At 44.5% G+C, this 278974-nt stretch overlaps 14 protein-coding genes and 2 long non-coding RNA genes across 41 annotated transcripts in view; 10 read left to right on the top strand and 6 right to left on the bottom strand.

Moving 5' to 3' along the window:
• STEAP3 (STEAP3 metalloreductase) overlaps nt 1–29447 on the top strand; it is a 31623-nt gene extending 2176 nt beyond the window's left edge. Inside the window, exons 1-6 of one of the 7 annotated variants that reach the window (XM_087734438.1) lie at nt 907–1018; nt 6905–6908; nt 13209–13692; nt 14155–14682; nt 16272–16436; nt 23251–25078. In XM_087734438.1, coding sequence (XP_087590564.1) covers nt 907–1018; nt 6905–6908; nt 13209–13692; nt 14155–14682; nt 16272–16436; nt 23251–23541 — 1584 coding nt within the window. In that variant the 3' untranslated portion in view covers nt 23542–25078. Of the gene's footprint in view, nt 1–906; nt 1030–2650; nt 4067–6904; nt 6909–7156; nt 7544–13208; nt 13693–14154; nt 14683–16271; nt 16437–23250; nt 25079–29316 lie in introns of those variants that run through there. The other 6 variants (XR_015699245.1, XM_087734432.1, XM_087734436.1 and 3 more) reach the window with 6 other exon arrangements.
• LOC148052378 (uncharacterized) lies at nt 3977–6974 on the bottom strand. Its single transcript, XR_015699249.1, has 3 exons — nt 4981–6974; nt 4726–4904; nt 3977–4113 (listed from the first exon to the last, which is right to left on the bottom strand). It is a non-coding gene; the product is annotated as an uncharacterized LOC148052378 (long non-coding RNA).
• CUNH2orf76 (chromosome unknown C2orf76 homolog) lies at nt 25520–44467 on the bottom strand. Of its 5 annotated transcripts, none has more exons than XR_015699246.1 (8): nt 44356–44467; nt 42501–42653; nt 40721–40771; nt 37083–37120; nt 36864–36945; nt 35986–36030; nt 26051–33870; nt 25520–25798 (listed from the first exon to the last, which is right to left on the bottom strand). XR_015699246.1 is itself a non-coding variant. In XM_087734440.1 (6 exons), the coding sequence occupies exons 2-6, from the start codon at nt 42631–42633 to the stop codon at nt 26144–26146; spliced, it is 324 nt and encodes a 107-aa protein (XP_087590566.1). In that variant the 5' UTR covers nt 42634–42653; nt 44356–44467; the 3' UTR covers nt 25520–26143. The 5 variants fall into 5 exon arrangements, 2 of the variants coding, with proteins under 2 accessions (XP_087590566.1, XP_087590565.1); XR_015699247.1 differs by lacking the exon at nt 25520–25798 and adding an exon at nt 34465–34572 and having other exon boundaries at nt 31505–33870; XR_015699248.1 differs by lacking the exon at nt 35986–36030 and having other exon boundaries at nt 26051–26163.
• A 149-nt stretch (nt 44468–44616) lies between these two features.
• Nucleotides 44617–48036, top strand: DBI (diazepam binding inhibitor, acyl-CoA binding protein). Its single transcript, XM_087734441.1, has 4 exons — nt 44617–44776; nt 44917–45034; nt 46906–46968; nt 47741–48036. Exons 1-4 carry the CDS (start codon nt 44768–44770, stop codon nt 47812–47814), a joined length of 264 nt encoding a protein of 87 aa, XP_087590567.1. The 5' UTR covers nt 44617–44767; the 3' UTR covers nt 47815–48036.
• Nucleotides 48037–57169: 9133 nt separating this feature from the next.
• TMEM37 (transmembrane protein 37) lies at nt 57170–68628 on the top strand. 4 transcript variants are annotated; one of them, XR_015698876.1, is made up of 7 exons: nt 57170–57298; nt 58137–58694; nt 61561–62892; nt 63920–64191; nt 64701–64777; nt 65452–65640; nt 66571–68628. XR_015698876.1 is itself a non-coding variant. In XM_087732469.1 (4 exons), exons 1-3 carry the CDS (start codon nt 57278–57280, stop codon nt 61825–61827), a joined length of 846 nt encoding a protein of 281 aa, XP_087588595.1. In that variant the 5' UTR covers nt 57170–57277; the 3' UTR covers nt 61828–61837; nt 62740–63585. The 4 variants fall into 4 exon arrangements, 3 of the variants coding, with proteins under 3 accessions (XP_087588595.1, XP_087588594.1, XP_087588596.1); XM_087732469.1 differs by lacking the exons at nt 63920–64191; nt 64701–64777; nt 65452–65640; nt 66571–68628 and having other exon boundaries at nt 61561–61837; nt 62740–63585; XM_087732468.1 differs by lacking the exons at nt 63920–64191; nt 64701–64777; nt 65452–65640; nt 66571–68628 and having other exon boundaries at nt 61561–63585.
• Nucleotides 65908–88447, bottom strand: SCTR (secretin receptor). Its single transcript, XM_009471867.2, has 13 exons — nt 88403–88447; nt 83401–83527; nt 78000–78110; nt 73953–74056; nt 73559–73656; nt 72465–72597; nt 71114–71267; nt 70962–71022; nt 70349–70418; nt 67562–67653; nt 67328–67466; nt 67110–67151; nt 65908–66084 (listed from the first exon to the last, which is right to left on the bottom strand). Exons 1-13 carry the CDS (start codon nt 88445–88447, stop codon nt 65908–65910), a joined length of 1353 nt encoding a protein of 450 aa, XP_009470142.1.
• A 4989-nt stretch (nt 88448–93436) lies between these two features.
• Nucleotides 93437–119822, top strand: CFAP221 (cilia and flagella associated protein 221). Of its 4 annotated transcripts, none has more exons than XR_015698889.1 (26): nt 93437–93531; nt 95569–95753; nt 96180–96280; nt 97307–97393; nt 97499–97594; nt 98074–98174; nt 100597–100700; nt 102841–103000; nt 103527–103650; nt 103737–103848; nt 104070–104178; nt 104797–104884; nt 106603–106692; nt 108077–108172; nt 109646–109736; nt 111053–111180; nt 111622–111702; nt 112742–112849; nt 112996–113172; nt 114627–114785; nt 115198–115292; nt 115841–115930; nt 116132–116251; nt 117600–117629; nt 118244–118636; nt 119764–119822. XR_015698889.1 is itself a non-coding variant. In XM_087732651.1 (25 exons), exons 2-25 carry the CDS (start codon nt 95615–95617, stop codon nt 118365–118367), a joined length of 2610 nt encoding a protein of 869 aa, XP_087588777.1. In that variant the 5' UTR covers nt 93437–93531; nt 95569–95614; the 3' UTR covers nt 118368–118694. The 4 variants fall into 4 exon arrangements, 1 of the variants encoding a protein (XP_087588777.1); XR_015698890.1 differs by lacking the exon at nt 93437–93531 and adding an exon at nt 93629–93679; XM_087732651.1 differs by lacking the exon at nt 119764–119822 and having other exon boundaries at nt 118244–118694.
• Nucleotides 119823–142272: 22450 nt separating this feature from the next.
• On the top strand, nt 142273–176029 carry ESYT3 (extended synaptotagmin 3). Its single transcript, XM_087732614.1, has 23 exons — nt 142273–142585; nt 148882–148923; nt 149797–149931; nt 150454–150530; nt 157261–157327; nt 157951–158040; nt 159090–159145; nt 162054–162174; nt 163165–163338; nt 163869–163951; nt 164398–164446; nt 165071–165160; nt 166020–166082; nt 166177–166245; nt 167493–167558; nt 168964–169050; nt 169881–170030; nt 170570–171012; nt 171953–172042; nt 172631–172762; nt 174268–174373; nt 174969–175018; nt 175942–176029. The coding sequence occupies exons 1-23, from the start codon at nt 142301–142303 to the stop codon at nt 175976–175978; spliced, it is 2562 nt and encodes an 853-aa protein (XP_087588740.1). The 5' UTR covers nt 142273–142300; the 3' UTR covers nt 175979–176029.
• CEP70 (centrosomal protein 70) lies at nt 175350–190094 on the bottom strand. 3 transcript variants are annotated; one of them, XM_087732620.1, is made up of 17 exons: nt 189969–190023; nt 189487–189612; nt 188134–188233; nt 187848–187971; nt 187330–187510; nt 186850–187019; nt 185492–185551; nt 184707–184806; nt 184225–184313; nt 183791–183865; nt 182585–182687; nt 181726–181896; nt 180932–181078; nt 180232–180400; nt 178884–178998; nt 177842–177921; nt 175350–177451 (listed from the first exon to the last, which is right to left on the bottom strand). In XM_087732620.1, exons 3-17 carry the CDS (start codon nt 188192–188194, stop codon nt 177390–177392), a joined length of 1707 nt encoding a protein of 568 aa, XP_087588746.1. In that variant the 5' UTR covers nt 188195–188233; nt 189487–189612; nt 189969–190023; the 3' UTR covers nt 175350–177389. The 3 variants fall into 3 exon arrangements, with proteins under 3 accessions (XP_087588746.1, XP_087588745.1, XP_087588744.1); XM_087732619.1 differs by lacking the exon at nt 189487–189612 and having other exon boundaries at nt 189969–190094; XM_087732618.1 differs by lacking the exons at nt 189487–189612; nt 189969–190023 and having other exon boundaries at nt 177313–177451; nt 188134–188572.
• On the top strand, nt 188727–199757 carry FAIM (Fas apoptotic inhibitory molecule). 5 transcript variants are annotated; one of them, XR_015698887.1, is made up of 6 exons: nt 188727–189055; nt 191944–192079; nt 192450–192678; nt 193980–194029; nt 195494–197637; nt 198666–199757. XR_015698887.1 is itself a non-coding variant. In XM_087732621.1 (5 exons), the coding sequence occupies exons 2-5, from the start codon at nt 191969–191971 to the stop codon at nt 195641–195643; spliced, it is 540 nt and encodes a 179-aa protein (XP_087588747.1). In that variant the 5' UTR covers nt 188727–189055; nt 191944–191968; the 3' UTR covers nt 195644–198062. The 5 variants fall into 5 exon arrangements, 4 of the variants coding, with proteins under 4 accessions (XP_087588747.1, XP_087588748.1, XP_087588750.1 ...); XM_087732621.1 differs by lacking the exon at nt 198666–199757 and having other exon boundaries at nt 195494–198062; XM_087732622.1 differs by lacking the exon at nt 198666–199757 and having other exon boundaries at nt 188727–189106; nt 195494–198062.
• PARP9 (poly(ADP-ribose) polymerase family member 9) lies at nt 197644–208983 on the bottom strand (the record flags this gene model as incomplete). The annotated part of the gene is made up of 10 exons (XM_087731502.1): nt 197644–198542; nt 199765–199939; nt 200438–200586; nt 201418–201792; nt 202253–202328; nt 203579–203797; nt 203880–204107; nt 205531–206363; nt 208380–208409; nt 208842–208983. Coding segments are annotated over 10 exons (2553 nt in total), but the record flags the coding sequence as incomplete, so codon positions are not given.
• On the top strand, nt 208947–216767 carry DTX3L (deltex E3 ubiquitin ligase 3L). 2 transcript variants are annotated; one of them, XM_087732616.1, is made up of 5 exons: nt 208947–209160; nt 209452–209672; nt 211604–213145; nt 213885–214102; nt 215748–216767. In XM_087732616.1, exons 1-5 carry the CDS (start codon nt 208986–208988, stop codon nt 215815–215817), a joined length of 2226 nt encoding a protein of 741 aa, XP_087588742.1. In that variant the 5' UTR covers nt 208947–208985; the 3' UTR covers nt 215818–216767. The 2 variants fall into 2 exon arrangements, with proteins under 2 accessions (XP_087588742.1, XP_087588743.1); XM_087732617.1 differs by lacking the exon at nt 215748–216767 and adding an exon at nt 214256–215741.
• LOC148052377 (uncharacterized) lies at nt 209691–218051 on the bottom strand. Its single transcript, XR_015698888.1, has 3 exons — nt 217736–218051; nt 210766–210844; nt 209691–209947 (listed from the first exon to the last, which is right to left on the bottom strand). It is a non-coding gene; the product is annotated as an uncharacterized LOC148052377 (long non-coding RNA).
• Nucleotides 218052–218177: 126 nt separating this feature from the next.
• On the top strand, nt 218178–238273 carry LOC104018732 (protein mono-ADP-ribosyltransferase PARP14). Of its 2 annotated transcripts, XM_087732612.1 has the most exons (19): nt 218178–218419; nt 218532–218638; nt 218717–218750; nt 219717–219791; nt 220563–220757; nt 221797–222057; nt 223971–224207; nt 225108–227350; nt 228743–228976; nt 229258–229479; nt 230509–230599; nt 231570–231719; nt 232239–232301; nt 233354–233521; nt 234403–234609; nt 234709–235302; nt 236459–236604; nt 237150–237324; nt 237549–238273. In XM_087732612.1, exons 1-19 carry the CDS (start codon nt 218221–218223, stop codon nt 237836–237838), a joined length of 5691 nt encoding a protein of 1896 aa, XP_087588738.1. In that variant the 5' UTR covers nt 218178–218220; the 3' UTR covers nt 237839–238273. The 2 variants fall into 2 exon arrangements, with proteins under 2 accessions (XP_087588738.1, XP_087588739.1); XM_087732613.1 differs by lacking the exon at nt 232239–232301.
• A 1633-nt stretch (nt 238274–239906) lies between these two features.
• PARP14 (poly(ADP-ribose) polymerase family member 14) lies at nt 239907–262587 on the top strand. 2 transcript variants are annotated; one of them, XM_087730333.1, is made up of 18 exons: nt 239907–240145; nt 241216–241355; nt 241447–241480; nt 243716–243976; nt 244588–244824; nt 245892–248197; nt 250327–250563; nt 250824–251045; nt 251500–251563; nt 252525–252674; nt 253358–253420; nt 254875–255042; nt 256316–256522; nt 256611–257219; nt 257797–257942; nt 259272–259446; nt 261075–261264; nt 261578–262587. In XM_087730333.1, exons 1-18 carry the CDS (start codon nt 239947–239949, stop codon nt 261591–261593), a joined length of 5424 nt encoding a protein of 1807 aa, XP_087586459.1. In that variant the 5' UTR covers nt 239907–239946; the 3' UTR covers nt 261594–262587. The 2 variants fall into 2 exon arrangements, with proteins under 2 accessions (XP_087586459.1, XP_087586458.1); XM_087730332.1 differs by having other exon boundaries at nt 261075–262587.
• A 1624-nt stretch (nt 262588–264211) lies between these two features.
• On the top strand, nt 264212–278673 carry LMLN (leishmanolysin like peptidase). The gene is made up of 17 exons (XM_009473621.2): nt 264212–264382; nt 264707–264804; nt 264907–264937; nt 265657–265739; nt 266218–266335; nt 267173–267351; nt 268001–268106; nt 268362–268456; nt 269284–269401; nt 270906–271013; nt 272709–272785; nt 273412–273522; nt 274273–274405; nt 275018–275177; nt 275950–276080; nt 276777–276987; nt 278450–278673. The coding sequence occupies exons 1-17, from the start codon at nt 264227–264229 to the stop codon at nt 278542–278544; spliced, it is 2010 nt and encodes a 669-aa protein (XP_009471896.2). The 5' UTR covers nt 264212–264226; the 3' UTR covers nt 278545–278673.
• The last annotated feature ends 301 nt before the right edge of the window (nt 278674–278974 follow it).

Here is a 278974-nt window from a genome sequence, read left to right as displayed (position 1 = left end):
GCAGAGGACAACGGTGAGGATGGGCTGAGATGGTTAAAACCACGGCCTGCCCAGAGAGGGCAAAGAAGCGGTGCTTGTTTCATCCCAAAACCACACATTCCATGTGCAAGGGGAGCACAGAGAGGCTGGCAGTCAGAAAAGATCGGGAGATGAGGAAAACCCTGCTAGCTGTAGAGGCGGTGGAGCACAGGCTTCAAAACCAGAGGGCACCAGCATCTCCCCAGCTATGCCCCGCTTTGGGGACGGACGAGAAAATCCCTTTGGGTCCTCTCCTCTACTGAGTGAGTGAACCAAAGCTCCAGAGGGATTTTTTTTTTTTTTTTAAATCCCCGTGGGTTTGACCCAGTGGTTTTGCCTGAAGACGCTACTTTTAGTGCCAGCTCTCCGCAGTCTAACAGCGTGCTACCGCTGGTCTATATCGGAGCCGGGCGGCGCGGCTGCGTTAGGGGTGGCTGCACCAGGACGACTCTTCCCCGGTGCGGGGGTAAGAACCATTATCTGCTCCACACCCCGTGGCACGGCTTTTAACAGCAAGTGCACGGCCCCTGATAGCATGGAGAGAGGCGCACCGAGCCGCACCCTCCCATTAAAATGAAACACTGGCTGGCTCTGAAATGCACTTATAAATAGAGAATTAAGGTCTGCTTTCGACTCCTGCCTGTAATGGATACCGCGCCCGCTGCAGCCCCGGCAGCGATGCCCTCCCGCCCGTGCGGGTTTAACCCCGGGCATGGCAGCGCCACCCGGGCGGGGAGCGGGGCTGCCGGTGGGGCCAGGGCTGGAGGGCTCCTGCACCCTGGGCCGGGTAGCGCTGGGCCATGCGGTGAGCCTGGCTGGGCAGAGCCGGGCTGTGCCGTGCTGGGCCGGGCCGGGCCGGGCCGGGCCGGGCCGTGCCGAGCGGCGCGGATGCCGGGCGGCCGCCGGCGGGCACATGGGCAGGAGGGCGGAGCCCGCGGCCTGACATCACCGCCGGGCTCCCCGCTACCGGACGGCTCCGCTCGCCCTCCCGCCGCCCGGCGCCGCGCAGAGGTGAGCACCGCGGGGGGGACGGCCACGGCCGCGGCGGGATTCGCCCTTGCGGGGACGGCGCGGAGCGGCGGGGCTGCCCCACGACCGGGGCCGGGCGGTGGCGGGGCTCGAACCGGCTGCCCCGGGGCCGCGCCGGGCGTGCGGCGCGGGGCTCGGCTCGGCTCGGCTCGGCTCGGCTCGGCTCGGCTCGGCTCGGCTCGGCTCGGCTCGGCTCGGCTCGGCTCGGCTCGGCTCGGCGGCGCCGCCGGGGGTGCCCCAGCCTGGGGTGACCGTCCCGGTTCCGCGGAGCGCTCGGTCCCGGGGCCCCATCCCATCGGCACCCCCCGGGGCTCGGGCAGGGGGGTCCGGGCCGGCCGCGGTAGCGGCCCCCAGGGCGGTCTCGGCCGTGGCCGCCTCGGTGCGAGTCTCGGGTTTGGGGCTGGGGCCAGGTCCCGGCCAGAAATTTCCGAGGGGGCCGGCGTGTCCCGGATCCGGGTGGTCACCGGGGAGAGGCCGGTGGGATGCTGGTCCCGGCAGGTCGGCGGGGCTGCGGTGAGAGGGCTCTGCTGGCAGCCCTTTCCCTGCCTGACAGGTCCGTGCGGGTGCGGGAAAGCCCCCGGCACCGGGCACAACCCCGCCTGCAGCCGGTTTTGCTGTTGCAAGTAGACCGGTGGTGCCCGGTGGGGTGGCAAGGTGTAGACGGATGCACAAGTCGGGCCGTGTCCCTCAGAGAGCAGTTTGCCCTTAGGTTTTACTTTTTCATTCTCAGCTCGCCAGATGCTTTGAGGAGATCGAGTGGCTTCTTCCAGCTAGGAAGAAATCAGCACCGAGATATAAAATCTTGGGAAAAATCTTGGGCAGGGCCCACGGTCCCTCAGAGGCGAGCGGGGAGCGGACGTATGGTTTCTATACTGATGCAGGGGCTTATAAGAGGTACACGGGTTGGATGCTCTATGGGGAGGACTTCAGCATTTGGTCCGTGTCGGAGTGACAAAGGATGAAAGCTGTGAAGGAATTGGAAAGGTGACTTTGTAGTAGGACCATCCCATAGGTGATGTGACCTGGGGTGGGACTGTCCCTGTCCCGTGACCCTGGCCGGGGGGTAACCTCTGCCCAGCGGGGTGCGTGGGGCTGTGACGGCCCCTTTGCTGAACAACGGGGAGCTTGGGGGAGCGTTGGTGCTCCTAACGCCTGCACCCCGCTGAGCCGAGCGTAGGACGGACGGGTACTGAGGACCCCAGATCATTTCCCTCGGTATATTCTAAATAAAACCAACACATGGAAAAATGCCTCCCGTGGCGAGAAACCAAAATTGAGAGACGGAGGGAGAGGAAGGCCATCGCCTACAGCATCAATACTCCCGTGGGCTGAGAAGATGGAGGACTAACAAGATTTAAATACTGTATCAAGCTTAAGTTTTCTCCTCTTTTAAAATCACATTTGCTATGAAACAAATGTACAGTAATACAAGATCCCATAGTCACTGCACGTATTTGATTTCCTCCATAATTGTAAAGAAGAAAACGTTGATGACTCAACAAGTCTCTGTGTAAAAAAAACCACACCAAACCCCAGGAAAACATGCTTTTTGAAAGCATAATAATTTTTTTTGGTTTGCTTTGCTTTTTATTTTTGTTTTTGGTTTGTTTTGCTTTTTATTGTCAGGAACTATGCTTTGACTGTGACCTTGTAACATCACACCCAGAAATAGAAGCAGGTTTAGATTCAGGGGAAACACATTTTTTCCGACGGTGGAAGAAGTAGGCCAGCCACGCCGGCTCTCTCGAGAGGTGGGGAAGGCACTGGCAGCTGTGGTAAGAGATGTCACATACCAAGGATTAAAACCCACCAATTTGCTATCTATGTTTACCATCACTGATTAGAATTAGCTTTTGGTCAAACCCACGATGGAGGCAAATGCTAATTACTTCCAAATCTTAAGTTACTGCTTCTTCATCGGGTAGTTTTCCCTGCAGCCCTACAGTGGATTAAGCAGTTTCCCATCTTCATCTAAGTTTAAGTGAAATGCAGCTTAACTGAAAGGATAAAACATTTTGAAAGCATGTCAGTGACATAGGAGCTTACATCCCATTTCCAAAAGCCCTTAGGTACTTTGCAGCCTAAATCACTTGAACATTTTGAAAATTTTGCCCAGGATTTAAGGAAATTTCTCCCATCCTTTTTCGAGGTTCTCAGATTTTCAGTGAGTCTCTCTAAAGCCTTGATTGTGGTAACACTTGCGTATGCATTTCCATTTAGTTCGTATGAATACACTGCTGTAGTCTTTGGAAAAAAAGTCCTAAGAGCTCCCCACGGACCGTAGGCTTCAGGAATCAGGGTCTGTAGATAACATGTCCACCACGAAAGTATGCTGATGCCAACTGCTGATCATGTGCAAGCGCTAGTAGATACCAACATGCATTGCTTCGGGTACTTAGAATAAATTAACTTCTCACCGTGAGGGTGTCCTTGCCAAAGGTGGGTGTGGGAGGCAGCGCTCCAGCAGAGCTGGCTTTAAAAAAGACCATCAAAGATGGCTTTAAAGACCATCAAAGAAGGATCCCAGATGGACAGAACCGACCAGGCAGGCAGGATCAGTCCCCTCTGCAGCAGCCAGCGTAGCTTGGCACAGGATGGCTCTCCTGAGCGGTGGTGAAATACGTGGTATTTATACTCGTCCAGCACACGCGGGTCTCACTAAGTCCTTGGGGTCCTTGGGGGAAGGCATGTTGTGCACACTCACACGTGCACACGTGCGCACACATGCACCAGACTTCCTTCGCCCTGGAGAAGGTAACCCTGAGCTGGAAGCTTCTGCCACTGCTTTATACAGAGGTCTTCTCCTTCCCAGATACCTTTCCTGCCCATCACAGCTGCTCAGCACAGCAGGTATGTCCGTGGCATGCCTTGAACTTGCCCCCAGGAATATAGTGTGCTCAGGCAAGGCAAGTGCTACATCCACAAGGCAGCAGGATCACCGTAGTCGTCGTCCTTCCGTGGTCCTTTCCTGGTGAAGCCACCTGCTGCCTTCTCTTGCTTTTCCTCCAGCTCCTCCCAGGTCAGTAACACTCCCTCTTCTTCCTCCTTTCCTGTTGGTCTCATCACCTGCTTGAAGGAGTGAAGAAAAACAGAGAGAAATGTAAAATAGATGGCCAGAGCAGCACACACACAGCAAGACGTTAGCAGCTCGGTGTCAACAGAAGGGACCAGGTGAATTTGCCTCCCCGGGGCTGACCAGCCAGGGCCCTGTGCTCCCCGGGCAAAGAGAGCTGGCTCTGCTCTCCGGGGTGTCAGACCAAAGCCACGTTTCTGCCGGACACAGGCACACAGCCGGGGGCAGGAATGGGAAAGCAGGGTGCTGTGGGTCCCAGCACCTCAGGGCAGTGAGCTGACTTTCAGTGGAGAGCATCTCTCCCACCCATCTGGATCCCCAGACAGGGCCACCTGGTCAGCCGGTCCCATTTACCCCATCTCCCCAGTAGCTTCCCAGGAGCTGCTGGGAAAGGCAGACGAGGCAGAGGGTGGCCCTACACCAGCTTCATTGCCTTTCCTGGGCAGAGCACCCCGTTTTCACAGCTGTGCGTATTCAGGGCTGGCTCAGAGCTACCTCCGTGCACTGTGTGCCCTGCCTGTGCTCCGAGGGAGGAAAGCAAGAGATCAGCAGGAGCCGGGCTGACCCCATGCCGTCGGTTGTATCTTCCCTCCACCTCAACCTGCCTTCCAGGCCATCTTCTCCCGATGTGTGGTCCTGTGCATCCTCTGAGTCACCGTGAGAGGTAAAATCAGAAAGGCGAGGGAGTGCTGATCTTGGAGACCCTTCTAACAGGCGCTGCAGCGCACAAATAGCCAATCCAAATATTTTCATGCGCACGCAGCACAATTCCTCTGTGTCTTTCCTGGAAAGAAATAAAGAGGTTTTAAACAGCCGGAGCCTGCCAGCTCTCTGCGGTGACTGCTGAAGTCAGGTCTCACCATCTCCGAAGTCCTCGAGCTCCCAGCAGAAGGGCACACGCTGCCCGGAGAGGAGCAGAAGAGATTTTCCCCAGCTGGGTTCAGGCAGGAGCACCTCCTCCCATCGTGTCTGGCCACAGCGTGTTATTAGATCTACCTGAGAAGTTTCCAGCACCCGGGGTTTTGGCTGCTTTCCCGCTCTCCCTGCACCTCAGGGAGGGGAATGCTCAGAAATGGGTGAGTCTCTGTGAGAGAGTCGTTAGCCTGGTAAGGGCAGCAAGCGAATTAAGACCCCAAAAGAAAGCAAGAGAAGCCACATAAGACTTAAGTACAGCACCTGAAGTTGTTGTAAACCACCCCTTTATGTCACTTAAGAACTGTGAGATGATAAGCAGGGAAAATAACTTTCTCATTCAGAGTCACATCAGTCAGATAAAGTCCTGTGTGCTATGTCAGCATCAGCACTGCTCTACCAAAACCCCGTCGTGCTTCAAGTCTGTGCTCTCCACAGTCTTACCATGAAACCTCTGGGCTTCCCAGGCTTTCAGATTCCCATTTTATGAAGTTTTATTACAGGGCAGATTCTTCTCGGGCCTCTCATGACTCTATTGACACAGCAGGCACAGGCAGCAAGATTATTTTGTGGAAGAGCAGAGGAAGCTCTTCAGGCAAGGACTTTGCTGCAGAGGAGTGGTAACTGCAAAGGGAGGCCCCTTGCCTTCGGAGACAAATTTGGGAGAGTTTGGGGCTACCTATGACGGAACCTGTTGGTAACTGTGCTTAAAAGTACATGGTTTTGATGAAGAGGGCAAGCCAAAAGTTTCTTTTCCAGTTCCATATTGTAGGCGGGTGATTTTTCTGCTCAGCATTAATGTTGCCCATTTAACCTTGGGAAGGGAAATTGTCCCTGCGAAGTGACCACAGGCTGATGTAATTCTATAGGAAAACTGTAGCCAAAATGACTGAGCTTGTATGGGAAAAAGAGACTATTTGCCCTGGTGGGAAATTCTGGTAGCCCTTTCTCCTCTGCTTTCCACTGTTTTGAAAGATGTTTTTGAATTTTGGTCACGGTGAAGAACATCCCGTGGTCAGGGACATGCCTTTGGCTTCACTGCTGGCTTCCAAAGCCAACATCCTCAATATTTATCAATGTTTAAACCGGAGGGTATACGGAGTGGGGAGGGTCAGCGCCTGTCAGCCCATGCTTTCATTAGCGGGTGACGGAGTCAGGAGGCACGTACTGAATTTGTAGGTGATGCTGAGCTGGGAAGGACTGGAAATGTTTTAGAGGAGACTAAGAGTTAAAGTTTGTGACAAACTGGAGAAATGGTCTAAAAAAACAGGGCACGTGTTATGTCCTGTGTGGTAGGACTCACTGACCGCATGGGCACCGGGTGAGCGACCGGCCAGGCAGTGGCTGCAGGGAGCCAGAGGACAGGGTGATGGGCACCGTGATCCATGAGTCAACAGCATCACGCAATTGTGCAGAAGCAAACACAGCATGCTAGGATGAAGAAAGAGAAGTGGCAGATAGGGGAAGCGGTGTCTCTGCTCCGGCTGGTGCATTTTAGGGGCTCAATTGGAAAATGCAGTTCTGGGCATCCTCCAAGAAAAATGAGAGCAAGGGAGAGAGGCTGAGTTGTCGGACACTCAGCAAATAGCAGCTCTGAGGAAAGAGTTGGGTTTCACTTGAGCAGGAAAAGCTGAAGGGAGACGTGAAACCTGTTTGCAAAATGTGTCTGCAGAGAAGGAGAGGGCAAATCATTTGCTGTGTCCTTTGGGGGTAAGGGAGGAAGCCGTGAGGTTAATTGGAGAGATAGAGGGGAGAAAGCTGTGCTCTGCAGGAGCAGTTTTAACAGATAAACACCTGATAAATGAGCTAATCAGATAAACACCTGCCCTGGGCACCTGTGAATGCAAAGTGCAGTGGGGTGGAGAGCTGGAGAGAGGTGGCAGGGGGACATGCAGCAACCCTGGGAGTCCGTGGCCGGTCTGGGGTCACAGCAACCCCAGGAGCCCACAGCAGGTTTGGGGTCACAGCAACCCTGTGGGTCCCATGGCCAGGTCTGTCCCCGCCATATCACAGGGGACAGCCTCAGCACCCGTCTCCCCCAGGGCAGGTCCCTGTCCCACCTCCCCACCCCGGCGGTACGGATGCTGGGTGAACAGCCCCCCGTTCCCCATCAGTGCTCCCTACCCCGTGTGCCCCATGGGCAAAGGGGCCGAAGGACGGTGGTGGGGGAAGCCCAGCTCCCAGCATTTCCTCATTCTCATGGCCTGGCTGGCGTCCCAGGTAGGTTTGCAACATGGCATTTCTGGCCGAAGTAACACGGGCAGGTGATTTATTCCCTTTGCCAGTTCCTGGTTTGCGCTGTTGGGGAGTTAACTCTGCTCTGGAAGGAGAGGGAAAGAGGCAGCAAGCCTCGTTTCACTCCCCCCTCCTTCCCTTGCCTGCAGAGCAGAGGGGTTATTTCCAGTCAGCCTGGGCAGAACTGAAAGGTCTCTTGAAATATGCATCAGAGCTGGGGATAAAGCAGCTTTGGATAAGCCCTTTTCTTACTTAAATCTGTTCCAGACCCAGCAGGTAGGTGGTACTCGCTGTGCTCCTTGGAGGGACGCTCTGGGTGTGGGAAAGAGACTTAAATGTTTTATTTTCCCTGGAAACAAAATGGCTGTAGCCAAAAAGTGAGTATTTCTGCTCACAGCAAGACCTGAGTGGTGACTTAAGGCACTGAATGCTCCTCTCCAGCTGGAGCTTCTCGAGGGTTAACGCAGCAGGAGATGCGGGCGGCAGGACACTAAGCAGAGGGCTCTGCAAACAGAAGCTGTAGGGCTTCAGCTTCATGGTTCAAAGGTCCCTCCATGCAGACTGAAAGTCCCCTGGGGGCAGAGATCACCCCTGTCCCTCCGGGGTGTGTGTTTGTGGGACCACGCTCCAGGGAGCCGGGTGCCAGCTGTGGCCGGCGGAGCCCAAAGGGACAGTCCTGGTGCAGAAAGCAGGACGTTCCTCTGCAATGACCTGACCAAGGGCTCTGCTACATCATTTGATTCCTCCTGCGGTTTGCTGGTCTTTCAACCCATGTGCTCAGTAGGGGATGTAGATAATAATCATGTGTTTTATCTCAAATAACCCCCAAAGCAGAAGCTGAAGCACAGAGGAGGCTGTGTGATGACTTGCACTGGGTTGAATCCGCAGCTACTCGAGACTCAGTTGTGGTCCGTCTGAACAAAACCTGACCTCAGGGGAAGACACAAAAGTGGTTGTTTTAGCCAAGGTACCGCAGGCTCAGGCTCTGTACATGAGTCTGAACTCGGAGATGAGCTTTTGTGCAAACAGGAACCAGTTTGGTTGCATTACTTGGAGCTCCTTCTGAGATTGCTGCCCTGTTCTTCAGCACAGTTTGACTCAGCGATATGTTTAAGACACCGCTTTTTTTATTAGAGTTATTGTAAAACTAAGTTGTCTTTTATCTGATAAATCTGAATACCAAGGCAGTGAAATGGGTCTTGATTTTTTTGGCCAGAACTGGTGAAGCCTGTGCCTTGCCACCACAGGTCCATCCTTCTTCAGGGTCTGCAACTCAAACACGGCCAGGCGGTGAGTTCCGGGAACCAGCTAGGCTATCCTCCCGTACCGGAGGAAATGAAAGGGGCCCGAAAAGATGGTCTCGTTGTTAAAGACTTGGTCAAGGATATCAGGGTCTTCCCAGGCAAACTCGCTGGAGTCCCGTTATCGTTAGTATCTCGGTCCCCCATGTCTGTCGAAAGAGGATAACGACTGAGCCGGCTCCCCGTTAGCGGTGGGGAATTCTGCTTGGCAGATTGACTCTGCTGTGAGCCCAGAGACACCTGGGCAGGCTCCTGCAGCCTGGCTCCGTCCAGAGCGGCTGTCCTGCTGCAAAACCTGAGAGAGGCCGCTCGGTGTGGGCGGAGAGGCAGAAGAACCTTGTTTGCCTGGCACTGAGCCTAAGCTAACAGCCTCTGCCAAGCCTCAGGTGCAAAATACATTGAATTATCCGTGTTTTTTTTCTGTGAGAGCCCCTCCCTCCCTCTGCCTGGGCAACAGAGATTTGACTGCTTCGTTTCACCCAGCTTTTGTCTGTCTGATCCCATTCTTTGGGGCAGGATTGGCCTTCTGGCCAGTTTTGGTAGGGTGCCTAGCAGAGCAGAGCTCCCCATCTTGCTCGTTGCCCATCACCGCTATTGTCCTGCAAATAACAGCAGTAATTGCAATGCAGTCGTCGAACTGCACACAGGAACAAGCGTGCTAGAGCTGGACATAGCATCCCCGTGCAGTGATATAAGGGTGTCATTAATAGTCTAGCTGAAGGGCAGCTTTACATTGTATTAGATATTTTAATTAGGGAACTGCTTCCCGGTTAGGATTGAAGCTAATTTGCTTCCACTGGGGTGTGCTTTAAATCACCTTGTAGCTTCCTCGGCAAGAAACTGATCTCCTTGAATTGCACATGCCATAACTCAGCAGGCGTAGAGTTTCCTAGGTAGGGAAGATCAATAAATGAGGTTTATCTAAGGCTGCAGCATGCTGAAGATGTGTCCAAGCGCCACGGTATTCACTCTTGGCCTCCTCTGCCTCCGAGTGACTCCGCAGCATCCTGGCCACGGTGCTTTGTGCTAATTTTGGGTGGGTTGACCTTGCCATGAAGAATTAGCTTTGGGAGGGAGACTTTTAAGCAGGTAACACATTGTTCGTAGGTGCAGAAAAAGCAGCGTGAACATGGTAAGTCAGCGGAGGCGGCGGGAGAGGGGGGGTCTGTGTGCTCCAGAGAGATACAGAAGTGAAAAAAACTGTTGCCTAATCAGACACTTCATTTCCAGGCATCTGTTAGGCAGAGACCACGGTGTTTGTCTTGGTGAAATGTGTTTACAGTGAAAGAGGGATTTTCTCCTCCTTCCTTGGGAGGATTTCGGTGTGTGGCAGTGATGGCAGTGCCACCTGCAGTGGCAGACAGCAGCCGGCACGGGGACCGAGCTGCCCTCCCACCACGGGCTGTGCAGCAGGGATGGGTCCTGCTCCAAAGCCCCAGCAGCCAAAGTACGACAAAAATAATCACACCAAAATCCACAGAAAAGATTTTGAGGCTTCTCACTTTTTAACTATCCTGCCGACTTCAAAGGCCATTTAATGCTATCATCCTTTTTAATCAAAATAACTGGAGACAGCAAAGCTGTTTATCTCCAAACATTGCCGACATCTCTCTACATGTTCAGGGGCAGTTACAGGACGGAGAAAACACACTACAAGAAAATTTGCTTGCCCCAAAATTCGCGTCTCCGTGGGAGCACGGAGAGAGCTTTTGAGGTGCTTTAGACTGATTACAAAATGAGTCTGCGGGTAACAACCGCTTTGTCACCCTGAATGTTGATTTCTCTCCCCTTGGTCGAGAGCCAGAGACGCATCTCTATTTCGGGATAACATTTTGTTAGTACAGGTGGTGGAAAAGGAGGGGAGGGGTAGGAAAGAAAGCTGGTTAGGCTGAACAATGGTGTTGGCCCGAGAACAAATAGTTCTGGCCACGAATAAATTTAGGTGGAGCAAGAAGGTTTCTAAAAAGTAAAGCAGTGAGCTTTTGATAAAGCGCTTGATAGGAAGGAGCCAGAAAAAAAACAACCTAACAGCTTTTCAGATAGAGCTGCTTTACTTTATGTTAGGGCTTTTGCAGCACGGCTGGTTGTGGACGAAGAGGACTGGTCCGTATTGCTCTCCAGCGTTCCCATTGACCTGAGCTCCACTTGCGAGGTTGCTCTTCACCGCGAAAAATCCCAGGCATTCCCTTCTCCCTCCTCACCGATGTGTTTCTTTTCCAAGCTGACAGCCCTTGTTATCGCTCTCAATCTTTCCCTATGGCACCCTTCTAGTTTTATTCCCTCTTTTTTTGCAGTGGAGTGAGCAGAACTGCACTGTGCAGTTCAGTGTATGGGTTTATACAGTGGTATAGTAGTGTTTTCTGTGTTGTTTTGTATGCCTTTCCCACCAATTCCTGGATGAAACATCCTAATGAGTGTGATATACATGGAATATAGCTAAGGCAGGGGTGCGTGCACAGGCAGCAGCCTGGGTTACCCCAGCTGACACAGCCAGCATCACCAAATCGGCCTGGCAGCACACAAACCCTTCTGCAGGTGTGGAACAGAAGCAGAAACCTTCAGAGTGAAGTATGAGTAATCCTGAGTTTAACAGGACTCTCTTACTCACCTAGAGCATGAAAGAAAGTCTACGTGATATGTGGGGAGCAGAGGAAAGGTGTTTAATTAAAGGGGAGAAGTCATCACGCCTTTCTTTGGCACCTGTTTTCTCCTGAGAGCACTTTTTCCATGAACACGCATCTTTGGTCTCTGGGACAGGGGGGTGCTTGGTGAGAGGCAAGGAGAGCAGACAGACCTCTGCCATAGTAACGGTATTGTCACCATAGCCATGATTTTTTGTATCCCGAACAGTGAATTATAGTTTTGAGCTCCATCTGCTGAAGGTGCTTTGTAGGCTTTCCAGGAGGAGCAGGACTGAGAGATCGTGGTCACTTTGTGAGAGATCTTCTCCCCCAGTAACTCAGGCTGTCTTTGATGTGTGCCTGCCAGGGAGCACCGAGCTGGTACTTTCAGAGTAGTGTGACCTGCAGATCTTTTTTCCTGAGTGGTTTTAACAAATTTACAGCTCATGAAAGTATACGTATAGTTAGGGGGGGTTATGCCCATGGGCAGCTGTTGCTGTGTGTCAGTAGTGAATTTTGGTGCTCAGGCACTTTGAATGAGGAGATCCTTCTGCAGATTCTTCTCAATAAAGATTGACTGTCCTAAATGATCATCACCCACAAGCTCCATCTTCTCGGTATTCACTCCCTTTCCCAGATCACTTATGAGCATGTTGAAGAACACAGATTCCTCAGGGAAATCCCTTGATAACCTCTTCCCATTATGAAAATTATTTATTTCTTCTTACCCTTTGTTTCCCGTTGGTAACTACTCATGCAGAAGTGCCCTTCCCCTTTGCACCACTACTGCTCCAATCCCAGAAAAGCCTTGGGTGAAGGACGTTTCCAAAAGCCTATGAAAAACACAGCCTGCGCCAGGGACCAGGTCACCCCATCAGAGTGGTCACCTTCACTTTGAAAGACCTTGACTAGCTATAAGGCATCACTGTCCTCTGCCAAAACCAGGTTGTTGCGGTCCCCAATATATCCTGAGTTTGTTAATTATGGTCTTTATTATAATCTCTACCAGTGTCCCCAATACAAAAGCCAGATGTCCTGGTGTGTAAGTTCCCTGGGCTACCTCCTGAGCCCTTTAAAAATCTGCTCCTAAGGAATTTGCCATTCTTTAAGGGCAAATTTGCCAATCCTTAAGCCGGGCGGCAGATTTGAGCCACTGGTGGCACAGCCCGTGAGCAGCCTGGCAGTTCCCTGCCCGAGTTTCATCTGTCCTCCAGGGCTGGCTGGTGTGCTGCCCGCGAATTTATTGATCTGCTTAAAAACCTCTCCGTGGCCTCAATATCTAATCTGTTACGGAGAGCAGAGTGTTACAGGGCAAAATTCATTAACGTTTGTAAAGCTCATCAAGATCTTTCATGAGCAAATCCCATCATGTTTTAATATATTTTTTTTAAATGTCACGAGTAAGTTTTCATTACTCATTGAAGAGCTGAAGCAAACAGTACTTGCCAGACCCAGATAGCGGAAGAGGCAAAGGCTGCAACTCCCTTCATTTACCACTTTTAGGACACTTTCATTTCAGCTTAAACTCCCTGCCTCGATTCTGTTCCTTCAGATCAGAAGCCACCCCCCCCAGCTCTCCCAAATGTGGGCTCAGGGATCCCCATGGACCCCTGGCCCTGGGCTTTTCAGAAGATGCCAGCTGGCTCCATGGGGCTCTGAGAGTTGCCGGTCCTGGTCACTGTTAGGATTGCACTGGCAGCATGAGCTGCCAGCATGAAGAACAGCAAAGGATGGATGAGTGCAGCCGGCAGGTATTGGATCGCACAAACACGGGAAACCTTCCTAAAACCCTTTGCCTCCGACCCAGCGTTGTGTTTTGTCCCCCTCCGATGGTGCTTGTGCATTACTGCGCACTTGCTGGTGGGTTTGGCAGATGGGTCCTGGGCTACTGGGACCAAAACCACGTGCCCTTCTGTTCAAGTGGCCTAACTGACGTTTTTCCCCATGACCACAGATGTGGTCTGGGTCTCTGCAAGAGCTTCATAACGAACTTGCATTTCCCCTTTTTTTTCTTGCCAGGATGTCTGGAGGAGACATGGCCAAACCCCTCCTGGGCCATCGGAGCACGGATGGTGACCCCAGCATCACGCCTGCGGCCGGCCGCACCATTGGGGTGCTGGGGAGCGGGGACTTTGCACGGTCGTTGGCCATCCGCCTGGTGTGCTCCGGCTTCAAGGTGGTGGTCGGCAGCCGCAACCCGAAGCGCAAAGCCGGCCTCTTCCCTTCTGCAGCAGAAGTCACCTTCCAGGCTGACGCGGTGAAGAAGACGGATGTCATTTTTGTGGCGGTTTTCAGGGAACATTACTCCACCCTCTGTGACCTGGCTGATGTGCTGGCGGGCAAGATCCTGGTGGACGTTAGTAACAACACCGAGATCAACCATCACAAGGAATCCAATGCTGAGTACTTGGCTTCCCTGTTCCCAGCCTGCACCGTGGTCAAGGGGTTTAACGTGGTTTCTGCGTGGACGCTGCAGTCAGGTGCCAGGGATGGAAATAAGCAGGTATTGTTTTCTTCTAAGAAGGGCCAAATCCCAACTGTTTCAGCAGCTGAGGGCTGGCAGCATCAGCAAATGGCCTGAGGCTCCAGGAAAAGGGGTCTGAGTGCTGGCTGTGGCATCCAGAGACCACACCATAGCTTCTGCATTTGTTTGCTCAGAAATGAAGTACCCCCACTTCATGCTTTCTAGTCTTTGGAGCCTCTGCCTAAGTGAAAAGTATTATTTAAGTGTCTGTTTATCTAAACACAGCCAGGAAAACAAACTGGTGGTGCACACATAAAAGGAAACCTGCCCAGGAGAGAGGTGTCTGGCAGCCATGGTAAATCGCCATCAGAAAGCCTGCCAGGAAGCATGATGCTCGGTGGAATAACGTAGGCTTCCTTTAGCACAGCATCCCTCCTGACGCACTCGTTCCCAGCAGCCTGATCTCTCTTTGCCCTGTGTGTATCTTTGTGTTTGTTGCAGGTTCTGATTTGCTCAAATAACCAAGAAGCCAAGCGCATTGTAGCAGAAATTGCTCAAGTCATGGGATTCACCCCTGTGGACATGGGCTGCATGTCGTCAGCCTGTGAGATCGAGAACATTCCCCTGCGCCTCTTGCCAGCCTGGAAAATCCCCATATTTTTGGCTCTGGGGCTCTTTCTTTGCTTCTTCACTTACAACCTGATCCGGCAGGTCATCCACCCTTACATCAGGGAGCAGAAGAACAAGTTGTACAAGATCCCCATCGAGGTGGTCAACACAACGCTGCCGTGCGTGGCCTACGTCATGCTGTCTCTCGTCTACCTGCCCGGGGTGCTGGCAGCCTGCTCGCAGCTCTACTATGGCACCAAATACAGGCGCTTTCCAGATTGGCTCGACCAGTGGCTCCAGCACCGAAAGCAAATTGGTCTCCTCAGCTTCTTCTGCGCGGCTTTGCATGCCGTGTACAGCCTCTGTCTGCCCATGCGCCGCTCCCACCGCTACCAGTTAATCGAGATGGCCGTCAAGCAGGTAACGTGGGTACTCGTCAGGTCAGCCCCTGTAGTAATCTTCCACACACATCCAGATGTTGGGTATCAGGCTTAATAACTTGGCCTTTGCATTCACTTTACAAAGCCTGTGTGGGACAGTGGGAAGAAGCTGTTATCTCTATGAGCGCTTTTTCCACGAGGCAACCGCACACCACGTACCGGGCATGCACCCATCTGCACCGAGGACCAGCCATCTTAGCAGGGTATTGCCCGCGCATTCACAGCCAGGGCTAGGATCAACCCCCCCGTGCCACTGCTCCCGGGAAGCACAGACAAGCCTTTGAAACCAGCCTCGCCCAGCACCTCAGACTGGGGCAGAGGCAGGAAAAATGCCAAGAGAGGAGAAATGCAGTGGTGGAGGGAGGAGAGCTGCCCTCAACTTTTCTCTCTAGATTTTGGGAGATCCCTGTTTGCTCGCATGGTTGTTCACAGTAGGTGCTGGCTGGAGTGACCAAGTCATAACCTGGGGGTTGTTTTGTAGGAGCTGTGTCCTCATCACAGGGTGCCCCCAGGAGTTTAACAAAATGATGATGGTGAAGAACTGGTCATAGTCTAAGAGAACGAGGAAATGGAAAAGGACTTTATTGCCTTATTGAGACTCTCGGCAGTGTTTATCCAGTGTGAGATGCTATCTTCAGGCAATTCAGCTAGCTCTGTAACCTGGCAATGCCATGGGAAAATGTGATTCTGCCCTTCTTCTGCCCCTGGCTCCTCGCTGCTCCACCCTGCTCCCTCCTGGGGTGGCACAAGCTTTGTGCAGCTGAGCGGGGAAACCTGACCAAGGAGTTGTCCCATAACCAGTCTGCTTTCTGTGCTGGGATATTTGACCGAGTGTTTCCAAATGCTTGTCCCAACAGAGAGGAGGGAAGGGGCCGTGGGGGCAGCGGGGAGCAGGATGGCTGCTTTCGGCAGCAGTGCCTGTTCAGAGCATCCATCAAACGACATCCCCAGCCTCTCGGCTCCAGCCTTGAGCAGGTCCTTCTCAATTGCCGCAGTCGCACATTAATCTTGGGCAAGCATCCTCTGTTCATTTCCCCTCTACCTCCTGTTTTCTAGCAGCATCTTTGTTTAGTAAATTAAACCCATTTAATGGGCTGAAGAGGACGGTTCTAAATGTTGCTCTTTGCCACGCAGCATAAAACCCATCTTCCCTTCCATTAGCATGAACAATTTCCCCCCTAAATGCACTTAAAACAAAGGTTATTAGGCGACTACTGCATATTCAAGCATCTGTATTTGTTTTCATGGCTTTAAACTGACTTCTCATTCTAATTATCTTTCCAAATGCGACTTTGGGGCTTGCTGCTGTGGTTACGGGCCATGGGAGCTGAGAGCACTCAGCAGTACTTCCCAGCAGGCTTCAGATCTGGTCCAGCTTGGCCAAACAGCGGTGGGATAAGAGAGCAGTTTCACACCTCCCAAAACACAGGGGCAGATAGCGCTGGAGGTGTGAATAGGACCCAGTGTTCATCCAGGAAACCTGCTTCCAAAACCAAAATGAATACAGATAAAATTCAGTTCCTCTATTCCTAAGCGCTCCATTTTAACAAACCTTCATTGTCGTGCCAGGCTGTGGAGAAGAAGATGAATATCTGGGTAGAGGAGGAAGTCTGGAGGATGGAGATTTATATCTCTGTTGGAATAATTGCCCTGGGCTTGCTGTCGTTACTTGCCATCACTTCACTTCCATCCATCGCAAACTCTCTCAACTGGAGGGAATTCAGTTTCATTCAGGTAAAGTTGACATTTGCCAATGCCAGAGAGTGATTTTGTAGTCAGAGCCAGGGCCTCACGCAGACCATGGAGGGCAGAGGTTGACCTGCCGTCCCAGCACGTCCCTGCTCCGGCACAGCCACCGCAAGCTGCACCCTGGTGTCAGGGGCAAACCCTGCCGCTCCACACCTCCCCGTATGCGCCGGAGCCACGGAGCTCCCTGCCCGGGAGGTGACACCGAGCAGTGATGGCGGGGCAGTGGGATGCAGTCTGTCCCAGAGGGCTGCGGTGATGGCAGGGCAGCGGGATGCAGTGTGTCCCGTGGGGCCACGGGGATGGTGGGGCAGCGGGATGCAGTCTGTCCCGGGGGGCCGCGGCGATGGCAGGGCAGCGGGATGCGGTGTGTCCCAGAGGGCCGCGGCGATGGCGGGGCAGCGGGATGCGGTGTGTCCCGGGGGGCCGCGGGGATGGCGGGGCAGCGGGATGCGGTGTGTCCCAGAGGGCCGCGGCGATGGCGGGGCAGCGGGATGCGGTGTGTCCCGGGGGGCCGCGGCGATGGCGGGGCAGCGGGATGCGGTGTGTCCCAGAGGGCCGCGGGGATGGCGGGGCAGCGGGATGCGGTGTGTCCCGGGGGGCCGCGGGGATGGCGGGGCAGCGGGATGCGGTGTGTCCCGGGGGGCCGCGGCGATGGCGGGGCAGCGGGATGCGGTGTGTCCCGGGGGGCCGCGCTGCTCTCAGGCAGGGCTTGCCTGGTCTGCGGAGGGTCCCGCTGTCTGGGGGGAAGGGAAAATGTAATGTGTCATGGGCATCCACGTGAGGATTAGTGGCAGGCTTTGCAGTAGGGAGTCTTTAATGTCTTGGCTGAAGTTCTTTCTCACCCTGCATTTAGCAGCATTACTTAGAGATCCTGAGAAAAAAGCAGCCTGGGCTTTGCCTGCAGGCTTTTGCCCTGCAGAGTCCTCCTTTCCCCCTCTGTGCCCGTGAGCAGCGCTGCTGTTCACAGCTAAAAACCTCCCAAAGTCACACAGGGCAGATAGGCAGAAAGCCTTGGGGTCATTTGGAGAGCTCAGGGTTGTTCCCTTCCGTGGGCAAGATCCCCCTTGGAGCCGGTCGCGTGTCAGTCACGCACAACGTGTCGGCAATGCTGCGAGAGTTCACCAGGCTGGGGAGGGCAGGCAGGTAACCTGCCCTGGGGAGAGCTGGCCGTGGGACACAGACCTGCCCTTGCATTTCAGGGAGGGTGAGCTTCTGAAGAGACAACGGTTCGGAAAGCACCTGGGAGGACAGTGCAGGGAGAGGTCAGGTTTGGCAGAGCTTGCATGCACCCAAATATTCCATAGACAGGTTTGAAAAGACCTAGACTGGTCTATGAAGATGCCAGAGCTCAAGAAGCACAGAGAACTGGGTGTGGTTTCAATGAAAAGTCCATGTCCGATTCTAGAAGGTGAATTAGGAGGCAGGGGTAATTTTTCTTTCTCCAAAGTCATTCAGTGGTTTAGGAGCCTTCGTCCCACTTGCAGCGATGTCCAGGCTCCCAAGGGCCAAATTCCAACAGTGACCTGAGTCCACCACGTGGGACATTCACAAACCCCAAACTCGGGGGCTGCAGCACTCTCGGGGATGTGCTTGGAGCCAGGCTTAGGGCTAACTAATGGGGACAGCAGGGCATGAACCTTCAAGTATTCCCTGCACATTAGCGCTCAGTTTGAGGCCAAATTCCACTCACCATGTCACTGTCGTATCCCGTAGTCCTAAACCCCCTTGTTACTTGTGTCTCCTACATCACTGCTGCTTAGCGTGCGCCAGGCTTCAAGGCCCGCTGCGGTGACCCGCGTGGCACCCCGACACGCGTGAGCCCCCGTGGGACCCCGTCCCCCCGCACCTCCCCTGCGGAGCCTCCCCTGCGCATCACGCCTAACCCTTCAGAAGGGTTCGGGGGTGCAGAGGTGAATGTCTATCATCCAGCCTCTCCTGTTGAAGCTCTTCAGCGGCATATAAATAATTCAATATTCATTAGAGCAGGAGTTTGAAGCCTGCTACCCTGCTTCCCACACAAGTGCCCTGATCACCAAATGAGCAAGTCAGTTTGTCTTTTTTCCTCTCTTGCTAGCAAGTAATTATTTACACTGAGTAGAAGAGCCTCACCAGGAGAGCTCAAACCCAAGAGATGGTCCCTCGGGGAGAAGGGAGACTTGGCTTTAAACCTTTCTTTCAGATCGGACAACGGGAGCATATTAATTCTCTCCACCGTGTCCAGGGGAAGGCTGCAGCCGCTGGGGCACTGGATAAATTGATCCTGGCTTAGGCATCTCATAGCAGGAATTCCAAATGAAGGGAAGTATCTCCTTGCAGCCTGGAAGGAGGCTTTGAAGCCTTTTCCTTTGGCTCCCCAGGCAGCCCAGCAGCTCTCCTGGAGGGTGCTGGCGGTGTGTCATGTAATATATACGTTGTCACGGCAGGCAGTGCTGCCGCCTCCTGCCAGCGTGCGTAACACGACTGTCGCATCTGCCCTACGGGACCCCTTCCCGTGTCTTTCTAAGGGTAGGTCAGCGCTGGGACAGGACACATACGCGATGATGCTCGGCTCCAAAATAGCTCTTGGCTGCCCCACATGGGAACTGGCTGGCTTAGTTCGTGGAAAGATACACCTGTTTCTGTCCACATGGGATAAAGCATCTCCAGCTGATCACATGCAGGAGAGGCACAGCTGGTATGGTGCCCTGCTGTGGAAATATCATGTAAAAAGAGCAGGTTACAGATCTCTTAGCATGTTAGCTTCTGTTTATTTTTTTTTTAAATGAGGACTCTTTTAAATTATTTACTCTTCAATAAGTTGGTGATACCTTCCTTGAGGAAATTAAGAGCACAGCTACTGCTCCCAGGCTCCAGAGGTTAACATTCATGCGGCGCAATGTGATCCTCCCTCAATTAATGCACAGAGGCACAATGTAAATACAAGGGGTGAAGCGCGAGGCTGCAGAGGTTTGGGATGTCTGGCACTTGACCCTTTTACAGTGCATCAGAGGCATCGTGGCTTCCCATGCCTGGGAAAAGTGAAAGATAGGGAAAATGGGGAGCGCAGCTGCCCCGGCCAGATGTCTCCCAGAAAATGCAGCAGTTTGTTGCCATCTCAGTTGAACTGGCTAGTGTGTTTGAGAGATGCTCAACCAAAAGCCACATCAGAGAGAGGGCTGGGGCTTGTTACAAATCCAGGAGCCACTTCGGTCCCCTCCTTACCCGGAGCTTCCCAAGTCTGACATTTTCCAGCAGCAGTGTGTGCACCTGTATTAGTGTCACGGGATACTGCCACGCTCTCAAAATACGCATCTGTTGCCTGATGGGCTGAAAAATCACGTTTGGCGTGTTGCTAAGGCTTTAGGGAAAAAAAAACAGTTCATTTTTATAGTAGTTCCTGCACATATACAAATTTCAATTAAATATAGTTAAATTGGATACACAGTTCCCCTATATGTCCAGTTTTGATTAACAGAAAATGTACAGGATCTAGACACTGGATAACAGGAATGATTTGTATGTAATTCAACTTATAGGAGGCATTTTTAATGTTCCCCAGTGATTTACAAATCAACTCTAATTGGCTGAGAAGTAAAAATGCATATGATTGCCTTCCCACCCTGAGAAGTCCTCCTGGCATTTGAAGGTTGAATTGACCTGGTTTCTTTCTTAGCTCGTGTATCGCAAGATATAAAGAATCTGTCATCAGACCTTTTCTAACCCTCCCGTCGACGAAGCGCGAGGCAGAGCTGCTTCCGCAGAGCTAATGACTTCACGGGACTGACGGCAGCAGAAGTCAGAAACATATTTGGGTCAGGAAGGGGCCGTCGGCTTTGGACGCTGCCCAGACATTTCTAAATGAGCCCATGCGACTGAATCACCTTCGCTGATGCATTACAGGGAGCCTCAGACACCAAGGAGATGGGGGAGATACAAGAGTTAATACAGAATAGAAAATACATGCGAAGCCTGCATGTGAAGATACCATCTTCATACAGCCGTCTTTCAGAGGGCTTTAACACCACCTTACGTGGGTGGTGGTCCCATATTCCCTGTGCTGTGACAGTGCAAAAGAAACCCTTGCCACTGTTTAAAACAAAAAAAAAGTTTTCTAGCCAGAAATGGCATTGAGAGGATAAATGAGAGCAGAGCTTCAAAGCTCAGTGCAGTATCAGGGCTAAGCACGCTGGCAAATCGGCCCCGGCGGGGTGCTCAGTAGGCTCTGCACTGTAGTATAGAGTACTATTGAGCTGTACATACTGAGCCAAGCTGCGATCAGCCAAACTTTTGTCTTTTCATGCGCTTGTAGATCAACCTGTACCCAGCTGACAGCTTGTCTGGTGGGTGCAGCCGCTGGACCCTGCTGACCACAGGTCCTACAGCCAGCTGATGGCATTGGGACACCCCCCGGCACCCTGCTCTGCCCCAGCACCCAGGCTCTCACCGGACAGCCCCTCGTTTGTGTTGGGAGCGGATCAGCCCATTGCTGCGGTCTGAGGAGCTGCCAGTGCCTGTTTCCAGCCGCCGCCAGCTTATCCACGCGGTTTTTGCCAATTAGCTTTTTTGTTTCACGTGCCCCACCGTCTGCACGCAGAGGTGGGTCACTGAGCGCCGGTGATGGTTTGTCACCTTTTGTCCTACTAATTTCCACTCCTGCTCTCCCCCGGTACCAGCAGCAGCTGAAAGAGGAACAAACTCATTATCTCCAGCCCTGACACCTCTGCCACGCATAGAGCCCCGCTCGGGCTGACTCCGAAATCACCCTCTGCCCAGGGCAGAAAGCGTCTGCTGCCCTTGGACGTCACTCTGTCGCCTTTCCCCCGCCCTGCTTTACATCTCTGCTCTGCCAGATGAGCCTCAAGCTGGTACTTCCAACCTTTTGCCACCCAGGGATTTTATTGCCTGCTGGAGAGAAGCTCAAGAGTCGGTAAATGATGGATGAGCTATGGGTCAAGTCCGGCTGTTAGGTTCAGCTGCGATCGTGGCATATTCCAGCAAACTCCTCCTTAATTTTCCAAGGGAAACCAATCCTAACCCTGTTTTGGTTTGCTGCTTGTTACCACTTTGGCTTAGGAATCGGACCTGGCTTTTGGTAAGAAGGACTGCTGTCCCTGGACGACAGAATGGATGTGGGGATGCATGCAGGACTGAGGTTCAGCTCACAGGTCTGCTCCCGACTCCTGGCACGACCTTGAGTAATGCTCAGCTGTAACACAGAGAGGAGAGTTCCCTAACTTGGCAGGGTGTTGTACGGGTGAAATCTTGGCAGGACTCAGTGACACCCACATGACTGCCCAATAGGTGCTGTAAAATTGAAGTACCTAGATCTGTAGCACGTTTCGGAGCTCTCCTCCCCTCCCCTGCCCAGTCCTCTCAGCTGCCTAAATGATTAGCTCTGAAGGTTAGAGGATCCTTCGTCTAGTTTGTTGGTAACAACGTGGTACATTTTAAAAAGTTGTCTGGGCTTTTGAATAGTTTCCCAACAAGCAAAAATAGGAAGGGATGCTTTGAATTGAGTAGTTTTCTAGCTGAGATTATTTTTTCAAGAGAAAATGATGAGTCCTTCCTCCTGTCTTGCCCTGGTCCCTTATTTCCCTGCTGTGTCCTCTTTCCTGGACATACCTTCAGGAAGACCGTGTTTCTTGCTGATCTCTGACTAGCTGCACCAAGGCCGATATTTTGACTTGTAAAGGCTTCCTTCCCTAAGTTAGGGACATCAGCAGCAAAATTTTCCCTGTCTAGGCATCTTGAAGTGCGGTTGTTATTGCAGGCCTAGACCAAGCATTTGAAGCAGAGCAGCGGGGCGGTATGCTACACCCGCGCTTTTCTTTGACAATACAGCAGCAAAGGCTTGTACCTGAGACGCCTCTGGGAGTGAGCGGCCGGCTCCTGCCGAGTGCCAGCGGGCAGCGGGAGCTGGCAAGCTCGGGAGCCACCGCCTCGGACGCTGGCAGGAAACCACTGGCGAGGGGACCACGGCTTAAAACTCCTCTTGAGAGCAACCCTCAGAGGGAGCTGGAGATCTTCAGGCAAAATGTTGTCTCCACGGGTGCTTGGGAGCCATGATCTCAGCTGAAAGTGGGGGAAGTTCTTGCCTGCAGAACAGGGGATGGGTTCTTGCTGCCTCCCTGAGTGGATAAAGGGCTCTTGACTCCCCATTTCAAGGACTTCGTCCATCATACAGCATGATGGTCTGGCTCATGAACCAACACAGATCTCTAGAACAGAGAGGGAAACGCTTCAGGGCTGTTGCTCACCTCAGACCAGAGCACTCCTGTCTCCACAATCTCATTTTCCTGTAGATGACAGCAGTTACCTGAAGGTGTCCTTGCTCTGTGCGAGGCTACAGCTTCACCGACTTCTGACGGTGCCAACTGCTGGTCCAGAGCCACGATGCTGGTGCTTCACCCCACCGGCCAGCAGCCTCTCGCCAGCCACGGACCAGCAGGCAGCGGAGCTGGCAGCTGCGGCTCGGGAGGAGCATTTCTGAGCTGCCCGCAGTTACGTGCTCGGCAGGGGCTGGGGGCTGCTGCGTCGCACGGAAGCAGGAGCCCACCTCTCAGCCAAGTTGGCAGCATCTTCTGGGAAACTCCTGCCGATTTTCTAATATCACACTTAACCTCTGATTAGAAAAAGAAAAATGCAGTCTGGCACGCTACCCGGGAAAGGTTTCCAGTCGTGTTTTGTTCTGTCCAAGAAATGCAGGAATACTCATTGCTTTCTCGGTGCTATGTACACTTACAGGATAGAATAAAAAAAATGGGAAAATAGACAGGCACGAGGTCCTCTGCTAACTGGCGTGTGTTCCTCTTCCTTTTAGTCCACCCTTGGATTTATTGCCTTGGTAATCAGCACTCTGCACACACTCACGTACGGATGGTCGAGGGCCTTCGATGAGAACCAGTACAAATTCTACCTGCCTCCGACCTACACCCTCACGCTGCTCGTCCCATGCACTGTGATCCTAGCAAAAATCATCTTCAGTTTACCCTGCATCCAGCACAGACTTCTGCGGATCAGGAGGGGCTGGGAGAAGGGGAGATACGTGAAGTTTGTTCTGCCCAGCACAACGGGGGAATATTCAAGCGGGGAGACCTCTAGCAATGTCTAATAGAGCCCTGGCTGCGACAGAGGATTTCAAAGCCCTATCGACATTTCTATAAAGGTGTGTCTTTTTCTTAAATATATGTATGTTTTGGTATAATTGCATTGTGGATAAATAATAAAATTTGGTGACTTTAGAAAATGGACGACCATGAAACTAGTTTAGACAGTAGTAGTTAAATTATATTGCCGATTTGCTAGGACAATTACTGCCTTAAAAATGACTGTGAAAGCTGAGCAGGCAGCACTAATATACATGGGAAACGGATGGACTCTGTTAGTCAGATCAGTCACTTGAGGTGCTGGCTGGCAGCCCCCCGGACCAGTACGTCTCGGTCGCTTCCCTAGCTGCTCTCATAAATTTCAATGCCTTTTTTTTTTTTATATGAAGAGGCACAAATTTTCTGGGTTTTATGACAGCAAAGATATCCTGCCTCTTGAGTGTCTGGATCAATCAAGGCAGTGAGGTTTAGAAAGATGGATTGCCTCTGGTTTTGGTCTCCTCAGTGAACTCTATGGACAAGTAAGACCAGCAACATCCATGTTACGTAGCGTCTGCAGATTTTACTAAAAGCATCCAAACCTGACAGCAAGCCCAAGTATCCCTGTTCTCTCAAATACAGAGAGCACTTCTGGTCCTGTAAGCTGTGCCTGGTGCACGTTCATAAGCTATGGAAATAAAGCACCTTTTCCAGCAGTATAGAAGCCTTTGAAGAGAGAGATGTCCCTAACATCACATGTCTGGTCTGCACTGCTGGCTCTGAGCTGACAGCTGCTGCGTGTTCTCAGTTTTACTAAGCCAAAGTTTCAAGCAGTATTTGATGGAAATAGAGCGAAGATAATTATGGGAAAGACCTGCTGCTTCACAAAATTACATGGAGAAAACCAAGGCCTTCCAGCTGGCCTTACATCAAATAACAGGGTGAAGCTTTTAGAAATCATTGGCACCTGAACATGCCCTTTTATGCAGACAAAACAGCAGCTCTAAACCCACTATTTTCACTAGCAATAGTAAGATCTTCAAATGGTCTTCCAAAGGGATCAGCAAGTCTTGACCACAACATGAAAATACAGCAGTTGTACATTTTGGGCACAGCCCTTCATTGCCTTGCACCATAAAAAGCCACTTGCTAGATTGTAAAGCACTTCTGACTTCACACCCACTTTGGACAAGGTACAGGGCAATGAAGATTTCTGTCCTAATTTCATTTTCCAGCTGTCACTTTCTATCCCTTCAAGCTCTTGCCCTTTATCAGAATAATTATTTAGGTTTTGGACATCCAAATCACCAAACGGAGAATGGACAGCCATTCACAAAAGCTCATTTAAAAGCAAGCAATCGGGATGACACAAGAAGACTACCTCAGTAAGGTCGATACAAGGAGATGGCTAGAACAGCCTCACTTTCCTACAGTTAAGTAAAAGACACCACTCCGTGTTCAGCATTGCTTTGAAAAAACACTGTCAGCATCAAATGGGGTACGGTTTGTGGGACAAGAAAGTACTTGTTACTAGACCAGTTAATATCAATGGGGGGGGGGGGGGGGGGAAATGATCAGCTTTGGGGCACATAAGCCCTTCTGCAAGCCAACGTTGCTTCTGTAACCTGGATGATTTCTACACAGACAGAGTACCTTAAGAATTCCCTGTTTAGCCTCCAGTAACTACAGTGGGTAATAGTCTCCAAATATTGCTCACGGTGCCAGTGATGATACTGAGGGATTTCAGTTCTTGCCCGAGGCTTACAGTTAAGTCTCCTAACGCCACTTCTTTTCGCTGAATAGAAAGAAATCGGCATGAGGGAAATGCCTAGATTTCACAATCAGCTGTTTTTTTTGTTTCGTGGGGATTTTTGGCAACACAGGGAAGATACCGTTCTTTCCCACTGTCCCCTTCAGAAAGCTGTGGTTATTCAGGCTTCCCCAGCCACCTCCACAGCCTAGCCCAGACCCGCACCTGATGAAATCACTCACTAAGCAGATTGATTACCCAGCACTATTTATTTGTGGTTGAATGACAGGTTAAGTTTCCACATGGATTTGAGACAGTTTCACCTGAGTATAATTCCACTCACTCCAGTTTAACTCATCCTTGAGGGAAAACTGGATTCAGCAAGCTTTTTCTTCTAGTCTTCTCTTCATCATCAAGCAAAGTCCACATAAAAGCACCACTTTACACATTTTCTGGTTAAAACAGTGTATTGCAATGCCTCTTTTTCCCACCTAAACTTCTTTTCACATCTTTGGGTCAGGCAAGACTACTGCCTGGTGGCAAAAAGAAAGGATTAGGAGGCAGGGAAAGAACATTCCACAGGCTTGCAGGCTTTGTCTTCAAGGGGAAAGGCGTGGTTCTATTGTGAGTTGCTGCAAGGTTAAAGACTTATTTTTCTGCCCAGCAGAAGTAAAGGTTTGTACCTTTGCTTTGTTTACATGACTTTCACGCCCACATAGCCTTTCCCATCGATGGCAAAGGGACAGTTTTCATGAGCAGAAGCGGAGTCAGGCACCCGGACCTACCTGAGGAGCTAGCTCCGTTCGTGAGTCAGCACGGTGCTTTTCAGATGGACACAAGCCCAGGTGGACAGACGAGCCAGCTCAAAATCCCCGCAGCTACCACAGCTCCACAGCATCTAAAAAAAGGCTGGTCAAGTGTCTCCAGGTAATGCCTGTGCCAACATACTGGCCAGCCAGTCACCATGCCTTTTAAAGACTGCAACCAGTTCCTATGAATGCAGAACAGCATTTCAAATGGTGCCCTCTGTAGGCATCTGCTCCTTAAAACCTCTGACACAACAGCTGCAGTAATTTCTTCTGATTCTGGAACACTGAAAAGTGGTTTGAGGAATTTTTCAATTATCTTTTCCCTATGAATTTTTTTATGTGGATAGAGGGTTTAGTGAGGTTAGCTTAAAATTTACCAATTAACTGGTTTTGTACTTGGAGTTTCTCTCTTTCTCTCTGTATATACGTACACACACACATATATATTATTGCAGAATATATAGCTGTAATGTAAATTCTTTATATTTTTATTTTCTGTATTGCCTACTATGTGCCTCTGGGATATGTAAGAACCAACTGAAAAGCTGTAAGAGTAAGGCCAGTTTTAATCACTGGCATCTGTAGTTGTATAAAAGATATTCTGAACAGGTCTATATAATTATATCAGAACGCATTTGAGTCTTTTTTCCCTCCTCCTCCTCCACAATACCATTACTTTAATGGCAGTAGTAGAGTAGTGCGATTATCTAGAATTTAACCACGAGGAAATAAAACCCACTGCAGCCAGCAGCTGGTGAAGTCTCATTATCAAGGTAATAAGTGAAAATGATCATTGCTGTGATTCGTGGTGCCAGGACCTCAATTACGGAGTTCCTACGCACGTGGGAGGGCCCAGGTGTGTACAGACATTTCATTACAAGAGGGCAGTGATATTACACAGCACTGGTAGCACAGGATCAAACAAGCTTCATTCACTAAAGAAAAAGTGCTGCTGATCCAGTGTTCAAGGACGAAGGAGTTCCAGATGAGGGTTTATGGGACTGGAAAGAAAAAGGGAGTTTTAATACTATCAATTTGTTCTCCGTTTCTTAAGTCACTTCTTCATAGAAGTGGCATGCCAGATCAACCAACTTCTGGATCTGCAGCGCTGCATTTTAATGAGCTAATTTGTAAGTTGATTTTAATGAGTTCATTTAAATTCCTGTGCTGAAGATTAACCTCTGCAGGTACAGTTCTCTCACTCCTTCTGTTTTATAATACAAGGCTTTCAACAGTGCAATTGGTTTCTTGTTCTTCAGGGATTTACTTACAAAGTGATATATCAAACTACAGTTAAATCTTTAGGGGGATGCAGTCGCTTCAGAACCTCCATGCAATATATTTCCTCCAGTCTCCACGGCGGCCAGCGCAGCTGCGTGACCTGCTACAATCAGCAACAGAAGTCTGGTGTTATCCTTGAGCTCAAAATTTCACACACTGAGCTAGCGGGATCTGCAGACTGTGCCTCAGGTTTGAGGAATGAGATTTGTTACACTAGGACAGTTTTCTTTTATCCGTTTATTGTGCCTTAATAAGCAGCATCAGTTTTGCAGAATTTCTCTACAAGGTTTTTTAGTGCAAGTCAGAACCATGCGTACTTTAAAGCTGAGCATGCAATACACAGCAGGAAGATACCATCTATGATTAGGGACGGTTCTTGTTAGCAGAGCCTGCGCAGGACTTTCATAATCAAAGACTAAAAATAACTGTTGTGTGTGGCCAGTCAGGAGGATCACATATTACAAGCCACAGTATTACAGGAACGTTTCAAAGACTTAAAGTGGCACTGCAGCAGTCCTCTTAGAAAGATAATCTGCTTTAGATTTAGAAACCTCAGCAGCGGAGGATCCGCTACAGCTGCTGTTCTGCTGGTTAGTTACTCTTGTTATCGGTTTCCCATATCTGATCTGCAATTAGCTAGCTTCAGCTGCTGCTGCAGCACGCCAGCCGGCTGGCTTAAAGAGCTATCTACAGTCAGATGTCTGCATTTAAGTAGCTGCCTCATTCAGCGCTCCAGAAAACAAAGTTACTGTACAAGATTCAAGTCTGTTTTCTGCAAAACCAGGTTTATGTGATTTGGGAGGGATGGGGCAGGGGAGTAGTGTGAAGAAATGGCCAGGAGATACTAACTGCTAGGATATGAGGCTTTCATTTCTAGACTGCTGCTTTGACTCTAAAACCAACTGATGTCCTCCAGTTGGATGGACACAAATACATGCATAGAGCCAAAGGTAGGACCTCAAAGTAGTGCGAAAAACAGACCGATACCACACCTTCCATTTTAAAAAACTCAGTTCACTGAAGAAAAGCTCCATGTCCCATCCTCTCCCCCTCTGCATCACCAGCCCAAACACCCACCTCGGCTCTCAGCTATCTGCCAGGCATGCCATGCTTCAAGACAAGGTCCCGGTCCCCAGCGAAGCAGAACTGGGTGCTGTGCAGAAGTAAGAGAAGCGAGAATAACACCTCCTGAACAACCCGCACCACCGTGCTGGCTGCACCCATGCATACAGTAGTCTTCCTGTGCAGACAGCAGAAGACTGCACAGCTGCAACCTCCCATGCATCACCTCCAGACTGTGAACGGTTGTTGAGGGTTATAGCGATAGCTTCGAATCAATAAGCAGTTCTCATACACAGCAAGCTGTGGTAAACCCCTAGCATGACACCAGTGCTACGAGGCTAGAAGAAAGGAACTAAAGCAGCAGCCCAAAACAGAAAGAAGGAAGAATTTAGGTCACCCAGGCTCTACCTGCCACTTAACTTCCCTCTCTTCGATAGTCTCCCTGGCGTCTGCAAGCTGCTGCAAGAAAAGCGACAGGAATCTCGGCAGAAAGCTCTGTCGCACCTTGTCCCTGTGCAACAATCCAAATTTACCCTTTTAACCAGGCAGCATCTATGCACACTTCAATCACTGACAGCATAAAGCTGTGCACAGTGCTTGGGTTTGGGCTCTGAAACTCACATCCCATCTCAGCTCATCGCAGCTCAGAAAGCGTGGCCCGGAGAACACGGTGCCAGGTTCTCCTCAGCCCTTGCACTACAAGGAAGAAATAGTAGGGGCTTAGGGTCAGAGGCATGGAGGATACATTTGTTGTGTGTTTAAGCTGTGTTGCTGAAGATGTTTTGCTCTGCTTTGCATGTGTGTCTGTTCTGGGTGGTTTTCCTTGTGTTTAAAAAAAAATAGGCATACTTAAAGTCTACTTTACAAAACCTCAGCAAATTAACACTGATCTTTTCCAGACAATTCTTCAAATGAATGTTCTGCAAATGCTTCCTCACAGTGTGCAAAGATTTAGATACGCTGGAACTGGCTCCACAAAGGATGCTCTCTAACAAGAGGAATTTAAGCACCGATACCAGTTCAATTTGCCGCTTTTTGATTTTAATATAAAAAGAAATATTTTCTGCAAGGAAGGATTCAGCTTTCATCACCAGAACCCTAGTACAGACTTTGCAGGCTAAACCAATTCACGGATAAGCACTTTTCATAAACATTACATATTTCTTGGCTTACACAGGTTCTGGAGAATGAAAGAACAGGCTGTGCTGACATCTGGTGGCTTTCTCTGCAGACAAAGACAGTTTATGGCACTAGGTCTTGGCTTTTCACTGCATATTTTTTGCATTCCCGATGTAACTTCTCTCGTTGCCTTCCAAGATACAAAGCATTATGATAAAAACATTTTTGTTTCCACCGCCCAGTGGACAGTGCTGTCCTATGCAAGTCCTCCTGTAAAGCAAGAAAGGATCCTTTGTTGTGCACTATTAGCAACAGTGTAGAAAAGGTCTCCTCTTTATTTCAAAGCGTATTTCTTTATGAATACAAAAAACCTGTACATTCACTGCCACGGGAAGTGCTGCTGTTGTATATCAGATGAGGTGTAAACCTAACGATTAAAGCACTGCAAATCAGCAGAGGTGGCAGCAAGAAGCAAAGGGAAGTGGCAGGGAAAACACGCAAAGGTGTGCCTGTTTCTCTAACTCAATAGGAAAGTAGGCAGTAGGAAAAAGTCAATGTCCTAATAATATGAAAAGTAGTAAAATTGTCTTCTGGGCATCACTGCCTGGTTCATTAATCATTTGCAAATCTGTGCCAAGTAGTACTTCGAAAAAGAAGCCAGGGAAGGAGGATCGGGTGCCAACCAGCAAGACCGAGCTCAGTCCAAACTGTTCAATAAGCAAAAGTGTGCCCTTGCCTTAAGCATTTGCAACGCCTCCAGCCGGCTGAAGTTCCTCTGAAGCCAGGATCCTATCAGTCACATGAGACCAAGAACAAGTGTCGCATGTTCTGTTTTCTCACTCTTGACCTCTGGACACTCAGGATTTCTGTGGCTATTAGCTTTCAAGGATGGGACCCGTGGATGTCCTGTCATGGCTGTGGTAACTCTTGGATTCTTACTTGCAAGCTCGGTTTTAAGTAAATGATCTGTCAGGGGATGTGCTGAATACTCCCAGGGAGTGAAAGAGAAACACTACAGCTTACAACTTCTCTCCGGATCACCTCTAAGCCAGAATGTTTACATCTGATAAAGCAGCTCCCCAGCTTTAACAGTGGTGCATATCAGATCTTTGAGGACTTCTTTATGCCATTGGTAACTGTCAACATTTAACTCGTCTACCCATGTCAGCAATTTTCTTAGCTCTTGCTTCTTCAAGAGGCAACATAACTATCTCCGGACAGAAAAATACACAAAAACTGCTGCATGCAGAAAATATAACATGACAGAGTGAGAAAAAACAAGATGCCTATTCCAGCAGTTTATGAGTTCCATTCCAAAAATTATTAAAATGCACCATTTTCATACCTTTAGTGGTATAAAAAGCAGCACTACTCCAGGATTTCTGTGCCAAGAGTGTTGTACAGTCAAGATTTTGTGTGCTTTTTCTGTTACACTGTTACCTCTTCTTCCTCTTCATGGCAATTCCTTTCCTAATTTCCTCTCTTCTCCTTTAGTAGCTGTTCTTCCACGCCTCCTAACAAAAACTTCAGTCTCTCTGAAGCGATTTTCTTTCTCCAAGAAACACCCAAGCCCCACACACCCTGCCGGCTTCCAGTTTGACTGCCTTTCCCTGCTACAGTGCAATAACCCAGGAAAAGTTGCATCGTATTTCAGCGTCCTCTCTGGATGCTGTTCTTTTTCTTTAAAAAAAAAAAAAAAAAGGCTAGTGAAAGGCTCCACGGACATCATACTGAAAGATGAATTCTTATTAACCCCTGTGTGTCTAAGAACACTAGCAAAGCTATATGATTTACCCCACGTAAACGGAGAAGCCAATTACACATTATGGAGAAGCCACCTTTGGCTAACAGTAATTGTAAACTGATGCAGTTCATGACTTCTGCCAGGGTAACAAACCATGGTACCAACTCTGTAGGTGGTTTCCTTCAATAGAAAGAAGATTTCATAATAACATGGGCAAAGACATCTCAGACTTTAGTAATTTATTAGCCAGTGTTTACAGATTTCATTCAGTACTCAACGACCCTGGAATCAAACCTACTTTGATACAAGGCTATACCACATCCCACCGAAAAACGTTGGAACAGCATCTATCTTAACAAGTTCTCCGTTAGTATCTACGGTTTTGTGGGGTTTATTTGAAAGAACCATTATTAAACGTCCAATGAAAAAAAAACACAGTAGAAAAACACTTCAGGAAGAATCCAGTTTAGAAGTGTGGTCATTGAGAGCATTACAAAAGGCTCTACTGTGCTGCTGCAGAAAGGAGCCAATGAAGTGCCATTGCCAGAGCGAACAGAGCTCACAAAGCAGTAGTTTAACTCTTCCCTTGGAAAGAGAAGCTAATGTGGAGTGCCAGACACATCATCCTTGAATATCTGCATTAAAACTTTTACCATTTTCTCATTGATGCTGCAGAATTGCTCCTGCACTGTGCCACACTCAATGTGGCACTGAACATTTGTAACTGTACTAGCCCAGAAAGGACATTCGTTAAAATTTGGTGACTCTTTCAAACACAAATGCCTTAGAGAAAAGAGATCACAAAAACAATCCAAATCTGTCTGAAAGGGCTGGAGAACAAATTCAAATCCCCAGAACAGGAGGAATCATGTTTGGGGAGCAGGTACCAGCAACAGAAAGGCGGCCTGGACAGAAAGAGGAGGAAAGTGGTAAGTTCTCCTCACAAATTCATCAGAGGATGCATAACAGCATCTAAATCCCAAGAGAACACAGGTGACTTCAGTGCCACAGGACTCCTCCTTACAAGATAAAGATACAACCACCCTTTTAACTGCATATGACAAAGCAGTAGACTACGTTCACAAGAGAATAAAACTCTGTTTGAAGCAAAGCTGTTGGTGAGTAACACCAGCTACCGAAACCAGCTTAAACCAAAGAGTTGTCAGGAAGGATGAAGAAAATGAGGTGGGAACAATGCATAGAGGTTTCTTTGGCCCTACATCTAAAGTAAAGAGAACTTTAATTTTAGATACTTTGGAAATCACACATCTGCTTTCACTATCCCATGACAACAACAACAAAAAAAAAAAAAAATCAAAGCTCTAGGAAACGGTAAGCTTACTTCTCTGGAAAGTCTCTAGTGGAAATGGTGTTGTCATCTCTCACCCAGAGCTGAGGGTAGATGAGTGGGTCTAAAGCAATTGCACCTGAGGTCTCATTTGATTTAGCAGAGCCTATGCCCAAAAAGCCTGCTAAGGCAGAGAGCCAGCATCACTTCTATTTCAGTGGAGAGAGGCTTAAAAGCACAGTGTCCCATCTTGGTAACCCCTAAAAGCAGTTTCATAAGCAGTGTCTATCTAAAGGTACTTTATTGGATGCATGATTATTTTTTCTTATTCTTGATTTGGTCAATGTAGTAGGAAAGCCTGGAATTACCAAGAACTAATATATAGCAACAGAGTTGGAAAGCCAGAAAGAATCAATTCCAGTCTTGAAGACATGTGGCTTGCAGACTGGGCCTCTCCTCGCAAGAATGCAATCATTCAGGTTTTGTTCTTAAAACCAAAACCATGCGCTTCACTCTGTTTGGAAAAATGCCTGATTCCTACTTATGCACACTGATGTCGTGGCAGAACTCAGGTTGCTACCTCGCACATGAAGGCGTCTCCATGAAGTAAAGCTAGAAACAGGTGAGCTGGTCCTTGAACACAAAAGCCTCCCAAGAGTCATTTGTCCCTTTCAGCATGCTGAAGAGGGCTGGAAGAGAGTATAAAGGAAAGCATTCACCAGTGAGGAGCCTGAAACACTTGCCAGTCTGCACCATTTCAACAAAAGAGACCAAACATAAAATGAGAGAAGTAAAGCTATGACTTGAAACAGAGAGATTCTCCTCTCAAGCTCTCTAAAATACCCAGTGATTTGGTCATAAAACGTTTCCATTTTCATTAGAAGTTAGTACTGTGATGGGATCTTACTGTGCATTGTATAATCTCCGTATGTAGGTAGTCTGCTGTAGGATCACACCAAGAATGCGTGTCACAGGTCAGAGATTGCACTGCCTGCATCGTAAGAGGCAAGCAAAGGAAAAAGAAATGCAAGGAAAAAAAGTCTTTTATGTCCCGCAGTTTTACTTCTCTCAGTCTTAGCATATTGACAGAAATTAATTTCTATAGGAATTGCACTGTTTGCAAAGCAATCCTCTAGGATTTATTGATCTTTAAGAAAAATCTCATTAAGCAGAATAAGGAAAATTTACAACAGGTATGGGAAAACAAAACAATCTCTTGGGATCTTCACCAGGCCGAAACAGGATTAGCTTTGTAGTTTCTGTAATCTTCCTCACAGAAGAATGCTAATTCAGTCTCATTTGCTAGAACGAATAAAAAATTAAATATTTAGCACACCAGTAAATGAACCACCCAACAGCCAGCTATTTAGAATCTTAGAAGACAATTGGCAACTTTTTGGTCAAAGACAATTATAAATCACCACATGCTTCTTTCCCCCCCTCCCCCATGTTTTTACAAAAAAAGGTTCCAGTATTAAAGATGTTGTTTAACCTTGTTAAAAAAAATGGAAGTAAATATGTACACAAGACCCCTCAAGATTTGTTTAAACACAGCCTTCAGAATTGTTTGTATAAGCATTCAGCAAATTAAGTGATTGCATTTCTAACACCTTCAAATGCTAGAAAAATAATGAAGCATGATTTTCTCTTTTTTTGTGCATTTTTCTGTTAGGAAAGGGAAAAAGAAACTATTTTTTCCATTAAATTAGCCTGTAGGTACAATAATTTAATACTTAGAGGATCAGTAGAATATTTTACAGATCACTTTACATTCTCCCTCATGACCCATCAAAATATGTGTCTGAAGAAGTTAATTTTTTGCCCTGCTGATGATTAATTCATGAGGCTTCAACAATATGCAAAGTGAAAGACACAAATTGGCTTCTCCAGCAATACCTTCAAATACCTCTAATTATTCACAGGGGATATGGCAGAGCTAAAGGACCCACAAAGGTTCAGAGCAGTCACAATTCTTTCAACCCAGTAGGTCAAGGACTTCCCCTTCTAAAACAATAAGTCAGCAACATTACTAATTCAGAACAGAGACAGATCTGATGGAAAGCCTTCACAATTATTAAACATGGAATTCTTTAAGGTGCTGAGCCAGTAAGTTCCACATTCGTTTTTTAAATTAAACCTGAAGTTAATGAAGTCTGCCTGTCTTGTAAAAAAGAAAAAAAAAAAGAGCAGAAGGGGTTTTAGAATCTCAGCTAGAAAACAAACAAGACTGTTTGCAATGAATACTGAACACTTTATTAACATACACCCTGCTCTTAAAAAAAAAAAAAATAAGCACGCATTAACTTTCCTGACTAGGTAATAGCTGTAATAATAATCACTACCACAGAGGCTTTCCTGAGGATACTTATCTGATGTCCTCATAATTTATAACTCTCTAGCCCAACCCTGTAAAGTGCCAAGGGCAATCAACTGCAGCTCAGAAAAAATGTTCTGCATGTCTCAGAATTTCCCAGATTTTCTAATGGCAATTCTCTGTTCTAGTCTAGTAAATCTTGTCCAGACTGGAAAAACATAATATGTCAATAGGAGGTTTCAAATCTTCTTACTGATTTAAACTGTACAAAATGAGGACTAGTGGTATATGGTATCATACTTCACTTCCTTCGTTTACTCTTTTCCACTTCTTGTTGAAGAAGGAGGACTTCTTCAAGATTTTACTACAAAGACCCCACTCCTAACTTACCTAATTTTCCTATCAAGATATGCTGGAACATATCAAAATTCAAAATGGTATAATGGCATGCTGCATTTTACGAAGCAAGTTTTTTTCTTTTCTATCACAAATACCCACAAAATACTAATGACTAATTGCTGTTATTCTGAAAAAAATAAAAAGCAGCTGTAAATTGTTTTCTGCCCTGAATAAGCCACCCCTTTCTTTGTACAGAGACACAGAAGAGGCCAGTCTATTCTGATTTCCTTTCACTGTAATATTTACTCTGATGTTTTGACACCTTTTTCAAGATTGCATCCAACTGTTTCACTGCTGTAGCTACAAACCTAGTTTCAAAGATGGATAATTTATACAAATATTTACCAATGCCTTTTTGAAAGAAGGCAGCTCTGGACAATGTTGTCTCTAATTCAACATTTGGCACTGTCATCAGTCCCTCTCCTGAACTGCATTGCCTCTTATGCCTTAGGTAGATAAAAATCATGCTTAAATGAATCTTCTGCTAACTAAATTACAAATCTGTAAGACCTGAATGCCAGTAATCCTCCTTCCTGAGGAACCTTTTTTTTTCTCTCCAGATAAAAAGACCTGGTTTAGTACAAACAGCCAGTGAATAACTATCATTCGTATTATAGGAACACCCAAAGACCCTTAGGAAAGGTATACTGAGGCCAGTTGCAGTGCACACCAGAGAAAAACATTAACGAGACATCCCAACTCACCTAAAACCAGAAAGTAAATGGCAGGAAACAAAAGAGCCAAGAAACCTATGGGAAAGAAATCCCATTCACTAGCTGAGGAGCAATCAGAGGGTATCAGGAACAGGAGGGAGCTTTCTGTGCAACACCCCTGCACTTAGAGCGCAGGCAGTTATATGTTCCAGCTAGGCAAATCAGATTCAAATGAGCGAATGTCCATATCAAGGTGGAATGCAACTACATCCCTTAAGTACCCTGCTGCCACAAAGTCATTCCGCCACATTTATGAGAAGCCCAAAGGACATCCAGGGACCATCAATTTTATCATGACAGACATTTCTTTACATTATTACCAAAAGACATGCCCTATATGTAGTCCCCTGTCAAAATGTGAGAAATCAGGTCAAGTTTCAACGCTTTGCTATGTTCAGCACATTCTCTAAATGATAACTGCTTGAGCTTTCCTTAGCAATCTACCTATCAAGCACTGTATGCTGCACATTAAACAAATCTAGTCTTATTTCATTATTCCACGCTGGTTCCACTACTTACATTTCTAACCAAAACATCAGTTTAAATGTTACTGATAAGACTAAGCAGACATGGTACTAATAACCTATCTGTCAATCATTTAAAATTACTCTCAGCAGAATTATAAGCATACCCTCTAAAAATCACAATTTGCATTCTGAACATTTGGAGTGCAGATACCTGCTGCCCTCAGTCCAATGATTTGAATGCACATTATCCCCCCTTCTTCCCTGAATAATTATCAAGTAGTGTAAAGAGCATCAGGAATAGCATTTACTTTTCAGCAGGCTATCCAAACATAATCAGCCAGTTATCAGTTTAATGACAACCACAATGAACAGCACCTTCAGTCAATACCAATGTACTCCTACCTACTCCAGCTGCTTTCAGCGTACTGTCTTCTTTCAAAATCAGTTTGTCATCATCTTCCAAACTCACTACAAGTTCACCAGTCTACAAAGCACAGAACCAGAATACAAAGATAAGAAGAAGAATTTACTGACTGTCTCTGCCCGAGTCTTGTTTGACGGTGCAGAGATCCGCCTGCATTAAAGCATGTAAAAGGGGAAGAATACAGCTAATAATCATACCTTAGATTTGTGTGCTTGGTGAATAATCTTCATTGTATCTGAAAGAAAATACAATGTTTTCCTAAAATAAGGCTTAATAGGCAGGTAACACCAAAAGCTGTACTTGGGGAAGGAGAGACAAACAAAGGGGTGAGGTTCAAAATCTTTTATTAACAACAACAATTTTGTGTATTCAGTCTAAAAGAGGAGAAAACATTTTAATTTCCCAGTCTTGCAGCCACAGTTTTAAGCCAGTCAATCCAACATTAAGGTACCACATCCTATTGGGCTTCTGTCTGCTGGCTGAATTACAATAACTAACGACCATCCCAATTGCCAGTCAAAACACATCAATTTAAATCCCAGTTAGGGTGTTTTAGCCTAACAGGTTTTACACATGCAATTGGGGCAGGACGAACAGCATTTATGCACTGTCAACTACTACAGTTAAGTTGATAGGCAGCAAGTGATTAAGATACAGTAACCTGACCACTTCAGATCATTCCTTGAAATTTTCCTTCTCATGAAGAAAGCACGCATGTAGAAATTTTGTTAAGCAAGTCCCTTTTCCATGAACACGTACAGCCTCTCCTCTTTTTAATGCTACACCCTCTTCAGTAATATTTATCTCTGACACATTTGCGCAGTGTAGCACTTTAAGAAATTATGCTATACAAAAAAAGAAATATCACTTTCCTCTGGCAATGTGGGCAGGGCTTTGTTAACAGAAGGGAAAAAACTGGAGAAAATAATATGGTCACTAAAGCAAGCAGATGAGTGCAAAGATCCAGAGGGAACGGAAGTCAGAAGATGCCCACGCAGCACTAAAAAAAAAAAACAAAAAAAAACAAAAAAACAAACTCCAAAGCCTTTGTGTTTGAACAAATTCAGAATAACATATCAGTCCCTTCCCAGCAAAGACACAAAAACCAGTTCTGTTTCCCTGGTCATTTTCTGTTCTAGTTTGGTTTTGTGCATTAACTGAACACTACGTGTTGAAATAGTCTGGTAAGAGAAGGATGCCATCAAGTTAAATATAGGCTAAAACGACGACTTTCAAACTACTGAGAGCAAGTATTCAGATGTTCAGAATAACAGAGGTCACGTTCCCATTCAAAAGTTTGCTTCCATACCACTCTGGCCCATTTTGAACATTTTATTTACAACATTACAGAAGATCAAAACTACTCTGTTTTGAAAACTACCCCACTGCAGGGGTTACTGAAAATGCAGTCTTAGCATGCTGTACTAATTGCAGTATTAGAAGCAAGACACATATTAAATTGCAGTTCTCGGATCCATCTTGCGTAGAATAATTGAAAAAAGACCAAGCAATCCCAGCAAAAATATATTGCAATCATGAAACCTTTCCACCACAGCAAATACAATCCAGCCTCTGCCTGTTCGTTTTAAGCTTCTCCATCCACTTTGTCACTTTGTCTCTAGTCTTTGCCCAGTCATTCTCTGAACTATTGTCTCAATTTTACTTCTTCACAACTCCACCACTGGCATCCAGCAGTTTACTGTGTCTTTATCTGAGCTATTAAACGGCTTCCATAACTCTGTTTCAGAGATGAAACTACAGTCTCTCTGCATCCTAGCTAAAAAGCCTTATGTCCTCTCAATTGCCTTTGCTGTATCATCCCAATTTAGGCCCATTCAATCATATTCCCGGATTTTTACCTCTCCTTTTCTGGTAATAGATATCCTGTGACAACAGGTAAGAAATCACTTTTCTAAGTCTGATTCTGTGAAGTATCTACCATATTGCTCCACATTCATGGGGAAAAAAAAATAAATTGAGAAGCAGCTTATGAGACAAGTTGGCACCCAGGCTGCCATCATCGGTGAAAACATGGCAATGATCAGGTAGGAGAAGAGTGACTGCGAAGAGTTCTAGACAAAGGACAAGAATGATGTGTACAAAGGAATGAAGAGAAAATGAAAGTCCTAAGCTTTGAGATGTGAGTTAGAGCACCAAGCCAAGAGGAAAAATGTGATGGCATTATATATGATGTCGAGAGAACAAAGTGGTGCCGGATTCTGGAGAGAAGGCAGCTGCAATAGGCACAAGGTAAGAGACAGCCAGGTCCAACTGAGATTCCTGGCACTGCCAAACAAAGCAGAACAAAAAATCTGACTCTCACCAGCACTATTCATGCAGAAGTCTCACTGCACTTTTATCACGAAAATACAAGAAAGACAGCAGAGCACACAAGAGATGCCGAAAACATGAACCTGGATCATTCACAGCCTGAGGGGAAGGTGAGGAACTTGGCTTTGATTTTTCTCTGTGAAAATTTCCATGCAGCTAGCACCATCCCACTAAAAGTAGGTGCCCACTTAACTGGTGTAACAGGTTTTAAAGTTCTGCAGTGGTTTTCACCCACATTATGCTTAGTCCTACACAGCACAATCAGTTGCTCAGCCACAACATATGCCTTGGGAAAAACTACACTGATCCTCTGAGTGATGAAAGAACTCGCAACAGGGATAGGCAGCACCAGGAATACAACTGATAGCAGCAGTCCTCCATAGGACCCCCTCATCTATCCAAAGCCACAGGTATTAGGGGGAGGAAGGGCACCTCCAAATTCAACTTACAGTTACCTAGATTTTAAGACCTTAAGTAGTATCTTAAAAATAATAGTAATGTTCAAGTCCTTGCCACTGACATACTGTAAATCTTAATCCCTAACTCCTTCTGCTTTAATTTTGCAATTTCACCATCAGCAAGAACACAGAATGAAATACTACTTTTTTTTTTTTTTTAAACAGGCAAATAGGGTCTATTGCCATTCACATGTATTAAACATGCTCCTCATTCAATTCTTTGAATCACTGTAGAGGAAGGAATTTGTCAGCTCCAAGAACATGGGAGACAGAAGATCACTTGCAGCAAAACTCCAAGGGAACTTTCAGAATTGCCAAGTTTAGCAAAAGATATGTTACGGACATCCGAGTTAACAAATTCCAAGAAAGGAAGTAATCTAGTCTATTTTGAAAGTATATTCTGTCCCAAACAGATCAATTGCACATGTTCACACCAATCTTCACAAAAAGGAAATATACACATAGCTTTACATTAGAGGATAAAGTCAGCCTAAATTTCACACCAGGCTCTTTCATTCCATCAGCTTGTATTTAAGAGCTTTCATATCTACTTTGAGCAAAGTTCCCCTGCTTCTCTTATATCGTGTAAATTACTTAAGTCTTAAGCATTTTCCATTTACTGCCTTCAGCTCCGACTTCACCATCTTTTCTGACTTCACAGTTAGTAAACAGATACTGAAATACATAAGCACAGAGAACTACAATTTCAAAGCATTTGAGATCACAAGCTGCTCACTAGAGTAAAAACAGGCACTTATAAAAGTAATAAAAAATTAATACCAAAACCCATCAGTACCAATTAGCAAATAATGTATGCAGCCTAATTCTACGACTGACACTGAACTTCAAAATAATGGTCAAGTTCTGTGGACGTGATCCCAGTGGCATAACCCCAGCCGCAAGAGCTGGATAGAGTTGCAATGTAGGCAGGCACTGCCACCAGCATGAGTATTCTACAGCAGTTGTCTTCTAAATTGTACAGAAACTGGTATAAAATATTATGTCTGCATTTTACAGGAATTAAAACAAGAAAAACCCCCACGTACCATACTTGTAATTTTTGAAAGGAGGAGGAAGTCCTGTCCTTGAAGGCACATCTATTAAAATAAAAGCACCAAGTTAAAACAAAGTTGTCTTTTTTTTTATTTCCAGTATTTTATTTTCCATTATTTTATGCATGCATCCTGGACATCTTTTACATCAAAATAAATCCACAACACAGGAGACTTGCTTGAGCATCAAACACTAAAACACAACCTTTGGCTCAGATTCTATAGTTACTCCATATCTGATTAACTTCACTTGAGCATGAAGTCCCTCTGAACAAAACGACCCACGAGGACAGTGAGTCAATGCAATTAGGATGTGATCACGGGAGTCTGATCCTTCAGAAATCTGCCAGGAACAACCTGTTAATGGTTTGCACAGCATCTCTCTCTACCTTATACAAACAGCTGACAACTGTCATTCATAACTGAATCGTTCAGTAAACACAGTCATGGGAACCAGCCAGAAAAAAGAAGCCAAGCTGTAGAAAATTAACTCTTTAGCCACATGCAGGACACAGCCCATAAGCAACTGCAACACTAACACTCTCCCTGGTGCCAGTGTTCCCAGTGACACCCAGGGATTTACCCAGGGCGTTGGAAGGCCCAGCCACTTGTGGGGTACGCAGCAGCAAGGCAATTGAAACCATAATTTCATCAGTAGTTTAATAATTTATCTCAAACTCCCTCTTCGAAACAGATTATAGTAGAGGAAGGAACACGTCTCCTTTTGGACCAGGACAGCACTATCCATCCATCTGTGGAATGAGGTTCCAAAAAGTCTTGTTCAAGACAGTATCTTTGTCTCAAGTAACAGCGCTGCACACATCAAAAGCAAGTTTCTTAGCACTGTTTTTTATTTTATTCTTCATAACAGCAGCTGTACCATATGTTCTGAAAGTGCTTGTAGTTTTCTAAAAGCATCCTAAGATCTTGCCATGCCTATCACTGTCCAGAAGCACGGAAGTTGCTGAAAACACAATACAGCTGTGAGGCCCAGGGCAATATCCTAGGAGTTGCTCAAATGTTATCAACTATAACAGTCTGAGACTTGTTTAAGCTGACTTCATGCAAAAAAATCAAATTATGTTATTCTGCACCTCTTGAATGTCTCCATTTAGGTGTGTAGAAATACACCTGCAAGATTAGGGTAACACCCTAACTACTGAGTCGCTGCGTGGGCTGGTCTACATTAATTAACTTTTAGATACACCGCCACTTTCAACCAGGCTTCTAAAACATAAAACTCATAGATGAGTAAATCTGCACCACAACGCTCAAAACTGAGACGGAAACTCAGAAGCAAACATGCACAGTGAGACCTCGCAGTGTCAAAAACAATTTTTCAAGATCCTCTCTTCTCACAAATAGCAAACAGACTTGCGTTCCCACATTCCACATATTGGTATAGTTCCTAAGGATCAAAGGCTCTCTAAATTCTATTAATTTACTCCTGTTAATTTATGAATAGCTGCCTGACAGCACCACTCAAGGAGCCTGAGGCACTGAGCCAAATGCAGCAATGCCCTCATCTCTTTTTGACTAAACAATGGGGACTTGGGCAGGGGAAGCAGTCTTCCCAAATTTAGGCACGGCACACTGACCATGGAAGCTCTGATTAACTCCAGACCTCTTATCCAAGGGAGGAGAGTACACAGGGGATGTAAATACAAATCCGGCATCTCTGCCAAAGCCACAGAATTCCCATTCATTTGCTCCCCTCCACTTCCTGATGCACAGACTGGGACTGAAGCGAATGAATACGACAACCGCCCCTTACCCTTCCGCACAAAAGTAATGAACTGCTTTACTGTCTGGTCCAAGTTAACTCCATGATACACCACAGGTCTGAAGTTCCGGTGTTCGAAAGAGCGAACAAGACGGACTGTGATGGTTGAGTTTTCTGCTGACATGAGAATTAATTCTGAATAACCTGGAAAACATTAAAGACAGGAATTATTGCCTTTCCTCTGTGTACGAGCACAGCTAGAAAACAAGGTGCACGTAGGCCTCACGCAAAGATTAAAACATTGTGAGAAATTCAATAGCATTGTGTCTCTCGGGACTTAACTTCTATTATTTTACAGAAGCAGTAACAGGATCTCAAAACAAACAAACAAACAGGGTTACCTAGGATATTATTGATACTGCACACCAAATAGTCCAGTATTTGTAGCTGCGCTGTGTACTACAGCGCCAGACTCCCTACTAAACACACAAAAATGTTACAGATAAATGCAAGAATGTCCTCTGGGTTTTAAGTGACTGAAGACTTTACCTGCCGGGTGAGTAACCTTGTGCTCTAGAAGAATGTACCAACGTGAACAAAACCAAAACCTTTTTAATATCCTTATGTAGTAGCGAGCATAATACCCTGAAAAATGCCTAAGCTGTTACACAACGCTCATTTTCACCTCCCCCACGTACACATGCAAATAATTCTCCTGGTATACTACATAATTAAGGGGTTTAATTTAATTTATAATAGTAAGTCTTTAGAATGGCTCTACAGGGCTTATACCACTTTAACAGAATCACCTTATCAACCCAAACCCCTCTTGAAACAAGCCCACGTGTTGTTTCGTTGGGTTCTTTCTCTCCACAGGAAACCAAGCTATTTCCTACACCGACAACCTTCTCTATTTTGGGTGCTGGTATTCCTCAACAACTTTGCTCTCTGGTCACACACGAAACTGCCGTGGCTGCTGCAGCAATGAGCAAAGACTGCAGTCTAAGTGCCGCAACATCAGCCACGGCCACAGCACGACCTCTGCATCTCCTGTCCCTTAGCAGCCATTTCAGTCCCCACTTCCAGTCCCACAAGGGATTCTCTCACCCATTCATTGCTTTGGGGGAGGTGGGTTGGGTGTAGGGGGCTTTTTTTTGCCTTTTTTGTTGTGGGGGGAAATTATTTAAGTGCCCCACCATCATGCAGGTATCCAGGTACCTCCCAGTCTTTGCTATATTGGTCCTGGCAAAGTAAACCAGCAATATTTTCTTCAAATACTTTCTGCAGAACAGGGACACAGACCCTCCAGATCACAAGGCAATTTTACATCCCCTTGGTTAATAATTCACAGAGCTTTAATTCCATTTTCATTGTAAATAAGCTGTGATACACAAACACAAGTTGCCAATCAAGAAATGCATACTCCTCTGCACCTGAAAATAACGAGATTTATATTAAACAGCAAAGACGGATATTTTCTTGATGCTATTCCACATGGGCTTGAGATCTGGAGGGGAGGGCACAGCACAGAGTAAAGAAAAGGGGACAGCGTTCAATTTGCTTTCTCCTGAGCAGCGTGGAAGAACACCGTAGGCATACAGATTTGGGAGCACAACTAGTAACCGCCGATTTTCACATTTACTGCACAGACACCCAGGGCCGGGAGCAGGTACCACCCGGCGCCTCCTCAGGGACAACATGGCAGTTCGCCTCAGGGCGCTGCCCGGATCAGACGGGCTGACGATGAACATCTCTTGTGAGGAAGAACCTCCCCCGGGCCTGCCCGGCTCCCGCCTGCCGACAGCGGTACCAGGCCCCGCGGCGGAGCCCGCACACCCCCCCGAGGCCGAGCGCCCTCCCCTCAGCCCTCACGCCGGCCCCGACCGTTAGCGCCCCTCAGCCTTACTACCGACTCCCCCACCGGCACTTCCGGGTCTCTCTCCTCGCCCCGCCTCACACCACGCCACCAATCACACCCTGCCGGTGCCACCCACCGCGCCGAGGGATTGGCTGCGAGGCGTCCTGTCTCCGCCCCCTCCTCCCTCCTCGGGGCTGGGCGGGGCTCTGGGCGGCCACGCCCCCGAGCCCCCACCTCGTTGACGAACGCCGCGCCCCCCCCGAAGCCAGCCCCTCCCGCACCGCCCTCGCATTGGCCCTTTGCCTGGCTTCTCCCCGCCCTCGGCAGGTGCCGATTGGCCGCCGTGTTGGCCGTGGCGCTGGGATTGGCCAGCGAGCGCTCTGGCGAGGGGTGAAGCGGCCGAGCGGTGAGGGCGGCGTGGCAGACGCCGGGGGGTCGCGGTGGTGCAGAGGGGGTCGCCATGTCTGAGGTACGGGCTGTGTTGGGGAGGCTGTGGGGAACTGGGGGGCGGCGGGTACCTTCCTTCCTTTCCTCCCTCTCTCCCCCGTGTTTGGCAGCGGCAGCCCGCGGGTGCTCACCGCTGCTCCGGGGCCTCCCCTTCGCCTCTAGGCCGCGTTCCAGAAAGCCGCCGAGGAGGTGAAGCAGCTCAAGTCCCAACCCACGGACCAAGAGATGCTCGACGTCTACAGCCACTACAAACAGGCCACGGTCGGCGACGTGAACACGGGTAGGTACCGCCTTGTTCCCCCCGCCCCCCCCCCCCGGGCTCTGTGCCAGGGCCCCCGGCGGGCGGGGGTGACGCTGTTGCGGCCTGGGGCTGAGCTGGAGGCACTTGGGGAGGCCAAGCCTCTCCCTTGTTGAGTGCCTCGCTTCGTGTAATTCTGTGGTTTAGCAAAAATGACTCAATACCGATTTGGCATGGGTTTATATGTAGGCAGGCATAAGCTGACCTGATAAGGGTTTGTGCAATTTTTAGATGAACCCAGCTGCAGTCATCTAAATCGTTGAGCAATTCTCTGAGAATCCTTTGTGTTAGCTTTGTGCAAATATTGGGTCTGGGATTTTTGGAGACCTCTATCAGTAAGCAGCTGCTTAGGTCAAGGGATGTTGCTTTAATACAAACACTTCTCAGTTAAACAGGCTTAAACAGCAAGGCAAACTGTGTAAGTGTGGAATTGCAATATGGGGCGGGGGGGCGGTTTGTGTAAACTGGATTGGCTACTAAAAATAATATTGCAAAGCCAACGCAGAAGAAAACGATGCAGATGTGTGTAACAGGAGAAACTCCTGTAGGAGCTGCAATTAAATATGACATCTTGGAAGGACCGTAGCAGAAATATCTCTGCAGGTACGCTATGCAAAATCTCCCCTGCTACTTCTGTTGCTATGCTTCTGTCACTGGCAGCTCAGACTAGGAATAACACTTAGAATGAAGCCCGTCTCTACTGACCTTGTGTTACATTTGAGTAACTAGAATTAGAAAGGAAAAAGGTCATTTGTTTGGAGCACTGGCCTCCTGACCCAGTTGCCGGTGAAGTTTATTGGGTGTTGACTGGATTCAAAGCTGACGGTGAAGTGTGCAGGAAGTGGTAAGTACGGGGGGGGGGGTTGCCGTCTCTATTTTTTTTCCCCAAGATGGACGGCGTTGAGGGAGAGAGGAACTGACTTTGCTTTTAAGATATGATCCTTTTGGTGTGGCTGGACTTCAGCATTATTAATGTTTGCCAAACTGAAATGGTGCTATAGACCTGTTAATATACCGACATTTCTGTGTTCTGTGAAGCAGTAGCCAACAGGAGTTGGTTAGAAAAGCAGTCCTTGTAAGAGTGAGCTAGTAGGGATTTTGTTAGAGAAGTGGAGCTGCCAACTAGCTCTGCAGGTCACATGGCCATGTGAGCAGCACAAGGGTATTTTTGTGGCTAATGTACAAGCTACTGTCCAGTTCCATTTGTTAATCCTAAGGGTTGTCTTTAAGGAGACAGAGAAGAAGTAAAAACACAGAGAGGACTTTATGTGAAGAATAACCATATACACATCCATATCTCGTTCATTTCTTCTCTATTTGGCTACAATGTGGCCTGTAATGAAGCCAGTTAACATTCAGTGCTTATATTTCTAGATGACAGCACAAATGAAGAGCTATATGTTAGAAACATACCATTAACTTGATGATAATGAGTTCTAAGCTGTATGCTACTAGCTTTTGATTTCATCATCTCTGTGTGTAATGGACCTTAGGGCATTTCTGCTTTACTTTAGAGCTGATGATGTTCTTTAATTGGGTAGCTGTTATGCAACAGCAGTCTCTTCAGAAAGTACGATAAAACCAAATCACACTGTTTGGTGCTCTTCTGCTCAAATGCTGTTGTCTTAAGGGAACTTGACAGAGAATCTCTCTGTTGCCACCGATGGCATTCCAACATGCTCCCTTCAGCATCAGAGGTGATCTCCTGACTACAGGTTAGTAAGTAAGAGCTGCAGAGGTGAATCACTGTATTTTATTGTAGTTAAGAGCTAAATAGCCTTCAGGAAAGGAGTAGGTATTACTTACACCCAGACCATGCAAACTAATTCTGCTGCTTATCCTGTCTTTCTCAGACCGCCCTGGTATGCTGGACTTCAAAGGCAAAGCAAAGTGGGATGCCTGGAACGCATTGAAAGGTAAGTGTCTGCTTAAAAAATAAAAATGAATACATAAAACCACAGGGAAACTAGTCAGAAAAGCATATGTGGTTCAGCAAGAAATAAAATAGTGTTGCCTTATAAGACAAGAGTTCTAGAAGTTCAGGATGCCGTGATAATAAATTCTTACTTTTGATTACCTCTGCAAGGCAGAAGTAATCCTGAAAAATGTAGCCTGTGTGAAAGAGAATTCAGGTGCAAAATGCCCAGCTGGCCCAAGATGTTACACAAAGGAGAACTGCAGCAGCAGAAACCTAAATCTGCTTTCCAGGTCCCAGCCTAGTACGCCAGAGACTGAGCTCTCCCTCCAGTTGTTGTGTTTCTTCTAAAGCTTTCCTAACTGGAGGATGCAACTGGACTCTCTGCTCGAAATGAGGGGCCAAATGAGTGGTCTCATCTATGCAAACGGGATTTTTCTGGTGTTGTAAGGAGCCAGCGCTACATCTAAATGCAGTCTAAGTTGATTGAGTAGCTTTCCTGTAATAATTGTGAATGGCGGTGATAGAGCCAATACACTGTTTAGTTGCTATCTATGCAAATGTAACTTTGCTTCAAAACACTGTTTTCTCATGACTGCTGAACACATTTGTGTAAAACTTCAATACTAGATTCACAGGCAAGTGGCCTTCTTATCACCTTTGCTCTCTGGTAGCATGCTGCTGTGTGCTGCAGCAAGGAATTGTGACTTATATGTAAAAGGTATCTTAATCTGTAAAAGGTGTCTGACTGCTTCCTGTGTTCTGTCCCTCAGGAATGTCCAAAGAAGATGCAATGAAAGCTTACATAGAAAAAGTGGAAGAACTAAAGGGCAAATACGGCATCTGAGGACTGGATATAGCAGCCACTTGCACACCTGAAACATGCCTTATTTCTAATACTGTGGAAAACTGGTTTCTGACAATAATTTTAAATACCTAATCTATTATAGTCGGTTTTCCTCATGCCTGTAGTTCAGGGGAAGTTGTGTACCTGCCTAATGTACTGACACGTTACAAATTCCTTCTGGGAACAAAATCTGGAACTCATTAAAGTGCATTTGGTACTTTAGCTGTTGTGATGATCATCCCTTAGAGATTATTCTGAGCTCAGCCCTTAATTGCCATGATGCAGCCGTCAAGCACTTCTTTGTAAGGTGCCAGCCAGCCTCTCCAGTCCGTGTGCCACTAGAGGGGGCTCAGTAATCTGTGTTTCGTGCAATGCGGACTTGTGTCCAAACCAGCCCGGTGATGTCTGAGACTGCTTGGCCTCCTTTCTCACGTGGATGAGCGGCCACCCACAAAAGCCGAAGCACCACGTGAAGAGGCTGGGTCTGATGCTGTCTATACCAAGAACAAGGTGCTTGATACTTGTTGTCTGGGGCTTTCAGAGACTTAGTCAACAATTGCCAAACCGTCTTTCATAAAACACCTCTTGGAGATGTTATTCCCCAGCAACAATGTCAGGGTTCGGGAAAGAAGGCAAGTACTCGGCAGCTGAACACAAAACCTCCCTGTGAAAGGAAAGGTTCTGCGGGCGGCAGCAGAGTTGTTGATGCCCTTGATAGTGTACTGCTGGAAACAGAGCGCTGCTGTGGCCATGTACTGAGGCTACAGTGAGGGGTAAATCAAGCATACGTTGGCTTAACGCTTACAAGGCTGTTCAAACAGGAAGACTTACAGTGCTCATCAGCAAAAGTTTTATACAAAACACACAGTTGTGACCATCTCTAGTAGGCCTTTAGCTTTTCTGTCTGCCTAGCATAGTCTGCTAGAGTTGCTGAGGCCAGAAGGGGAGACTGCTTTTAAAATGTGGCGCTGAGCTATTCCAGCATAGACCGTGCGAGAATGAAGTCACAACCTTGTACAGGATTAAGGTGTTCTAATTCCTGCTGTACCGGTTAGTATCTGAACAGGTGAGGACTTCAAATCACACTGCCTTCAGATAAGCAAGTGAAGTATAGAAATACGTAGGGATGAAATCTGTCATTACATATCTGTCTAGATAAAGACATAGTTCTGTACTAAGTTACGCTGGCTTTGCTGTGTGTAGTATCTAACCTGTATTTTCTTATGCCACTGGGGAGAGATGGAGATAACTTTACCTTACATGCTTTCAAAAATTATAACTTCCCCCTTTGCTACTTTTAATGGGAAATGCCCTTGGAGCTACTTGTTCACCCTTTAAAATGTGTTAGGATAAGGAAGGGCTTGTTCCCTGTTCTCATAAGGAAAAAGGTTGCTTATTCCTATTCTTCCCTGTTCTTCTGGATAAGTAATGTAAGCATTTGGGTTTTTTACCTCCTGTGGTATCCTCTGTTAGTCATTTGAGATGTGTTGATTACGTTCACCTTGCAGAAGAGGGGTAAGAGCAGATGTTCAGTGTAAGAGATGATCAGAGCTCTTTGCCAGCCCTAAATTCCACAGCCAGCTCCGTCTTCACAGCTGTATTTCATGAAGCTGGTTATCCTTGGAGGATCCTGCCAACCTGCAGCAGAATGTAACTCATACTGGCAAATGCTTCCACCTCTGCTCTTGTTTGCTGGAAGCTGACGTACTGTGAGCATGCCGTGGTTTGCTAACGTGCTTTCTGTCAAAAGGGGTGTTTTCAGAATTTTTGATTGCTAAAGCAGTGCAATTGGATTCTGTCTGAAGAGTGGGCTGGGAGTAGCAAGTTCTACATCCTAGTCTTCGTTTGGCTTGATTTCCCTTGTGAGACTTCACTAATCATTACAGTGCTGCTCTCCTTTCTCATACCTGTCTGGCATTAGGAAAACATTGCTGTGTACACAGTGCTTATCCCAGAGAGGGACTGGTCCTGGCCAGGCTTTTATATGTTGCCTTGTACTTAATATTAATGCTGTTTGCCACTCTGTACAAGTGATGGAGAACTCTACCTCGAATGTCTTATTTGGATACTTCATTTTTACTGTAGTAATGCTTTCTTCCTGCTTGCAGCTTCACCTTCCTTAGGAAAGTAACATCAGTGGTCTTAGTATTTGGAGTAAGCTGAAAAATTCAAGTTGTGGAAGTAAGAGCTGTGCAGTAAGAGACCGTACAAAGGCACTAAGGTACTGATGTCTGTGCACGGCGTTCGTGATGAGAAGGAGCAACAAAAAAGTTGGCTGCACAGCCACTAACTGGGGGTACTGCCACTGCAGGGAGCGTGTTGGAAAAAGACTGAACCGAGTCGGGGGGGGCTGGGTGTCTGCCAGCAGGGTGAATGTCTGTAAATGCACGGGCTGCTGGGCTGTCTGAAAACGTTGCTGACTTACGGACCGCGTAGTGCTTGCTGGTATGGAGTATCAGACTGCTGGGCTGCATAAGTAACACTTTGGCAGTAGTGATGATAGGACAAGAGTGGCTTAAGGACATCTACAAACAGATTTGTAGGTGGAGGTAATTGCTTTTATTAAACTAATAGAGTGGTAAAAATAGACAACCGTTAAGGTATTTAGCCTTGAGATTTGAAGCCGAAGTAGCAAGCCTTGAACCAAAATATAACTTCAGAACCATTGCTTTGCCTGTAATAAGGTAGTCTTGATGGAGGAACAGATGCTTTTGATGGCTGGGCTGTGCTGCAAAACAGGGGATTGTTCTGACACCCGTTCAGGGAGTCGCTGCTATTTCCTCTTGTTAGATCAAAGCAAGGGCAGCAACATCCTGATCCTTGCAGCGCTCGCGAAGGGGAAGGGACGTGCGCTGAAACAAGCCCAGCGCGCAGGAGGTCAGAGGCCAGCTGGCACGCATGCACTCAGGTCTGGTTTGCTGAGTTTGCAGAGTGTGCAGGACGGAATCTGGACTTTGGATATGGCAATAATAAATGTTAACTTGCGTCTGCGATAAGACGGCGTTCCTTCTATTGCACTGCTACTATTAGCTCTTCAGAGAAACTAGCTGATTGGTACCCAGTGCGATTAGAGATAAGCTGTAAAGGGGATGTTGTTTTCCTTGGGGTTTTCTTTCTTGTGGGTTTTCCTTGCTCTTAACAAACATATGTGAAGGTGCAATACCCCTAAGCACAGATTTAACAAATCGGTACTGCTGTGCTGCTTAAGGGTCATAGCAGATTTTCCAGCCCTGTGAAGTTTTCTGTTTGAGTAAAAACCACTCTGAGGCTGACTGCAGCGGGCAACTATCTGTCAAAATTCTTCAGTCCTCGTCTGGAGTGATCTTGTTTCACAATGCAAGTATTTTAACCTTTGAACTTATTTGACCCTGATGATACTGCTAAAAATAAATTACAATTGTATTTGCTGTTGTTTAAAATATTTGCTCTGCCCCCTGAGTGTTCAGAGCAAACAATATGGGGCAATACCACTTTGGGGTCACTGGGCATCTGAGCCGTCTTGTGGGATTGATTATAAATTGGGGGAGACAAAAAAGAAAAGGCATTTTGGCTTGGATAGGTTTCTAAATACCACAGCTGTCACCCAAAAAAGGTTATGCAGTCTTCCAAGTTGTCAAAGCTGCTTAGAGGTAAGACAAGTTGATATTACATAGGAATAACACATTTGAGTGAGAGTCACAGTAATCAACTCAGAAGTGTAAAAGTTGATAGAATAGAACAAAAGATAGAATCTGATTTTTTTTTTTTTTTTTTTCCCCTCTACCCAGAAGTATAGGAAGTATCTTCAGGCTCAGATCTAGAAATTAGCCAGTCTTCAGCTGCTCGTTTAAAGTGCAAATAACATCGATCCATCCTAGGCAGGAGTCTGTCTTCACTGTTATTAAGATGAGGTTGTGTTTCCTCTAGAGCCAGCATATCTGTGAAAATTAAATACGGCTTGTGTTATTCTAGAATGGAGAATTCACATGGAGTTTGCCTTCCGTGGTCTTTTAACTTTCATTCCCATTTCCACCTGTGGCTTCTAGATTTTTGGTTAGTCCCAGTACACATAAATTTATTTTTTTTCAAGGTCTGACCCTCTTAATGCTTGTTAGAGCTGATTCATCTCTTACAACCATCCCACCATCCACTCTAGTTTTAGAGCAGTCCTTTGCTATCTCAAGAATACCTGAAGATGTAGAGTTGTTTTCAAAATCATCCAATATGTCTTGCCTCTAAAGTCTGAAAGCTTTCCTATGCTTTAGACTGTCCAGAATAATGGAGAAGCCATTCAAAAATGCAGTATCATTAATGAGCATGGGCCTGAGGAGGAGCAGCTGGTCAAAATTCCTGGGGCTTGTGAAGCTTATGAAAGAGGTGATACAAAGATCTGCCTGAAAGTGGAATCAGTGGCTCAACAAATCCCTTCCAATTCTTATGTTAGCAAGGATTACTTCAGCTCTAAGTACTGCCACTGCAACGAAAAGCGCCTTACTGCTATGTCAAAGAGCCCAGAGCCCGCGTGGAGATATCGAATGATCACCCTGCCCAGTTGGTTCTGAGCCCGGGGCTTGTTCTGCTTGCAAGCCTGGATTGCCTCGGACAGGTGATTCCACACCCTGGAAAGAATGAAAATAACATTACTTGGCTAGCACAGCTGGGGAGACACCTTGTTTGTCTCCACCAAAGTGTGCGAGATGCTGACTTGTACCGTGTTCCCCGAAAGGCGGAGGCAGTGGTACGCCATCTCCTCTTAGCACATGCTGCTCGTTTGAGTGAGTTCTGAATCTGAAAGGTGAGCTCACCAGTTCAACGTACTTGGTATTGTTAAATCCGAGTATTTAGCTGCATTGATCTGGGTTTTTACTGAGAGAAGAAACGTATCTGACAACTGAGAAACTGAATAATATGATTTCCCCCAGCTTACATAGTATTGAAATACAGACCCAAGTTTTTCTAGTAGTGTTAAAGGGGCTGGAGTTTTATTTTCTGTATTGGATGTATATTTTAAAGCATTAATTTGCTGCAATGGACAGATGCAGACAGGTTGAGGTATGTCCTAAGCCAGTGGAACTATTGCCAGAGGTGCCTGAAAAGGGCCGAATCTGAAGCAGAACGAGTGAGCACCCCGTGTTGGGTCTCTGCAATACGATGCTGATGTAGGTCCAGGAACCGATCAGAAGTGAAAACACAATTCTTTCCAGGATACAAAATGTATTCCTTTAAGCCTGTTCTTCTGCTTGAAGTCTCTCTTCTTATTCTTAGAGTTAGTTGGGGCGGGGGGGGAAGTCACTGTAATGAACTGGCGTGTTATCAGCCTGTTTCTAACCCACTAGGAGTGCCTTGACAGGTACCGTTTGATTCGGATGAACGACAGGATCCCGGACCCCGGCGGCGGGCGTTATTGCCACGTCCAGCAGCAGCGTGTGGGAGAGCCTGGGGCTGCAGCCCCTGGCTGGGGGCAGGCTGCCTTCCCACGGCACCGGGGAGGCGTCCAGGCAGGAGGCAAAGCGAAACCATCCGGCCCAGGAGCCGTCTCCTCTTTACGTGCTTAACCGCATCTCTTTTACACGCTCGGACGAGGCTGTCGGCTTGGCTGCCGTCACCTGCAATGATGGGAGGAAAATCGTGAGCTAAAGCAGATGTGACAAGGGGTTGTTCTGAGCTGTACGGGCCCTGGTACAGCCCAAACCCCGCTTATGTTACCGGCGCTGCCTGGGGCACTGTTGGCTGAGGATGACTGTGCCTGCGGTCCCAGAAGCTGCCTGTTTTGAGCAGCTTGCCAGCAACTTGCTGACTTTTTGCCCCATTCCAGCAGCTCTGTTTCAGCCCAGCACGTTGAACCCAGCCTGAGCTGAATGCAACTTCTTCAACTTGGGTTTTCAATCTACTGCCAGAAAAAAAAAAAAAACAACCCTGCAAAAGAACAGTGACACAAGACAGCTAGCCTCTTCCTTCTTCCTCAAAAAATTTTCTACATCCTCACTTTTTGGGGAATATATGAATAAAACCATTTTGCCCCTCATACAGGGCATGTCCCAAAGTCTCAGTCTGTGAGATCCTGAAGATCTGCTTGTCTCCAAGATCAGGTCAACTTCTGCCTGGAAAGACACCTTGAAATAAGGATCTGATAAAAATGAGGATTTAAATACCTCGCCAGATCAGTTGCTGTGCCAAGAATTAAAGATGTGATCAGAAAGAATTTTATTCAACAGACAAATGCATTTACAGAAGTGACCTGCAGCAACTTTGAGATGAGACGAACCCATGCTGGTGGTGACTCGGTCACTTGTGTTCTGCTTTACCTTGAAGTAAAATACTTCATGGGGTAACCGTTCCCTAAGCCCCGGGGACTTGGACTTCAGTCCTGAACCTTCTCCGGGCTTCTGCAGGAGAAAAGCTGGAACAGATTCTTCAGCGTTACGCTCCTCGTGGTTTTAAATGAACCAGATGAAACTCCTTCCATGTTTTACAGCAGTCTCTGGTAATTTCCATTATTTATGAACACGTTTCCCTGAAAACTTTCTCTCCAGGGATAGGATGTGAAATACCCACTTAAACAATAGAGAAAAGGGACTTTCTAAACAAAATACTGAAATTGGCAATACACCAAGAACTCTACATGGACACAGCTGAACCAAAAATACATCTGAAGTGCTTTAAAGGTCGCTTGCCGTGGTGTTATGATGTAGGTAATGTATTTTTCAGGCAAAAAAAAATAATCTTATTTTTCCTTTTAAAGTACTGAGCTCTTTTTATTGTAAAACACTGTTTTCCCATACAATTTTCCAAAATAATCTTGAGGCATTTTTCCACAATTTGTCTTTTCAATCAATTCTGTTTTGTTTTTTTTTTTTTTATCTTGACAAGACAGATAATATATTTGGCTTGTTTTGTTATGAGACAGTGAAGATAAACTCATTTTCCATTTGAAAAAGGTACACAGTTCCAGCAGGCTCCATAAATCCAGACAGCTTTACCAGCAGGTATCTCCAGCCGAGCGACAGCAGAAACAAAGAGGCCATACACTGTTAGTGACTGTTCTGTCAACGCAGCCGTAACCATCGTCCTCCCCTCACTGACTTCGGTAACGAGTACCAATTCAATGCTGATCTTAATTACAGGTCCCGTTTAATTCCGGTTTGTATTTTATATTGGGGGAAACGAAATGAAGTACGAAATATTAAAGCAATTCTGTGTTTGCAGCAAAAGTACCATCCCCAAACCATCCTTTTCCTCAGTGAGGCAGCTTGGCAGGTACCTATAGATCTGCTAAAGGATCCAAGGGTGACAGGGAGCAGGTTTAGTTTCAAAAGTAACCACTTCAGGCTCCTCCTTCTACAAAGCTTTTTCTGCACATGTTTACTCATGTGAGCCTTACCACGGGCTTTTACAGAAAAATATTGTCTTGTTCAGCTGGATACACCTCACTATTAAAAACTATTCTTTTTAAATTGCTAAAGTCGTTAGGATGACTCATGGGTTTTTTCTGTGCTTAATAATTTTGCTTACTGGGGGCCAAGTTGCCTCATGCTTTGCGCAGGATCGAGCCTATGTTACAGACAGCGTAAGTCACGGGAGGTTTTTGCCAGATAGGAGGTGGTGTATTTTCTCCGGCCGGAGCCCGCGTTTGCTTTGCACGGTTACATGCAAGCAGCATTTGTTCAGTTCCTGCAGCAAATGGGACAACAAGACCTGCTTGTGCTTTTTGAGCCAAAAACACATAAATATTGTTACATTTGGAACTTAGAAGTGGAAGGGTGTAACAGGGAATGCATGCGATCCATCTGAATGCTGCGATACAGAAACGCTGCTTACCCTGTGGAATAAATAGCCCAGGATGTTCATAAAACTATTCTATCATCTGATGAACCTGAAATGAAAGGGATGCGGCAAGTCTGCGAGCTTGGATAACGTGCTCAGAACGCAAAAAATGTTGCAGACTACAAACCCACAAAAGAAGTTTTAACAACAGACCTTGCAAAAATGTGCCGTGTTGCAAAAGCGGAAAATCCCAACGCAGTGTTTGATAGAAATATAATCTAATACTGTATACAACTTTGAAGAGAAACGATTTAACAGAAGATTTTGAAGGAAGAGAGAAAGAAAAAGGTCAGAATTTATCATTAAAATGTGATGTATGAAAACTCAAGTAAACATGTTGTTCAGAACACTCACCCTTACTAGAAATAGTGTTACAGAGAACGCCCCCAGCCGAATCGTAGCAGATATATATCTATTTTTAAAGGAAACACAGAAAGCCCTCATGAAATTGTGTAGAGATTAAAATAATGAGACAATCTATATAAACAACTGATTTGTTCAGAAATGGAAGCTGGAAGAAGGGTAAAGTTACAGTAACTTCCACCGCCCCGTGTTGGAGAAGGAGATTCTTCCAGCTCCTTTCGGCTAGAAAGGCAATGGTCAAATTCCAACCCCGGCTGTGTCCGAGGGAGGCCCAGACCAAGGACCCGTGAGCCGATCCCCTGCAGCCCGTGCAGTCACTGCAGGCCTCTCCCCTGGAATCGCAGTCAGAATTTGGCAGTAAAACAAGAGTTTCTGATGACACAGCAAAACCCAACTTCTTTGGGCTTTTTTTTTTAAAGCTGTTTCTGGCCCCAAAAAAAAAAAAGTAGTGAAGCAATCAGTAATTCATTAGAGGATGGCAAAACGTGAGTGAGAAAAAGAGCAAGGGCATAAAACTTTATGAGGAGAGAGGTTTTTGCTGACGATACAGGTAGAGATACATAAGGAGAAGTATGCAGGTAACAGATAAGAGGGTGCACACAGCCCAAGGTGAGAGGCCGCAATGACAGCGGGCAAGGAGAGCCGGTGCCCGAGCGGCTCCGGGAGCACGAACGCGGGGAGCAGAGGCCGGCGGGCCGCTGCCGGGGAAGGGCGGGAGGGGGTGGTTTTGCGTGGAAGGGCGGGAGAGGGTGGTTTTGTGTGGAAGGGAAGGGCAGGAGGGGATGGTTTTGCGTTCCGCGGCCGGGTACCGCCGTGCACAGCACCGCAACGCCGGGGGGCCGATGCTGAGGCGGTGCGGGGGTCTCCTTCACAACGCGCTTCTGGCGCAGCCTGGCTCCCGCGGGTGGACGGGGGTCCCCGCGGGTGGACGGGCGGGCCCCGGGCTCGCTCCCCGACCCGTGAAGGCCTGGCGTTGAGGCCACGGACGCTGCCTCGGGAAGCAAACCCCGAGCTGCCCGGCAGCGGGTGGTACAGCGGCACACGGGGAGGGGGCCGCTGCCCCCCGGGGCTGCCGTGCTCTAGGCCCGTGCCCGGGCTGCGAGCGGCGCTGCCTTCCTCCGCTACAGGAGCGGCCCGGCTCCGCCCGTCGGGGCCGCCCCGCTGACTCAGCCGCGGGGGGGCCCGGAGGGCGCCCCGGCCCCACGGGCGGGGCGGGCGGCAGCGCTGCCCGCCGCCCTCCGGGGACATAAAAGGCCGCGGCCGGAGCCCGCCCGCGTCTTTCGGCGCTGCCGGCAGCATGACGGCCATCGGGGCGCAGGTACGTCCCGGCTCCGGGTACCGGGGCCGCGCATCGCCCCCCCGGGGGGCTCCCGCTTCGGCTTCTCCCTGCGCGGCCGCCCTGACCCTCCCCCCTTCCCGAGCCCCCCCTTCCCGGAGCGGCAGCGGCTCCCCCGGCTCGGCGGCTCTCCCCTGGCCGCCGCACCTGGCTCTCGGAGCCCCGCCGCCTGCCGTGCGGGGCTGCTGCGGGGTGCGCGGCTTGTCTTGTAATCGAACGTCGGGCGCTCTTGGAGGGTGTTCGGTGAGGAGGGGGTGTGCGTTGCCCACGCGGGTCCGTGGGGGCTGCAGCCGGGGACCCCCCCCTCCCGCGCCGGGGTGAGGAGCCGGGTCCGGACCGCTGCTGCTGCCGGCAAGCGGAGGAGAGCCCGGCTGGCTGCCGCCCAGAAGGGCTGTGGGAAAAGAAGGGCAGTGCTGGTAACGGGGTGCCCTCCCCGGCCCCGCTTCTGCCGCCTCCCCGTCCCAGCCGCCGGCCTCCCGGGGCCGGCGGTTTCCTCCCGCCCCGCCGGAGCAGGCGGCTGCCCCGCGGGGGCCGTGGGGCAGGGATCCTGCTCAGCCCACAGCCTTTGTGAGCCCGCACCCGGGCCTTGACGTGGGAGCAGTGTTCCTGCAGCTGGGAAGCAGGAGAGCTTCACCCACCCTTCCTTTCTCCTGGGTACAGCCTCTGACCGCATCGCCTTCCCCCGCGAGAAGGGGTTTGATGTGCGCAAGCAAATCGCTCCAAATGCTGAAGCCCCACAGCTTTGTCCCTCTGGTTTCATTTCAGCCTAAAGTAGTACTGTTAACTCGGGTGGTTTTCTTCCCCCCTACTCTCCTTTAAGGCGCAGAGGCTGCTGGCGCACCGGAGACCGCAGAAGTCCTTCTTTGAGACGCTCATCAGGAGCCTGATCATCTTGTGCGTGGCGATAGCGGTGGTCTTGTCGTCCATCTCCGTCTGCGATGGCCGCTGGCTCTTCGCGAGGGGCCAGCTCTTCGGACTCTGGCACTTCTGCACTGTTAGCAACGGCAGCGTCCTGAAGTGCGTCACCGACCTCAGCCTGGCCCAGGTGGAGGGGCTGAGCGTGGGGGCGATTCCCATAAGAAGCATGGTGTCCTTCGCTGTCGTGGTCGCCATATTTGGCCTGGAGCTCCTGATGGTGTCCCAAGTCTGCGAGGACGCCAACGCAAGGCGGAAGTGGTCGATGGGCTCGGTTCTCATCCTCGTCTCGTTTTTGCTGTCGGCCACCGGGGTTCTGAGCTTCTCCATCCTCGTGAAGGATCACCTCACCTTCACGGGCTTCACACTGACGTACTGGTGCGAGTTCGTCGCCGCCTTTCTCTTCTTCCTTAATGGGATCAGTGGACTTCACATCAACAGCCTCACACACCCCAGGAACAGGGTAGGCAAAATCTAGGCGCAAAGGGTGTACCTCCGCCTTTGTGTAATCAGCTTTGCCAATTAGAGTGGAAAAAAGGGAGTCTCATGAAGTTTGAAAAGGACACCGTGTCTTAAATTGTGTGCAAGGAGGGGAAGCATGAGTCAATCTTCGTGCCTGTAGAAGACATACCCACCCACTGGTCAGTGCGGAGGGCCGCGCAACATGGGCAAAGCAGAGACTGAGACTGGCTGCCGCTGAAATGCGTTTTTCTGGAGGAGTGGTTTAAAGAAGATGGTGTCCCGTTAAGCGTGCGGAGGGGTGGCAGACTGCGATCTGCACGTGCGGGCTCAGTTTTGAGGCTTACACGAAGCCTGTACTGTTTGGTGTTGCGGGGCTTTCCCCCGTACTCTGGAGCCTGTGAAAGGGTGTGACACAACTTTGGTGTGTCTTATGGCTTTGCTCTGTCTCAGGGACAGGTGATTTGTGCCTGGCCGTGCTCACTGGCTTGGAGTATTGAAAATCTTCACTGGATCCCACTCCTCCATTTCTCTTTCAAAAGAGAAGGCACACAGATCTCGATCTGGTCACCCATTTTATGTCCTGCTGGCACGTTCCCTGCATCTGTCCTTTCCTCTGTGAGTTCTTCTGGGACACCTCTGACAGGCGCAGAGAGATGTCGCTGTCTTGGGGGGCCAAGGATAGGTGTTGGTGATGCAGGTGTACGGGGAAGGGTCGCGGTGCCTTCCTTGGGCAGCAGCACGTGTTCCTGCGCTCGCGGCCTCTCCCTGCCGTCACCACTCCTCTGCCGCCCCTGTAGGACACGTGCCAGTCGGTCACCCGAGCGGGCTCCCTCACAGCCCTTGCAAAGTTCTCTGTAATGGGGCATTGCTCTTCCTCGTTTCTTTTTTGGGGCAAGAGGGACGAGCTCTGCAGGGGCTCTAGGTGGGCATTGTGGCTGGGCAGACCACGCTGAGACCACCGCATCTTCTGGGGAGTGTTTTGTTTGTCAGGGTTTCCCGCTGGGGCAATGCAAAATCTCCTGACCACGCTGAGACCACCACACCTTCTGGGGCATGTTTTGTTTGTCAGGGTTTCCTGCTGCAGCAATGTGAAATCTCCTTATCCTGTAGCTGAGAGTCTCCTGTAGCATTTCTTCTGGGAGGAGAAAGCTCTAGATCCTCCTGACCAGACCAAGTCCTTTTCATCCCCTGATTAACGCTGGGCCTGGGAGGAGAAGCAGCCCAAGATTGCCTAAGAAGGGGCTGATGGGGACAGCTTTAATCTGCCACAGCTGATGGAAATCCAAAGAGACTTGGCCAAATTATATTAAGGCTGGTCTTCCTCCTGCCAACGCCTGAGCCAAGATCTTCAGAATTGCTGCAGCTCTGAAGTTCCCTGTGCTGTCTGATGTAAGAGAAGACCTCAGAGGCCGGGTTGTCCCTGCCCAACATACAGCCTGCCGTTGCCCACAGATAAAAATGTTTTCAGAGTATTTCAGGGTCTCTGTTTTAATGTTTGTTTTGTATCAGCTGGTAAAACTGCCTGTATTTTTGTTTTAGGACAAATGTTTCTGCATGTTTCATCTCTGTAGCTTGTCTGATAGCTGTTGAGTAAGGTTTTCATTTCCTGTGCAGCAAGTTTGACACAATTTTTCACCTGAAACAAAAGCAGCGTAGCACAAAGGCTGAGAAGGCTGTGTAGGCGAGCCACGAGTAAACAGCTTTGTGTTTGAAAGCCACGAGTCTCAAGTCCTGCCTTGCTGAATGTGCTCCTGTGGACTCGCTCGCCGTCATGAGGACAGTCTCCATTCCTTCTCAGATTTCCATAACTTGTTAGGATAACACTCCTAAGCCTGTTTTGCGATGCAGTTTCAGACCAGGCTTGCTTTGGACAGTGCCAGTTGTGCTTTTGCGCACGAGTCTGCCCGTCTTTCTGATGAGAGAGTGCACGGAGCTGTGCTACCCAGCCAACGTCTGCAGCTCTTGCAGTGTTCGGGGCTCTGTCAGGGTTTATTGACCCTGTCTCAAGGACAAGGACTTGCGCCCTTAACCTGCCTCTGGAAAACTGCACTGTGACTGTGGCTCTCTTGTGTGAAGGTGCTTTTGAGTTGCTGAATTGCACCGTCGAAGACGTGCTAGTGGGCTGAACTTGCAGATACTTGTGTGAGCAGTGCTGTTGGCTCTAGCAGAGCTACTTACCCCAGAGAGGGTCTGCAAGGTCCGGTCCCAAACTGTTGCACTGTGGTGTTACCAGGTGGTAGAGTGCCTTAACTAACCAATGCATCAGTTGTGGTGCGTAAGGGTGCCCATGCCAGGCAGGACAGTTCTCTGCACGAGGTCAAGGGTGTCCATGGCTCGTCTAGAAACATGGATGTAACTTCAGACTGCCTTCTCGGTGACATCCAAAACTGGAAATCAATTCTGCATGTGCTCCCTTTCGTGCTAGCGGGAGGTTGTGCCCCCAGCCCCTTCCCTGGGAGAAGGCGGCCATAGCCAGGCCGAGTCCCAGGCTGGTGCCTCCCGCTCGGGGTAGGGGGAGGCAATGGACAATTGGCCATTGAGTTCACCCAAGACTTGGTGCAATTGTGAATGATTTTAGGATGCCCTCTGGTAGCTGAAGAAGAGGCCTTTTGTTGGGGGTGGGGAATCCTCTAGGGAAAATACAGTAACTTTTTTTCCAACTGGCTTTATATAGTACTGCTTGGCTTACTAATACTGGGAGAAGATGCGCTTTGATGGCTAAATACTACAGAAGAGGGTTGATTGTCTTGGAGATATCCTTATATACAGCAACCGGTTGTGGAAGTGTCAAGCAATATTCCTGAAGTTTGTTAAATAAATGTCTTTGAAATAAGATAACTGTAATTCTCTCTTTTTTTTATCTTTAGATATCGGGGTGCAGATTTAAGGAGATGAGTGGGGTTTATGTAATCTCCCAGGCGCCGATTCTGCGTGTTTACCCAGCTGGACCGATGAAGAAACGACTGCTTGGCGCTTTGCCGAGCTCTGACCAAGGAAGCCGAGGCTGCCTAGCTGCTGCGCGCTTCCCTCTCCTTTCCCCTCCAACTTGTCCTCACCAACCCAAGCAGCCAGCACCGCTTTCTTGTCTTGCAAAACAAGAGGGGCAGTCAGCTGTGCTGCTTCGTGGGAATTAGAGATAACCTTGTAGGCTCTTAATGATTTCCTGCTGTTGCATGTGCTCTGTTTACCAGCTAAAGAGCTCTTTCCTGTGTCCTTCACCTCCCTTTTCCCACACCGCACCCTGTGTCTGAAGCATCCTCGCTCTTTTCCCCGGCTTTGCTTATTTTGCCTGCAGAAGCGGTATCTGAGCACAAATGTATTTATACAGTTTTTCCCCAAGCTCACTGTACTAAGAGGTTTGGTTAAATGTCAGGAAAACAGATTTCCAGCTTCATCACTGAATTAGTTTATGTAATCTCGAGTCAGTTAATTAGCACCTGGTGTTCTCTTTCTGGTGGGAGAGGCCATTGGCCTGTCTCAGATGGTTTAATATCTCTTAAAAACAGGATAATGAACATGTCTTGTTAATGAGCTGTTTAGACTTGCTCAGTTACTAACTTTAATTGAAAACTTGTGCACAGACCATTGCTTGTGGCTAAGAATAAGGAAATAATGGTACAGGACATGCTAACTAGGGAGATATCCTGGACTGGTATTTTGATTTTAAGTCTACAGTACCTCCATCAGCGGTGCTTGGAGGGACACCTGGTTTGGGGGTTGAGCTTTGCTTGCTTTTGTCAGCTTGCACAGGTAAAAAGGGCCTGTTTCTGGGTGAAAGAAAGGTCTGCCCTCGGGGGGTGTCCTGGAAGGGGTGTTTGCTGGATTCCTGGGGCCTTTCACCTTCATGTGGATCCAACCCCTCTGCATTGGCACTACCCCCTTCTGAAACAGTTCATTTCAGCTCCCCCGATGCCCAGCGAGGCGTTGCACAATGTAATTACTCACTGCACAACAATACTGCTTCTTGATTCCGGCAGTTTTGCTCGGAACTTCCTCGTTGCTGTGTTAGGAGAGAAAATCCATTCATTGCTTCCCCTTCAATTCAGCCTCAGGTCTTAGACTGCTGGTGTTCGGGCTGCCGGAGCTGCTGCTTGCACCGCTGGCTTGCAGAGCTGCAACTGGCTTCTCAGGGGACCTGGAGTGAAGAGCCAGAGGCTGCCACCAGTGTCCCAGAGCAATCACTACTTGTCTGAAAGATGGTACGCAAGTCCTAAGTACTGATAACAAACGCCTGCTTTACATTGAATACCCAGGAGCAAGTATAGAGAAAGGGAAGTCGGTGAACTCTGAATATGGAGTTTGTGTTCAGGCTGTGTCAGTCATTTCAGGCCACTGACGCTGGAGTCTGCGTGCCTCGCATCCGTTCATCTCCCACTTTTTGCATTGCTCACTGAGATTTACTTCCCTGTTCCTCTGCTTATAAACAAACATGTCAGCGTTCCCGGAGCCAAGCAGCTCTTTTCTTCAATGTTCTTCAGTACAGTTAATCAAGAGAGATCCACAGCAGGGAAGGGTGCTTTTGCCTCGCCTGTGCAGAAGATGGGCGAGGTGAAAACCCATCCTGCTGTGGTGGTGTTTGGCAGCAGCTTTCTACATCCAGGTCACAGCACCGTAACGCCTGGGGCCGCCGGCTTCTGGCACCTGCCTGAGTGGGCTTGCTCTTCCCAAAGAGCCGAGGACTCCGAATGCCATCCGAGGATTTTTATGGAGCCTCAGCTCTTCATATAAACCAAGCCAGTGCCCGATGCCTGAAGCAAACATGTAATACAGAATCTAGGAATGTTGGGGGTTATTTTGGTTACTTTAGGCAAGTCAAATAAAACCAAAATGGCCATGTAAAACAATAACTTATGCTAGAATGCTTTTTAAATATAAAAACGAGCAGCGTTTTATTTTGGGGCATGTGGTTCGCCCCTGTTTCACCAGGACTCCTGTACAAACGGGTATCCCGCTCAGCCTGGGCTCCACCCAACCTTGTGCCATCGGTGCGGGTCCTAACTACGCACTGCAGGGCTGAGCTCTTACACTGGCTTGTGGGAGAGCTGATAATTGCATCAGATCTAATTAATTACATGTTATTGTATCTCTGAATCTATATTTCTTCATTTATGCCAGAAGGCAGCACTTGCATTTAAAACAAACATCTGCTTTGGCTTGACTGATAAATGTTTAGTTTTCAGACAGGGAACATACAAGTTGCTTCACTCTTCTTGGTCTTATTTGTAGGCCAGAGAGAAAATTAGGCTAATGGTTGTATCTTTTTGGAAGTATCTGACTTGCTAAATGTGCTGGGACGGAGTGAACCCCCAAGAAGGCTGGAGGCTCTGTTTGGCTTGAGTAGGTCAGCAAGAAGTGAGATCTCTCACCCAAATGTGCATGGAGAGGCTTTCACTTCTCCCTCGGTCACGGGACTGATCCTGCTTCTGCTCTTCCTTCCACTTGCGTTGGCTGAGTTTTAAAGGACAAAGTCGACTCAAAACCTTGCCATTTCATAAAATGTAAGTTTAAAATTAATTCCTGGAAACCCTTGCCAGTTCACTGCGTTGTATTTGATTTTTTTTCCTGGTTTTAAAGAGGTTCAACTCTCTTGCTACTGGGTGACCTGCATCAGCAGGCAAAGCCGATCGGGCAGGGGAAGCCAGAGCGAACCCTTCCTCGCCTGGCTGCCGTCAGGGGTGCTGCTGCCTGCGGTGCCGGCTTTGCCGGCGGGATACAGGCTGTGCGGTCTAACTGTCGGCACCAGCAGGAAAAAAAACAGGCATTTTTCCTGAACCTCAGGGTTTGAAACAGTGCTAATAGCACTCAAAAACCTGCTTCTGCACAGGTAATTTAACTTTGAAAGCATCCTTTGAATTCCTCTGCGTTTGTCTTCTGGTAAAATGGCAGAAGTCTACCATGAGGGTTTGGTGTGAATAAAAGCTCGTTAGCGCGGTTTTGGCAGGGCGGTTGAGGAATGCCGCTCGATCAGCATTTGACATACCACGCGCGTTTTGCCAATGTCTTGTAGGTGACCAGGAGGAGGGAGAAGTGTGATAAACGCCACTAGCTTTCTGTTCAGTCATCTTTGCCCTTCAAGAAAACCAGGCAAGTATTGCCCCAACTGGGGAAATGCAGATACAAAATCAAGTAGGAGGCTTGATTGCATTTGTCGGATTAATTCTTTTATCCCTTTCCAACTCAAACCAGGGAAATTTGCTTAACAATTTTATCCTTAAGAACATAAAGCTGTAATAGAAGCTTGGATACCTTGTGACAGCATATTACAGTGCATAGTCTTGCAGATTTCAGCACACTGAGCAAGAGTAAAGAGACTGTAAAGAGATTTTTGCCAGACACTAGGGTGTTGTTTTTCATAAGATACCTTGTACTGCCCAGTTCAGTTGAGTTTTAATGTCCCAAGGGCTTTCATTGCTTCCTTTCAAAGACTAGCAGGACAAGTCTCAGAGGTACAGACACAATAGGAAAGAGCCATCTTACTACAGTTTTCTTGGTCACCCTTGGAATATGCTAGAATAGCTTTTTTTTTACCATTTCAAAAAACATACAAAAATCCAAACTGGACCACTGTTATTTCCAAGATCTAGACAGTTAGAAGAGGCAAAGGAAGAAAACCCTCTGAACCTGCCACCATCACTGGACTGTACCTCAGCAATGGATATGCAGCTGGATAGGAAGCATTAGCTCAGCCATGCTTTATGTTCTCAGTGTCCATCATCCATTACCACAACAGAAACACTTTGAATCTTGGTAAATTTTAGGGATGAATTAATTTTTCATTTCGAATCCATGAGCTGTGTCAAAGGATGGCACGGAACCTTCGTCGTACAAAAGTGAATGTCCTCCCACCTTCAACAGCAGATGAAATAGAGAACATCTAAAACTCACCAGCCTGGCTTAGCCTGGAAGATGTTGGAGAGCCACATGGAAAATGCAAGGTCACATTTAAGGTAGAAATATCAGCTGAAAAATATTGGTGTGGAAAGAAACACAAATGACTGTGGCCAGAAACTCAAGGAAGAGCATAATGTTTTGGCCCATTTTGCCTTGCAAAATAACTCTGGTGCTACACAGGATATAGATGAACAGATGTGCTTCAAGAACCATTGATCTACAGCCAAGTCCCACTTTCGGATATGTACACAAGACTCCCAGCATGGTCCATGGGACTTAATCATGTGTATCTGAGCATGGAGGTATCCTCCAGGTGTACAGTGTTAAAGCACGCTTGATCTTTGGAGGGTTGCCCTCCTGTGCTCTGGTGGGCTCGACCTCACCATCTGCATCTCTTGAGTTAAGCCACTGCCTCCATTACTTGCTGAGGTGCTGAGATGCTGACGCAAGTGTTTGCTTAAATGCCACTGCCTCCATTTTCTCTGAACTTCCAGCTGAACCTAGGTAGAAAGGTCACAAAATACTTAGTTCAGCTAGTTTATCTTGGAGCCTTGCATTGCGGAGAGCAGTGTAACAGGAAAAGGAGAGCGGGTTACCTTTGCCAAGGTTTGCGTTTATTTATTTAACCCCCAGTTTAAGGGGTTAGAGTAGGGCCTGTTTCTTGTCACTTCTAGTGATGCTGTTGTTGCAGCTACACAATTTTCTGTTAACCTGTTTCCCTGTTTAATTGCTGGTGAAACTGTTCACAGTCTAGCTGGCCTTAGTAAGCGTTTGGTTTAGATTTTTCCAAGATTTTTATTTTGGTTATAAAAATGGGACATTTTTGCACTCTAAGGTAAAAAAATGCAGATTTTCTTTTCAAAACAACTTCTTCTGAACCCTGTTAAAGGATCAGTCAAAGTATTCCAAACCCCTCCTCCATTTCTAACTGACTTTTTCTTCCAACCTTAGGCACTAATGTTTTTTTTTCCTTCCAATAACCTCAGGATCTCCCAGGTTTGGATGATGTTTCCCCCCACCTCTCCCAGCAGCAGCATTTCAGAGTGCACGTTCTAGCCCAGAAGCCTGGGAGTTAACATATGACTACAAAGGAAACAGTCCCTCTTCCCAAAGCTTTACCTTATGAGAGTCCTAATAAACTCGGACTGGATACAGCTTTTGATAAATTCCCTCCCAAGGATCAAGCAAAGAAATCAGCCATGGGATGACAGATAATAGCACCAGACATCAGAACCAGTTGATTGTCAGCGGGACCGTGTGCGGGATGGTACTCCTACTCTCTGTTCCCAGACAGGAGTAATGCTATATCTGATTTATGAAAGGGCTGCAATAGTTGAGAGGTGAAGTTTGCATCTGGCATACAATTACTTAGGCTTGCCAGGTCGAGGAGGTATTTTTTGAGTGACGTTAGGTAGCTGGGAAGAAAACCCTCAGATAAAAAGTGTAGTTCATTGGAGAACGTATCCTACTGATTAATGAGGCATGCTTGAGCAATAAAAAAGAATGTTATATACACAATACTCACCTCACCATTGAGAAAACAATAAAGTACAGCCACGACAAAGCCCTAAAAGATAAAAGAACTGTGGTCACAGAATTAGAACTGCAGTTTCAGCTTTTGAATGGGGATGAGGCATCTCAAGGGAAATCAGACAGCTTACTTTTGCCATTGAGACTCCGCTGTGTTGCAGAGTTATACTTCTTTTTCTTCTTTTAAAGAAATAATAGCTTGTCAAATATTACCTGGAATGATCCGAGAGCCAATTCGAAAAACAGCTGAATTTCCATTGTGCCGCTGCTTGCGTCTTCGGGGAAAAAAGCAAAGATGATGTAGTGGACCCCAAAGAGAGGGATGAGGAGAAGTGTTGACTTTGCAAGTCTCCTGAGAATGAAAACAGAGGGGAAAGCCGGTGTAGAAGGAGCAAGAGGAGCTTGGGTAGGCTCATGTGGCATGAAGTTGCAATGTAAGGGACATACTTGTATTGGTTGAAATCACTGCTCCGTCCTTCAGGGGAGCTGAGCTTCCGCATCAAGATTCTTAAAATGTTGACAAAAAGAATGAAATTAATCTGAAAAAAAACAAAAGGAAGGATGTGAAAAAAACCCTAAACAACAAAACCAAATGCCCAGTAACCAGTTGCATAACTGCCAGGTATCAACAGAGCCAGTTTGGGGTGTTTTGGCTGAGCCAGCAGAATAGAGGGGCTGGGGCTGGCCTGTCCGTGTCCCTGTCCCTATTCCAGTCCCTGTCCCTGCCTCTCCAGCCTGCCCGGCCACCCTGGGCTCCGGTGTTGGCTGTTTTCCCCGCGGGTTTGCTGCAGCCTTAGTTATGGGGATGATCAGGGCTTATTGTCCAGGCAAATCACCAAAGGGCAGGGAGACCAGGTGCACCGGTAGGATCCCTTCTGGCTGTGGGGTTCAGACAGCCCCTGCGCAGTCTGGCCACGCTTTGGATGCCAGCAAAGGGACAGCACCGGAGCTACCGCTTGCTAACTGGGACTGCAAACGCCAAAGGAGACAGCGTGGTTTGGGATGGTGGAGGCAAAACGGTTAAAAGTGGGGATAAGAGAGAGTTGACACTGAAATTCTTCCTTTTGCATTTTCCCCCTCTCCAAGGGTGGATATCAGATAAAAATGCTGATCTGCTGCTCCGTTTGGGCAAAGGTGAAGCAATAGCTGTTTCTGCTCATTTGATCCTCAGGCAAAGAGCGGGAGTCGCAGGAGAGGCAGAGCTGAGCCCCCTCGCTCCCATGGCATCAGGGAGCAACCTGGGCTTTATCTGCCCTTTGCGTCAGGGCTCTGACCTCCGACAGCACCCACAGCCCTTTTGCAACACCCTGCACCATGGCAGGCCCGTAACCCTTCCCTACGCTTGGAAACACCATCGCAGCGATGCATCCTCTTCACGGCGGCTTGTACCTGCCCGTGGGTGTCGGAGCAGGGCGCTGGGGTGGTGGGTTTCCCTAAGAGAAGCCGGTCTCCTTTAGACGGAACAGATCCAGGATGGCCCTGGGTTCCTGAAGTTATTGGATGAAGAAGGAGCAACTGTGACTGCATGGTCTGGGCTGCTGAGGGTGTCTGGAGAGGGCTGGAAGGTTGGGGAGCTGGGGAGGGGTGAGGAAAGGAGCAGAGCAGGGAGGAGCTAGGGGTGGGGAACATGAAGGGAAGACTGAAATATTTTGGGGGTGTTGGGGGTAAAAGGCGTTTCAAGTCTGAGGATTCTGGGGTTTTTAACCCAGCAGGCCAGGCGTGAGCGGTGTAAGCTGAGCAGGACTTTTTGCTGATAAAGAACTACTGGGGAAGGGGGGACGGCGGGATTCCTGCTGGGAGGGATTGCCGTGGGCAGCACAGCGATGAATGTTAGCCTAGGAGCACAAAGGAGTTTATCGGTGTTGATTTTCTGCCCTTTGAACTGCTAATGTGCGCTGTGAGGAATAAAGAGATTAGATCTGGGTTCTGAAGGACTGGCTGTTTGTTTGTCTGTGGCTATGGGCTTGAGAAAAGCCTCTTTTAGGTAAAGAAGCAGAGTCATGCAGACGGCTCCTGCCTTAAGTGGCTAAGCTAGGTGTGATCAGGATTTTGAGGAAACTTGGAAGGGGATAGCGGGTGGCCCTCAAAAGATAAATTAAGATTGTCCTTTTTGCCTTGCAGAATGGGTTTTGTCGGCATTTAAATATTGCTGAGTGGCTCCTGGAGCATAAGGGTTGACTCATTAAGAAAAATAAATGCTGTGGCCTCATTAAGTTGATCATGAATCATTTGTGTGGTCTTCTGCTTGTCTTGTGGGGCTGAAGGATTGCTCAGTGGTAAACAGGAGCAGAACTTTAACCCACCATCTCTGCTGCTTGGGTTTCCAAGAAAGCGTGCGAGTACTGCAGTTTGTGCTTTGCAAACATAACGGCTCCTACTGGCAACGCAAAAACCTCGACCAACTCTTGGGGTGTCGCTTGGAGTGTCAGCAGGTTACCTGAGAGTAACTAGCAGCTTGAGTGTTTCTGTACTAGGCTTTCAGATGGATCATGGCAGAGTGGTCTGCCCCAGAGCATCTCACTTGGGCAGAACAACTACCTCCAAGAAGCAGCTCCAGCCCCTTGGTACCTAAGGCTCTGAAGGTGAGCACCAGCAAACGCTCAAACCATAGGTGTTGAGTATTATTTGTACCAAACTGTACTTTACATCGCTACCGCCTTGTGCTGGGCAGGTTCACACTGAGTTTCAATGCCTATGCCTTATTTCAGCGAGCAATACCATAATAGTATAATTGCACTCCACTAACATGTAGTGCGTGCAGCCTGTGAGCTGCTTTCATTGCTGAAAACAAAAGCTAATGGTCATGTAAGGCAAGTTGTTTTTGGCTTTGCTGAGAGGGGCATTGACCGGAAGACACAAAGGCGATTGTACTGAAATGTACAGCCACTTCGTTTCTCCTCCGGAGCCTTCCTTGAAACAGTCCAAAACAAGCTTCCACAAGCCAGCCAAGTTCATATGAAATCAACAGGATGTGGAAACCTGATCTTCTTCGGGCTCTTGCTTCTTGGGAGGACACTCGAGCTTTCCTTGTGAACTTAGCTTCGGGGCATTAGTTACTGACTCAATCCTGCTGAGCAGAAGTTGCTTAAGCAGTAATTCATGTGTCACACCGGTTCAGGCACATGTCTAAGATCAGTTCATTAACACACTTCTAAAGCATGTTAAGTAGATGATCTCTGACTTCACAATAGTTGAAAATACAGTTTGAATCTACTTGTCCCCGAAAAGACTTACAAAAATAGACAGAACTACAGGGCCTCTAATGATCCACCAGGTATTGGCATTAGCGTTAATGTCCCAACACCTGTAAAAATAGAAGAGAAGGTGCAGTCAGTTATCAAAACACTGGTGTCTTTTCAAGGGGGTTTAGCCTGTTTTGCACTTCAGATAGGCGTCCATTCCCCCCTTCTACAAAATTAATTTCCTGTTCTCACTTAGCTGCACAACATTACTGACAGAAAACTGTCCGCCTGCATGGGACGAAAGTACATCCTGCCCTTAAAGTGCAACCACTCTTCAAAATTTTGGAAGGGAGAAGAGAAAAGAACAAAGTTTCACCGATCAGAAAGTCAAATACAGATGCTGAAGGCATCGTGGGCTGAATTCATACTTGAAGGCTACCTCCTACCCTTGAAAATGCTCAGATGAAATTTGAGGCTCTTTCTTAGGTTGCTCAGTCGGACCTCTACTCCTGCCCACGCCAGGATCCAGGCTCGCACCACAGCGGGGTGGTGGTTGGTTTGCTTGGCTGCCAGCGGTTAGGAATGAGCAGGGCCCCATGGAGCAGCCTGCGCGGGGGCTGCATGCTCCCCGCTGCGTGTCACCTTCCCCCCTCCACTCAACTTACCCAATATTTTCATGGAGTTGCCTGGCAGTCGCCCATGCGGCCACAAACACAGTCGGGGCACCTGCGATTGGAAAAGCTGGTTATTGCTCCACAAGTCCATCCCAAAGGCAAAACAAACCCACAGTTATTCTTACTGTAAGGAGAACCAGTACCCCATCCGAGGGCGATGAACCACCAGAGGAACTTCCTTTCCAAGAAGAAAGAAATAACCAGGAGAGTGTGGAGGTACAGTCCCTCCACGAGGAGCCAGCTGTAGTTAGACATGATGCAATACTGAAAGAAGACCATGGTGAGCTTACACCCAGCCTGAGGAAAGAGAGGATAATTAGCTTCTGCCTGGGTTTGTATCTACCTTCTAACAGAGAGCGAGCTGTAAATAAATCTTGGCAAACAGAGATTTTATAGCAATTAGGGGACTAAACGGGTGGCCTTGAGACAGGCATTCACGTGACAAGAAAGCAGGACTGGCACTGGTAAATGCATTCATCAGATGCCTCACTGGCAAGAACCAAACGTGTCATGGACACATGGGTTTGGGTTACTGGCTCACTTAGGGGAGTTTCACTATTACTACCTCATTAGTATCAGTAGCACTAATATCACCTTAGAGAAGCATGTGAATGTATTTGTCAGTCTCGTTTTCCTAAGAAAAAGGGTCGATAAAGACAAGTTAAAATTTGCTCAAATGTTCTTGTTCAGTGACAAAAATCCAGCAAAACTGGGGGGGGGGTAAAACAAAAAAAAGCCTTCCCCACCCCTCCTCCCAATTCTTATCTTTTGGTTTAAAGCACTGAACATCATTGTCTCCAGTGCTCCCCCTTCCCCAGTTTTCAAGATGTTTTGCTGCCAATAAAAAGAAAAAGGAAAAAACAATTCAAGATTTGGGAGTTTCCTTTTCCTGGCGCTCTGGTTGCAAACCCGTATCTTGCTATGAGGTCTCACACTGTAGTATAAGCCAGCAATATTTAATGTGTTCTCATACTTTTACTGCCAGCCCCATCTACCAGGATTTGAAATCCATGTCAGAATCTCCACCCTGGTGGTGCATCCTGTGTTCACAGCCCGAGACACCCATGTCTAGGCATTTCTGGGTCAATGTGCTGAACTCCTGGTGCCTTCTGTGGCCATCTAGTCAATGCAATCAAGATGATGAATGCAGGTACCTACTTCAGACTGACCTGGATGCCCTCTGCTCCAATACTTGGAAGGGCATCTATAGCCAGAAGGAACTACACCCGGGTTTCTGTGTGTATGCTCCAGCCTGGGCTGCTCTTGTGCCACCGTCACCCACGCAGAATCCCCCCAAACAGGGAAATCTCAGCCAGGAACAACCAACACGCAGATCAAGTGATGGAGAAGGGACAGGGCATACCTTTCCTCTCCCATAACCCCTCATGCTGAATGGAAATCTGAGACAAGAGATTTCCTTCCCTGCACATGAACTACTGCTGGGATCCTGCTGGGAAACTGAGGCACGGAGCAAGCTGGAAGGCAGAGGGTTACCGTGTATGCCCTGCAGTAATTTGTGTCTTCAGAGGAAAACAAAACAGCATCTTTGATGAAGATGGATGAGGCTCGCAAAATGAACGATGTGAAGAGATGCATGTGGATGTAGTTCCTCGTACAGCGAAGTCTTCTGTTACAAAAAGAGAGAGAGATCCTGTGAAGTTACACTCCTAGCCAACGCAAGTAGCTTGTGGCTGTAAACAGCAGGTTTCAATCCTTATTAATGTTAAACTGACAAATTAAGAACGATGTTTTTCTGTCTGTGAAAGGAAGACTAATGCATTTCCCAAGAGGGATATCCTAGGGCGAACCTTAAAAAGCTAAAGTCACATTTGCTCCACTTAGGTATTAAAACAAGCTGAACGTTGCCAGAATTGCGAATTCACGCCAATATGCTTGGTCTAGCCTCCCTCCCTCCTTTCTGGAGTAACATGAACCCAAGATGTTTACCCACACCTGGGTGGATTTATTTGGTTTGCCTGCACAGTGCACTTGTGCCTGCAATGTTTTCTGTATTAAATCTCCACATAATCTGGGTCTGGAGGCCGTGCAGCCTGAAGACAAGTTTGCAAACTAGTTGGGGTTCCTTCTGCCAGGAGGTGCTGCCCTGACACTTACTGTGAGGGAAATTCATTTCACTGAATAAGCAGCAAAGTACAAAGTCCAGGTTATAAGGATGCGTGAAGATAAGATGACTGTCAGATCGCTGCTGTAAACCTGAAACACCTTCCCAGAAGTCAGTGCAGTGGCACTTAGGGCAAAGTTTTAGCCAGAGTCTCAAGTGGGGAAAAGACACTCCGCCTGAGGGACACTGAAGTCACGGGAAGACCTCAGCAGGGAGGTGGTGCAAACACCAGTCTGCAAAATACATCCAGCTACATTTTGGAAAGAACAGGAGAGCACAACATGAGGAGCAGCCCTGACATTTTCTGGGAGACAAGACTCAGAGATCATTTTTGTCACTGATTTCGGTGAAGGTTTTCAGAAATACTTCCGTTTTTAACTTGCCCTGAAAGCCAACAGAAGGATCTGTGTCGGCTGAGATGACCAGAAGTCCTGGCCAAATGCAAACCAGAGATGCTTCTCCTCACCTAAAAGAGACCAGGACCACTAAGGCTATCGTCAGCGTCACGAGGGAGGTGCAGTATCCAATGGTGTACATGGTCTTCAGAGTCATGAAATAGGAACGCTGCAGGGGAACATATATTCACATCTTTACCTTTGACTGCCTAGTAGAAATCAGCCCGTACCAAGAGAAAGGTGTCTCCTCCTATTTAACAAATAAATTTTCTTGTAAAATCAGCTCCTGAAGTTTTACCCTGAGCAACCCATTCTGATCATTTGGAGGAAGCATTTATGCTGAAAAACACCTATAACAATAGCCCCACTTGAGTTAAATCACAACATCATTCAGTCTCTCCTTAACGTGTTCCTCCCCCAGGGCCCCAAAGCAGCAGATCTGTGGCCACAGGCAGGCAGACTCACTCTCGCCTCGTTTGTCGTGTCATTGACATTGTAGCCACAAGCGATATCGGGTCTCGGATATGGGTCTGACCAACCCTCGCTCGTACAATTTCGGTAGACAAAACCTGTGTGGTAACAACAAAAAAGACAAAACCAGGTGTGATCATTTCCAATTGTATCTTTGTTTTCCTCAGCGGTCAGTCACCAACGTGTAGGGTTGCTCCAAGAGCAAAGAGAATATTTTCCCCCAGGCAGTACGTGCTGCATAGCTGGAGGTGAAATACAGCTGAGCTAATGATGTTGATACTTGCCTAGCATACTTGTGTAGGTCATAATATTGTTTGCCCACTCAGGGATGACTGTGATGGATGTGTTTTTATTAATTGCAACATAAATAATACTGTTCGGTACATCTGGTATTTCTTGGCCAGTATTTCAAAATCAGCAAACACATGACTTGTTCAATCACAGAATCATACTCCATGCAAACCTGATACTTTCCTGAATGCTCCCACCTACGTACTGTGGTTTGTCATGGTCTGAAGAGAACACAAAACTTTAGATGGTCACAGATTTTTGGTGAGATTTAAATGAAAACTAAAAGGCTTGCCCCCACAGCCAGGCCTGGGCATTATCTTACACTGTTGATTTCCTTGCTTACTTGCAAATTAAAGGCTAGGATGGGATTCCCCTCACTTAAGTTAGCCTTCTGGAAGCTGAATGCTTGAGTCCAACTGTGTCCCTCGTGGCTGTCTTTCTAATCAGTGGAGAAAAAGAGGCATTTGCAGAATTTATCTCCTTTTCAGACAGACATCCGCAGAGACCAGTTTGTCTGACCCACTTCTGCTGGGCCGTCTGACTTTTAGACTCCTAAAGCTGAGCGAGATGGATCCCCAGCAACCTGCACATGATTGAATAGGACAGGTTTGAACACGTCCGTATTCATGTTTGGCACTGAAGTGGAAGTGGGAAGTCCTCCCCTACACACCTTACGATCTCTTTGGAAGAAAATGACCCTAGTGGGCAGGTAGGTTATGCGCTGAAAAGAAGAGAAGCTTTTACAAAGAAGTAAAACCACTTCCTGCTGTCCTAATCACGTTAATCTGTCAGGTAGGAGCCACACTGTAGAAACATGGAGTGAAATCCTGGCTTTGCTGCTGTAGTGTCAATATTAGCAAAGACTTGCAGAGGGCCTGAAATCAGCAGTCCTTCTTAGTAGAAGCCTTGCCAGAAGGCATCATAAAAGCCTATTTTTGCCCACACATTTAGCCATAGGGACTCCAAGGCATCCAGTTCCTGCAAAACATCCCCGCAACGTTGAGGGAACGGAGGGAGATGCATAGGCATCAGTGCTTGGCACTGGTTTATGCTCTTTGGAGCCCTGCTGGGACCGTCAGGACAGAGTCAGGGCTCCTGCTACCTCTGGGCTAATTCTGGTGACCTGACAGCATGTCTGCACTTGGTCTGAACTCACCTTTGTAAAACTGCAAGGCACAGCAAACATGCTGAGATCTCCAAGTGGGAAGAGCTCTGGGTGTGCCAGTATCAGATTATTATTCTGATGCTTTTGTGAACATCTTGTTCCAGCTTAGCATCTTTGGAAGGGCTAGGCTTGCTTTTTAAGCCAGGTTTTCTAAACCCTGCTGCAGTGCAGCTCTCCCAAACAGTTCTCCCCAACCTGCCTTGGCACCCAGCAAGGAAGTGGTATGGTTGCAAATTCTCTACTTCAGCTTCAATTATTGACACATGTACTTAACTCAGAGCAGAGCGTTGTGCTTGTAAACGTGCCTGTAACTGGTTTGTGCCCGAGGATGTCAAAGCAGATCAGACAAGAAGAGGTGAAGTTCTGTGTTGGTGTATGCATGCAACTGAGTTATATGCAAAGCATGGGAGATTATCCAGGGCATATTATATTGATGGACGTGAGCACAATTTTAACAATGCTACTTGCTTATGGGTGACACACACACTGGGGAAACAGCTCAGAGCAGACTTGGGGTCTGCAGTCTGTCTAAGGATGGGTGCTTGGTGTTTACTCATGCCTTGGAGGCTCTTGGAGTTGCCTAGGCGAGGGAGAACACTGGCTAAAGGGGTGGCCGTGGAACTAGAGACATTCGATGTGGCCTTCTCCTCTGCTTTTGAATCCCCACAGTCGTCACACCTTTCCTCATTTCTTGCCTGAGACATAATGTGCAGGTCTGGATGTGAACTTCATTTATGCTACCTGGTTCCAGATTATTTTGCTTCTTTGGTCTGTTATGTGGGAAGGGGCCAGAGAGTCTGGGCTGCAAATGCAAGTCTAGATGTCAGCACAAAGCTCAACAGCACGGAGACCAGGGTTTGGTCAGAGTTCAGAGCTATCTGTGTCCCTAAATGTATGGGTCATTGGCATTTTTGGCTGCCCATCTGCTTTGTAAGTGGTGAGGAGAGAAAACTTTTGCTTTTTTTTCCAAGCAAACAGATCTTTGTTTTTCTTTTGCAAAATTTTGCAAATGACTGCAGCAGTAATTAAACACATGAGTCACAAGCCAACCACAGTATAAAATCAGAGAAGAATGTGGCTATGAGAATGAGAAGAAACTATGGCTGACTTTGACCCAAAATGCCAGATGCAGAGACCGAAATAAGATGCAAACGCCAATGGACCATGCCTTGGGTTTCTGGTTTGAACACTGTCACTCTGATTATTGCTTATCAGAAGTGGTTCAGGTCTCAGCTTCTCGATAAGGAGGGCAAATAAAGTCTAAAGCTGTTCGACTATCTTCAAGATAAATGCAGTGCACATTTGAGATGTAATTATGACCTTTGAATGTACAAATTCCTGTTTTCCTCCCCTGTGCGAGGGCCAGAGACAGGGAGTGGTTCCCTCTAGTGGCTGTACCAGCAGGGAGTTCATTTAATACATTTAAGGGCCTTTATCACTATGCTAAAGATTTGGGAGTGCATGCCAGACAGATGATTTTCTCAGCGATGTGTGTCTTTGTGTAGTTTATCCTCTGTCTTTAAACCAGATTATAGGATTCAATGGGCAGCTACTGTTCGTGTGTACAGAAAGTAGCACGGTATTTATTTTAATCGGAACGGCTCATGTCTGATTTTATTTAAAGAGCACTAAGTGCTTCTCCTCTGACTTATCTAATCTTTATTAGACAATCTAATACTTTGTCTCCCGTTCCTCCTTCCATAAAATGAATCTGTCTCCTTCTCTGTAAGTAGTGGACCTCAGTAATCCGTGTCCTATAACCCAAGAATGCAAAACCCTCTTCCGATTTGAATCATTAACTCGCTAAAGAGAAATGTAAGCACATTTCTTGGGCATTGCTGAGAAGCAGGACTAAACAGAAAGCAGGCAGAAACTCCTACTTAATGGCTCATGATTACTGTAGTATACTAGGAATAAATTTCACTTCATTTCTAGCTTAGAAATCCCAGAGAAAGGACAACAAGCATTGCTTGAGCTCATCTCTTTTTGAGTATGTTGTTTGATGAGCCATGAAACCTGAATTGCCATGAATTTGTGCCACTTGTGTGGAGCCTGTCACAGCCAAGGGATGAACCCGCAGTGCAGATTTCCTCTTGACGGAAGCAAAAAAAGGATCTTTTCCCCGTACCTGGCTGGCTGTTTTGCCAAAACCTGTATGAACGTAACGCTGTGTGAAGTTTTGTCCCTGTCAAGCTCAGCTGAGATCAGCCACTGGCTCTAAGAGTTAGAAGGGGAAAGACAGACAGAAATACATAAACACAGAGCCTGAGTGGAAAAAACTCTTTCTTTTAAGAAACCATGCTAAAAAACTGCTTTCCAGGATAGCATTTATTTCCTGCACTTTTCTCCACCTGGCTAAGAAAAATAAACACTTAAAACATCTTGCTAGGTTAATTCCAGGCTTTCCCACCTTTAGTTTAGTGTTGCAAATGGAGCTGCTAAGTGACCATCTGTCTTTAAAAGAGGCAGGGACACAATTTCACTTCAAGTTCAGACCTGACAGTGGCACCTCTGTAAATAACACATTTAAAAATAAAATAACAATAAAAACCATCTGGGCAAGAAAAGCATATTTTTAGTGTTACCTTTTTTGCCAGTCAGCATCTGGAAGAACTCCGGGCAGTGAGCATTGACAGTCTGTCCCACGGTGGACGAAGGCCAGCAGCTCATGTTATCCCACATTCCAGGACATCTGCCTGGGGGGGGCAAAAGCAAAATGTCATGCAGCATCTCCCAGTGATGAAACACCATGAAATGTCTCCCAGCAACGAAACACTATGAAGTATCTCCAAGCAACAAAGCACCATGCAATGTCTCCCAAGGACCAAGGCAGCTACGGGAACAAAGATGCTCAATACTCTGAAAAGCAAGCTGGATGAGACAGAGCACATCCTGCTGAGACCTGTCGAGACCTGGATAGGACAGAACAGGTCCTGCTTGCTTCAAACCAGCCCCAGCAAGCTCCAGGCCCATCCCATTCTGGTCCTTGACTCCACTGGTCTCTACTAGCCAGACAAAGAGCAACTTGGGCCATTGTGAACTTTGCATCAGGCCCTTGGCTACCCATCTGTCTTCTGGTAACTATTGAATGGCCCTGGAAAGATGAAGGAAACCAGAGTGAATTTTTTAGCTCACTTTTCAGTCTTTCTAAAGCTTCCACTTTGAGTTACCCTGATGTTTTCCTTACATAACCCTTTTGTAAACAGAAAAAGATACAACTCGACTAGGAGTTTAAACAGCTTCAAAATGATACAGGGGAAAAGGCAGAGAGGAACGGTATTAATGTCATCCTTGTACCACCATAAATACTCCTCCGCTTCTTCACCTCCTACATTATGCCAAGACTGCACTGGAGTGAATAACACCAACGGACCACTTGCTGGGCTTGGCTGTGGGTCTCAATGGCTTTTCTGCTGCAGGGGAGCAAAACTTCGCCAAGCTCCGCCAGCCCCTGGGACTGTAAAGGGAAGATCATCACATTTACAGGCCAAAGTAAAACGTGGGTTCACACCAATATGCTGGCACAATCTGCCTGTACTGTTGTTCCTTCTGAGGCCAGGCCTCTGACAGTGTGACCTGCCTGTTGGAGGACCCATCTCAGAGCAGCTATTGAACCTGGAGTCCCACTGGGCTCTCTGCAGGCATGAGCCCATGGCTCAGTTGCCCTCCCTGCACCTTCTGCCACCTGAGGCCTCCATCACCTGCAGGGACTGACCGACACTGCCCAGATTCACCCTCAGTTAGGTGCAGGGGCTACTTATTTTAAGGCTGGGCTTGTCGTGGTCCCCTCCTACAGTCAGGGTGCGAGGGAGGCTTTTCCAGCTGCTCCCTCAGCTTGGCTGTGTTGCCTTCTGGCAGGGCTGGTAGAGATGCATCAGGGAGCCGATGGTCAGTGGAGCACAGCATGATGGTGATCTCAACTTAGACATCTTGCTTAGGTGCAAGAAGCTGGCATGGATGAATTTTGGCCTGCAGTGCAGAGTGTTTATAAAGAAGTCCTACAGCTGATGCCCCTTGTGCTACAGAGAAACTGCAATCCTGGTCTTTCTTATTTTGCTCTTCTCCAGACATAGGCTGAAATCATTCAGGCTGGTTCCCTTTTGCCTCCGCTCACTGTCATTGGTTTTAGCAAAGCCTTCTCTGTGGGTTTTGTAACATGACAGGGAAAAAAGAGGCCACTGAAGCATGCCAGGACCACCCTACGCCTGGCGGGTCCCGGCGTGTGCTGAATGCCTTGCACGCTCACTGAAAGCAGAGGGGAGGAAGTTCTGAGCCCTCTCTTCAAACGCTTCATGCTTTATAAGGCCAGCCTCCATTAGCCTGATGAAAATATTTACATTTCTAGAAACATATTGATTTCCTCCTGCATAACCGTCCTAGTGCCTGGAAATACAGAGCTTTTCACAGCCAGGGCACCTCAGCTCTGGTGTCCGCTCTGTGCCAATGTTTGTAGGACTTGGTTACCATTTACTTCAAAGCAATAGTTTAACAGCAAATGAAACATCACCTTGGGTGATATTTATGCCTAGCTGTGCTGCATTGTTTGGGTTATCAAACCTTCATGCCAACACCATTGGCATAAAGCCCCCAAATCAGACTCAGTGCACAGAAAAACCTGGCAAAATTATGATGTTGGGATGGTCTCTTCCCAGGAGGAGAAAACAAAAACCAGCCGAGCCATTCCTCCTGCAGGTGGGCTTCTTGCCATTCCTCAAGGAGCAAAGCCGGTGCCACCCACCCCAGCTAGCTAAAGAGCCTCCCGGGTGGAGGCAGAGCACAGCAGCACCTCCCTGACGTCCCTGTGCTCTGTGGGACCTCCCTCAAGTAGCAAACAGAGCCTTCCCCCAGCAGCAATACACAGTGTCACCACAACCAGAGGTCCCAGACCTCCAGCAGCTTCCCTCCCCTGCTCCCTGCAGCTGAGAGTATTATCCCATCTTCGCTTGTGCACAGAAAAGAGCATAACCATGACGTGGGTTACATTAATGTAACACTTGCTCCTCCAAGCTAACGGTATCACAAGGGCAGAGTCCCTTTTTCCGTACACTGCAGGAGGATAAGAAACACTTAACTGCTCAGGTGCTTTGTGCCTGATTCACCTGCAACTGATCCTGCGTGTTTGTGCCATTTTCACAGAGACGCATGAGCACGGTAGCGGAGACGGCACTGGGGAAGCTTGGCCCCTGCTTTGCCCTTCTTCCTGCCTGCACCAGTCAAAGCTTCTGGGGTAGGTGCAGGAAGGATGGGGTATGGAAGGTGATCTACACCCTGCAAAGCTGCCTTTCCCTCTCCCTGTGTGACCCACCGAGGACATGCACTGAATCCCCAGAGCTTTGTTTCTCTCTTCTTCAAACTGCAGTCCCTGTACGGGATTTTCTGCACACAGACCTCAGACGTGCAGATAATCAAAGGCTGGGGGTATTTTCAGATGCATCATTTCCCAGAATAAAAGCATTACTCCATAATTTACCAAGGTAACAAACCCTCCTTGAGTAAAGACCAGCAGAGGGAAATTCCTGAGCTCTCTCTTTGGGAATCATTGCTTGGGGAAAGATGTGCATCTTACCCCTGTTTATTCTTCTGGGGTTTCACTGCCAGAAGTTGTGTCTGCAGAGTTACAGAGACAGAGGGGCTTAGTCACTCTGGCCATTTTCATCTTAAAGCTTTCTGCTGCATGGGTAGCCCTGAGCCCATGGCAGTATGCCTTGTTTGATCTGACTCATAGTTAAAAGAGCAATTTTGACAGCCATTGGAAATGCTTTCTCAAAGATTTAACACAATCCTATACTTTTAACTTCTCTCTCTGTAGATTTGGGGAGAGGGGCATAGAGGGTAGAATTATCCCGTTTAAAAATTTCCAGTAACAAAAGGCCTCGGGGGAATTTTTAAGATTTGGATCCAACTTAAAACTGGATTAAGTCTCTGCTGAGGAGCTACTATTTGACTGAGATAAAATGAGACCATCTGTAAAATGGTGCCTGCTAATGCTAGTGCTGGTCCACACCTGCACGGTCCCGTGAAGTTTAACTTGCTTGCATCTACGGAGCTCTGGTGCAGAGGAAATGCAGAGCTCAACATTAGAGCCGTGTCACAGGATCAAGGCAGAAAAATAGATAGGTTGTCAAACCACCCTCCTCTTTGGTGGAGGGCACCGTGGAAGGAAACAAACAATACTGATTTATTCATATCATCCAGCTTCTTATATGTAATGGGACAGGTCTGTGTTCTGGAGTATCTGGCAACCTGCCATTAGGTACCCTGTCACTGCTACATAGGCGTTGTGCTGGTTTTGTCTGGGATTGAGTTAATTTTCTTCATAGTAGCTGGTATGGGGCTCTGTTTTGGATTTGTGCTGAAACAGTGTTGGTAAGGCAGGGATGTTTTAGTTACTGCTGAGCAGTGCTTACACAGAGTCAAGGCCTTTTCTGCCTCCCACCCCACCAGTGAGGAGGCTGGGGCGGCACAAGAAGCTGGGAGGGGGCACAGCCGGGACAGCTGACCCCAACTGACCAAAGGGCTGTTCCATACCATATAGCGTCATGCTCAGCATACAGAGCTGGGGGAAGAAGACGGAAGGGGAGGACGTTCGGAGTGATGGCGTTTGTCTTCCCAAGTCACTGTTACGCGTGATGGAGCCCTGCTTTCCTGGGGATGGCTGAACACCTGCCTGCCCATGGGAAGTAGTGAATGGATTCCTTGTTTTGCTTTGCTTCTGTGTGCGGCTTTTGCTTTACCTATTAAACTGTCTTTATCTCAACCCACGAGTTTTCTCACTTTTACTCTACCAATTCTCTCCCTCATCCCACCAGGGGGGAGGGAGCGAGTGGCTGTGGGGTGCTTAGTTGCCGGCTGGGGTTAAACGAGGACAAGTGTAATGCCATGGAGCCGTGTTCACACCCATCAGTCTGCAAGGCTCATAGGGATAAAACAAAGACAGAGAAAAATGCTAGGCATCCTAAGAAACCAGGCAATAGATCTTCCCTCTGAGTCCTGCCTTTGGGCCAGGTCATAGTGAAACAGTTCTGTGTCTCCAACACTCTCTGCTAGAGAGGAAGGCTTTGAAACCATGAAAAAGTCTCAGCTCTTGCACCACACAGTAGCTTGTCTCTGGCCAGGACACACTGCACACAGGACATCTCACGGGAGCTCCTTCACCTTCCACACTGGTGAGGACCTTGCTGCATCACGGTCCACAAAAGTCACCCAATAACAGTTCAGTCTGCGAGATGCTGTGAATGACACAAACCCGTCCTTAGTTGTGATGGCTGGTCATGCACATATAGTCACATCTGTTGCCTCCATCCACATACTCTGTGAGATGCTGACCCAGCTGCTGCCTGGGGCAGCTAACACTCAATTCATAGGCAAGCTTCAATAATTGCTTGCAGTTATCTCTCTGAGACCCCTTGCACATGAACGCACTTGCTCAGCTGTGAAAGGAAAGTCGTCTACCTGATGAGGACTCAATACCACAAGACCTTCCCAGGCCAAAAAACTCCTTTATATGATGATAAATCCTTTCTGAAATGCAAGAGCTTTGTTACATTACAGTAAGTTAGAGCAAGGAGAAAGCAACGAGGACCTTCAGGCCACGTGATTTAAATGTTGGCTGCTGGTATTCATTGATTTTGAAGGCAAATATAGTTAAGTAAATTTGCACTTACTGGGCTGACTTTATAAAAATATCCTTGTCCAACATGAGAAGGATTCCAAATCCTCTGCAATTTGCAAGATTTTGTTGCTGATGTGCTCCCTAGTTGTGAGGACTGCAGTTGAGCAGCCGAGTTAGAAGGCTCGTACGACTCTTGCTGTCACAGTAAGGTCAAAATCCCACTCTCAGAGCCTTATAACAGATTTTACCTGGTTTTCTGCTCCTAAATGAGAGATGCATGCCTCCTATGGGAGGGAATGTGGAGGTATCTGATTTTGAGGCCACTCAGCTCACTTGAGAGCAGTTTTTACTGTGCACATTCATTCAGTCTTTACCTGAGCTCAGGAGCGGATCGATTTCGGGCGTTCTGTTCTTCGCCTCCAGGGAGAGAGTCTCAGCACAGTTCTCTTCCTCCTTTTTCAGGACACTCAGGAGGTCACAGACAGGCGGGACAGCTCTGATCTGCAAATTTTAAAAGCAGTGGAATCACTTTTCCTGTTAGAACTTGCATCCCCTCAACAGGATTTACCCTTCTTATGCTCATATTCCCCATGCAACCCTATCAACTGATTGGGGGTAATATTTCCTTGAAATACAGTCAATTTCCTTGAAATACAGTCAATTTTCCTAATTAAGTCTGCTTTTCTATAGTAGCATCAGGCAAGCACAGACTGAGTTTCTGCCTTCTCCCTTTTGCTAACATTACTGTTATTGAGAAAAATGAATGTGTTATTCTGCTAAGTTAAGTACATGAGCAGGATGTTCTTCCAAAAGACTGCAGAAACATCCAGGGCACTGCTGGACTCTCCCAGAGCAACAGAGAATTAATTGCTTGCCCCTGGCAGGTCATTTTTCCTGGGCACAAGTGATCCAAATATGTCCACTAGTTGCAGACCACCCAGGCCTGTTTCACTGCTACTGACCATGAAGCTGCGGGAGCCAACCTGAAAGCAGAATCTCACCCAGATTTTTAGAATCATAGAATCGTTAAGGTTGGAAAAGACCTTTAAGATCATCAAGTCCAACCGCTAACCTAGCGCTGCCAAGTCCACCACTAAACCATGTCCACTAAGCACCACATCTACATGTCTTTTAAATACCTCCACGGACGGGGACTCCACCACTTCCCTGGGCAGCCTGTGCCAGTGCTTGAGAACCCTTTCAGTGAAGAAATTTTTCCTAATATCCAATCTGAACCTCCGCTGGCGCAACCTGAGGCCGTTTCCTCTCATCCTATCCCTTGTTACTTGGGAGAAGAGACCGACCCCCACCTCGCTACAGCCTCCTTTCAGGCAGTTGTAGAGAGCGATAAGGTCTTCCCTCAGCCTCCTCTTCTCCAGGCTAAACAACCCCAGCTCCCTCAGCCGCTCCTCATAAGACTTGTGCTCCAGACCCTTCACCAGCTTCGTTGCCCTTCTCTGGCCACGCTCCAGCACCTCCATGTCGTTCTTGTAGTGAGGGGCCCAAAACTGAACACAGCACTCGAGGTGCGGCCTCACCAGTGCCGAGTACAGGGGCACTATCACCTCCCTGGTCCTGCTGGCCACACTATTCCTGATACAAGCCAGGATGCCATTGGCCCTCTTGGCCACCTGGGCACACTGCTGGCTCATGTTCAGCCGGCTGTCAGCCAACACCCCCAGGTCCTTTTCCGCCAGGCAGCTCTCCAGCCACTCCTCCCCACGCCTGTAGCGTTGCATGGGGTTGTTGTGACCCAAGTGCAGGACCCAGCACTGAGCCTTGTTGAACCTCACACAGTTGGCCCCGGCCCATCGATCCAGCCTGTCCAGGTCCCTCTGTAGGGCCTTCCTGCCCTCCTGCAGATCAACACTCCCATCCAGCTTGGTGTCATCTGCAAACTTACTGAGGGTGCACTCAATCCCCTCATCTTTTGTGAGAACCTAGACAGTAATTTGTCCTAAGGTCATTTTCTCACCTTTCTGTCTTGCCCCATCCTCCTTCCTCACAAAGCAGTGTGGAAACGTTAGTCTTAACTCAGTCCTGGTGTAGCAATTAAATGTGCGTATGTTATACGTAGCTGGACCAAAATGAACGTACAAAACAGCTACTGACCAATAAAATGGCATGTATTAAAAATCATTGCAAAATGATTTGCAGGACAAGGTCCCAGTTGTTATGCCTTGCAGTAAAGAAGTACTTTTACCTTTTCTATTATTTTACCAGTTTCTATTATTTTTGACAATAAAAATACTGAATATAAGTGGGTTTCCATTATAACAAATTAGATAATTCCTCCCTCATGAACAAAACCAAAAATCTTTATAAATTCCCACCGTGTAACTTACATGTACATATACATATGTGCACATATACATATATGCATATGTATATACACACACATACTTAAAAGATTAAAAGCAAGTCATCAGGATGTATTATTTGGAAAGTATCCGATAGAATTTTTTTATGTACTTTGTGCAGGGAAAGTTAACCCAGCAGCATCATATTACTACTCAACCTAATCAATCTTGTAGCATTGCTGATCACTTTCAGATTAGATTTAAGAGAGAGAATGATCACTGAAAACTGTGTAATGAGAACTATTACTTTTCTACAATTAAATTTTAGCCTAACAGACATCAGTGACTATATTCCCACTCATTTTGGCTGGAAGTATTCTGGGTATTGTATTTCTGAACAAAGTTTGATCTTTTCAGCAGTGCATCATGCCTCATCTAATTGGTCTGTTGTGTTTAACTTCAGCATCTTTCTCCCTTGTCTTTGTGCAGCATGAAATAAATAAAGTAAAACCCATTTCGTTTTGCATAATGTAATGAATTTTCTGGAATCACACATGCAAACAATTCAGATGAAATAAACTACCCTCTGATGCCAGGATTTAAATACATTTTTAATCCATGTAATATCTGAAAAAAATAGATTATTAAGATCCATTTAATCTTTGAAAAAAATAGAACTGTCTGACTGGAGTAACACGTCTAAAGAAATGTAATTGCGTTTAGTAGTTTCAGCTGTTATCTGAAGGCTGAATTTGATATCTTCTAAATATTGACAGATTTTTTTAAACATGCATTATTTATCACTCTCTACTGTTATCTATTTGATTACCAATAGTAAAGCAATTTAGTACATTTTCAGAGTTCACAAGTACAAATGTGACAGTTAAGACCTACAACATGCTCCTGCTGTGGTATTTCTGTCCAAAAGTTGCCTTGAAAATATATTAAAAAACAATGTTAGTGCCGAGCATTTGAAGCGGCCAACAGAACCGGCCTGGTTCGCATGCAGGTCGTTCAAGATAATACTGAACATACATAAAAATAAATGCTAGCAATCACGTTAGTAACGATCTCAGAAACAGGAAAATTGTTCACCTTAAAAAAGGCTGTACATCTTGTGGGCACTGTTTCCTTTTAAGAAATGTAGGTCCTAAGAAAGCCTTTGTTCTAGAAAGAGACTCAAAGACTACGTTATTTCTTTATGGCTCGAATGAGGCCGCACGCTTTTAGCACATTCAGCTGTGAAGACCACCCTGATGATCTGATCGAGCATTATTTTCTTACATAAAATGTGTTGCTCGAGCAGGAATCTGGTGTAGTTAATGCCTTACGATTACGGTTTTACCCCGCCAAGTGATGTCCACCCTACTCTTCTGATCAGATACCGCTGTCTGGTAATAGACATGCGGGTAACCAGATTTAAACCCAGAGAAAGCAGAGAGCTGCCAGGCGCTGTTTGAAAGACCTTGTTTTCCACAAACGCTGTCCCTCGGTCGGTCCTTGCCAACGCTGGCATCCGACGGGGCAGGCTGGGCGCAAGCGGGGCCGCCGCAGGTCCGGCGCGGCTGTTTGCCGGGCGACGCAGAATCCCGTTTCCCGTGCCACGGCCAGATAACCCCACGCCGCTACCGGCTGCGCTCAGTCTCGCTCGTGTTTACCGTCCACAACTGGGAGCAAACAGCCTGCCCCCGTGCCTTGAAATCGAGGAGGAAAATGGGCTCCTCTACATGCGGTTTCTTCATCTCTTCCTAAACAGTTTGCTGAAACAGCTCCCAGCTCACAGGCTGTCAGATATTGATGAGGGGGCAAGACATTCGCATATTTTGTTTAAAGAAAATATAAGGTACCAAAACCATTCCAAACAGAAACAGCTGTGATAACTACATGTCCAGAACAGGCAGAAAGCTGCAGTTTGTGATGTTGATAGCAACAGCCAACTACGGCTTTTAACCTGTGAAATGAATGGATCTAAAGACTATTTAATATAAATATTTGCAGCCACAGAATTCACAGCCATTTAATTTGAAAGTAAGTGGGTTTAGTTTAATGACAGGATTTAAAGGAGAACAAAAGATGCCTGGCAAAATCGAAATAGGTATTTCGAAGGATTAGAAAGAGAACAAGTGGAAGGAGATGCTCTCAATGGCACCCTGAGCAATGACATCTATTTACAGAGTCCCTTAGGTAATACCTAAGAATAAGAAAACAAAATGACAAGAAAACCATCACAGTCACTATTTTTATTGTGGAAGAAGATCAAAAGGCAGATTGCATTCACTCTGCAATGAAAATGTCTAGGCAGAGCTTGGGTTTTGTCACAGTTTGAACCAAATCCTCTGCTGGGACAAATAGATTGATTTTTCCACTAGTTGCAATGAAACAGTGATTTTTTACATTTGCCAAGAGTTTGATCCTTTCCCCACTTCTTACACCCAAGCTGGACTTACTTCAGTCTTGGTTTTATATGCTTTCAAAATATGAATAAACTGAGCAGCACCTGGAGATCACAGCCTCACAGATTCAGATTCAGCTGTCCTTCCCGACCGGTCTGAGTGCCCGGAGCTCACCAGTGACAATCATCTGCCACATAAATTCCCAGTAAAGTGATAAAGCTAAAAGAAAGAAACCAAACTTTGTGGGTCAAACATCGCTTTGCATTCCTTCCATCTGAGGCAAGGGAGGCTTTGGTAGTGGTGGGCATTCCCCCTTAGGGGACTGCTTGCTGGTGTAAATCAGCAAAACCTCTCTAAATGGCATAAAATCTTTTCTCCTTCACCACAGAACCTGCTAGGCTTACCAAAGCAGGTTAGTAACACTACTGTCTTTAAATAGATGGGGAAACTGAGGCATGCCGCTGTCTTTATATAGGTGGGGAAACTGAGGCATCCAGCATCTAGCTGTCTGGCCACTGTCAATTATTGCAGGAAGCAGCAGAAGCAAAAATAAAATAAAAAAATCCCAGCTTCTACACAGACCTTTTAAAACAAAGACACCACAACTTCATGGAATAGAGGTGCACTTACTCAGACAACATGTGATTCCATGCAATGGGGAATAAATAGCTCTGAAGACCTACCAGGACGGTTGAAATCCAGAAGATGATCACCCAGATGGTCCACATAGTCAATCACCGGCTGTTTCCTTCATCCCTCGCACACCAGAGGTCACCAGGCTGTCTGTGTGCTCTCCAGCGTGGCTCTTAGCTCCTTTCACTTCATCCCTTTCCCTCCTCGCTTTTTTTCCTTCCCAGCTTTGACCATCCTTAGCCAATGTTTCTCTCCAGCTGCTGAGCCCTAGAGAGCATCAGCAATGACAGCCCCCCCTCCCCATCCACCCTCCAAGCTCTCCTCCTCCTCTGCAGGAGCCTCCTGTCCCAAGAATAACAGCACCTCTGTTGAGCATGATCCTACTATCGTCTGCCTCCCTTCCTGGCTATTATTCACTGCTATCGACGGGTGTCGCTGGGGAATGATCATTCCTCATGCTCCCATGATAAGGGACCAAGCAGGACTCCTGTGTAAGAAGGATGTCAGCCCCACAATGGCAGAGGTAATCAATCAAGGGGAAATACAGCCCTGGACTAAGAGTCCTGCTGAGAAACAGGGTTGGAGGAATGTGATTCAGGCTGCCTGCACTGCTTCTGCTCCCGACAGCTCTGCACATGCCTCCCGCGGCGAGCACACATCCCCGAGAGCCAGAAATCAGGAGGCTGGCAGAGCCTGCTGCAGGAGAGACGGCTACCCACGCCTCCCACCCAGCCTGGGCGAGCACAGCTGCCGGAGCTGAAGACGACCTCGAGTCTGGAGTAGGCACCAGAGAAAGGGCAAACGGGACCTCGTCTTCCTACCCCTTCCAAAGAGGACTCTAACTGCTCCCTGGACTTCACCCTCTCATCCAACATCCAGAGAAACAGCCAGTCTGCATTTTGTCCCAAGGCTATAGGCTACAAGATGTCATGGTGTTTGGGTCCCTGTGGTACCTCGTGGTGGGATGCAGATCCGAGCCATCCTGGGTTCCCCATACGCAGTTCCTCAGCAGTCCCCTTCCCTGGCAGCAGAGCACTCTTTGTTTTTCCAGGTTGTGTTTCTGCGGCAAAACTATCGTAAAGGGGCTGTGTGCTTGCCCTGGGTGTGGGCTGCCAAGGCAGGCGCTCCAAAGCCTTGCTTGCCAAGTTTGCTCATAGCACAATAATGAATACGGCCTCAAAAAAGAGCCGAAGTTTGCACTGTGCACTAGTGCCCTTTCTCAAAGCACTGCAGTCCTCAGCTTGGTCAAGTGTCTCGAAACATCTTTTACCATCTTTTCCAATTCACCACTGCCCATCACGCCAGAGAGGTCAAATGTGATGAGGGGCTGCCCAAAACTCAGGGTCTGCTCTCCAGTCTGCTGAGGGTGTGCTCCAGATCTACCAGTAAAGCCAGTGACCATGGCCATGAAGCATCTGGCTGGTCACCTGTGCACTGAAAATCCAACTATTGCATTAAGCAAGTCATCTGCTGAGCAGCGCAATGAAGGAATCCCGGTTTCCTAGTGAGCGTTGCCCTTTCCCGTGCCCACTCTGACCACAGTAACTCCAGCTCCTCTCTACGTGTGCTCCTTAGGACAGTTGAGTTGCAGTTCTCTCTGTCTCCCTACACACCACCCTTATGTCTCCCCACATCGCCCAAGCAGGAATCAGGCAAGCAGCAGTATTTGCTCTGCCTCCATGCTACATCTGTCCTGCCCAGCCGCCTGGTTCGCCTGTTGCTGACTGCCCAGCTGCCAGACTCGCACAGCATCATTTCCCTCGCAAAGGGCAAATGTTTCAGTCTTCCTTGCCCCTGTCCACACTAAACTTGTAGTAACTCCCATTTCTTGAAGAGCTCTGCTTTCCCACAGAGTTTGGCTGAAATCGGTCAAAGGGTTAAACAAATTGTTAAAAGGGGGTCTGAGAGGCAGCCAGACAATGTCATTACAGTAGTCTGAAGAAACCACATTGGCAACGCTGCATCATCTCAGTGGGGTGCCGAGTCATTCCCTCTCTTCCTTTGGCTCAGGAAACAGTTTATTGTTCCATTGATATTGTAACAGTTTCCCCTGAAAGCCACCGCTCTCGCTCGCGTTTGTGAAATCGAGGGAGCTGTGCTCCTGAACGTACTTCTGAATGCGGGGCATTTTCTGAAACAGGCAATGGTTGCCCGGGAGTTTCAGAGAGACGATGTTGGATTTAAACATCAACAGCGTGAATGAGGAGCCTAATATTTTGTGACCTGCCATTGTATTCATGTGCAGCCTGAGCATTTGAAAGAAGCTGGATGCAAAATAAAACCTGGAAAATTCTCACCTGTGCAAACCATTGCTTGATTCGCAGCGCGGCAGATGTCAGCCCAGCGGGACAGACACCACGGGCTGGGAGACCTAAGGGCAGCAGCAGGCTACAGAGAATTATTAATAAGAATTCACATATCCTGAAACAAGGCGTTTCTTTAATTCAACAACGTAGCGTTGCACTTGGCTGTGTGCATCTACCTGCATCGTTCCTACTCAGTATATCCATTTTAAATTTGTCACAGCTGCAATTTCTTTCCAGTCTGCAATCTAAACCAGAAATGAAACATCAGAATTTGTTCATGCAATCTTGAAAGACTTTTAATTGTAACTTTAGTAGTAAATAAAAGAAAGTACTTTGCTTTGTATTACTCTGATTGTAGGATTGTTTACTTATCAAACACTAACTAACTTTGATATTCAATATTTATTTGTTAATACTTAAAATTTCCATTAGTGCTTCAGTCTAATAATTCATTTTTCTCCCTCCTTTGTTAAATAATTAAATTGTGTGCAATGCCTCTATTACAGCTTGACAATCGGGCCACGCATTTTTCATCTGATGTTTGGAGTGTAGAGATAAAACTGAGGTGAGAATCACCTATTTAAATCCTAGTTCACAATCTTTATTTATACTAGCCATCCCAAGGAAATCTGGAGATTTGTTGGCTGATAATCCCCTCTTTTCACCTACCTTTTTCACTGATTTGCTACCTCTCAGGAAACCTTACCGAGTGCTTTTCCAGAGGTGCATTGTATTCAGCTGCTCTGATGTGGAAGCGGAGATGGATTCTGGTTTACACTCAACTATCACTGTCCGAAGAGACAAACGTACATGTGAATTGTGTTGCTGTGGGAGGAGAAATATGTTAACATGCTATTTGTTGTACTATGTTCCCACGGCCTTTTTCTTGGAAACAGGAACAAAAACCTGGCAAAGCCATAGACCTAAACAAGTTCAGCGTGAGACACTGTGATTAAGCTCTGGAGCTGGCAAGTCTATTTTCTGTGCCAAACCATGCCACTCAAAAAACGTAGCATTTTGCAGAGACATCTCCCCTTGCCTCTGGGAGCTGATTCGGGCAGCCCAGCCCCCTGCAAGGGCTCTCCAGCAGACCCATTCTGCAAGAGAAAATAATTTCGGCCATCTCCCCAGCTTGTCAGGTGGAAAATAAACTGTCTGCCTTAGTCTGTTTACTCAGCTGAGGTAAATAGATAGTTTGGAAAAGCGCTAGCTTGCTTTCTCCCCTGATGCTTGAAATGGTCAAAGCTCCACCAAAGGCAGATAGTTGCACACATGGGGCTAGGAGGAAGAGGAGGTGCGTGCACCCAGGGAAGGGTGCAGGAAAGGTGAGACAGGAGGTTTGGCAGGCAGGAGGTGTTTTAGGTACCTCTCTGAGGGGTGACGTGCCTTTAGGGTGATGTAGCACGCTGGGGCACATCCAGAGGTGAGGTGAGGACGAGCTCCGAGAGAAAATGTGCTGTGAAATGGTGGGGTAGTGAGCTGCCGGAGTTCACACGAAGCTGGTGTAGAAGCTGATCCTGAACTTTCTCCTAAACCCAGCTTGAATGCTACCATCTCCCCAGCCTCGTCAAGGGTGTAGGCATCAGTCTTTCCTAATCAGCAATCGCATTTTACTAAGTATGGGAACTACGTTCTGGGAGCTGAATTTTATCACCTGAAGTTTCTCTTCCTTTCTTTTTTATTCAAACCGAGCGTCGCACTACTTTCAGTCACATTTTACCTCTGTGTTAGAAATGCTGAAAGGGTAAAATTTCATTCTTAGAATATGTAAGAAAAAAATATTTCTGGCTTTCTATATTAAGTGTCCTTGAGACATCATGAAAAAAACGGCAGGGCTATGAACATGGTTTGTCCCAAACACACATTCATGCCCAAGACAAACATAATACACCCATGGCAGAAGGAGCTGGGACAGCCAATACTCTCAAATTTATTTTTTATATCAGTGCAGATTTCTTTGGTGTTAATCTTTCTCTTTGCTCCTCCACTGACTCTGTTGGGAGTCTGGAGGGCTTACGGGTTTGGGACAACGCTTACGAGGGATGCCAGGGTGTCTTCAGCAAAAGAGGTTTGTGTCTACCCAGGCCAGCAATGCTGCTCTCTTTAATTCAGCATTTCTCAGTCTCATCAATCTGTCCAGATCTCCCGTCTGAAGGAAAAAAAAAGAAAATTGTGTTTTCCCTTCTCCCCTGTACACATGCAGGTAAAAGTAAAATAATTTATTGGTGGAAAGAGCAATACAGTGTTGTCAGGATTATGTTTCAAGGGACTGCTCTTTAATACTGAAAAGTGAGAATATGTAGGCAGTGGTGAAAGAGATGGTCTTTTTTTAAAAAATTGCAATAAAACTTTCAAAGTCTGTTTTAAGCCAGCGCAGGCCCCGACGGGCACCGCAGGATCCGGGCTGGCCTTGCATCGCCTCACCTCAGGGAAGAGCCTTTACTGACCCTTATCAAGGAAGGATAATTTATGTGTTCACAGACGAGTGTTTTTGAAGAAAAAAGTGCCTCTGCCGTGTCTGCGGCCAAACTGTGGAGCCTGAAAACGACGCTTACTAGGAAAAAAAAGGTGGTTTTGCTTCTTTTTTGTATTTTTGCCCTCAGAGCCAGCTCCACTGCCGCACTGGCCCCGCGCCGTCCCTGAGGGGATCTCCCCCCCCCCCCCCCGGCGCCCCGAATCGGCGCTCCCGCGCGGCGCCCCAGCGCCCACCCCCCCGCAGCCGCGAATGGTGCGGCCCAGCTGGGCTGCCCCGTTGCCTAGCAACCGGCGCGGCCCGCCGCGGCGCTGAGGTGAGGGCCGGGCCGGGCCGCGGAGCGGGGTGTCCGGCTGCGGGGCTGCCTGGGGCCGGCAGCCGCCGTGAGGAGAGGAGCGGGGTGAGCAGGGACTCCCTCCCGGCCGGGAGAACGCGTGGGGCGGAGGAGGGGGGGGATCGTCTCGGCCTGCGGCGCGGCGCTTGCAGAGGCCCAAAGGGCGGGACGTCCGGCTCCCCTCCGGTTGAGGGGAGGTGTGGCACCGGCGGGGGTACGTATGGTGAAGCTGCAAGCCCTTTCTGCCCGCTAAGAAACTCTGCTGGCCTAATTATATAGAGCGGACCTCAAAAGCACGTTTTCCATTGCTCCTAAAGCACGTCGATGCCTTTGCAAGCCTCACGCAGTATGTAACGGCGTTAAACTGCGTCCCTGTCTGGTGGTGAGGTGTGCGAGGAGCTCTGTGAGACACAAAGGGATTAGAAAGGCCAAGTGCTGACAGAAGAAGGGGGATAGCCTGGCCTGAGGGGATTTGGGGTGAGTTTTGCCATTGCCTCCAAGGGAACCAGGGTTTCACATCCCCAGAGTTCTCCCGTCGGTGGCTTTGCACAAAAAAAAAAAAAAAAAAGTCACGTTAATCATAGACACAGGTATCCTGGAAAACTTAAGAACATCAGTCTACCAGTCAGAGATCCCAGGACCTTGGCACGTTAACATTCGTCCTGTATTCGCCCTTTGAGGAATACTGCAGTGTGTTATTAAAGTTGGTGAGTGGTGATGGTGGTGTCACTTTAAATTACTGATAAGATTACACCGGGAATCCTTTGCTAATATAAGTCCGTCTACAGCTTTTCAAAACTTGTATTCCTGATGGGGAATGCTGATTTATATCAGCGGTTGTATAAATTAAAGTTGAACAACACGAGTGGAAAGAATGTAAGCCCTATGTTTAGATTTTTTTCAGCATGTTTTTGTCCGAGTTTGATTGGCTTCACTACCTCAGAAGGAATTTACTGTTGTGCTCAATAATACGGTTCCTCTTACAGATTTTCTGTTGCAAGTGGAAAATTTGTACTTGGACCCATGGAGTGGAAAATCTTATTAAGCCAGGGTACTGGTAGCACAATATTTTAAGCTTGCTTATTTATTATTTAATACTGCGCAAGGCCATAAATCAAAACAGCACTTTATGAGCTTGAAGCACCTCTCAACTTCTGCCTGAAAGATCTAAAGCAGACTAGAAAACCAAACAAATACCAGAGATGAGACCATAAAATGTAATGGGGGAGGTGGAGCACTGGGTGAGTTCAAGTGTGCATTGATATTGATGTGGCACCACCCTGAGCAGCGCACCCACTTTCCTGTTCATGAAGAACACATACAAAATTAAGGGTTTTCAATCCTTTCTTGAGGACGGAAAAACCCAGCATGGCTTTTGAACTCGGTACTTTTTCCAAAAGTATCTTGTCTTTTTCTCCATGCAGTTCTCCGGTTCATAGGAAAGCCAAGGGCTATGTGCTATATTTATGAAGATAATTTCTTGTGGATGGATTGTTTCTAGTGTCCTTGTTGTGTAATATTTGCACTTGTCATTAGAGAAGTTTATGTTCTGATAACTGTGCTTACTTAACACAGGATCTATAATGCCCATGGCCTTCTGGGTTTACAGTTATCTTCACTAAACAAATAACCCAGATGATGCTATCCAAACAAAAGATTCAAATGCCAGTTTTCTTATGCTTCATATTAATATTTAAAAATTAAAAATGAATCTGCAAGTTAACAACCCAAACACTCAGGAGAGATTGGAAGAACATCTCTGCAGAAATCAGTTTGGATAGTGGAATTATCAGAAGAACTTTCTCTCCTTCTCTGTGCTGGGGGACATGAATGAAGAGAGAGATGTTTTACACAGTCCTGAAAGCCAAATGTCCCCAATCAGCCTTAGAACAGCTGAACATGCCCAAAATGCTAGGGCTTGTGGTGGCAGCAAGGTTTCCTGAAATCACTCTGTCCTTGTACTTAGCACACACACAGTAACCTGCTTCAGTAGGAAAAAAAGTAACTCCCTCTCCTAAATGTTTTTAGGCAGTTTTAGGCAACAGATGTTACCAGTGCAAGGGAAGACATTTTGATCATTATGTTATTTTGATTTGACCCCAGGTGCTGAGGAATTTTAGTGCTATTCAGACTCCATTTCTGTCCTAACATGGATGTGGTTCAATCAGCCACCACAGAAATCACAATCACTAAGAAATCCTTCCAGAAAATACCCAGTGTCCTTCTGAGCAGCCTAGTGGAGGAACCTAAAAAGAGACATGCTGTCCCCAATCACCTGCTGGAATCAAGTAAGTTTCTGCTCTCTGACTGTTCCCCAACCTTGGAAGAATCTTAAGAGGCACTTCTCTATTATTTTTTTTTGCAACTCACAGGCAAAACTCCCATCCTGTCTTAAATTGCATCTTCCTGTGAGCCCAAATCATAGGAGAGGTAGTCAGGAAAGAAATAATGGCTGTACTGATCCTGGCTGACCCTAAAGTTTTGGGGTGGCTTGTTGATGCCAAGAGATAAACTGGCAACAGGCTCGTGGCTCTGCTGGGGTAGTAGATGCTGCCTTAACTTTCCATTTAAAGAGTCATGCCTGCTTAACAGGAGAAATAATCTCTGGCTCATTTTTTGCTCTATAATACATTGGGTGCAACATAAATATACTTAATCAATGTAAGTAACAGTCATCATGTGTGTTTCACCTGTTTTATTATCCATCTCTGTAGAGATTTATTCAGAACTTCAGAGGAGCAAGGTTATACAGGCTGAGCCTGCTGTGTTACACTATGGAGGGTACGAAGTTGGAAAACATCACCAACAGACGCTCGTAAGTGTCAGAGCAGGGATCCTCTTGGGGCTCATAAAAGGATAACAGAAGCCGAGTAGACTGCTTGTGGTCATGAGGCCTTTTGCTCTATGGAGTGCTCTAAAATGCAGCACTTAAAATCACTTGCCCTGCAGTAACAAAACAGGCGAGTACCACGCTGTGTGCATCACTGTATCTACAGTCTCTGTTTTACCTTTCTGTTTCCCGTGTCTGCAAGCAGTGTTAGTGGTATGTGACTTGCACGCCATGAATGAAGGACTCATGCTTTAACTCCATAAGAGGCTGTTTTCAAAATGTACTTGGACTGTCACTCTGTCTGCAAACCTGTTCACTGGTGGGAAAAGTTTGAAAGCACCCCTGGCCTTCTGCCAAGAGCAAATTAATCTAAGGAAAGAAACTCAGTGCATACGTTTGATTACCTTTCCTTGTGAATAGTTTGGGTATTTCCTTTTCTCCTCTCTGCTTTCCCTTCGTCTGCCGCCTTTGTTCATGCGGTAAGCGTTTTGAGGCAGAGGTTGGGTGATTACGGTGGACTAAGTTCTCCAGACATAATGAAAGTAAACAAGATGCAGGGGGCTTTAAAGGCTGAACTGTCACCATCCAAAGGTTTGTTGCTTGGTGATCCAAAACAAAACCATGGTATATTACATCATTTCTATTGCTTCAGACCTCTATAAAAGCGAAGTCAATAGGTTGATTCATCTTTTGTTCCTTTTGCACATAAGCAAAACAGGACCAGAATTTGATTCAACAGTAGCGTCTTCTTAGCAAGACTAACTGTTATTCCTAGGTAAGGAACTGTGAATTAGTTCCAAAGAATAAAAATGGAGGATGCAAGGTTTACATAATTTTCTTTTAAATTCAGAGTGTATTCAGAATTATTTCTGCTAAAGTAAAAATTATTACTTCCTTGTTCAATCCAGCCTCTTTGCTGTGGATAGTCTTACAAAAAGTACAGTTGGCATTCTCAATTGACCTCTTTTATTGTAAAGTGTTTTGCGGTTTTGGTTTTCTTTTGTTCTACAGAAGCTGATAAATATTTCTGGCGATGTAATAAACCTTCACATAATACCACCTCAGACAAAGTATTTTCAGATCAAATACAACAAAACAGTAAGTGTTAGAAAGCCTTCACACTGCTCTTTGCATGCAGCACTGGTTTTGTGTCATATAAGTGGCTTTTACATGCATTCTATCCTATTTTGGGTCATTTTCTAGCATCGGCTTGTCCCTGGCTTGTCATATGCGGTTACTGTTGATTTTTGTCCCGATGAGTGGCGGTATTACTATGACTGCATCCGAATTCACTGTCAGGTGAGGATTTATTATAAAATATATTTACAGTTGTAATGGAATGAAACAGCTATTAGGACATGATGATAATGATAAAGGCACAGTTAATTGCCTAGAGCCACATGTGTTTATTCCCAGTAAGTCTGGATTGGAGTATTTTATTTTAAGCATTTAAAATTTTTCTCTCTGTAAACATCCCAGAGCTGTGGGTAGAATATCTTCCTTATTCTGTTGTTCTTTGCCAGTAGATCAGTCTTTGTGCCACACTGATGTAATGTCTTAGCTGAGCAGGCTTGGAGGTGCTCTAGATAGTTGCTGAAAGTATGGAAAGAGAGGTGGATACTGAAAGCAGGTAGAATATCAGTATCCTGAGGTGCAACACAGTGGTGATCTTGAAGATGTTTTATGCCCACTTACTGGCCAACTACTACAGAAACTTTTTCTTTCCATAACATTTATTCATGGTAAGAAATAAATATTCACTCACTTTTTTTTTGCAGGGAGAAGATACATTAGTTGTTCCTGTGCATGCTTACCCTGCTGTGAATGTTGTCGAATTTCCATCATTTATAAATCTGTCTGATGTATCAGTTGGTCAGAGGTGAGTTAAGGACAGACATTTGCCCACATTTTGTGAGGCATCACAAAAATCTGAAAAATCTCATTTTCCTCTATTTGTACAACTTAACATCTTGCAAGCTTTAAAGAAGTCAGCTGCCATCTGAACTGCAAAATAATTCCATATATGAACTGTTTCAGGCACACATTTACAGGACAGTAAATGCTGTGCAAACTGAACATATACATAGATGGAACTGGGGTTTCAGCTAGTCTAAATTGGTGCTGACTCACTTCGTTCATCTCATGGTGAAGCAATACGGATGCTGTTCATCATCTGTACACTCCCAAGTGCTATGTCTTTTTAGTGTTAAAAAGTCCTAAGTGAATGGATCTTCCTTTCAAGATGAAGGGCTCTGGAAATGAAGGGATGAGCTGGTAATGGTAGGTGTAAGTGACAGCAAATAGCTAACCTCAGTCCAGGGACTGATCAGTCATTAGATTTGCTTCTTCTATTTAAAAATATTTAAAGTGATCTTCTGACGTGGAGCTCTAAATGGCATAGACTTCATCTTACCCTTTCTGTAGTATAGATGTAACACTGACTGTTCTCATGAAGTAATCGGTAATAATCGTTAATAGGAACTGGGAAGGGAAAAAAGGAGAAGGGAGATACTGTTGACTAGGGTCTAGTTCTGTAGTATCTTGACTATATTAGTTGTAATTATGGTAATTTGTGTTAGTGTAAAGATTTAAGTGAATTCTAGGAACTGAAGGTCTTAGCGGCTATGTTGTGTCTTAGCCTGTGAGTTGGAAGTAAACTCATGAATTTTACTGAAGCGCAGAAATACAAATAGGCAAGGCACGTACAAGGAAAATGCAAAATTCTGCAGTAAAAATGAGCCCAGCATTGTAGAATGAATATTTGTGGGTTTTTGTTTGTTTGTTTTTCTAATCCCCCTTAATCTATTAAACTCTAGTGAATCTGTCAGAAGTGACATTACATTACAGCTTTCTCACAGGACTGAACATAACCACTGACATTCTAGGCATGATGTGATTCTCTTTATTTACTCCATTTTCAAAACAAGTGCTGAAGTATATAGAATTTTCATGCTCTCAGAACACAGAGAAGAGATTAGGCAGAGTTCAAAATATGATTTTAAGTAATGGGAAAATTTTCCAGCACAACAGCGTTGGTCAGAGATGCCCCTGAGGGAATTTGGGAGAGTTCCTGAAGAGAAAACTGATGGTTTCAGACCTCAATTTTTACCAGTATTTTTCATCATTAGGCTATTAAAAACTTTCCTAAAAATGAAAGCTTTCTGAGATACTTGGTACTGTACAGAATCCAAAGGACTGAGCTCAATCCATAGCCCACTGAGGTCAATGGAAAAACTTATTTTTACTTCCGTAAGTGTAGGATAAGACTTATATTCTACCACCCAGCTTTCCCCTTAGGTACAGAAGAAGGTCCATAAGGCAGCACGTGGCACAATTGTCTTGTTTCTAAGGTAAAGTGCTTACTGTACAAGCCGCACTATACCGTAAAACAAATTGCCTCCCCAGTCTGCTGTTACATCTTCTTCACAAACGGGTCATATTAAGGCAGAGAAAAAAGGACTTTGCTATTATTGTTTATTTCCTTAGGCATTTCAAAATGTGCTTTCCAAAGGAACACTGTGTATAACATGAATTCTTTGCTAATCAGCAGGATAGGATGTCAGTCGGACAGTTTACAAAAAACAGAAATAAGCCTGGGTAAATTGGTCTTGATTTGTAGGGTGATGGATGGTGTTACACCAAGGCTTTTGTGTTTCAATTTGATACATGGAAATAGAGGCATACAAAAGCAAGACAGCTTGAAAAGATGTGTGCTAATACCCCTCACACAACCAGTGTGAGACATAAAGGGCTTTTATGAAAATCAGGCCACGGCATCATTATTTCTGCAGCGGTTAAAGTCCAGTCATTCTGATGTGTTGGAGTTTTCAACACTTTTGAAGACTGCACAGTCTTTCTTCTCATCGTCTTCCACAAGGAGGGCCATGGGAGGAGGCTGATTTCTGGTTCTGTACTTACTGTTGCTCCAGTTTGGACCTGTTTGTACCTACTAGATATTGCAGTTTGTAAGAACGTGAGGATACACAGAAATAACTTCTAAAAAGTAAATTTTATAAATTTTTCTGTAATCAGATTCTGTATGGGTAGGAGAAAGTAAGTCAAGATGTAAAATATCCAGCATTCAAATCAAGATTTAGCTCTCATTTCCTCACCGAGTGAAAGATCTGAAATATTTTGCTATTTTGGAACTATGAGGAATGACTATTTTCACATTAATAAGTAACCTATCCCTCTGAACACAGATAAATTCAGTGCATGTTGTGTATAATATAATTTTCCAGCTTGTAATTGATGATCAACTGTAGCTTCATTAATTTCTTTCTTCCTTTCTCTCATTTCAGTAAGGAGTATGTTATCCCGTTGCAGTGCAGCTGTCCAGTAGATTTTGAATTCCACATTGATTTTATTCAGCCTCACAGAGCCTTCACTGTCCAGCCAACATTTGGTAGATTGAATTTATTTAAAATTCTAAATGTTAAATCTGTATTTATTAAGTGTAGTTACTTGTGACAGTGCATTCACTGCTGTACAGAAAAAGCCTTTGCCTCAGAGTGTTTCCAAGTAAATGCAGGCTGATAAATATTAGTCATATGCAGCCTCATGGCAAACAGCGCTCTGTGACTGGTAGATTTCTTTTGTCAATGCCCAGCTACAGACCTCTGGCAAAATATGGGATGTCCCAAACGGTCCATCTGGCCTTTGTCTTCTGTCTTTGCTGGTGGGGCCTTTGGAAAGGAGAGAGGCAGGAAGCCCAGCATTCACCTCTTTATCACACCTTTCCCCAAGGACTGTCTGGCTCCTGCCCCACTAAAGGAACAGATACCTCTCTTTGTGGAATAGGTATGCATCACGTTACTTGGTTGGGGGCACCGAGGAAATAAAAGGTGACCTCTGCTTTATCAAACATATCCCCGCACCTGCTTTTCCCTAGTGGTCTGGAAGAATTTGATAGAATTGTGTCTGCTGCTTCAGGAGCCATTACAGTGATGGGCACAAAACACACCGCTGCAGGTGTTTCATGGGACAGCAGTGAATATTGGATTTAGTCTAGACCTCTGTGTATGGGCTTTACAAGAGGCAGGGACTTTTGGCTACCGTATGCTCAGTTGTTTTCATGCCTGATGCTGGAGAGGGCTCTGCCTTGAGGCAGACATAACTATTTGCAGGTCAGTTGCTATCATTGTTACATTTGCCAGGTGCCAGCAGAAGCATGTAAGTGCCCAGGTGTTCTGACAAGAAGGTGTAAGTGAATGAGACCTGGCTGCATAATTCACTTAGGCAGTCCGGTCAATTCCATGAAAATGCTTAAAGATCTAAATAAATAAAAACCTTCATAAGTCTGGCGGTTAATGCCATTTGTGACACTGGAATTTAAACTTTGATTATTTACTCACTTCAGTAAAAGTTGCTGTTGTTCCCGTATGTACAATGATAGGGATTTGCCCTGTCTTGTCAGATGGATTTTCATTCTTCAGAGGTAGTAGTTGGATTCTATCAGATGTGTGGTTCACAAAGATGAACTATGCTGCTGCTTTGTTTTGGGTCATTCTTTCAGGATAATAATTCGTTCTTACTTTGTGCTTAAAGAAGTTTTGATATATCAAGGGAGGAAAGGAATAATATTGCACAACTGAGTAAAACTAGGGAGAAGTTGTAAAATTCATCAGGAAGTTTTTTGGTTTTTGCACGGTCATAGACAAAGTGGCTGGAACTAATTCATGCTTTCTAAGTTGGCTAAGTTCTTGGGAGAAAGGGGAACAAAAATATCCCAGAAAAAACCATCAACCCCGCAAAAGTTAAGTCAGAAACTGTGGTACCTAGAATCTCCGAGGTGCTGAAGGCCATCTGAAGAGCACTAAGAAGTTTCAGCTCCTACTCAAGCCATTGTGCTCCGAGATCAGTAATGATTAAATACTCTTACAAATTACACGCACACACACACACACAAAACCCCAATGAAACTAACTGGTGTTTAAAGCTACAGGATGCAGAAAACCAGGCAATGGTCACTTTACAAAGATGAGAAATTAATATTTGTGATGAGGTGAATAAACTCCTTGTTGCAGAAATGCTGAGGAGCATCAAGGCCTCTATCCTGGGATTGCACTGAATGTTTAGGGACATGAAGGGTGGTTAAAGGGGTTGAGAAAATAATGGAATATGTAATAAGGAAATAAGACCAAATAGAGACAGGTAATGCATCAAATCTAAATTATTGCCCCAACTTGGAAGAGCACAGAGGAATGTGTTTATAATGCTTTGCTCATGAAAGCAGCAAGTGCCAGAGACTTAAGACTGGCAGATGCAAGTGAAGAATTTCTACATATAAACAGGCAATCATTTTCATAACAGTAGGAAATATTATAGTCTTACTGTCAAATCTCTCTGCTATTGCAAAATATCTCCTATTATCTGGCAATGGATAGTTCTTGAAAGACACTCTGAGACCTGAAATATTTTCCAGGCTTACTGCCATCCATTCAAACATCAATATTGTTAAAAAAAAGTAGTTCAGAATCAATTTCAGCATACTTAAGTGGGCTCACGTTAGAGGGAATCTTATTGTTTTTCTCCTCTAATCACAGGAATCATTCCAGGCAATGGGAAAGTGGAAGTAACCGTGAAATATTCCCCACTTGAGTATGGAACAGCACAAATGACAATGCAGTTACGGATTTCACAGTTTCACTCAAAACCCTATGTATGTGTATTCACAGGAACATCAACACCGCATCTGGGTCTAATGTATGTATGGCTGGCTGATCTTTGAGTATTTTTGCCCAGTGCTAGAAAATACCTATGTAATAAGATTTCATGCCATTTTGCTGTAATCATTTTAAGCATTTGTATTTATGGAGACTTAAAATGCACTGATGTAATTCGACTGTTAATACATGTACCTGCTCTCTTACATCATTTGCTCAGAACACCCTTAATCTGTATGAAGTGAAACTGTACCAAACTAAAAATAATGAAAAGTTACATATCCTTAAAGAAGCGTTAAGCATCCCCAGCTTCTATTATGCCTGCTCTATGTTATTCTTACTGCCAAGGCCTTGCAAGATACTGGGTTTTTTGAGCAATAAGGTCTTTTGGGCTGTACTTAATTTTTTGTGAACTCTGAAGATTAGAAAGTTTGGTTCCAGTTGTAACTTGGGAGAGAAATTTCCAGTCTCCTTGTATATCTAAAGGGGATATAAATGCATGTAATAGACTTATATGCCATTTACAGAGTACTTATAAGAGCAATATCTGTCCTTCTGACACCTAGAAAAGAACATTTTGACAAACAACGAAGTCATCCAGAGAAAAATGCTGCGTCTGCAGGAAAATCCATGGTGTGGAGAAGAGACAAATTTAGCCAACCACGATCAAGGCCTATTCAAAAATTAAAGGTGTGAAGAGATAATAATCACAAGTACTTTTCTGGGCTGAAAATCTTCCTTGTTTCTATTTCTTCCTATTAATTTATATCTCATAGGAAATTGAATACCAGAACCTCAGATTCCCCACAGACTTGTCAAATCCATATGCTGTAGCTACTGTTCTGAATCAGGAACCAGGCAAATTGAAGATTAAGGACTTGAAAGAAGGTAATGTAATTAAGCAACATAAACTTGGTCTTAGCATTATTTGCGGGTTTCTGATGAGGAACTCAGCTTCAGAATTGCTGAGGTGATGTGATCGTAGTTTCTGTGAGAAATCTCACCTTAGCTTTATGTATTAATGAGTTCAGTTATCATAATGGGTGGATTTCGCAATTAAAAATTCAATCTAGTTTGAGGTGTGATATGGCCTTCTGCTATTCCTGCAGCCCTTTGCCAAGGCAGTGAAGGGATAAAAACAAGACAGATGAAGGAAGCCATGTTTCAACTAAAAGTCAAACAAAATATTAAGGAAGAGGAAGCAAATCATCTGAAGTGGTAAGTGTTAGTTAACCACATTAATAACACTGGGGTTTGCTTAACTCAGGCCTCTATGAAAGATGTATGCAATAGTGTGTAATGATGCTATTTCATGTCCTGATAGGTTTGTTTTACAGCTCAGTTACTGATGGTTTACTTTCATTTTTTTCTCCTCTGCCTAAGAGCAGTCTCAGCTGTAATCCATAGTAGTACCCAGTGAGGTCTTTGATTGTGTTATGGTTGCATTCAGAAAGAAACCTGCTGAAAACCTGGTTCACCTAACCTTGTTCTCATGCATCTCATCTTGTGCCCCTCGGGGCAAAGAAAACTTTTATCATGGTTGTCAATAAATCAAGGCTAAAACGTATAATGGGGTGAACAGAACTGCACATGTACATCAAATGGTATAAAGCAAAACACATAGTTGTGTGTTGCGTGCTGTGTGTTGTGTGTTGCGTGTTGCGTGTTGTGTGTTGTAAGCACACCGTGATTTCATTTTCAATCCACTGATCTGCTCTTATGCTGAATGTTAGACCCCTAGACACATTAGAAAGAGGACAGTAAGTCTGTTAGCCTTTAAATAAAGAAAACTGTGCATTAAGTAATGCATTTTTCTTGCCTCCACTGTAAATGCAGGCAAGTTCATAAAGGCAAAGATCCAATCTCTGTGGAATTTAAAAAAGATATTATTGAAAACCGACAGAGCGAAGAAGAGCAATACAAGGTTAGTCTTTGCTGTTTTTTCTATAAATTTAAAATCAAACTTACACTTCCAGGTTATGTAGTGCACTAGGGAATTGTATCAAGCTCTCTACATCTTCAGTTTTTTTCATACATCAGTGCGAACCTATACTAGCTGTACTTCTTCCTGCAGTTAGATCTTTATTATGCCTGTGTATTACTGTTCCTGAGGTGGTTTTATCTTGGAGGTAGTCAGAGAGAAGGATAAGTTACTAATGGAAATGTAACAAGATATTTGCCCAGCCTAGCAGATTTGCACCCAGCCACATCACAGTGCAACATTGCAGTGTAATCCTGTCAGCACCGTGGCCGCATCCAACCTTCTGTTTATATTGTACCTCTCTGAAGAGCTGAGGAATGGCTTGCAGTCAAAGAGCTAAACCCAGTCATCACTCTCAGGCAGAGCCATGGGGAGATAATTCATCAGGTTGTTCTTCTACACCTTCACCCTCCCTCTCTTTCGTTTCTTCCAGTCACCCCAGGCTGCAGGTCATCTTCCATGGAGGTGACAGCAGCAATAGTTGGTGGCAGGAAATATTTTTCCCCAGGTGGCACAGTCTTCAGGGACAGGTGGGGCTTGTCCCTCTTATCCTGCCTCCTGGATATTCAAGTAGCTTCTGACATCCCACTGACTTCCAAGGAGCTGTTTATAGGAGTCAAATTATTTATAGATAGGGTAAAGGCTTAATTTATAGCTTAATTTATGCCTTAATTAGGCACTGTGAATTAATTCATACATTATATTTAATACTAACAAAGTAGGAAGCGAGTAAAAGGGGGATTAAATTGTGTGATTGTTGTATCACTGAATTAGATGTATCTTAACTGACTTTAGAAATATTTTACCTGTTGGCCGTAGAGGCTGTGGAGATCTCTGGCTGGTTTCACAGTTGCCCTCATGACTTTCTGACAAAGGCATATTTTTGCTCATGATGTCAGTTTGTTCACCTTGAGTGTCATTAGGCCTCACAGAGTATTTATTGTCCCTCCATGATTTGCTCAAGTGGCCACTATGTTATACAGCCTGGGAGTGGCTGTCCTGGAGACCTTTAACTGGTCTGTCTTCCATTGCCCGAACTAAAACCTCAGCCCATGAAAATCATGGGAATTTCACTCTGCAAAATAACCCCAAGGTCTTTGTTTAAGACGTAGTGGTCTTAACAATAAGTAATTAGGAGTGGGATGGAAGAGGCACAATGAAAAGAAGCACTGGTATTCATCCAGCATGCCTGAACACTTTGAGAGGGTCTCAAAGAAGTGAAGTGATATCAGTAATAAACTGTTTCACACATGAACAGATAAAAGAGCTGGCACCATTGGAAACCATGACAGAGATGTTCACAGAACATGGGAAAGCTGCAGGAAATTTCTGTAGTGCTGTCATCTGGGAAGATCAGTTTGGGTGCTAACTGACGGTGTTGGTTCTGTCACCCCTGTCTGCCTGATTCTGGCTATGCAAAGCGAACTGTGTTTCATTAGGGCAGGGATCTGATTGAAACTCAGACTCAAAAAGACATTATTTTGCTTTGTTTCACTTGCTCAAGGGTTGCAATAATCACACCCTAGAAGGGAGTGAAGCCTGTGTTTTGTCAAGCACCTCCAGAATGTTACATTGTAAGTGAGTTCTACTAATTGTAAGGGAGAAAAGAATTCACTGGATGCTTTGTACTAATGTGATTGTTCTTCCTGGTGACAAATTAGATCCAAAGAGGAGATCCTATCATAGAACAGGAGTTTCAAAGGAACAAAGTAGAAGTTTCTTTCAGACGTGTTATCCGGCCTGTTGACCAGGTTTGTTTATATGTTACTATTGCCTGCTATATGTTATTTTCACCTGTTAAGGTAACAGCCAGCCATAGATATTTAGCACTGAATACTTTTCCTCCTAATATTCCCATTTCTGTGTCAGTGTCTTATTTCCCATTTTACTTTTAGGACAGTAGGGCAAGCACTGTGCTACATGCACAACTCATCTTCTGATGATCTAATATGAGAGACAAGTGGTAGGCCTAACCTGCAGGCCTAACCTGCAGGCCTAACCTGAGATTCACATTGCTTATTTCTGAAAGTTCTCTCAGGAGTAGCTTTCTCATGCCTAAACATAAGGTTAAGCGTATCACAAGGTTTGCAACCTTTACCTGCAAGTCAGATTGACAGGAACTTTTCTGGTACTTAGATTTTTTTTGTCCTTCTCTGTGGTGTGAAGTACTTCCTAAGATCCATTGTCTAGGACTATTGGGAGCTTTGTTTAATAGATACCCTGCTACAGAAGGAACTTTGAATGTTAGCAGCACAAAGGATCCTTGCAGAACGTAATAGCTGTGGGAATTGGTCTTTTACTGTACTCTTACGCCTGTTACAACGTGCTGAAAATTGTTTGGTGAGGCCTGGCATGGGATTGTGTGGAGTTGGTGTTCTGAGGACCTTCCTAATCTAAACGCTGGTTGAGCGGCTGCCCTCCTGTTGAGAGGTACTGTACTCTGGGGCCGCTGGAATCTCTTCTAATGCCACATTCTTCTGTCACATCAATTTAAAACTGGAGAGGAGATAATGCATCAGGAAAGAGATTGACTTGTGTTCAAAGAGTGTTCTGACAATCTAAGGCATTAAACATAGAGACATCACCCCTATCTCAAGAGCCAGAGATCAGTAGATGTGGGGAGGTTATTGTGGGGAATTATCACTCTCAGTTTACCCTGGTCTTTCACCCTTCTGTGGGTATGTGCTATCAGCCATTATTGGAGACAGGCTGCTGGTTTTGCTGGCCCCCTGGTTTGAGCCCTTACAGCTATTCCAACTTCACATCTGTGCAAGATGAAGTGTGTAGTCAGTAGAGACCTAGTCCATGCTCTCCACTGTCTGACTGCCCATATATTGCACTTAAGTTGTAGTATGTGGTTGTCATTTATGTGTGAATGCAGACCATGCTACGTTATCTCTGCATTCCCCATACTGCATCTGCAAATACTTGGTGATTACCTCCCATTAAACCCTGGAGTGAAGGCTTCTGGTTAAACGGCAATACTGTGAACGTTTTCACTTGACTTAATTTCAGTGTTTGGAAATAACATATAGATTCAGGCCAAGGAATGGCTTGGGCTGGAGAAAATTCCTCCCTCTCTAGTTGTAAAAGGGGTGTCCTTTTTCTTTTCTTTTTTTAAAAAATACCATGCAGCATCCAAGTGTCCATCCCACATTTGACTTGCTCCGTAATGACCCTTGGGACCACAGAAACAGGATGTTGAGGAAATTCCAACAAGCAGCATACAAGGTAACGTGAACAGCCAGAATGCAGTGTGATGGCATGATGCCTTGGAAAGAGCACAAAAGAACATGCAAACTAGCACGTAAGGAATCTTCACAGCTAGCCAGGAATTTGATAGTTTGATAAATATGTCCCTGCTTCACCAGGAAATAAGGATCTTGAGTAAGTTTTGTATTCAGCTGGTGCTTCTGCTAATGCTTAGTACTGCAATCAATACTAAACAAATGCAGATGAATTTAGATTTTTTAAAAAAAAAACTTTTGCACAAAAAAGAGATTTCAAAATGCATATAGAATACTGTGCCCAGTTTTGGTCCCCTAGTACAAGAAAGACATGGATAAGCTGGAGTGAGTTCACTGTAGAGCCACTAAGATGGTCGGGGTCTGGAGCACTCACTCTGTGAGGAGACTCTGTGAGGAGACGCTTACTCAGCCTGGAGAGGGAAAGTGGTGGGAGAAACCAGCACCTTCCAACACCTCTGAGGAGGTTGTTGATGATGGAGCCAGGATCTTTGCAATGGTGCGTGATGGGAACATGGGAAACAATGGGCATAAATTCAAATAAGAGAGGTATAGACTGTATACAAGGAAAGCCTTTTTCACTGTAAGGGCAGTCAGTCGTTGGAGCAGGTTGCCCAGAGAGGTTGTACAGTCTATATCCTTGGACATTTTCAAGACCAGACTGGATAAAGTCCTGAGCAACCTGGTCTGAGTTCATCACTGACCTTGCTTGGAGCAGGAGGTTGGACTAGGACCTCCTAAGATCCCTTCCAACCTGGAGGCTAAAGACTAAATCAGTAAAATCACTTACCTCATTGGATGTAAATATTATCTTGCCTCCCCACTGCTCATTTCCCAGTAAATCTAAATGCAGCAAGCAATATGGACATTTCCTGCTCTCATAGTACCCAGTTTGCATACTCTTATCCAATCTATTCACAATATTAGGCTCGATACGGAGGTTCTGAAATGACATGCTCTTTCCTGTATTGCACAAATAAGGAGGTGGCTAGATGGCCCCTCCTGTGTTAAAGCCTAGGACTCTTCATTGTTACCCCGTGATACATGGCACCAGGTGAATTGCACAGTGCAGATTACTGCTTATTCTCCTCATTCACAGAGCCACAAGTATTCATATGGCCCTGATCAACTGACTGTTTACCCATTGTTACATCTGTATATGCCGATAGACACAGTTGAAGGATTAGGACCTAGCCAAAAAAAGTCTAATTAACCTATAAGACTAAATGAAGGTTTGAACTGTTTTTGTTGTATAACATTACTGTAGAGCTGAGATCCATTCTACATCTCTTCGTCCTCATTTTCTCCCTCCTGAACAGAAAACTATAGTGAAAATTCTGAAATAGAGAGGTCTCAGTGAGGTCTCTAGAATAAATACAGTTGTAACATATGTATATTTCTATGGCGGTAAATCTTAGAGTGTTCAGCTTAATATTAAACTTCAAAATCATTCTCTCAGACTGTGATTCAGATGCGGCTAAATCGTGTACTGCTTCTGTTCCGTGGGCTAACCAGAGAAGCCAGAGGTTTGGAGGAAGACTCTGTGTCTGGTAAGGAGTAGAAGAATAAGGTGGTATTTTGGCCATGAATTATGATAATTCAGGTTGTACTGCAGTGGGTCAGGTCTGTTACATACATACTGACATGTAAATGTAAAGACAGAGACCCTACAAAGGAGTCTTCAAGCAAAAAAGAGAAGTATGACAAGGTAGAAATGGCTGTAGTCAAAATATGTCTATTTTTCATGCACATTATTTACAAGATTTAAAAAATGTGATTAACTCTTCTTAGGAGCCTTGCAGCTTATCTACTTAATAACAGGGCAGAAGTTGTGAATGCTCCATCATTGGAAGTGCTCAGGGTCAGGTTGGATGGGGCTTTGAGCAAGCTGATCTAGCGATAGATGTCCCTGCCCCTGGCAGGAGGGCTGGACTAGATAATCTGTAAATGTCCCTTCCAACCCAAACCATTCTATGATTCTACTTATAGGCCTACTGAGGAACAAGGAAAGGGCAGATGGGACTGTATGAGAAACACAGGTAGGTAAACAGATCAGGTGGAGCGCAAGGGTTAGAGGCATAGGATAAGAGGAGCTTATCGCATGGGGGAAGGAAGAGGGAAGGACACCTGCATGTGATGAAGGCAAGATATCTGAGCTCAGTGAAATGAGATCGTAGGAACCATGAGATACATGACTAGGTGTCCAGTACTGGGTTGAGTTTTCCTCCTTATCATTTTCTCATACAAGTGCTTTCAAGCAATCACTTTTCTTTACAGTGAAATGAAAGTGCTGGCCTGGAAAAGTCACTTGTTCTTTAACAGTCATAGAAGGAAACTGGCCTTGGATGGGAGTCACAGTTGGGTATACTGGGTACAGAAGAGTATACCTGTCTCTTATTTCCCACTCCCTCATACACACACAATTTGACAACTGCTGAAACACCTTTCTATATCAGGCCTTTTCCTGCTTCTGCAAGTAGGCACTTTTAATTCCCAGTATGCAGGAGTTGCAGGGGTGCTTCAAGTAGGAGGCATAATGGCAGTTAGCATAAGAGAGGCCTTCTGACTTGTCTCTGCCTTGCTGAGTGGAATGAGATAGAGGACCATGCTGGAATGAGGGGGCTGTAATGTCCTTTTAGAAAAGGCGAAATTAGATCTGTCTGCTAGTCAAGGTATTGTGCCTGCTGTCTTATAGATGTGGCATTTAAAGCCTTTAGGAAATATTACGTTACTTCTTATATTAAAATGACTAGACACATCCTGTCTTAGGAAAATATTAAATATATTTTGTGGATTGATTCTATTTTTGAAACAGCGTATGAAGATGTATTACAAAATCTTAATATTTGCTTTCCATTCATGACAGAAAGCAGGAGTTTCAGCAAACCAGGGGAAAGTGAAGAATGTAAGGGCATTTCTTCCAGCATATCTGAAGATCGTATATTGCCTTTTGAATTCCCCTTTTACAGTTCCCGTGAATTGCACCGTGACTTGGTAGGTATAGTAACTAAAAGGGTGGCCAACATTCAAGATAAAATTTTGTTTAAGACATTGGTCCCAGGCCCAGTACTGCCTTTATTAAAATTTCACAATATGACTGATGTTCTGGGGTTCCCACAAATTAATTCAGGACCTCAGATTTACTAAGGGTGCTGCTGAAAACAATAAAAAAATCTTTGCATTCTCTTAATGGCATTGTAAAGTTCGGAGTAATACATTAATGATCAGAGTTAGTTAACATCCGTGATTTTGCAGAAGAAAAGAAATGAAAAATAACTGAAATGCCAAAGTCCAGGAAAGGACAGGAGAAATATCAAACAAAATGTTTGCATAATTATTTCCATATGTTTTCAAGTGGCTGTGCTGATGGATTGCTGCCAATGCAAAACAAAATGCCCACCATATTACTGGGTTTTAAATACTGTATTCTTTCAGGCACCTGATGCTCTTGGCCTAGTTCCTATTGAATCTGTAGATGTGAAAGTCAGACACATTCTTCCTTTTTACGACTTGAAGGTGAGTCAGTGCAGCTTCCTCAGCTGTATCGTGTTTCTGTCTTTCACCAGTCTGGTTAGCTATGTTTTCTGCCTGATTCAGTGACTCCATTGTGCAGCCCAGTAGAAATGTTACCTTAATATGGCTGTGTGATTAACATGCTTTCATTAAAAGCAAATCTCTCCTGTTTCCATAAGGAACATGCTTAGAGTCAGCAATAGTCCCCTCTCTCCAGACAGAGAGATGAATCACCTCAGCTGAAATTATTGTATCTATCTCAAACAGCAAAATCCTTCTGTGAATGAGGATACTGCAAGCCCTGCATGCCACGCAGTTTTCCTTTGCTTGAGAGTTGTATAAAAGTGACATTATAAAAGTGTCCTTCCTTTTAGAAAGTAATGGAAGTCTGCTGTTTATTTGGCATCCAGTTCTGCATGCTTAGTTCCTTCATTCCTACATAGGAAATGCAAACATCTCATTCTTGAAATATATAATGTTTTTTCAACTTTATGAGTACAGAAGCATTTTTTTCTCCTGATTTCTAAACCCTTTTCTTTCCAATTTTTGAATAGCAGAAGATCGAATTCTGCACCCCATCAAAGTAAAAATATTTCCTCAGGTTCAAATCAATGCAGGTTTTGGCTCAATGTCCACTTCCTTTTTTTTCAGGTGGTGTAACAAGTCTAGAAGCTTTCTTGTAGTGTCTTTTCCCCTTATTACGCATTGGTTCATCTATCAGTATTACATACATTACTTAACACAGCCTTTCTCCACCCCATTACGTTCAGTATATTTGATCAAGAAACTGTTAAATCCTTGGTCTTTCATTGAAAAGAAAGAATGGAAATATTCCTTTACGCACTCATTCAGCTTGTCCTGGTGAAGTGTGGCTTCTCAGAGTTTTGGTCATATACCACATTCCAGAATAGTGATCCAAGTATCTTTTACCACAGAGATGTGATGTATCTGCGATAAAGCTGGCATGTTCCATTCCATCTCTGAGTTAACAAAAAATTATTATTGTCATCTCCTGCAGCACACTTTTTTTCTTTGTACTTAGGTTCCTCAGCATTTCAGCATTATGAAGTATCAGCCATTTTGTACACACCATGCAGCCACAAGTTACAAACCTCGAAAACTTTCCCGACCGCTGAAGCAGGGAGCCCAGGTAACAAGTCATCTCAAATACAAACTTTGCTGAAGTCACTCCCAACTCTACATTTCTACAATTATTTGATTAATTTTGTCTCAACATTTTATACCAAAAGGAGGCTTACTACATGCTGAAAACCTTTGATGTCTCTGTTTTTCAAGGATGAGTTGATTCAAGTAGTTGCTTCTCCTGAGGGGCAGCTTGACCTGGTCTCCCAGAGGACGGACTATCACAAACCATCCCCAGAAGAAGTAGCAGAAAGGGATATCAGCCTCTTAAAACTGATTCCTCCTCAAGCTTTAGTCTACCCTACAGTGAGCAACCCACTTCGCATTTTTGTAAGTAGAAGTTGACTTCCACAAAGAACCTAAGAAAGGAGAGGAAAAGGTGTTTGTTTCATCAGAAGCCTGATGTGGAATTGGTGGGCAATTCTCATACTCAGATTGGCATATAAAACTATCCAGAGTGAGAATAATCCTTCAAGGTGCAAGCCCTGGTAGTCACAGAGCTCATCCCACTGAGAGGGACACCATTTCACTTTAAGGTGGAATTTGATCAGTTTAGGGGAGGGATCATAAGGCAAAGTTGCCAGTGATGGCAGAGAACCAGAGACCCTTCCAAGTCTCACACTCCACAAATGGTCGCTGATCCCAGGATTCCCTGGAACACCATGGGGTCCCTCCCTTCTTCTCCATTTGTTTTCCCATTTGGATGTTAGAAGAAAAACTGTGGTCTTGGCATCTCATTCCTTCTATAACCTCATGCTCTTGCCCAGGTAGGTGGGACAGGTGCAGTCCTTCTGTTCAGCTAGGGGACTGCAGTTCTGCTTGATCCTTAGGTAAACTGAGAAAAGTGAAATCAAACTCTTTTTGCTCACATTGTGTCCCGCTGCCTTAGAGTTTCCAATAGTTCTCATAGCATCCCAAAACCACATTTCTAAATTATTAGGCACAGAGCTTCAAAAAATCACAAGCACGTGCATGGGAGGATTTTCTGTTACTTTATTGTCATGTAGATTGTGCTATTTGGCACCAGCTACAGAAGGTATTTCCCACACAGTGCAGCACAGCCTGGAGGTCCCTGAGGTGTCTCTGAGCAGGCAGAGACAGATGTATAGCTCAGTGAAGTGCTGTGCGTGGGTACAGGCAGCATCTCCAAGCCAGCATGGCACTGTGCCTGACTCGGGTGGCTCTGTCTTTCAGCTGCAATGGCCCAGAGCCCAGCGTGCTAGTCTGGTGGTTTTGGCATAACATATATGGTATAGACTTGTCCTCCCTGCATGTGGCCAGGACTCCAGTGGACGTACTGATGAGATCCTCTGTGCATCTCTTTCATTCCTCTGTCACATTGATGTAAGAGCCAGGCACAGCCTGATCCCACACTACCCAGCATTAGACTTTATTCAGCAACAGATGCTAGTGCAGTGAAATGGCAAAATGCTCACTAGCTTCCACCACAGTGAGACCAGTTCCCATTCTTGGATTCTGAGCTGTTCAGAGAATCAGCAGTGGATTTTGGAGTAATCAGGCAATAGGGTTTTTTTCTGAACTTGGAAACAACACCTAAATTGCTGTATTTCAGACAGCAGAGAATATGGATAAGCCAGGCAGATTATGGGTCTGTGATGAGGGGAAGAGACGGGAAATGGTCACACCGAACAGAACAGTCACAATGAGACAAATGTGTGAGTCTGGGAAGACTATATTAATTGTAAAAGAACTGTATTTTCATTAGTTTAATTCTTTATGGTTCTCAGAATGATATTTTAAAATGATCTCTTCTTTGTTTTTAGAACCCCACTCCAGGATTAGTTCCAGTTTTACCTCCTTTGGCCTATTCTGAAACAAATATTGAATACCATCTTTGTCCTCATCCGAAATATACCTTTACCAAGGAATGCCCCAAAGGATCCAGTATTCCAGTCACACAAAAGAAATTTCTGCATCACAAGGTATGGCCTTTTGGGTTTATTGTATGAGTATCTGGCTTGAGTATGTCCTTGATGAGAATTTGCTCCAAGGAATCAAAAAGGAAGATGAAGAGTCATCCTAGAGAGAAGACATTTGCAAATATAAATTATGCATGCACCTAAATAGTCAGTACATGGGTCAAAATAACTTGTTCTTGTTAGGCTTTATCTATGTGTTTTATTTATCCCTGAGTATCTCTCTGCTCTTTCCTTCTTTTCACTGTCTATTGTATTTTCATGACCTTGCAGTGGAGGAAGCATCTTTTAAATATGGAGAACTGCAGCTCCACAGATTCAGTTCTCAGCCAAGAAGTCAGATGTCCTGTCCTGCAAGCCTCTCTCCCCACTGCGTTATGTGTTAGAGGTCTGATTGCTGTAGCATTTGTCATTTCAGGAAGTGATTTCTGGAGTAATGGAATGGAGAAGATTCTTGCCAGTGGTGTATTCCGCTTTTTCTAACACTCCCACATTGACAAGTACAACACCTAGGTAAGAAAGAATTTGAGTATACAGTACCTCTACGCTGCACCAGTTTCTGCTGTCTGTAACTCCATTGACCAGTAACTAGTCCTACAGATAAAAGTGGGCCTATGGGTGGAATTAATTGCTGCTCAGAAATCCAAAACGAATGGAGAAAACCCCTACTGACCTCCTTGAAGAGTGGGTTAAGAACAATATCATTAGAGGGAATACCTAGCCCTGGAAGGAGAGCTCCAGTCTGTACTTTCAATAACATCTCTCCTGAATGCTTTTTGATTCAGTGTCAGAAGACCCCAGGAGGTACAAACTCTGTCTGTCCTGCAGAAGTATGAACAGTAAAACCTTTAACATATGGGCATCTGCACCCAGTGGTAGCCAACATCTCTCAGGCTCACGTTCCCTCATATCACAGCAATTTCTGGTGTACTGAGATTTTCCAGGAATATTTAAAAGTACATCATCTTCATTGTAACTACAACTACTGTGAAGCTTCAAAATATAAGCATTGAGTGCAGTTACTCTCTGTCCATCTTAAACTAATACCATTTCCATCACAGGGATCCTTACAGTTTAGATATGCTTCCAAGAGATGTACCACCAATGCTGTGTGACTTACCTGAGAGAGACAGGGAGAACATAATTGACCAGTAAGTTTCTCCTCTGTTTTGTATTCAGTGTGATTGATTATGTCTTAACCACTTGTGTGGATGGGTCTAAACCTGTCCTGAGAGATCCTCAAAGGCAAAAGCACAAAGTCCCTCTGGCATAAAACATACTTTTTTTTTGTTGGCTAAATAATACTTTTAAAATGATAAAGCCTGATTGTTCTTCATCTTATGAATTTTTAGTGAGACAGATGAAACTGAGTTCGAAATGATTCTTACTCCAGAGATGGTGAGAGCTGAATTTCCACAAATTGGGCAGGCACTCTCAGAAGATGGCAAAGAGAAATCAGCAAAAGAAGAAAGGTAGGTATAATTTGAAATTAGGGGAGAGGAATGGGAAGGAATCAGAAGACAAGCATCCCCTTCAGAATTACGTAGAAAATCATACTGAGATGCTCTAGGGGCTCCATCACAAGTGGGATGCAGATCTGGTACTTTGAGCAAATTTGCACTGCAAATGTAATCTCCGGATTGGACTTCAGGAAGCAGCTGTGAATGTGACACACTGGCCTGGATGTCTCTGACTTCAGTTTTATCGATATGGTCTAACACTTGAGGCAGTTTCCTTGCCTTCACAGAGATACTCCATGTTCTTGGACCGATGGCATTTCCTTTTCAGTGACCCTTTTGGTTAGGTATTTATTAATGCTGGCAGAGGAATGAGCCCTTAGAATTTCCCCCTGGCATGGTGCTTTTTTCTCAGGCTCTTCCTAGGAGCGGGTCAGATTTGCTCTGCTGTCCAAGCTTCACACTTCAACATGCATTGTGTTTTAGGCATACAGCACAACATGTAAAATAACTTGCATTCATAAACACAGAATTACCTGCTCCCTAAAATGTTGTAAACTGGCCACTGTAAGGGCCAAATTCTGCCTTTTGCCTCCAGTGTTGCCAGGCCCATGTCCTGAGTTTGCAGCTCAGCAGAGAAACCTTGAGGGGGAACCTGAGAACAAGGAAAGCTCTGAGGAACCAGTGGGGTTGGTGATTACCACCATGGTTTCAGAGCAGCATTTCAGAACTGCCCAGCAGTTCTGTGGGGCTGGAAGCAGAAGTGAGTGCACTGTGTGAAACTTGCGGGTGTGTGATGTTGCAGGAAGGATGGAAGGAGGTGTATGAGCTGATTAGTGGGACACTGGGGGCAGCGGGCTTGAGCAGCAGGCAGTATCGGTAGGATAAGTGATTGCAGAGCAACACAGGAGAAAGTGCTGAGTTCTAACCCTGTGTTTTCACAGGTGCCTTTTGTGACTTGAAGCAAGTAAATTAATCTTACTGTCCAACAGTTGCGCCCTCTTTAAAGTGGTCATGATGTGGCTTAGATGTCAGAATGTGGATGGCTGAAACTTTCAGAGCCATCAAGAGATTTGAATGTCTCATTTTCTTTAATTTTAGAGGGAAATTATTTGATTGACATTCAAATCCTGTGCAACTGTCAGCCATTAAACTCTAAAACAGTGATGCATATTATGAGCTCTCTGACAAAACACTGATTGTTGTATTGTGATTACTACCGCATTGATTGAAAATAATTTGCTGTAAAAACGCAGGTGTGTCTGACTCAGTGCCGCTTTTTGCATTTTATGACACTCTGCTTGTCAGAACATGGGGATTTGGGATAGCTTGTGTAACTAAAGAGTGACTTTTTTCTCCACAGTGATAGAGTGTTGGTTGGTGCTTTTGCTGGGTAAGTAGTTTTATGACCATAAGGTTCTTTCTTTTTGAAGTCTTAGATGTTTTCTTCAAAAATGAAAATACTTGTATATATTAAACACCTCTGGGTGTTGATACTTACTTGTTGAAAGCTTCCCTATTTGTTTGGCTTTGTAAAGAGGGAAACAAAAATTTATTAGCAAACAATGAAGTCCCAATCCTTTCTTTTGTCACTGGAAAGTTCTTGGTTGTTATTGATGGGGTGGTGTTTCACTAGATGACAGAGCAGACATTGCTCCTCTACATCAGTTTCAGCATTTTATCCTTAAGGCAAATCAGTTTTTCATGTGGATGTTCTTGTTCTGGCCGTTAAAGCATCTACTCCTTCGTAGATCAAATGTAAAACTCAGTCTAGTACGTGTTTACCTATCAGGTGGTTGGCTTTCCTAACTGGCCAAGCCAAGAGTGAATGTTCTTTTCACAGTTTCACTCCTTTTCCAGTTCTGCATAAGTAATGGAATACCCTCTGTGTTCATTATAAAAAAGAGAGAAATTATGTGTGAGTGTCTCTTCCTTTGCTTTTGTCAGCATTCCTAAGTAGCTCCCCTGGCTATTATAAATACAAATGACTTCTTAAACTTCTTGCAGAGACCCGCACAACCATCCAGATGGACATTTTCAACCCCAAAACAACGAGCTCAGAGAGAAGGTTCAAAAACATGTGGAGAAAATGAAGCTGAAAGCACTTAATAAAACCCTTATTCTGGGATAAAGTAGTTTTACGAAGTCCATAGTTTGGCACTGCTTATCCTGTTAATGCGTGAGGCCTCCTATGTCCCAGCTACATGTACTTATGTTCAATGAGGTCAGCAACTTCTTATGCAAAGAGAAGAGAACGACCAGTAATGCCACCTCTGTCTGTAAAGGACTCTCACTGCGACCATTACCCCAAACACAGTAATTGCTCCAATGAGATTCCTCAGCTGTGTACCTGCTCATTTTGTCCTGGTGTGAAGGATCAGAAAAGCACAGTTCTACCATGTAAATAGTTTGGTAATTAAGTCACAGCCCACTGTTTTCAAATAAAATGTGAAAAGTCCTCATGACCAAATTTTTCTGATTTTGTTTTTCTAGTTATGATCTGTCATTGAATTTTTGCAGGTAAGTCACTAAGTCCCAGACCTGACTGCAAATCATACACTTGAGATTTTTAATGAAAGGGAAGACTTGAACACAGTTACTGTCCACAAAGATAATGTCCAACCAGATTTCATTAGCTGTTCAGGGGTTTAATTCAATGCACAGCTCTCTTGGCAAAAGGGTGTGTGGGTTGAGGCAATGAACTCCAGAGCCTCGTGAGAGACCTGTAATGCTCGGGGTGTATTCCCTAGGAAAGGCGATTTCTCAGCATATCACCTTTCAGCTGAGATGTCTCCTACTTTCTTGTGGGCAAGCTGGACATCAGACAAAATCGGTTTTATCCATAGTGAGTTGATGGCTCATTTTGAAGAACGGTCCAGGCTATTTGTGCTGAAAAGCTCATGTCTTGTACACTAAAAGGCATGGAAAATGCAGCAATACATACTACATTCCTAGGAGCCATACTTCTTTCCAGACATACTTAAAACCCGTAAGAAAAGAAGTTTATTCCAGAGAGAGGACATCAGTGTAGACAAACTGTAAAAAGCCCAGGGAGACAGAAAATGGGACAGTAGGATGAAAATAAAGCCGCAGAATAGCCTGTATTGTACATACTATCTCTGCTCACTTCAAAGAAATAAAAAGCTGTTAAGTTTCTGCTAACTGTCTAATTGGCAAGGGATTGTTCAGAATGCAGGTCTGGATATCTGCAGAGTTTCTCTGACTACAAACAAGTGCTTAAATATGTACACATTGCTTTTTTCTTCTGCAAGTCCTGAGGAAGGCAGCCGATCTTTTAAGAGGCGCACTGAGACGAGCATGTTTCTTAACATGACCATGATAAAAACGTTCTCACAGTTTACAGTGAAAGCATTCACAGTTCATAATTCACAGTTTAGGTTAAATCAAGCATAGATAATTCTTAGGAACTGTTATCCATCAGCTCAATTTCAGTGTCTAGTAAAGATGGAGTAAGCGTTCAGAAACAAGGATGATTAATCAGAGTTGATCTCTTTTTTTTTTTACAGCACTATCCTCTTTCCTCCCTTCTCCTCCAGAGTTTCCTGGGCATCCCAATGGAAATTAGTCATGTTTCTCCATTCGCCAGTGGTAGATGCCAGCCTTCAAAGAAATGAACCTCCTTTCTATTTAAGTGATCTCCTTTCTGTGTTTTAAGGCTTTTATGGGCCAGGTTTCAGTGTGCAGAGAAGGTAAGAAAAAGCGGTTACCTTGCCCTAAATTGTTCCTGCAATACAAAGGGACTGTTTCAACAGCCAGTAATGCACAGACTTCTGTGCTTTATATCCCTCCAGGATACCTCATAATATGAGGTTGACTCTTCTCAAGGTGATAAGCTATCAGAGGCAATCCAGCTGTGTCTAAGAACACGAAATTTGGCTAAATAATTAGAAGTCTCAGATTTTCATGTATGAGGCCACTTAAGTATTCTCCTGGTTGACTACAGAACACATTCAGAAATGGGATATAAACTATAAGAATTATAACCTACAGTTGGTGGTTATTCATAGTTCTATGCCTGCTCAGTGTTTCATGAAAAGGACTGAGGTATTACAGAAAATAAATTGGAAGAAAAAGGAATGATGTAATGGAAATTGTGCTTTTGGTGTAACATTACCCAGTGCACTGGAATATTTCTGACAGTTGTTTTTATCTGGATTATCATTTATAATGTTCTGAACCAGAGCATAAATTTTGGAGTGCATTTTTATGTATAAAAGACATATATATATAGTTGTTTCTAACAGGCTGCTAATACCTGTTAATAAACACTCGGATGCCTTATAGGGTCTTTTTTAAGGATCAGCTAGCAGGATTCAATAGCAATTGTGTGAAATGTCAATATTCAACATCAGTGCTATTTACAACAGCATTAGTGCGAACTTCAGCCTTAAGGCTATGTTTTTACAAACTGTGGAAAACAGGTTATTAAGGCATCTTTTAATCTGCTTTCTTATGCCCTTACTAAAGATGCAAATCACACTCTTTCGAAGGAAATGTAGCGTTCAGTTCTAGATTAATCCCATGAATTTGCAGATTGAGTTTACGTACAGATTGCAAACTAAGATGAATTAATATGTTATATATAGCCATATCTCCATACATTCTAGTCTTAATTTGTGGATTGCCTTATTTGGGGAATCAAAGGGCTGCATTCTTACTGATTTAAGTGGGAAAGTAAGAATGTGTAAATTGATATGCAGAATGTAACAAGTTTATTTCCATTCATTGCAAATAAAATTGCTGCTGCTTCCCTTGTTTGGAAAGGATTAATTGGCTAAATGACGATGCAACAGTTTTACCGATTAAGATACATCCATCTTGCCTGAAAAAGCCTGTCTTATTAGCAAGGTTAATAAACAATGACTGATGCTTTAGCTTTTCTCCCTTTTATTACATAAGAAATGAACATTAACTTCTAAATCAAATAAAAGGTGCATTTTAAAAATTAAGAAAATGTTAATGTTTTTATATGGAAATGATCCATGAGCTTCAGTGCTCAGTAGCTGGGTTATTAATCTCACTTACTGTTCCACGATGAAAGAAAACCCATCAAGGTCTTTAAAATGTAAATTAATTATATTTTATAAGAAGGCTGGGAAAAAAACAGCAGTGTGTGTCTGATGTAAAGAAATTGTATTTTCAGCTCATAAGAATAGTTTCATGAACCCCAAACTAAAGAAACTTTGTTACCTTTGGATTTGTAATGCAAGGTTCAGTTATTGCAAGCTCCAGTTGAAGTTTTTCTTGTGGTCTGAGCAGTTGTTTGGTCTCTCTCCTGCACAGGTTTTCTTGTGTCTAATAAGAGCTATGCTCACACTGCATCCTTTGCCTAATGGAAACACTGTGAAGGCTTCTCTCCAGCTGTTTAACCATGGAGGATTTTAACTCTTGCTGAAACCTCTCCTGCTCCTTCAGTTTGGTTGGAAATAGCTGGCAGGTTTAGAATTTATCAGGTGAGATATACACAAACGGTGTCGTTTCCTTAGAAAGCTGGATGAAGGCAGAGAATAAGGACTTCTCTGTATACTAGTGTAGGTAAATTTCTTTGCAAATGTAATTGTGAAGTGCTGCTCTGCAACCAGTAAGTGCATAATTCATACAGTTCCTGGAGAAACACCAAACAGGTGATGTGCTGAGGGCTTCTATGACCTCTGAAAACTAGAGCTGTCACTGATGTACCTGGGTTTTGCATAGAAGTTATTTTAAAGCAGAATTGGTTTAAAAATTGTTTTTTCCTCCTCTGTTTTCCGTTTCTCTTGCTGTCAGCCGGCGCACTGAGTGCCAGCGCTGGTTGCTTGGAATGAATCCTCTTCCTCAAGTGGCTGTGGCTAGCAGTTTACAGTGATAAGACAGCCTTCTCAAAATCTTTGGTTTTTTTTTTCTGAAATGTAAAAAGCCTTCAGAGAGGACTTTTAAAGCAATGATGAGCAGTGTCTACAGCTGTTTGGTATCGGCTCTTCTAGCCTGAGCAACCTCTTCAACCTCCTCCAGCTCTACCTGCTGCCAAAGAATGGTCAGTGGTAGCTGCTTTGGTGTAGGGCCCTGGAGAGCCGTCAGGAATACAGTGCTACAGTCACATACGGTTCTTCTCTGGGCCTTGTGGTGTGGGGTATAGCCAGTAGCAGGGTCACAGTGTGTGTTCAGAAGAGACCTCTGTGCAGACCTTTCACATACCCCAGGAATGAATCCCATACATGCTGCTCCCACAGACTGAAGGACTCGGTCAAAACTCTCTTGTGATTCTTCATTTTTATGGACGTCTCAAGTAACACGTGTCATTTCTACAAAGCTGGAATTCATCAGAAGTCTCCCATAAATACTGCTGTACCTGAGCCATGCTTTCGTTGGCTATGTCCTTTTGTGTCCTCTAAGAAAGTTGACTTCATCAAAACCAAAATCAGTGCAATGTCATAGCAGTAACTGCAACAACAAAAAAGATCCAGAAATCACATGATTTGGCCAAAAAAAGCCAGACACATCTGATTGATAGGACTATCTTGTGCCGCTTGACACCTGCAGAAGCTAATTGGCCGTGAGGGGCTTCCCAGATTATGTCTGTATGACCACAGCAGGGACTTAAAAATTAAATCAAGCAGCTCCTGAAGAACTCCAGGTGATTTCAGAACACCTGCAGGAAGTAGTTTTCCAAAGCACTGGTACATCAAAAAAAAAAATCTTCTGACGAGCTGCTCACTTGTGCCAGGCACTGTTTAGTTCCAGCACATTCATGTGTTACCATCCAAAGCTCAAGCTGCATTTAAGTGGGCGAAGGCTCTCCAGGGCGAAGAGCAATAGCACGTCCTTCTGTCTTTAAAGAAATAAAATTTCCAGGACGCGATCCTACTGTTAGTTGAGCACATTTTTAAATGGTTACAATTTTTTCCTGTTGTTAGAAGGCCTTTCTAACTACTTCAGTCAGGTTCTATGAGTTTTTAATTGCACAAGGGACTGAGTTAACAGTGCATTATTTTTAATCAGTTTATTTTACCTGGCTTCAGAATTCTGAACCAAATTATACCTCCATCACCATCTAATTACTGGTTTATAATCATTTCACAGTGTGGAGTCTCCGGTAATCCACTTACCACTCCGGTAATCCTCCGGTAATTTGTTGCCTACAAATCAACAATGCACTTTGTCACCTCGGGGATATTGGTTGTATGTATTGTTGGCTGAGTGTCAGGGCACCAGGTGAAGAAACCAAGGCTTATTTCCCTTGAGTTTGGATTTGCATGATTAGTTCTCTGTATTGTTACCCTGAAAATGGACATCAAGTATCAAGAGAGAATTGCTTTCAAACAATTCTCTCTTTGCTTCCCTGCCTCTGAAGCACCTTTCCCTGCAGGCAGCATCGTGTTTCAACAAACTTGCTACTTTGGTAACACAGTAGTCACAGATGTCCCCATGCAGGTATTGTCAGCAGTCACGAACAAGTCATTTTATATATTGGTACAGGAAGGCCAGATACAGCTCAGGGTGCTGAAAAGTGTTGTTGATGGACAGTGTCCACCAGCAGAGCTAGTAAGCGAAAAGCTTCTGATTCCCCTGTAACTAACAGAACAGGAAATCTCAAATTTCTGACATCCAGCTCTTCCTGCTAATAACCCCTCCATGTCAACGGGAGGAGTATTTCCATCCACTGCTGGAACACAGCATAATTTGTCGTAGCTGTTTGGTAACACTGTAGAACAGCTGAAAAGGAACAAAGCAGCTGTGTCTGTATGACAGTAATACCTGCCTCCGTCACTCATTTATCCCTTCTGGAAGCACCTCTCCAGCTGCTTGTATGCACTCTTCCTCAACAGATCCTCCCTCCTGGAAAGTGCTGAAGATCCTACTGATGAGTTGTCTTTCAAACCTGCCTTCCAGAAACACAGTGCTGGGGTCCTAGCCCAGCGAGGGTTTCCTGTCCGCAGCCTTCCCTTTTAATCCGCACCACTGGAAATACTGGCTTATGGAACCAGGGGAATTTCAGTGCCATTCCCAGTGCATTTTGCTATCAGTCAATTCAGCATAGTCACATTCTTGCCTTGCTAAAACCAGGTGATATAGAAGCTGTGAGCTTCTATTCATGGTGCTGATAGAAGCATTCACATGCTTGCTGGGAGGAGTGACTCAAGCTAAACTGGATGGTTCAAATCCTAGTAGCAAAACAGGCAGGCATCAGTGCAGACTGATCACCGACATCAGTGTCCAGCATCCACGGAGGCTCACCGTGCCCACGTTTAAATCAGGATTGATTACAACTAGCATGGACAGCTTTTTTTTGTGCTGCGGTCAGACCTCCCACCTTAGCAGAGACATGCTTGAAGACTCCTGCATTTTAGAGTGCAACTCTACTTCTTCAGGATTAAAAGTTAACAGTGAATAAAAATAACTGTTATATATAACAAGTGATCCTGATTACTCGATTAACCAGCAGGAAAAGGAAGAGTGGAGATCTGAAAGAGCACCCCTGGGTATCAGCCTGAAGGTTCAGCTGATGTAAACTGATCCAGCCGTCTCTTGAGAACACACAGAATTTTCAATGTTGTGTTGTTTGTAGTTCATATTTAGGAAGTGAGGGAAGAAGAGGTTCATATGGTTTCAGTGTTACAAATGAGTGTCAAAAGGCAAGACTGCTGGCCAGATCTTCAGCCAGTGTGCTCAGTAATGCCAAACACAGACATTTAAAGCTCAAGCCAGATCTCCAGAAGGTCTGAATTATTTTTAATCAGTCTGCATTTCTTTCTCTTTTACTTCTGTTTTCTGAACTGCAGGTTATGCTCAGAGTACATTCTCAAGCTTTTTCTGAAATGATGAAAGCTGGAACCTTAATTTCAAATATATTAAATTAAAACCCGTGTTGCTTAATCATCCGCAAAACAGTCATTTATAACAGCAGCAGACACTGTGAGACTCCAGACTGTTACTGCTGGTGTCCTAAAACTGGTATCGATAAAGATGAACCAGCTTCACTTGAAGACTGGTTTAGGGTCTGGTCCTGTTCTTACGGGAATAATCGAGCCTCTGAAAAATCACCATGTTTAGCTATATTTGATTCTTTCTGTCTGTCAGTGTTGTTTGAAATGACAGGCTGTCATTCTTGATGCTTTCTGGTCCAAAGAAGGTGCAATAAGGGAGTAGCAGGCCTCAAGAAAACTTCAGCCGAATACATCTATGAGAATTAAACTGTAAACAGCAGAGTCTGTGTTAACATTAAAACTACTTTTCTGCCATTTTCTTTGGGGACTCAAATACTGTGTTGGCCAGAAGAAATTCCTGGTCACATCTGGACTGGGTGTGATGATCGTGGCTATATGTAGCCATTGTTGGATTCATTACCCTGATGTATTATTTGGAAGACTCTGTTTATACCACTGGGCAGATAAAAGGAAAGTTAGTTTTGCAAAAGTGACATACTGAATTTTCTTCAGAAGTTTTTGAGTTTTGGCTCTGATCTGCCTTGGCTGAAAACAACAGGCATTTTGTAACTGACATCGATGACATTAGTATTAGCCCATTTAGGCTATGATGTTTCTTGCTACATTAAACATTTGCCATTGACATAATCCTATATTTAAGGTGATAGATTGAAACTTGGTGCATGAGAGATCACTTCATCCTGCTAGGCTGGGATTACACAGGAGGGGCCTGACAGTAGCCTGCATTCCTTGGAAAGCCTTTACTTTGTTCTGCTGTTAAATGCTATTAAATGTTCTCTGTTAAATCCTGTGTGTTTATAATGTCATCCGATGCTGCTGCGAATCACTGAGGGAGCAGATGGCAAGGAATACAAGTACCTAACTCCCTTTGATGCCCCTGGCAGTGAAGCATCCAAATAGCTTCATAGATTTGAGCCAAAGAGCTGTGCCAGAATGCAAACAAAGGAATCGGTAACCTCAGACATTGCAGCAGCTTGCTGACTGTGGACAGTTCTCCTTTCAGCCTCTCAGACCCCACAGGTTGTTTGTGCTTATTGCTCTGGAGTGTGTTAGACTCCCAAAGGGACAGAGCAACATTACTAATTTATACTAATCACTCTAAAAATAACCAAAAAGCTGTGGAAGAATATCAGGGAGGAGGCAATGGAAAAGCACAACTATCCTATCTGCTCTTCCAGCCCTTCAAACATACCAGATCACAGTGAAAATCTCCTTTTTAATGAAACATGGTGACATAACTTTGTAAGTACCCTGAAAGATGTCAAAATTTCCCACTCTCTGTAGTGATGGCATCTCACACAGGAGAAGTAAAGCTCTTCATGTACTTTTGGAAAAGAAGTGATGACTTATTACTGTGATTATGGTTATTATTTAAGTGAGTGTCTAGAACATCTGTTCCAGGAGTTGGAGATTGATGTACGATTGAATGTCACTGCTAAGGTGGATTTTACGTATTAGGTTAAAATAAATATTCAAGGTAGGGAGGATACATAGTGGAAGAAAGCGCTTCCCGAAAGGATGAACTGAGAATAGATAAAGTCTATGAAAGCGGCCCAGTTGAAAAATATTTTCCAAAGGGGTCTCTTTATCAAATCGGAACAATCCAAGTCTGATAAAATGTTGATAAAGAAAACCAAAGGGGGGCATCTGTGATGGAAAGATGTGCCTGTGTTTGATCACTGTTTTTTTTGTCTTTAAGCAAAAGTTACTGGATGAGACTGAACACACTGACGATGCAAGAGGTCATGATAGTCTCTCTTATCCTTAAGACAAGTGAATATACTAGTCTGTCTCCGTTAAGGTATGCAAATGTGAGGAAGTGATGTTTGCAATCTGATTTAAGGCCACTGAAAGTAAAGAAATCCAGACACAATGACACAAAGACAAAAATAACTATTTACATCGGCAATTATTTGTTTAACCTGCAGGCAGAACTCAGATCAGTTTAAAGTCATTTATATACAGCTCAGCACTGGGAAGTCTTGCATAGGTCTGGACTCTTGTTTAGTTTTGTAATTTCTACATTTGCCTATCTCTTATCTTGTTCCCTTTGAGTGTTTGCTGCATTTGCTATGTGTAACAGAAACAGTGTCCATAAATACCCAACAGAAGTCTAACAACACAAAGCTTTCCACTGATAGCAATGAAATAATACCTTCTTGGCATGGAGCACTCTTGGAAGGCTTGTTTACAGATAATATACTGGAGGCGAATTCTTACACTGCCAACAGTAAGACAGTCCTGGAGTTTCATGGAGAAGACCCTGATAATGTTTTAATTTTTTATTTTAAAAAAAATAACTCGATGTAATATTGGAGTTACTGGTCCTTTGTCTTCACCCATGGTAGCCAGGTCTCAGAAAGCTACTTGGTTCTAATGGACTCTTCTTTAGCTGGAAAGATTCCTTGTCACTTGTAACACTTGAACCACTGAATGCTTTAAGGAGTGCTGCCTTTTACAAATATTCCCCATAAGAGTCTTTTTCAAATACGTTCTTCCTGTGACTGACATGTAACGTGACAGTTTTGCATTTTCTTATGTTATACTAGACACTGCCAAGGAGATATTTTGTTTCTTATAAAAGTCTTTCTGTCTTTTCTCTTTGCTTAAAGATACGATTATACTTCTGGTTTTCTTCAGCAAGAAAGGCTTGACTGTTTTTCAGACCCATACGGTCAAGATGATAACCTGTTTTCAACTGTTTATTTGGGGACTTAACTGTTTGTTTGAAGAATTCTTATCATCTTTTCTTTAATGAGGTTAGCAGCAGCAGCTCAGCTTTAAACACATCAGTAATCATTGCTAATGAAAGTATCCATATCATCACCTTATTCACATTTCCAGGTAAGGCTCTAGTTCACATTGCAGAAAACAGATACTAATTTATATAAAATCTGCAGCTATAGGCTTGAACAGATGCCTCAATGGCTGTTAGCAATCTCAAATTGGAGTTATTCTGATTTAGATCCTGATTCTGATTTAGACCAGCCTTCAGCTGCTGAAAGAATTTCTGTAGAACTGCATTAGTTTCTATCTAACCCTGTTAGCTGCATTCTGTATGGGCAAGATTTTCAAAAAAGGCTATAGATATTTTGTGCGACCAACATTAGACACCACGAGAGGGGTATGAGCTTATGGACTCCATGTGATTGTAAGGTGTCTCCAGCCAGGCATCCAGAATTTCTAATCAGTTTTAGAATTTGGCTTGAGTGAGTTCATTATAAGGCAGCAATTCATATCAGAAAAGTATTTGATAAAAAGCTAACTGTCTCTGCGCTATGTATCTAATGCATTTTGAAAGCTTTTGATTTAATGTATTTTAGTTTATCTGCAGCTACTTGAGTAATGTAAGAGGGAACAGCTTGTTTCCTCTGGAATGGAGATACTGTTTGTGAAATAGCCTTTCCAGGAGTGAGTCACTGATGAAAGGAGGAAGTTCATTTAATATGCTCCCATGAAAACTACAAAGAGAAATTTGAGTTTTCAGTTTTTCTGAAAGAAAACTGAGTGTTGACAAAGTCTGGCAGCATTAAATACGGGATCTTCAGCTGCCACATAAAATAAACTCTTTCCTTTTGTTCTGATTTTGATGGCACTCAAAGCAAAAGATGGATGAAAGATGAATTGTCAAAGGTTTAGCATCTCAAACTGCTGAGCCAAACTCAGTCCTTGCTAGAAACAAGTGCAGTTTGAAGTATTTGATCCAGTCACATGTAATTAACTCTGACGCAGAGCCATCTCCACAGTAGTAGGGGATCTGGCAGTAGAGAGTGCACAGATTGCGAGTCCAGGGAGTCCATCCATCCAGGGCACCATCAGGTGCCCACCCAGAGCAGTTCTTTCCTGAGCATGCCCTGGTCTGGCTGTGAGTCTGAGGTGGAGCCAGACACCACTTCTGCTTGTGCACATCAAGTGTGCCTCTGGACTGCCTGCACAGGCACAGAAAGGACCTCCTGTGAGACACCTTCCACTCCAGCGAGCTCAGATGACAAGTCCTGCGTGCCATGCTGGAAAGTAATGCTGCTGTGAGAACAGATAAAACCAGCCCTGGAATTCATCTCCGCTGAATTCATTTGGTGGTTGTCTGATCAGCACTGTTGGGATCAGTCCTGTTGGGATTTACTGACTTTGACTAAAAATTGTCATGATAGGTTTATTTTAATTATAGTCAAGGTCAGAGGCTTCATCTAGGACTCTTCTTATTACACATGAACCATTACTAGACCCTTCTTATTAGAGCCTTTGTTTTGTAGACTATACATCTGAAGTCATGAAACCATTCAGAAAGAAGACTGTCTCTTAGTTCTTAACTGTTGAGTCCTGATTGACTCATGACAGCTTCCATTCAGCAGAACGTAACTTTTTTATCTTTCCTTCTAGGCCTTTTCAGCATGTTCTGCCAGATTCAGGCCTGCCCTCCAGTAGATGTATTTTTTGCGCTTTGATCTGACTTAAATTTTCTATAAGAAAAAGCATTACTGAAAACTACCAACCAAAATCACACAGTATGACTGGGAAAGCTGAACAGTTTTCAAGAAGATAATTAAGTCTAGTGGGCCTTTGCTCTGCTCCTCTGAACAAAAGATTTTGTGGTAACAGACATATTAGAAACAAATGCAGGAACTGGAAAGAGAGGAGGTTTTTCAGCTCTAAGCTAATTTCCAGGAATAAAACAGATGCAAAAGAGCTTGGACAAAGAGAAGGAACAGGGCTGCTACTCTATTTCCAGTTTGAAATCAATCATGACTTTATTGGCCGTGGTGCTTAGAAGAGGAACATTTTCTCAGTAAACGGTACCTTTGCCTTTTTCACACTCACTTGTGAATGGCATATCCCATCTCACCAGCTTTTGCTTGTAGGTGGGGTAGGACAGGCTTTTGTTACGACTGTTAGCCTACAGGCTGCATTGGGACTCTCTGAGCCTGCCTTTGTTGAAGCAGCATCCCCAGATGGCACTTTATTTGAAACAAATGGAACATTTTAGCCTTTTGCAAAAGAACTCACCTAAAAAAGAATTATACAGGACTCCGTTTCTATCTATGGTTTCTCTTGCCACCACAGCGAATGTCACGAAAAAGACAACGGAGCCGTTCTGCTGGTGGAGATCTACAAATCAACCCGGTTTGGCATCTGCCCCCCCAGCCACGGTAAATGGGAGCGTGAGGGAGCGGGGTGTACAGCTGGGAGGGTAGCTGCCCTCACAGTACAGCCGCTGCGCTGTGCCGAATGGTTCAGTGGGGTGGACTTGACCCTTGCCTTACGCCCACCTTCCAGTCCCCCAGCGATGTGTAATGGAACGCACCAAGCTGTGGTCATATCCTGTAGGGGGATAAGGGGACTTCTCACCCCACCCTGTTGCTTTGTGTCATGGGAACAGAAGAATGGCCGTAAGGGTTCAGACCAAGAGTTATCCTGGTATCCATAAGCAACCACTTAGGGAAGAGTAAGGACAAGCACTTACAGTACTCTCCCAGAACTCTCCCAGCCTCCAACTGTTCTCATCTCAAGGATTTCCTGAGCCTGATGCGCTAAACCTCAACAAACCTCTTCTCTTAGTACTTGTCCATTCTCCCATTGAATCCACATGACTTTTTGCCATTCCAGTTCCCTTTGGCAAGGGGCTCCAGAGTTCTGTTACCATGGCATAAAGAGCCTTCTCTCATGTTTTCCCCAAAGATTCACAATTTTTCTTTTATGTGGGAGAGAATGATAGGAACGTTCCTGCCTTGGAGATTTCCTGACTCTTTTTTTTTTTTTTTTTTTTTCTTAAATTTAAAACATTATGCTCTTGCACCTAGTCTTTGTTTGCATTTCCCAGCAGAAACAATTTTGACTGCTGATTAGCTGCAAGGTAGCCTGTATCTCAGTTATTGACACATAAATTCAATGGTAATGCCAACGTTAAGCTTATGTTCTAATGATTAGTTTGCTTGTAGGGAAACAGAAGTTCTTAATGATGTCAATAAGGAAAAGGCTAAAAGCAAAATCTCCCTTAAACCTTTGAATTAGAACCATAACAGAGAAATAAGGGGGGAAAAGGTTTTCATTTGTTTTTCTTTATATGTGAAACCCCAATTTTGTAGGAATTCTCTTGAGCAGAAGAGGAGATACTTTTTTTTTTTTTTTTACATAAAATAATCAGCCTTTCTCTTTTTTGTATCAACAGGCTTCGCCATAGGCAACTACTGGAATGAGGAGCCCATAAAAGATCGGAAACTGATTGGAAGGTAAGGGAAAGAACATGGAGCTATGGTATCTCTCAAAGAGAAATCCTTCAGTGGAAGACCACCAACCTCTCATAGAGAAACTAAGAGAAAAATATCTGTTTATAATGACAGGGTAACTTTATATTCTTCTAGCAGCAGAGAATTTATACTGCCTAGCACTGGGAAGGTAAGGAGAAAAACAAGATAAACTGGAAATCTGAGTTTACACTAAGTTAGGGGAGAACACCAGGAAAGCAGCCCTATTTTTCTGGTGGTCAGAAAATAGCAGACATGCTTTTTGCAGTCTTTTTGGCAAGATCTCTCAGATGAAGTGCTGAGTAACCGGAATGATATTTTCCATTTCTTTGAGAGCACTTCTGTTCACACCTTTACCATAAAAATGCTGTTCTTGGAAGAGCAGATCACTCCCAGCCCTGCACACTCCCAGTCAGTGTCTTCTTTTATGATATTCCTACAGCACCACATAAAGCTGAAGGTTTAACAGATGACGCAGTTTCAAATCCAAAGACAGAAATCACATCTAGAATTTGACTTCAGTGATTTTGATTTGCACCCCTCGAGATTTGTGGCCAGAAATATTTCATGTCCAAACCAAGGAGCTATAGTGGAACAGCGATCCCCAGCGAGAGCTTTCCGCTGCCATCAGTAGCAAACCTGTTAATGGCATAGGAACTGACATGGCTCTCTCTCCATCAGCTCTGTGTTTTCTGCTCTGTTAGTTAGCATCTTCTTATGCAAAATGCCAGACCAATAGACTTGACTTTCCATTCCTTGTCTTTACTAATAATGCCTTTCCTGTTCCAGCTTATTTCTAACTTAGGCTGCCACCTTGCATGTACTGTCTACCAGCAGGACAAGCCTCAATTGCTTATTCGTCTGCTTCTCTGAGCAGTGTCTAAGCATGAGCCTTAGGGTATTGTGGCTCCTGTCTCCCACTGAAACTGCTCCTATTGGGTACACCGATACGAAACAGTCTGTGAACTTTTGTAGTTCAGTGTTCAGTCAGAACATGACTGAATACTTGCCCCTGGCCCCTTGCCAGGCCACTGCACACTGATCCTGACAGTATTTTAGGCTCCAAATTGCTTCCCAACAATATTTTATGACTTTTTTTTCTCTTCCTCTTTTTTTTTCCCAAGACCTATTTTGCTGGGGTTACTCATGTTTATTGTATGTATGTCTTTTTAAAGGAAAGTAAACTAACAAAAAACTGTCTCACATAGCTGAGGTCACTATTAAACATACCTTAATCCATCCACTTGTAACACCAGCTGTTGGATCTGTCTTTAAATTAGATCATAAGTTCTTCAGGGATGGGCCCGTATTGTGGGAGAATGTAAACAAGTGAGTTCAAGCAAAGATACGATATGACTAGCAATCCTTTTTTAATTTGTTGTTTGCTGCAATCTGGAAACAAAGTTGCATCACGTACATCACAACAACTGTGAGCCAGACAGGGATAGCAGCAGCAAATCTACTGCACTGAAAGCACCCTCTTTTTAAGGTAAAAAATGGGGACCACTTTGCTAATACGAGAAAGTTTACCTCCACTGGGTCTTTCCTTTGTATACAGTGGCAGAAGTAGTTCATCAGAAATGACAGCTGCTCTCTAGCCAGGTGAAAAACTGGTATCTTAATTGTTGTGCCAAAAAGAGACTATAGTGAACAAAGGTACTTCCAGGCCACAAAACTGAGGACACCAAGACCAAGGGACACAAAGTCCTTTCCCCCGTGGTTCCTTTGTAACACAGGTGCTATAACACAGAGGTACGAATTCTTATTTTCTGGACAGCAGGTAGCTCATTTCTTTATTGATTTTTTCCCAATCTCAAGCCCTTTCAGAGTCTACTAGAACATACAATAGGATAGCACTGTACAAAAAGTAAAGAGTACAAAAATTAGTATAGCCCTTCTGCTAGTAATGTTCCCTGTCTGGGTTAAGGAAACTGTCTCCACCTGTGACAGTGCCCCTCCTTCCTTCCCGGCTTGTGAGGAACAACAGACACTTGTGCCTTCTCTCTGCAGGGCGAGAATTTAATCTCTCATTGACAAATACTTCCTCAGAAAAATATGTTCTGTTCCTTAAATTTCCTGTGTATTAAATTTGACCTGGTAAAGGGTGGTTATAAATTAAGGTAGTGAGCCTGAAGTTTTAGAAACTGAGTGGCAGAAGCTAGATGATTTTCCAGACAAATGGTTTTTCTAGTGCAAGTGCACAGTGAAAAAATAAGAATTTGATGTCCAGAGCTCCAAGTGGTTGCACTGAAATGCTACTTCCTAAACCCTTGTTTGTGAGTATTTAATATGCAACAATTGAATTTACCCAAAAACGAACTGTATTTGCCATCTGAAATGAAACTCAAAAAAGAGCAAGATTATAACAACTGCTACCTTTTTCCTAAAGCAAAAAATAGGATTTTCTTTTGGAGGTTGTATGTTTTGGGTTTTTTGAACCGTAAAAGTCTAATCACAACAGCAGTAAACAATGACTCCAGTTAGCACAAGCCCAGATGTAGCGCTGGCTTCCCTGATTCAATAACACTATCTCTCCTGCTTTCTAAATAAGACCAGGGCCACAAATACACTGCAAACATTGGCTTGGAAACCAGAAACCAGCTAGGATTCCTCATTGTATTATCGAGCCAGTTGTTTAACTCCTCTACCCCAGTTTCCGCTCTTGGAAATGGGCTTTAATAGCATTAGTGTTATGTATGTTGAACTGCAGGTCAGACAATCAGCTGCTCTGTATTTGGCTCCACTAAATGTAATGGAGCCAAAATAGTTTGCAACAGCCAATGATGTGTTTCTAGTCACTTATTCTGATATTCCTCAATGCTAAGCATTTGCTTACTTTTTTATGCACTTCTCTTTTTATCCATAATGGAGGACATCTACCCTTGAGTACCAATCTCAATATACCATTTATGCCTTTACATACCGCTTATGCACTTTTATCACTTACCAAAGATTTAGGTGACAGAAGAAGTCTTTGGGAGAAGTTTTCTCTAGGACATAGCTTAGAGAGCCTCCCATACCAGCAAGGATACCTGCACCTGCACACAAAAGTAATGTAGGAAAGACCTGGAAAATCTGGGCTATTTTGCAAGGCCCTTGCTATTGTATTGCTGTCAGTGACTGACCTAAGCAATGTGCTCAGCATCAGGTGGGATGCTCGCAGATTAATATAGCGCTGTAGATGGTGTCTCTGCTGTTGTCACCAATAAAATATCTACGTAAATCTTAGCTGGATTCAGGACTGCTAACACTTAAACAGATGCCAGGATCTCAGTCGTGGCCAGCAGAGGCCACTAAGAGATTATAGGAGGAGCTGTTGTACAAGGCCCTGGAGGCCTTGTTGTTCAGTGTGCTCACTGCCGGAGAGATAGCATCTGGGCGGTGGATTAGGACTTTTACTAAAAAGAAAGAGTCTTCTGAGGATTTTGAAAATTACCAAGATTTTAAAAATAATCGTGGGGTAAATATTGCTTTTGCCATGGGTCTGCACTCTGAGTGAGCTGGTACTTGCCAGCAATGAGCTGGAGCAGGCGCAGAGGGAAAACTCTTTTTATAAAGAGTTGCAGGATGCTCTGCTACTTGTGCACAGTACTAGGGAGGACTTTGTAACTACACCGTGCAGTTTGGTACAGTTAGCCAAAAACAGACTGTCAGCCTGCTTGTGTCAGGGTTTAATGGTCAAGCTGAGATGTCAGCTGCCACCCCTTTTGGATGGACAGCTCAGGTGTAGCCCACGGGGCCCAGCTGTCTGTGTCACAGGGATGTGGTGAAGTGGCTCAGGTGGGCTTTGAATCTGCTGAGTTTACTGTAATCTCATGTTCCTCTGGATGGGGATTTTGCGTTTGTGAGTGGCAGTGTTAGCTTACTCCAAAGCTGTCTTCTTTCCTCAAGTTTTTCTCAGCCCTTTTGGGTTTTCTAAAACTCAGCTAATACCATCATGTCTTTCCCCACTCCAAACAATTTATTGTTCTGTGCCCAACCTCATTCAGTTCTAGGGTACACATTGCTATGAAGGGGGAAGCATTGGGTAAAGGAAGCCAATTTTGGCTTAGTAACCTACTTGCACAGTACTGTGCAATTCCTTTAAGTCTTGAGCTTGTTTGTGTGCTGCAGCTGCTCACAATGAGCTAAGAAAAGTCATCTGAAAATTCACCCAGTGCACATCTTCAAGTGCAAAACCCTGCCATGGAGCAGTTCTGCCTGCTCAAAGAGGTTTCAGGACACTGTTGGATTCAGCGCTGATTCTGCTGTGAACAGGCTTTTCACTGACCTTTCTGGAGTGTTGAAGGCAGCACTTCCCCAAATTCAGGTCTTCATTTTAGAACATCAGCTCTTTGCTGAAAGCACACCGTGAAAAGAGGTGGTGGGAGCTCTTCAGAGGGAGCTCTTCAGTCAGGCTGTATACATTTTCCTTTCTCAAAGAAAAGGCTAAGCATGCTAAGCAGAAACTCAGTAGGAGCTGGGAGGCACAGCCTCGCAGAGAGGCGAGATACTGTCATTGCTCCTTGGCAATAACTTGGCTGGAGGAAAGTGGCTTCTGACTGACTGAATTCCCAGCCCTGTGCCAGCCTGGCTGTGCCATTGCAAACTGTGCCTGTGCCGGCTTTGGCAGCCCACACTCCAAGTGGGAGACGGCAGGCAGGTGTTCCCATGTCAGGATCCATTACGATGATGGGGTGTCTGAGCAGGCAAAAATGCAAACGGCGTTCCTCACAGTTTCACATGTGTTGCTCTTCTTGTTACTCTGTAGGTCTCAATTTGATCTGCGTCCCACGCTGTGTCAGATACAGACCACAGCCATGAAGAGTGCTCAGGCAAATCTGCATTTTAAATGGACTTTATTAAAGGTGCAGTTATGACCAAGCCCTGCAGCAGAAAGAAAGGAGCAGAAAGACTCAGTTTTTACCTCCCTCCTTTCCGTTTGGGGAGAGAAAGTGTAGCAGATGATTACTTCCTTAAAGCCCAGGTGTAAAGAAAGTAGCTTCGTAGGGATGGTGTTATTAGGTAAAGCAGGTACAGTTTATCAAGAAACTCTTTTGTTCTGTGACACTTCACATGGGAAGTGTCAGGTAAACAAGATGTAGCCCTCCAAGAAACTTAACCAAGAAAGTTCCTCCTTCCTGGTTTCACCATTGCTGGGGAGGTACCCGCTGGGACAGCATTTCTGTAGCTCATGAGTCATCTTCCTCCACTGCTTGACACTTTTAATGTGTTTCACAAAGGTTGAGCACCCAACTTCCTTAAAGAAGAGGTTTCTGTGAACTCAGTCAAGCCCTTTAAGCACTTAAAATACAGCAAGATGTACGTTGTACAGATTACCATCTAAGCTATAAATTATTAATAAGCTTGTTCTGGAGCTTCATCATGCACTTGAAAGGCAATTTTTACAGCCTAATGTGTGTTAGTAGCCTGTACCAGCATGCTCCTTCATTCAGCAAAGTAGAAAAGGATTTGAAAGGATGTGGAGACAATTTTTTTTCCTAGGGTTTTCTTGCTTGCTTTTCACTAACTGACATAACAAAATCTATAAAATATTTCATCCTCCAAGAAATGCGTTGTGCTATTTTTAGACTGAAGATATTGTAACTTGTGCTCACAGATCCTGTTGCAGATACAATTGTTCAAACAGAAAAATGGAATAAGCTCATGACAATGGCAACATTTAAAACAAACAGATTTAATATGCTGTGCTTCTGAGATTAAAATGTATAGTGCAATAACAGAAGTTCCACTTGGGAAAGACTTTTAAAAATAAACTGAAGTTTCCCTGGGTTATTTCAGTTCTCTGATGACTCTGTTATGCAGTCTTAATTTCAGCAAGATTTGATTTTTCAGGTAAGAAATTATTTTTCCTCAATCCAGATTGCAAATTAGCTACCAAATCTAGTCTGTATACTAACATCGACGATGGGGTGCAAAGCTGCCTTGTGACAGCATCCAGGGATCAATCCGAGGCAGACAGGTCATGACTACTCTCAGGTAATCTCTGCTCTTGCTCTATTTTCTGTAGCCTGCCTTCCTGAAGTAAAAGCTGTTGTGTTCAGCAGGTGGCACCAGCTGCTTACGGGTCAGCGCACACTCCGAGATGACACAAAGGTGTCCTAATGTGTCTTGTGAGAAAAGCTGAGTCGTCCCTAGAGCCAGGAAAGTGACAGCTCCAATGCGCAGGCCATCTCCGGAAGCACTGGAAAATGCTGTTCTCACTGTAAGGGAAGTTTATTTTTTCTCTCCCTCTGCTACTGTCACAGATTGCACTTTGTATTCTTTCACTTTCTCGTGCCTTACCTGTGCAGTTCTATAATTTGCATATGCAAGACTCGCTTTTCTCAGTGCTCTGCTAACCCAGATATCCACTGCGACTGCCAGTGTCAGAGCCGTGTGGGATTTGCTGGCAGGAAAGGCAAGGCTGGGCAAGGGGCGCTGGGCCACACCACCCTTTTACCTGCTGGGGTGGATACTCTGTATCCTACTGCACCGCCCTCACATTAATGGCCCCGCTGTAGAAAGAACAAGTGGGTGCGTGAAATAATTTGCTGTTACTGGTTTTGTTATATTGCCCAAAGTACCAGCTGTTCAGTGCCTCTTTTTACTGCCTGTTGTGCAAAAGCAGTGAGAAGCCGTGAACCAGGCAGACACAAGGCACAGTATGGGGGAGCGAGCGCAGTGAAGCAGAGCCTTTAAAAGCAAGGGTCATGTACTCCCGGCCCAGCTTTGCACATATTCCCAACTAAAGCCCTGGTCTTGCAGTCTTCCGCATGTGATTATTTTTCACACGATAAGAAATCCCATTAGGTTTACTAGTCCAGACCAGCTTTATAGATAATACCAGTTAGTCCTAGATTAGGCATGGTTTAGCTAGTCAATATCCCACAGCTAGGCTTGAGTGGTATTGTTTTATGCCAATGGAATGATTCCCCAAAAGGATATACATTTGTAATTATTTTCGTGACAAAATTACACCTCTCCAGCCAGAATAATCTACCTGGCTGAACAATGTAACACGGGCTCATTTTAGCTGCCCAGCTCATATTTAATTTCTGGACAGAACTGGACAGAATGGAGGAGCCATTCCCGTGGAGCTTTCCCTAGGGAAATGCACTCCGGACTCGGTGGCAGTGTTTGCTTGAGAACAGACAGTAGGAGTAGGTACAAGGGTTTTGCCCTATGTTAGGCAGAGTCTGGATACAGCTTTGCTTGGCAGGGTGAACAGGGCATGGATGGAGAGTATGAGTCCAGGGGAAGCTTAACAATCATTCCTTGTCAAGTGACAAGGAGTGCCAACAGGGGCAAGTACTTCAATCAGGTCTTGATACAGAAGTCATTCTGTTAACGCAAGGAGTAAGGTTTTATCCTTATGTAAGTGTTTTCTATTTTGCTGTGGATGCACAGAGAAAAGACATAGTGCACCTCTAATATTTACTAGCATTAACGTGGGAATTTCACACTGGTCACCAACCCTGAAGCCACAAGAAAGTTAGAAAGTCATCTTCAGTAAACCCTTTGATATCTCATTGGTATGCACTTAAATGGATATTTCAGATTAATTCCTTTGCATATTCTCTATAGTTAAAAGAAGAAGCGTTGGCAGTGGTTTTTCATAACTCCCCACCTTTAAAGTGGGTTGCCTTAGTTACCATGGCCAGCTTGAGAGACAGCAGATTTAGTACTAATACATTTTCAAAGCCCTGCAGTTTCTGTAAAATCTCTGTGTCATAATCAGCTACGACATATACTTTTATCATAGCGTTAATAAGCTACAGTGGTGATGTCTAGTCAAGTTAAATCAAAGGTGAAGATTGTTACAGGCCAGAACCATAGCCTTGGGTCATTACCTAGTGACTGGCCTGTGTATATTGGGAGAAACAGGTTGTGGAATTTCCCTGTAATTGAAAATAAGACTGGGTTCAAGTGGCTCAGATATCTGGTGCTTGAAAGCAGCCTGCTGCAGTCAAGATCATGCTTTCCCAGTAGGAAACTGACAGGTCTTAACTTGTCCTCTTGATCGGTGATTCAGTATTACCTCTGACATTTAAGAAAACTGCAGGAAACAATTATTCTTTAAAGGGTAGCTACTACCATCACAAACAGAGTTAACAGAGGTCTCAAAGGCTATTGATTTATCTCGTTCTCATGAGCCCGGTATTTGGTTTGAGAACAGCTCTCTGTGTAACCTGTTGTGATAAAAGTAATTTTTCACCTCTACTCCTCTTTTTCTTTTGTTCAACTTCCAAAATTTTAAGTAGCATGAGCTAAAATTTAAAGAAATTTTGTATTATTTGTGTAATTGTTTGAAGTTCCTAAAACCTCTCTGGATCTAGAAAGAAACTGTCTCTTCACAAGGGCAAGAGTTGGCAGCAAAGGAACAAGCAGTGCCCAAGAGTGTGGCTATTGCCGAGCTCAGGCTCCTGGGGGACAGTGCGGGATGGGAGGTGGGGTTCTGCTTTCATGGAAGCATCTCCTTCGCTAAGCAGCAGCTGCGGCCGCACTGCAGGACTGACAGTGCTCTGTTCGTTTGCACGGAGGGAGCTCTCTTGTTATCCTTTAGCCTGAACCTAGGGTTTTGTGATCAGCTGAGTGAAGAATAAGAAAAACCAAACAATCGTAGTTTACTTATGAAATTAGCCAGTGCGTATTTCGCTGCAGCCCCACTGTTTTTCCTACTCCATAAGCTGCCACCTGTTGGTGCTCCTAAACTGCATAGCTCTCTTGAGTTTGAGCTAAATATCTCAAACTCTTACAGAGTAATAATTTGAAGGAGGAGAACACGGGATCTACCTTTTATTATAGCTTCTCCTGGTAGCAAAAGCAACTTCTAAGTCTTCAAAGAAACAAAAGAGCCTGCCTTTTTTTCAGAAGCTTGTGTTTTTCTGAAAGGTCAGACTTCGGGGCTGAGATTCTCTCTGTGAAGTCCCACCCCATGGCTGAAATGTCATACTGAAAATGTTTTACAAAGCTTTAACTAGCTGTAGGAAAAAATAAATAACAAGTCAGCCTCCATCTCTCGTCCCAGTTAGAACAAAACCAGGTGTGTTTTTGCAGGTAAACATATCTCCTGGTATATCTAATTGGGCAAACTAACCATGGCGTGTTTTTTAATGTATGATATCAAGAGGGCAGAGAGCTGTTAGATCCATCAGTTTCTCATCTTTCTTCCCCGCCTTACAAGCAGAAATGCCCTCTGGGGTCAGACCAGAGCTCCACTTGCTCTCGGTGCCGATCGGAGTTGCTGTTTAGGGAGAGAGCGTGAGCCCAGTCGTTTCCTGCAGTCCTTTCCCCTCAGCCTCCCCCAGCATCCACAGCTGTTGTGTCCGTGATGGTAGGGAGTACATTTATGGGCCTTGTTGCTTGACCATTTATCTAATCCCTTTTTGGACCCGCTGATACCATCTGCCTTGCAGCCTCCTCCAAGTTCTAGAGGTTTACTGCCCACTGTGTAAAGAAGTACTTTCTTAAGCGTGTTTTATAATGATTTATCTTTGCAACACCCCCAGAAAGAACAGCACATTCATCCTCTTTTGACAGAAGGGGAAGATTAGGGGGTTTGTTTCCAAAAGTACCCGCTAATAGTAGATGTCTCATGCATGAGTTTGTCTAATGTGAGACATTTGAGGCTTGATTTTTTCAGATGCCTGAACTGATTTCTATCCCAGATCAGTCATGCGCAATGATTAACATACAAATGAGGATCAGTTGCGGTACTGTTTGATTTATTGACTGACCCATAATTAAATACTAATTCCATGGCAAAGCGGGGGCCAAACCTGGTTCTCCCCAGTCATGGCCAACTTCATTTTCTTGCAGGTTTCTGTCAGGCTCATCATTTGTTACCTTGTGCAGCCAGTATCAAAAAGGGGCCACAATAAAAGCTGGCATCATTCACTGATGTTCCAGACTTATCCCCTGAACAAAGAGTAGCATTTGCCTGATCCAGGGAAAACTGCAGTGGAAAACAGTGTAGAACTGTACAATTACAGCCTGTCTCTTGAGGCATAGACAGAAAGGTAGAGGATTAATATTGCTGGGTTACTCCCAGCATCTCAAAAAGTCTCTTAGGGTTCCCAAATGATGCTGCATTCCCTAATGCATAATTCTCAGTATTTCAAAATCTGAACCCCCACAATATCCCCATCAAAATCAAAAAAGCAGGAGAAAAAAAAGTACTCTTATTCTTCCCAGCAGTGAGTGTCCAGAACCAACAGGTTGCTTCTGCCTCATGTCCTTCTGTATTAAGCAGCAAGCAATCACAGTGGGATTTGGTTAGGTCCGCTGAAAGAAAGGGACCATAGCGACAGCTGGAGCGAGCCAGGCCCCTCCAGGGGCAGCCTCCCTTTCGGTGGTGGGTGATCCCACGATCTGCAGCCTGGACCCCTTTTCAGCAGATGTTCGTCATGTGTGTGAGGAGCTCCCTCGCTCTCACCCCTTTCCCCGCTCGGCTGCGATGACGGCCCCCTCCCCAGCAGGCTACCGGTGAGGCCGGGGCCGGGTGGCCCCCGGGGAAGCCAGGCCGGCCGGGAGGCCCGCCTGCCCCTCTCCTGCGAGAGCGGGGAGCGCCCCGAGCCCGGCCCGGGGAACCGCGGCCCGGCGGGGCGCCGGGCGCTGCCTGCCCCGCCGCTGCCTGCCCCGCCGCTGCCTGCCCCGCCGCTGCCTGCCCCGCCGCTGCCTGCCCCGCCGCTGCCGCCTGCCTGCCGCGGCGCGGCCTGCCCCGCCGGTGCTTCGCGGCGCGCCCGCTGGGGGGCGCCATAGCGCGGCGGGGCGGGGCCGGGCCGGGCCGGGCGGGTGCCCCGGCGGGGCGGGGCGGGGGCGGCTGCCGCAGCGGCGCGGGGCCGGCGCACTCGGCAGGGGCGACCCCTCGGCGCCCGGGGGCTCCGGAGCGCACCATGAATCCCGCGGCTGCTTCCCGCCCCGCCGCCCGGCGGTCGGGCGCCCTGCCGCGGATGCTGCTCTCGTCGGTGGCACGGACGCTGCTGTGGCTCGGTCCCGTCTACCTGGCGGGGTACCTGGGGCTGAGCGGCAGCTGGGTGCTGCTGGGGCTGGCGCTGGGGCTGTGCTGGGGACACAACCGGCGGTGGAAGCGCCACCGGCTGGCTGCCGCCTTCGCGCTGCTGGAGGACGAGCGGGAGGCGGTGCGCCGGGGCCTGGCCGCCCGGCACCTGCCGGCTTGGGTGAGTGAGGACCGGCGGGCGGGGGTGCGCTGCCGCCGGCCCCCCGCAGCAGCGGCGGGAGCCCCGGGGAGCGGGGACGCTGCGGGCTCGGCTGGGGAGCGCCGGGAATGAGGTGTTCCGTGGTGAGCAGCCGAAGGGAAAGAAAAAAAGAGGTGGCAGCGATGCCCTGGACCGAGCGGTAACGTCTCTGATTTTGAAGTCTTGCTCAGTAAAGTGAGTGCCGAACTGGAACTCGTCTTAGTCCAGGAAACGTGCACGTTGCTGTAAGTGTGCTTGTAAAACAGACGGCTCCGGTATCCCCGGAGAAATCTGTCAAATATGTGCTGTTGCACTGCAGGTATTTTGGTGTAGAGGGTGCTTATTTTAGACCTTCTCATCTAGAAAGTTTTCTCCCCTTCTTTTTAGTGTCATTTGAAAAAAAAAAAAAAAAGAATCTATAAGCATAATATTCTCCGCTTGCTAAAAACCAAATATTTAACTTTAAAGAGTCATCTCTTGATGCTATGGAAAGCCGGCCCCGGTTCTTCACATTTGTACCTAGCCACTCTAGGTTTTAAAGTGAAGAAACTTGAAAATCTAACTGCACGTTTATTCTACATCTTTGGTTATTTGTTGGGTAGCCGTGGTTGGCTAATGGAAAAGGATGGTGAGGGGTTGTTCTTCTTCATCGTCATTTGCTTAGCATTTAAAAACATGTCAGGGACTGGTAGGGAAATGCTCTTGTAAGAAAGAGAATATCAAAGAGCTCTATTTGTAAAGACTGTTGCATGGAGACATTTATAGTCAGCAAACTGTTTTATATAGCCTACAGCACTTGGCTCTCCTTAATACTGTGGGAAACGAAGGCAGTCAGTGAGAAGCGAGGCCAGGGTCTCCTAGCAGAGCTGGTGCAGCTCCTCGCACATGTTCCCTCCCGCCGGGTGCAGAAGGCTGTCTCTGAATGAGGTTTCTGCTTGTTTGTATTGACGGAGCATTTAAAACAACTCAGAGCATTAATGAGTGTGGTGGTGTCAGCTCTTGCCCTGATGCTGTGAGAACAGTGTTGTGTTTTATCCTCAAGCGCCCTGAATCTTGGTAATGAGAAACTGAGTCTCTTAGTCATCGTTGGAAAATCAGAATCGCCCCCCCAACACACACAATCTCAAAAGTTCTCAGGTTTTGTGGCTGAAAGTGTCAGGCTTCATTAGTGCACGGGCAGGCGGTCGATGGAAGGGATTATTGACTGCCCTGTACTCCGCACTCGCAGGGCTGCACCGAGAGTGCCGCGTCCCCCAAGCACAGGAGAGGTTTTGACAACCGGGGAGACTCCAGCAAAGCCCACCGGGATGGTCGGGGGCTGGAGCACCTGGTGTGTGAGGGGAGGCTGATGGAGCTGGCGCTGGCCTCAGCCTCCTTCAGGAGAAGGGAAGGCTTACGGGGGGTCTGACCGCTGTCTCCCACTGCCTAGCCCATGCCCGCAGGGAGGCTGGAGTCTATCTCCAGAGGCCTTGCTCCTGACTTGTCAGTTCTTGGAGCTGGCCGCTGGAAGGCGGGATGTAGGACCTAAGGATAAAGGGGCTACACCATGTGGTTTTAGTTTTAGCTTTTATCCATATTGCCACTTCTCCTCCTTTCCCTTTCTGTGTTGGTAACTTTTGTTCTTCATCGGTTGTGGTGTTTGCTTCTGCACCACGCTGGTACTTGATGTTTTTTTAACTCCTCAGTTCTAATTTTCCTTCTATCCCCTTCCTCGATTTGATCTTACACTTCTCCCCTGTGCCAGTCTTGGAGGCTGATTCTCATCTGCTGTCTGTTCAGTTTATTCTCTGTGGTGTTGTCTTTCCTTATCTTTCATTTTTGCCTTTCAGTGTTCATGAGCCTTCAGTTGAAACAGCTCTAAAAATGTCCCTTGCATTCTTCTCTCCTGACTTGCAGAGGTGGGAGTAGGAATATAGTTCAGGCTAGGGGGAGCATGGGTTGAATTTGCAGTGTTGTAATCCTAGGAAAGGTTCTGGAGGTGTGAAGCAATGGCAGTGTCTTAGGGGACTGGCAAATAGCTGTCTTCTTGTGTGCTCTGTAGTAAAATGAGGAAGATCTGTCCAGTGAAGAGTTAAGACCAATCATTGATTGCACTAGTTGGTTAAAAAACGTTCTCCCTAAGAGCAGTGCAGTGACTCCTTCAAATGTGGCTCAGGCTCCCCTCAGTCCTGGTATCAGTTGTTAGGAGATGCATTCGTATCGCAGCCTTTCCTTCAGGGGGGATGCTCATGAGGGTTTTCCTCATCTACTTAACCATCTGTTTCAGGGAATTTGCAGGGTTATTTTGCAGCACCAGTTTCTTGGCTGAAACCAGCCAGTGAGTTTGGAATAGAGGCATTCCTGTGCTAGACAGCTTACGTGGGCAGGCTGTGCTTCCTTAGGAAACCAGGCTGGAAATCTGCTCGTGTTGAGTAGAGTGTGATTCTGTGTCTTGGAGAGGTGAAACTTTCTGACTTCAGCCTGTGCAGCCTTTAGCCTGACTGTTGTAAAACCAGTCAGTGCCCGGAGCAGAAGTGGCTGGGCTTCCACCTTCCTGCTGGCTCCTGGGGGTGGTGGTGACTTTGTAGAATCATGGAGTGGTTTGGGTTGGAAGGGTCCTTAAAGATCATCTGGTTCCAACCCCCTGCCATGGGCAGGGACACCTCCCACCAGTCCAGGTTGCTCAAAGCTCCATCTGAGCTGGCCTTGAACACTTCCAGGGATGGGGCATCCACAACTTCTCTGGGCAACCTGTTCCAGTGCCTCACCACCCTCATAGCGAAGAATTTCTTCCTTATGTCTAATCTAAATCTACCCTCTTTTGGCTTCTCCGTGGTGCTTTTGCAGCTGTTAGCAGGTTGCAGGTGAGAACATCCAAGTATGCTGGGCTTCTTCCTGATGTCAAATTCCTTTTACCAGCAGAAATTGATATTACTGGGTACAGATCAGTCCTTTTAAAACTTTGCCTGTTAATTACTTGCTCGTGCAAAAGACTTGTTTAGAATTTTTTTTTGCCCCGGCACAAGGAGCTAAAAAACCTGTCCTTTAAAAAAAACAAAAACCAAACCAAACACCAAAAAAACCCAGCAAAACCCCAAACAAACAAAAAACCCCTGGTGGATAGATTCCTGTGTTGTGTTTGAACAGAATGGCACTGACGTGGTTTTTGCGTTGCTATGATTGTTGGTGTAGCCTGCTCCAGGGCAAGGTAGAGCCATGCAGAAACGTATACATTTTCTTTACTTGCTAGTAATTGGCCCTTACCTAGTGTTTTTGATCTTCAAAGCTCTTTTCAAATGCTAAGTAATTTTTGCAGCATTCCTAAAATATTGGCAAGAAGTATGCCTGCTTTTGTAGTTGGGGAAAACATTTTGATAGTGTGACTTGCCCAAGGCTACAGGATTAAGTCTTATTCTGGGATGGTGTTAACTTTGGCAGCTGTTGGTGACTGGTTCTGGGCTTAGTAGGAAGTGTTTGGGGCTTCTCTTACCTGTGCTGTCCTGACGATGATAAACTCGAGGACAAGACCTTTCTGCCAGGGTTCTCCCCAGTAACAAGGGTCAGAAGTGAGTCTGAAGTCCAGAGCACATGGTTAAAAAAGTATGGAACTGCAGATGGTTTTTATCCAAAACATATTAGGACATGATAAGTTCTTGGAGTAAGCTGTTGGGTCAAGAACAGAGCTTGGTGGTGTCACTGGGCTGAACTAGAGCAGAACTCATTTTCTGCTAGAGCGACATGCACATTATGGGAATACCCTGTGGACAGGAAAGGCTTTGCTCAGAGCTTATGTCTTACTAGACAGCGGGTAATCTAGATGCAACACTTGGATACCAAGCTCTGCTTCTTCTGCAGAACTGCCCATTGAATTCATACCATTGAGTGCAGCTGACCTTTGGTATTGGGAACCCACTGAAATTTGGTGGCCTTTCATAATGGGCAGAAAACTGTTTTTCATCAGAGACACGTAGTCGGCCGATTTCTGTGGTGTTTGCTTCTGAGAGCCCTGTTGTGTTAGCCAAGGAGCTCCTGGTGGTCTTTGGTGCCCCGTAGCTACAGCAGTCCTATTTTTTCCGTCCATCAAAGCAAACAGAGGCACAGAGTGCCTGGGTAGGAGCTGTGTTGCAGACACATGAATGAGAGGGTGTCAAGTGGGATGGAAAAGGTACCACAAATGGCTGCTAAACCTATCACGGCAGTCTGAGGTGTGACACAGTGACATGTGATTCATTGCGGTTGCTTTTGGAGTTTGCCCTGGGCTGTCTGGTTTGGGTGTCTGGGGCTCAAATAGTGAGTTCAATTTTGCTTTTTCTTAAGGTGGGTCTAGCTGCTGCCTCCTTCTCACGGTTTCTGCCTGTTTCCTGGTGCTCCTGTGTGCTGTTCCAACTCTCTTTAGCCACCGGCTTGCTTCTTGGTTGCCTCTTGCAGTTGCATCTCTAGCAGCTTCGGCTCTAGTGAATAATCCCAGCCAACTTTAGTGGTTTATATTGTGCTACATTTCTCCCCTTAACGTTGGTGGATCTCACACATGGACTGTGACTTTCTTATTGGGATGTGGTGGCCTAACTGTTGCCCTGAGTCCTGATCTGCCCTTCCTTTTGGGTCACATCCCTCTCCTCGCTGTAAGGTCTTTTGAAGGACAGGTCACCACGCTACTTCCGTCCCTGCTCTACCCTGCCTGTGACTGACCCGGGGCTGTGGCACAAATGCTGCGGGACACTGGCGCTTGGCAGTTGCGTTGGAGCTGGGAACCAGCTGCCTTCAGGCTACCCAGGATTTATGTGCCCTGGCGGAGGGCCTTTTGGTGAAAGATGAAAGGCTGGCAGGTGAAGTGGAGGTCCCCTGATTCACATAATCTGCCTTACTGTAAAATGTCAGCGGCGATTTGTCAGTACTGATTGTCCCTTCTAGTGCTGTATTCTGACTTTATCATGCAAATAGAGCTGGGTAGGCTGACATTTCAGTGAACTTGCATTGTCTTATTTAATGGAAAAGTTGCTATTTAGAGCATCAAAAGAAAATGCTTATAAAGAATATGGTAATATCACTTTGGTTTTTTTAATATAGTAATTGGAGATAATTTGAAGGGTTATTTGGGCAAGGGAAACGGGCTCTGAAATCACACATGAAGCTGGAGTAAAAGGCAAGCTGCTGTCCATTCCATCCAAACATCTCTGAGCACCTCTCTGAAAGCTGCTGAATTAAACAGTGAGCCTTTGACTGAAGAGTGTGGTTCACAGCTCTCGTATAAGGAGGTAATGTATTGTCCTACCCGATTACTGTTACCAGGCTAGATGATAGTCGAAGGAGTCCCTTTGTATTCGGGTGCTCTTGTAGAGCTGAGCAGTGACTGAATGCCCGTTCTGAGAAGCTGCTGCACCATCCTTCCCTTCTGCAGGAACCTGCTACCAGCTTGTAGCACTGACTGAAAATACCACATCCATAATACTTTAATGTGTGATTGTAGTGAGGTAATTGTGGCTCGTCACTCAACAGCTTCTTGGTGAGGTTTGAGATCAGTTAGTTACTTGAGAGTGGCCTCATATCCGACTGTCCTGATGGTGATTAAACAAGTCATCACTTCAGGGAACTGGAGGGATTTTGTAATGGACACATACACCTTGTTGGCATTTGATGTGTCCAACTTGAAAACATGATGCATGAGTGACTACCACATTTTAATTCGTCCTTAGCATCTTAAAAAGCTCTGAGAGATGAAAACCTGGACTGTTACACATGATAGTGTATGCTAATTGGCTTGAACTCCCACAGTGCTTTTTTTTCCCTGAAGCCATTGGCACCATGTTAGTATTAGTGGAGAAATGCTGCCACAACCAATAAACTGAGTTTCCCAAGCAGGTTCTTGTTTTCCAAAGTGCGCTGTCCTGGTTGAGGTGAGCCAGTACAGGAAACAAACAGGTCCTGCGCAGCTCGTGATCTCGGAGGGAAGCAGCTTCTCATGGCTTCCCAAGGCATGACCAAGAGAGAGTTGAGAAATCTAATGCTGCTTTACATCACGAACAGGATGTGACACTTGCTTTCATCATATACATGTGCCCAGAGGCATACTGGTACATCAATGCGCGTGTGTTCTTTTACATTTTACTATTTTTTACTGTTTTATTTGCCTTTTACAATTTTTCAAGGAGGTAGTAAATTATAAAGCATGTATGTATGAGGGCAGAGGGATCTCGGTGTACTCTAAAACTTGTTCCACGCTCTGTAGTACCTTTTGCATATGTTGCAGTATGCTGAAATAGATGGCATGTGGCACTCACTTTATTTTTCTTTGCATCCAGGTTCATTTCCCTGATGTTGAACGAGTGGAGTGGCTGAACAAGGTGAGCAGCTCTGAACTGCAGTTTGTGAGGCCATCTGCTCTGAGCTGCATCACAGCACAAACTCTGCGGGCCAAGTCTGAGGAAGTCACCAAGTCACTACAATAAGGCTCAATCATATCAGTGTCTGTGCTTAAGTCTTGGAGCCACTAAGTTGCCACTGAGGTTTTGGCGAGAGCCAAATGTGTGCCTGGTTGATGATTTTGACCACAACACTTCATTCTGAGCTTAAAAAAAAAAAAGAAAAAAGCCAGTGTGTGTGCATATGCATGTATCTATGTAGATGTGTATATACATGTACATACATATGTGTGTATGTATCATTATTATTTTAGCAAAAATAGTGGCATCTCCTCTTACCAGAGAGGTTCCCAGAGAGCTCTGAGGCAGGTGCTCCCATCAGCAGGCGTAGTCAAGCTCTCACTGCAACTGGACTCTGTGGAATTCAAAGCAAAACAGCTGAACTTGCAAATTAGCATCCAGTAACTATCTTGTTTTTCTTTTTAGCAAACTTTCTTTTTGATGTAAAAGCTCATCTTACTCCTCTCTGAATAAACCTAACTCCAGGGAACTTTGTGACACTTTAATTAGGGACTGTTGTGCTTTAGAGACTTTAACCCTGGGCACTGCTGGCTCAGCGCCTGTGGTTAGAAGCAGTCAATAGACTCTATGGTGCTGAAAACACCCTTCAGTTCCTAAAACAAAGTCCTTTTCTGAGGACTGAGATGCATCTTTCCATAAGGATGACTTAAGAGCACAAATGTGACTTGGTATTTTAAAAGGACAGACATTAATAGCCAGGTGTTCTGTGATGTGTGTGTCTGTTTCTCTTACACAAAGAATCTTCAGTGTGTTTCCGCTTTTGCTGTTCTTTAGGTCCTTGTACAGGCTTGGCCATACTTTGCAACAATCATGGAAAAAGCATTTAAAGAAGTTCTTGAACCAAAAATCAGAGCAAAGAATGTACATCTGAAAACATGCACCTTTACCAAGATCCACTTTGGCGAGAAGGTAGTGTGAATCCTTTGCAACACTTGCAGTTCAGTCTTTTCTGAAAAGTTCAGATGCAAGGGGAGTCTGATGCTCAGCTCTTTAATAGCTCTGAGTGATTAACAGAATGGTATTGGTACAACACTGCTGCCTCCTTTGTTCCCTCCTCATGTTGACTTGAACGTCTTCACCGTGAAGGAAAGATCATATAGGAGACACACACATCCCTTCCCACTGGCTGTCGGTATCATGGGAGACTGGAGACAGAAAAAGGGGCACGTATCCACATTTCTTTCTGTTATACCCTTGCAAGAGGAATCTTCAGTGCTTCCTAAGGCTTGCAGCATGGGCTACTTGCAACCAGCCCCGTATTCGAGGACTGCCAAGGCTGCTCACCCTGCCACTTTAAGGGAAAAACTTGTGTGGTTTACTCATAGTTTACGTGCAGTTGTGCAAAGTGTTTCATGAATGCTTCTGTACTCAAATTGATTGAAGTGAGTAGGGCTTTTCATTAACTATGTCATATCTTTGTCTTTATTTCAGTGCCCGAGAATCAACGGAATAAAAGCCTACACCAAAGAAATCGATAGAAGACAAGTTATCCTAGACCTGCAGATATGGTAACATTGCATCATTGATTATGTAGAAGGTTCTTAACTCACTGCCCATTTGACATCTGTGTGTGATTTGTCATGCTGGACTGGACATGTGGTCCTCTAAGATCAGCATGAAGTGGAGATATCCTTATCTTATATCAGCCTAGAATGATATGAGATAATCTCTCCCCCAGCTGGATTTCCTCAGTACTTACAGAGGTGAGATGCTGTGCATCAGCCTTTGAGTCAGAAGGCAGTGTCACCTGCACAGGGCTAGGCGTTACCTACTCTGGCCCATCACTGCTGCCCGTCACTGCTGCCACGGGTATAAGAATGTGCCCCTTGGCTTTGCTGTTCATGGCAGCAAGAACCCAAGTTTTGGAACTGTTCTTCCTGTTCTGACAGCTCTGACAGCTCTCAGGCATGGAGGCGCTTGGTCTGTCTTGCCCCACTACAGTTCCTCTTCAGTCCAACCTCTCCAGTTCTTCCAGAACTACTTGCGCTATTTATTTTTTAATTCCTTCCCCTAGATTAATCCTCTTGCTTTACTCACCATTTCATCATAGAATACCAGGTTGGAAGGGACCTCAAGGATCATCTGGTCCAACCTTTCTAGGCAAGAGCACAGTCTAGACGAGATGGCCCAGCACCCTGTCCAGCTGAGTCTTAAACATGTCCAGTGTAGCGGAGTCAACCGCTTCCCTGGGGAGATTATTCCAATGGTTGACTGTTCTCATCGTGAAAAATTTTCCTCTCGTGTCCAATCGGAATCTCCCTGGGAATAACTTGTACCCATTACCCCTTGTCCTCACCATGCAACTCCTTGTAAAAAGGGAGTCTTCATCTTCTTTGTAACTACATTTGTTCCATGTGCCACCCAACACATTTGCTTCTTTTGATTACAGCTGTTCTCTGAGGAGAAAACTGCCTCTAGCTCTATTAACAACAACAACAAAATTAGATAAAACATTTGATACCTCCCAGGTTGTTTTGAATAAGCTTGTGTGTTTTGTTAACATCAGAGCTACTGCAGAGCTAAACTCTCTCCTGATTTAGCCTGGAGAATGGAATTACTGGGGGAATTACCACTTGCATGCTGATGTAGCTCTGTAAGTTTAGTGGGTGATTGAGCTGCCTAATTTAAATGGCTTTTCTTCATGGTAATGCCAGGAAAAAGCAATGTGAAATTACGGAGTGTCTTGGCAACAGCACAGAGCAGCTCAGAACTGTGCCTGCTGCTTAATGTGGCAATGGCGTGGCAGCATCCCCAGCCCTGGCAGAGCACCATCGCTCCCTGCAAAATGACATGCTTGATTTTCAGCCAGAACATGTTGTGCTTCGGTGCTGTCAGTGAAGTGCTCTTCGTAATAGCCAGAGCAGTTTTCGGGCCTTTGGCAAATCATTCATGCTTTCCACACTGAGATCGAGGGATTTGATGCCTTTAAGGCTCTGCAGGAGGTTGCTGCTGCTCTCTGTTAAACTACCTCTCCAGGCTGCTTCTCCCACATACTCATTTTCACTGTCTTTTAACAATCCTCTGCAGAGGGATTCCCCCACCTCCTCATTCCTGTCCCTCTGGCACACCCGTCAGCATCTCCAAACTGACCAAACACTTCGGTTCCTCATCCTGACGATAACTTAACCTGAACTGTCATCTGATGACCCAAGTATTTTCTGTATTCACGCAGGAGTGTTCAGTCTACCTTGTCCCTCTGATGGGGGTCTCTTCTCCTGGGCTGTGTTAAGGACCCAGCTTCTCTTATGTTAATACATTAACATCAGTTTCTGCATCTAAGCTGGGTGTTGTGCATTGTACAGCATCTGCAGGAGGTAGCGTATTACTTCCAGGAATGGGGAGAAGCAAATCTGTAAGCAGTGGTGTTATTTACCTGCCTTTTTCTGGATTGCCAAAGGAACATGTTTTTTTTTCTTAATCAAAGAAACGGGCAATCTCCACTTTTCTGGCGTGAGGCAAGCCCCCATTGCAAAACAGGCTCTCTTGGCTACACGAATAGCAGTGAGTGTCTGCGCTAGCGCAGATGGTGTTGGGAGAAGAGCTGCTTAGAGGAGATGGACTTGAGCTGCCCCAACGAGGCTGCCGCCCTTTGCGCTACCTCTGGGTTGCTGCATGCTGGTGAGGTTTAAATGGCTGGATCTGTCCACAGAGCTGCGTCCTGGCATCGCAGCTCTGGAGAAGAGAAGTGCTGTGGGTGCCAGTGTGGTGCACTTTGCAATGCTGAGACCGCAGTGACTGACTTGGGGTAGGTTTCAGAGAAGCGTAGCTATGTTGCAGTGGACATTAAAGGATTAACATGTCTGCATGTTATAAACATGACTCCTTTGCCTCGGTGCTTGCTAGCTGTAATTTTGTGGGAGTTCCCTCACTGGTGAGCCCATGTGAGCGTGGCCTGTTGGCTGGCTCACCACTGCATGCAGCGCTGACCAGGGCGGCTGCGGCAGGGAAGGCCGAGCAGCCGCTTCACGCAGGGTGCTGTAATCCTGGTGGACAGCACTTCTGCCTTAGCAGCAGCTCTGCCCGGCTCTGCTGCTGAGTTACCCTTTGTGTTAGGCAGTGTCTTGCATCCAGAAATCTCAGCGTGCTCTGTAAATGCTTCTTGCTTTCGGTCTCACAGCAGTACAGGAAGAGGGATTTTTTTCCTTCAGTTTTATCAAGGAGGTAACTAGTCTCTGAAGCCCAGAGTCTTTGATTTGGCCGGGGAAAAACACAGGAAAAGGGCAGGAGTAGAAAAAGCCTTTCCCTCTTAGCCTTTCTTTGTGATCTGTATGGAATCATTTGTGTAGTTTTAATAGCCACTCGTAGACATATGGTCCATCAAGTGTTTTGTTTGATCTGTGCTCCTGACCTCCATAACATGATGCAGTGCTGAATGCGGTGGTTCAGGTCTGTGCTGTGTGAAGAAGAGCTTCCTTTCCTCTGTGTTAAATTTGTGATGCGATATCACAAATTGCATCCTTTGCTTGGGAACTGTGAAAAATAGCACTTAGAGGTCCCTTACTTGTATGGGCAGTAGCTGTCAGCAGAGCCAGTCATGCAGTAGATCTGGTATTGCATGGAGTTACCAAAAGGAACTTGAGAAGCTGCTTTAATTAAATCTGTTAACAACAGCTTACATGTCCATAGCATCAGAGCACTGGGAATGGTTATGTAGATCACTGTCTCATTACAGTCTTGACTGTCCCACATGAAAGGACTATACTTGAGTTTTTGGCAGGAAAACCAAGGCTCAGAGGTAATTACTTTTGGCAAAGGCAAGGAAGGAGGCTATTAGTCTTCTTTCCAAATCTTTTGCTTGGGCCCTGAGATGATGCATCCAATTGGTGTAAATTAAGTTGTGTAAATTTTGTCACAGCTTATAGGACTGAACAGAAATGTTGACATAATCACTGCTTACCATCAGGTCTCCTGTACAGACAAAGTTTGTTGCTTTTCTGTCTGAAGGTCCTGGTGTCTGTATTCTGTTCACATATCTGCTTTCCAGGGCAAATATGCCTGATCTACAGCTTTCACATGACACACAAGAAAGTATCAGGGTCCTTGCAGTGGCTAAATGAAATATGAGATCCCCACCAGGCTGGGATTTGAAATCCCCAAATCTGAAATATGAGATCCCAGCTGGAAATGAACTGGCAGTACTCTGGGATCTCCAGACAATTTGCCCTAGATCTAAACCATGAATCTGTCCCCTGAGCATAGGGAGCTGACAGTTGCATTCTCCAAGTGAATTAATGTCAAAGCATTCCAGAAATGTTCTCCAAAACTGCATTTTTCAAAATGGGAGCTTTTCAAGTGCAGCCACTTTACCTCCTACAGCTGCTTTTCTTCCCACTAATTCTGCAATTGCCTGAGCTGCTGTGCAGCCATGTAATCTTTGGCTATAATCATCAAAGTATTTGAAGGCACGATTACCTCCCAGAAGAATATCTTGCAATCCAGTTGCTTCCTATTTTGTTAATCTGATTTAGTACTCATAATAATTTTTCCCTGGAAATGTTTTGAATTTTCATTTCCGTGCTCTTCTGTGGCATTTACAATACGTGAGATGTCATAGAAGAATAGTGTAATAATTAATATGTATTAAAAAATATGTATGCATTGCAATTTACTCTTAAAAGAGAATCTCTGAACTTCCGAACTGGCAAGTTTTCAGATCTGGGAAGGGAGTCTCTGTCACCTAGTGCAGAATTGGAGAAAGTAGTCAAAAGAAGTGTGCAACAATACTTTGAGCTTTGGTGGAGTTTGGGTGAACAAAGTTTGTAGGGTCTTACAAGAAACTAAAAGCATTTTGGAAACTGGTCAGTCTTGAGCAGAAGAGGAACGCTTACCCTCAGGAGCCTGACTTGATAGGCAAAGGGGAAAGGCGGAGGTAGCCTGGTTTTTCTCATATCCTGTGGTACTCGGTCACGTTTTCTTGTCTCTCTTATTTGTCTAATATTGCTTGCTCATTTACTCAAGTCCAAAGTCAGGCAGACTGAGCAGTAGTCTGCTTTACAAAGCGCTTGAGAAACCTGGGCCAAAGGGGACTTTTAGCATGCAGGCCGATGAGAAGATGGGGCTGGTGGGGAGTTACTTTACAGGGGGGAATTGCACATGCCTTTTTTAAAGGGATATGTAGCCATCCAGGTTAGTCAAATTTGTCAGTATGTGCTCTTGTAGCATCCCTGCCTTCAGCCAGTGGATTGCCATTGTGCTATAAACACTGGAGCCAGCTTTTCCACCCAAGTACAGAAGAGAGACAGATACGTGCACTTGCACAAGCTTCTCCAGTTCTCATCCATGGCACAGGCTTGCTTATCTGCATCACCTTGTGCAATAGGTGATTTAGGAGAGAAGCGGGTGGTTCTTCCAGCCTTCACAGGTGGGTAAAGCATGGTCCTGTGGGTAGTGGCAGAGGGGCAAAGGAAGCCCTACGTGCTTTTAAGTGTCAAGGCTTGAGTGAGGCTCAGGTTTGCTGTGTCTGGGGGAGGACGGCAGAGAGCACAGTGAGGTTACACTGAGCAGAGGGGGCAGATGAAAGCACGAGCAGCTTGGACTGGAAATGAGGAGTAAAACTAATGAACAAAGAGGGCATCCTTCCTACCAAGCTCCCTGGTGTGGGGGTGATGCCTGTACGAAGCAGACTTAAGGATAATTAAAGGCTCAGGGGTAAAGGCTTCTCTGACATCTAGACTCTAAAAGACAATTGCACGTATTGAAGAAAGAGACATCTAGGACTGAGTGGGAAGAGCTTTTGACTGTGTGGAAAGGCATAAAGGTTGTAAGCTGAAACACCACAACTATTATTTGTTGTGTTGGACACTGGCAACAGCTGAATTAAATCCTCTTGGATTAATTACTGCAAATTGAGGAACCCATTTTGGCTGCTCATTTAGACTTTTATTGTGACAAAGCTCCATTAGTATCCAGTGTAATGAGCTGTAAGATAATGTCAAAATTGTAGAAATTAATAAACGTAAAAATAAGTTTGTTTAATTATGTGACTAGCTTATAAGGAAGATTGTGTTAATTTTGGCATGGCCCGTGAGGTTGGTTATTTAAGAAATGAGAATGCTCTAACATTAAAGGCTTTAATTTGTGTGTTATGAGCTTTTAAAATTCTGTTAAGTGACTATCTGTAAACAAATATTTGAGAACTTTGCTTGCAAAAATGGAGACAAATTCACAGGGTTACACATTCTTGGCAGGTTTTTTTTTGGGGGGAGGGAATCTGTCTACGTGCAAATTACAGCGTGAATTAGTGGCAACTGCACCACTATTTGCCCATATACATGTGGTCAGAGCAAAAATCTTGACTTTTTTCTTTGATTATGGGGTGAAATTATGCATGCAGGCGGCAAGCACAGCACATTCACTGTGCTGCGGTACCTTTACACCCTGCTTTACCTGCAGGGTGTTTGTGTGTCTGCACCCAGAAAGAGCTGTTTCTCAGAGGACTGAAAGGGAACTTGGTAGCCCCCTTCAATTGTTTTCTGCCAGAGGCATCAACAAATCTGCTAGGTTCTGCTCCCTGGGGAGTGGCTATCGGTTTCTGCATAAGGTGATGTTTGTACTTTAATAAAAGTCTAAGGTGGTTTCCAGATTGCGAAAGTACCGCACTCGGCATTCGATTTATTTAAAGCCTGATGTTCTCCATGGCAACTGCCCAAAAGCTGATCTCAGTCGTTGTCTTTTAATTGAGCCTCAAGGAAACCAGGTTATTTTTAGTGATGAATTTGTCCTTCAAGTGGGCTTTTGGGTTGTGGGCAAGGGTGATCTATGGACTTTTTGGTTATGGGTGAGGTGAGGACCCCATATGTAATGGCAAGATGGCTCTGCATCAGTTTGGGAGCTGGGTCACCAGGTTGTGGGGTGGGATCAGGCGTTTGGCAGAGAAGGGAGCAAGAGGGCAATTGCTGTGACTTTGAATTTTGAATGAGCCTGTTCATCCCCTCCTTGGAGCAAGCTTGCCTCCGCCAACTGCCAGTCTTAAGAATGGAAAAGTAACCTTGAAATACAGATGTTGCTTTGACATTTTGCAGGTAGATCCATATCCCAGCTGACTGCAGGGTTTCTCTTGTGAAGATCTGACCCTTGTTCAATGTGCTCAACTTTCCCTTTTCAGTTGCTTGAAAATCCGTCTCTGCCTGTGGGGTCATGTTGTCAATCATTAAACTAATTTCATTTATACTCTGTACAGCCCAAAATTTCTCATTGGACTATTGCAAACTGTGGAATAATGTGAGAATTTTCTTTCAGTTACATAGGGGACTGTGAGATTCACATGGACATATCGAAATTTAATCTTGGAGTGAAAGGCATACAGGTGCGTGCAGTGCTCATGTTGTCTCTTCAAGGCTGTGTGTGGCAGGAGGTAGCATGTCCCAGTGGGGAGGTCGTGACACTTAACTGGGAAACCACTAACTAGCAGGCTTGGAATGATTGGCTTTATCTCCTTGTGTTTTGGCTGGGGAAATGATGCCTTCCATGGAAAGCACCTAAATACCACTTCTAAGCTTCTTAGTGTGACTCTTAAGCAGAATCTGTGCTAGAGCATTGAGCTCCTGTGGGCCAGCTTCTGCCACTGGAGTTCAGAGGAGCTGCATGTTGGTGGAGAACTTCAAAAGAGCCAGTTCTGCCAGGATGTTCGTAAACTGGTGTAGATTAGACCAACAGCGTGTTCTGACAATGTTGAAAGCTAACAGGCAGATCGCTCCATTGTCTGGCAGTCAGGATTGCAGAGAGACTCCACAAACTTAGAAAGCATTGCCTGATGTCAGTAGCAATGGTTTGGGGGGGGAGGAGGTTATTGTTGTTATTAAATTCGAAATAAAATAACTTCAAGTTGGATTTTTAAAATTATCTCCATCACTGAAAAGCTCACAGTTTTGAAACTGCATCCTGAGAGTACCTTCAGACTCAGTTTTCCTTGGTCTATTCTATTTGCAGTTGTATGGGACGTTGCGGGTGATACTGGAACCTCTTCTAACTGATGCACCTTTTATTGGAGCGGTGACCTTGTTTTTTATGCAGAAACCGGTGAGTCAGTAGTGAACTGCACTCTGCAGCCTTCTTGCTTCTTGGTCTGTCTTAATGCATGGATAGGTCTTCAGTGAGTGACACAAGCTGCGTAACTGTGAGTGCCTCACAGTGCGGGTGTTGGAATAGCAAATTCCTGATTGTTCAATGCTCCTCTTGAGCTCCAAGAGGTCAGGAATGAATTTGCCCTATTCTTTTGTAGCAGTGCCTAAAAAGTTACTTGCTTCACTCTAAGAATGGGAGGACTTTCCGATGGTGACAGCACGGGAGCCATTTCCTAGGTCTTTGCTGCAAGGTTCCTGGCAGGTGGATTTTAAATCTTCCTATTTGTAGATTTTAAATGCAGTCGTCTTGGGGACCATTCAGTCATGGTCGTGCTTTGAAAGCTTGCCTGTTTAAGGTCATATGCCTTGTAGTTGATTTGTGGTTTAATAAAATATGAGAAACCTTCTAGTCTTCTAAGAACCAGTTATCCTATAGCACACAACTTTCCTTGCTTGTGGGTTATCCTCTGCCTGAGTTCATGGAAGTCATACATTTTTGATCTTGGATGAGGTGTTTTTGTGTTCAGATGTAGTAGCATTATTTTAGCACAAGAAAAAAAAAATGTTTATTGTGCGAATAGAAATACAGACTCCTGAAGTTGGGTGGTGTTTGTAAATCCCCCTGCCTGAGGGTAGAGGCCAACCCCTCCGTGAAAGGATGAGGAAACAACTTCAAAGTCTAGATAGAGCTGCTGGATTTACTACGCATGACCCCAGGGCATCTGCCAGTGGCCATGGCTAGGGGATGAATGCTGCGTTTCCCTGTGCTTGCAGGATGGGTCCCGGTGATACTCTCATTTTGGGTGTGGCAGCTAAAATAGATAAGGGGATTGCTACCAGCTGTTGGTTTCAATGTATAGATGCAGTCACTTACTGGTGCAGGTTTTGCTTTCTTTAAACAGCTGGCTTTGTTTTAGAAGCATTTGCTTCCCCTTTAAATTCTGCCTTTGTTCTGAAATAAATTTTAATGGTCCTGTATCATTTTTCTCCCTGATCTTGTTGTAGCACTTGGAAATCAACTGGGCGGGCATGAGTAACCTCCTGGATGTCCCAGGGATTAAGTGAGTGTCTGTTTTGCTTTGCTTTATTCTTCCTTAAAAAGCCTTTGGAAGTTGGGATGGCTTTCTCCAATAATCGACAAAAGTTATTCTCAAGAGTGGTGTGTAAAAGGTGTTACGCTGATACTCATACCATCATATCTGGCTGTGGAGTTTGCAAAACCTGAGGAGGGTGCTTTTTGCATTCTGTCAAAATTGCTTCAATCACTTCATCGTGTTTGGGACTTAGGATGGAAATAGTAAATCCCTGAAACTACAATCACCTATAAAGTAAAAAAAAATGAGCCCTTCTCTTTCCTGTGTGCCAGTTACTTACAAAGGTAGATGAGCAGACCTAGGTGACAGGTAGTCTGCGCTTATGTTTATTTATCTTAAAGTGAAAAAAGACTGGGTATCACAGAGTTGCAGTCCTTCTGACGAACTGAAATACAATCCATGATAAAGAAAACTGCACCAGATTTATAAGGAGAAATGTTCTTCTCTTTCTGTGTCATCTGCTCACCCTTTAGGTTCTTCAGAAAATGTAGCTCTTCCCCAGTGCCCCTTGGGTTGATCTCGTACATAAAACTTGCACAGCAAGGATGAAAATCTTAGCGGTTTTCAGTATTGTAAGTTTTAAACTGTTTCTCCAGATTGGAGATTCACTTTGTCCTTGTTCCTTAGTGTAAGGAGAAAATTCTGTTACGCAAGAACAAAATATATTGGGTTACTCAGCCATTGCCTTCCTCCCTTCAAATGCAAATACAGACACTTCTGTTCCCCTCTCTTCCCCTGCAGCTCATGGTTTGCAGACTCATAGGAAGTGGCTGGCTACTTTAGGTGCCAGTTTATGCATTAAAGGGCCTCTGAAGACCTTTGATGTTGAGTGAGAGGAAGCTTTCTTTTTCTCTTAATTTGAGGCCAGAGTGGCCTTTTGCCCTGAAGTTTGCCCTGAGAGCTCCAGTTGTTATCAGAGGAACTTATCTGTTCTTTTCTAACATGGTTTCCTTAATCCTTGCAGAGAGAAGGCATGTAGGTGTTCCAACCTACAGCCTCTCATATAATTAAGTGCAAATTTGGTGTCCTAAATTTTCACTCCCTGGTTCTCTCACAGGGATTTGAACACAGAAACCCTTGCTTGTTCATCAGCACTGCACATGAAAGCCAGGAGCGAAACATGCCTGACCATGAATAGGCTGAAGTACAGGTTGAACAAGAGCTCTCCCTTTCAAATGAATCGGGCTTAATTAAGAGAGTAAAGAAACTGGATGCAGATGTCTGTCCTCATGTGCAAGCTGTGTTTAGTTGGGTGTACCCTGAGACTCGAGAGAAGGGACAATTCTGTGACCTTCCTGTGTGGGTTTTTTGACAGGAAAGCCAACAGCGTGACCAAGGGCTTTCAGGCTCCTGGTTTCACATTTGGAATAGGAGAGGACTTTCCTTCTGTGTGAACCCAGCCTCATCTGTGAACTGTGACAATTTTGTTGCACAGTCTTACCCTGAGAAGCTGCCTTACAAGCACTAGATTTATCAAGAGGATGAAAGTCTTTCAGATGTTTGGTGCTCTTGGGTTTTCCTCTTAATATTGTCTCCTGCTCATGCCAAGTTGTAGTAGTGTGTTGAAATTCTCTCATTAATCACCTGGAGAGTACCGGCCATCTCTGATAGCCATATACTTCTTGCTCAGGAGAAATAAGTCAAATTAGTTGTCCCCGCCGTACAAATAGAGCAATTCTGAAGAAAAGACTTAAACCGAAAAGCTAAAAATGTGTAAGTTTTAACTAAACTGGAAAGTTCCCTAAACTCCAATACAGATGGTACCATCAGCTCAGCCAGTGCGATCTCCTGTGTGCCAAAGGTCCACCTACTTCAAACAAGATTTTCCTTCTTGACGCAAAATATACCAAGATACAGAATCTCATCTTTTGCTTGGTCTTCTATTAAAAAAAAAAAAAAAAAAGCCAAACTAATTTTGTTTTGAATGTGGCTGTCTTCTCCTTCCATTTTACGGTAAGGTCTCAGCACGTGGCCAAGAGCAGACAGCAGTGTGTGCTCGGGCCATGTTCTAAGCCTAAAAACAAGCTACCTTGAGGTCTTGAGCCCCCTGTGAAATGCTGAAAATTCCTGATTCCCTCACCTTGTCCGTCTTGTGTTGGCATTCCCAAGGAAACCCAGAAGGCACATGAGTTTGTATGACTTGTTTGGGTGTGTGGCGGTCTCATCATGTGGCCTAAGCTCCCATTCATCATTTACAACCTGCTAGAGCCAAATTCGCATCCAGCTCTGGTAACCCTAGACTGGAGCATCCCTGCGTGCAAGTGGGCACTTGCACCACGTGTGCCACAAGGCAATGGCGATTATGTGCAGAACAATAGGGAATAAGATTGAAAGGGATCTTGAGAGGCACCCCATGCTCATATTCTCCTCTGCAGCAGCTCAGCTGGATGCAAATTATTGGTAGGAGACAGCCTAACCTTCCACAGTGATCCACATCCACCCTTGGTGATTTGTTCTGGTGTTGAACTGTCCTCTCCATTTCCTCTTATTCTAAGCTAAATGTCACAAGCCTGAGTTTCTTCTGCCCATGTGCAGTTGTATGTAGGCACTCCTTCATAGAGTCGTAGAATTGTTAAGGTTGGAAAAGTCCCTTAAGATCATCAAGTCCAACCATAAACCTAACACTGCCAAGTCCGCCACTAAACCATGTCTGTAAGCACCACATCCACACGCCTTGTAAATGCCTCCAGGGATGGAGACTCAACCACTTCCCTGGGCAGTGTGTTCCACTGCCTGACCACCCTTTGGGGGAAGGTCAGCAGTATCACACATTTCACAGTGCCCATTTCTTTCGCTGTGGCTCATTCTTTCATTCTAACTGAAATTGTGATCAATTGTAGAGATTTAGGTTGCTTTTTTTCCCCCCCACCTGCAGTGTAATGTCAGACTCCCTAATTCAAGACTTCATTGCTGCACGGCTGGTTCTACCGAACAGGATCACAGTGCCTCTGAAAAAGAACATGAACATTGCCCACTTGAGGTTCCCTATCCCGCATGTGAGTGTTTTTTTCAGTGAGGGCGTTAATCTACCTGAGTGTGCATCTGCCACAACGTGGATGCGTGCAAGCTTAGGGTCTTAGGTTCCTGCATCAGCTGTTTCAGTCTGGATTGTAGGCTTTCTGTAGGTAATACTTCAGAAATGTAAAAGCAAATGTTGGATAGTTCATAATTTTGGGCGGGAGGGTCCTTATACATGGCATAAGAAGTCTGTTTGGACACTGAGTTCATTTACCAATTTAAACCTTTAGTCTCATTTGAGAATAGCACAGAACTTCAGTTAGAGAAGGTAAATACATGAGCTATGAGTGTCAGGCTACTTAATTTTTTTTTACTAATGCTGTGAAGGGGTGTAAATAGGGAGCTCAGAGGGTGACATCTCTTTGTTACAGGACAAAAATCAGAAAAAAACAAAACAAAACAAAAAACCCCCGACAAATCTCCTAAGTGCTTGACATATCCAGATCTTCAGTCTCCTTCATCCATCAAATACCTAATACACTCATTAATGAGTGTAAATATAAATGAATGACAAAGGGGTGCTCCCTATTGCAAACTTGCATCACCAAATTGAAGTTGAATGGCCACTCTGCAATAAAATAAGGACCTGCCAACGGGTGCTTAGTTCCTCCTTCTGTCAGTGGGAATTGATCTTTACACGTGATTTGACTGGGGCTGTAATCCTGTGTGCATATGTATGTTTCTGATTTAAAAATAAGTTGAAGAATATTTCCTAGCCAATTGTCTAGATTGGATTGTGTATCTGTTGAAGTTTGGGGTTTTTTATTTTTTTTTCCTCTAAGTAAATGGTAGAAAAAGTGTTTTAATACAGCTGTCATTGGAAATACACTGCATCAAAATACATGTCTTTGCAAAACTGTCATGGTGACTACCCTTGCTGCCTGAAATAACTAGCTTTAGGAGGCAGCATATTGTAATTATCCAAAGATCGCATTTTCATGACCAATTTTGTGTCTTATTTTATTTAGGGAGTAGTAAGGGTTCATCTGCTAGAAGCTGAAAACCTTGTCCAGAAAGACAGTTTCCTTGGTGCAATCAGGGGGAAGTCTGACCCGTATGCTCTTCTTCGCATTGGCACGGTGCAGTATCGAAGCAAGACAGTTTCCCGAGATCTTAATCCCATTTGGAACGAGACATTTGAGGTACTGAACCTTTTGATCTTTCCATCTGTAGGATGCACAGCTGTTTACCTCCCTGTGCTTGGAGGACCTTCTCTTAGCTGATTGCACTGGAGCAGATGGCCTTCCTTGTTATGTGATTGAGGCATTTCTGTCCCTTAAACAAGTTCAAATTTACATTGCAAACTTGAAATGTCATTCAGGTTGATCTGATTTGCATATGTGGGTTTTTGGAGGAGGTGCAAAGCACTGCTTTAAATATCAATCAGTGCAGCAGTCTGTGCAGCTGTAGTCTATTCTAGCATTAATTCTTCTCTGCTTATTGGAGACACCAGTTTGAGGGGTTTAACTTGTAGTTCAAAACCAAGCAAACTGATTTTGAAATATTTTCACCTGTAATCAATTTATTTGTTATGCAATTAGCCACGAGAGAGCAGGGAATGTTCTTAACGTGTTATACAGCTGTGAAGGGTCATGTTCTTGTCCACAGCCTGAGGCTATATGAACCTATGTGAATGCTTTTTATTTTTAATCAATACCTCTTTCTCCTCCAGTTTGTTGTTCATGAAGTGCCTGGTCAGGACTTAGAAGTGGACTTGTATGATGAAGATCCAGACAAAGATGACTTTATGGGCAGGTAAATTAGCATGACCCTTGCTCGAGGTCCAGTAACCTCTCCAAGGGGACACCCAGATTATTCATACCAGAAATTTAATATTGAAGGAAGCTCTGCCCTTTGGCCAGATATTGATACCAAGTTATTAGTTCCTAGCGCAACTGACTTTGAACAAGGTAGAGAATGGTCCCAGACTCCTGCAGGGAATCCTAGGAAGCCACTAGAAGTGATAGTTACTACGTGACTTGAGATTTACTTCAAATTTATTTTAGCTTTGGAAGTATTTCAAGGGGGAGACTTCAGAAGTGTAAGTGCGTTGCAGTGCACACGCACACAGGTAATGCAGAGAAGTTGTTATTTGGAACAGATTTGAGCATGGGCTTTTTTGGTGGTGGTTTCTTCTCCCTCCAACAGCAGTATGCTGTATACCTAAATATATACTGAAATGTTTGCTTTTTGTCTTTCAGCTTGCTTATAAGCTTAGTGGATGTAATGAATGACAGAACTGTTGATGAGGTAAAGATCACAGCTTATTTCTAAATGTAGCTGGTGATGTATGCTTACATGTACTCATTTGTGCTCTCCCTCTGCTACTACATTGTTTCTGTGTGCTTAAAGCGTCCTTGCACACTTGCACTGTGGTATTTTCACAAAAAGAAAATACCTTTGCTCAAAAAACTTCAAGTAGCTGTTACAATAATTTTTACAATCAAGCTGGCAACCTCAGACAGCCCTGAGGTTACGCTGAGCCAGCAGTGGGGTATCTTGTGTTGATATCTCATGTCCTGTATGTACCAAATGCTTTGTACAAGGCTACAGATAAAGTTTGGTGAAGCAGTCTGATTGCTGAGGGAAGAATCATCCGATCTTAGTGTGGTTTATGCTGCTACCCAGCACTCTGCAAACAATGCCAGAGTGCCTGTCTTGTGCTGCTGCTGGTTAGAAATATCCATGTGCTTTGCATGTATACGGGTATCTTATTTTTGTTTTTTCTGGCTTTTCTGGCTGGCTTTTTCTACGCAAGCAAAGGCGCTCAAAGTACAATTCATATTGTCTATTGTACATAAGTCTCAGACCGCAACATATATATAAAAATTCTGCCTCAGAGTTCTCAAGTTGCTCTTTCTTGTCTCCATTTAGTGGTTTCCTTTAAGTAAGACAACAAGCGGACACTTGCATTTAAAACTGGAGTGGCTTTCTCTAGTAAATGACCAAGAAAAGCTACATGAGGTGAGTATGTTTGCTTAAAGGATTCAGATGCTCTGATCCCTGTCCAGTGATCAACAAAGGAGTGTGTAAAATTAGGAACCCCAGGCAAACTCATAGGAGTTTATTTTTGTCTGACAAAGTTTTGATGTTATTTCCCCCCCCCGCCCCTCCTGAAGAGGAAGGGTGTTTGCTTGCCCCAGGTCCCTTGGCAATGCAGGAGTAACTCAAATCTGGCAGCTCTTCTTGCTTGAATTAGCAAAGCTTCGTTTGACTCACTGCAAAGCGGCCTCTCACGGTTCCCTTTGAGAATTTTTCCCCTCCCTCTTCATCTGGGGTCTGTGCAGGACCCCTGTCTATAACCTGTACCAGTCACAGACAAATGCCCAGCACTGGTGCTTGGTAGGGCCATGGTTCCAAATGGTGTCTCACTTGTCCAGCAGAATCGCTTGGATAAAGCCCATCTCCCAAGGATGCTGTTTCTTCATAATCAAGCAAAAGCATTAGAGTTCCACTGAAGTGAATAAAATTTGTTTCCAGGCTTTGTTCTGCTGACACTGGATTACTGATGTGGTTGAGCATGTTTTTAGGTGCCTTGCTGCACTGGGGAATCCAATCAGTTCTGCACTAGAGAGATTTGAGAGCATTAAGGCCAGTGAATTGAAAAAGCTTACTTCTTAGTAAAGACCTCTTCTTGCTGCTCTGCTTACAACTGTCATGCTGTATTGGCTTGTGCTCCTCTAAATTCCAAGTTTTAGGAGAAAGGTGAAGAGCTGCTTAGCTTTCAGAAACTGTCCTTTGAATTTGTGTTGTGCTTTATGTTGTCCTTGATGGGTGATCATGCCTACCTTGTGTTTTGTTTTATCTTTCCTGGCCTTCGCAGGATAAGAAGGGTCTGTCTACAGCTATTCTGATAGTCTACTTGGACAGTGCCTTCAACCTTCCAGTAAGTACAAACCACATGCAGGCAGCCTTCACTCCTAACCTTTTTTTTAGAGCCCACAAATTAATTGTTTTTAAATACTCTTTTACTAATTCAGAAAAACCACTTTGAGTATTCGAATGGTGAATGTGGAGCAAAGAAGATCAAAAATAACAAGTACCTCAAGGTAAAATTTATATTCTTCTCCTATGCTTGCAAAACAACATTCTGGATTATGTGGTATCGTAGCAACTGAAACTAGCTGTGGTTAAAACGAAATAATCCCTCCAGTGTCAGAATCTAAGTGACCAGGGGTTCAAGGTAGTGATTGAAAGCCCACCCCAGTGAAAGTCTAGGAGGTGCAAGGGCGAATGCAGCACAGAAATGTTTGATTGTGTATGCAGTTGTCTTTATTTTTATTTTATACTTTGGATAGAGAGCCTGCAGACATCAGACCAAGTCCCGTTATCCTTTCCGCTGCTGCAGGGGTTCTTTCCATGCTGAGCAGTTCCAGCTTGACCTCCCAGATTGGGATGGGAGGAATATGCTTGTTTGTGGTAACCTTCCTGTCCATTGGAGACCCGACCACCAGATTCCTTCCCCCTCAGTTTTAGAGGGATTCAGAAGCCACTCTGTCATTCATGCTTCCTCTCTCTTTGCTTCTGTTTACGTTTTCCCCCAAATACTGCATTTTGCTACTGTGATGTAAATGGTGGGTATGGGGAAGAATGTCCTTCTCCCTTTTTTTTTTTTCTTGAACAAGCTACACACAACCACAGCTCTGAGCAATGGATAAAGCTTCCCATTCTCTCTGAGTAGCTCCCCTCCTAAATGCAATCTTTACAATTTAGATGAGTTACCAGCACTGTGATACACATCACACTTGATAATCCTTAATTCTGGACTTCATGGTACCCGCTGACCACATCCTCAGCCTTAACTTCTATAGCATTAGTGCAGCGAAGCACAGTACAAGAGGTTCAGTATTATTGCTTCTGGAAAGGAATTGTTACTTGATGCCAAAGACTCGCTTCTAGCTGCTGTACAGCAAGTCCTGAGCCTTGGAAGCCAATTCTGAGAGTCCTGTTTCATTCAGGAATGATGAAGACTTCCCACTGAGCCTTCAGCTCTCTTCTCTGTTTCCTCCCAGCTTCTAACAAGTTTTTAACTGCTCATCTATTGAAACCTAAATACATAAAACTTCCGCTTAAATCTGTACTGTTGATGGTAGAGGGTAAGACTGTGCTGTTATGGCTGGAGTCTTTCCTGTGCACTGCACTCTTCAGATGTCCCGCATCTGAAAACTGTTGTCAGCTTTCCATCAACTTATTTCAAGTAAGAGTAGCAGTTTGATATTGCTTCCTGTAAACTATAAATGTCTCTCTTTTTTTTTTTTTTTCCTGCTTTCTTTTTTTTCCTTGTATTAAATGACAGAAGATGGAACGAGAACCTTCCTCCTTCGTCCTGCTCACACTAGGAAACAAGACTCAGAAAAGCAAGGTGAGGCTGTTTGACTCTTCTGCTTTCCTTAAATACTTTCTATTTTACACGTGACTACCTCTAAGTAGCCCCTAGGAAAGGTAGGACTAGGGAAGCTGATGTGAAGAGCTGTAGTTATGGTCATAGCTGCAGAGGCCGGGAGGTGGGGGTCAACCAGCATGTGGAAGCACTGTGTCACTGGGTTGTGCTTGATTAGTGGGTGTCTGATCAGCTGCTGTACAGATGTGTGTTTGTGTTCATGGCCACGAGGTCATGTTGGTCAAGATACTCTAGTTCTGCGAGGGTTGAAGAGGAAAAAATGATAGGTCTCCAATCTGCCTCATGCTTTCTCAGGGCAGAGTGTCATTTGCATCAAGCTGGTATTTGTTCCCTCATCAGAGTCTCGTGGTTCCTGTGTTCACAGTTTTACTGTGGGTTTTTTTGTTTTGTTTTGTTTGGTTTGGTTTTTTTTTTTTTTACCTGACAAGATGTATCCGGATCTCCTCCACCTCACTTTCAGTTCCTTTTTCATTATTTAATATTTGGTTTTGCCTGATGAGTACGAGCAACAGCAGAGTTCTGCCCTCCCAGTAGCTGCTGTGTTTATTGCCCCACAGCTGGATGAGGGCGGCCCTATGTTCTTTTGGACACCCAACAAATAGGAATGAATCCTGGTTGGCTACACACAGGCATATGGGACTTGCACCTATTTTCCTTTGTTTCTTCCACCTGCTCCATCCAGAAATTGGGTTCTGCTTGCACTTTTACCTTTTTTGGCTTTCCCTCTTCCCCACCACATCACCTGCCTCTCCCAAGCTAGGTCAGAGTTCCAGCTTTCCCCTGCTCCTTTCCCCTTTCTGCCAGCACTCGTGGCCTGGTGGAAGCAGCTGCTTTACGGAGCAGCCTCAACCGCAGCCCCCGTGGGTGCTTTCCATGCTCTTTCATCCTTGAAGTGGATGGCACTGAAGCTGTGCTCTCCTACTCTTCCCACGAGCTCTACACCCCTCACACTGCCCCTTTAGCTTTCCTACCCTTCCCTGCCAGCTCACTGCAGCTTTGGGAGCTGGCTCTGGGTGCCTGCAGGCTGGAAGCAGTGCTCTGGCTCCCTGGGTGGAGAGGTGGGAAGGGAGGGAGCAGTGCCTCGCTGCAGGTGAGGCAGGCTGCTGGTCCAGGTGGGAGCCAGCTGCAGCTCACCAGACTTGTTCTTCGGCATTTCCACACCCCGCAGAACTTGTTCAGGTTTTGCCAGAGACTTTGCTTCTGCACGCTTCTGACCTGGAAATTTCACTCTCTCCACACAGCTGGGGTGTAGCATCACTGAATGAATCAAGAGGGTCACCATGACCCTCTCTGGTGATCAGCGTCATGGTATTCCTTGCTGCTTACAGAATAAGCTAACATATATGCCACAATCTTCTTGTTGCAGACCTGTAATTTCAGCAAAGATCCCACGTGGGGCCAGGCTTTCACCTTCTTTGTCCACAGCGCTCATTCCCAGTCACTCCATGTCGAGGTAAGAGAAAAGCCTTTCCTTTGAAAACTGAGTGCGCATCCGTAGGAAGAAACCTCTTTTATGTGGATGTGATCTCAGTGCTGGTTGTTTCTGTGTGCTTGTACTGAGATCCTCCGACTTCAAAGGTGGAAGAAGCACCTGTTGTTGCACAGGCGATTCTCTGCTGGGTGATGCCGGTATCTGTCTTTGCTCTAGGATCACGTAACGCATAATATCTTAGTTCAAAACATGGGACATTTCTGGCTGCAAAGGAGGTTTTATACAGATCTGTGTGTAGTAAAGCCATGAATACTTTGCTGTCAGGAATCGCAGCCTTCATAATTGTCAACCAGAGTCTTATCTCTTCACCTTGGTATTTTGGCTCGGTAAGAAATCCTGTGTCTCACTAGCATACATTGCAGTCACAGCCAGTTCTGTGGCTGTTCACTCGGCTATAGAAGTGGATTTGAACTTAGAAGGTGTATTGAGGTTATATAGGCTAAACAAACTGTTACCTAAAAAGCTTGTAAAGGTTTAGGCCAGTTGTCATCACAGCTGCCTGGGACGTTTTCCCCAGAGCAAGTAAAGAAAGGCAAGTAAATCCCAGGGCCTAGTCTTTCTGCTAAGGCAGTTCCTTCTCTGCATAGTTAGAGATGGGATTTTTACTCCAAACATACTAATTTGTTACACTCTTGAAATGCTGGCATCACCCATTTGGAAGTAACCATACTTGACAGTATGTCCTGAAGTAAATAAGCTGATTTTGGTCTCTGTCTGAAATACCTTCTTACCTTGCTGTTCCCAGTGGTATGCTTTCCAGTTTACCATCTAATAAATCTTCCCCCCGCTAGATAAAAGACAAGGATCGGGATAGTGCCCTGGGAACTTCAGTGGTATGTCTCTCCCAGTTACTTAAGGACCCAAACATGACTCTGGATCAGAGATTTCAGCTGGATCATTCCAGTTCAGACAGCTTCATTAAGATGAAACTTGTGTTGCGGGTAAGTTGGTTTTTGCCATATTCACTTGGATTCCCCAACCAAAGCACCCAATTCTAACCAGGCAAAAGAGATGAAAGGTGGGTGTGGAGAAATGCAGCTTTGCTTCACAGACGAGTAGAAAATACAAGTGTGACAAGGTCTTTAAGGGCAATTAAGAGCACATGGTGGAGCTGAGAGGTATCCCCGAGGCTTCCTAAAACTTAGTGCGGTGCCACTGCTGAAAATCTCCTCATGACAATAAAGAGTTGGACTGAGAAAATCTACGCTGGGGAAATCAAAGCTGCTAAACAGTAAGAGAGACTGATGCTTAGGAAGTGTTTTCTCATCATGCTCTGGATCCGTGTTTAGACACCGTTAAATACATACACAGCAGGACAAGGGAAGAGAACATCACAGCTAATCCCGTAGGCCTCTTTCACCTCTAATGGCAGATTCCTGCTGTTACAGTTTTGTGGTGAAATTTCATCCTAGCTGGTAATGCCAGCATTAACCCCGGGGCTTTGGGAGCAGCACTCATTTCTCTCCCTTGTGATTTTTAGGCCTTGAATGTTGAAGAAGCCGATCCACAAAGAGTCAAGGCTGGTGTCAACGTCTCAAAGCAAGGTCCTGTCCGTATCGTGGAGAAGGGTGGAAACCAGCAGAAGTTTGTCTCCCCACCAAACCCAGAAGTCTCAAAAGTACCTCCTGTGAGAAGAGACTCTGCAGCACTTGAATCCCTGCTGAAAAAGGACAGCAGGGAAGACCTGGACACAAATGACAGTTCAGCCACACCTGTACCAAGTGAAACTGTTGCTGGCCTTACCGAGGTGGAGTGTGAGCAAAATTCAGAGCATCGCCCATCATCAGCGTTGCAGACCAGAGCAGTGGTAGTGCCCACGTTGCCGGTCGTACAGGAACTGAGGCTTGCACCCAGTGTTGCTTCGCTGGGTTCTCTGCCTTCTTCTTGCTTTGAATTAAGTAGCAGCAATCTGGACCTTCATAAGTAGGTGTCCTTCCGGCTCATTTGTTCTTCTCTTGGGTCCCATAACACTCATGATTTTAGCAACAGGGTACTGGAAGTCTGAATATCCCACTTCTGTAAAAACATAAACTCTTGATCTGGCTGCTTAAAGTTTTGGATGCTGTGTTTTATCCAACAAATTTTAAGACTCTCATAATTCTGCAGACAAAGTTTTTGTGGCTAGGTGTGCTTGTGTGCGTGTCCTTCCCACAGTGCGAAGTGTGAGGCTGCAGGTAGTCTGCTCTGTCAAGGAGGACGGAGCGCTGGATCTGTCTCCCCTGGGATGCGGAATGGAGCTAGTAGAATCCTTAGGGAACTGAAGCAGCAAAGAAGGTCCATCTCAGTTAAGAGAGCATCAGAGCAGTTATCAAGCTGAACATCAAACCGAGCTCTAGCTGTTCAGTCTTGTGCTTCTGGACTGGCGAAGTCTCTAGCTCTGAAAAGGGCCTAATTTAGAAACCATTTTAAAGCCATTTTTAAGCAATGTTTTGGATTTGAAACCACTTCAATAACATGCAGAATGAGATATACAAAAGGTCCCGTTTTTCCCATATACAGACCTCCTCGAAGGAGCTGTGTACCATGCTAGCCTGTACTTGCTGCTCCATCTACAGCAGGCCCATTAGGTGCTTTTTTGGCCATTTGTGCCGTGGGACTGAAATCAGGTACCTGTACAGAAGGCCGGGTAGGCAGCGCTGGCACTAACAGGAATGTTGTTTCTGTGGAGCCTCCCTGGTCCAGTGCTTTCTAGATCGCAAACCTTAGGATGCCAGAAAGAAGGATAGCGCCCTGAAAGTTGGTCTTAGTTGAAAATGCATCACCAGCCTCTGAAGCTCGTGTCCTGTTTCCTGCTGCTAGGTCTGTGCGTGTGGTCTGTTAAATAGCTGTGTTTAAAAGCTCTGACTGTGCAACTGTCTTGCAGTGGGACCGAGATGCCTCTGGGAGAGATTCAGCTCACGGTGCGGTATGCGTCGATACGGCAGAGTCTGGTGGTGCTGGTGAATGGCTGCAGGTAACGCTGGCGTCTGCTTGCACCTCGCTGTAAAGGAAAGGGGAGGAGCTCTCTGAGCTTGTGTCATCCAGCAAAGCTGGAGCAGAACCACGCGCGGCGTAAGCTGCCCAGCCGAGGCGCCTGAGCGTTGGCTGGCTTCCATCTGTGCAGCCTCACTGAGCCCGGGCAGGTGGAAACCACCAGCTCTGGGCAGTGCCAGCAGCAGGTCTGCCAGAGCGGCCAGTGCGTAGCGCTCACTGCAGCAGAGATGCTTTCACTTTCATCCTCCCAAAACTTCCTCTGAACAGCATTGACAAGGGCTGCGTGTCTTGGGGTGTCGTGATAGGCATCATGACAAGGATTGACACCTATGACTGCATTTGTAAATGTTAATTTAGGAACCCCAATAAGTGGCCACACACTCAGTGGGGAAAACTTTGTTTAACTTCACATCCTTAAAGTTTTACTTGCTTATGTTTCAACTCCCAAGATAAATGTTTTTGGCCCATCAGCCCATGAAGGGTTGGTCTGATTCCAAGAGAGAGAAGGTATTAAAACACACAGTGGGAGAACCTGCCTCGCTTGTCAACGCTGTGTTTCTTTTAACAGAAACCTAGTACCCTCTTCCAATCGTGGAGTAGATCCGTATGTTCGTATATACCTGCTTCCAGATAGAAGATGGACAAGCAGGAAGAAGACTTCCGTGAAGAAAAAAACTCTGAACCCCCAATACGATGAGAAGTAAGAAAATGTTAATTATGATTGCTGCTGAAATAGTTACAATCTCTCTATAATGAAAGGGCTTACCTAAGGTGTGCTCCTGCTGCGCTGACGGATTGTCTCCTAGGAACATTGGCAGGGCTTCTGAAAAAAAAATGGCACTTCACACGTGGTTTGCAAACACTTAGGGCTGGCCTTGCTCTGCATGTGGCGTTGTCTGTCCCCCCGCGGAGGGCACACCTTCTTCCCACCCCCTTCCCCGCTCCTAGCAGACGCAGGCTGCGCTTGCTGCTTTCCGCACAGGCGTTCCCCTACCCACGTTTAACTCCCTGTCATTGCAGAGGCAATCCTTCCATTGGGGTACCTCACAAAGCCTACTTCGCTCTCCATACTTCTTTGCCTGATGCTTATTCTGACGTCTTTCCAAAAGTCGAAGGCAGAAATAGGTCCTTTTGAGAAACAGCCTCTTGAGACTGGAGCATTCTTTGGCCAGAGGGATGGATGTTGTCATCGAGACCTGGTGGGAGCAGGGTAAAACGCTGCCAGACGGCTGCCACGTGCAGAGCTTTGTCACTGAAATGGAATGTGGTTTGTATAAAACCACACACAGTCATGCTTCGACACAGAGCTCTTCTGAGAGCTGGTTTTAATCCCATATTTAGAGGAAGGTACACACACATGAAAATACGTGAATATTGGGTGATGCTGGGTGACTCCGTTTTTTCCTGTGTTGGGTCCTTTCTGCGTATGTCAGAATAGGTCAGAAACGGAGAAAAGATTTTAAAATATTTCATCTTGACACTCAAAACGCTAGAGTTGTGGATTTCGCTTCTGCCTACTCTCAGGTAACTCCAGTGACGTAGCGCCAGCGGGGCTGTCAGGAACAGCGTCTCTTTCCTCGCCCTCCGTACCGAGGTGTCCCGCACATCCTCAGTCGGGTACAGGAGGCTGAGCAGTACGTAGCTCCAAAACACATGACCTGGTTTACAGCTCTGACTTGAGGAAAAGCTATTCAGGTGGGCAGAACTTAGGCGATTTAGCATGGACAAAACTCACTTGCCATGAGTTGATGTGTGCCAGAGCCGTGAGTCAGAGCCATTAAGAATTTAATTGCCACAGGTTGCAACCTTTGTCGTCTCTTGATGTGGTGTAAGCCTACTTTGTAAACTTGGGGGGTTGGCGCAGCGATTTCCTCTGAGTAATCGAGGTTGCATGGAAAACATGCTGATCTTCCGCGGAGGGGGAAAATGATGGTAAATAGCTTCTCGTCACGGATGCAGGCGTTCCTCCTTCCCCCTGGCAGGGTGGACAGTCGGAACGACAGTGCCGTAGTCTTTCCCGAGGCCTGGAAGAGATTTCGTATAACGTGAATAAAATCTCACTATAGAATTGCCGTTTCCGCGTCTTCCTTCTCAGTTAAAGTTCTGGCCGCTGATGCTGTGTTCTGCCGCTGTTCTGGCCACTGATGGATCTTACGGGATTTTAACTTTGGACTTAAGTCTCTCCTTTCAAAACTTTACTTTTAGGTTTGAATTTTTTGAATCTTTGGAAGACGTCAAGAAAAGGACGCTGGACGTTGCAGTGAAAAACAGCAGGCCGTTCATTTCACAGGAAAGGAAGGAGCTGGGGAAAGTAAGTTTAAAGAAGTTACGGTACTGATTTAATAGAGCCAAATGGTCTGAGCCATTCCCGTAATCCCGAAATGTGGTTCCACTTGCTAGGTCTCAGTAACAGGACGAGCAATCTGGAAACAACTTCTGCTGCCAGATTTTCCTCTGAAATCAGGCTGTACGGTCTCACATGATTCGCGTGCCGTGCCGCTTCATTTCAGAAGGGAGCTCCCGAAATACAAACGTTTCTGGGATCCGCCGCTGCCCGTTTGGGGAACGGCTCCAATAGCGCAAACACGGAGCTGGGAAAGCCGTGTGCCTAACAACCCAGAATTGGCCAAAGGTGCTTTAAGCTTTCCGTGAACAACTTGGATTCTGTGACAAGTAAACTGGAATCCCTTCCCCAGTGACATTTCCAAGTAGCGCTGCTGAGAAACCGAGCAGCAGTGCCGCGGCCGGCTGACGCCCGTGTCCTGGGGACGCCAGAAGCGCCTTTCCCCGAGCCTGAGCTGCAGCCCTGCGACTTGGAAGGGGCTCTGGCTTGGGAGGAGCGCTAGCTTAGCTACTCAGTTTGTACGCTGGCTAATAGCCAAAGAAATAAAATTTGCTTTTTAAAGGTGCGGATTGACTTGTCGCAGGAGGACTTAATAAAAGGCTTTGCACAATGGTAAGTTTTCCTCCCCGTACTTTCCCACCCTGCTAACTGCTTTGCTGGGAGTCGCGTGACTGCTGCTGGAGCGCTGGGGAATGGGCTGCCTGTTCTGGTGAGCGAGAAGGACGTTTGAGCGGCAAAGGCGGGACTAACTTGAGCTAATCGGGCAGTTTTAGCCGAGCTGTATGTCAGTCCAGGTGCTAGTGCAATACCTGCCCTGCGAAAGCGTTTTAATAAGAGGCCTAGATATCAATTATACTCTTCAGCGTATTTTAAGTTACCATAAAAGTCACTGGGACACATAAGTAAAAGAATTATGTTTATTAAAGTGACCTGGCAACAAATTTTAACTTGGATAAAGATCTTAACTAAATTAATACTCTGATCAGCAGTGTGTATATATATATATATATATATATATGATAAAACTTTAATTACAAAGCATTTATAGAAACCATTATAGTAAGTCACTTACAGCTTTGCTGGTATGTTCATTGTGGTTCAGACTTAAACCTTAAGCGCTGGTCTGAGGCAGAGATTAAGACCCAGGTTTTTTTCCCCTTCTACGTCAGTAGTTAATGGCAGTAGTTCCTCTTTCTCCTTCACCGGAGGCCAAGGAATGCAGCGTGGGTAGTGCAGGAGGTTGCCACCCGCCCAGGCAGGGAGCCCCTCCTGGCCAGCAGGAGAGGGAAAGCGGGGTCCTGGCCCAGCTCGCCTCTGGCTCAGGTGAGGCTACGGCAATTAGGGGAGCAGGGGAGGAATGACGCAGCCCAAGTCCTGGCACGGAGCTGAAGCTGGAGGCCGCCTCTGCAGCCTCCTTTGCCGCGCCGCCCGTGAAGCACAGGCTATAAAGCAGCCCAGCTTCTCTCCCTTGCGCCAGTTAAAACTTTAAAGAAAGCCTTAAACTACTGTAACTACTTATTGTGCCTGTCTTGCAGGTACGAGCTGACGAGGAGCAGACGCAAGAAAAATTGATTTCTTCTCGTGTACATAAGTTACTAATTTTTCAACTTTCTATGAATGTACTTTTGTAATTAATGTTTTGGACAGTCACTGCAAATTCGAAGCAGGCTCCAGCTCGGGCTGTGCAAATGTAGGATCCTACCCAGAGGTTCGTTCTCACCGAAGTAAAAACCCAACCAAACCAAAAACCACATTGGGAGTAATTTGTCCCTAAATAGTAAGTCCTTTATTTTTGCCGTTTCTGGCGTATCTCTCCCAAAGAACCTTTAGGAATGAATACTCTCGTAAAGAAGCGTGGTACCTGGAGGTGTTTTAGACCGTCAGCTAAGTGTCGCTGCTTTGCTCGGCCATCTCATTGCCTCAGGACCCTCTTCATGTTGTTTTAACACAGAAGCATCGTACTTTTAAAAGAGTAAACTTTCAAACAGCCTTCTCCAGCTGTAGGGCGACAGAACCCCTTGAAAGAGACTGTTTAAGACTCTAATAGCAATTGGGTTTTTTTGAGAAACTAAGAAATTGGTATTCTGCTGTTCAGAAGTATCCTAGCTGATTGTGGCTGCAGGTATGTATATAATGAGCTTCCAAAGGCAGGGAGATAAGTTTACCAAGATGTCATTAAGGTTTTAGTTTGTGATGCCTTAACATGTTTTGTTCTTTGTTACAGTACATTTCAAAATCTCGTAAACCTTGATAGTAAAGCAGTCTGCCTGAGGAACAGCAGACTTTTGTAAACTAAGCTTTATTAATATCGGGGCAAAATATACCAAAATATTTTTGGAATATTGGTGTACTTGTTTCTGTACAATAAACTTCTAACTGTCTTGCATAAGAAAGTTGATCTATGCCTTCCTCAACCTGACTTTTGAAATACAACCATGGTAACTTCGAAGGGGCAGAAGCCCATAAACCACCCCCTGAAGCAAGTTTCAAATCGTTTTGGCCTAGATTACGTTAATCCAGTCTGCCTCGGTCCATAACTCCCTGAATAACAGCATCTTCGCGTCCCAAACTCAGCTGAAGACATAAACGCCATTTTAACAGACGCTCTTCAGAAAACCAGGATCGGCAAATGCTGGAAGTGCCATGGCTAAGGCAGTTGGAGCACCTTTATCTCGCACGACATCCAAAATGCTTAGTGGTTGTGGTAGGGCTGGCTTTGCGCTGGCCTCAGTTTCCCAGCCTGATGCAGAGTGTGGTGGTGCTCTCTCAGCTGGTCACACTTACAGTACGTTTTTCTTAAATTGACCATGAAACAAGAATTAAGAAAAATGAAAAAAAAAAAAAATGCAGCAGCTTTTACTTATGTCAAAAAACCTGAAACTGTTGATGAAGGTAACAGAGGTTCGAGGTAGCTCATGTCATATGTCACGTCCTATGCATCGACAGGTGAGAGAAATCCTGCTGGAGAAGAGCAGGCTGGCTCCTAACCCGCTACCAGTTTCAGGTTCCGCACCGTAGGTAAAATATCATCCAGGTTACTGATCTCTGAAACAGAAGGAAAAGCGAAATGCTAAGGCATAGGTACCTAGAACATCTTCAAGTTCAGCCAAAATTCGAACTTAAATGTTAGAAGTACAGCTAGGGAATAAACTAAACCGATTTTTTTCCAAGAGCGTTAAAAGGTGTGAGGAGTTTATCTTATGAGTAATACGATGGAATATATGCAACCCCATGTTCAAGGAAAACCAAGCATTTTGCTTTGTTTCTGAGGAAAGAGGGAAAGAAGAGGAGCGTGAGGCAAAAGTTAGCACCTTCCCTCACATCCTCCTTGGGGCTCAGCGCACCAGGAGTAAACAAAACACGTGGTAGCTATTTAAAGCTTTGGGAGGAAGCGTTGGCACGAAGATAATTACAACTGTTGCAAATATTACTCACCTAGAAGACGGAGCAAATCTTGAATGAGAGCTTGAAATGGCGGAAAGAAGCACTCGTGTTCTTCTAGCTTATTGATTATGCTGAAATGTGCAAGTGAGGCTGTCAGGTAACGGGGCAAGGCCGTTTTAAGTTCATCTCAGCTGTTTTGCTGTACTATGTCATGACTTTCTGCGAACACCCCTACTTCGTAGCATATAAAACCATCTACACCAAAAATGTGTTCTCGGGTTCTGAAACCTGCAGCCAACACGTGTTAGCTGTCAAAAGAAGATCTTTAATTTCACTATTTATCCCCTATATACATCCTTCCTTTCCTCCTTACGTGGCACCAGGTAATTTTTGGACTGGAACATTAGTCGACACGTGCTCACCACACTGCCTGGGGGCGGCCGATGTAACTGCCTCACAGCTGGAGCGAGGAGCGTTTTGTCAGCAGCCGTTCTCTGGTTAAAACCAAGGAGTGCGGAAAGGTTGAGGGAGCTCGTGTTGTTAACAGCGCGCGTCAGACACTGCCTGCTGCAACTCACGTTTAGTACGTTTGCAGAGCCCGTGCTGAATGCAAGCTCTTAGGGCCTGCTACCAAGCCTACCTACGTTGTCCGCTGCTGAAGATGGAACAAGATTTGTCCAGCTCCCGAGACACTGGTAGGCAGCTTGAGGCATACGTTCTTCTGGCAACTAATGCCCTTCGATATTGCAGTGGCACCTTGCGCCACCTTCTCCTCCCCGCCCACGTGCAGTATTTGCTTTGCCTCCTTACGAAACGCGCGTCCTGTTAAGGCCTATTTGATCTCACCACCTCCGTGCAAACCAACAAGGTGTTTTGGAACCTTCCAGCCTTAATTTTGCTCTCTGCCAGCTTTATCCTTTTGAAAGCATTCCAGATGTGTTTCACGTAGGATAGCAGTAACTCCTTTACTGTCACAGCTCACTGACTTCGTAACAAATGATTAAAGTTTCTTTCAGTATCGCTTTTAGCCAGTTCTCTCAATTACTAAATTTGATGTTTGAAGCATGGTCGCCAGTGGAACAGCCCCAGGTACCTGTGGATGTCTTGGGTCCCCAGAAGCCGCTGTACCTGCTCAGTCACGTTCTCGTTAATTATGTCACACAGTTTCCCAACAGTATCCACTACCACAGTGGGTGGAGCTGAGCTGTCTGGAAAAACAAACACATCATGTTTCTTGTAGCAGTAGTAACAGGGAGGTCTTTTAGACACAATCCAATTCTTGCAGGTGCCCAGATTTTATTCGGTTTTCACACATCTAGGCACACAAGTTCCGTCATTCACAGAAAGCAGAAAATAAACGAGTGTTAGCTAGGAATGGTGAATCTCTCACTAATCCTTTAATGACTAAAACACTTGTCAGAGCTGCGTATTTTCAGAGCAGAGATGGCACTCCAGTGCGCCCTACAACGTCAGTGGAAGTTACATAGAGAGAGAGGGTTCTTCGTTAAGTTCCTGTAACGCAGCAGAGGCACGGGACAGGGGCTAGGCCAGCCAGGAACCTGCTCAATAAATACTCTGTTAACAGCCAGAACTTGTTTTGGTATTGGGTTTTACCTGCTTTGACTGCTGGGATGGAAGGTAACAGGCTCCTTGTCCTTGTCTCCCCCAATGGCACAAGACCAAGGCTCAGGAAAGGCATCCTTTGCGCTCCAACAGTTTGCAATTATTAGGGAGATGCGAGGCTTCCCCATCTCCTGCGCGGGCCGCAGGAAGGAAGGCTGCTTCCCTCCTCGAGCGCGGCCTTGGCAGCCCAGGAGCCCTGCTCTCGGGCTGTACGCCCTACAGCGCAGCCACGTTACCTCTGCCTTTAAACCCAAGAGCAGCAGCAGCGGCTGTTCTCCAGAAGTGCAAACCAGAAGCGAATGGGCACTGGGAAGTAACCAAGTATGCCTCTGAGTACCAGCACTTCGTTTTTGACAGTCAGCAACAACTGTTTTTACATTTGGCAACATAAGGAGGAAGTTTCTGAGGGCTGGACATAATTGCACTTGAATGAATCACTGAGTAGAAATCTACAGCAAAGGCTGAGTTATTTTTTCTTAAACTTAGTATCTTTCAAGTAGAGAACGAAAGATGGTCAAGAAGAATTACGAAGTCGGCTCACAGGAAACCAAGCTTTGTGGAAAAAAAAAATAAATTAAAATTCAATTTTACTTGTTATTCCTTTCTTCTGCCTCCCTGGTATTCCTCAGCAACTGCTAAAGGCTTACAAATAATGGGGGTTTGCTATTTAAACTCCCAATCGACAGCAACCTATTTTTATCTTCACAGTGAAGAATCTACCTAGTTTACTCCTATCGTCTATGAAGAGATCAGCCTTTCACTTGCCTCATTCTTCCTCTGGAGATGGTCTGAACAAATGCTAGGTGCTAAGTCTTTACCTAGTTCCAGGAGCTCATGGAGATTTCTCATAGCGTTGCTCATTTCCCCGAGCCTTGTGTAAACCTCGTTCATTCGGGGATAAACGCCATTCAGAGAATTCACGTCAAACAACTTCTGGAAGTGAGAGACTATGGCAAACAGGGTTGGTAAGGACGGTGTCTGGCTGTTCTGCGGCAAGCAGAAAGAAGAACTCGTCAACGTTATTGTTTAACAAAGCAAGGATTCTTTCAAACTGTGAAACATTCTTAGAACTAGTCTATGAAGAAAAGCGGGTGTAACTTCCCTCATTAAATCGCGGCATTTCAAGTATTCTTAAATCTGAAGACCTATTTTAAAGAGAGTTTTCAGACACAAATATCCAGCAAACCAAAACCACGCTTTTGAAAGCTTTCTTCTCTGTTGCTTGGCAGGTACGTTTATGTATTCTCAGGGCTGACAGAGAAACAGACAGAACAGGGTAATACCCGAGGCTACAGGGCAATGCAAATTCATCGTTGGTCAAATGACTTGGATTAAAGCAGTCTTCTCCAAGGTGAATTTATCCATTACGTTAAAAGAGGCTTTGACCATTGAATACCTTCAAACAGCTATTTCTTAAACCCCGCAAGGCTTTCAAATGCGCAACTCTAATCACTGTCTGAAGAATGCAGTCATGAATTCCACAGTAGCTTGTGATTATAAACCCCTGGTAAGAATTACCTTTTCCTTATTTTCTATTTCTTCCAAAATTGCATCTACTATGAACTGGAGGTCTTCGACTCGTATGGATTCTCTGTTATCCTGTGGGTCTGCAGCGTGCCAGGGCACCAATTCCAGGGACAGTTTTCTCAAGGACCTATGCAAATCCTTTTGAAAGAAGGGAGGGGACACAACTTATTTTAGTAACTTCTTAAAGTTGTTTTTATTATAGAAACAGGCAGATTTTCCATTTCTCATACACAAAAACGTTCCAGTACTGGAGACAGTAAGGTTTTAGTTTTCATGGAATTTAAGCACAGTATCTTGCTTACATTCTTTGATTTAAAAAGAACGCCGAGAGTCTAAAAATTAAAAGTACTTCATATATTATAGTTTCAGTGAAATAAGGTGTTGGTCACAGCAAGTTTGGTTTTAACAAAATTACTTTGCTTGTATTTAGATCAAAAAGTTACTGTTCTGGCAAGACAAAAGGAAGAAAGAGAAGAGAGCTCATCGTCATTAATATGTGAAGTACATAGACTCTAGAGCGTAAGCATCTTCTTAGGGACTCAGCCAGTGAACAAAAACATTTAGACTACACAGAGGAATCCCCCTGGCCTGTAGGCACAGTGCACATTTTTCACTTTACTAAAGCGGCATATAAATGGACAGCAGAATTATTTTTAAAATTTAACACCAAGTCAGGCAATAACAAAATCTACACAGAGAAAAAAAACCCTTACACACAGGGAGGGACCGCGGGGTGGTCAGCAGATTAAAGGCAGAATATAAAGCCAAGTACAAGAACGCGTTACCTTTAGGGCCATTAGCTGATCTGCCCACATTTCGATAGTGAGTGGAAGGTGCTCAAATCCACATTCCTGTCCATTCTCTTTAACGTAATTTTGCGCTGGCCCTTTCCTGCGCCTGTATATTAATGGAGGAGCTCTTGGACTTCGCAAAATAGCATCAATATGAGACAAAACCTTCAACACCAAATAACAAGTGTTAGTGCTCAAATATGTATGCCATTTTATAATAAAATCCCTCTCCACCACAGTCATGACTGTCTAAATATTAAATCATAAATAGCTCCAGTAAGTTACTACTGATGAATTTTACAGATGCATTCAATATGTAACAGATTCAAAGGTTTTAAAACATACCAGCTAGAAGATATGTATAAGTAATGCAAACATACTTCCCTTTGAGGGATATTTAACATTTATCCACTTGAGGCATTGTTACTTCCACAGTTTACATTTTGCTACGTTTTATTATATTTGTTTGGTGTTTTTTTTATTCAAAGAAAAATAAAAGCCAGTATCTCCTCAGGCGTGTTTAAAACCATAACATAAGGATCTGTTTTGCCCAAGACCTTGAACAAATCCCCTGTCCTGAAAAGACTTCAGCTAAATCATTGATTTGATGTTTGCCAACCTAGCCTCTGCTTCCTTGCTGTATTTTCAGGTAGTTTACACTGAGACAGAACAATTAAGAACAAGCCTACATTAACTGCCAAATCCAGAACATTACGCATCTTGTGTAGAGGACTTCATATGAACTCTTAGATTCAGAATAGCACGCTTCAGTTTACACAGGTAAACAAAACTCATGTGTTGTATTTCATTGTAACAGTGCTAGATACACACAGTACAGATAAAATTTGCATACCTGTAAGTATGGCTGGCAAACTGCCTGCAGCTGATCTACTCCAGCAATACTCTCGGGTTCTTTCTTTTCTTCTGTTCTTTCTCCGGTACTACTCCCCGAAGATCTACATGCCAAATACGTGCAGTGGGTTACACAAGTAGCCTTAGCAGGAGATACTACTTTCAACTTGATTAAAGACCTAGGTATGTAGCACATATACTTACACCTACAAAGTAAAATCTCCATTTTATGATGCCTGCTAATAGAATTCCATCAAACTGAACTAGCTGAAGAATATGATACCTAATGTAAATATAACTAATTTATCTCAAGTCTCCAGGCTGAGGTTGTTCCAGACTGCATGCTAATTTAGAAGGGACACCACCAGACGTTGTTCTGTGACCAGAGGTTCTACTACGGCTGATGACTTAAAATCCAGAATTTTACTCAAAAGGGTCAAATTTCATGCTTGGAGTCTTTATCTGCTTCTGCTTGAACATCTTTCCTGGCTTACTATATATATAGCTCGCTACCCTTCTTGTCAAATCTAAGATGACTTTCTCTAAAACTACCATCTAAATCATACCCACTGCATGAGAGAAAAGACCATTTAAATACACACGATGTAAAACGAAGAACTGAATATTTTTTAAAAGTTTAAGTGATGTCTTTTTCAGGTTACAAAATATTTAGCCTTCAGTCTACGCATGCACAAATGATTAAGTCAAATTACAGATAAAAACACTTTGTCAATACTGGATCTCTAATACCTTCAATGTATTTTCTTAGCAGTGTTTCAGAAAAAAAAAAAAAACCTAAGTCAATTTCTAAGAATAATACGGACATAACTTCAGTAGCTGCAACGTTTTGCCAATTCATACTTTCTCATTCATATTCCATAATGTAACCAGTAGCTTTCTTCATAGCTCACGGAAGCAGCCAACATCGCAGTTTGGTCCTGTCCACATTGCCTGCGACAGCACTCAAATCAAATCCAGAAAGACTAAATGACGCACTGCCGTGCCCCCATTTGGAGACCATGCCATCATTTCAGAGATTCACAGGGTGTCTTTGGAGATACAGCGGCATTTGCTGCCCATAACCAGGCTCCGAGGCACAGCGACAGGTACACACCTTACAAGCTACTACCTACATTCCAGGTTACAGAGTATCTTTGCCTTAAGAAGTTCAGAGGAGTCATCAAAGTTCCTGAAGGAATATACTTACTGGCTAGTTTTCTTTAAAGTTTTCTCTAGTTTCTTCACTTGGTGCTTGTAAAGTTTTAATTCCTGTGCGGTTGGTCTGTTAGAAAGAAAAAGTACCATGTTACATGTCTTGCATTTGAAGGGATCGATAAAACTCAGCCAAGCGAAAAAGTAAGAAAGCTTTGCCAGTGCTGCAGCATCATTCTGGAAATGAAATTCTGCAAGATTTCTACGTGGCAACAAGAAGAAACAGCAAAATAACCATTAGCAGTTGTTGCTATTAACAGGGTAGGGAGGGAAGGTTGATTGTTGCCACCGTATCTTACTTCTATGCATCGCTTTTAAAGGCAGATTTCATACTATACTTTTACAATTGCTGGTGCTTTCAGTTTCTTTCTTTGTAAAGCAAAGTCTACCCAAGTGCCCTTACACAGCACAATACTTATCCTTCCTCACCTTATTTCCAAATCTTTCTTGAGATTTATATTTTCAAGCAAAAGCTGTTCATTCCTGGCTTTTGTTTCAATGAGTTGTTTCTGGAAAGACTGCAACATAGACTGTGTTATTTCTTTTATTTCACTCATTCCATAATCTTGAAGACTTTAAAAGTACCTATGCGTTAAGAAAGGTTCCCATTTGCCTGTATAGCAAGGCAGCGCGGATGAGGAATTAGTCGGCTAAGATCAAGAGCCTGCTGCATTAGACCGCAGGTGGAGAACCTGCGATTAAGGAGGTCTACTCAGGCCCCAGCAAAGACGGCTCACAACATAGTACCAAATCTTTGCATAAAGACAGCGAACCCTGCCCAGAGAGGTTACAAATTAAGACGACATGATAAGAACAAGGGGACAGAAATCAAACACATATACGTTTCTACATGGCTCTTGAAGGATTACCATTTAGAGGGCTGCACTGACTTATTCTTAGCAGTTCCATACCGTGAGCAGTGCTCTATAATTAGGAGTAGCATCTAGATTTACGAATTCTTCCTTGCTTTTTACTTCTCTCTGTTCCTGGTCTTCATCTTTTTTATATTGCCTGTTGGGAAAAATAGTTTTAGCTTACTGTAATTCATTACCTCAAAGATCTGAGTTGGCTTAGTTAGCAGTTACATATGACAATAATGTTTCCATAAACTGCAACGTAAATAGAATAGAAGTTCTGCCCTAAGATCCACTGCTCTTCTCTATTATTTCTGGGAAGCCGTTTCATATACTAAATAAGTGCACTTATTCCTCGAGAGAAATTCCAGTACAAACAAATCCCATTTCAGTTTTCATCTCAATCATCTCAAATGATAGGAATGTCTCAGATATCTGCTTGTTGCTTTGCACCATGTAGGCACCGCGACAGAGCTGAAAAGCTGGGGTTCCTTTTGTTTGGGGAGCTCAGTTGACTGAGCACTGCTAATGCAGTAATTCTTCTGCCTGTGAACCATGGCAAAAGGGGAAGGGAAGAAAGCAAAAAGAAAGAATTATAGCTCAAGTGTCCAAATACCCCCAGCTTCCCAGCTGCCCTGGCCTCCTGACTGAGCGGCTGCTTAGCCTGACTGACAGCTATTCCCTGGATGAATCCAAACTTCCACAACCATCACAATCCTTTGCTGTTTCTTACATGCTAGTGACATCTGGAACACAGAATATTCACCATTACAAGCTTCAAGAACAGTAAGGAATAAGAAAATTTTGAACAGCAGGGCCATAAGGCATTAGATAAGACCTACCTTAGCTCCTTTTTCATCTGACGAATTTGAGATTCATAATAATCAATTAGACAAAGGAACCTGAAGAAAGCAAAAATAGTATTTTGAATTTCAGATATAGATCTCAAAAAATCATGCCTAAGAGATACTGTGGCCGCCCCACAGGAACAGGCCAGCTTACAGAACTGCACTGCACTTCACTTCAGAAGTGACCGCATCGAATAGCGGGTTCTCCCTCATATCAAACACACACAGTCACAGTTTTCCAAAACAGAAAAGTAGAGACATTAACTCTGTACTAGACTAAAAGCGTCAAAATTATTCAAGGGGAGACAAAAGCTAAATCCTCCTGATAACCTCCTCATCTTGTGGCTGTTTACCCAGCAATCTTAACAGCATGGCACAGTCCCGAGCGCTAGGGCTCAGCAACCATCGCGGGAGGTAGAGAGCACAGGTCCCACACAGCCGCAGAACATCCGAACTAAAGAAGAAACTAAACTAAAGAAGAAACTAAAGTGCTTTCAAAGTAAGTGGTTGCAAAAAATAGAGCCACAAAAAACTGAGCAGCTGAGAAACTGCTTTTCCTCTTGAGCACTCCAAGATCATCTGTTTTGGAGAGACAGATGAGAAAGCACAGGGAACCAAATTCAGCGCTCCTTCTCATACGGTGAGGGCAGGAGAAAAGGCGTGCACAGACACAATCCCTTTTAAATGCTTCCCAGGTAAAGGTTACTAGACAGACCTGGAAAACCAGGCGACATCAGCACGATAAAATGATGGCTGCCAGAGGCCTAAGAATTGGCAAATCTCCGATTATAGCAGAACTGTGGAGACCTTACTGCAAGAGACGTTGGCTTGGAATACTTTCTCAGAACTGACACCGTAGCACCTGGGAAGCCTTACAGCAAGCCCACAGGCAGCAGCTGCAAAGACCAGTTGCACTTCAGAAGTCACTGCAAACCGGACAGCTTTTTTTTCTTTTTTTCTTTTTTTTTTTGGGGGTGGGGTGGTGTTTTTTTAATTTACATTTTAAAATGTTAGAACCCCAGGATGAGATCACCCTAGCAGAAACTGCAGTTCCAGAGCAGAGTGAATCATTCTCATTCCCTTCTCTTTGCTGACACCTAGCGTATACAGGGGCTGATAATTTTTTTTACTTTCTGCCATAGATTTATCCAGCTCACATTTATTATACAAGAAAAAAATTATTGCATTGATGTACCTTTACAAGAATTCATATTTCAGCTTGCACTCCTAAGGTCTCCAGTGTTTGGTTTTGGTTTTTTTTTCATATAAATATCAAAAACAGTTAGTTACTTTAAAATCCATTTCTTCATTTAATGTTACAGGTCATTCACCAATATAAGAAAATTGCTTACTGCTGATCTAGAAGAGACTTGGGAGCTCTTTTGCAAAACCGACAAAACATTTCGTTTTGAGTGGCAACGCGCCGTTGCTCCTCCATCCCAACTTTGCACAGCTCCTTCTGCAAACGGGCAATGATCTCTTCCTGTTCTTGAAGCTTTTCCTGCTGCTGTTGGTACTTTGCCTGCGAAGAGATAATGGGAGCATTATGAAAGTATTGTAACCCACAAGCTGGAGACTATGCTGTACATGCCCAAGTAGGCACCTGGTCCCAGGGAAGCTTACTACTTGGTTCTTAGCCATGCTGAAAGGCAGTGGAAGAAGGATACACATATTTTTCTAAGTTATCACTAGAAAATTCTGTATGGATTGAAAAATCCTAGCTATAAATAGTGTACTAATTTTGCTAACTTTATTTTGATCAATGTAAATATTTTTAGAGCTTCTAAAACAAGTCAAAAGTTTGAATCCTCAGACAGCACTATCTGAATTACCTGTGAAAACTGTTGATCTTTTTGAAGTTCTTTGACTTGATTCTGTTGCTGGCAAACTTTAGCTATCGTCTCATCTTCCAGCTGACAAATTTTGGACTTAATGTTTTTCACCACATTTTCCAAGTCATTAGCCCGTTGTTCTTGTCGAGATGCCCGACCTCGTTCCTGTCGTATCTCATCTCTGAAAAAAAAAATAAAATAATAAATGCTTGATTCAAATTAAACGCATTTCACTAAAGGCAGTGAAGGAAGCACAGGCCTGACAAACGTTATCTGATGATACTCAATAACAGCCTGTTGCAGCAGGTACGGGAAATATGCTGGTATGGGAAGCAGCAGATGATGAAATAACCTAAGAGCTCAAAAGGAATGAGGCCAGCATTGCTGCATATTGGACAAAAGTTTCAGGAAAAAGGTCTTAGGCCTTGGGTGTGACAAGAGCTCCACCTGGCAGGAGATGGACACTGACAATACTTTCGCTTTGCATTAGCAAGTAAGTTCCTTCCACTGCATCTTACCTAAGATGACGATTAGCCTCCATAAGCCCCTGCATCATTTTCTGCTGTCGGTCAGTGTCTTCCACCAGCGTTTTTAATGCAAGTCTTATTCCTAGAGAAGACTGACTGTCTAAGACAATTATATCTGGAGATACATAAAATAAGCAAAGTCATAATGAAAGGCTTTTAATAGCTGCAGAAGATCGCATCTCTGCTACCATTTGCAAGGGATGGCTTTAGAGATGCCTTACAAACTTAGGCTTACTATTTCCAAATACAAAAACTTGTAAAATTATCATTTCCTTACCTGATATATTTCTGCAGCTTTGGGGGGCAGCAAGACTCACCGGTTTCAACCCACGACGCATTAATAGCTTGTTTAAGTTTTCCCATTCTGCCTTCTCCTGCTGCAGTTGGGAGAAGGGGAAGAAGAGACAAACCTGAGCTCCCGAGATCCGCTCAGTCTCCTGTCCTTCCCGTTGTGCAGGCAGCGGAGGATAACAAATGCCCCCAAATAAAAACAAACCCCAAGCCCCCAGGGAGCCCCAGCCACTACAGGAGGGCTGGTGAGACTTTCCAATAGGATCTACAAAAAATATTGGGAAAAGGTATACTTGACAATATACAGAACGCTCAGTTTCCCTGATCGCTATTAGAAGGAGAAATATGTGCGATGAGTAAAATCTACCTTTCTGAACAACCCGGACAACTGGCCCCCGGGTAACCCCCATGCACCGGGGGTGCTGTGGGCCCCGACCCCCCGCCCCAGCCCCGAGAGGAGCCCTCAGAGGAGGCGGGTGCCTGCTTCGGGGCTTTACTGTTCGCTTGTTTTCTTTTTGTTCCGTTTTTAACCACCGGGCAGTAACAACAGCCACCTCGGGTCCACCACGGTACCTCTGTCATGGCGAGGGACGCCCGCTCTCGGACCGCCGGCGAAGGGGACCGGGCCCCGCGCCGCCGCCCGCCGGCGGCCACCGGGAGGCAGGAGAGGAAAGGGGTCGGTTACCAAGACGCGGAGCCTCAGCGGGTCCCGGGGCGGCGGCGGGGCTGCCCGCGGCGGGAAGGCGCGGAGCCACTCGGGAGGGCGGTGGGTAACGGCCCGCCCGCCGCCGCCGGCGCTGAGGGGAGGGCAGGGAGGCGGGAAAGAGGCGGGCGGCCGCGGGGCGGCGCTGGCCGCACGCCGCCATTTTGAGGCGCGGGGAGCCGAGGGGGAGGAGAGCCCCGCCGAGGTAGGAGCGGGGCGCGAAGCGGCGGGGCGTGGAGGCCTGATCTCTCCTCAGGTGCCTGGCAGCCGCCCTCCCCTCCCGCCCCGGGGACGCCCCGATATGCATCGCCTGGCGAGACGGCCGGGCTGAGGGAGGGCTCCTCGGGCCCCTTGGAGACCGCCGGGCCGCTAGAGGAGGAGGAGGAGGAGGAGGAGTAGGAGGGGGGGGAAGCGGACCGCGTCTCCGGCGGCGGGTGGTTCCGCCTGCTGCCGCGGCCCGGCCCAAAAAAGGGGCGGGAGGTGCGGGGAAGCCTCCCTGGTCAGCTCCGGGCCGGCCGGGCTCTGCTGCTGGGGGCTCGGAGAGGATGGAGGGTCACGGCGATCAGCACCGAGCTGCTTGAGGAGGGATTTAGAGAGGTGGCTGTCAGGGCTTAATTTAAAAAAACCCAACCAAACCTCTTTGCTGGCAATAAACGTGGGCGGTGGGGAGAAATTTGCCGTCTCTGGAGCTCGCGTCCTTCCCAGCGCACCGGCCCCCGCTGCCAGGCACGGATTAGGTGGATGCAGCGCGGTAATCCTACCCTAGTTTTAAAAACAAGTCCTTATGGATAAAGAAGTAAATCTAGTTTGGGGCTGCTGACTTGACTAACGCAGCGGAGTGAGGCGGTCAGGCTAGTACAAATCCCCTGTCTTGGACTGGAGGCAGCGGTGACGGAGGGCTAGCTGCGGCGGGCGTCTGCTAGCCCTCTAGTAGCCTGCAGCTTTCCCTTCGGGCGCTGATGGTATCGGCTGTTAGAAAACATAAAGCTGGCCTAGAGCTTGGGTTCAGGTTTGATTTTGAAAAAAAAGTGTATTACCACATTACTATGATTTTAAAAAAAAGGGGAAGTTGCGTGTTCTGGGACGTTTCAGCCCTTTCGGCATCGATCCTAAATTACCTGCTAAAATTCACGCAGCAGGGTGGCGACTGCCAGGGTGATGCCGTCTCTGTGGGTAAGGCTGCAGATGTGCTCCAGTGCCACCTCTTCTGGCATTTCATTTTGTGGCCGAGGCCACTGCTTGTGGCGATGAGCTGGGTCTGTCCTGAGCCCCAGCGCCCGCTCCTTGGAGGAGAAGGGGCCGGGGGAAGCGCAGCAATACGCCCCGCCGGCCTTCCCCCCTGTGCCATGGGATGTGAGCCTTCCGAGAAGTCAACCTGTGACTTTAGGAACAACCAAAACAACCTCCTCGGGATTTACTACGTGGGGCAGACTGCTCACTACTGTGAGAATTAAACCCTTAGATCTTTAAAACGTTTTCACTGTTTTTAAAACTTATTTTTCAGTTTATGAACAGAAACGTGTGTAATTACTGACAAAACCACAGAAGTAATACAGCAGTGTACATGAGCATGCTTTAAAATAGAAGCTTAAGACAGAGTGAAGGAGGTTTAATTTTTGAATGCACACTCCTCTGGTATGCTGAAGAGAGACCCTAGAACTTACAACTTTAATTCCTTTTTAACTGAAAAGTAAATTTATTAAAAATTCACTTATTTGCACTTACTTAAATTATGCTTATTGATATGCACAGACAATGCAGATGGCTCTTAAATTAATTTGTTTAGTGAAAATAATAAATTAAAAATAAGTCAGCAGTGTTGTAAAACACAGTCGTGGTCTAAAAACCTCATAAGTAAGAAACAAGTGACATATTTGTGGTTCGCATAGACTTTATGACTGAATTGCCAGGTCAAACTGCTAATGCGATTGTTGAAAACCGCTGCAGTGGTCTGGAAAAATGAGTAGGTTGAAATTGTTGCCCGTGCTATTTTACTTTCCCTGAGGCGGCAACAGTCCCTAGTTTGTGGCTGAGATGGGCAGCTCTGGGTTTGGTTCCTGCTTTGGTCACGTTGTCCATTTCTAAGCTTTTGCTGACAAGTTAGGCAAACCATTTTTCTATCAAATAACTGACAAAGTTATGATGTGCTAATAAAGTTAGGATAAATTGCACTTACTAATTTTGTAAAAGAATACTTACGTTTGCCTTTCTGTCTAAGAGGAAAAATTATATTTGTAGTTCATCACATGAAGGACATTTTTAAGTGTCATGAACTGCCCTATATCTTAAATGGAGAAAACGAGGAAAATTTAGGCCTCAACACTTCTATGCTGCTATTCTGCTTTTCTTTTTTTATTGCTGCTAATTGGATTAAAAGCCATTTTGGTTACTATGGCGTCCCGTGAAGAGATTACTGTCTGTGACGATGAAGTAAGGTAAAAAATCAGAACTGTGGTATGAGCAGATTTGGAAAGATATCCACAGTACCAATGGTCACTTATGACTGGATGTAAGCTTTAAAAATTACTTACATGAAAGGATATCTTGCCAGATCTCCTCCCCTGTGGGTGTTTGTGTGCGCAGAGTTGCATTTCTGAGTGCTGTAGGTAATGTTTATGAGAAAGATTACAGACAAATCTGTGAAAACAGATAATAGCTAAACTGGACATCCTGACTATTTTTTCAAGTTTAAAAGGCTAAAACGCTTTCTCAGAGACCAATCAAACTACGATATTTTAACACCTGGCAAGAAATCACAGAACTGTCCAGGAGCATCTGAATTCTAAGTATAATTTTGTAACCATACTGTCACCTGAAATGGAAGCTGTAGAGGTTAGATGGATATATATGCCTTTGTATGGTGTTTGTCAAAGTGAGCCTGTTTAACTGTCTGTTTGTATTTTGTGGTATTTTGTCATATTTGAATGTTTGAAAAACATGAAAATATGAGCAGTTCTGTAAGCCTATTCTTTCAAATCTCATTTTTCGTTTGTAAAAAGCAACTTGCCCTGAAGCAGTAAAGCTTTGAACTATAGAAATCCGTAATTTAACTCTTTCAACGACAATTAATTTACTTTGTTGGTGTTTCCATAGGTCTCGGTACAGCCACTTAGAGAAGATGACAGATTTGGTGGCTGTTTGGGAAGTCGCTTTAAGTGATGGTGTTCATAAGATTGAATTTGAACATGGGACCACTTCAGGAAAACGTGTTGTCTATGTTGATGGAAAGGTGAAATTGCTATGTGCTCAAAATTCACTATGATACAGATTATATAAGCGCACTTCCACGCAACAGGCATCAGAACAAACAAAAGACTAATAAATGCAAGTGAGGTATATTCAGTTGGTTAACTTTACCTACTTTAATGAACTGCCTCGTTCTTTTTTTTTCAGTTACAATTAAGGTGTGAGTATTCATGAAGTGCTTTGCTGTCCTTGGGCAGAGGCACTCTAGACATACAAAACAGCGTGTATTCGTTCATTCTGAAATAACAGTTAAGCACTGAGCTGTTTCCCAAATTTTAGTTCAGTTTTTTTGATACTAAAACATGTATTCAGCTTTATCAATTAATACCCATTGTCTTTGTTTTATTCTACAGGAAGAAATAAGAAAAGAATGGATGTTTAAATTAGTGGGTAAAGAAACGTTCACTGTTGGAGCAGCCAAAACAAAAGCTACTATTAACATTGATGCAGTCAGTGGCTTTGCATATGAATATACTTTGGAGATCAATGGAAAGAGCCTCAAGAAGTATATGGAGAACAGGTCAAAAACAACCAACACTTGGGTACTGAGCCTGGGTGGTACGGACTATAGGGTTGTTCTGGGTAAGTAAACATGGAGTGACTTCATGTTGCTGCCTTTCAATAAGCTTTTAATTTATTAAATTAAAACATTTAATAACTGGTAATTAGGAGAAAGCACAGTTCAGTGGCTAGCGCTGTTGCAGTGTAAAATCCTGACTAGTCTGGAAGTTTGGAATTAGATGCCAAAGTCTGAAAAAATAATGGTCTTGTTAAACCTGTGTGAGCCTGCTGTCAGTGTTCTGTTCTACAGCAGCGTGGTCTAGATTTAAAAAAAGAAAAAAAAGGTTGGAAGGAATCGTGGCTTCTGTATCCATAGAGCTGCCATAGCAAGGCAATTCTCCAGGTGAAGCATGGTACAGAAGTGTTATCTGCGATGTGATCAAACCCGCTGTGTGTGTAAGTTTGTTAACCAGGTAAGCAGGCTTTCCTTCCAAAAATCATAAGCCAAAGTCAAGGCGGACTGCGGAAGTGCAACAATATTATTCTACATTTTTGATGGATTAATCAGCATCTTTTTTCTGCATCACTTCTTAACTACAAGTTTATTTTAAAAACTTCAGATGATGTTTCTTCACTTTCTTAATAGCAAGGCAATACATCTCTTCTGGCCCCCTTTCCCAAATACGTTACAAGCAGATGGGAGGAAGGGGTACCCCGAGGAATTTGTCTGTGGCATCTAATGGGAAAATTTGCACTTAGGTATTGCTGTATGGTTAGACCTGAAGACGAGAGATCTCAGGCTACGATTTCTTCTTAAGCCTCGGGACAGAATGAACTGCCCTAAGATGAAGAGGGGCAGGGAAGAAAGACAATTTTAATGTCAGAAACAGATTAGTCTCCTTACAGACTTTTAATCTCCCTATGCTTACTTAAAAGGCAGGCAGCGTTCAGCTCTCTACTGATATCCTGTGGATGGCGGTGTCAGTAATGTGAATTCTAGAGCAAAGTAATTTAAGGAGGATGTGCTGGGAGAGGTAAAAGAATATTCTGTTTCAAATGAAAAAAAAAAAAGTCTAAGATTCATATTTAAAGTGGTACTTGGGTTTTCAAGGAGATTTTAAGAATACAGACAGTTTGATAGATGTTAAATAATGCTGCTTTTGAATTCAACCAACCTGGAAAAACCCATTGATGACAGAGCCTCCCATCCCTCCAATATAAGAACACACCCTGTAGCGCAGGTACTATGGCTAATTAGGAACTTCTTTTGGGAACTGAAAGTAAAATTCAACAGCAATTTTTTAAAATTCCTAGATCTTCTTGTCTGTAGGGGGGAAAAATATCTTGTTCTTTCTACTCTTTGTTTTCTTTTTCCTTCACAGAAAAGGACACTATGGATGTGTGGTGCAACGGTCAAAAAATGGAAACAGCGGTATGTGATCATTTCGGAAGGCTTTTCACGGGCTATGGCTAGATCACCAACGCCTAGCAAAATGAGCCACTGAGGGGCACGCTACCTCACTTTACCACCAAGTATGAGCGTAGGCCTAGCCAGCCAGTACGCTATTAGTCTGTTCTGAATGTCCTTTGCTGTATTTTACAACTGATGGTATTTCATTTAGGATGCCAAACATCTATCTGTTTAAGGATAAACAATGCTTTTGTTTACACTTTTTAGACAAGCAAATAAATCTTCTGGGTCGGTGGTCCAGGGTTTTTAGGGAGAAAACTTTCAGGGGAGCGGGAGGGACCTGAGTTTGATGCAGAGTGTAGAGCCACCTCATCCAAACCTGCTCGTGTTAGTGGTGACTGAAAGTTGAAGACATGTAGTCTGTTATGACTCAGGATTTTTTTCCACCTGGAGATGGTCCCTAACACTGAGGGCTTCAGAGTCCCATTGGAACAAATCAAATCTTTTGTCTTTCTGTCACATCTGCATTAATTTTTAGAGCAGGTTGACAGCTAGAAGGCTTTATCTATTCGGTGTCTTTTTATATTATGATGGGTTTCAATATGCCTATTATGTAGACTTCCCCATCCTTGAAGGATGTGCTTTCTTACCAGAGGGTTGCCAGTGTGATTACCACTGCCGCAAGTAATCCCCTGGATGAGTACAAATTGTAAAATCAACAGTTTTGCTGTACTTGAGAAGAAGATGAGAAGATTCACCAAATGTTTCTTTGGTAATGAGTGGAAGAAACGTCCTCGCTCAGTGAATCAGAACTTCTGCTCTTGATGGTTCTCAGCCTTTTCTATAATGCAATAAATGCACTAGGAGATATTCTTGCAAGCTACGAGTACAGGTTTAGTTGTGAAACTGTGCTCGCATTAGAGCGGCACACAGATTTTTCTGCTCTCCCAAAGAGGATGACAAAAACACAGCCATGTGTGGCAAAATCCGTAACAAGAAATTATAGAACTGCAGCAGGAGCTGTGCATCCAAAATACGCAACTGTTGCGCTCAGTTTGGGGATCTCTGTGGCCTGCTGTAGAAGGCACCACTAAATCCTTCACGTTTTACTGCCACTTGAGCGCAGGTTTGTGTGGTATTTATTGACTGTACTGCACAGCTCAGAAGGGAGCTGTCTTTTCTGTTTTTGTTTTACTGACCTGGATCAACGATATTAATTCACAAGCTCCAACTTCACCATTTCTGATTATGTGAAATTTTGGTTGTCATCTAATACCCACAAATCTTTAATTGGACGTCTTGACAAAGCCCTGAGATTCTGCAGCTTTGTTCTGTGTTTGTGCTGTATTTGTCGCAGGTACCTACGGCTGCTCTCATTGTGGGAACTAGAAGTGATCTTGACTTTGGAAACAGTCTGACGCACTCAAGCTTTTCTTTTACTAAAATAGCATATGCCTGGTTTTATTCTTGTCTCCTTTCTCCCAGGGTGAATTTGTAGAAGATGGGACTGAAACTCACTTCAGTGTTGGTGATCACAGCTGTTGCATTAAGGCTGTCAGTAGTGGAAAACGAAAGGAAGGAATTATTCATACTCTTATTGTGGATGACAGAGAAATCCCAGAGGCTGTGGAGTAGCCTCTAGTTAACTGATTATTGTAGGACTGAGATCAGGAATTTTCAATTACTGTGGTAATTATTTTAATATGTACTACTTGGTACATCTAGTTTGTGCTGGGTTTATTTTCTAGTTTCTGTATATGAAATTATTCTTTTTGAGGACCAGATGAAAATCATTATTTCAACCTCTTACATTACCAGTTTTTAAAAAACTATATGTACATATAGAATATATATTATATCATAAAGTGCAGGGAGCACGGGTGAACTTAAGTAGAAATGATATACTAGAAAAAAAATCTCGCTATAATAAAATGCAAGATAAATATTCAGTAAGACTGAATCTTTATAAACTGCGGGTGTGTGTGGAGGGAGGAGAAGCACGTGCTGGGCATTCAAGTAAGCTGTTAAAATTTTCTCAGTAATTATTTTTTCTATTAAACTGACTACCAACGTTTTTCAGGTGCAGTTAAGAAGAGTTACAAAGTTATTAATGAAATACATTGTTACCAGTACTTGTGCAACAATATTAAAATAATACTGCACTATGAAAACGGTTTTTTATTCAGAGTAGGAGAAAAGATGTTACGTGGTGCCAAAAAAAAATTGAGATTTTCTGAAGACTGATGCTTGTTAGAAATTGTTGGAGTAGTTCAGAAACTCTGTACTGAGTTTTTTCAAGAAAGAAAACAGAAAAAATAGTTCCTGCCATGAAATTCTTTAAAAAAATGAAACCTCTTGAAGGAAGCTGAAATAAGAGCTTATTCTTGTTCAATGCTGCCTAACAAACCCTAAATCTACAACTACGTGTTTTCCTGGCAGTGAAGTGTGAATCAAGAAACAGGAAAAATGGGACAGAAATAGAGGAGAAGAATGTGTCGCTTAAATGGAAAAGTTAGAACACAAATAGGCTAATTCTGTTGTCAGACTTCGAGCAAACTATCTAAAAGCAACCTTGGGATTTCTGCGAGAACAAGACTCATATGCATTAGATGGTTCTTAAAAGTTTTGGGGGGGTCCCATTTAACGTTACACTAGAGCATAGGCTCACACACTACAAAAGCTACCCTTTTGCAACAGTGTAGACATAGCTAATCTTAAAAATAATTAAAAGATATTATCAAATTCATTTAAAAGTTTGGTTTGCAATGGTTCAAAAAATTCTCCACTTGCAACCTCACTTAGAGTTCAGAATCAGACTTTTGTAACTTAATTTCTTTTGGACTTGTGAGTGGTTCCTGGCACTATGACTCCTATCTTGGGAGTTGCAGGTGCAGTACATATGTGCTGGGAATTCATTAACAAATTATTTTGAAAAGTTTTATTAAATACTAATTTCATCTGTGGTTTAGGGTTCAGACTGCTCTCCAGTAGTGCAGGGCTTTACATGTGGATGAAATGCTTTTCATATGATAATGTCATTTTTTTTAATAGTTTTATGCGAGCCTTTCTTCTCCCCAGATAATTAGTTTTAACCATGGATGACTTTTCAGTCTAGAAGCAGACATGACGTTGACAGATGAGCCTTAACTTCTGTTTTACAGCACTGTTACAAGCCGTTTGGGTGTTTAGTTAGGGCCATAACTGGTGGTTTTCAATGCTTCAGATTGGACAAATCTGGTAGTAGCTTTTAGTTTGGGGCAACAGACTTGTTTTAAACCCTGGTAATGTCGGACATCGTTTCAGGCTTCAGTACAGAAAGTTTCAGAGTACCGGAGAGCTGGACTGAATCCCCTTTTACATTGAAGTGAGTATAATAGCTCTTAGGCTTTTCCGTTTACTGGCTTCAGGTCGCTACAGAAGCAATGTGGGGATATCTAGCTACAAGGCTGACGCTGTAATCGTTAAAAGATACTGGTAAAGGTAGATTAACTGAGGAGCAATTCCAAGCTGTAGCTTGAACCAGTTCTCTACTATTTTGTAGCCTTTCAAAGAGATCGAACACCACTGAGAAAGCTGAAGCTCAAATACCGTCCAAGTCACGTTCTTAAGACTATATGGAAGAAGAACAGGTTAGCTGACAGTGTCATTCATACTTTTTATTTTGAATACATGTAGATATAATGCTTGGAATCTCTTAACCGATAAAAACTTAACAGCAACTACTGTTAGAAATCATGAAGTATTGCCTCACATTTGTGATAACTATGTGTCCCTAAGTGGGGAACAGCTTTCCCCTGATATATTCACCTGATTAAGTCAAAAGAAAATTTAAGAATCAAAGGCACAACCAAGATTTCTTGGGTTTCACTAATATATGCAATATCTCAGATTAAGAAAACGTAATGGAAGAATGACAACCTACGCAAACATGAAATGTACAGTCACATGCTCAGAACACTTTGAGGCATAAAGTAAATGACCAGATAAATGTTAAACTGTATTTTGTGATGCTTTCCCTTCTGTTTCCATTCACAAATAATTTTGTTCTAATCTCCTTAAGGTGTTACTTACTTTTTTTGTTCATGGGTATTTCGGAGCACTTTGCATGAGGCACTTTGATCCCAGCATGTTAGTAGGTAGAGCATCCTCTTAAAATCTAACTACTAGAGTTTGTTCTGAGGGGGTCTTCACGATAGCTACAGTTCTGATTAATTCTTACTCAGGGTGCTGCTGGCCATATACCTCTCCCTCACTTGGGAACAAGTCAACAAATATTGTGGAAGGGCCCCAACACCGTTGCAAATGACAAAGGTGTCAGGATTGTTTACATCATCTACTAAGCTGTCATATACCTTAATGGCATCCCCCTCCACTGCTGGTGGCATAATATAAGACAGCTTGCCTTTAGTGTACAAGCCAGTTAATACCTCAGCCTCAAACACGTACATTTTAGAGTCTGTTTCCCACATATCTTTACCCTCGATGAGGCTTTTCGGGTTCCTTTTAAAGTAGATGCCAGCTCCGTATTTCTGTTCTGGAAAGAGAAAGAAAAACTTTCAGAAGAAGAAAAAAAGCCTTTAACAATTGGTTCTTTTGGGGTGGTAGTACTAAGAGAGTGCTTCTTGATGCAGTATGACATTTTATGTTACCGTTCAAGGCGTGCTGTCCTTTTGGAAGTAAATTTGCATTACGTGGCCCTGATGCTAGCCCTGACCTCCCACTGGAATCGTGAGCAATGACAGCTGATGGCCATTCCGATTTAACTGCTACTCCAGTGGCAACCGTTCGGATTTAACTGTTAGTCCAGCGACAGAAACATCAAGGTATAATGTACTTATATAAACACTTCTGTCGTCATGTACCAGGGACTCTGATAAGCACCAAAGAAGGGAAGTTTTTAATAATGCAAACTACAAAAAAGCCTTTGGGATTTATAAGGAGAATGCTGCATAAAAATGCTATTACAGTATCACATGGAAAAGTGCAAAGAAATAAAACGAGACCATCGTCCTGTTTATTACTTTGAAAGTATGAAAGTGTGCCACGCACGTTGCATAGACAAGGAAAGGCAAATCTCCGCTTTTTGAACAGTTTATTGCCCGAAATCCTAATTCTGCACTTCACAAGCAAAATATCGTGCCCTTCACCTATTCCAGGATGAGGTGCCAAATGCTGCTTCTTTCCATTTCTGAAAAGATCTGTCTATTATGCTGTCTACTACAACATTTCATGGACACCTCAGCTTTCTTCCTAGGTGTACTCTAGTTTGAGTGGCAGCCGGCTCAGTCAGATGACCTGCTGTCTGATCGCACCCGATTTGAGCAGGGGGTGAGGCTAGATGGCCTTCAGAAGTACCTTCCCGCCTCAACTGTTCTGGGATTCCTCGGAACACGCTTGAAAGCGTCAAGCTGTTGAATGCATGTTTGCAGCAAATAAATAAGGACGTTGACTTTCTTTAGAGAGTGATGCGACAACATAAAACTTGGACGTGGCATTATGTGTGTTATCAACAATTCTGTCAACAGTGTCTGGGCTAGGCTAGGATCCAGGCTTATCCTCCCAGAGCCTTACTGACCCCACAGTATCAGGAAGGAAAACCAGGAAAATCTTACTGTAGGTAAAAAAGTAAGCTGATATGACTCTAAATGCAGGTAAGAAACACTTCTTGTTTAGGAATGCCGTTTTTCTGATTTTAATCCAACTTTAGTAGTCAGTCACTCTTCATTTTGATTAAAGACGCCAGAGCAAGTTATTACCTGTTGGTGGCGAATACATCCTGTGAAATCCAGTTTGGCACACCGAGCTACAGAACTGAGCAGGCACCTGCTGGTACAACTTGTGGGTTACGTTGGAGGTACCTTGTTTTTCTTCTATTTTTTTTTTCATTTGTTGGAATGCAGCAGACAAAAGAGGATTATGTATCTTTTCAATCTGTAACATAAATAATAGTGTAGTTTAAGCAAACGGAGACCAATATCCATGAAATCCATGAGCACTCTTGTTCAGGCTATGTTCTTAGTGTAAGACCCTTTGATTTATATGTGCACTGACCACCTAGCGGGTAAGGTACGCGAAGCGTGCAACTGATCCACAGAAATTCTACTCGTTCTAGCATACCAATCTCATGTTTCTCTAGAGTCCTATAAAGGAACATTTGAAGCATGAAGTAAGAGACAGACTATAGAGTACAGTTAAAAGGACTTCTCAGAATTTAACCATGCTTTTTAAGCGATCATTTGCATTATGTTTAAAATACTTTTTATTACATCTATAATAGACTACATCTGTTTTAAGGATGAGGCTGATCTGATCTTAATTTTTAGAAGCAATACATTGAAATAGTTCATCTGAGTTTTTTAAGCATATGTTAAACATGTTAGTTCAAATATATCAGCTGAGATTTAGTTTTTCCATGAATACCCTCTTTACCTTGAGAACACAAAGTCCAGATTTTTCAAACTGTTTCTGTCTGTCTTTAAACTCCTGAAGGTATGATTCCACCAGTGAAATCTGGACGTATTTAGTAGTATTTGTCCTGTCAAGATGTCGTTCCGAAAGCTGACCTGCTTCTGGTTGGGCTGGATACAAATGAAGGAGTAAAATTTTCATATATCATCATATCTGAAGCAAAGGCAAGGAGGAGGGATCCAATACTTTCATTTGGTAGTTTAGTTAAGAACAAAGAATGTTAGATATTCTTCAAAGTAATGCCAGAGGCTAATATTGAGAGGGATTGAGATAGATAGATAGATAGATAGATAGATAGATAGATAGATAGATAAAAAAAAGTATTCACTTTTTCTACATTTATTAAAGAAAAGAGAGAGAGAGAGAGAGAATCACAGAAAAGCAATTTATCTTCTCCATTACATCTCTCCACAGCCCAGCTTTCATGTAACGGTATCTATATTGAATGATATACAAACACAAGGGAAAATGGGTCACTCGGTAGCTTTTTGTAATGCCACCAGTTCTATCCACTGTTAGTGAAAGTCAGGGCCTCTGGCAGGTCCTGCAACAGTGGTCCCGCTGCAGCTAGCAAAAGTGCTCCGCAAAGGTATGTGTTAATTAAAGTGCAAATTTTGTAAGTCTCCAGCGGCCAGGCTTTAAAGTGAAGCTGTCCTGGAGGGAGCCGGCGTTACAGCTGGCTGTACAACGACGGGCAGCCCCTATATAAACTCTGCCCTGCTGGGAGTATTGCCAAGTGAGTAACCAAAGCTAACAAAGGCTCTTTCAGGGGCTTGTATGATAAAAGTACAGTAATATCGGTAATTAAAGCAATGCGCAGTATGTGTGTGAACTGAACGCAAGTCTGTCCACTCTCAGCAATATACAGATATATGTTGCTTCATACGCGACCTTATTTAGGCACTTATTTACTTAATTGGTCACTTATTTACTTTACATACCCATTAAATACAGCAGTTCCTCTTGTTTGGCTGTAGTCTTCTCTTGCATGCGAAGCAGTAATTTTTCAGCTGTGAGCACTGCATCAATCACAGCATCAGGGGGGCCCTGAAATTCCAGTCTTGCTTTTCCACCTCGCACTTCTTCCGATACACATACACTAGAATGCTGCTCTTGAGACAGTTCTGCAAACTCGTTTTTACCGAGGCTAAAAATGTAGTTGTTTTCAATAATAGCACGGTGACTTTCCTGAATTTGTACCACACTTTGGATCCACGATTCTGCTGCTTCCAATGCTGTACATGTGTTCCCTTTGAGTTCAATAGCTACTTCATTATTTGCAGTCTCTTTTATGCTTGGACTGCCTGACTCTATACCTGGAAGAGAGATTTTTTTTTTTTTTTTTTTTTTAATACAAGTGCATTGGAAGAGTGAAGCGCTTTCAAGTGCTGTCACAAATTCCTATACATAATGCAAGATATACAGTGCAAGAAACACACTACTCATCTGGTATGCTCAAAAAAAAAAAGAGATTAGATATCAGGGGGTAAGGTTTCCAGGAGAAAAAAAAAAAAAAACACACATGCAGAATTTATTTGCCTTCTGCTGAATGACTTCCAACAGGTTAGGCACTGACAATTTTTATGTTTGAAAAATCCTATGAGGGACTGTCCAGTTCCATTCCTATTAATGTAAAAACGCAAAGCACTCACACATTTTTGCCTCCCCCTTTCCCCAAGACACACATGCAAATACGAAGTTCTGTCTAAAGCAATGTGATTTCAGATTCTCAAATCTGCAGTGTTCATTTACTTGAAATGCCCCTTCATTACTTACTCAAATGATCACTTCTGTAGTAATATTGCTTCTTTTCCGGTTCATGTGCTGCCAAATAAATTTTTCTCTGGAAAACCTTGAAAGAGAAAAGTTGCAGAGCAGTTTGCAGTCTCTGTTACCAAGTATGCAATTCATCTCTTCAAAACCCTGTTAGATAAGCAGTTTACAGCTGTAGTTACACCACCCGCCCCCCATTCTGAAATTGTTAACAGCTGACATTTGTCAGCTTTTCCCAAAATGTTATTCTGATAATATAATATCACGTGCATTCCTGTCCTTCTCCATTTTCTAAGGTAAGACAGCTTACACACTGAATGGCACCCTTACCAACTCCTTGTGGCATATCCAGAATTCATGGAACCACAGCAGATAAAGGTGTTCATTTCTTGCGGTTTAATGCTGATGAATCCTTACTCCGTTTTAAGATCCAGACTGTTCCCCTGCCTTTACCCCAACGCTCCCCTTCACGATCACCCCTGGAAAGCCTCTGAGAAGTGCTACTCTGCTAGGTAGTGGATTTGGCATCTGGCAAATTGCCTTTCCTTCTTTTTTTCAGCAAAAAGAGTTTCTGCTGTGCCCTGATTATCAAAGGATTAAGTGATGAGCACATAGCTGTCATACAGCTTCCTTTGGAGTGTATGGGACTGTTACAGAACATGGATCTGATCTTAGAATCACAGAATCATAGGCTGGTTTGGGTTGGAAGGGACCTTAAAGATCATCCAATTCCAACCCTCCTCCACCTAGTTCTTGCACCTGTTGAAAGAATGGATGGTTGAAGTTAAATGGGAACAAAAGCAAACTCTACTTTTATTGTAGATGGCTATCTAAAATAATTGTGTATTAATCACATCGGCCAAATATTCAAAAGGTGGAAAATGGCACACTGCAGTTGAAATTATCCAGTGTCTGTCTGCAACCCTTTTGTCATGTTAGGTCGTGTAATTGATAGTCTTTTGCCCTAGGAACTTCGTAGAAAAAAAAAATAGTTAAAGAAATTTCCCAAGGAGGGATAAGCTTATTCCCTAATGAGTTAAGAGTAGACTCTTTCTTATAAATTTGCTGGTAGTCATGGGCATTTCAGAGCTCCCTCCCCTTGCTATCAGACCACAGGGTGAAGACTTCAGCTTTAGCAAAGAGAAAATAAAGTTTTGTAAAGATTAATAATACCTGTTAGTGAGGCAGATAGTTTCATAAAGGGACCTGCTGCTCACAAATGTTGTAAGTAGTATGGAATTCAGATTATCTTAATTTCTGGTCATCTACGGGAATCTACATCTACAGTTTGGGGTTTTCCTTATTGGTAGTTAACAACAAATTTGTTACCTGATAGGCACTGAAGTCATCTGGGCAAACAACAACCTGTACATCTATCTTCTTCTCAGGGTATGCCCTGGCAAAATTTAAAACCTGTTCAATCATGATCTCTGCCACTGTATCAAGAGGCAGCATTGACGACCAAATCCCATTTGCTGGAAAAGAAACTGAGGGAGACTGCAAGTCCTGAATATGGTGCAGGCATCTCATCACTGCAGCTTTTAATTCCTGCAGGAAAAACAAGTGGTTTAGTCCTCCTCGCATCACTCAACATGAAAATCAATTAAAATCCAATCTAACTGATCACCACCTCACACATTAAGTTCCTGTGGCGGTACTGCTGCCATAGAACGTGCAGCACAAGCTCGCAGTGCAGATTGTACCCTTTTGTTACTATGGGTTCCTTATAAGACGTAGAACATCTAAAATGAGACTGAAATTCATCCTGAAGAGCTGAACCCGCTTTTTGCAGCAGTCCTCTTGAAGCTGGAGGGTAAGGCTCGCCATTCTGAGACACAGGATTAACAATAGCTGTAGTCTGGAAGAAAAGAGTGCAAAGTTTCAGTATACTTCAAGTTTACTCTTTCCAAGCTTTGCTGCTATAGCACTCTTTCTAGGAACAATTCCTTTAAAAAAGCCTGACTGCAGCAGATCAGCTGTTTGAGAGGTTCTCTTACTACTACTAAGGGCAGCGCTGGAATACATTGAAGTATGCACCTTCTAGTGGCAGTAAATACATACATTTTTTTTTCAGTGCACATAAGACCTGTTCGAGTCATCGCAGTGTATTCAACAGAATTATTACCGCAGCTATAGAAGTGACCCATATGCGCCTCATGAAATGCAAATCTGCAGCCAGTTATCAATAAGCAGGAGAGAACTACGGCTGTCTCTGTTGTCCCAGCCCACGCAGACGCTCCCCGTGTTAGGGTAGCGAGCACTCGTCACCAAACTAGCGGGGTCAGTGCACACAGGGGAACTGCAAAGCTGTGGTTGCTGCCAGTGCCCAGTGGAAACAGCAGATTCCCATAGTAGGTCTTCCATATTTCAAATTAAATATGTAAAATGCAAAACACTTGTTTACAGAACGCTCATGACAGCAGTAATTGTTCCAACTGTAAATGTTGAAGATTATCTAAAGATACAAGAGTTTGGAGCGTATTTTCCTCATAGTCTTGAAGGCATGTGGTATCTTTCAGTGCTGTAGACAGGGTTAATAAAATTCCCCACAACATCAACTTTGCGATCCTTTGCTCTCACCTCAAAAATATGAACTTCCTATTCAATTAAGATACTTCTTTAAAATAAAAGTTATAAATTTTTTTAAGACACCGTATTTGCTGAAGGCAAATGCCATTCCTGTGACGTAGCTTCCACTCTAAGAGCTCTGTTGGATTACTATGAGTAAACTCATATATTTTGCATCAGATTCTCTAGCTAAAAAGTTAAATGAATCCATTTAAATGATGCACTGTTTAAAGGTAAGGTGCACATCATCTGTATGAGTTATTTTCAGCTCTTTCAGTGTTTGCTGAATAACTCCAGTAGGGACACCTACGAGAACATAAATTATAGGAAAAAAAGCAAGGCAAAAAATAAGAACAGACTTCTAGGGGATGCATGATAAAATCTGAACTCCCATGATGTTATAATAATAAGATAAACATTAACATAGGGATATATTATTACTAGTCACCCAATCTTTAGCTGCTTCCTATTATCCCATAACAGTATGTATACAAAAAAAGAAATAAAAACGTTCTAATGTTTAATACCCATTTAGAAAAAAAACCAAACACCTCCTTGCCACTATAATTTATTTACCATTTGTAAATTCTCATCAGGATAAGAAGAGCACTATTTAGTGGACTAATACAATACGTGTTCTGAACTCTCGGGCTCCAAATCCTGCAAAGACTTGGAGGCAACTCCATGTTGAACATATTATGGGACAGACTTACTTTCTGCTCTTCAATGAGTCCTCGTATGATGTGCAAGCGAATGCCTCCGTGTTTGATGAAAGATGAAGACTGGCTTGGTGAAGCTGAAAGAGTTTCCTGAAGTGAACTGGTATCACCCAGAAACTTTTCACAGGCCATCTTCATTTCTGCAACTGTAGGCTCATAAATGTTCACCAGGCGGATTTCCCTGAGACAGCTTGGTGGATCTGCCTCAACAAATTCTTTTATAGCCATTACAATCACTTCAGCACACAAACTGAGCGGGAAGCCAAAAACACCTGAACTCACTGCTGGGATAGCCACAGACTTTATAGCATTTTCTGGAGCACTAACGTACTTCAGAACATTCATAATAGCTTCCCGAAGTAGGTCACAACATCTTTCCTTTTCATAAAAGGCCCACTTTGGACCAACTGCATGAATAATTTTCTTACAAGGAAGCTTCCCTCCACCTGTCACTGCTATTTTGCCAGCTGTGAGTTTTCCATGCCTTTGAATATAAAGATTGCTTTGCTCTTGTATTTCTGGCCCTCCAGCATTCACAAGGGCTAAGGCAAGGCCTCCTATATGCTTTAGATATTCATTGGCTGCATTCACCACAGCATCGGCCTTGTGTCTTGCGAGATCATCCTTACAAACACAAATTTCAATTCCTTGCTTTAGTTTTTTCCGGTATACCTCAGTAGTGCATTTTGTACTTTTGAAGGTCAATATACAAGCAAACTTTTTGTAAATGAGATTACTTAGACAGTCCCCTCTTTTCTTAAGAGCTTCATAGGCATCTTTATTGATGGGGATCATCAAGCTGTCCTCATCCATTACCATGCTTGGCCCTAGGATACAAAATAATATAAAGTGACATCCAAGATACTACTGTCAAAACATTGCTTTCTATATAGAAGTGTGGTTTATAGCTCTCAATTTTATCCTACTGTCATTACTTACCAATATTTTTGGCATAGTCTGATCTTCTCTCTCCCCTTTTCATAGGCTTCGAAAGCCCAACTAAGGAAAAACCTCAGTGTTGTTCATCATTCTGTTCAAATTAACCTCCCCATCTAGTAGCTCCTTTCCCACCTTTCCTCAAGACTTTCTCCTCTTTCCTTCCAATGCCGTATGAATCACAGCAGTGTGAGTTTCGGGAAAGTGAAAAGTTCAAGCGCGCTCTATGAGCTTAACAGACCTGGATTCCGAGAAACAGTCGGTCATGCTTTGCACTGTTCCCTGTAAGCCTGTGAATACTTTCAGTTTCATCTTTTCAATCAACAACCAGCTCCCTTCTGGTAACTGAACACAGGCAGACTCAGGAGTGGCCAGCTGTTGATCAGTGTCCTCAGAGAGACCACACACTCTCCTCTGAAGCAGTCTGTCTTCAACATTATCTTCTCCTGAGCTGGCAGATGTCAGACCTGGTGAAATGTGCCCTCAGCCCCCAAACAGCCTGCTCAGAGCCCTCTCAGCAGAGGGATTACCAGCATATAGCCTGCAGGTCCCTTGGGCAAATACCTTTTCCTTAGAAGTGGCTGATTGCTTCTCTTTCCCTGTCGTTCCTCCAAAGGCACTAAACAATGACAACAACAAAATCACTGAGCCTGTGGTGACTCGAGGGTTTGGGTTTGCCTTACTGTTTACCTGAGGAGGAAGCTTAGTTAAGATGTGTCTCTTCCTGCTACTTGTTCTTCTCTCTCTCTCTCTCCCCTACTGTTTATTCTCGCCACCATTAGGCTGACACAACCAACCATTGTCAGGGACATAGTCTTAAATGAACCAGTGACATAATCCGAATTAAAAAAAAAACAACAAAACAAACTGCAACACAAAACTTAATTTGATTTAGAGCACCAACCTCGAAGACTGATGCAGCAGCACAACTGAATGGACTGAGAATAAATGGTGAGAAGGAAGAAAAAGGAGCAGACAAGTGTGAGAGGAACGTCTTTGAAACAGATGCTGTTACAGGACTATGTTAACTGGCGGCAGTGCCACTGCGATGCTGTGCTGCATTTGCCGCTGAAACTCCAGCTGAGAAAGCAAACGTGAAAAGCCACGCCATGATCAGGGCTTCAGAATGCTTGTAAAAGCAGAAAACACCACTTCTCCCCCTCTCCGCTTGTTTTGCTGAGAGGGCTGAAGCCTGCCTCTGCCCTCTCCAGGGCATTCTTAGCAGTTTGTTACTGGTTTCCAGCAAGGTCCAAGGGTGAGTACCGCAGGCCTTTGCAGAGCCAGCGACTCACAGCCACGCCGGCAGAGGAACACTTGCCGATACGATCATTTAACCGTGCCACGGAGATCTTATGCTGAGCTTTGTCTTTAATTCTGTGACTCTTCTTCGGTCTGCAGTTAAAGCCCACAAGCAAGGTCTTTCTTCGTAAAAACCTTATGAATTCAGAAGGGCTTTTTAAACCACTTTTTTCAGGGTACAAAAACAATCGTAAAGAGTGGGGCAGTTTTTATACTATCACTATAGCTATACAGCCCTCTCCTGGCAGGTGTCAGCAGTACTATATGCAGTAGTTAGGTTAATTAGTGTAAATCAGTTTGTATGAGTTTAATCAAACTTTCCTCCAGGGTATGCTATCTGCTTGTAAAAAGTCTAATGTTTTGCACTTACAAGGTATACACACTGATTCATCGAAACACTTCTGAGCTCTTATTTTTAAAAGAGAAATGCAAGCAAATCCTGTTGAAGTAATCAGTGATAACGTCAATCCATAACCACGTCCAATTCATACGTTTCGGGTTGCTTTCGGCTATCCCACGTCAATGTGTTCCAGTTTGCTGGCTGTCGCTGGCAATTTTCAACTTAAATACAGCAACACGCTTTGCAGATGGCTCAGTGAGAGGCTTACCTTCTCTTTCGAGGTCCCTGGACTGTAACTCTATTGCAAAAAAAAAAAAAACAAGAAAGAGGAAACTCACGTTACTGCCTGACGGGCTGCGCTCCCGCAGGAGCGGTTCTGTTGCGAGCAAAACCGGCAGCAGTATTCGTACTTTGCATAAAGTTTCCTAATATTTAAAATGCTCTTCAGAGCTGAAACGACCCTGACCGGACCACCGCGGCTGAAGTCACCCACAGCTCCCTCCGGCTCCAGCTGACCCGTGAGAAGCCGGGAAATTTTACCTCACCCCAGCGGCAGGCCAGAGAACAACGCTTTTTGGGTTCCCCCCGCGCCGCCGGTGTCCACAGGGGCGCTTCCAGCCGCGGCTCCCCGGGCCCGTGAGGGAGCTGCTGCCCCGCGGAGGGCCGCCCCGTGGCGGGACGGGCGCCAGCCCCGGCCCCTCGCCCCCCCGCCCCAGCCCCGCTCTGTTACCTGGAAGATCCCCATTAACCGGCGCTGCGCGACTCCGCCATCTTCCCCTCAGCGCCAGGAGCTGGAGCGGGGCCCGGGGCGGGGAACCGCGGCCCCGAGCGGCGGAGCGGGAAACGAAAGCGAAAGCGGGCAGCGGCAGGCATCATGGCGGCGGCGCCGCTGCTGGTGCGGCTCTGCCCCGCGCCCGAGGCCGGCGAGAAGCCGCTGCTCAAGCTCCAGAGCTACTTCCAGTCAGGGAAGCGGTCGGGGGGCGGCGAGTGCGAGGTGCGGGCGGGCCCCGAGCCCGGCACCTACTGGGTGCACTTCCAGCAGGAGCGAGGTACGGGGACGGGGGAGAGGAGCTGGGGCGGGCGGCGGGGGCCCGCGGCTCGGCGTGGCCGTGTCGCCGGCGCTGAGGGGATGAGCGGGAAGAGGCCGAGCCCCAGCCGCCGCGGGGGACGCTGTCCGCACGGAGGTCCCGCAGCCTGCGAGGGGGCGGGAAATGGCCGCCGAGGGCACCATCTTGTGCCCCTGGGCGGGCAAAGGGCAGGTCATCTCCGTGGCTGCTTGTAGCCATCGAGTTTTCAGGTAACTGTATCAGCCTTGCCTGCCTGTCCCCAAATCACTGCAGATAAGAAGAGCGTGGAATCCCGCACGGATCACATCTTGGAAATCGGTGCCAGACGCCTGAAGATTGTCATCCAGCCGGGAGAAGGTGACCCGAGCAAGGGCCGGTTTGCAGAGCAGGCCTCCCCCAGCTACTTCGTCCCTCCTGGCTCCTCACCGCCTCCGCAGGAGCAGCAGGCAGCCCAAGGCCATGGAGACACGGCAAGAGAAGTCATTACCCAAAAGGTAGAGCAGCAGTAACAAGCAGCATCACTCCTTACCCACCCTGCTTGTAGTTCCACAAGTCCTTTGCATTGCTTTATGTTGCACTTTGATATTTCATGCCAAGCAAATATCAGTTACGTTACCTTAGTCAATGCAATGGGGGCAGGGAGTGATTTTTGAGTGCTGGACCACAGGTCATCCACACGTGTTAACAGGCAGCATGTTCTCCAGCATGGCTTTGGCATGTGCCAGCCACCGCTCCCTGGCAGGTTTCGGGGGGCAGTATGCACCCAGGACTGCTCCCAAAAGGTGGAAAAATTATATGAGGTTTGAATCCCTTCCTGCTACACAGACCTCTAACACTATTTCAGCATGTTTTGCACCTTCAAACAGCCCTAATTACTTCATCCCTTACCTCGGTGTTAAAAAAATCTGCTCTGATGGGATGTAGCACAACAAACATTATTTCAGACACTTTGAGCTAAAAGTTATGCAGGGAAGAAAAGATCGGCTGTGTGTTAGGGACATGGGGTATGGCCAGGCTACATGTTACGTGACATGGATGTGGCTCTACCGAGGCGCTGATACCTGGCCCAGAGGGTTTACTCTGTTTTGCGGTATAGCACGTGCTAACATTATTGGTTGTTTGACATCTGTAGCAGTGTACTGCAAATTTCCCTATCCTTCTGTCTGTGCAAAGTAGAGATGTCAACATGTTTGTTATTATTTTTCAGAATCCTGTTTTCTGCCTTAATCCTGAGTTACTAAAGCATGACTTTTGGGAAGTTCTTAAAGAAAGACAGTAGAGAGAACTAGGAAGTCTAATACAATGAAAGAACAATGTAGTATAACTTATGTGTGCTGTTAAAAGATGTTGTATCTCTGTCACCCGACACTAAGGGGACAGACAGGTTCTTTTGGGGATCCTTGGCAGAATGATGATGGCACTAAGTTGTAGGTACAATTAAAGCTTTTTCCTTTTTTAACAGGATTTTATTATTAGCATAGCATAGAATTAATGAGCAGAATAGCACAGGATTTCTACAAGCAGAATCAGTGTAGTACAGTTTTATCAGTAGCGTAGCACAGAATTTTATAGCTCAGCTTAGCTTACCGTTTCTTGTCACCTAGACCGTCTGTAGATCAGGTCAAATCTTAATACTTGCCTTGCGTATCGATGTAACAATCATCACCTAGACTTGAAAAACACATAACAGAATATGAGTCATTGACTCAGTCCTCGGAGGAAGCAGAGGACGGTGGAGGTGTCCCTAGCCACTGCGGGATCACGGGTCTCACTGTCCAGCAGCAGTTGCAGTCCAAGTTCCCACTCAGGACTTGTAACTGCTTGATTTGATATACAGTGCTCTGTGTGCTGTTATGCTTCCCTGTTCTGTGATGGGATCAGCACCATCTGGTTGGCAGAGTGCCTGCAACCTTCAAGACCGGTAAGGAGGGAGTAGTCGGCTGGGTGCCCAGGAACCTTGAGGACGATAGGGAGGGGAAGAAGAAATCTGTTTGCTTTGTCTACTTGGTGTGCAGGACCTTCAGGGCCTGATAACGAGGGGAAAAGGGACTAATACGTGACCAGCTGGGTCACAGAGAATGGCTGTTTGCCTTATAAAATGGCGTTACTTATGCTAACGATATTAGCACAGGTCAGAAGCAGAGGGTGCTGGTCACAGTCGCAAACTAAGTAGGAAAGTTATTGTCTCTGTTCCTGCAGTGCTGATGACATTAACAAATTTCATTTTTGCTGCTTAGAAGCAGATTGCTTTACTTACATGTGTGTAATGTCAGTATACATGACATAAAAGAAACAGTGTGCAAATGCATCTGTAGTAATCTGCCCCTACTGAGATTTACAGAGCTTTTCCTTACTCAAAATATAGAAGCAGCAAGCAGAGAACCTTAGAAAAAAAATATTGATAATCTTCTTGTCTTCTCTTTAGATATTTCTTACAGTATCTGCAACTTTGAATACCCGTATGTTCACTGAACAGCAAAGGGAGAAAATTACCATTATATGTCCAAATTTAAAAAGAGAAGGAAATCCTGATATTGATGGCTCTGAGAAACTGACAGGAGATTTTACAGATATTGAAAAAGCTTATCACTACTTCAAGGATATCCTTGCAGGCAATGACCCAAACCATGATTTTTCACATTCTGAAAGTAAGAATGGTTTGAAAGATGAAAATTGTCTGAATACTGAAGAAACGAATGAGCTTACAGTTTTGTCAGCTCTCTATGAATATTTCAGTCATACCTGCAAAGAACAAATCAAAGAACTACGTGAACGTTTTGGAGTGCATATAAGAAACAAAGATCATGGCAATGGAACCACATCAGTACGCTTCATTTCTGGTGAAAGTCCTGCGTCAATACAAAGAGCTAATGATTTTTTTATCAGAACTTTTCAGAAAAGTGTAGAAGATCTGAAACAGGAAAAAATTCCTGTAGCAAACAGTCACACATTAAGTAAGACAATAAGTAAGTTAAATGCTAGGTTTAGTAATCTTCTTGCCAAAGAGGAAGGGAATCAACTGCTACTCCGTGGTCCAGCCGGTGAGATTTTAGCTGCCAAAAAATTTCTAGCAGAGGAAGGTGAGAACAGCCAAGCTGAAAAGAATATGAAAATATCATCTGAACTGTACAAATACAGGAATGGAATTGAAGTTGATGCTTATGTGTTTAAATTGTTGGAAACAATATTAAGCAAAGAAATGGAAGACATTAAAGACAAATTTGATACGGTAATAGAAAAGAAAGACAATTCATATGGCGAGAAGATGCTCATAATATTTAGGCCCAGGATCAAAACTTCTGATATGTCTTCACATGCTACTGAAAGTTTCATCAATGCATTTCAGAGTGCCTTTGCAATGTTAAGAGAAAAGCTCATCAGCTCGAAGCTTTCAGAAGATCAGAAGAAAAGATTAAATATGCTACTTAATGGAAAACAACTGGAAGATCTGCATGTGAAACTTAAGAAGAAGGAAGACAAATTCATCTTAAGTGGTTTACCAAACCATCTTTATGCTGCTGAAAAGCACATTATGAACTTTCTTAACGTTGAAGACTCAACACAAACTAAAAATAGGACACTACTGTGCTCTGATCTCAGCTATCAAGAAGCTACAGGAGCATCACAGAAGAAATACCATGGCAGGCAAAAGAATAATCTTTCTTCCGAAGGACAGGCTAAGGCAACAAAGACAGAAGACGATGAAGATATTTGTCCGATTTGCATGGACAGAATTAATAATAAAGAAATACTGAGAAAGTGCAATCATGCGTTTTGCAAAAGCTGCATCAACAAGGCCATGACTTATAAGCAAACTTGTCCTGTTTGTAATGCCGTCTATGGACTCGTGAAAGGAGACCAACCAGAGGGAACAATGTCAACTAGAACTGTGCCTTCATCTCTCTCTGGTTATCCCAATTGTGATACTATTGAGATTACATACCGTATGCACGGTGGTATTCAAACTGTAAGTATATTTAGAGATTCATAAAAGACATTTTTCCCTCAACAAAGCCAATATTGAATATAAAATTAACTATTTTTCCATCATTTTAATGCACGTCCAGGAGAGACATTTCTCTGTTCTGTACAAATCTGCAAGTGTTTAAATCAGTATTTTTGGGTGCAATTAACTAATATAGTAGGAATTAGATAGTCAAATGGTAGTCCTCCATTTTATATGCACCAGCACAGAGCTACCTGTCTTTAATTTGTACATTGGGAATAACTGAACTGAAATCTATAGAGTGATATCATGTAAACAAAATTTTGCGAGTACAGTGAGGATTCTCTGAGGCATTCTCCTAGCTGCTGACACTAGTGGACAAAAACGAATAGCGGGCTGGCTTGTAAGCTTTCCAGGTGAGAAATCAGCTTACGTTATGTGCTTAGAGTCATGACTAGGACTGAAAATGGGATAAATTAAAAAGTCAGGGGTGGGGTGACATGCATTTGAGAGAGCAAAGAGGAAAAAACAAATGTAACAATGGATGGATGAGTGAGGACAAGAAAATGTGAATGAAACTTATGTGAAAGAAATTGCCTAATGAGAAAAAAAACACCTCAAAATCAGTCATCAGTCATGCTATGTCCTCTGAATCAAAGACAGGATAAAAAGTATTGCAAAAGCTGGGATGTGTGATTTTCACACTTTGAAAGCATTTGTGATATACAACGTGGTTTGGTTTTGTTTTTCTACAAAACAGAGCAACCATCCAAATCCAGGGAAGCCTTATAATGCAACTTGTCGAACAGCATATTTACCTGACAATAAGGAAGGGCGAGAAATTCTGCAGCTCCTCGAAAGAGCCTTTAAGCAAAAATTGATTTTCACAGTGGGGCAGTCACGTACTACTGGCGCACAAGGTGTTATCACATGGAATGATATTCATCACAAAACTTCCCAGACTGGAGGACCTACCAAGTAAGTAGTCTTCTCTTTATGTAATTTTATTGCTATTCACATGTGGCAGGAAGGCTACCCTGAATGTTCTCCACATTAGAGCTTTCAGATTTTTTATAGCGGTGCAAGCCGTTGGCAAATCTAAAGTATCTGTCCCGGTTTGTCACTAACAAGGTGATTGTGGAATGCTCCATGGATCCAGACTTGAATTGCCTTCACCCATTTGGACAGTTGGAACAAGGATGAGCTTAGTCTTCTGTTGCCCCTCAGGCCACTCATTCACCAGTGAGTTGTGTAAAGTACCTACCCAGTTAATAACTACTCTGATGAGAAACTACTTCTAGTACAGGACAGGACAGCGAGCTCTTGATAGCAGCTAAGGTTGGAATTCTGATCTCAGCCTCTTCTGTTACCTGCTGTTTTGCACCAGGAGGTGCTGGTCCGTTATGATCCCAGCAAAGACAGCACTCAGACTCTGTAAAATATTATTTGAAATTCTACTCGTTAAAGCTAACAGCAAGAAGAAAGAGATTGTAGTATAGATACGGTTATGTCCTTTTAGATAGGAAGGAACCCCGAGTTGCGCAGCATTTGGTGGGCCTCCGATCAGAGCGCAGGATGCCATGCTGATCCCGTCCGTAGAAAGGATTACCCCGTTTTGGTTGTTCGAGCAATTACAGGATTTTCTTAGTAGAAGAGAAGTCTATTCAGCATTTCTTGAGGGCTTGCTGCACTTCTAGATAAAGGGAAGGACACACAGGTGGCATAATCACCAGTACCATGTGGGAGCTGCCCGCAGCCCTTAGTAGATGGAGCTGGCCAAGTCCGTCAGGCGGCCACGGGATGGGCACAGCACAGCAGAGGCCTGAAGGCCACGCCGCACGTGCAGCACAGTGCGGCACAGCGGGGCACAGGCCTGGGCCTGCCCAGGGTAACTCTTACGTGGATCACTAATTCCTCAGTGTATAATGGTCTTCCGGTCAGGATCACTACGTCCCACCCCTTGATGCACAGACAATCGACCTTTCTTTAACATAGGATTAACTGTAGGTTATATCAGTAAACTGGCTCCTGGAAAAAATCTTACAGAGACAAGAGGGAGGCTCGGAACAGTCCTTTGAAGCTTGTTGCAGCCTCTCAGGGGCAGGTGTCTTCCTGCAAGCTCTGAAGATTGGTGTCTAGATCCTCCTTCCTGGGCTAGGACCATAAAAGAGCAAAAAGGATTGGGTTTACTTTATTCTCCACTCTGCCCGGATGCTCTCCCTAGTTATCCCTTCCTTCATACGCACTTTTGGTGATGCGCTACTTAAAATCCAGAGGTGCCGTTATATTCGTGTTTTGAATGCCCACTTGGGTACGCTTCAGGTATGATTTTTAGAAAGATGCATACCCAAGCACCCTATCATTTTCAAGTGAGACAGCAGGCAGCCTTGAAAACCAAGTTCTTAGTGTCAGTTTGGACAACCAAGTTCGGCAGCTCCTTTTCCTAAGTTTTTAGCTTTACCCTGTCTGTACCACCTCTCTGACCTGTAAAATAGGGTCTGTTGTCAGAGTAAGAAGTAAGTGTATAAGATTTGTGTTTTGAGAGGTTTTGATGGGAAGTTTCTGTAGAGCTGTCAAGTGCTTCACTGCAGAAGTAGCCTGAACAATTCTTTTCTTCTCCTAGTTTTGGTTACCCTGATGCTGAGTATCTGCAGCGGGTTCGATCAGAATTGAAAGCAAAAGGAATCGAGTAAAGAAATTTATTAGCTGCTCTGAAGTGTAATAACTGAACGTGTGGCAATTAATTCAAGCACTAAGAAGAAAAGCTACTTTGTTCAACTGCTGTACTTGTAGTCAGCTAAGAAACGTAACCTTTTCTCATCAAACAATATATGTTCTTTTTACACATCATTTACTTCCTTGAATAATGCTTCCCTATATGTGTAACCTTTACAGAATTTGGGGCTTGTGAGAGCAGCATCAGTACTTGTTGCACTTGTCGAATATCAAATTGTATATCTTATTGTACCGGTGAATCTGATCTACGCTTTTTCCCACAAGTCTTCAGTCTGACCAGCAAAACCGATAGATCCACTATGAGCTTTTACTTGATCAGACACTTACTTTAGCTTTGTGTTATTGCGTCTGTCATCCTGGATAGCATCACGTCGCCCGTCTGCTGGAAAATTTTTAGGTAGCTGTTATAGTATCAGCTGTGATCAAGCCATGATCTTTTGCTTCTTTTCCTTTTCAGGGTAGAAACGGCATTAGCGGTTTGGGTTTTAAACATGAAATTAGCATGGGTGAGGTATGAGGGGGTATGTGGATGCTGCTGTATTTTTAACCCTGCAGAAGGGCTGAACGCTCAGAGCCGCATTGGAGCAAATGAAAGTAGCAGTGGCTGTGGCCATCTGCGACAGTGGGGTCCTGGTTCTGTGCCTTCCATCATCTTTAAGCTTAAATACAACTTTTAAGTCAGCTTTGCAACTATAAAACTGTATTCTTCCCATTGCTTCCAATATATGGTTTGAATTGTATCATAAAGATACTTTGTTGCTACTCTGCACTGTCTAAATAGCCTGCTAATTACCTTTGTGGTGGTGTGAAACAAATAGCTTCCACTTAATGCAGCCGTAATTTGTAGTGAGTTAAACCATTTTTCTTAGGCTGTTGAATATGACTAATAAATAAAATATAAAAATGCCATCTGCTCAGTTCTGCATTCTTCTGTATAGGTTTTCCTCCTGTCCTAGATACATATAGTTGTATATATTTTTTTTAAATTTAGGACTTTCCCAGCGACACCGTGATTTGGGGTGATTTGGACCCCATGCCACCTCTTTTTTTAAGATTCCCACATTGTGAATAGGCAGTACTACTTTACTACCTTGACTTTCAGATTTCTTCGTATAGGGCGCTGCTTGGTTTCCGTGTGGGTTAGGATGACCTTCCCACCCTGATTTTGTTTGTTTGTATTTGTTTTCGCATTTTGCACTATTTCAGGTTCCCTCCCTTTTCCGTCCAGTCAGATACCGACATTCCAGTTGTTCCTAGATGACCGTGCTGTTCTGCACGCTGAAACAAGCCGCAAAGAGCTTTTGGCTTCTTGTTTCACCTTCTGTCCCAATAAGCCACTTCACCGATGCCAGGCCCCGAGCTGACAATTCACCGGCTCCCGTTTTATCCGCGGCAAAGTTTTGCAGGCTGAGTTTTGCAGCGGAGTCCTGCTGACTGTCACTGCAAGCTCCCAAGCCTTCATCCTGTCACTGGCCGCACAGACCTTTACTTTCTAATCGTAGCTGGACAGTTTAGAAATAAATCTACCTGATCTGCGGTCAAAGCCAGGTATTTGGGCCTGGGTTACAGCAAGGGAGGAGAGCGTGCACCTGGGCTAATTGTTGAGAGAACAGCGCGTTAGGAAATAAAAGATTAATTGCCCGCCGAGAAACACGGGCATCCCCATGGGTCCACTCGGCAGCGTGGCTGGTGACACCTATATTTACCCGACACCCACCCGTGCTGATCATGTTTAATGACATTTGGCTATTACCCATTTCTTCTATGAACTTTCAGTGAAGTCGGGGGGAAAATTGCCATTTATCTGCTACTTTAGTGTCTCATATTTGGACACGTTAGTAAAATACGCAGCAAGAAATAGCTGAAAACTGTAACCTTGGCGAGGGGAAGTCCTGAGCGCTCGGTTGAAGATGTCTCAGCCAGCGTTGGTCTGAGGAAAACCCTCGTTGCCATCTTGCACAGTTGTAGAAGCGTTTCTGACGGAGAGCGATGGCAACGGGTAATTTTGCTTGGCGTCACGACTCGATCTGAAAGCGTAACGCGGGGAGAGCGCGGTCGGTGTCACCCAGCGCCTGAACCGTTGTCAGCTCGGGCCTTGGGAACAGCTGTATTTGTAAAACCGGCCCCTCGTACGGCTCTGTGGAAGCACAACGCCGCGTTTGCCATCTCCTGAGCGAAGCGGGCTGTGGAACCCGCACCCGGGAGGCCGCGTCCCGCTGAGGGGACGCGGCGGGGGAGCGGGGCCTCCGGCTCGGCCGGTCCCGCCCGGCCCCGGCGCAGGGCGGAGCCTGGGGCCGCGGTTTTCTTCGCTGGAGAAATGAAACCGAAAGCGGCGGCGGGGGGGAGACGTCGAGGCGGCCATGGCGGGGCAGCGGCCGGCCGCCTTCCCGCTGCTGGTGCGCGGCGACTGGGGCGCCGCCGAGCCGCCGCCCGCCCTGAGGAAGAAGCTGCTCTGCTACTTCCAGAGCCAGAAGCGCTCGGGCGGCGGCGAGTGCGAGCTGCGGGCCGCCCCCGGCACCGGCAGCGGGAGCCTCCTCGTCTGCTTCGCCCAGCCCGAGGGTGAGCGGCCGGGGCGGGCGGGAGGGGGGGCGGTATTGGCCGCTGGGCCCGCGTTCTGGGGGGGGGGCGGCCGCCGCCGCCGTCCCCTGACCGGTGCCTGTCGTGTTGGCAGTGAGGCGGCGGGTGCTCGACCGGCGGGGCCATGAGCTCGACTGGGGGCCCAGAGGGCGGCTGTCGCTGCTGGTCACCGAGCTGCCCGCGGACGGCGACCCGGCGCAGGTGAGGCGGGCGGCGCCGGGCGGGGAGCGGTGGGGAGCGGGGCCGTGGGTAACCGCTGCCCTCTCGTTGCCCTTCCAGGAGGCGGCCCGGGCCGGCGGGGCGCAGGAGCCAGGTAGGGTCTGCGTGAGGCGCGGTGCGGGGCTTCAACGCCGGCCTCAGCCCTGCGGGGCCGGGGCTCCGGGCCTGGCCCACCCCGCAGCTCGGCGCTGCCCGGGGAGGCCGGCGGGAGCAGCGGGGCGCCGCGGGGAGGCGGCGGAGACCGGTCACCAAGCCGCCGGCGCGTCGGGTGCTTCAGCTGTGCCCTTTCTTTTTCCTTCCCCCTCCAGCCCTCTCCTTCATCTTTTAAGCCACAAAATTCACTTAATGCATGAAGCACGGCCCTTAAGTAAACTGCAAAGCACGTGTAAAAACTGAACGAACCAACTTTCCGTGCAGATTTTGTGGCGGTTCCAGCTGACGTCGCACGGGTTCTCCCCGCGGGCCAGATTTTGCTAATCACACATAGCACGTCCATCTCCACGCGCCCGCTACCTATTTGCGCCGCTGCGGGCGGCACGCAGGTGAAGGCTGAGGGCGCAGGCAGGAAAAGCAGTCTGACAGCTATTACTGTTATCCTTTGATTTCCAATTTAGCCATATTCCTTATTGTTTTAAACTAGCAGGTAGAGAGGTCGTGCAGAGTCAGAATACATCACAACAGACGCTTTTACGGAGGTGCCTGGTTTCTAAAGACGCTTCCCTCCAGAGGAGGGGTGTCCTCGACAGACCTCTCGCTCGACGGCACGGTTTTTGTGCGAGGATAGTGCTGTAACGCGTGGGAGGACCTGGTCACAGCAGCTCACGCAGCATGACTGTGTTTGGTTTTGGACATTATGCCTGAGGCTTTTTTGAGGTTAAAGGATGTTTTTGTAACCACATTCAGCATACGGGTTGAAAAAAGGAGTATATGGAAGTCTGTGGTTCTGGCAGTGTCAAATAAAACTAAATTCAAGCTGTGTTAGGTCCTGGGTCTACAAGAGTGTGACCTCTTTCTTCTTGAAGTGCGCGGTAACTGAGAAAGCATTATCATTTATTTCTAGTTAACGAACCCCAGGTATCTCTTCCCACCTGCCAGAATAAGGAGGCTTCTGTGTGCGCTCAGCAGGAAAAGACAGGTAAGCGTGCTGCTTATCAAGCACAGAGCAGCGTATTCTTGCTTCACTGGTTTTCATTTGACCTTTATGCTGCAATAGTGCCCTGGTCACCTGGGTGGCTTGTGGTGTTTGGCTAATGTGGTGTAGAAATCATGATCTCAGGCTAAAATAAATACATTTCTTTGTATGAGTCTCTTTAGGAAACTCCCCACTTGACTGGTGCCTCAGACAGGTCAGTCCCTTAGGGAGAGCATGCAGGGGATGCTGGCCTTTGTTCCGGGTGAGGCTGTCCCTTCCCGGGCCTTCCCAGCTACCACCAGCCCTGCCAGGGTGACCTGTGGTAGAACATCAGTAGCCGTGTACCCCAGGTACACCTCGGCTCCTGGGGCAGCCAGCACGTGTAGGCCCACGGTGACCCACAGCAACGGCTGGAACTGTAAATGGAGAGAGTGCATAGACGGAAGAGTGACGATTCCCCTCATCGTGGGTTTGTGAAGAAGCTTTCATAGCCGTTACTTCTGCTGTCCTTGCCTGGTGATGAATGGAGGCCTTTTCTCCTCACCTGTTGATATGACAGCTCACGCTAGTGATATGCTTGGCTTGTTTGGGATTTAAAGGCTGTTGTGGAAAAAAAAAAAACAACCCTACCTGGATTACTGTTTATTTGCCTGTTCTTTTCCCTGATCTTATCTGTGATCTGAACAAAAAGCGGTATGAAAGCTTGGAAGATAATAAGCTTGGTTTTTTTCTTAACTTTTGCTTAAGGCGTTAGGGTGTGATCTTTCATTACAGAATCACGTGAGAAATTGGAAGCAGAAAAAGCAACCGCTAGGAAATCTATCATAGTAACCACTGCCTCTGGGGAGGAAATAGAAGAGGAGATTGTGGAAATGTACTTTGAAAATAAAAAGAAGTCCGGCGGGGGACCCATCGAGTCCTGCATCAAAAAGGATCAGGAAATAATCATCACCTTTCAGGATGAGGAAGGTATGGTCGTATCATACAGGTGTTATATTACTAAAGCTCCCTTTTAAAACTAGGCCTTTGCTGGTGCCGGATCTGTTTGTGGGCGTTGCTTCAGCAGAAATGGCGTATTATTCCCAAAGAGTGACAGGATGTAAAAGGAGCAAATGTGCCTGTCTCTCCAGGGTGGGTTTCTGACAGTGTTTATAATAACGCACAGGGAAAGAAGTGGTTCTCTAGACCTGTCCCAAATGCTTGATCGAGGCTCACAGAGAATAGTGCCGGGGAAATGATGTCGGGAGCACTGCAGAATAAGTAAGCTTTAATTCTAGTTCAGGAGACTGGATGAAGCGTAGTACAGTATTAACTGCAGATCATGAGTAAATATTATTTTGTTGTATTTTCTTTCATGTTAATTTCAGTTGCCAGGGTTTTGGAGACTGGGAGGAAAAGAGGTAATAAATATTATGTATTTGTAAGACGGAGAGGTGAATGCTCACCTCTGTGGAGAAAATGATTTTAAAGTAGCCTCAATTTATCTGTACTTTTCCTATGTTTTCCTCTACACTCAAGTGCTGTTGGCTACTTGTTAGCGTGTGAAGGATGTATGCAAAAAGAGGAAGCTGTTTATACAGGAGAAGTAGTTAAATACATTTAAATATTTAACAGTCAAATATAGTTAAATAGTTAATAGTTAAATATTTGTTAAATACACAAGATAAACAGGATGGAAAACCCTTTCTTTATTTGCTGTTTATTAGGTGTTACTAATCTGGAGAACAGTTTCTTTCACTTGAGAGCAGTAGAAAGGAGGTAGCACTTACCTCAAAATAACTTTTTTTTTTTTTTCCTTTGGGGAGACTGGGGACATGTAGATCATAGAGTAGCTTTTATATCCTGACTCTAACTTTTGATGTAGTTTTGCCTTATTTCCGTTTCTTCTGTGCTACGAGAAACTATGGCTGGCCAGATTTTTAAAGTAGAGTGTAATTTAACATGTTGCTCTGCTGTGGCAGGAGGGGAAGGAGAGATTACATCTTTCTTTGTTTTCCTGTGGAACTAGATGCCCAAGAAGTTTTGCAAAGGAAGCATCACTCTGTGAAGAAAATTGATCTGTTCGTGAAGCCATGGCAAGCGGAGGACTCTCAAGGATCCCTGCCTTCCACCATAGTTGTGCTTGAAAATGTGCAGGAGACAGTAAAAGACTGCATGATAATTATGCTGGTGGAGAACATCAGTGGCTTGTCAGAGGATGACGGTGACTTCAGTGTGGAAATGATACCTGAAATACATGCTGCTGTAGTTACTTTTACTGGAAATATTGGTAAGAAGGTGTCAGAGTTGTGGATCTCTTTTTTTATTAGCTACTTGTGTGCGTGAGGGAGACTAAGCAGGAAATGAATGTTTTCTGTCATAGGTTTAAGGTCTCATCTGATATTGCATCATTTTAAACGAGGATTTACTCTGCTAAAGTTAATGACATACCTTATATCTGTAAAGTATAGAGGCCAGTGTAAGTCAGAAGAGGGCTAGCTCTGATTTGGATAGTAAACAGAACAGGCAGGACTAAAAACACACTATAACTTTATACAAGCAGCAAAAGGATGTACTCAGTCTTAGAACAGATCGATGATAAAGGCTCTCCTTGCCAAAAGGTGTTACATATGGAGAAAGTTCATACGGATTTGAGGGAAAATTGAACAAGTACGTGGAACAGAGCTTTTTAAGGTTATTAAATAGCAAGCATCAGGCTTGGGAAATCTACTGTAATAGACTGAAGGCTGGGAGAGCATTAGGGAAGGAGCATCTTCTTACAGCTGTTCTCTAGATAACTGCTGCGGCCATTGCTGGAGACAGGACACTGAGCTGGATGGACGCTGGGATGCTGAGGCAAGTCCAGCTGTCCGTATGCAGAGTGGCAGCTATGTGAAGCATGGAATTAACACCGTATGGTTTGCTTGACGCTGCAGTACCAACTAGCTGTTAAGCTACTGTGCGCCCACTGGTTTATTTTTTTGTTTTTTAGTGTGTTTGATACCATACACTTTCTCTTCTGCCTCATTAGTGATTGATGACAAAGGCATCTTCTGGGTGATGGAGAAATGTCTGCTCCTACTTCTCACCAGTGAGAGGCTGGGGGGACTTTCTGGTTCCTGCCAAGATTTACGGTTGATATTATTAACAAATGCCATCCCAGGACATGAGCAACAGTCAGTGACATGATAAGACCAGATTTAGAAACCGTGTAAGCCAATGCCATAGCTGATGTTGTAGAGATCACAGCACCGCGTTTCCAGAACTGAATTAAGCTGACAGCGGTGAACTGGTCCCAGGATTCTTCGAGTGCTGCTGCGCTTGAGTCCTTTTAGGGACAAGGTGATTTTATATGTGCTTGGTTCTGGGTGAGGAGGTAGGACAGGAAAGAAGAGAGAATTCTGTCTTCTGTGTGGAAAAATTCTAAACATCTTTAGAAGGAAGAACGTGGTGAAAACAAGTTATGTGCCACTTTGAATCAGCATCGTGGGCATAGTTGTATTACCGGTAATACACAAGAATGAAGTTGCTCAGAAATCCTACAGTTGTGAAGGGATTTGTCCATGATATAACTAAACCAAACAAGTGTTTAGTCTCTGAGAAGGCGTAGGGTTTTCTGCTTTAGAAGTCGGAAATTATTTGCGCCTCATGTCGTGGTCCAGTCCCAAATTTTTGGTGTAGCCTTTAGGAAATTAGTAGATACCTCAAAAACTTCGTTGTGTGTTTGCCTGACAGACATAAAAGTGACTTGACCGTCTTTTACTGTGATGATAATGGGGGGAGGTAGCCAAAAATAGAATGTGTTTATCATAAAACTGAAAGAATCCACATTTGAACTGTTGACTTATGTCTAATTAGTTTTGTATAAAGCCATAGCCCAAAGATGAACCTGATCTTATTTTCTTTTGGGGTTAAAGAGACCCAGTGCTACTCAGTAGGAAAATCAGTGACAAATTCTGGCTACGGTAGTTGTAGTCAATAATTGTGATCAACCATGTGGTGAATTCTAGGTGACAGATACTGAACATGTGGAAAGAAGTAGCTTTGCGGGCACCTCCGAGTTCAGAGATGCTTTGTAATTCAGTGCTTTTGGTCAATGCACACAGCAATAGGCTGCTAACACCATAGCAGAAAAGCGAGCTACTAGTTTGATTTTTTTTTTTTTCCCCCCCCTTCTTTTTTTCTTCTCCCTTCTCTTTTTAGCTACAGGGGAATTTGCTAAAAAGCTTAATCAAAACCACAGAGCAAAGCAACAAAATATTACTGCGCGGTGCCTTGAGGTAACAAAAAGCATTAGGGCTGAAAATATACCACCTAACACATCCAGTGACTATATCACCGTCTACTTTGAAAATAAGAAGAACGGAGATGCGCAAGTGGTGGATGTTCAGCAGCTGCCTGATGAAGATGCAGCTATCGTTACATTCAGTGACCATAAAGGTAATGCAGAAATGCAAACCCCTTATTTCTTTGAGATCCTTTCACTTAAAGATCAAAGCATGGGTTTTCTAGAGAAATGCCTGCATTGCCCTCGTAAAAGAGCAGATCTGGTGCTTTGTCAACAGCTCTCTGCTGACTGGAGTGCAAGTTTGTTTTGGACCAGCTGGGAATGAGGCATAGAATTTTTTCCTTTTTATGCACAGTTTATTTCACCCAGGCCTTGATCATTATAGAATTCAAGTTAGAGTTTGAGTTCAATAGCGAAAGCGCAGCCCCACGTAGTGCAGGAGGCTTCTTCCCCACCGCCTTCGCCACCAGCTGCCCCGTGGCAATGTGTGCTGTCTGGCTCATCTGAGGACAATTTCTTGGACAGCTTTTTGGCCGGAGAACAGGTGATGTGGCTTGTCCAGCCAGTGACAGAAACACGAGCATCTGTGAAAGGTGGAGGACAAGGAGGAAGCTGGAGGCATTGCGGTGAAGGGCAGAGCTGAAGGGAAGCTGAAGAAAATAGATGCTCTTTTTGGGGGAAATGGAGGAGGTGTGATTTGATACTGCTGTGTAACAGCCCAGACAGCTACTGAGTTGGGCACTTCAAGTACAGCATATAACAGAAGTGGGGGCAGAGACAGTGCTGTGCATACCTCCTCCTGGAGGTGGACAGTGTTGGTTCGTAACTGTCTCTCTCTAACTTAGATTTTTGGCATTTAAAACCAGTAACTATTGAATAATTTGAAATTGTTTCTCTCTGGGAAGGGGGGAAAATTAATGTAAAACTATTCTTAGACATAACAAAGATTATTATGTAGAAAACAAATTAAACACCCCCCCCCACCCACCCCCCCCGATCTTTGTCTTTAAGTGCTAGCATTAATTGTTTGGGGTTTTGTTTGTTCATTTTAGATGTAATCAATATCTTGGCAAAGCAGCATTCACTCAACAAAACACCGATCTCTGTCTATCCTTACTACATCTCACTGGGAACGGCTCTATATGGAAAGGAGGGGCCACAAATAAAGAAGCCAGATCCAATTACAGTGCCTCTGGATCCGTGTATCTGGTATTACTTGCAGAGAAATAATAGGCTAACTGAGGCAATAAGTTGTGAAATGGCGAAGTGTAATTGTGAGCTAACGTGGCCTGAACCCCGCTGCACAGACCCAAAAGTTACTTTGTGTCCTTCAGCTATTTTATCTGACCAGAAGAGATTAGTATCTCAATTGATCAAGACATGGAATAAAAATGCTTCCACAGCGTTTTCACATAGCATATCGAAGTACAAAGCAATCAAATGTCAAGTAAGCTCAGAGGTGTGGGAAGCCATTAGAAACAGCTTTACCCATGATGAAGTTCTGATAATCCCATGTATTTCCAAGGATTTACTTGTTCTAGTAGGTGAAAAAGAAGTTGTGAAGAATGTTGAACAAGAACTGAAGTTTCTGATAGAAAAGGCCACCAGAGAAATTGAAAGAGAAAAGCAAAGAACTGAACAAATAGTGGTAATGAGTCCAGGGGAATATGCAATTGTGCAGAGTAGTGGTCTTGAAGAAAAAATTCGTACGGAGTTCCCAGCCCTGCAGATAACTTATGATCATTTGCAGAAGGTAATTAACCTATGTGGAGTGCCTGAGGAAGTTTATAAAGTAAAAGGGGAAATATTAGATAATATACGCAAAATGGCAAAGAAAACAGTGAATATCCACCCTTATATTTTCCAGTTTTTAGAGCATATTGATAATGAAACCCTGTCACAGAGCCTGTTTATGTCAAAACAAATTAGTGCCTTTTATGAGCTTGGCACAGAAGCTATCATCTTGAAAGGGAGCACTCCTGAAGATCTCCTAAAAGCAGAAGAAGAAATAAAGAAGGAACTGGAGTACAAAATCATTACTTTGGAGGATGAGTCAGTCCTCCAGAAGGAGGAATGGAGTATGCTCACCAAGCGAAACTGCTCTAATGAAGCTGTAAGAGTCACTCGGGCAGAGAGTCAGGTCATCGTGGCTGGCTGCTCTGAAGCAGTAGCAAAAGCCTTTGAGGAACTTTTTAACTTTGTAGAGGAAAACACGCAAGTACAAAAAGTCATCGGAGGAAAGCCCGTGGCGGTCATAATGTTCTTTGAGAAAGAGAAGACCAATGTTTGGGGTGACTTACAGAATAAAGGTGTGAAAGTTGACTTTAGCACACAGCATAAACGTAGAGTTATATCCTTGAGTGGGCCGAGAAGTGAAGTGCTGAAGGGAGTCACCTTAGTTGAGCAAATTCTGTCTGGCCTGCATTATAAGCGTGTGGTAATTAGCGAGCCAGGAGCCAAGTCATATTTCGAAGAACGAGAACACTTTTTTGCCGCCACTGTGAAACAGGACTTTAAGTGTCTAGTCAGGCTGGAAGAGCAGTCAGAAGAACAGCAAGAACACAGTAATATAGACAAGCCCTATAAGCAAGTGACTATAGGTGGAATTGTAATAGCGGTTTATAAAGCTGACTTGAGCACTCATCCTGTTGACGTTATGGTAAATGCATCTAATGAAGAGTTAAAACACAGCGGTGGCCTTGCTGAGGCACTGTTAAAAGCGGCTGGTCCAGAGCTACAACAGGAGTGCGACGAGCTGGTGAGGAAGAACGGGAGTTTGCAGCCTGGGTGCGCGGTCATCACGGGTGCTGGGAAGCTCCCCTGCAAGAATGTCATTCATGCTGTCGGGCCCAGGTGGAGGAAGGATGAAGCAGAAAAGTGCGTGTACTTGTTAAGAAAGACAGTGAAGAAAAGTCTGCAACTAGCTGAAACTTTTAATCATTGTTCCATAGCTCTACCTGCTATAAGTGGAGGGATTTTTGGCTTCCCACTGGAACTGTGTACATACTCAATTGTGTCCTCCATTAAGGAGACCTTGGAAGAATCCATGGGGGACAGCAGCTTGAAGGAGGTTCATCTCGTGGATATTGCACAGAATAACGTTCAGGCTTTCATCAAGGCACTGGGAGAAGTGTTTTCAGATTCTTCACCTTCCTTCAGGTCACTGCATCAGACCAGTACAGTTCATCAGCCTAAGAAAAGCAAAATTACTCAGAATAGCAAGAAGTTCCCATTGGTAACAACTGAGGAAGGTCTTGACATCGTGCTGAAAAAAGGAAGCATTGAAGATGCTACAGTAAGTGTTTTAAATTATCTGCTTTTAAGATATCAAGTGGGGGTTTTTTTGTTTGCAAAACCAAAAACCAATCAACGTTAGACCATCATCTGTAATTAGCAATGTAACGTGTTTGATATGTTACGAAATTGGCTATCGCTGCTGATAATAAGAATTGCTATGAGATGACTGTCTTCCGTGATAGCTGCAGATGGCTGTGCAGCACTGTATTTTGTCATCTACTGACAGAGAGGCACACAGATCCCTGTGGTGCACAGTGCATTACAATTTAGCAGAAGCAACTGGGGTCAGCAGGAATGGTTCTGGGCTCCGACCCCCTCCCCCCCCGCCCCCGACCCTATCTTGCTGGGTAGGAACCACGTGCATGCAGCATTGACCTTCCCAGAAATCCTAATTATAAGAGTGTGGTACTAGCACAAAAGCAAAAGAGGGTGCTCAGAGTCGGTTAACACGAGTACCCTGCTGTGTGAGAGTGGCTGGGCTGCTTCTATATTCACTGTGATCCTGAGGCAGCACAGACGTGCGGGTCTGAGCCCTGCGCCCGCAGCCAGTCTGGTTCTCCCTGCCTCTGTAGGATATTGGACTGGGGAACTATTACCCATTATGCACTTGATGATGCACGCAACGTGCAGTCGCTATTGCATTTCCTGTGGAGAACCACCTTCACTAATCGATTTCCAGTTGCCTCCAGTATTGAATTGCTGTTAGCTGGCTGATAGCTGCTTTCCTGGGATCACCGATACTGGAAGCAACTCCTTTCAGAACCCTTTCCATAGCGGCCAGCAAATCCTTTCAGGAGTGGATGCCTCCCACAGCTCCTCCAGTTGGTCAGGGCAGAATATACGTTAAAATATGTATAGAGGTCCTTCCTGAGGAGCTGAACGCTTGACACAACGTTCATAGCCCTTTGTATTTCTCTCCCTTATAACTTACTGCCTTTCTCACTTCTTTCTCCATAGCTTTCTTCCAGTCTTGTTTGTTTTCAGCTTCTCCTTTTTCTCAAGTCATGTATGGAAGATCTTCCGTACCTCAGTGAACACAGATTTTTGGTCTGTGAGCTTCTCTTAGAGAACAAACTTCATAAACATTTTTCAAATGGAGGTAGAATGAGTAGACCAGGAATGCAGAGTTTTAACTTTCTCCTGTCGGCTTGAAATTAATTTCACTGTTAACTCAGCTTTTATGTTGCCACGGGCAGGCTCATGGTATTAGAACTGAGCATAACTTTTCTGGTTTATTCCAAAATTTTGTTCACTCTCAGATTGCTCTCCCGAACATTTACTTTGTAAATCAGCAGGCAGGCTGTATTTGATTAATCAGAGCGAAATTTAAACTTGATACTTAAAAGACTTGATACTTAAAAGCTAAAGTTTTTGCTTGCGTGTTTTTCAGACAGACATTGTTGTCATCAGCGTTGCCAAAGATCTCCAGCTTGATAAAGGGCCACTCTCTAAAGCTTTGCTAACCAAGGCAGGGCCAATGCTTCAGACGGGCTTAAAAGAAGAAGGCCTAGCGAAAACACCTGAGGAAGGATCTGTGTTGAAAACAAAAAGTTACAATCTAGGTTGCAGTGTTGTGCTTCACGCTGTCGTGCCTGCGTGGTCCCAGACACACGCATCTCAAAAGGTATAAGGGTTTTTATTTGCCTGAACTCTAATTTGGCTGGGCTTTATAGTGGGTTGAATGTAACTTCCCCTTTGAAATGAGGGACAGTTTCATAGGAGATGAAAGAGTTTGGGCTGTTCTTTTTTAGCGGTGTGGCTAATCCCTTGTTGACTAATATATTCTATGTCATGTATGCAATTATTGTATTTTAATACCAAGAGATAGCTAAAAGGGAAAGTGCTATGTTGGGCATACTGGAAAAAATTACTTTCAGTAATCGAAAAAATAATTGTGCTTTACAGGTCTTGGGCGACATCATCACAAAATGCCTGCAGATTGCTGAGGAGCTATCTTTAAAGTCAATTACTTTCCCAGCAATTGGGACAGGGAATTTGGGATTCCCAAGGTCTGTTGTTGCTAAATTACTGTTTGACAAAGTGTTTGAATTCAGTAGCAAAAATGGAGTAAATTCTCTTGAGGAAGTTCACTTTCTGTTGCATCCAAAAGACACAGCTAATATTCAGGTGAGTTACCATGTTTTTCTGTCTCTACTATATACTGGTTTATTTGGGTCTGTCTCATGATACTTGGCTATCTGGTGATCTCTAAAGAATCTGCAGGGTGCTTGTTCTTATACTAATGAAGTAGTTTGCTACTTATCTGTACTGAAAGTTCTCTTTTTGGTTCTACCCCTCTTGGTCACCTGTCTGTCCTGAACAGCCCTGGTACCTTCCTGTCCTTCTCTGTTCGCTGGCAATAATTACAGCTGAAAGTGTAATTACTCTTTACCTCATCAACTCACCTAATTCTTCAGTACATAGGACTTGCCTACAGATAAATTTGCTGCAACTCCTGCATGGATGCCTTCACTCTTGGAAAAAGGAGTGCTTTCAATGGAGTGCTAGTGTCTTTTTAGGAAGAATAATTATGCTAGGATTGCTGTGCTGGTAAACTTCTCCCATAGAAACCTATCACTACTCCACATCCCCCTTTCTTCAGTGTCACGTTAGCACAAATTTTCTATATCTGTGCTCAAGTTACTCATTTCACACATGAGTCTCTCAAAAGAGAGCAGTCATACTGTGAATTAATGTCCAAATAAGTGTTTCTGCCTCTGGTGACTTCTGTTATTTTGTGCAGTAGGTAATACGTTTTGAAAGGCTAAACTTGAAGGCTGCTGCGCTAAAGCCTGAGCTATTGTACGTAGAGAAGGGTGGCATTAGCTGCAAGACTTGAGTTAGAATGTAAACTACCCGCTCTGTGTAAGGGTGCCATCTGTTAATGCATCCCTCTGGAATGGTAACTAGGGCTTTGACTTAGTTATTTATCAATTCTGTCTGATATTTATCAGTTCTGTCTGTTGCTCACACTGAACGACCTTGCTTTCTGAGAGTAGCAGCGTGTCAGACTTGCCATCACCATTATGGCAGATGGTATGAAGTAATTTGCGTTAAGCTCTTTCTATATGTTTTTTAACTTTAATTTCTAAGCCTTTATTTCTACTGTGTAATCTGAAGACGTCTACGGGGGTTGACTGTAATTTCCTTCTCTAGGAATTTTCAGATGAACTTAAGAACAGATGTGGAAATACTGTAGATATTAAAGTGCAGAAGACTTCTTCAAATAAGGCTAGCCAAGGCACAGGTAAGCTTGTTTCACAGGAGTTGTGTGCCTAGTGGATTTTTTTTTTTTTTTATTCTTTTAAATATTCCAGGCAATGCATTCGTTATGGATGTTTAGATATTTGTTTGATGAGCATGTCATTCCCAAAGTCGAAGTAACAGTCGAAGTGGCTGCTGTAAAGGCAGCATATTGTATTTTCAAGCTGAGTGTCTGCAATGTCTGAAACAGCGTTGGAGATGCTAAGAAAAAAAAGGGACCTGTGGTTGATTGTCTGGATAGTGCCCCTGCAAATCAGGACAGCAGAAGCTATCATGTGCCAAGGGCAGAAGTAGGGCTTTTTCTTTTATTGCTGCAGTACTTGATCAGATCGTGAACAGGTCTGTGTCTTCCTATGTCCTGGGAAGGCAGGTGAGTTCCTGGTTATATGTCTTAAAGTGACCTCTTTGGAATACTCTTAAATCTTTTACATGTTCAGATGAATAGCAAAACCAAACTGAAATAGCTTTGGTGTTATCCAGCCTAATGGAACTGCAGAGTGTAGAAAATGAGTTATATGGTGAAAACTTCATCAAGTTTTTACAAATAACGCATAGGTAGAAAGTTCCTGTCGTGCAGTAGAGAACCTGCCTGAAAACTCTGTGAGACAGAGCAGCAAGGGAGTGTCACTTGGGAAGTTCGCTGCTCTCTTACCTTGGAGTTTCACAAAGGCTTATATAGTAAAATGTCGCAAAGTAGTGTCCGTATACCAGGTGTGCAGCAAAAGAAGTTTTTTCTGCCATCTCAGCATGAATAGCAGTGATGGGAATAGATGAAGGTTGGTCAGAGACTCCTGTGAGAAGGAATGATTTTCAGTTAAGGTGGCAGGAGTCCTCTTTGCTGGCTGAGTCTGGAGGCACGCTGTGGTCTCTGTACGCGTTGCACCCGTGAGCAAGTCCCTTATCTCTTACCTCATTGCTCCCTTCTGCTCAGGGTCTGTATTTCTTTCCTGCAGCTTCCTCTGGTGCCTCTTCAAGCCCAGCACAGAATGTACATGAAATGACGATTGGCTCCGTCGTGTTCCGGGTGGAGGAAGGCGATATTACCAAGGAAGTGGGAGATGTCATTGTAAACATAACAAACCAAACCTTCAACCTCAAAACAGGTATTTTATGTGGTATTATGTGTGAAAACAGTATGTGTGGTTGGAAGAGCTGGATAAGAAGAATAGGAAGTATTCTTTTCAGTGTTTCAAACCCTTTTGTTTCACACTGTGGTTTCTGTTTTGCTTCTTAAGGTGCAAAAGCTCAATTAGGAAATGTCTGAAACTTTCTTTTTCTTGTTAATCTGTGTTACAGGATGGCATGTTTAAGACTTGCAGAAAAGGAAACTAATAATTTCAATTTTTTTGTAGAATCTTTTTATAGAACATCTCTCGGACTAAAGGAGAAGACAAACCTCAGTGTGGTTTTGACCTCAGTGAAACTTATTAGTACTTTAGACATCACTTTGAATCGAAAAGCATAAGCCTAAAATTAGGCAACGGTGCTTTTCAATTATAGCCTTTACTGTTATCAGGATTGAGGTATTTTAGATATTATGTGGTATGCAGTTCTGCCTCAGATGGGACTTTAACGGTATTAGCAGTAATAACAGTGGATTCGTATGCCTCTTCTCATTTAAGGTGTCTCTAGAGCAGTTCTGAACGGTGCTGGAAAAGCAGTTGAAGATGAATGTGCTCAACTAGGTATGGTACAAGGTTTCTGACCTCCTTTCTGGAGGTGTTCATGCATGGCAGGAAATCTGTTGGAATACTTTCTCAGTGCCTACTGTACATCCATCTGTATTATGCACTGTGTTACATCAGCTAGTTTTTAATCAGTTAATGTGGTATTTGTAAAACATCTAATGAGGGAAGGAAAAGAAAAATCTTCAAGAAGAGAGGGCTTCTAAGCATATGTAAAGAACTAAATCTATTCATTATTGCATCCTCTTATTCCAATAAAGCTTTCCATGACAAAAACAAATCGAGTCTACATTGAACAGAGCCACGAGCAAGGGATGATGTTGGCAGAAATGTTAATAGAGAAGCCATACCTCACTGGAAGCAACTGTCTACCTGCAACTCCTTTTGTTGTTTCTGAATGAGAAAACGTTTGCTGTTGGCTTAGCTAGCAACCCACTACCACATCCTCTGTGTGACCAAGAGGGAAAACTAGTGAAGCTGGGTTCCTGCCTCAGAAAAGGCATTGATTTGTATACTAAATTCAGCTAGTGAACAGCAAATATAATGAATGGGGAGTAAGGATGGACGAGTATGTGGTTTAAAACCCCATAAAATAAGGGAAGTGGGAAAGACGCTGGTGTGGAGGTCAGCTTGGAAGACCAACCAAAGAAAAAGAATTATGTGGAGGAGAAAAGAGGTAAACCTCTGTTGCGCAGGCCGAGAGGGTAATTCAGGCTTGGCAGCCTGAGGGTAGATGGCATGCTCGTGTGTGCGTGAAGACAGTGTGTAGTACTAGTCTGCATGAAGTTCTCCAAGTCTGCAGAGCAAACTTGACAAATAAAGGCACACACAAAATTTATTTGCCAAACGAGGCAAATACTTTACAAACATAAAATGAATCCTTGTGACTGGAAAGTGAAAATAGAGAGAGGAGGTTGCACAGTTTGTGGAAGGAGACTTGAAGCTTATCCTGGGGCATATTTGTCATCATTTCTTATCTCCTAATGAGGATTAGTACACATCTATATTGTGGATAATTGTTGATTGATTACGTTCTCCTACTTACATTTCAGCCTCACAGCCTAACGAGAGCTATATCACCACCCAAGCAGGAAACCTGCCATGCAAAAAAATAATTCATTTTGTTGCCCAAGATGATATCAAGATGATAGTCTCCAAAGTGCTTCAGGAGTGTGAATTACAGCAGTACACCTCTGTCACCTTCCCAGCAATTGGAACAGGTCTGTGTCTCCCTTTTGAAATTAGTTCAGTGCATGCAATTCTGCAGATCTCGGGGTTCAAACGATGAGTTTGATTTATCTGGAGGGGTTATTCTTTGGTAAAAATATATTCAGAAACTGCAGACTTTAAAACTGTTCTTAGAAGCTTATGAAGGCCTAGAAAGCTTCGGTCCTTGCAGTCAGCTAGTATGTAAAGAGTATGAGTGCTCAAGAGCTGACACTTCCTTGCTAACAGGAATTCAAAGGTATGTCTATACTTCCCAGAGAACCATAAATATTTGTCATAGCAGCTTGATAGGTGTGGGCAGCTCATCGGAGAATATCCAGGGAGCTACTTTACATTGCTGAAATCAGTAGATGACGCGGTTCTGGCTAGCAGCCGCACAAATGGGGTTGATATGGATGGAATGTGAACCTGTCAAAAAGGCCAGACTGTCCCTTTTTCTTCTCTTGCTATTTGCAGTTAGTTCAGTAGAAATCCCTAGAGTCAGAGAGTCCAGAAGTGGGCCCCATGCATGCAGGGACCTCTTGCATGAATAAAACTGGACTTGCTTTTTGAGGAAAGAGTTGGCTACTGGGCCATTGAGTGTCAGGACTGTGGCCTATTAGGTAACCAAGCCATATCATCTACATCATAACCTGATCAGTCACCATGTCAACAGAAGTAAACTTCCATTCTTCCCTTGCTGGAAAGGTGCTCTCGAACCTCCTTTTCCTGATAAATAGAAACCTTTCCTAATTGCTAGCCTGAAGTTATTTCTGACCGGCTTATGATCCAAGTGATTGTGGGTATGTTCATAGCTGTTCTTTTAAAGATGTTTTAACCATTTGTAACAGTTATTAACGCTTTTTAAAGGCAAAATGTTTATAACTTGTTTCAGGTGAGGCAGGCCGTGATCCAGCTGTAGTAGCTGACGACATGATAGATGCAGTAACTGACTTTGCAAAAAGTAACTCTGCTCCATCTGTGAAAACCATTAAAGTTGTCATCTTTCAGCCACATCTGCTAAGTGTGTTCCATACAAGCATGCAGAAAAGAGAAAGTCGTACTAAAACAAAAGCCAAATCATTGGTTTCCAAGTTCATGTGTAAGTAGATGTCACTTAAATACAGGTTATAGATCAATCTGTTTAGTACCAGCTGATAATGGTTAATATTAATTACAACATTTGTGTATTTCAATGTAGCACTCTGGAGCTCTGAGAAATGTTCGCCAAAGGAAAAAACCAAAGCCATTTTGGAAAAGAAAATTGAGGAGGCTGTTGTGCAGATTTGTGGTGAAAACAAAAAGAAAGTGGAAGAAGCTGAAAACTGGTTGAAAAGTGCAATTTTAAAGGAACAGTTTCAAACAGAAATCATGGATGAGTCTATCTCTCATTTCGGTGAAGCGGAGAGTGAGGAATTGCGTGACCTACAAAAGAAATTAAAAATTGCTCTTCGTTTGAATAGTACCTCTATTCGAATTTCAGGTGTTGAGAAAGATGTCTGGATTGCTTATTCAACTGTTCAAAAAATGATCCACAGGGTAAAAGCTGCTAAACAGGAAGAGATCAGGGCAGAACTTTTACGAAACTTAATTGAGTGGAAATATTTTGAAAATGATTCCTATGTGGCCTTTGACAGTCTCACGAATATGCACTTGGAAAATGCTTTCATGGGAAAGCAGAAAGATATTTCAGTCATCATTGGTGAGAAAAAATACACAGTGAATATAGAAGCTAAGTATGCTGTGGATGACCAAGGAAACTGTACAGCCATTATACGTGTTGATAAATCTGAAGGTAGGTAAAAGCGTCTTGACAGACTGACCTTCCCACGTTAAAACCAGGTTACATCCAGCCTTGTAAGAGTAAGAAATGGTAAGAATGTGCAAAATAGCGTTAGGAGCTTTGTGCAGGTCCATTTCTGGAGAATGTAGAAAAGAACTGAATTGGGAAACGAAAATAAAAGAATCCTTCAGTTATTTAATTTTGTTTTTAAATGTAGGTAGTGCATTCTGAGGTTCTTAACAGACTTACTAACAATAATTAGATGTTTGTATCAGTTGTCATGCTAGGTCTCAGCTCATTTCTGTTCCTGAAATGTACCCTCCTCCGTTTACTTCTGGTCCTTTACAATATAAGGAGCTACGTTTTTCTTATTTATCCATACAGGACTTTGCCCAGCGTATTATTTTTCTTTGTCCTGCTGTGACTCAGTTTTACAGGGGCACGTTTTGTATCTTATGGGAACAACTTTTTTTTTTTGTCTACTTAACACCTGAAAGTGAAAGTAGATGGGTTTAAGTAACTGTGCAGCTCCCAGTGCCTTAAGTAATGCCTCCTGCACATATTTTCAGATTTTTATTTTTTGTTCTCTTACCAAATAATGTCACTTCTAATTGAGGGAACCTACAATACTGGATGTCTGTAGCATATGCATCAGTCAGTGTTACTGTCTGACAATGCAGCTAGATACTAGGCCTCGCATGAAATGAGAGAAGGGAAGAAAGGGAAGACTTCTGCTTTTGAGATGGAGAGTATATTCTCGAACTTTTTAATTAAAAACCTTCGTTGTTCAGATGCTTTGCTCCTAGTCTCCTAGTTGATGAGAATTAACTACTCGGTAAATCTGCATTTGCTCCGTGTCCTTGGAGACTTGATTTGCAGGGAAAGCTACCAGTAAAAGATGTTGCAAAGGATCCCTCTTCAGCTATGAAGAACAGATTTGTCTAGGAACTACCAATTTAGGCACATCAATTTCCAGTGCAGTGGAAAACTAGAAACTACAACGCCCTAATCCTCTGGTAAAAGACCCATGGAATGCTCCTGGCTGACAAAGACCAGTAAGCACTAGTGATAAGCTAGATGTAGGGCTTTTAGAAGGGTTTGTAGCTGGGCATATTTCATTTTAAGCAGAGGATTTGGGGAAATACGATTGATTATGTTTCTTCTGCAGATCAAGAGTCAACAGTGCTCCCTGCAACGTGGGACGATATGCAAAACCAGCGACTCAAATTAGTGGAACTAAAACCAGAAACAAGAGAATATAGAGATGTGCAGGAAAGGTTTCTGAAGACCTGTCAGTCATTAAAAATTGTAAAGGTAAAAGCACGTCATCATTTCTGAGCATAAATACTTCGATAGCAAGTGATGAAGAATATTAATAACAATGGAAAAATAATTTCCACTGGGGTTTCTGAAGTTGGACAAGTCTTTATGGCTGTCACTAACTTTAATCAGCATCAGTTTAATGTTGCAATTGAAGTATTTGGAACAACTCTTAAGCAGTCACTTCTTCAGCACCAAGGGACAGCACATGTTTTGTGCTGTAGTAGAGCACAGCATGTGCTCACTTAAGCCGTGTGTGCTTCGCAGGCAGGCATGTCATCTGTGCCTCAGAAACCTGTGAAACTGGCCTGTGTTGTCTCCCATGGAGCGTTTCAGTCATGTTTTGGGCTGGGTTCTGCTGTCCATCATGCCAAAGTTTGGAGTGATTTGACTAACTTATTTCATAATCTGGTATCCATGCATTGGAGCTAGGAGGAGAATCGCGGAAGCAGATTGAATTGTTGACACACGAATGTTTTTCATGACAGCAACCTACCTACTTTCTTTCTTTCTTCCTGTCTTACTTTCAAATTTTGAAGATTGAAAGGGTACAGAACCCATTTTTTTGGAAGGCCTACCAAATAAAAAAGCGTGAAATGGATAACAAGAATGGCAACAGAAATAATGAGAGGCTTCTGTTTCATGGGACAAGTAAGGAGTCGTTAATCTTAATTAACAACCAAGGATTTAACCGGAGCTATGCTGGAACGCACGGTAACGTACATTTCATAACAACTCTTGTTTTCCTGAATAGGGCTAGGGCTGATCTGCCATGCTACCTGTGTAGTCCTGCCTTGTATTCAAAATTATTTGTTTTGTTAGATCTCCCTATTGCAAATAAAAAGCAAAACTGTCAAGAGATTCACAGGCTCTGAAGATGGCAGATAAGTGATTGCTGCTACTGAAATGCTCACAACCATTTGTTTTTCTGACCACAGCTGCAAGCTTTGGAAATGGAACATACTTTGCTGTTAACGCCAGCTATTCTGCCAGCGACGTCTATTCTAAACCAGATGCGTATGGGAAGAAGTACATGTACTTGGCTCGAGTCCTTGTTGGAGAGTATGCTCAGGGGACAAAAGGATCAATTACTCCAGCAGCAAAAAATGCTCATAACTCTATAGATCTGTTTGATAGTTCAACTGACAACGTGAACCAGCCGTCCATGTTCATCATATTTAATGACATTCAAGCTTACCCAGAATACCTTATCACTTTCACTAAATAAGCATTTTGATTGCAGCCAAGATTGTACGTCATTCAGTCTTTGTGTAGGACAGAAGCGCTTATAACAAAATACACAACAAAAACAATAAATAGTTTTATCAAATTAATTTCTGAAAGCTTGTTTATATTTAAGCAACCTCTGGCAATTTCTGGTAGTGCAGAAACAGACTGCTTGTTTACACTCACTTGCATATTTAACACTTGAGCTCAATATTCTACTGAAAACCGCTGTTAGATTCCGTATCAAGCCTTTACGCCGCATTAGCCTTTCCCCCCAGCCTTATGGCCATCCCAGTCACACTAGGAAGCGGGGAGTGCTGGCGGGCGGTTGGAAGGGATCTTCTTTGTTGAAGATCAATGTTGCATTTCTGATGGCTTCTGTAAATGACAGTCTGCATCATGAATACAGTGGCTTTCAATAAATGAACTAATTGTAGTTAATGGTTTGTGTTTGTTTAAACCTCTCCCAACGCTTAGCATTGGTTTTCAATCACTGACCTTCAATGAACTTGGTGTCTCAAATACAGATTTGCTTGGTTTTAATACAATAACCCTCCCTAGCAGGTTAATAAGAGGTTGTACGGAAGGTTATAGAAGTTGCCTGTGTTATTTATATTATTATGTTATTTATATATATGAGACAGGAAAGTAAATTTTGAGGATGTGTTTGTGTTGTCATATACCAGCTGCAACAACCTTCCTGCGATCTTAAGGAGAAATGAATAGAGCAAAGAAAAGCAGAGAGGGGTTTGGGGGTTGCCAAGGTTTAAACAAACAGATTATCTCAAAGGGATGATCATTAACAAGCCAAAGTTCAGAGTTCCATGTTGGAGGGGGGAAGCAAAGCAACATCATCTTTGCAGCATGCTGACAGCATTAAAAAATGTGCCTCTCCCAGCCTTAGATATTATAAGATCTTCCAGTGAAAAAGCAGAGTGGGGCAGCACCTCCACATTCTAAAAATCTTTGAGTCCTCAACCTTCTTCTTTGGTTGGATGATTAAGAGAAAAATCTCCCAATACTTACTTTAAAGTTTTACCGTGGGTTGGTAAGTCCGTATGAGCAATAATCGTTGCAGGGTAAACATTGCCGAGGGATGTGTTTTCTAGGGAAGGTGGTGTGAGATAATGCGAACCTGCGAGCACCTTGGTGGCTGTTCATTCACACCCCACCCCATCGCTCCCTCAGCAACAGGGCTGGAACCGCTCGCTTTGGGCTTTTTTGCTTTCGATTCTGTCAGTTTTCTAACCTCTGAAAAATGCTGACTGTCAAATTCCTAGTGCCTGAAATCAAGATATGGGCGTGGGGGTCAGAAGTCTTAAGTTTTGCTTTAAAAATAACTAGACTTAATCGATCCCTGTAACACATACACGTGGTCACCGGTGTGACGGGAGCTGCAGGTGATGGCACGGGGTGGTTCGCTGCGGCCGGCGGGCCGCTGGTACCGCTCTGAGCGTTCTCTCTGGGAGACAGCAACGCGCCTCTTCTCAGCTTCTCCGTCGCCACAAGAAGCTGTGGAGACCGAGGTGTTTTTTCACCAGTGCTTGCATTTCAGGTGCCGTGGGCATCAAGCACGGGGCAGAAACCTGTAGCACTGGGCTCTGCGCAGGGGATGAGGGAAAGACGCTGCTTCTCCAGATGAGTTTATTATAATCGAAAGACAAGGGAGGAGATGGAAGAGTACAAGGAGACCTTATTCCTCCAGCAGTGCGATGGGCTTCCAGCTCCCAGCACGGGCAGGGAGAGGACATTTGGTAACATGGAGGGAGCGCCTGAGGCAGCTTTGGGTGTTTTCAGAAACTCTGGCGGGAAAAGGAGCGTAAGGGCGTAGGTGTGAAGCTGGGACCGGGGGTCCGGGGAGCCGGTGAGGAGAAGCCGGCCGGGGACAGCTGCGTCGCGACAGACGGCAGCGGAGGAGGCGGGAGAGGCGGGGGCCCCGTCCTGGCGCAGCGCCCGCCTCGGCCCTCGCTCCTCGCTCCTGCTCCTCCGCCAGCCCCGGGCCCCGCCGGCTGCCGGGAAAGGCCGCGGCCGCCCCGCCCCGCCCCGCCGCGCCGGGAAACGAAAGCGAAAGGCAGCGGGGACGGGGGCTGGGAGAGAAGCCGGGCGGCCATGGCGGGGCAGCGGCCGGCCGCCTTCCCGCTGCTGGTGCGCGGCGACTGGGGCGCCGCCGAGCCGCCGCCCGCCCTGAGGAAGAAGCTGCTCTGCTACTTCCAGAGCCAGAAGCGCTCGGGCGGCGGCGAGTGCGAGCTGCGGGCCGCCCCCGGCACCGGCAGCGGGAGCCTCCTCGTCTGCTTCGCCCAGCCCGAGGGTGAGCGGCCGGGGCGCGGGCCAGGGTGAGGGGGTCCGGCGGGGGCCGGGCCGCTGGGTCCGGGGGTCGCCGCGGCCGAGGGCTGCCCGCCATCCCGCGGGCGGAGGGCCCGCAGGCGGGTGAGTCTGCCGGCTCCCTGCGGAGCGAGCCTGCGGTGAGTTAACGCACAAGTCGTAACCTTCTGCCGGTTAAAACATAGACACTGACCGAAGTATTGCACGTGATGTCATATATACTGCCTAGTATGTAATATACAAATCTATAGTATGTAATATGTCATATGCATCCCGTAATATGCAATATAGGATAATGTGTGTTTGCTTACATATATGCTTAAATTCGGTGCTTAGTACTAGCCTCTAGATTGCATTTTGAATAACTCTGGGCTATAATTTGATACATGTATCCTACCAGGGATATAGACATATATATTAATTTTGATGCACGGTAGTATTCTCTAGATTGCACTTGGAATAATAAAGCTTATGTCACTGTAACTTATTATATATTGTAGTTACAGATATATATTAAAATATGACACATATAACGTGCATGTATTTGTATAAACTTGCAGCAAGGTGGAAAGCATTTAGCGGCAGTTGTGTTAAATGTATACATATACATGCATGTACATGTGTGTGCATAAACACATACATATATATACTTCTCTTTTTCTGCCTTATCATGCTTCCCAGCTGCTGACTCGCCTAGCGGGTAAGTTCGGCCTCAAGCCATTTTCCTGGCTGGAAGAGGGTGTCCAAGGCGGGGGGCCGGTACCGGGACCCTCGTGCTGCAGCCCCAGCGCGGGGCTGCCTGCTGGACACCAGCCAGCAAACGCGTGGTGGAGCTTCGCTTCCCATCTCTAGTATTTTTTTTTTTGTGGAAATAATATCCTCTGCTGTTCTTCCATTTCTTTTCCAGAAGAAAGCCTCGTGTGTGCTGTGTTAGCGTTACAAGTTTAAAGCTCTTTCATTTTATGGGACGGTATAGTGTAATCGTGGAAAAGTGCTATGTAATCTAAAGTTGTATTTCTATTCAGATTGTCACTGAGGTGTTTTGGTTTTCTTTAGTGAAGAAGCGAGTTCTTGAGAGAGAGTCTCATAAGCTGCACTTGGGAGAAAAAGGAGAACTGAGGTTGACTGTCACAGAACCTGAAACAGCACTAGCTGCTGAAGAGGAGGCATTTAAAGAAAAATTAGTTCCCACAAAGGTGAAAAAAAATTTTAATCCTAACCAGAGCCTTGAAATAGTGGTGAGAGTATCAAATAAGTCACTGATATTTTGCTTTCATTTTATTTTAGGCTCTGGATGCCACGAGCAATCTTCAAACAGAAGGTAAAATGTTATCCATCACTCTGTGTGCTGATTTTTCATAAAACAAAAATGTTGGTGCTTTTCTCCACACACAGCTCCAGTTCTGTGGGGAGCTGTGCTGGAAGTTTCCGAGTTTGGCAGCCAGACGTGGGTGATACAGGGAGAGATGTCTGGCCAGCAACACCGTAGACTTGATCACCAAGAATGGAGTTCACCTTGCCAGACTTACACCACGTGCCTGGTTTTAGCTTCTGAAATATCGCTTTTAATCAGAGGAGCATCTCCAGAGAGGGATTTAGTTCCCTTATCGTGCATAACTGCTCTAAGATAAGATCTGTATAGAAACACCTAGATTGAAGGTCTTAATCCCAGGCCTGGTGCCTCTGTGCTCCCTACAGTTAGGAGGGTCGGTAAAGGCAAGTGGTTCATCTCCCTAGTACCTCCGTGACTTTGGTTAGGTCCTCTTTCGGCAATATTCTGCTAAGCTTCATGATTCAAAAAGCGATCTAGAAAACATTACTGCACAGCCAAATATACCCATATCCGTGAAGAGTAAATTCTCAGCCCCAAGACAGACCCGTTAATCAGGAAGTTCTTCAGTGATTACCGCCGTATCTTTTCCTCGCTGTATGAAGTCTTGTTCAGTGCCGTTTTGTGTGGTTTTCCTCCTTTCAAAATTAGGTACTCAAAAGTTGTCATCTACTATTTTTTAGTTATACTGGAGAGGACCCTGAAAATCTCCAGATGCTGCTTTTAATCGCTTTGTTGGGTCAGCCTAGCTTTTGGTTTTCGCTTTTTCATACTTTCTTCATTAGACACAGCGGAGCAGATGATTGAAGCTGGCAATCTAAAAATTAACAACTAGTGTCTGTAGAGCTATGGCTTCTGCTATGATTTCTTTTGTTTTCTTCTTGCCAGGCTTACGCTGGTTGGCCTTGAAAAGCAGCTGTCTTCTGTAAATGTTATGGGTTTGGTATCAGTTGTTGTACCTCAGGAGAGCTCGTAAGCCCGGCGAGCGGGCAGAGCCAGCCTGTTTGTGCTGCCGCCTGCTCCAGCCTTCCCGCCCCGCGCCTCCATCTCTCTCCTTTGGGCTGCTCCCACAGCCGGCCTGTTGGGCGCTGCCCCAGGATTTAGGGATTTTTGGGTATTCTTGAGGAAAAGCAAGCAGAGACCTTACCCCCACACCCCGCCTCAGGTGTACAACTGCTCCGCCGAGCTCCTCTCCCCTCAGTCGTACCTGTCCTCTGCCGCGGCCAGAGATGGTGGCCCTGGAGGTTTACACTGAGGGCAGTGAGCACCAGGGTTTCATTCGGTGCTCATCTCCCCGCCATGGTGCAGGGATGTGCTGGTTTACCAAACTGAGAGGGGCTTATGCTTGTGTTTGTTGGGGCAAGGCGGGGAGAGCCGCCTTTGTTTGAGTGTGGCCATCTTGAGCACCCTGGGGTGCCTGTTGGCCTGTGCCAGTCCCCTGCCACGTTGCAGTTCTCTGTGGCCGCCATTTTCCACGACTTGTTGGACAGTTGTGTCTCCACATACCTGACTGACACTTTCAGTTTGCTCAGGCACGCAGAGGAGCATGTTGCTCCTGTTAGGAGGTTCTCTCCTGCCTCCACCCTCATCTGTCTGCAAAGCTGGAGATGTGCCTTCCTCCAGCAGCCACTGGACTTCTGGGGTACTTGGTGGCACCCCCGTTATATTTTCTATCCACAAAATTTTGTTGCACGCCCACCAGCCTTCTTTGCACGTGGGTCCTTTGGTGCTGTCATGCTGCACTGATGGCACGGCACAGTGGTCATCAGGAGGCTTTGCATCGAGTCGTGCAGATCCACTGGTGGCCTATGGTGCCTGCGGATGTCCCGAGCTCTGTTCGGGCTTGTTATGCCTGCACCCAGGCTAAGAAACAGGTGCAGAGGCTGCAGGGTCTCTCACAACCCTTACCAATGCCTGAGCAGCTGTGGCCAATTATCTCAATGGATTTTATTTTATTTTATTTTATTTATGTCTCTGACCCGGAGGCCTTGGACTTGTTTACTCATGACTATTTTTGTGCCACCAAAGAAGCTGCCTGCAGCCCTGCAGAATATCACATCTGGGCTGTTCTGGATCCCAAAATGTCCCTGGGTACCCTGCAGAATTTGATTGGTTAGATGATCTCTTTTCTGGGGAAAGGAAAGGAGAGAAAGGGTAAGCAAAATCTGCTTATTCCAGGAAACGTGTACCAATATATCATGTGGCTTATTTCTCTTTCTGTTGAAGATGATGCAGAAGCCTTGCAGAAAGCAGAGAGTTTTGTTCCAAACAGTGAACTCCAGGAGGAAGCCGGCTCTGCAGAGAACATCACAGAAAAGTCTGCAGAGACCTCGCCTTCGGTGGTGTTTGAAAACATACAAGGATGCAGTCCAAAATGCTTACGTATGCTGTTGGAGAACATCAGCGGCCTGACAGTAGATGATGACTTCACTGTGGAAGTGATACCCGAAATAAATGTTGCCGTAGCTACCTTTATAAAAAGTATCGGTAAGACAGGATGAACGTCATCATTCATTGCCATGTATGTGCATGAATAACAGCTTTTAGAGCTTGATTCCTCTCCCGTTAGTGATTCAGACAGTTTTAAAAAAGTACCTGGACTGTAGTCTCTCAAGAAAGATGCAAGTCTTATATACAGCTCCATGAAAATGCCTGTGATGCAAATGTTACACTGAAAAAAGAAAATTGTGGCATCTTCATTAATTGAATTGGATGAGAATGTTTCGTTGCCTCTATCTTATTTTGGGTTGGTTAGAGAAGAATTAGAAGCGCACTGAGTGTGGAGATGAGTTCTGCAAATTGATGAAGTATATAAAGTCTCCATTTGAGAAGAAAGTGACACAGTGAGAAGTGCTTAGTTTATACAAGAGATGAATAAGAGGGGAACAGAGACGTAGTGGTAGTGAATAGCAGAGAGTAACATGGCTGTGTGCATTTCCCCGTTCTTATTACAACACAGAGTTATTTGGCACCAAAGACAGTTTTGCTCCAAATACAAAGAGCAGTAGACTCGGCTCATTTCTCTGCCAGAAGTGATAGCCAGGGCTGATAATGACCCAGGAAAACACGGTCAGTTCATACTGCTCTTCTCTTTACAGATACTGAAGAATTTGTCAAAAAGTGTTCACAAAACAAGAGAATTAAAAAATTCAAAGTCACTGCCAGGCTTCTTGAATTGACCCAGAGCATCAAGGCTGAAAACATACCGGCCAGCGTTTCCACAGACTACATCACCGTTTACTTTGAGAGCGCACGGAACGGGGGCGGGCCGGTGTCAGACGTCCAGCTCTTCCCTGAGGAGAACTCGGCCATCATTACTTTCTGTGATCGCAAAGGTAACGCTGTCCTTCGCCTGACCAAAGTGCTCCCAGGCAGAGGGCCTGAAAGAAAATTACTGCAATCTGGGCACTAGAGAAGCCTGACTTGCTGTTGCTAAAGCCAGTGTGCACTGTCCCGTTCTTGGGAAGTGCTCTGGATTTAGAAATACTGCTGCATGTCTAGGGTTTCAGAACCTCTGTTTTTTTATGTTGCCAGAGGTTCAGCTGAATACCTGCTTTGTGCATGGGTTTTTCCCACTGATGTTTTCTCCCCATTTACAGAGGTTTTTATCTGCAATGCAACGTTAATTGTACTTACAGGTAGAGGAAGCAGGATCTGTCAATGACTTCAGCTTTCACAGCTCTCAGAAACTAATTAAGGTCAAATATCTTCATTATCAGGGAAGAATAGAGCTGAAGAGCAATCTTGTTACTATCCCTTGTGTTGAATCACTGTCCCGTTTTCGTGCTAGTGCAACCTCTGGTAAATATATCTGTGTCCTGAGTCTCCTGGCTTAGTAAATTATTAATTAAAGATATCTGTCAGGTGATTGTTTTTCTTCTGACTCTCACAATTTGCTTGAGAATATTTTGTACGTTAAGTTAGCATGTAATTTGGATCATTGTAATGTGATTTTAAGTCCCTGTCAATGTTATAATTCCTTTCCTTTGTCTGTTCCAACTGAAATGATAAAAAAAAAAAAAAAACAACAAACCAAAACACCAAAACTAAAAATGTACTGGCACAAAGAGTTTTATTTTAAGTTGAGAGTAAGGAGCATTTCATAGTAGCACCTTGATATGGCCCTGCTCTCTGGTGAGGTTTCCTTAGGAAATGAGAGCAGGGTGTAGCTGTACAGGCAAATACAGGCACAAGCATATTTACCAAACTAGTTGGAGCCAAACCTCTTATCTTGTCTCCTACAGAGTGGTTTGGAAATCAGAAAGACATAAAAATAGATCTTTCAAGTGGGGAAAAAAAAAAAGTTATTTTATTCAATGTAATAGTTCTAAGAACAGAGTCATTTGCTTGATTTGAAGTTAATGACATATGTGTGTTTGTATGTATGTGTGCTAACTTTTAGATCTGAACACTGTTTTGGAAAAGCAGCATTTACTGGAACAGACACCAATTTCTGTGCATCCGTATTACCGCTCCCTGGGAACAGCTCTCTATGGCGAAGAAAGACCAACTAACAAGATGCCAGACCCCGTTGGGATACCACTGGATCCGTACGTCTGGCAGTTTTTACAAAGGCAGGCTAAACTGATCCAAGACATAAACCAGGAAATGGCAGTTTGCCATTGTGAGCTAAAATGGCCACAGACAGACTGTGCACACCCAGAAATTATGCTGTGCCCGTCGCCATCTCTCTCCGAGCAGAAAAAGCCAATGATTAAGTTGATCAAGACATGGAAGCAAGATGCTTCTACTGAGTTCTCGCGTATCGTGTCCCGTTACATAGCTATAAAATGTAAAGTAAATTCGGTCGATTGGGAAGACGTGAAAAACAGATTGGTGAAAGATGTTTCTTTGATCATAACTGATATTTCTGAGGAGATGGTGGTGATTGCAGGCAACAGAGCAGCAGTGGACAGTGCAGAGAAAGAAGTGAGAGAACGCATGGAAAAAGCCATGAAGCAAAGTGAAAGGGAAAAACAAAGCATAGAAATTTCTGTGTCAGTGATCCCAGGGAAGTATGCCATTCTGCACAATGCTGGGCTAGAAGAGAATATTCGCAAAGACTATCCGTGCTTAAAGATCTCTTATGATGACACAAAAAAAACTGTTCAGTTGTGTGGGTTACCCACAGAAGTATATAAAATCAAAGCTGACTTACTGGAAAAGGTATTGAACATGCCATGTACATCACTTACCATTGATCCCCATGTTTTCCACTATCTACAGCGTGTAGATAATAAAACAGTGTCAGAGATGTTATTCACTAGGAAAAAAATTAATGCTTTTTATGAGCTTGAGGATGATGCTGTGTTGCTATTTGGAGATGGTCCCAAAGACCTTTTAGAAGCAGAAAAGCAAATAAAGACAGACTTAGAATATGAGTGCATCAATGTGGAGGATGGTGAGGTCATTAAAAAGGAGCAGTGGAGGTGTCTTCTTGCCTCCTTGCATAAGAAGTACAATTCTGCCCAGGAAACCGTAGTCATTGATGAACCTGTTGGAAAAGAAAATAAAGTGATTATTGCTGGCTTTTTAAAGGCCGTAACAGAAGTTTATCAGAAACTTAATGATTTTATAGATAGAAACACACACGTGGAAAAAGTAATCCCAGCTAAGTCGGTGGTGGTAGTGCAGTTTGTAGAGAAGGAAAAATCTGGTGTTTGTCTTGAATTGAGGAAGAAAGGTGTGACAATACGTTTTGACACCAAGACACCGTGTATTTCCCTGAGTGGCCCAAGAGCAGAAGTGCCAAAAGCAGTCACCACATTTGAAAAAATTCTCTCATCCCTTTACTTGAAAAATGTGCCAATTGATAAACCAGGAGCCAAAGAGTTCTTCACTGAGAGGAAAGATTCTTGTGTTTTTGAGGCAAAGCAGAAATTTAACTGTTTGATTAGGCTGAAAGAAGAAGAAGAACAACAACAACAACAGAAGAGTGAAAAAGTTGGTGATAAAGAGAAAGGAAAGCTCTACTACAAGAAAATGCTGCCAGGTGGAGTTGTAGTAGCAGTGTATAAAGGTAACTTGTGCACTCGTCTGGTTGACGTTATGCTAAATGCTACTAACGAAGAGTTAAAACACAGCGGTGGCCTTGCTGAGGCACTGTTAAAAGCGGCTGGTCCAGAGCTACAACAGGAGTGCGACGAGCTGGTGAGGAAGAACGGGAGTTTGCAGCCTGGGTGCGCGGTCATCACGGGTGCTGGGAAGCTGCCCTGCAAGAATGTCATTCATGCTGTCGGGCCCAGGTGGAGGAAGGATGAAGCAGAAAAGTGCGTGTACTTGTTAAGAAAGACAGTGAAGAAAAGTCTACAACTAGCCGAAACATACAATCTTCGTTCTATAGCTCTGCCCGCTACAAGTGGAGGGATTTTTGGCTTCCCACTGGACCTGTATGTGAATTCGATTGTATCCTCCATTAAGGAGACCTTGGAAGAATCCATGGGGGACAGCAGCTTGAAGGAGGTTCATCTTGTGGGTGATGTGGAAGAAACAGTTCAGGTTCTGAGTGAGACAGTAAAAAAAGCGTTTACAGCCAAATCATCCTCCCCGATGCTGCCTATGCCACAATTGGAAAACCTTAAGCTAAGAGAAAGCCAGAAGGAGAAGAGAAGAGAGGTTCTGCAGATGACTAGAGATGATCTGCGAACGGTTACAACAAATGAAGGACTTCGCATCCGAGTAGAGGAGAAAAGCGTTCAGGAAGCCACGGTAGGTCTTTAATTTTCCACCTCCTCTCTAACTTGATGTGAAGATCTTCTTTAAATTTAAATAGAAAAGGAAGGACAGTAGGTTATGTTGTTTTACAAGGCAATTGCTATGTAAGGAAACAATGGCTATGATGTGCTAGCTAAACAAGGATGCAAGCTTGCAAAATTGATGGATTTCAGGTTGGGATCTGTCGCTCTGCAGCCATTTCTAGTGGGCAGCTGTGAATTTCGGGATGTTTTGTCCCCAGCTAGGTTTTATTTGTTCTCCAGATCTAAGGTCAACATGTAAAACAGTTTGCTTTTTTTCTAAAAGGGAAATATTAAAATACTTTCTAGAAGTATTTATATGATCTGTAGCTATCTTGGTTGGATATTACAGGAAATCAGCACCTGTCTGGGCTGCTGTTGTGAGTCATGCTAACAGGAAGGATACAGCTTATTTTTTTTAGTTCCATTCTCTTTGGATGGATTAAAGACACAGTCTATGAAGAAGTTACTGGGCTCTAAAAAAGCGACCCCACAGAAGAGTGCATGCTTAGATTGTTTTGCCAAAGTCTAGACCCGATTCCACTTACTTTTCCCCCATTTTCTTTTTTCATTCTTTTTGCTAACAGAGTTTAACTACTGCTCATCTAGACCATCAAGACTCAAGTTACGCTTCTGACGTAGTTTCTTTCCCTTATGTCTTTTTCTTCAGTGATGCAAACTGCATCTTGATAAATCTCTCTTTTTCAACACCCCCAGATTTTTATACTTCGGGAGTTTAAAATCTCCCTAAATTATAATTATTATTGTTGTTTCAATATTAGTTGCTTCAGTTGTCATTTTGGTGCCTGTAAAAGCCTATTCCAATAGAAGAGCAATACTAGATGTAGAAAAACCTCAATATGACACAGATTTAAAATACTTTTTAATTAAAAACATCTCCAGTGGAAAGAAGCAAAGCAAACACCAGACTTTGGGGCTCTGTCTGTTTCACTTCATGAGAGCACAACAACCTCCCTTCACCTCGTTTTGGTGCATGAGGTGCTGCTTTTCTGACAAAGGCGTAGACGATCCCACGTCAGTGAAAAGGAGAAAAGGGACATTAAGCTTTCTACATTACGTGTACCTTATACGATACATGTATTTTTGCATCCTGTGATGATGCTAGAGAAGAAGGAGCAATACTGCAGCAGTTCTTCCCACTCTACTCAGCGCTTGTCAGGCCACTCCTGGAATACTGTGTACAGTTCTGGTCCCCGTTATACAAAAAAGATGTGGACAGGCTGGAGAGGGTCCAGAGAAGGGCCACCAAGATGATCGAGGGTCTGGGAAGCCTGCCGTAGGAGGATAGGCTGAGAGAGCTGGGCTTGTTCAGCCTTGAGAAAAGGAGGCTTAGAGGTGATCTCATCACCATGTACCAGTACTTAAAGGGAAGAGACAAAGAAGATGGAGACTCTCTTTTTACAAGGAGTCGCATGGTGAGGACAAGGGGTAATGGGTACAAGTTACTCCCAGGGAGATTCCGATTGGACACGAGAGGTAAATTTTTCACAATGAGAACAGTCAATCATTGGAATAATCTCCCCAGGGAAGTGGTTGACTCTGCTACACTGGACAGATTTAAGACTCAGCTGAACAGGGTGCTGGGCCATCTCGTCTAGACTGTGCTCTTGCCTAGAAAGGTTGGACCAGATGATCCTCGAGGTCCCTTCCAACCTGGTATTCTACAATTCTATGACGCTTCACAAGGAAATGTAGGAAAGGCTGGGTCTGGGGAGAGGGGATGAGGCAGACTGCAGAGGTTGGGTTTATTTCACCTGCCCAGACATTGGTGTCTGCTTGGGACGAGGTGAGTCACAGCCTTACCTCCACTGAGGGCTTGACAGTGATGGATGGATGGATAACCTGCTTGCACACAGATAGACACCTGTGGTGTTGGTACTCACAGGGGGTCTGATGCTGCCTACCATAGGTTTCCTACAAGTCCAGGAATACTCAGTATGCAGAAGCTGTGCTGAAAACCAGGTTATTTCTCCGTTGGCATCTTGTTTTTTGTGCTGTGCATTGCTTTGGTAGTGCTATTACTCTCTGCATATTTTTACTTGAAGTCTGGCTATAGATATTTTTGTTGTAATTTTGTTGCAGACGGATGTTATCGTCAACAGCGTTGGCACCGATCTGAAATTTGGTGTGGGGCCTCTTTGCAAAGCCTTGCTGGAAAAGGCTGGACCAGCGCTCCAAGTAGAGTTTGACAAAGAAAAACAAAGACAGGTTGCTGGTCAAGGGAGTGTGCTCTGCACCAGTGGATGTGGTTTGTCCTGCAAGTCTGTGCTTCATGCCATAATGCCCTTGTGCGATGGAGCTAAAGGGCAGACCCTGAAGGTACATTTTAATTATTTAAAAAAAAATTGATTTTGAAAACAGATTTATTTGGGATCCTATCCTGAAGTTTCAGGGTTTAAAATAGTTAGCTGAGATGACTCAACTCCATTTACTTCTGTTTGAGTGACCTTAGAGATGCCTTGGTGCGTAGAGAGCTTTTTCTCATATCAGCATAGTCTTTATGGAACTAATAATAAATGATGCCTTTCTTTTTTTTTTTTAAAAAAAAAAAAAAAAAGGATCTTTGCTGTGTTTTACAGACCCTAGAAGATATAATCAATTCCTGCTTGAAGAAAACTGAAGAACTTGGACTGAATTCGATCACTTTCCCAGCTATTGGAACTGGAGGATTTGGATTTCCTAAAACCGTTGTTTCTAAGTTAATGTTTGATGTGGTATTCAAGTTCAGTAGTAGTCGCACTCAGAAGACTCTTCAGGAAGTTCATTTTCTCTTGCATCCAAGAGATAAGGAAAACATTCAGGTAGTTCTTCTCAGGACAAAGCCATCTATGTTATATACTGGTCTAGTTATGCCTTAACAATATATTTTAGTTACATTGCTTTCTTAAGGGAATAATTTAGCACTTTCTTACTGCTGTGGGCCCGGTGACAGTGGGATGTCTCTCCAGTGTCTCATTCGGTGTCTCTGAAATATAAACTCTCAGCAAGCACAAGCTGCAGACAAAATTGGACTCGCTGCTGGCACTGTAAACACCTGTAGATGCTCACTCATCTTTTGACAGAGGAGTTCTGGCAACGTTAAGGCAGTATCTGTTATCACACTGAGGCTTCCACTGTTATTAATGATACCTAAACATGACTGTAAAATGTGTCAGATGGCACAGCAAGAGCTACATGACTAATTATATATATTATAGAAATATTCGGTGTATAAACTCTGAAACACTATCTTTGGTACCTTTTTTCTCTTCTTAGGCTTTTACCACTGAACTGGAATGTAGGGTAGCTGGAAGTTGCAGTGCTGCAGCACCACAGTCAAGTAAGTTGTGTAGGGGCAGGAGGTGGGACACGGGGGAGAATGTAAATACTGTAACGTGGTTCTATATGTATTAGGAAACAGGCGAAATGTCATCAAGACACAGAGCATTTTTTTTTCCTCCTAATGGACTGGCATTCCTAAACTCCATTTGTAAAAATCTTAAAGAGGAACTTCTTTTGTTGAGGGCATGCTGATGTCTTAGTGAGGCCAGTCTTATCACATGGAAGAGGATATCCTGGTGGGAAAACTGTTAGTTTGTCCTGCTCAAAGGGTATAAGGACTTGGTATCACTTTGCCAAACAAGCCATAAATAACATGTATTTCTGTACCTTTAATCTCCTACATAGAGATATACAGAATGGATAATTGCCTTTCCATTTATTAATTGATGGTAGTGTGACACAATAGCAAAAACATATGAGTGAACGGTATCAATGGTAGAGGCTTATTCATAAGAATATATAGCTCTTTCTTCTCAGTTGCTGTGAGTATCAGTGAGATGAAGTTAAGAGTGTGCAGGTAAAATATGAATTAGGTAAGTTTAGACTAGAGGTAAGGAACAGTTCTGTGAGGGTAAAGATGAAATAACTTACACAAGTGGTGTGATCTCCATTACTGGCAATGCTTAAGCTGGATACTCCATTTCTTGTAAGAGTTAATTCAGGAAGCTCTGTTACAGAGCTGGACGGATCACACAACCCCAAGAGTACTGTCTGAATTTATATTGCATGAATTTACAGGAATAGAAATGGTTTCACTTCCACAATATTTAAATGGGAAGAATACTGCACCTTCCTGCTTTCAGAAGTGGAATAAAGAGAAAGGCAGAGACTCTCTAGGTCCATCAAACTGATCTAGAGCGTATTCCTCAAAAGGATGAGTTGAAGTTTCCATCAATGGAAGAGAATAATACCCCAGACTAGAGGAGAAATGTTTTAAGCTGGTTTTCTTTCCCTTGCAGGTTTCATTAGTCCTGTTTCAACTGAAGTACTGGGAGTTTATGAAATGCAGATTGGTTCCGTTACGCTCCAAGTAATTAGTGGAGATATTACCAAAGAGGATACAGAAGTTATTGTAAACATATCAAATTCCACGTTTAATTCCACATCAGGTATTGTATTGAATAGGTAGCTCTTCAGTGATGAATTTGTGCTAGTTTTTAGAAGGGGGGAGGGGAAAGAATTGTCCATATGTGAAACTTTTATGAAGTATTTTTCAGATGAGAGTGAGTTGTGATTAGTCAGGAAATAGAACTTAAGCAGGGTTTTTACATGTCCTGAATATTCCATTTAGTTTCCAAACTACTCAAACAAAAGGCATCTGACCAGATATTTCTTGTTTAAAAACAAAAATGCTTAAATCAAAGGGAATTTTTAGATCAAATATAATTCTGCAAAACTGCTCTTGTCCTAGTATGTTCCACTGTAAGCCAAAGCCCTGGTTAAGTAAATTGACCTGTAAGAAGCAGAGGATTCTTTGGTGACATTGTGAATTGCAAGCATGAAGGACATCAAATATAATTTGAAGCAATTGGAGTTTGGTGAGGGGCATACTATTGGCTGGTGAAATGATGAAATAGGAGTTATTCTTAATGATTTCTAATCAATAATGAAGGCAATGTTCTCTTTGCAGCCAGTACAGTGCATCACGGAGGCCACTTAGGGGAACTGGCAAGGTTTTGCACTTTGTGGGATCTTGCCCTATGAGAATTTGGGGTGTTTCTTGGGCATAGTTTTGAGTAGGAATAGCTAAATTGACTTAATGAACGCATATGCTTTTCTTGTATAATTTAAGGGGTCTTCAGAGCAATCATGGATGCTGCTGGTTCCCAGATAGAAGGAGAATGTACTCAATACGGTATGTGAAAGCATACTATTTTGTTTGAATAATTTTTTTTTTTTGTTCTCTCTGAAAACTTAAAGTTGTTTTATAATTCTCTACTCTGATGGTATAATTATTTTACCTGAAAAAATAGCTTTCACTTCTAGGAGTTCTGAAAAGTCCTGTTGTTGTGACATCTGCTTTGAGAATTTTTCTTTTCACAACTGAACAGACGATGGATACAGTTTTCTGATGCTAATAAATGCTTGGAAATGAATGTAATTTGTTCTTTACCCCTGAAATTACTCGTGCACGTTCCTTACATCAGAACAGAAACAGTCCCATTGACCTGAGCATAATTTTTAAGCTCACCTATTGTCAGCTACAGGACAGCTAGAGTTTTGAAACTGAACAAAGTGGTGGAAGACTGTCCTTTGGTGTAAGCACGTGGAGGACTGGCTTTTAAAAGCTAATAGCAAATCTGGGCTTATATTCACAAAGACATAATTCTTTTTATTGAAATAATGTAACTCTGCTTATCACCCTGATCATGAGTTCGTCTGTAGACTGCATTCTGCCAGACCAGTAAAGCACTAAAATCCCAGCTCACTGTGGCTGATTCCTACGAGCACAGGAAGGAACACATTCTGGTTGCAAAAATAAAATGTTCCTGCTCTGAGTCCAGAAGTTAACTTTCAAGATGGAGTTTCCTGGATATTTTTCCCAGCTTTTGGCTCTGCAGGCTCTCCCCGTTTATCATCCTGATCTCAGCGCATGCAGAGCATCTTAAAATCAGTTGTTACCTTTGTGACCAGTGAAGTGGTATGTAACTCTCTGTTCATCAGTCCATTCATCCTCAACATATGAGGTGTTTGTAATCCATTTTGAGGTGTTTGTAATCAAGTGTGAGTGCTCTGAAAAAGCACAAACATCTTTTTAAAGATTCATTACCACAGTTCTAAGATCAGTTGGTCATTATCTTAATGATATTATTTTAACCATTTAGCTCTTCTGCAGAATAAGAGTTTGAAGTTTCAAGGAATAAGGGGCATAAGAAAGGATTTCTCATATAACTGAATTGTGCACATTCTATTGGCATGCTTTTAAATAAAAGTGAGCTGTATATTCAGCTCATATTCAATGAGAATTCTCATTGAATTCTCAATTCTCATATTCAAGAATTCAACATAAATTCTTAAGTTGTACTTAATAGCAAACTACTTTGTAGGCGAGATCTTGGGAAATTAGAAAACGTCCAATTACTGGAATTGCTTTCTCAAAGAAATTCTGCAATCAGAATATTTACAGAGAAAACTGGAATCAACTAAAAGCAGGATAATATAGCTCACAGTGGATTTCTTTCCACTTTTTCCAATTCCCTTCTAGTGTGCATTACTCCAGTGTACGCTAGCATCAATACAACCAGCTGTCTTATCAGAAGAGATAGCCACTTTGAAAATGTTATGTCTCCTTTATCTTCTCTCTTCCAGCTGGACAGTGTCAAAGTGGCTTTATTACTACAGAAGGTGGAAACCTGTTGTGCAGTAAAATCATCCACTTGATTCACAATAGCAACATAAAGAGTCAGGTCTCCAAAGTCCTTCACGAGTGTGAGCTAAGGATGTACACATCTGTCGCCTTCCCAGCAATTGGAACAGGTTTGCTTTTTCTTGGGAAAGCGATGAGGGCTGTGCTGGGGATAGTTCAGAAACTGGGACGAAGTTAAGACCTCTGATATGGATAATAGTAGACTTGTACAAGTAAATGGTGATTTGTGAAAGCTCATTGTGGTCAGTTCGGACACCACTCATCCACTTCAAAAATGCTGCTTTTTTAAAAGTATAAATATTACAGTCAGTATTGATTGAGCAAGAACACCTAAAGAAAAGGTATTGCTCCATAAAAGACATTCTGCCCCAAAACAGACTGTGTATCTCAGCTGGCCACCTTGCACCTTTCTTCAAACTTCCCATCGACCTTGCTTTGGGATTTCAGCTCCACAGAAGGGCTGGGGTTGGGGTTTGTAGGTGAAGAAAGCTGGAGTTGTCCTGAGACCAAAACCTTGCCTGGCTGACTATGGAAATTGTGGGCTGGGTACAGAATACCTGCAGTTTACACCTTTTATAGGTCGTCTTTCAGCCTACCTGCTCCAGCGTAGGGCTAGAGGCAGGCTAGCTTATTTGGCTTATGCTTCTGGTAAGTTTGGAAAGTGGGGCTTGAAGAAAGCAGGGTATCCTTCTCAGACCAAGGCTCCCCTTGACTGGAAAAAGAAATTGCAAGTTGGTCTTTGCTCAGCGTGCCAGATTAGGGTAGGAGCTGGTGCGTGGGTCAGTGCTTGGACTCCACAATAATAGTTACGGCAGGTCCCCTGGACTGCCAACATCATCTGCATGCTGGTGTCATGAGGGCTCTCCAAGGGATGCCACGGCTGAAATTGGCAGGGGTCCCACCAATGTTTTGGGATAAGCTTTCGGTTGCACTTCAGGCTTGTTGTAGGGGAACGAGAGCAGTTGTTTTGAGCTTGATGTTCCTGTTTGTATGTTGAAATACACTGTAGGCTTGTGCCAAAATCTTCCGCTGATTTTGATTTGGTTTGACTTTGGTAGGCAGTTTAAAGATGGGGATAGAGTTAGTGATGTGTGGGTTTAAAAATATCAGGGGGATGCTAAGGCTGAAGTGCTTGTTGGAGCCTCAAAGTAAACAGGGGGAGAATCCCAGAAGGGCTTCCCGGGTCTGTGTAGGGTGTCAACTCCTGGAGCTCGCAGGCTTAGGTGTAAAGCTGAGGTTAAGCCTGGGGCTTTGGCCAGAAAGTGTAATGGGGGAGGAGAGAGGGACACCAGTCTGTATGAGCTGGGGACATGGTCTCTGTTTTCTGGATGCTGCCTTGATTTAAGTACTGTTCACTGATGCATGCCTTTAATTTTCATTTAGGTCAGGCAGGACAGAGTCCAGCAAAGGTAGCTGATAACATGTTGGATGCTATAGTGGAATTTGCAAGCAGAAGATCAGTACAGCATTTGAAAAAAATTAAGATCGTCATCTTCCAGACACACATGCTCAGAGACTTTTATGAAAGCATGAAGAAAAGAAAAAATTCAGATTCATCCACAACAGATTCGTGGATGTCTCTGTTTAAATGTAAGTAAGCGGGTTTTCCATGTGCATGGGCACATAAAACTAAAGCTCTTTTATTTAAAACTAATAATTAACATATATTTCTTCACAGCACTTTTTTGGGGCAAAAAACAACCCACTGAGAAGATAAAGCCTGTGGTTTTGGAGACGAAAGTTGATTTAGCCACATTTCAAATTTGTGGAGAAAGCCAAAAAGATGTGGATGCAACTGAGTCCTGGATAAAGAATTTGATTTTAAAGGAACAGCTTGAAAACAGTATTTCAGATGAGTTAATTGAAAAATTTGATGAGAGGCAAATTGACGCTTTGGCAGATCTCCAGAGAAGAAAACATGTTACCATTCAGCTTGAAAATAAACTTTCCCCCCCTTGCGTTAAAATTTCTGGTATTAGCAGGGATGTCTGGTTTGTTTCTACGGAAGTTCAAAAAATGATCCAAAAAATTAAGGATTTTGAAGAAGAACAATCCAAGGCAGAACTTGTTTATAACCTGGTAGAATGGAGGTATCAAGGAAGCAATGATAGCTTTGTTGCTTTTGATAAACTGACAAATATGCAGCTGGAGGATGCCAAAATAACTAAAAAAACACATCTTCCTGTCAAAATTAAGAAGAAGAACTACACGGTGGATCTGAATACTCTACAGGCTACTGATGACCAAGGAAAAACTATAAACATTCAACGTGTGCCAAAGAATGAAGGTAAAATACAGCTTTGTTTAATAAAAAAAACCTTTAATATAGTCATCATTGAATGGTAATTCTGATAAATGCACACTCAGGTATTCTAAAGAACTGAACTATTCCGTGGCTTTTTTTCCTTTTTTTTTTTTTTTTTTTTTCCTTTTTCTCGCCCCGCCCCGGGTATGCCATCGCCAGCAGTTTTAATTTCATAACTAGTGGCAGGTACGACTGAAATCAGAACGTCTATTTTAAATACAAATATTATCCGTACGTATGTGACTAGTGAGCATAGATTTCATGCTCATTTCATAGATTTAAGTCTGACAAAGGAAGTGGTGTATGAAGAATGTGTAAAATTCTTCTGTGGTTTTCAAGCTTGTTTTAATTAGGTATTGGTATGGGGATAATTAGGCTAGAGAAAATGTAAAGTCTTAACACTGCATTACAGAGCCAGTGATAGATTGAAGAGAGAGAGTATTCTTGGAATAAAGTATTGTGTAAGGTACTGTCCTCGCAGCCCTACAGTTGGTTTGTAAGACGTGCCTACAAAACTGAGCTAGATATCTGTGATGATAATGCAATCTCTGTTTTGCAGATAAGCAGTCAATAGAGCTCCCTGTGCAGTGGGAAGACATGCAAGAGGAACGGGTCAAACTGGTGAATCTCAAGCCATCACATCAGGAATATCTGGACGTTCAGAACAAATTTAGGAAAACCTGTCCCAGCTTTGTCATAGAGAAGGTGAAATCCTGTGAGGGGGAAAAAAAAGTGAATTCTTGGGCTAAAAACATTAATACACTTTCTAAATATTTGTTTGTAAGGTGTCTGCAACCTCATACACCTTTCATATGTCAGTCTCCCCAGCACTGTACAGGGTGGGTATAAACGAAATCAAATTTCCTAAGAAAGAGCTGCCCTGCCATTTCTGCCTTCTAATAATGCAAAACCAGAGACCATCAGTCTTCAGGCTGACTCTATGTTCAACTAATGTGGTACTCACTAGTTAATGTGGTATTTCCAATTAGTAAATTCTATATTGAAATGGAAGCATGAGCAAACACATTCAAAATACGAAGGAAAACACAAAGTCCTTGCAGACTGGCCATAAAGCTTTTTACTATTTTACTACTTCGTCCCTGTCAGTCCTCGAGGTTTTCAGGCTAGAGTGTTGGTTTTAACCAAAGTGTCAAGATTTGATTCTGCTTATTGAAAAGGCTGCAACACAGTGCACAGAGATTTAATTGCCAGGGAGAAGATGGAATTATTCAGAATCAGGAGGAGCGATAAATAGGAGAAAATACAATGAAATTAAGAGTGAGAATATGTGTTTGAAAAATTTTCTTCCATCATGAGAGTCTACGAGCATGGTCACTAAGACACAAATAGAACAAAATATTAGTGTACAATGGAAAAAATCAGGTGATGACATGAAGTCTTTTTCCATTGAAAATGGAAAGCTGTTACAGCAATGCCTTTAGGATTATGCTTTGACACAGACACACTGTTTCCCCTGAGCTATATTCACATTGTTGGCATAGGGAGCCAGCAACACCTATCCTCCCACCAATTTATTTTTATATAGGAGTTTCTTACGGGTTGCTAAGCTACACAGTAAAGGAAGTAATTTTGACTTCCAAGCTGAGATCTAGAAGAGAAACTTAAATTCAACGTAATGCTATCGCTACAGTCTACCCTTTAGTGAGAAAATCATCAGTAAAGATGATTAGGATGTACAGAAGGCATCTTACATCATTGCCTCTAGCAGTGGTACAACAGCCTACTTCTAAAAATGACAATGCGCAGCTACCATGATTGCCTGTGTACCTGGTATACTAGGCAAGACAAATGTATGCCAAAAATTACCAAGCTTGAAAATCTCTTGTAAGCTACTTTGGTTTCCGATTTTTCAGGGAGCTCATGTATTCAGTTCCCCGACCCAAGCCACACGCTAACAGGGCATAGTGAAAACTACTGTCATTCTTCCAGTTTGGTTTGGTTTTAATGCTTTCCTGCCATGATAAATATTGGTCCCAACCAGTATAAATATAGTTCTGTTTTGTAACTTTGCAGATTGAAAGAATACAAAATCCCTTCCTCTGGCAGACATACCAAATTAAGAAAATCTCTCTCTGTGCAAAGAACAAAAATCAAATTAATGAGAAGCTGCTATTTCATGGGACAGCTCCATCCTCATTGAGCATGATCAACTACAATGGATTTAATCGTGGGTTTGCTGGAAAGAATGGTGAGTCATTATCCAAAGCAGTTCATTTCCTAAACATGTATGAGATGCTAGGGAATGTCAATGTTATAGCGCTGTTGGCACAACATGAAGACTGAATAAAGTTGGAGAACAAAATAATAAACAACTCTGGAGCATAATCTATATAGACAGAGGAATTAACCTGTTCCGTTAATTCCTGTTGATGAATGCCACCATCTAGAGGGTATCAGAAGAAGCTCGCCCACTCTGAAATCAAGCCTGGGCAGCTTTTGAGAAATGTTTTGTATGATCTGCCTACAGAAAGGACCAAGGACTGCTGTTCAACATCCTCAGCCGAGATACCAACCACTAGCTGCTGGTATCTCCTCCCTTCTTAGACAAAGGCAGGTAGCAAAGCAGATACTTTTCCTGTTGCCTCCAAAGATAAAGATGGCACAAGCAATTGGAAGATCCCACTCCCCTACCATTTTTATGCAAATGAAATCAGTTGAAATTCATGAATTAATTCTTTCCCTTTAATAGTTGTTACGAATAACTATTAAATATTTGCACAAAGACTTTCTGCATTAGTTCAAAGATTGTTTTGTCCAGTTCCTCTAGTACAGTCATGTTATGTTTATTATTTGGTAGCATTCAAAGATGAAGGACAGGATCCAAAGAAGTGGAACTTGGGCTGAATTGAGGTGCCAGTCACTCTTAGAGGTCTTGCAACCTTACTTCAAAAGTCCTTACTTTCTGTTCTTAATGTTTTCTTCCTTAAGACATAATTTACATGCCTACAGCTGACTTGATTTTGAGAGAACTGGACAGCTTAACTCAGATCTAATTGACACTTCAGTGTGGTCTGGATCCAAAAGTAGACATTTCTCTGTCTGGATCCTCTAAAGGTACTTATGCTGATGTTTTCTTGAGAAAATGAAGCCCAACATACACAAAGTATATCAGGCTGCGCACAGATAGAAATGGCAGCCACCATTTCTTTTTAAAACATGACCAGAGGAGATGTAGTTTCGCTTTTCTGCTCTTTGGTAGTGCCAGGAGGTTGGATTTATTACTTGGGAAGCAAGAGCCCTAGATCCCCATGTCCTCTCTGCCTGTGGATATTGACATGCACCTCTCCGTATCCGTCATGATTTACTATAGGAAAGGCATGCTTCCCTTCTGTCAGGCTGGGTAGCCATACAAAAATATCCAAAGATCAGAGCAGCCAGATAGGAAGGACGTGTCTGGCCTGAACAGCTTTCTACCACTGTCAGAAAAAAGAAATCTGTCTCAAAGAAACGTGATTCCTCTAACTTTGTGCTGTGAAGTGTAACTAGAAAACTGTAATTACAATTATATAGTCACTTTAAGTTCAAAAGGCTCTGAAGATTTGCAATTTGATGGATTGCAGGCTAAACAACAAGGCTAAACAGAGAGGAACCCTTTTCCCCATAGGAAAGGGCAGTCAAAACCTGGGTGTTGATACTTACCCAACATCTAAGTGGATTCATATTCAATTCTGATACAAAAGGTTATTACTACAATTTGCTGTTTAAACTCTAACCAAATTTATAACTTCAGCAGAGTTAAAAAGAAAGGGGAGCTTTAGAGATTCTTAGGGGAATATGAACACTAACTATATTTGAAAATATTGTCTTTCCAAACAGCTGCGGTCATTGGAAATGGAACCTACTTTGCTGTTGATGCAAGTTATTCTGCTCAGGATACTTATTCCACACCAGATACGAACGGCAGAAAATACATGTACTTGGCTCGGGTCTTAACTGGGCAGTACTGTGCTGGGAGCAGAGGACTAATCACTCCACCATCCAAAAACCCAGCAGATCCTACTGACCTGTATGACAGCGTGGTTGATAATGTGGCTTGTCCAACAGTGTTTGTCATATTTAATGACATTCAGGCATATCCTGAATACCTCATTACTTTCAAAAGATAGAATATTCTTAATAGTCTGGAAAATTTTAGTGCCTTTTACATGTGGGAATTAGCAGGGCAATTCTTGATTCTTGTTTACATCTAGGTTTCTTAAATTAAGTGTTTGTTTATCTATCCATGTATTTACATATGTCTTCAAATTATCAACACAATGAGGCCAGGATAAGCAAATATTTTAGAACGTGCTATTTCAATACTGACATCTCAAATTCAGGTCTGCGGAGGTATAGGGAAGAACTGTGAGAAGCAGCCCTGACGTCTTCCTACGCAAGACAGAGGGGACTGGTAGGAGAGGGAGCTGCTCTGCCTTACCTGTGGCCTGAAGTAAAAAGGGTAAGGTAGGCTATTGCATCTATGCATATTCCTAGTTCCAGTATTCACCGTTGTCCTGGTTTCAGCTGGGATAAGGTTAATTGTCTTCCTAGTGGCTGGTATAGTGCTGTGTTTTGGATTTAGGATGAGAATAATGTCGGTAACACACTGACGTTTTGGTTGTTGCTGAGCAGTGCTTACCCTAAGTCAAGGACTTCTCATCATCTCATACTGCCCGGCCAGCGAGGAGCCTGGAGGTGCACAAGAAGCTGGGAGGGGACACAACCAGGACAGCTGGCCCAAACTGACCAAAGGGATATTCCATACCATATGGTGTTATGCTGAACAAAAAAACTGGGGGGGAGTTGGCTGGGGGAGGGAGTGCAGCCACTGTGGGGGAGCGAGCGAACGGCTGTGTTGTGTTCAGTGGCCTGCTGCATTAAACCACAACCACCTTAAAGCACCAAGCAGCTGGCTGCCTGTGAGGATTTATTTAAACCACTCTGTGTTGGAGGAGTAACCTCTCTTGCCAGTGGAGTTTTCAGTCATTCTCAGACATGTACTCACCCTTGTTGGTGCTAAGAGTCCCGAAGAAAAAAAATCCAATATTGAACATATACTTTGCATTCATTGTTTCACCTCCCCTTATGCTGTTGTGGCTCACTTTGTTATTCCCTAGGTATAAATTCCTATATTCATACCCATTGCTTACGGGCATTTTCTATGGTCCTCTGCATTGCATACATCCAACTTCCACGTACAAAGTCATTGTTTCTGGTTTAAAGTTCTGTGAAGCAAGTAAATAATGGCATTTGCACATCTTTGCAACCTGTACACTTAATTACAGTGATAATCTTACAACTGCCAGTCAAAAGCCATACACATGGGCTTTAATAAAAGTAGTTTCAGACAGCTATGTTGTATTTCTGAGTCGTTGTTTACACAAAGGAACACACTTGAAGCAGAAGTGTCGCTATACATTTGAATATCTTTATGTTACAGTGATGCTATAAATAGTGAGAAGCTGAAAAGACAGAAGACAAAATTGTTTTCGTGTATTGTCTGTGTGACAATTTGTGCGTACCGACTCCAGGTGAAATTGTTCTGCCATAGTCCAAAGGAGACCTGTGCTGCCAACAGCTGCCAGCATGTCTGAAAACCCTGCCGCGATGTTCCCATTGCCTGCAGAGGGGAAAAGTGCTTACGGCATCTGTAGGTGGCAATATAAAAAGTTGCTGCTCTTCACAGCAGCTGCCCATGCAATGCTTCAGATGAATGTCCTGCATAAATTCCCACTTAAAGCAAAACAAGAGTTTAACCCACTCCTGCTTTAACAGACTTTGCGCCCTGTGAAAAGGCGAGGACGCTTTTCTCCCTTCTCTGCTTTTTTTGGGCGCTTTTCTGTGTTGTGGAAACACCGCAGCAGCCAGAGGGACCGACGGTACCAGGCCTCCGCCGACTTCTCCCCCTGCTGTCGCCGAGCTGCGGGGTGAGCCGGGACACGCCGCCTTCCCTTTGCGAGGCCCTCGCTGCAACTGAATGCCTTGGAAAGCAGCAGGAGCTGCAAGATGAAGCGCTACAAAAACCCAGACAATTTTTATTCCCCATGGCGGTGGTAGAAGTTTCTTTACTAGTTTCTGTACTAGAAACTTGGGGATAACTCTGTTGTATGGTGTTTGTGGACTGAGAAGCTGGAAAAAGGCCGTGTTGCGCATGAAAAAGACTCGAGTGCTGGGATGGGTTGGCTGCAGCAGGACCTTTGCTTCCAGGCAGCGGGATTCCAGACTCATGGCCTGGAGCAAACTCCTCAAGGCGCAAGACTCCCAGGGACAAGGAGCTCTGCCTCGGGGAGAGAATGAGGGGCCTTGCTGAGCTGGAGACCTGGCACCCCAACCCAAAACTGGTTTTAGTAGTGGCAAGGCAACCAGAGCCCTGTGGGGTGCACTGAATCTCAGGCAGCCACGCGCTGCACAGCTCCCCACTGCACTGCATGGACCTACCTCAATCGCACCACGCTGCGCTGCACCTAACTGCGCTGCATGGCACCACGCAGCACTGCGTTGCCCTGCCTTGCTCTGCACAGGTCTGCGCTGCAGTACGTGCGCTACATTCTTGGCACGGCACTGCACTGACCCATATACACTGCATTGCTCCCAGGCGGTGCTGCATCGCCCTGCGCTGCGTTGCCCAGTGCTGCCTTGCCCCACACTATTGCCCTGTACCACTGCACAGAAGGCTCAACTGCACAGCGCTGCGTTGCCCCTGCAAGCACTGCACTACGCTGCATTGCTGCCCTGCAGAATGCTGCGCTGCATTGCACTGCGCTGCCCCGCGCTGCGCTGCATTGCACTGCGCTGCGCGCGCGCCCCCCGCCACCTTCACCTCACCTTCCCGCCCCCTGCCCCACCCCTCGCTCCTCCGGGAGCCGCGCCCAATCAGGAGCCCCCGTCGCCTCCGCCCCACCCTCTCCCGCGCTCCCCGCTCGCCTATTGGTGGGGAGCGCTACCACGGGCGCTGCCTCCATGGCGACGCGGCGGAGGGGTAGTCGAAGATGGCCGCCGAGCCGGGCGGCGGGCGGCCCTGCCCTTACCGGCCGCTGCTCGCCGCTTTTGCCGCCGCGTTGCTGCTGCTGGGCTGTGGCCGCGCCGCCGCCCTTTCCGCCTCTTCTTCCTTGTCCTGTCACCACCGCGTGCCCAGCGGAGAGGAGGTGGGGCGGCCGCGGGGGGGAGTTGGGGGTGTGAGGGATCCCCCCGTTTCCCGCTCCCGTTGTGGGGGGAGCGTCGGTCTTGTCCCCTCACGGCTGAGCCGTGGCCGAGCTGGGCAGGGTCCGGCCCCGCCGCCCCCCGGGGTGCGGTCCGTGGCGGCGGGCGGCTGCGGGGCGGTGTGTGAGGAGAAGGGCGGGAAGGGGCTTTGCTTAAAAACAGACAAAAAGAGGCTCTTGCAGACGAGGAGTGAAGGGCCTGGGAGCACTCCTTGGTGTGGCTGTCCAGGTGAGCTGCCTCATCCAGCGGCGTGTTCCTCTCCCTGCCAGGTTGTCTATCAAGTTCCTCTAAAGGAAAATCATGTTTCGAAGAGAAATGTGGATCAGCAGCTGAGAATTAAGACTATATATGACAGAAGTGTCGAGGAGTAAGTCTCATGTTGTGGTGACTTTTTTTTTTTCCTCCATGTCTGAGAATGGAAATCCTGTTAAGTAAAGCTTGTTTGTTTTGTTTTGTTTTTTAAATATAGTTTGCTACCTGAGAAAAGACACCTTATAAAGGTATGCCATATTTGCTTCCTTCTTTTGTTTGTACGTATTTTATTATGTGGATGAAGTTAAGGCTTTGCCAATTCAAAGCCTTTAATTAAAGCCTCTAATTAAAGGCTTTGAATACCAGCAATTTCATATCCTCTAGTCAGGGAAACCAAGGCTTTGTGTACAGATTATGCCTCGGTTTCAGATACTTCTGATGTTCCATTGAATGTTGTTTGACTGGTGCTTGCTGCATCCCAGTGTCCAAAGATTCAGTGAGCCATATGCATATAGTTTTTAAAGCTTATTTTGGCCTTATTAAGAGTGTTTTAAATATCCCTCTTGGCTTCTTTTGAGATACTGTGCAAGTAAGGAGTAAAAAAAGAGTGCAGCAGTTAGGCTTGCGGATTGCAGGGAGACGGGAGTTCCAGGGAACTTTGTGATGGACAGTTCCCAGTGACCGGTAAGGTCAGGGCTGAAATAAATTCAGCCTCTTTGAAGCTGTACATTCAAATTAATACTGGCTCCCTTTTCATTTTGTCATTCCCATAACAAAATATGGGAATACCGAAACAAAATATTTCCTAAATATATTGATAACAATTGAACTTCTTAGGAAGTCTGGATTTCTGCTATTCTGCTATACCGCAGCATGTAGTAAGTTTCATGTAACTTGGTAGTTAATGCTTGTAAGGTGACTTATGTCTGCGCTGCTACTGGGCGACTTTTATTTTTGTTTTATTTAGAACAAACTTTTTCCACAAGCTATATCTTACTTGGAGAAGACGTTTCAAGTGCGCAAATCCACGGGTACTATATTACTAAGCAGGTATGTGAAAGTTTGTTGAAAATCACTCGCTGTATTTGATATTTAACACTGTGTTGTATAGCCTTTAAAATAAGAATAGAGTAAGAGCCAGAGAAGCGCCCTCCTGAATCGGACCAGTGACCCATCTGACCGAGTGGTGGTAGCAGATGCTATTTAGGGAGCATACACAAATCTGCCAGCCTTCTGTGATCAACATCTACATTTGTTGTACCTGAGATTTTACAGGGTGTACATGCTGCCTGTTTCCTTTTACATGTACCCCCCATGTATGAACCTGTTCGTAATCTTTCTTTCAGCCTGTGGATACTCCATTAACAACTGGAAGCATTATGTCTTCCAGAGCAGGGTAACTAACAATTCTCTCCGTGGAAGTTACATTAAATACCTGTATTACAGTGTTGTTGGGTGCTGTAAGACTGTTCTACAGTTTCTTTTTAATTACAAAACAGTGCTGACTGTCTTTCATGTTTGATTGAAGGCAGTGTACAACAAACCAATATTTACGGAGGAAAGCTGACCCTCACAGATACTGCCTAGGACCCTGCGCAGACCATACAAGATGTGGGCCAGTTATAGTTCCTGAGAAACACCTCCAGGTAAGCTAAGCCATCCAAGTGCTTCTTAACCTTTGAAATATTATTGTTTGTGGAAATGAATAAAAGAGTTAATATCACTAACTGTGCAGAAGTGACCTGTTTGCAGGAGAACACTAAGTTTGAGTGACAGAATAGAACAACTTTAGTTAGCGGGAGTTTCTTTCGTTTATGCTGTTGAACCAAAAGTCAAGTAAAACTGGACTGTTTACTGTTCTCTAAGCCTGTGTTACAATGAACTGTACAGAGGGGCTGAGATTCAAAGCTTGTTAAATTGCCACTAGTCACTTCATTATTCACCTTGGTCAGTGAGTCAGATTTTCACAGAATTAATAATAAGTTTTGATTTTTGAAGACCTTTTTTGAAGAGGGACCAGGAGCACGGTGCAGGAAATGCTTCTAACTTGTTTTCTTGCATGAATTTTTGATTAAACTACAGTATGTGATCAGTAGGTTTCTTTCTTTCTTAGCTTGAAGTTTCAACTACAGTGTTAAAAACGTGCCGGGTTACATGTGAAACGCAGTTGCTACTTATGCATTCTATTTCTGTGAGCCAATTTTTTTTTTAATTTGTAGGAAATAAAGGGTGCTAATTTGGGGATATCTAGCTTGGCAGGCCCTTTTTTTCAAAAGCTTCCACCTTCTTGGTGTCTAATAAACCAAAAGAGCTAGTAATTTGAAAGTTACTCCTTGGCTATGCTTTTGTTTACTGTCTTCATAGGGAGTTTTCTAATCTGCAGTTTTACAATGGGATTTATTCTTGGCTTCAAGCTAATAGAATTTTGTCATGCAAAATTTTGGTCATAGCTAAAGTATTGTTCCATTTGAATACTGTCAAAGCAATGCAGGGTGTACAATGAGACGGAATGGCACTGGGGACCCACTGGCTTACCTGACCAAGAAGGGGTTCGAGACGCTGACTTTGTACTTTACGTTAGCGCTCTCACTACTGAAAGGTGTGGCCATGAAAATATCATTGCATACGCAGCCTACTGCCAATTGGAAGCTGAAATGGACAGGCAAGTATTCCCGCTGGTACAAACTCTTTTTTTAATTAAGCTTCCGAGTTTTTTAATTGTTTAGATGTGGAGTTTAATTGCTTGCGTGTCTTGTATAGTATAGCAAAGTAGAAGTCATTATTGAAATAGACAAGCACTATATTTATGTAAACCCACAAAACAACCAAATAGTGTTTGACTTGCAAAGATGAGGCATTTAATGCAAAGCTAATCCTCCACTGTTATTGCCTAAACTTTCAAGATCCTGCTTCTGTTGAAGGGAGTGTCATACTTTCACAAATTCAAAGGAGGATGCAAATGGGCCCCGCTTACGTGCCTTCTGTTTCTAGTTCGGTTGTAGTCACTGTAACACACTTTGTACCTCGGTAGGCCTTACCTAAAATTCAGATCTGCTGTACTGTTGTCACTAACACCTGTGCAGAATACTGAATATAAAGATTGATCCTGTCCCATCCCTCCCCATTTCAACAGTAAACTAGTTGCTGTATTGTTAATGGACTGTTTATTAATGATCGGGGAAGTTGTTTGGAAGGACTTATTTTTACATTAGTATCCATTTTCTTTTAAATTTTCTGCCTCTTGAAGAGAATATGATTTGAATTTGCTAGTATTTTACTGAAAACAATTTAATTTTAAAACTGTCTTCCAGGCCAATAGCAGGATATGCTAACTTGTGTCCAAATATGATTTCAACGCAAGCTCAGGAATTCATCGGCATGTTGTCTACAGTGAAACATGAGATTATCCACGCACTGGTAAGCGTCGATGTTATAAAATGTGTTTCCCTGAAATTTGTGCCTGCTTCCTCGCATACCTCCAGCTTGTTGCAAGAGAAGGATGTTTGGTGGAGGAAAGGTCTTGCTTTGCCTCCTTCAATTTGTGTGTTAATTGCCTTGAGGTGTGGTACTTCTAGTGTATCTGCGGTGGGAGTGAAAACTCTTTCATCGCATTTGACCTTGTATGAGAATGTCTTACCAAAGGTTTCCGTGTGCTTGGTTTTTAACTTGAAGGGTTTCTCCGCTGGACTGTTTGCATTTTATCGTGATGATGATGGAAAACCTTTGACAGCAAGATACGCAGATGGACTCCCTCCTTTTAATGAAAGGTATTTTTTTTTTTTGGACCTCTTGGTACTCACGTTGAAGGACGTTTTCATGTTGCCTTTTTAGGATGTATTCTTGCCTGTTGAAAATCCAACTTGATTCCATTATTAGAATGCTTTGCCTTTATTATGTTCAAACATTGGTGTGGGGTGGTTTTTTTTTCAGTCTTTCTTTACATTGGCATTAAGTGCTTATATTATCCGCATATATTACAAACCAAGGCAGGATTTCATTTATCAGGAGGCTTGAAGTTAAGCATTAAAATTACTCGTGCTTAAATTTCGATGTTTGCTGAACACCTTGCTAAATTGAGACTTATATTTTCTGTAGTCTGTCTAATGTCAAGTGCAGTTCCTTTTGAAGGCATGCATCATTCAAGGTTTATAGCTGTGCAGAACTGACAATGTGTGTAGTCTGCTGCGTGACTGAATGAACAGTTTGCATTTTTCTTCTTCATTTAGTTGCTATTGTAGGAATGTTCTAGGGTTTTTTTGGAGGTGGAAGGATGGAGAGCTTTTGGTTTTGTTCACCTTTTTATAATAGCAATTCTGAGGATTTTTATTTAATTTCTTACACTTTTGGTAACTGTAGAAAATACGTCTTGAGCCTACAGGCATCTTTTTAATAATTTTACTTTGGCTTATTAAATCAGAGTTGTGTATATAATGAACACATATCTTAAAAAGGAGAAATGTTGCATAACAACTTTAAACTTCAGAAAGCATGAGGAAGTATAGAGGTTATTCATGATTCTGTTTCTTACAGAGATAAATCTTTGCACAGCAGCGTCTATTTGTGGGAAAGATTTGTAACCAAAATGTTCTTACAGTCTAGGTTTGTATCAGTGGAGCAACAAAGTCGTTCATAAAGCTGTGAGATTATGGGATGTACGTGGTGGCAAAATGCTGCGCCATGCTGTTTATCTTCTGATAACACCTCGTGTAGTTGTAAGTGTGGATTAACTTAAACTTTTACGCTTTGTATGCCAAGGTTGCCATCACATTCTTGAGTCGTAAATATTTCTTATTCTTTAAGAAGTAATAACCTAACATTGAATACCCTTTTCCTGAAAGTATGGCCCAAAGACTACACGATTAAGACTGTATAATTAGTTGAGAGGGTGTATCCAAAGTAAAAGTGGAAAATGGTTGACAGACAGTGTGAAATAAATAAATTGACATAGTAAGAGACAATGAAGGGACCGGGAAGTAAATTATAAAAGGTTAAGCAAAGCTGGTGTTGAATAGATTCCTTGATCCTACTCTTTAGATGTTTTCCTACAGACTTAGGCACCTAGTATTCCTGTTGCCTTCCCAGATAGTGTTGTCACTGCTTTTCTTATTTATAAGTTCATCCTTTTTTCTACTTTTCTCTTTAAAAGCATTGTTTTGATCTTTTTCTAATTTTATTGATTACAAAGTAATGCAGTTAACATTTTGTCATGTTTAAAAAGCAATTCCTCAAGTATTCTTGGAAATCTTTCTTGCTTCCCACGCCTCTGACTCTCCCTCCTACCCCCAACAGAACATATGTTTAAGTGTAATAAATTGGTATTGGAAATAAGTTACAGTGTTAATTATATTTGGCCACAAATAATCTTTCTGTTTGTTTTAAATCTAACACAGTATATAGAGCGAACTTGGTTTAATTACCCCTGATTTGAAAATTGGCCGTGCTGGTCAAACTGCGCAGAGCATTAAAGGTGCTCTGGGTAGTGCCGCACTGGCAAAGGCTGGGCTCCTGCCCGTAAGAACGCAGCATTGTTGTCATGCCTCTTCAGATTTTCAAATATTTTGCAGAAAACACTTCCCTGTGCAAAACTAGTTGACGCATATAGCTTCCTAAGAGAAAAGGTTGTTTTTTTTTTTCTCTGACATGTTTGGCAGAAGCAGGGTTGTAGTGTTCCTACATTGTGGAACACTCCTTCCGTTGTGGAACCCCTCCCAGCTTCTTGTGCACCTGGCAGAGCATGGGAAGCTGAAGAGTCCTTGCCTGGTGTAAGCACTACTTAGCAACAACTAAAACATCAGTGTGTTATCAACATTATTCTCACGCTAAATCCAAAACACAGCACTATGCCAGCTACTAGGAAGAAAATTAACTCCATCCCAGCCGAAACCAGGACAATTGTTTGGTGGTTTTTGTTGTTGTTTTTTTCATATGGTCTTTAGTGTGTGCATGCTATTCTCAGCTAATTCTGTTGCTGTTTTATTCTTGTAAACTTCCATCATTTATTTCCAGGAGATAAGTAGACAGGTTGTTAGGCTTGGTGTTAGGGTACTTGCTGGCTTAGTTGGCCTTTGAGTAGAAGTGGTTTACATTTGGAGGAAAACAAGAGGGTAGAAAAAGAAATGCTGAAATACTTTTAAAAGATAATTCTAGAAGATTAGGACTTCATATGGGTATCCATCTCAATATTTTGAGAGTTGTGTTGAAATGTTTTCTTTCTAGGAGGAAGCTCGAAAACATTTTAATTGTCCAGTTCTAGAGGGAATGGAGCTTGAAAATCAAGGTGGCATGGGTACTGAGCTCAATCACTGGGAGAAGAGATTGTTGGAGGTCAGTGCTGATATTAGGAATGGGGGGGATGGGGGAATGTCTGCTCCCCCCACCTTTATTTTTAGGTTTATAGTGGTACCTACTGGAGCCTTGAAAATGCAGGTGTGTCAAACCTCACTGAAATATATCACAAACTGTGCTAAACTAGAAATACTTAAATGTCCAATTTCCAGATAAATCTATCTTTTTATCTTACTGCTAAGTCTCAGAGTACGAGTTTGAGATAAGCTGATTACTAAAAAACTAAATGTCTCTTACTTTTGTCTGCCATTTACCCTTTTGAGAAGGTATGTTCCCTTTTTAGGGGAAAGGGGGTATTCCTTTGAGTCAATTCAACTTTGTCACCCTCTGCCTCTTACACATCAAATATTTGATCATTCTGTCTATTCATTATCTTGACTTCATCTTTATTCATGTGCTCTGGGGTTAGCTTTTGCTATCTCTGCTGTAGAACCTCATCTGCTCAAGGAAACACTTATTTCCCTCCTGACATTTAAGCTTATTTTATTTATAACTTTGCGTTGTTATTTACAACTGTTTTATTTGTAACTTTTGGGCAGAGATACACTTTGTAGTTATTGTTGTATGCAGTGAGGTAAACAAGAAGGGAAATGCTTCAGGACAGACCTTTTTGTGGAAGTAATCTTGAAAAATGCATATTTCTTGAGACCCAAATTGTTAGCTTTTCGTGCTTTTCAGTAACCTTTGGTGTGGAACAGCAGTTTAAAGCCAACTGGAAAGACTGCCATTAGAATGAGGATAATTCGAAGGATTGAACAGGACTAGCAAAAAGGAGATAATTACTAGTCTCCTTTACACCTTTCCGGAGAAAGTTTGTATCTGGAAAGTAACCCATAGAGTTTGGTTTTGGTCTTGATCCAACTCTCGTTAAGTATTTTAGCAAATTTGGTGCTAGTAAGTCTGCTGGCGGTAACTCCTCCTAACCACACTAGTGGAGAGGGAAGGCTGAAAAACTATGTTTTGAGGAAATGAGATGAAGTTCAGTAACAGAAATCTCAGAGTTGTCTGAGTAAGGATGAGTGACTTTTGCTGTAAGCCTGAAGTTGATCAGTTGGAAATGACTGAGCAGGAAAAAGACACGGGTGTTACAATTGCCAGTTGTAAGACGATCAGGAAACTCCAAGGTGACTGGAGCTGCTTTTTGAGGACACTGTGAACTTGCTTATTTTTAAATGAGATGGAAAATGCCACTGCCACACTACTAAAGCTTCCTTTGGAGTGCTCTGTTCCTTTAGTCATGTGTCCTGTGCACCTGGCTCCTGAAAAGGACTACTAGAAATTCTAGAAAAAATTAAAAATCAGCCTTACACAAGACAATTAAATGAGCTTGGCTTTCAGCTTACCAAAAGGAGACAGAAGAGGGGGGTGTGATTGCTACTCATAAATATGCTAGAAGAAGGAAGAGTTTTATTTTACCTAGAGAAAAACAAGTACACGTTGGTCATGAATAAGGTTTAGCTGGAATTTGGAATGGGGTTTCTGACTTCTACAATTCTGAAGCTTTGTAGGGTGGAGTGGGGAAGGGAGTTGCACTTTTGATGCCTTTTATGAAAGAGGCTGGGATTTGATTGTCAATAGGAAGAAGGGACTGGAAATAAAGTGCTTGTTCGTAGGAAGCATTTTCTTACAATAATGATTTTCAGTGGCTTGCTAATAATAACTGGTAACTTTCAGAATGAAGCAATGACTGGATCCCATACACAGAATCGAGTCTTTTCCAGGATCACCTTAGCATTAATGGAAGACACAGGGTAAGAATTAATAAGAATGGGTGGGGTTTTTTTGGTTCATTTCTGTTTGGTTTTCGTTGTACTTGATTTTATTTGGAATTGATGCACTTGTGCTTTCCATCTGCAACACAGTAGATAATTGGCATAATTAGCATTATATTAGACAAGGAGTTATACCTACTATGTTAATTTTTCTTCATGTGTTTCAAAACCCATCCATTATTAATCTAGCCTTAAAAAACGCACATTGCAGTGCATAGTACTGTTTGTAGTGTCTGTTTACTTTTTTTCTTCATAAGGCTTCTCTCAGTTGCATGCAGTACATATTGATTATTTTTTCAGCTCTTATTACAGATAGAAAGCATAAATTGTCTAAAATTCCATCTTTCTGTATCCATTGTTCCTTTGCAGATCACAATGCATTGCTGTTGAACAAATAAGCAACACAATTTTCTTTTTAGTTCATTGTGACTTGAAAAATAGTGAAATTGTAATATATTTTGTTACAGGCAGAAAGGGATGCAGTTTCCCTTTTTCTTCATTTGAAGACCTTAAGGCATAGTATGAAGTTCTTTGAACTGCTATTGTATTAATCAGAACACTAATTTTGGAAGTAACTGTATTCTCATTTCAAAATACCTTTACAGCTGGTATAAAGCAAATTACAGCATGGCAGAGAAATTAGATTGGGGACGCAATAAAGGCTGTGACTTTGTAATGAAGAGCTGTAAATTCTGGATCGACCAAAAGAGACAAAAGTAAGAATTCAGTCTTTTTAAAAAATAATGATGCTTGTTTACATTTGTCCTTCAAATGCAACTCAGTAAAAAGAAGTAGAGGTAGATACAGATTAACAAGGAATGCTGTCTGAAGTACCTTCAGAATGCAACCAAGAAGGAGCACACCCAATGTATTAAGAGCAGAAGCATCCCACCCAATAAATAGAGCCAAACATCTTAGGGTGTGGAATGCATTTACACTATAAGAGAGCTATGCTTTACAGAGGAGGGACTCAAGCTAAAAGTGTTTGCTTTCTTACTGTGTCCCTTTTAATGGAAATGCAGCCTGCGTATTTTGCGTTACTGGATTGTACTTAAAGCAGAGGAGATGATAGCCATCTTCAAAACAAAGTCTTCCTTGTTTGTTCATTACAATACTCATAAATTTCTAGGGCACAGCTGCATAGTGGGCCCCTTTTGCTTGTATGTTTTTTTTTTTTTCTTTAAAGTTTGCAAAGCAATGTCATTAAAACTAAATAGGTGAGTGCATTGTAACTTTGTTTGCTGGCTTGATATTCATTAAATTAGAAAGGTCATAACCAGACAAATAACAATAATTAGCCTCCAGAGAAGAAGTCGGTGCTTCTTTGTGTGATTGAGTGAGTGTGGGGGAGTGTGGGAACAGACAGTCTTGACAGACTGCTTAGTTAAATTATGAAAAGCGGTTACAGTGACCTAATGTCATTTTTATTCTTTTTTTTCCTTTTTTTTTTTTTTTTTTTTTTTGAGGAGGCAATTGATCAGTCCATACTGCGACACTTTGAGGAGTAATCCTTTGCAGTTAACCTGTAGACAGGACCAAAGAGCAGTAGCAGTGTGCAACTTGCAGAAGTTTCCAAAGCAGTTACCTCAGGAATATCAGGTATAATGGATCTTACTTTACCAAATAACTAAGTGTTTTCATTCTTGTGCTTTGCAGACAGGTGATTATATTTGTTTCTCTTTTTTTTTTTTTTTTTTTTCTTCTGAACTGGTAGACGAGAGTAGATATTGTGGAAAATGTCTGCTTAGTTTATTATAAGGAGTCTGGAGGCTGAAAAAAAGCCTTGTGATCTCAATAAAACAATAAGGATGTCGCTTGGCCATCTAACCAAATATCAGATGGAAAGGTTGCTGTATAACAGAAGTCCCCCACAATGTTTTGTTTGAGGTATTTCTTCACCCAATCTGCTGCCTTGTGTCACTGCACGCTAAGAAATTTGTTCTGTCTCATCCCAGAGAACGCTGTGATTGCAAAGGGGGGGCAGGGGAAGGAGTGGGGAGTGATACATGCGAATGTGAATCTCTCTGCATTATTTAAGTATTTTTAAATAGTTCGGCTCATCTGGTTCATGGGTATCGTAAGTTGCTGTTAATTGCATTTCTGAGTAGGAATAGCTGATGTTCTTATAGCTCTAGTGATCGGTTCTATTTTAAAAAACAGTTGTACGTTTGTCTTTGCACAAACAGCTTCACCACCTATTTTGTTTTGCAGTATTTTGACAATCTGACTGGAGTATCAGCAGAAGAATTGCCTTATTATGGTGGCTCAGTAGAAATTGCTGACTATTGTCCCTTTAGTCAAGAATTCAGTTGGCATTTAAGTGGTGAATTTCAACGCAGCTCAGACTGTAGAATAATTGAAAACCAACCAGGTCAGTTTTCAGGACTTCAGTATGGTATTTAAGAGACTACACTCGTTAATCTGGAATGGACTTGCTGTATATCCAAACTAATTGGATGTGAAATTAGTTTTACGGTACTAGCTGTGTAAAAGCTGTGCTGGGGTGAGAAGCACAGCACAACTACCTTGTACACCTAGGAGGCAAACACTCACGTCTAATACAAGAATTGCACAAGAGCTGAACAGAAATTAACCGCAAATGATCCAAATCCGAGACAAAACGGGTAGGGGTGGGTTGCTTGGTTGTTTTTTGAGTCTCTGAAAAATAATTCCGCTTTCCACCTTTGTAGGTTTTTTTGTTCAAGGCAAGGAGCTTTGCAAACTACCGCAACAAGAACAGGGCTTGTCTCCTAGGGTAGTGCATGTATGCTCAATATTGCAGAGCTCCAGGATGCTGTAGGATATTACCTGTGTGTGCAGTTGTCTTAAAAACAAACAAATAAACACCCTCTGCCCTCAAGCCAGCAATCACAGCTGGCACTCCCTGGGGGCAAACGTATCCACATAGTTCTGATCGAAAGTAAAAAAAATTAAATTCAAAATTTAAAAAAATCTTGTGTTTCTTCCCACTTCATATTCAAGACAGTATAATTCCCAAATCGATAATGATTAACAGTCCGAAAGATTCCAAAAGTAAACCTTGAATTGTGTGTGGAGACATTGACTACTTATCGCATGTTAAGTTGATGTGGACTTTCTGTTCCCCTAATAACTTGCAATTCAGTATGTTCTTTCTACCTTAGATCCTACCAAAAACTATGGTGCAGAGAAATACGGACCAAACTCTGTATGTCTTATTCAGAAATCTGCTTTTGTCATGGAACAGTGCAGGAGGAAACTCAGTTACCCTGACTGGGGCAGTGGATGTTACCAAGTACGTGTTCAGTTTTTATCTTTATTTTTTTTAAATAACGCTAGAGGGAAAAGTCAGGCATAAAATGAAGGCTATGACTGTTAGAACTTAGCACCTGGACACTGTACATGATCTTCTCTGCCTGAAATCACTAGATTATATGACATGCTTTGAAAATAAGTATCTTCCAACCATAAGCCTGTAGTTTAGATCGTGCAGAGAGTTAAGCGTGTGACTGGGGTGGGTTGTCTGTTACTTCCAGTCTTGCTAGGGCTTCATCTGTCTTACCCCTGTGACACTTTCTCCGCAGCTAAGTAGGAGTACTTATACTGGATTCTTCTGTTGTTGAAGCTTAATGTCACTCTGATTTTTTTCAAAGGTGGAAAGCGCTGTGCCCATGTCACTTATTTTTCATTCTCCTCCGTCTCTTCAGGACTATCTAACTAGAAGTGTCACTTTCAACAACAGCACAACTCTAAAAAAGCAGTTGTTGGCAGAAGCTGAATTTTACTCGTTCTCAGTTAATGATCTGCATAATTGTCAGTGCTTTAAAGCATTCTTGAACCAAATAGTTGCTCTGAGTGTATTAAAATTCTTGCAGTTAATCTATGCTCTAATACCAGGTGTTTACTGAATGTAGTGAAAGAGCCTCCGACCCCCAAAACATGTTTCTGATAAACCACAATACGGACTTGACTTTTATTCTTTTCTTTTAAGGTTTCTTGTTCTCCACAAGGGCTGCATGTTTGGGTCAAGGACACTGCGTACTTGTGCAGCCGCTCAGGTCAGGTGTTAACTGTGAGCATTCAGATGAATGGCTGGATACATGTTGGGAATCTGATTTGCCCAGCCTGTTCAGACTTCTGTGACTCCTGTCCCCCAGAGCGAGATCCTCCAGCTTCTAACTTAACAAGAGCTGCACCAATTGGTAGGTTGCCTTATTTGCTGAAGTGGAACTTAATATTCAACGTCTGAAAACTCCTGAGGTTTGTGTCAGCTCTGCCAGTCAGGGAACAGGAAAGGGGAGCCATGGCCTGGCTATTCTGAGATCCTAGGCACAGGAGTTAAAGGAAGATGGCAAAGGTGCCCTGCTCTTTGCTGCGCAGTCGTGCAGGATAGTGGCTAACATAGGAGAAATGTGTCTGCATCGTAACTACATTGTGTCGTGTCTCCTTCTGGTGATCGTCCCAGAAATCTAGCTTCAGCCTAGCAACTTAGCAGAAAATCTGATCTGTGTTTTGAAGGCCGTATCATTATTATAACCTTCAAAATGATCACCTTGGTGGACAGTGAGTTCTCACTTGTGTAATTTCCCGTGGACAATGTTAATGCTGTAATCCAGAACATGAAAGATAGGTGTCAGTTTGCTTTTTGAGTGAGGAAAAAAGCTTAATTCACTGACTATGAGTTAATGTTTTGTCAAGAACAGATGGCTTTCTAAAAAGCCAGCTGATGAAAGAGAACAGTCTTTACAGTATTTTGCACTAGTGGCTTATTTTTAAGCCTTTAACCAATTCTTTAATTGTTGGATGTGTTGTCTCTACTGCAGTTTTCAAGGAAAAAAATAAACCTGATTAGTTTACTTGCACATTCAATTCTTTTTTCAGAGTGGTACACTTGGATTTGTGTGTACCATTTCAAATTGTTTTGTTTTGTTTTGTCTCGGAGATGGCAACATTTCAGTGGTTGGTGGAATGTGTCCTATACGTTAGATTTTAGAATGAGAAAGCTGTAACCTAGGAGTTTCATGTCTTCTAATATCTATTTGAAGTCATGCTTGGTGTCTCACTCTCTCTCTCTCTCTCTCTCTCTCTGACACACACACACACACAGACACACACAAGAAGGTGTTTATCTGTGCAAGTTTACATTTGTGTCTGTGGTTTTCTTAAGCCGTGGGGCTGTGAGATGACCTCCCATACGGACAAACTCCCTGGTTCATGTATTGGGTTCTCTCCTCCCCCCTTTTTTTTTTGCCCCTCTTCAGCTTGGTGTTTTGTGGCTTGGGTTTGTATATGACTTATAGCCATACAGACCAAAAGTGTTAATAAAACGGTCTTTGGGAGGATCTATGGTTTTTGCAATGCTGCTTCTCTCCAGTCATGCCATAGGGAACTTCCTGCTCTTTTCTTGCAACACTGATAAATTTTTCTCATTTGTTCTCCTAATTGCTATTAACGAAGGAATGCAGAAATGTGTTTCATTGTGAAGGGAATAATCATGTTATCTGGTTGGTTTGAATTCCTAGCCTTGAAAGCTAGAATAAATCAGTGCAGATTACTGCAAATATGTTTTTGCTCTTTGGTGTTTTTTAGGGTTCTCTTTGTTATTTTATCTTCTCGTTAAATATAAAATTTATAAGCTTTATGGTGTTTTGTTTTTCATTTTAGACTTATGCTCCTGCTCGTCTAGCCTGGTTGTAACCCTTTGGCTATTGATGGTTAACTTAATTCCCCTGCTAACAGGATTATTTCTCTGCGCGTAGAGTTAAGCATGGGGTAAGAAGATGTTCCAAGATGATATACCATCGTGCGGAACATGGAGTGTTTTGTCTCTGCAGGCAGCTGTCTTCTGCTGAACCTCATCTCTCCTGGCAAGTATCGGTGCAGACAGTAGTCAGGGACGTACTGACAAAAGCAGCCAGAGTTTGAGAGGAGGAAAATTTACCGTGTCATCTCAATAAGTGCCAGTATTTTCCTGAATTGCAACCTTTGATTTTTTGACGCAGTAACAAGATCCGCTATGCCAACTGTGTTAGACTACCTGGCAACTCGGTCAAGATTTGAAATGAGACCTCTTCTGTAATAGAACTGAGGGTTAGTTTTTTTGTTATGTCCTCTGTGTGACTGGTAGCAAAGCATCCTCAAACTGGAGATATACCTCAGTGGTTTAGTCAAAAGCCATGCAAAAATCAG

Source organism: Nipponia nippon, unplaced genomic scaffold (genome assembly GCF_047370975.1).
Source record: "Nipponia nippon isolate SJK-2023a ecotype South Korea unplaced genomic scaffold, ASM4737097v1 scaffold_5, whole genome shotgun sequence".
Classification (NCBI taxonomy): Eukaryota; Metazoa; Chordata; class Aves; order Pelecaniformes; family Threskiornithidae; genus Nipponia; species Nipponia nippon.
Note: the sequence above shows the minus strand (reverse complement) of the source record. Positions and strands in the feature narration are given on the sequence as shown.

What these genes read in the sequence shown, in the direction of transcription:
- CUNH2orf76 (XM_087734439.1), bottom strand. Translation starts at nt 42,633, where the DNA reads ATGTCAGCAGAAAACTCAACCATCACAGTCCGTCTTGTTCGCTCTTTC. An exon ending in TTTCAAAAATTACAAGTATG is followed by an intron (nt 37,121 to 40,720) that starts GTACGTGGGGGT and finishes ATTTTCTTTCAG; the next exon opens with ATACAATGAAGATTATTCAC. An exon ending in ACCAAGCACACAAATCTAAG is followed by an intron (nt 36,946 to 37,082) that starts GTATGATTATTA and finishes TGTGCTTTGTAG; the next exon opens with ACTGGTGAACTTGTAGTGAG.
- DBI (XM_087734441.1), top strand. An exon ending in GGTCGGCGACGTGAACACGG is followed by an intron (nt 45,035 to 46,905) that starts GTAGGTACCGCC and finishes TGTCTTTCTCAG; the next exon opens with ACCGCCCTGGTATGCTGGAC. An exon ending in TGCCTGGAACGCATTGAAAG is followed by an intron (nt 46,969 to 47,740) that starts GTAAGTGTCTGC and finishes TCTGTCCCTCAG; the next exon opens with GAATGTCCAAAGAAGATGCA.
- TMEM37 (XM_087732469.1), top strand. Translation starts at nt 57,278, where the DNA reads ATGACGGCCATCGGGGCGCAG. An exon ending in TGACGGCCATCGGGGCGCAG is followed by an intron (nt 57,299 to 58,136) that starts GTACGTCCCGGC and finishes CTCTCCTTTAAG; the next exon opens with GCGCAGAGGCTGCTGGCGCA. An exon ending in TCACACACCCCAGGAACAGG is followed by an intron (nt 58,695 to 61,560) that starts GTAGGCAAAATC and finishes TTTTATCTTTAG; the next exon opens with ATATCGGGGTGCAGATTTAA.
- SCTR (XM_009471867.2), bottom strand. Translation starts at nt 88,447, where the DNA reads ATGTGGACCATCTGGGTGATCATCTTCTGGATTTCAACCGTCCTG. An exon ending in ATTACTGCAGGGCATACACG is followed by an intron (nt 71,268 to 72,464) that starts GTAACCCTCTGC and finishes CTCTTTCCTCAG; the next exon opens with GCTGGGTGTAAGCTCACCAT. An exon ending in ATTGTTTTCTCAATGGTGAG is followed by an intron (nt 66,085 to 67,109) that starts GTGAGTATTGTG and finishes CTTTCTACCTAG; the next exon opens with GTTCAGCTGGAAGTTCAGAG.
- CFAP221 (XM_087732651.1), top strand. Translation starts at nt 95,615, where the DNA reads ATGGATGTGGTTCAATCAGCCACCACAGAAATCACAATCACTAAGAAA. An exon ending in GGAGGAAGACTCTGTGTCTG is followed by an intron (nt 109,737 to 111,052) that starts GTAAGGAGTAGA and finishes CATTCATGACAG; the next exon opens with AAAGCAGGAGTTTCAGCAAA. An exon ending in AGAAATTTCTGCATCACAAG is followed by an intron (nt 114,786 to 115,197) that starts GTATGGCCTTTT and finishes TTGTCATTTCAG; the next exon opens with GAAGTGATTTCTGGAGTAAT.
- ESYT3 (XM_087732614.1), top strand. Translation starts at nt 142,301, where the DNA reads ATGAATCCCGCGGCTGCTTCCCGCCCCGCCGCCCGGCGGTCGGGCGCC. An exon ending in AAAATAACAAGTACCTCAAG is followed by an intron (nt 166,246 to 167,492) that starts GTAAAATTTATA and finishes ATTAAATGACAG; the next exon opens with AAGATGGAACGAGAACCTTC. An exon ending in AAAGGAAGGAGCTGGGGAAA is followed by an intron (nt 174,374 to 174,968) that starts GTAAGTTTAAAG and finishes TGCTTTTTAAAG; the next exon opens with GTGCGGATTGACTTGTCGCA.
- CEP70 (XM_087732618.1), bottom strand. Translation starts at nt 188,557, where the DNA reads ATGGGGGTTACCCGGGGGCCAGTTGTCCGGGTTGTTCAGAAAGGTAGA. An exon ending in AAGAAAGATTTGGAAATAAG is followed by an intron (nt 183,866 to 184,224) that starts GTGAGGAAGGAT and finishes TCTTTCTAACAG; the next exon opens with ACCAACCGCACAGGAATTAA. An exon ending in ACTTTAAAGAAAACTAGCCA is followed by an intron (nt 182,688 to 183,790) that starts GTAAGTATATTC and finishes TTTGGCATGTAG; the next exon opens with ATCTTCGGGGAGTAGTACCG.
- FAIM (XM_087732621.1), top strand. Translation starts at nt 191,969, where the DNA reads ATGACAGATTTGGTGGCTGTTTGGGAAGTCGCTTTAAGTGATGGTGTT. An exon ending in GGACTATAGGGTTGTTCTGG is followed by an intron (nt 192,679 to 193,979) that starts GTAAGTAAACAT and finishes TTTCCTTCACAG; the next exon opens with AAAAGGACACTATGGATGTG. An exon ending in GTCAAAAAATGGAAACAGCG is followed by an intron (nt 194,030 to 195,493) that starts GTATGTGATCAT and finishes CCTTTCTCCCAG; the next exon opens with GGTGAATTTGTAGAAGATGG.
- DTX3L (XM_087732616.1), top strand. Translation starts at nt 208,986, where the DNA reads ATGGCGGCGGCGCCGCTGCTGGTGCGGCTCTGCCCCGCGCCCGAGGCC. An exon ending in GCACTTCCAGCAGGAGCGAG is followed by an intron (nt 209,161 to 209,451) that starts GTACGGGGACGG and finishes AAATCACTGCAG; the next exon opens with ATAAGAAGAGCGTGGAATCC. An exon ending in GAGAAGTCATTACCCAAAAG is followed by an intron (nt 209,673 to 211,603) that starts GTAGAGCAGCAG and finishes TCTTCTCTTTAG; the next exon opens with ATATTTCTTACAGTATCTGC.
- LOC104018732 (XM_087732612.1), top strand. Translation starts at nt 218,221, where the DNA reads ATGGCGGGGCAGCGGCCGGCCGCCTTCCCGCTGCTGGTGCGCGGCGAC. An exon ending in AGATGAATGTGCTCAACTAG is followed by an intron (nt 232,302 to 233,353) that starts GTATGGTACAAG and finishes CTTACATTTCAG; the next exon opens with CCTCACAGCCTAACGAGAGC. An exon ending in AGTCATTAAAAATTGTAAAG is followed by an intron (nt 236,605 to 237,149) that starts GTAAAAGCACGT and finishes CAAATTTTGAAG; the next exon opens with ATTGAAAGGGTACAGAACCC.
- PARP14 (XM_087730332.1), top strand. Translation starts at nt 239,947, where the DNA reads ATGGCGGGGCAGCGGCCGGCCGCCTTCCCGCTGCTGGTGCGCGGCGAC. An exon ending in TACCTTTATAAAAAGTATCG is followed by an intron (nt 243,977 to 244,587) that starts GTAAGACAGGAT and finishes TTCTCTTTACAG; the next exon opens with ATACTGAAGAATTTGTCAAA. An exon ending in CTAAAGGGCAGACCCTGAAG is followed by an intron (nt 250,564 to 250,823) that starts GTACATTTTAAT and finishes TGTGTTTTACAG; the next exon opens with ACCCTAGAAGATATAATCAA.
- LMLN (XM_009473621.2), top strand. Translation starts at nt 264,227, where the DNA reads ATGGCCGCCGAGCCGGGCGGCGGGCGGCCCTGCCCTTACCGGCCGCTG. An exon ending in ATGAGATTATCCACGCACTG is followed by an intron (nt 268,107 to 268,361) that starts GTAAGCGTCGAT and finishes TTTAACTTGAAG; the next exon opens with GGTTTCTCCGCTGGACTGTT. An exon ending in GGGGCAGTGGATGTTACCAA is followed by an intron (nt 276,081 to 276,776) that starts GTACGTGTTCAG and finishes TTTTCTTTTAAG; the next exon opens with GTTTCTTGTTCTCCACAAGG.